This window comes from Choloepus didactylus, chromosome 6 (genome assembly GCF_015220235.1).
Source record: "Choloepus didactylus isolate mChoDid1 chromosome 6, mChoDid1.pri, whole genome shotgun sequence".
NCBI lineage: Eukaryota > Metazoa > Chordata > Mammalia > Pilosa > Megalonychidae > Choloepus > Choloepus didactylus.
The window spans coordinates 57,434,209-57,722,566 of NC_051312.1; positions in this window are offsets into that span (position 1 = coordinate 57,434,209).

Here is a 288,358-nt window from a genome sequence, read left to right on the forward strand (position 1 = left end):
TCTGAGCAAAAATTACTTTGCACATATAATTCTAGTATAAAATCAAACAAGGATACATGTGGAAAGTGAAATATACTTTCTAACATTAATAAGCAAATAAATAAAAAGTAAATAAATAGATAAACAGATAATTTGGAAAGAATCAGAACCAAAGAAAAGTTATCTAAGACATGAAAACAATAATGCCTTTGATACACTATTGCCATTAAATGATGATTATTATCAACATAGTGATAAATTCAACAAAGTTTTCTCCCCACACATATATTTGGTAAATTATGATCATAATTTGCATTCAGTTTTATACTGTAATGTTTTTAATACATAATATTTTTTCCATGTTAAAATCTCTTTACAAAGAACTTAAATTAAATTAATTGAAGTGGGCAAGGGTGAGCAGAATCCACAGGGTATGCATTTTCAAAGAGCTGATTTGGATTGCTGAGAATTCTGATTTGTCCCATCTTCTGCGGTTCATTCAATATCTCGAAAGCAATTAACTCCCAGCAATCTAAGGGCCTGTTTGGGTCAAGTGAGCAAACTTAGCAAGTAGTAAACACTCTTATTATTTAGTTGTTTCCATTTCCTCATTATATATGTTGTCATGATCATCTTTATACATAATTTTTTTTCTGTTTCAGATTATTTATCTGGATAGTTTTCCAGATATAACATTACAAACATGGAAGTTGTAATAATTTATTTAAGATTTCTGATATCCCACTAAAATTGATCCCGAGAAAATTGTATTACATTTCCCCAATTGTTGAGGCTTCCAAATGTACTAAATATGTGGAGCTTTAAGGAGTCAATCTGATTAGAAGGCTAGTGTTCTTGCACTTTTACTGTGCAGTAAGTTTTTTTTTTTATTTTGAAATAAATTCAAAGTTACATGAATAGTTGCAAAAACAATACTAGCCCCATACACAGAATTCCATCATACCCTGACCCCCCTCCCCCGATAGCTCAATCCACCAACTTTAACATGCTGTAGCATCACTATTTCCTTCCCTCCTTCCCTCCCTCCCTCCCTATCTATCATCCATCATCTATTGCTCTGTCTTCTGAACATATGAGAGTTAGATGCACACATCCTTGAACATATGCTATAATTCATGTATACACTTCCCATGAACAAGAACATTCTTTTATATAATTCCATTAAGCGCAGCTAAGAAGTATAAGACATTCAACAATGATATAAAGGTTACATTCTATATTTCCTTTTCCTTATGTCTCAATTGTGTCCCTTTGAGCCACATGTCCTCCACCCTCCGATCCCATCCAAGTTCATCCTTAGCATTCAATTGTCGTCTAGTTAGATTGTCTTTTTTTTGTCTTTTTTCAGTTGTGGAAACATATATACAGCCTAAATCTTCCCATTCCACCCCCTCCCTAGCCTTCCATTGGTGGGATTAATCACATTTAGAATGATGTTATGCTCTTTCCCACCATCCATTACTAGAAATTTCCCTTCACCTCAAACAGCAACCCTACACTCCTTTCTTAACTCCCCATTGCCCCTTCCTCCATTTCTCTTAACCCAAACTCTACTTTTCATCTCTATGGTTACATTCTCTGATAATTTCTTGGTGTTTACTGTGGGGCTTAAAATTAACCTCTTAAATCCATATCAATCTTGTTTTTCTTTGATACCACCTTCACTTCAATAGGACACATAAACTATGGTCCTATACTCCTTCATTCCCCCACCTTTATATAGTTGTCTAAAATTCCATATTTTACATTGAGTTCAAAACCACTGATTTGTCCTTAGAGTTGTGTATTTTGTATCATGTAGGAAGTAACTAGTGGAATTACAGTTAAAAAATTATTGACTTCTATTTGTATTCCATTGTGGTTGGAGAATGTGCTTTGAATATATTCAATGTTTTTTTGTTTTTTTTTTAATTTCTTGAGGCTTGTTTTATGACCCAGCTTATGGTCCCTTCTCGAGAAAGATCTGTGATCACTAGAGAAAAGTGAGTGTCCTGGTGATTTGGGATGTAAGGTACTATATATGTCTGTTAAAATTCTCTATATCTCTTTCTCCTTTCCCTGTCTCTCCTCCAGCAGGGCTCCCCTCAGAATATGAAGTAGGGCAGGTCTTTCATTGGCAAAGTCTCTCAGCATTTGTTAGTCTGTGAAAAATTTAAGCTCTCCCTCAAATTTGAAGGAGAGTTTTGCTGGATAAAGTATTCTTGGCTGGAAATTTTTCTCTCTCAGAATTTTAAATATGTCATGCCACTGCCTTCTTGCCTCCATAGTGGCTGCTGAGTAGTCACAACTTAGCCTTATGTTGTTTCCTTTGTATGTGGTGAATTCCTTTTCTCTTGCTGCTTTCAGAACTTGCTCCTTCTCTTCAGTATTTGAGAGTCTGATCAGAATATGTCTTGGGGTGGGTTTATTTGGATTTATTCTATTTGGAGTTCACTGGGGATTTATGCTTTGTGTGTTTATATTGTGTAGAAGGTTGGGGAAGTTTTCCCCAACAATTTCTTTGAATACTCTTTCTAGACCTTTACCCTTCTCTTCCCCTTCTGGGACACCAATGAGTCTTAAGTTTGGATGTTTTATTTTATCTATTGTATCCTTGAGATCCATTTTGATTTTTTCAATTTTTTTCTCCATTCTTTCTTTTGTTCTTTCATTTTCTGTTCTGTGGATTTCTAGGACACTGAGATGTTGTTCAGCTTCCTCTAGTCTTGTATTGTGAATATCCAGAGTCTTTTTAATTTGGCCAACAGTTTCTTTTATTTCCATAAGATCTTTTATTTTTTAATTTACTCTTGCAATGTCTTCTTTATGCTCTTCTAGGGTCTTCTTTATGGCACTTATATCCTGGGCCATGATCCTCTTGATGTCTTTTAAATCCTTTGCCATGTTTTCATTCTTCGATTGTAGTTCTTTGGTTAATTGTGCAAAGTATAATGTTTCCTCCGAAATCTTGATTTGTGTGTTTGGAGCTGGATTCTCCATATCGTCTGGTTTTATCATATTCATTAAGATTTTCTGTTGTTTTTGGCCTCTTGGCATTTGTTTTGCTTGATAGGGTTCTTTCAAGTTGTAACAAAAAAAAGGATATCAATCTAATTTTTCAGAGACACAGTTTGGTGATGTACACTTTCTCTAACTAACCAGCAGATGGCATCTGTGAGTTACCTATATCCCTCAAGTCAGTTCTCAACCTTTTTTTCCATGGTGTGTGGGTAAATGATTCTTGTGGGTTCATTTGGAGAACTCAGTTTGGGTGTGTTCCTGGAGCCGTCCGCCCTGAATGTGGGGCATGTGTACGGGTGGCCAGGGAGGAAGGGCAGTTCTACTGTTCAAATCTCCCAGGTTCCAGGAGATTCAAGGCCACTGCAAGAGTCTAAGCCTTCATTTCAGTTCAGCCCCAGACCCTCTCTCTCGCTGTCCCATGAACCACCAGACTTTGTGTAGCGCCCCTGGGTTCTCCAAGCAGATCCCCCCTCCCAGCCACGATCCTCCCTCAGCCAAGGGGGATGCCGTGCTACGTCACCAGTGTGCGCCATCCCTCAAGGGAAGCCCTGGGCCACTGGGCTGTGCCGCGGGGCTCTCAGCTCGTTTTAGAATGCAGAATGTCTGAGGCTGTCTTTACTGCAATGCCTTGCGGGCTGAGAACAGCTGAGGTTTTCTCCACAGAGAGAGAGCGAGGGACAGAAAAACTCCCAGGTTCACCTGTCAGCCAGAGATAGCACCTGATTCTCTGGGCTCTCTATCCTGAGACAGATAGTCCCCTGACTCTCCCAAGGTCAGTTGTCACCAAAAGCCTTTGTCTGCTTGTTGAGGATTCACTGTCTGTATTGAGCAGTTAATATTAAAACCTCACTTGGAGCTGGGCTGAGAGAGTGCACGGCGTGGCTTCTGTGAGGGAGGGGCTCTCGGCTCTAGGTTCTCGGCTCTCAGCGCGGGTCCGCAGTTTTGCTTACAGATTTTGCGCTGTGATCTCCGGCATTCCTCCTAATTCATGTCGGTGGATGTTGATTGTACAGTCATGTTTGTCCCCTCGCTGTTATTCCAGGTTATTTACTGGTTTTTTGTTCATTTATGAATTGTTCTGGGGGAGACTAAGTTTTCCACTTCTTTCTATGCTGCCGTCTTTCAATGTCCTGCAGTAAGTTTTAAAGGAGGATACCCACAAGTGGAAATGAAGACTGTGGGAACAGAATATTTTCTGTAGATTATATCTCTTCCCAAGAACTGAAATTACCTACTTTACATCACCCCCACCAACACTTGAGAAACTTTTTTTTTTTAAAGAACAACAAAAATCTAATGAAAATTACTAAGGATAGCAAAATGAAACTTTCAGAGGGAATGAGATATTACTTGTTATATCAGAAAGATCAAAGCTTCCAAACAAAAAACTTCTTCAGTGTTGTCAGTGAAGATAAAGGTAGTTGAGTGCCTGGGAACCCCATTGTGTTTACACAATGCTTACATTCAAATGTTATACATGATTCTACTTTTCTGAGATGGTTTTGTTACCTTCAGAAAACATGGTTCTAAATAGTCTGGCCTGCCTGATCCCTCATCAAACAGAGAAACAAGTCTCTTTGCTTTGGTGAGAAGGTAAATTTACTGAAGATGTATCAACAAGGAACAAGGTGTGTGTGTGGAGGGGGAGGCTTTCCAAGGCCAGTTCAAAGTAAGAAGAGTGGTTTGGGCTTTTATAACCCCAAACAGACAAAGGAATGGCCAGGATCCAGAAGAAAGCAGAAGGAAAGAAACAGAAGATAACAAGCTATTTGGTCATATCTCCAGTTATCATGAAGTCCTCCCCTCATTCAGGCTTGTTTTTCAAAAAGAAGACAACGATTATCAGACCATTGTGTGATATCCCTTGAATTGTCCTGCAGGCAATGCTGGGAAAGTTCCTGGGAAGAGAGTAAGTTTTTTCTTGTTATTGAGATTAGGACAACAGAAAATTATTTTAACAAGGGCTTTTTATGCTTAGAATAACTCATGACTGCTTGAGTGAAGTGGTCTTAATAAACAGGTTGTTTGGTTTGGTTTGGTTTGGTTTGGTTTGGTTTGGCTACTGAAGATTAGATTAAGCATTTTCCAGCTAAAAAAATATATTGAGTATTTTTTCTACTTATCCAGTTATCAATTTAACTTTCTAGCACTTTATAATAAGTGTTGTAAAATAATGAAATGATCTAATTGAAGCTGTTCTCTGCTCTGGAAGAGTGATTTCCCTCAGAGATTGATTCATAGTTGTATGACAAGAAGAGCAATGCACAAGAAAGATTCATTATCCAAAGAATCTTTTGCTCTCAATGTTGGGAAAGCAAAATACTGTTAAATTTTATTCCTAAATAAATGATGAGGGATTTTTTAAAATTTTAAAGCAAAGAGCATCCTATTGAAAAAATGGCAGAAGCAACAGAACATGGTGGAAAGAGCACATGTCATAAGATTGTTTCAGTCCTTGCTTCAATTCTTATGCTATGGCTTTCCACAAGTTACTGAGCCCCCACATCTATGTTCACATGAGGCTTATATGGGAAAAAACAGACAATGTATAGAAGTATTCTTTGAAAACTGGGAAATACTATATGAATGCTGGTGTTATTACTAATGTTGCCTAAGAGGAACCCTTACAATTGATTTGTTTATCCAAAATAAGCAGATACATCAGTCCACAAAATATATAAGTAAGTACTGCTTGGATTTATTGAATTAAGCTTGTTGATTAAGTAACTACGAAGTAAAGGCATGATCTTATGCACTGTGTAGACTGGGAGTGAGTGGGTCAGGAGAATCCACAGAGCATGCATTTTTGAAAAGCTGGTTTGCTTTCTTGAGATTTCTGATTTGCCCCATCCTCTGCAGTCCAGAGTTCCTGTAGCCAAAAGACCTTTACGGCAATCCAAAGACCTGTTTGGGGTAAGTGAACAAACATAGCCAAGTGATAAATAGATTTCTTCAAACATATGCAATACACTGTATGAGAACCTGGATTTTATGGATACTTGAAAATCAGATATTTCTTTGAAAATGTCCTGATTGAACTGAAAGAACAGAATTGGTTTCTCAGCAACCCATGTGCCTTAAAAGTCCAGCCTTATGACAGCATCCAAAGGTTTTTGAGCATTCAATATTCTTATGAAAAACAATGGTGAAAATGAATAAGGAAATATGAGCATAAAGGAGAACTGCAAGACATTTATAAGTTAGGGTTTGCTCTACCCAAATTAGAGATAACTAAAGTCAGAATGAAACAATATGAGGACAAACATAATGGAACAGAAGTAGGTAAAATATGTGGCAGGTGCTTTTCTGTGTGCTATGGGGTCTGAATGCAAAATGAATCCTCTCCTAAAGAAGCCCATGGTGCAGGTTTGATGGCTTTATTAAAGAAAGATCACTGCAGTCCCCTATATTTAATCACTAGTATAAACTTTCCTGAACTTGATAGGGATCTTTGCATTGCAGTAAATTAATCCACTCAAGCCACCTGAAGTATAAAAGGGAATTTATTGACTCTCATTACTGAAAAGCCCAGAGATGGACATCAAGCTTGAGAAACTTCAGGCAGAGTTGAATGCAATAGGTCAAGGAATATGCTCTGGATTCAGTCTACTTTATCTCTTGTCCTTCCTCTTTGTTAGCTTCAGTTGCAAGAAGTTTCTCTGCAGGGGGAGGTTAAATTCCTGCTGAAAGTTCCTGAATAACATTCCCAAAATTTAACAACTCCAGTAGAAAGAAATTTTACTTTTATCTCCATATTACCTACAAAAGTTCTGGGAATCACTCTATTGGGGCTAACTGAGGTTCATGTACCCATCACTAAATATTCATTGTGGTGAACGGTATGGGATGCACTGATTATAATCATTATAATTATTTTTTATGTATTAATTATGTATTGATTCTATGTTGATTATACAAACATTGATCTTTATCTATAGAAGGGAAGGAGAGGGAAAAGGATGGAGAGAGTCTCTCCGAAAGAACGGGGGATATATGTTGGGTAGGCAAACACACACACACACATATACACCATATACACATACACAATACACACAGAAATTACTACTCATTCCTTGATTTCTATACTTTTATAGTAACTCTTTTGAGTGGCTAACTCTGAAACTTATGTTCCCATCTGAGAAATGAAATAGACAAAAGGTAGAAAGACATGAAAAGGAAAATAAAATTAAAATATCATTTTGCAAGGGGTAGAATATTGGGTAAAACTCAGATTTTCCATGATAATTACTAAGGCTTTTAAATATCATGACTCACTTTCAAACAAGATGTTCCAAATTCTTGTTCAGAAAATATGACTAGCAATTTCATCTGAGTGCTTAGTGAAATTTCTCATTAACCTGACCTTGGCAGACAGCAGTGTAGAAGACTAGAAAAGGGAATCAGAAGCTGTGGATTAAAGTCCTAGATCTGAGATGTAAGATATGTCTTTTGATGAAATAGTCTCTCTGGGCTTTAGCTGTCTCATCAGTGAACTAAAGAAACTATTAATTTAACAAGTAGTTAGCAAATTTCAAAGGATGTTATCGGTTACAGTTCCACAGTTTCAGTTATTTCCTTATTGTGAAATATAAAATATTACAAAAAGATGATTTCTTTCAAAGTATGATTAACAAGTAGTTATATAGGAAATTTCCAAAAATGTTATGAGTTACAGTACTATAGTTTCAGCTATTTCCTTATTGTGAAATATAACATATATAGAAAAAGGTGATAACTTTTAAATTACAATTTAACAAGTAGCTATAGAAAAAATTTCTAAGGATGCTATGGGTTACAGTTTCACCATTTCATTTCTTTCCTTCTAGCTGTTATAATACCCTAGCATAGTACATTTTACAATAAAAATATGATTAAAAAAAAACAATGTTTGGCTTCAGATTTATCTAGAAGCAAAAGAATCAGATCAGATTTTTTTTACCAACTAAATACTACTCTCTTTTTCCACAATAATTATTTATTTTTAAGTGCCCATTTACTTTCAGTTTTATTCATGCCTACATCATGACTCATACTTTTCACTCCTATCTAATAATTGTTTTTTTTTTTTTCTGGACTGTCTATTTTGAAAATATTTTCCTAATTGATATTCATGGCTTCCTTTACAAAACAGGAGCTTTTTCATGGAGCTAAACTTTGAAGAAGACCATTAATCATCTTTTGTTTTAGACATTAGAAGAAAATGCAGCAAATCCTCTTTTTAATTTTCTAACCCAATGTTCCGTGCTGAGTAAGTGGTCACTCTTGTATTTGTAAGTATGTATGGGGTGTCATGGTTAAGCTCATGTGTCACCTTGGCCAAGTTATAGTGGCCTGATTGTTACTGTGAAGATATTTCATGGATTTAAATCATCAGTGACGTTGATTGCATCTGTGGCTGATTACATCTACAATCAACTGAGGAAATTGCCTTTAGCAATGGGAGACATCTCATCCAATCAACGGAAGGCCTTAAAAGGAGAAGTGATGATCTCAGTAGTCAGAAGAGAGAATTTCCATCTCTATTTCAGCCAGCCACCTTCTCCTGTGGAATTCATAGAAAAGCTTCATCAGAGTTCCCAGCTTGAGGCCTGCACTATGGGAATTGGGTTACCCCTCCCCACAGATGCATGAACAAATTCCTATTAAAATAAACCTCATAACCTCCTGTTAGTTCTGTTTCCCTAGAGAACCCTGACTAATGTAATGTGCATATATGGGAAGGTAAGGGGCTTTGATTTATTTTAAGCACATAAGTTTTACAGTAGTTACACCCAAGTGGTTTCTTTAGTGCACTGTTTCTGTTCAAAATTTGAGGAACTGTATCTTGCCAGTGCTACACAAAATATAAGCCTACTACGTTTCTAGACTTTTTTCAATGACGAAGATTCTTTTGGTGAAGAGATGGACAACTATAAAGACTTGTCTTACTAAAAACAGTGGGGTCTACATTTAAAGAGAAAAGGAAGTATTGATGACAACTTAATGGTCTGAACTACTTTAAATAGTATTGGCCCTTTGTTACTCACAATGAATATCTAGTAACTAATAGAGATATCTCAGACATATAAAAACACCAATTAATTGTATGTTTAGTTTGATATACTCTGAAAATAAAATAAAATACAATAGGAGGATAATATTGCCTTAACACTTATAAGTAGAATATACCCATTGGTAACTTATGGGGCTATTTCTCTATGATAATTTCTCTATGTTTTATAAGAGCTGTCATCATACTGCATATGTAATTTGATACTCCAGTATTGTGAAATTAACCTTAGAATATAAACATATCCTATATTGCAAGAGACACTTAAAATTTTAATTAGACTTTTATAACAAAATTTGTGGTTTCAAAATAAGGAAAGGAAACTGTGAAGAAGAAAACTAAAGACATCAAATCTCCTCTTCATAACCACCATGCTGCCTCTGTCCATTCCCTTACTGCCACGAATAATAAACCCAACTTGTTCAACTGCATTTTTGCTCATAGTTGTCATTTGGTAAATGGAACTAACATATGATAGATAAATAAAATTCCACTGGCTGCATAATACTTAATTATCTTAATAGCTATATTTTCATAATTATGCAGGGACTCTTTATTTTATCTTCAATAAAGTAATTATAAGCCTTCAATATTAGATCATAGAGCTTATCTGTAATACGTACCTGAGCACTGGGAACAAGGAAATATTTCTATTTTTGCCATTCACTGAACCTGATCAGAAAACCCAAACCAGTCAATTTTTGAAGTTGAAATGACATTTAACACAAAAGCAGCAGCCTAAGAGCTATCACATCCATTATGTTGGTCAAACCTACTGTTTTAAGCTGCTCAAAGCAAATACTATGAAATGGGTTGGCTTAAACAATGAAAATTTATTTACTCATGGTTTTATGGCCAGGAAAATGTCCAAATTAAGGTATTGATGCTTTCTTCCTGAAAATCAGCTGCCAGCAATCCTTGGCTCCTCTGTCACATGGCAAGGCAAATGATAGCATCTGCTGGTCTCTCTCCTCTCTTCTGAGTTTCATTGATTTTGGCTTCTTGCTTCTGTTGCTTTCTCTCTGTCTGAATTTTATTCTCTTATAAAGGACTCCAGTAGTAGGATTAAGACACATCCTGATTGATACAGTCACACCTTAACTGAAGTAGCCTCATCAAAAGGTCCTGCATAGGATGGGTTTATACCCACAAAAATGGATTAACTTTAAGAACATGTTTTTCTGGGTACATACAGCTTCAAGCCATCACACCTACTTTCAAGGCTAATTTGAACTGTGGAGATACTCTCAGTGATCAAAAATATTTTTATAATGCTCATTGTTTCATCAAGCAAATCAGTCAATGAAACAGTTACAGCAGCAAGTACTTGATGACACCATTCAATGACAAGACATGTAGCCTCAGCTGTAGAGTTTCCTTCCAATATGCAAATTTATGTCAACTTCCACCTAAGAGCATTTTGTTACCAGAAGTGTTTGTTATACTACAGATTGTTTTTTAATATAAGCTGTAAATTACTTATAATATAGCTATGCTCTCACTGTCAAAGTGCTTGTTACAGATTATTTCCCCATAATCTTGTCATAATGCTGCTGTTCAGCATGAGATGTCCTTAGTTAACAACTTATAAACAGTTTAATGAAAATATAGTACACTGTTAAGAATGTGATTTTTTGGGGGGTGGGGGGTGTTAAAAAGGGCAATAGTACTATTTCTTTCAGAGGGCAATACTCAAATATTTAGGTCCTAAAAATTTACTAAGTACATTTTAAAACCATTAGTCTAGAATCACAAGAGACATTAACCCCACTACAAAATAATGACTCCTAATAGATGTTTATGATATAATTCTCAGAAACATACATTTTTTATGTTGAATAAAGAATGGAAAAATCTTGTCAAAATTCATGCTTAAATAAATCAAAGCTTAAAGCTGGCTCTTCTCTTTAGGCTAATTATGTCTCAGTACAAGTTAAGCCATAAAAATGAACATGAGTAGTAAAATGCATGAAATATATGTTAGTATCTTTAATTTCTCTGAACACACCTTGACAGTCTGTTGGGGTTTGAAACACATTGAAAACACACATTTTGATTGCTTAGAAGAAAAAACAAAATGTGAAAATCTGGGTAAAGAGTATTTTCAAGCAGAATTGAATAAAAATTAAAAATTAGGTTACTGCTTTTTCTTTGTGATTCTTTTTTAATTGGCCTTCCTTTACATTTTATGATCTGTCATCTAACACCATCTTTATGTACATAGCATTTTACTGTGTACTTACTAAATACTTTTGTAAACAGTATATGGTTGGATCATATTTTTTAATCCATTCTGAAAATTTGTGTCTTTTGATTGTGGAGTTTAATCCACTAACCTTTGGTGTTATTCCTGTAAAAGGCATCCTTACTTTGGCCATTTTATCCTTTGGTTTTTATTTGTCAAATTTTTTTTTCTTTTCATACTTTCAGTTACCCTTACTATAATCATCAATTCTATACTCTTCCCCAAGCCTCTCTCTCCTGTATTTTTTTTTTTTTTCAGCCAACAGAATTCTCTTTAGTAGTTCTTGCAGGGAAGTTCTCTTGTTAACAAACTCTCTCAGCTTTTGTTTGTCTGTGAATATTTTAAGCTCTCCCTCATTTTTGAAGGACAGCTTTGCTGGGTAGAGAATTCTTGGATGGCAATTTTCCTCTTTCAGTATCTTAAATATATCATACTTCTGGCCTTCATGGTGTATGATAAGTCAGTGCTGAACCTTATTTGGCTTCCCTTGGATGTGGTAAATCACTTCACTCTTACCGCTTTCAGGATTCTCTCCTTCTCTTCAATATTTGACAGTTTGATTAGTACGTGTCTTTGAGTTGGTCTATTTAGATTTATTCTATTTGGAGTATGTTGGGCTCCTTTGATTTGCATATTTACGTCTTTTATAAGGGTTGGAAATTTTTCAGCCATTATGTCCTCAAATATTCTTCCTGGCCCTTCATCCTTCTCCTCTCTTTCTGGGACACCTATAATGTGTATATTTGTGTACTTCGTGTTGTCAATCATTTCCCTGAGACCCAACTCAAATTTTTCAATTTTTTTCTTTATTTGTTCTTTTGCATTTCAAGTTTGGTTGTCTGCCCCCTATTCACTGATTCTTTCTTCTGCCTCTTTCAATCTGCTGATGTGTGTCTCTGGTATATTTTAAATTTCATCTACAGTATCTTTCATTTCTGTAAGATCTGCTATTTTTCTATGTATTCTTTCAAATTCTTCTTTATGCTTTTCCAATGTCTTCTTAATATCCTTTATCTCTTTAACCCTCTCACTGAAATTATTTAGGAGATTTGTTTAACTATCTTGATTAGTTGTTCCAAATTTTGTATTTTCTCTGACTTTAATTTGATCACTTGGCTTGACCATATCTTCTTGTATCTTGATGTGTCTTGTAATTTTTTGTTGGTTTCTGGGCATCTGATTATCTTGATGAGATTATTTTGAAAGATAGCTTCCCTCTCATCTAAGATTTTGTTGTTGATTAGATTCATGTTGAATGTTTCCTTTGGTACTTGATTTGTCAGTATTTCACAGCCAAACCAGGGTCATAGTCCCATGCAGGGAGTGCAGATCCCTATGTAATGGCCCTAGAGAAAGTGTCAGGAAGCAGCTTCTCAAACTGTACTTTCCCAGCCTTCCTAGCAGATGTAGGTCTTTGGTGACATATTCTCCACAGCCCTACAAAGGTAAGTTATTTTTTATCACTCTGCCCCCTCTGTTTCTATGGTAGATGGGGATAAAGGCCCTATTGTGCTACAGGCACCTGCCCAGAAAGGACCAAGGCTGTGGGCTCCTGCTGTCCAAATTCACTGGCCAACAGTTGGTTGAAGACTGTTCTGTGTTTCCTTCTTTTCCTGAGGGGAGAGCCTCCTGTCTTTCCAAGACCAGTGCAGCTCCCTGGGCAAGAACCGCATTCACTCATGGCTGTTGGCCTTGTGGGTGGATGATTGGTGACTGGTGCTGCAGTGGAGCTCAGTCACTTGCCAATGCTCCTCTGTTTCTGGAAATAGTAGGGGTGTGAGTGCCCTGGGCTCCTTTCTGCAAAGGCTTAAGGCTGCAAGACCCAGAGGATCACTCTCTTTAACCAGCAGTTGGAAGAGGACGGTATGACATCCCCCATTTTTACTAAGGAGAGGGCCTCCCTGTCTCTCCCAGCACACTGCAGCCAGCAGGATGAGAGCCAGGTACACCTGGAATAGCCAGCCTTAGGGAAGGGGGATGGGTGCCAGGAACCCTGGTGCAGATCAATCTCTCACCACAGTCTGTGTTGTGGAACCATTGGAACTGAGGACTCCCAAGCTGCCTCATGGAAAGGCCTAGAGGCTGCAGGACTGAGAGGGTTAACTTCCTTGGCTAACAGTTTGCCTGGGACTGCATCTCCCAGCCTCAGGGGTGGGGAATGGGCAACAGGAACCACAGTGGAGATTAGTCTCCCTGCAGTCTCTTGGTTTGTGGGATTAATGGAGCCCTGAATTTTGTGAAATGACTCTAGGCTGTGGGACCAAGAGGCTTAATTTTGCTGGCCTTCTTTTGGAGCAGGACTGTGCTGTGTCTCACCAGCTGGTGAGAACCAAGCCATCCCACAGCTGCCAAGCTTGGGTGGAGGTGGGGCACCAGGTACAGCAGTTGAGATCACTCACCACAATTTCTCAGTCATAGTTGCTCTGTTTTTTCATTCAGCTCCTCCTTATACATTGCAGTGGTCCTTCCCTAGTCTCCCAAACCCCAGAACCACCGCTTTGGATAATTCCTACCTTTTCTCTAGGTGCTCTTGGTGGAGGAGTAACTTCAGCCTGTCCTTATTTAATGATTTTCACAGAAGTCTGTAAGTCAGTCTTTTTTAACCTAATCAAAGAAGTGACATCCCATCACTTTTGCCTATTTTCTTTATTTTGAGGTGATGAAATTCAATTGATCAGTCTAATAGCAAATTATGTTTTCTATTTCCTACATCCTCTCTGCTAAAGTTAATAAAGTCACTAGATGTTCTAATATGGCATCAATGCAGCTCATTCTTTGGTTGAGCCATTTTGATACACCCAATTGTGTGAAACAAATATGGGAATGATTGAGTTTTCCTTGGATTAAAGGACTGCTAAAAACAATTGGCAATAATAATGATATAAAGAAGACGGGGAGAGAGGAGAAAAATAAATAGAAGACGCAATATGATAAAAAGAGATATAAGTATTTACAGACTGCTTACTATGTGTAATATTAAATGGCAAACACTGCAAATATAATTTAATCTCATTGTAATCTTATTTTCATTAACTTCATTTTACATATGAAGAAATTGAGGCTATGGGATTTTAAAAATGGCTTTTCAAAGTCAAAAAGAAAAAAGTGACACACTCATCCACTTGTGTCCTAAGACAAGCTCTTAACCTCACTACTACAAATCCCTGTTTCATCATTAGTGCTTTATTTTTATACACTCTAACCTACTGAATGATAGGTATTTATATTTAGGTAGAAATTCAAAGATGATGCCATGAAATAGGGAATATTTTTATCATGATCTTTGACTTGTAAATCTAAGACTAATGTAGGATCAAAATACTGTAGTTGGAAGAATCTAAATTTTAACTTTACTTAAAATTTTAAAGTAAAACTACTTAAAATTTTAAAGTAAAACTAATATATCCTATAGAGCTAAAAACAGTCTATCTATAATTTTGAAATGGTCTTTATGATCATGATGTAAACTGACCTCTCTCAGCTTGATCCCTTGCCTATCTGAGAAGAAAAAAAATCTTGCTTCTCACTTTCTCTCCCTAGAATTAATCACAGGCTCAAATAACTATAATAAATTCCTGGCCATGTTTATTTAAGAAAACTGCTTATTTGGCTTATTTCCCAAAGCCAGAACACTTGTTATATATTCTTATTCAAGGATGTTTCATTTCATGGTATTCTCTGATCTTCATCACTTATAGACACTGAAGTGCTCAAACTGTTAGTACTGTTGATTGTAGTGGTTCTAGAATCAGATGTGGTTTAAAATGTTAGATCTTCCATTTGCCAGTTTTGTGACTATGGTCAAGTAAAAGTCATACTAAGTCTCCGTTTCCTCATGGATAAAACTGTGTAAATAATAATATCCATTTCAAAGATGTTGTGAATATTAAATAAAGCAACACATGCAAAATGCTTCGCATAATGCCTTAGAGTGAGACATCAAATAATATTTTAGTGAGGACTTTAGTGATTTGTATGTGTGTGAGTTTGTGTGTATGTGTGTGTGTGTGTGTGTGTGTGTGAGAGAGAGAGAGAGAGGCTTTAGGAAAATCATCTTTTTTTTAATAACAGTTTTATTGAGATAGAATTCACATACCATACAAATTCACCCATTTAAATTGTACAATTCAATATGTTTTAATACTTTCACAGAGTAATCATCACAATCAATTTTAGAACACTGTCATCATTTCATAAAGAAACTCCATACCCATTAGCAATCATTCCCCTTGATTCTGCTCCAAACACCGTAGCATCTTTCTGTTTTGGTCTTACTTCCTGTATCTTACTCTCCACCCTCTCTGAATCCCTTTTGTTGGCTTATTTATTGGAAGGAAAAAGAGGGTCTGTCAGATTTGGAATCTGGAAGGACTGAACAGTTCACATCTCTCTGCACTTCATCTCCATACACAAGCTTGAAACCCTGAATGTAAAAACACTGAGGTTTGCCCCAGCTGCAGACTTCCTGGCAAGAGATGGTTGGAATATTATTGTAAAGGAACTTTGTGGCACCTCCTGTCTTCCAACATACAGAATAAGCATCCTTGACTGTGTATCACATTGTATTATACCGCAAGGTTTGCCTCAAACCATCAATTTGACAAAGATTACAAAACCAGTCATGTCTGTGACATTATATTACCATCAAAAACTGTGGAATGGATAAGATTCAGGACAACAGTACAGGCAGGAGTTACCGAATTCACTAGATCTGCAAGATTCCAGGATTGGGCAGAGAACTAGTATACATTCAACTTTCGCATTTTATTTTCAAACCATCACCCATCCATGACTTTCACAAAGTTAGCATGTCATGTGCTTTTATGACTGTATTATCAGACATCAGGAATTCCTTGCTCCACAGGGAGACTGAGTAGCAGCTGTCAAGACTATACAAGTCTACTTTAAAAAATTGAGAAAATAACGTATTCTTGCAGGCATTGGGGACTCCCAATTTAGTAAGTCAAGTCCTTGATCTTGGGGCTTGCATTTATGAAACATATTCTTGCAAAGGAGAAGCTAGCCTACTTATAATTATGCCTAAGAGTCATCCCCAGAGAACCTCTTTTGTTGCTCAGATATAGCCTCCATCTCTCAGCCAACTCTGCAAATAAACTCATTGCCCTTCCCTCTATGTGGGACATGACTCCTAGGGGTTTAAGTCTCCCTGGCAACATGGGCCATGGTTCCCAGGAATGAGCTTGGTCCTGGCATTGTGGGATTGAGAAAGCCTTCTTGACCAAAGGGAGAAAAGAAATGAAACAAAATAAAGTTTCGGTTGCTATGAGATTTCAAATAGAGTCGAAAGGTCATTCTGGAGGTTATTCTTTTGCATTATATAGATATTCCTTTTTAGTTTCTAGTGTGTTAGAATAGCTAGAAGGTAATACCTGAATCTGTTGAACTATAATCAGTAGACTTGATTCTTGGTGATGATTGTATAATCATAAAGATTTTATTGTGCAACCATGTGATTGTGAAAACCTTGTGAGTGACACTCCCTTTATCTAGTATATGGGCAGATGATTAATAAAATAAACACAAAAATATAAAAATAATGGGGGGATAAATGGTATGTCATGTTTTAGGTGTTCTTTTTTCTTTTTATTCTTTTCTTTATTTTGGAGTAATGAAAATGTTCTAAAAATGATTTTGGTGATGAATGCACAAGATATGCATATAATGATGCTGTGAGCCATTATTGTATATTTTAGATGGATTATATGGTGTGTGAATATATCTCAACAAAACTGCATTTTTTAAAAAGTTGAGAAAATCATGGAAATTGCACAAAAGGCACAGGTTTGATGATTGCAACATATAAAAGAAATATAAAATAAACTTTTCTCTAGAAATTTCCAGCAAAATATTCTATTTTCAATTTTGTTTTTCCTGCAATTTCCACCCCTAACCTGGAAAAGCTACCCTTTGAATGTTTTTTTCCTTTTTTTTTTTTTTTAAGTAAAACTATTTTGTGGCTATAGTTTTACTGTCAAGTATGTCACCTAAATCCAGTTATCTGTTCTGTCTGAATTTGGTCCCAGGAACAAGATGATCTGTAGTGGACAGGCCAAGTAGATATACACAGGTTCTTCTTTGATTTATTTAGTGTTAGCTAGTGTTAGTTAGTTAGTGTTTTAATGTGTCTTACTCACTATAAATACCCTAGAAGGACTTTTCTTTGTGAAAATATTCCTTGTGAAAGTACATGTAGAAAATACTGGTCTCCTGAATCAACATAAAACTTATCAAATCAAAGGTTTTTTAGAAATGTTTTCTTAGTTGTGACTAATAAGTGAATGTTATGTTTCTACTTTAGGAATGGAGCTGCTGGTCTCCAAAGCCTTCATTCTCTGAGCTTTTCAAGCCTCCTTGACACACCACTAAGGAAATCCTTTAGTAAGAGCTTCTAGTTCTTGTATGTTTGCTTATTAATTATAGAAGTTACTAGTTATTGGCTTCTTATTACAATCCAGAAACTGTTTTAAGAACTTTATCTGCATTGTTTCTTTTGATCTTTGCAGTAATACTAAAGTAGGTGTGATTGTGCCAGCTTTTTGTAAATAAGACTTAGAGATATTAAATGTCCCAAGGTCACACATGCTAATAAGGAATAGTTCTAGATAACTCTTACACTAGCCTCCACCACTGCACAAAGGAGGACTGGGAAGGAGTATCCTCAGAGCCTTTAATAGAAATTTTAAAAGGACAAGTAATAAATGCCTAGGGTATAATGACAAACTTTTTTTAACTTGTTAAAATATATGAGAAGAGTGACCTTATGTAAAGAGCTTAGGTTGCAGAGTCATCCCGACTGCAGTTGGAAATCTAGCCCAGAGGTTGCCAGAAATAATCTTTCAGATACATTGTTCATTGAAAAGTAGGTCTGAAAAGGTCCAATTTCCAAAATATGTGTCTCTGTTTGAATTCCCTAAAACCATACCTTAAAGCAAGGATTCAAATGCAAGTAACCTATTTAGAAAGAGAAAATAAATAAATAAATAAATAAATAAATAAATAAATAAATAAATGAAAAATACAGCAATAGTGGAGAAGTGAAACAAGGAGTAAAGGCAGCCAATAAAGACTACCTTCACAATCTTTGCAAGCCTGACACCAGTGTAGGTGACAGGAGCTTAATCCTTCCTTGGAAACTTTGGAAGCCACTTTATAACACATCACATAACATATGAGAGACCTATTTGTGCACTCACTCTTGTAACACACTGTTTGAGAGTGAAGGGTGTTCATTTCCAGCACACATTATTTGCAACATGGATAGACAAGCACACTTTTGGGGAATGGGGATGTAAGCAGAAAAAACCATCACAAAAAGGGATTCGGATACTGACCCTTGGGAAAACTGTTGTAAAATCATGAGGGTGATGGGATATGGGTGCAGTGCCTGCAGTGTCAACTACAGTATGATAATAGATGTTACTTCTAGACAAGAATTCCATTGTCAAAACATTTTGGAGAACAGCTGGGCTAAACAAAAATTGTTTGTTTTACCTTATGACTTCTCCAATATTTTAGGATATGAATGTGAATCGACATTGTATAGCTTTAAGATGGGAAAATTATATGTAAATGTCCAAAACTATTTGGGATAGTACATCTTATAGGATACTGTTCCTCTCAATACACTTTGAGAATTACCTATCTAATCCAATTGCTCAATTGTTACAAATGAGGAAAATTATATACATGTTAGTAGCAGCTGAAGTACAACAATGTGAAAAGGGATTATATATCTACAAAGGGTTAAAACAGCAGGAGTCTAGAACATGTGATAGAAGTTTAAAATTATCATGTACATTTTGTTATTTTAAAAAAATAAGTTATATTTTTATTTAATGTATTGGAATTTTAATTATCCTGGGCAGGTACTAAGATTGATCACGAAAAATTAACACATTGCAAACCTTGGTTTTCCGAAGTTTTTCTTTAGAATTGCTGCAGAGTGGGTATATCAGTAATTAATCTACTTTTTCAATGCATTGGCTTGAAATTTAATTGCATTTAGCACATAGTTGGTTTTCAACATTGCCAGCACTCAAAAAAAGGTTGAAAATCTTTTTCCTCAACTGCTGCTGTATTAAAGAGATAAGTCGCACATCTTAGCTGCCAACATTAAATTTAAAAACAATAAAATAAAAAAGTTATACATAGATGTTTAGAGGTTATTCTGTTTATGGTAAAAGCTATAATATAGCCAATAGAGGAAATAACTTTAAAACAACTTTAATACAACAGTATACTCAATTAATTAAAATTTAATATTGTATTTGACATGTCAGAAGCCCACTAATGTGTATAGATATAATGTTTTATTTGAAAACTATGCTCAGGAAAGCCCACACCAAAAGGAATGGATTATCATAGGTCCTTTAAAATTATAGAAACATAATTTTTGTTCCTATTTCCTTTCTTTCTTCCTTCCTTCCCTTTCCTTCCTCCCTCTCACCCTCCCTCCCTCCCTCCTTTCTTTCCCTCTCTCCCTTTCTACCTTTCTCTCTCTCTCTCTTTCTCTCTCACTCGCTCACTTGCTTTCCTTGTAAACAATATATGCATTGAAGTATGTTAAGACAATGCAGTTGTCGAAAATACCTGAAAACTTTGAATCAGGTAGTTAAAACATGAGAGATGCTGACTTTATTTAGATTGACTTTACTGTACCCTTTGAGAGGGTAGAATCAAGTAAGGATAGAAAATTCCAACATAAAATTAATGGAAAAAAAATGAAAAGGAAAGGAAAACATCCTGAGGTTTCTCAGCTAAAGAAATTGAAGAAACCCCAAGTGGGAAAAATATATCCTGAGGACAAAATGCTAAGAAGGTGAATTTCTCTATAAAGTCAAGAATCTTCCAAAAATGTTCTGTGTCTTCTTAAAAATTCTACTGCTTAATATAGAAATAATAACAGCTTTTTAGAGTTATTTATATCCTCTTGGATGAAAAATGATGCCTGCTTTAGAAACTTGCCGTGTTATTCAGTCCTTTTGAAGGAAAAAAGGCAAATCCTTAATAACACTTACCTGATCATTAACATGCTTTCATATACCTAATACACCACAGCATACTTTTAGTTGACAGAGCGTAACATTTGTTATCATACAAATTGGATTCCAATTTCAGTTCTATTGCTTACTGTTTTAAAAAATCAAAGCCAACAAATAATTTTTGCTGCAAGGCAAAATATTATGAAACATTGTATACTATTATATGAAAATTTACATTTGTTTGGACAAGCAGCTTATTGCCCTTGGATTATTCATCTGTAAAGTGGGGATAGAAAACAATCTCACCCTGTAAGGAACTTGTGGAAAAGGACTTGCACAATTTTGATCACAAGTTATCATTTCAGCATCCATCCCCTTTACAGCATCTACAGTGAACCTGCCTCTCCAGATTCCAAGGACATCTTTTCCTCTTTTCCTATCCCTCAAGGACATTGACCTACTTTCAGTGGAAGTCCCATCTTCCTTTTTCTTTGAGTATGCTTGAGGTTTTAGTTTTGTTTTGTCAGAAATAGGTGAGACAAGATCGGCTCGCCCAATTTTTAAGAAAAGGGAGAAACAAATAATGCAGTGAATTTAGATGTACTTACTAGCGTTTTAAAAATGAATGTCAAACACACAGCTAATTATTGTTTACTCAAGAACAAAACAGCAATATAACTTCTTTTGTTTCCCCCACGAAACGAAACAAACTGCTGAATTGTGTTCAACATAAAATAGTTAATTTTGCTCAGGGTAAACCCACTTAAAAAAGAATTACATTGCTATAAAAGGAAAAATGAAAGCTCAGCTCAATGTTTCAAAATCTTCAGTAGAAAATATTGATTTTTCCTTTTGTATTTATAAAATGGGAAAAACAGCTATTAAGTGATCATCTATTCATGATGCCACAATGGCACAGTAGGGGCAAGAGCTTTTTTAAGTACTAAGCTACTAGACTGAGTGTCCGCATTTTACCTGCATATACCTGCAGAGTCACAAAGAAGTTATGTTCTGGGTAATTTGTAGCCTAATTTGTGTTAGCTAAAGTAACTACTGGCCATTTAGTTTTTAGACTTCAGACTTTTCATATTATATTTATAAACTTTCAGGAAGCCAAAGGAGAAAAGCTACCAGCAGTGAGGAAAGAAAGTGGCCAATTTTATTTAAAAAAAAATCGATCAAAAACATAGTGATTATTTGCAGTTTCATATGGTTCAATTTAGTAGATGAAATAGGCACAGATCTTTTCATGAGGCAATGCCATGCAGCAACCATTCTTTCATGACGTGGTTTCCTAAAATCTGATCAACATATTTTGCAAAATTTTAGGACATCCTATTAAGCATAAAATTTATAGATTTTGGTTTGCTCCATAAATATTTATTGAGTGACTACTGTATGCCACACCATTAACAGAACAGAAAATATCCTATCCTATTCCTCATGGAGCTTAAAATGCAATGTGAAAGACAGAAAATAAATAAGATAAATTTAAAAAGAGTATGTAAAGAATCAGAAATAGAATCACAAATAACAGCTAAGGGGAAAAATACAGGAGGGACATGGGATGGAGTTGGTGGGAGTGTCGGTTCGAATTTTTAAGAAGGTAATCTGTGTAGTCCTCAAGGAAGAGTGAATAGTTGCAGCGAGTTAGGGAGAAAGTCATGCAAATGTTTGTAAAATAGCATTCTAGACAGAGTGGATCACAGTGGAAAGGACCTGAAGCAGGAGTTTGCCTCATGTATGAATGATGCAAGTGTGGACAGAATGGAATGGGTGAGAGGGAATTTAGGAGAAGATGCAGATGAGCACTGGTGGGGCCAGATCAAGTAAGTTTTTGAGAGTCAAAGCAATGACTGACTTTTATTCTAAACAAGAAGGAAAACCATTGCAGGGTTTAGGTAAAGGAATAATATTTTCTTACATATGTTTTATCAGAATGCTCTGGCTACTACTGTCTTGGAAATAGATTTTGGAGGCAAAATAGAATCAGGGAGAAAAGTTCAAAGGTTATTGCAATTTTTCAGTCAAGAAAAATTTTTCAGGCTTGTACTGGTGAGACAGTGGAGATGATGAGAATTTGTTGCAATTTCAACATATTTTAAAGATGTATCTGTCAGGATTTGCTGAAAGTCCCAACGTTGGGTGTGAGTAAAGGATAGATATAAAGGATGACTCCACAATGTTTGGCCTGAGCAAAAGGAAGAACTGAGTTGCTGTTAACTATTTGGAGAAGGTCTGTAGGAAGGAGCAAGGCTGTGATAGAAGGAATTCCAGTAATTCGGTTTTGAGATTGGTAAATTTTAAAGACCTATAAGGCATCCAGACATTGTAAAAGTAATTCCATATGTGATTCTAGAATTCAGGGAGAGGACTAGGCTTACTTACACATTTAGATTCAGCAGCAGAGAGGTGATACATAAAACCAAGAGCCTAGATGAGGTCATCTAGACAGGCAGATATGAAAGAGATAGGGTCAAAGGCTAAGCACTGGAGCACTCCAATGTTTACAAATCAAGAATTTCAAGAGAGAGCATCAAGTGGACAGAGAAGGAATAGTTAGAAGTATATAATGCAAATCACATGAATGTGGAGCCCTGAAACCAAGTGATCAAATGGCTTTTAAAGGAAGAGAAAATGATCATTTTCCATCATCCCCCATATTAAAGGGGGAAGAGAGCTACAGCTTTTCACTTTTTACTCAAGCTTAATGTAGACTATAGAATATTGATATATATGCACACATACAGATATATAGCTATATATATTCACAAACATATACACAAATATATTTCAGATATTTCCATCACAAAATTCATAAGTATGTGTATTTATGCCATTAAATGAGAGATACAAGCTAATATATAACATAAAAGCATTTTTTACACTGTGAACATTTCTGGCTCCTTTTGTGGGTGGATATTTGGAACACTGCTTTGAGATTCTTGTTTACAAAATTGCACAGGTCAGAAGAAAAGCTCACAGATAAATAAGAATAAATGTCCTACGTCCTACTTTGAAGAAAAATGCCTTTCCAATTCCCCTTTCATTTCTGAGCTCATTGTTTTCAAGTAAACTAAGACTCCAACAACTCAAGCTGCATCAAGTATCAATAAACATCAACTTACAGCCTGTCATGAAGCCATTTGCTCTTTCATGAACTGCGCTGACTCCTGAGTCTGAACTTATTTCCACCTCTCCAGTGAGTCATTCAACCTTTATTTACTTTTTAAAATAAGGATAAATTGTTCCTTGGCCCCCTAACTAAATTGATGTGACCATCTGTGAGATCATGTCTGCAAAGGAATTTGAATGTCTCACAAAAAAGAATGCTTCATACTTTCACAGAAGTTTCCTCGATTCTCTGACTCAGAGTCTAAAGAGGAAACCTATGATATTGGATTTTCCTGTGCATTCACATGGGTTGAGGAAAAGGAAAGAATATTTCTTGCCTGTAAAATGGAGCCAAATAACCTATGGTAGCCTAAAGGTGAAGGAGGATGGTGTACCTCTGTTACAGAAATCTCTGATGACTAGATAATGATTTCCCAAGTTTTCACTAGGCATATGTGTCTCGTAAAGATGCATGTCAAATTCTCAAAGGCACAAAAACACTCATTCTGAGAAAGCAGATCTCTCCCTTGTGACCTGGTTTGCATCATTAGTATATACCCAGCTGGTCAGGTTTTAAACTTGGGAGTCATTCCAACCCTCTTCTTTCACAACATGGAATCCATCTCCAAGTCTTATCCACTTTTCTTTCTCATCATCTCACAATCCACTCCTTTTCTCTATCTTCACTGCTGCTGCTTGACTCCTGCCATGATTCTCTCACCTCAACTATTGTAAGTTTCTCATCTGATCTCCTGGTCATTGGTCATATATTTTCTCCCTTGCTTACCCCACATGCAGAGCATACATGGTCCCACCTGGTATGTTCCCTAATCCTTCCACTATCCCCTGTCACTCTCCAAAATACAAGCTTTGCTTTACAAATGCTGAGATATTTATTGTTTCTGAAGGCATAATTCTTTTTCATACATATGACTTCTGCAAATGTGACTTTTGCCAGAGTGCCTTCCTGCCTTCCTCAGGAGAGACAGTATGTTGAGATGGTTTGGAGCAAGGGCTTTAGAAGCATGATGCTCATATCCTAGCTCTACCCTTTCCTATCTATATGATCAGGGAGTCAGTCCCTCATTTGTAAAATAGAGATAATAACATTACCTACCTTACAAGGTGGTTGTGAGGAATGAATGAGATAATTAACATACTTATCACATATTGAGCAATTAAAAGTTTTAGCTATTACTACTTTATTTTGTCCAAATCCTACCTCAAGCCTTAAATTGTTTATTTCTTCTTTGATAACATTTCCTGGCCCCTCAGGACAATGGGGCAGCCTCCCAGTCAACTCCGTTCCCTGAACTACACAGCCATTCAGGTTTCCATGCATTCAGTGGCTTGAGTCCATCAACTCAGACCAGCTTGATGCGATGCTGGCTCACCCTCACAGCTTTCAAACATCTACAACTAATTCAGCCCTAGGTAGGTAAGTGATGTCTTTCTGCCCAGATCCCCCCTTGGGAGTTTTGTTTGGTGTCCCATGGACATCCCGGCCCACCTGAGGGTGGCGCCTCAGCTCGCTTTCATGCCACGCCCGGCTTTGTAAGCCTAGGAAACCTGAGCACTCAGTCAAAACTCTGACACTCTGCGAGTGTCTTTCCCCATTGCAGAAGTCAATGTAACCTGGGGGACACCTTGGGTGAAAGACTGCATGCATTTCCTGACCCCCAATGACAAACCGGGGATGTCTGCTTTGTTGTTGCGACCGGGTTGTATGGGTCTGGGCCATTAGTCTCACTTGAGCAACACTTTGGGTGGCCTCTGTAAGCCTCTAAAGAAGCCATAGGAGACGTAGGTCCCCCCCATGGGTGATCTCCGTAAGCCTCTGATGAGTGTAGCCCCAATTCGTGTCAGCCTCATCCAGGGAAATTGTAAGCCTCTAAAGGAGCAGGAAACCATGAATATCTCTCACGGGTGATCTCCATAAGCCTCTGACGAGCAAAAGTTCCCTAACAAATCACAAGCCTGTCAAATTTCTTAGATAATCATAGGTAATATACAGTCACTTTTCAATAGCTCCAAAACTAAATTTCTTCCTAAATCTACCCCCTCAGATGTTTAAACTTCAATTAAAAGGGGAAGTAGAACCAATACAATTTGGCAACAGTATCCTTTAGAACAACAAAAACATTGGCCAGAAAATGGCACTTTTAATTGGCAAATTCGTGCTGAACTTAACAATTTTATTCGGCACAACAAGTGGTCTGTAAGCTTTTAATCTTAAGCTTTCTAAACTGTTTGGTCCTGGCTATTCTTGGGCCACTCTGTCCTCTTAAATCCTCTCCTTCACAAAAAAATTCTTCTAAGTCTTCCACTTTCCTCTCTACAAAAGTTAACCCTGAAAAGCCTTTAAGCAGCTTCTCTTCTTTAACCCTGCAAATCATCCTCCTTGTAACTCTTCTCTAACCCCTTCCGCTCCCCTCCCCTTGCCGTTAACCCCTTCCCCCCTTGTCCCATCACTGCCGCCCCCTCCTTATCTCACCCCACCCGCAAACAGCCCGCTTCCTGCCTGTGCACCCCTCCCCTATCTCCTGCGCCAGCCCGCCTCTCCCGGGCAGGAGAGTGCAGCATGAACCCAGAGCATGCATACCTGGTGTAACCGGAGGATAAATAAATAAGGCAAGAATTCCTCAATTACTGTCTGCTGCTGTTTCACTATCAACAAACCTACCCCATCCCTAACAATGTTTAGCCTCTGATTTACAAACACTAAATTTACATCCCAGTGAGCTGTTTCAATGTGTAAATGACCTCCTGCTGTGCAGCTGCCCTAGCCTTATCACATTCCCCTTAACTTCCTCCAACAAAAAGAATATAAAGTTTCCAAAAATAAAAAACAATTTTCTAAGCCACAAGTCACTTACTTAAAAATTTCCCTCTCCCCTAACAAAAAGAAAACTTATTTCTCTATTTAATGAGAGATCAGGCAAGCCTAACTATTTAAAACCATGTTTTCAAATGTCCTAATCCATGTCTTGTGAGCTGTGGAGCTCCCCTCAGCTGCCCAGAATTTTTTTTTCCTAGAGTACCGGGACTCGAAAGTCCAAATGGAAGCACCTACCACAAACACTAAATGCATCTAAGTTAAGATAGCTTTACAGTTAAGACTTTCCTGTGTTTGGTAAGTGTGTAATTTTTTTGTTTATTATGCTCACTTTGCTTTCTTTTGTTTCAATTAGTCTATTGTGCAGTAATGCTAATTAAGTTAATCCAAGGGTCTGCATGCAAACTCAGTGGGCTTAAGCCCCACTAACCATAACCCCAGATTTCTAGTTCTCTTTTTAAATTTTGTGCAGTTTGCACGGTTTGCATTTGTGTAAAAAACCAGTAACATTTAAATAGCTCCTACTCCTATGTTCTGTCTTTATAATTTCTTTTGCTGTTGTTCAGCCATGGGAAACTCTCAAAACATGCCACTTACATCTTAAAAACTATTCTTAATAATTAGTCTAAATTTAGAAAGTGTCATTAAAATTGTTAATAAGCTATAGCTGCAGCCACCTAGCCTTTATGTGTGGTATGGCTAGCTATAGCAAACTGTCTCAAAAAAACAAAGAAATCTGTAAGTTAAAAAAAAAGTTACAGTTTAAAAAATATATGTGAAACTTCCACCTCTGCTTTAATATCATAACTTCCAAAGCAATTAAAAATTATAGTAATAATGTAAATGTTCTAGCTTATCAGTTTTTAAAATTAAGAAGTCAAAAAGACCTAGTCAAAAGGGTCCTTACAAAAACCTAAAATTGCTAAGAGAACATCAAAAGTAACTAATACAATTTAAAAATCAGCAAAAGTGCAAATTATCAAACCAGTGTCATAAAATAATATGACAACTTTAATTCCCTGTCTCTATAAAAAATGTTTTGTCTTGAATATTTAGCATCATTCTAGCAAGTTTAATTTTGGTGGTAATAGCATGTTGTAAAGACTGTTTTTCTAATTAAGGGAAAAAGGCAAGCAGCTTTGTTCTAAATGACTGATTGTTTAAGAATGTAAAAGAAAGCCTGAAAAGATACAAATGTGGGATAAAGTTTAGATAAATACAGAAAGTTGTAAAAGGTTTGTAGAGTGGGAAAATTTATTTCTGTAATCAAGGTTAAAAGATAAGTACAGAAAGCAGTAAAAAGTTTGTAAAAACAATTATTTCTGTGGTCAAAGTTAAAAAAATGGTAAAAACTAGTAATAACTGCTTAACAACAAAACCTCAAAACTTAAAGAAAAAAGTGGTTTTATAAAACAAAATAGCATTAAATATTTTAACCACCACCCAAAGCAGTAATATGCAATGTTGTGGGTATGTGCCTAATAATTCACAAAAAAATAAAACATTCCTCACTGTCCTGCAAGCTTCTCATGTTAAAATCTCTTGCTGCTTTTAGTAAAAAAAGGTTTCCTTAAATTATTAAGGTGTTATTTCTTGATAAAAGGTTGTAGAAGTATTTTTCTGAGTAATCAGTGTAGGATGCAAAAAAGTCTCTTTTATCAAAATAACTTCTTGCACTTTATGTTAACATTATTATGTTTATTTAAATTCTTGTATTAGGCACTCTCTACTTTTAAATTATTGTCTGTCCCTATACTCTTATTTAAATGGGAGATTACTTAATGAAACCCAAACTGGCTAAATAATGACCTAATAAGGCTCAGGCCTTTTCCAATAGAAACCATAGGTTTGAACCGTAACAAACAAACCTGTAACATGAGCACGAAGTCCCTTTAACAGCCTTGCTTAGCCAGTAAATAAAACTATGTTTACTTATTTTATATTAAATAAAACTTTGTAAATGTATAAAAATATTATTTGTTTTCTAAGTTATCCATGCCTCAAATAAATATATCCATCAATTACTAAATAATCACTGTAATAAACTTGGAATATATAAAAACTTAATATTTTCACTTCAACTTGTCATCAAACCTCAAATATTTAACAGTATTAAGTTAACACACTACATTAAAAAATAATAATAAGAGAATACTTTGCTAAATAATTAATTAAATTAAAAAAACTTCTTGTAATCACAAAGCAAAAGCTTTAACCCATATCCTCTTAATATGTCCCAAACCTACCAAGGAAGCTGCCTTAAAGCACATAAGAAGGTGGACATAAAAAACAGCCATAAAATGGCAAACAGCAAAACCTTCTCAAATACTCTAATTTAATAATTGTTATACAAGATTATGAAGCTTATTCGTAACTGCAACATTGTTCAGTAATATAGTAATCAACATATTCATAGAGCCAATATGCTATAAAAAATTTAACAAAACTAAAAAAAAAATACTTTCATGAATTTCAAAATCATGCCAAGTTAAATCATCATGTGCATTTTTTAAGAGAAACAATGTAACGCCTATACATTCCATTAATCCTTGCCAATAATTGTTTATTACTATTTCAAGATGCATTAACTAAAGTGTTTTAATTATTTAGCAATACTCTAACAAGTTTAAACCTATATATTTTTAGTAAAATGTTATAAAATGTTTTCCTCAATAATGTAAAAGGCAAAATGATTAAATTCATGTAACATGTTATAAGTTGCAGAAAAAACATTTAAACAATGTTATAAAAATTAAAAACTTCTAGCCTTCTTTTGAATAATGATGTGCATAACATCAAACAACAATGTAGTACTGCTAGTTATAATTTCAGTTATTTTTAAAGTGTTATCTGTCACAAAAACAGCCAAATTTCCTTGTAAGTTACATTGTTTTACTCTAATGATTCTCTGAAAGTGCTTGCAGTTAGCTACAAGTCAAAGCTTCATCTTCAACAACAACAAAGAAACACTTTTAAAAAGAAGCAAGGCAAGTATATAAATTATGTTCTACCCATTATCTAACATAACCTACTAAAAAAGTAAAGAAAAATTAGACCTCTATTTTAATTGAAGTGCTTAAATGTTTAAACCAAGCTCCTAGTACTGTGCCTGCATGCTCCCTCCCCATTGGAGTTATTGGTAAAACCCATTTCTGTAGTCACTAAAACTGTAAAAGTGTCAACCACATCACATGGACATGCTCCAGAAGTAAATGGACACATGCTGTTACTGAAAACACCTTTTACTACAGACATCTTTGCCTCTGCCTGCCAGAAAAGATTCATTCACTTAAGCTTTTTGGTGAACGTTGCCTCCAAACTAGCTCTGCTGCATGGTGCCAAAGGATGCTGTGAAACAGCCCAACAGAACCCTGGAGCCCACCATGCTGCTTCCCAGAGGACCAACGATGCTGCACTACAACTGTACAAAGAAGATACCTCCCGGAGCTGCAATTGCCAGTATAATGTGGTTGAAACCTAAAAACATAATTAACACTAAGGCCTGCTCTTATGAGGGGACAGCATGTATGGTATTATAAACTTAACACCCAATGCAGCTCAGGAAAAGCTTGAGCATTCATTAGCATTCAGTGCTACATGTATACATCAAATAAATATAACAATGTCTCTTCAATATTAAATCATATGCAAAATAATAATAATGTTAAAATTATAGTAAACTAAATGCATTTTCTAAGTGGTTAATGAATTTACCATAAAATAGAAAATGGCCCTTATTACCATAGTTTGTGTTCTGCTTGTCACTTGTTTGTCTTAATTGTTGCCTGTATTGTATCTTTAAGTTTGTCCAAAGCATCTTCCAAATTAATATAAAAACCTATTAACCCTTGCTCAGCAAAAAGAAGTTACAAGAAAAAAACTCCACCCACCTCCCCCTTTAAAGAAGATGCTCACAAGATACCGTTTCTTAAAAAATAAGAAACTGTCTCATAAAAAGGAGAGATTTAATTCCTGAGTAAGTCTGAGTAAGTAAGCAATATTCAATTTTTCTTTCATTCTTTTCTACGCAATATTCAATAAAACTTTCTCTCAATTTTTCTTTCATTCTTCTCCATGCCTCTACAAGCTATTCTACTCCCCCTTATAAGGCCTGTAATTCTCCTTATATTAATTTTTCTTTTTGTTCCTTGTCTCTTACAATGTCTAATTAAATTTGTCAATAGGTCAATAGCAGCTGTAACCCACCAATAAAATTCCAAAAACATACTTCTACTGCAAAAGAAAATTAAAAACCTGCTCCTGCCACAACAGAAGCCTCACTACCAACCAGTTCCATCAGAAGATATTTAAGCATCAATTTAATAATGCTAAAGCTTAGTTTGAGGCAACTATCCCCAACTACGCCCCCATGCAGCTGGAAGTAGCCAAAAAAAGAACAATGCCCCAGTCCCCTGCAAAGGTTGCCTCAAGCTAAGTTAAAGCCTTAACCCTAATACAACCTGAAACCCCTGCCAATTTTATTAAAAGCAAAAAGCAGGAATGTTAGATGCCAGAAAGAAAGGAACTAACACGTAGAAGGAGTTTCTAACCCAGAGGCCCCACAGGTTATCTCACAGAAAACAGGCACCCCATAAACTAAAGAATGAAGGCTGTTTAAGGCTGTCCCTGCCACAGTGGTGCCTCAACCCCAAAAGGTGGGTAAAAGCAAGATCAGATATTTCTGTAGGACAAACAACTGAAAAGGCCTGCTCTCCCTAGATAGATAATGTAGCTACTTTTCTGAGAAGAATAATGGACTAGAATCCTAACAATCTGTCAGCCTAGAAGTTGACAGACACCCACCCAATCGAGACCCAGAACACACTCAGCAGGACCCTTCTCCCCCAACACCCTTCCCTCCCCATGTGGGTTTTTCCTTTAAAAAATCTGCTTTCAGAAAGAGGGCCGGGACTGTTTTTCCTTTCTTTCTTTTCTGATGGCTCCCAGCTGCTTTCTTCTGCTTTCTTCCTCTAATAAACCTTAAACTCTCTACTTACACCATGACTTGCTGCATTTGCATGGATTCTTGAGTGGCTCTGGACATAACAGTCTGCAATCACAGTTTGACCATTTAAGTAGTGTCTGTGTCTTAGATTCTAGATATATGTGAGCTGTCAAATCTGAATGGCTGCTTATAGGACTCTGCAGATGTCTAACAAACAATTCCAAAATAATTTGGCAAGGGAAAAAATTGAACATGTAATGCCTATATTTTGCAACAGTGTGTTACATTTAAGTATTATTTCTGGCACATCTTCTCAAGACAGGATACAGTGCTATTTCATTCTTTTCAATGACTATAACAAATGCTTTACTGATGGATATTGTTTGGGCTGTTTCCAATTTTCACTGTTTTGTACAATTTTGCAATGAACATTTTTCTACAAGTATTTTCATACACTTATTTTTTGGTGTGGTGAGTTCATAGAAAAACTAATTTCAAATATTGAAAAGAGCCCAAATGATAGTGAGCTAGCTAGCTACATACATACATATATCTTCTATAGCCTATAAAATAACCAGTAAGTAAATGGAATTTGATAAAAAAAAAAAAAAAGATATTATTCACTCTACCAAGAAAATCTATTATGTACAAGCATTACATCTGGGGATTTTTTCATCTTAAGAATGATAGATTTTGTCTTCATTTCCAAAGATACCACTTAAAGATTTTTTATTCAAGGGGTTAAACTGTCTGAATAGAAATAGAGGAATATATTTTCAGTATAGATTCCTGATACTTTACATGATAATTGAAAGAGATGGTCCCTAAATAAAAGAACTCTATTTTCTATACTTCTTTGTGTGTAAACATTAGGAGATGTGATTTAGAGGGCTGTTGAAAAGATGTATTAAGAAAATGGAGTGCAAATATAAGCTTCCAATTGCCATATAATGTGTTTTTCTGTTTGGGGTGAGGAACATAACTTAGACATGATATTGTGGAACAAATTAAAATATTTTTATATGGGTTCAAAATCAATGATGATTTTTTTTTAAATTAAATAATACTGGACACAGCAAATATATTTATTATTTATTTTGAGTGTGGCAGTTGCAAATTTCACATAATTCATCTTAGAAGGACAAAATTCAACTTTAAGTCTTTTCATTGTAAAATAATTTCTGAACACAAAACAACTATCTTCTGTCATTTCCTAGAGGACTTTATTGGGATTTGGAGTAAAGGGGATATACTAGTATCATCACTGATTAATACACATTCATATGGAAAATAGCAGCATAAGGTTTAGAATGGATTACAGCAATCTCAAGCCCCCATCTCCCAATCCCAGATTCTAACACCTAGAAACAGTCACTTTCAACACATTCAGTTATTTTTGCCTACTATTTGTTTCCATAATTCTAAATAATATGCACACTACCCTTCCTGATTTTTAAATTTGAGTCTTTATGCATTGTTTTTCTCAAGTGTTAAATGAAGATTTAGCTCTCTTGTACATGCTCCCTCACCCTTAAACTCGTTTTTGTCTATGCACTCAATAAGGAAATTTCATGATTGTTTGGCTAAATCATTATTTAGCATTTTCATTAAGGCTACAATGCAAATGTTGCTTACAGGTGAGCCATCTAGATAACTCTGACTATATTCCTTTCCTTGTTCAACTATTGTGTTATATGGGGTTATGCATTGTCTTTCTTTTGATTTAAGAAAAAATCCTTTGTTTTTATGTACCTCTGTATGATACATTGCAAAGTGTCTGATAATGAATGTTTCTAAGAAAACTAGCTTTTGGACCTCACTTTACTATTTAAAAAGTATTCTATGCATGTTACCATGTTCGTCATTCACAGTGAACATATTCATTTTTGTAAAGCAAATCCATTTTATAGATGAAGAAACTAAGGCATACACTGGTTAAGTTAATTGCTCAAGGTCAATAACTAGCATGTGGCATCACCAGTTCTGACATCAGAATTCCTGAGACCAAAGCCTTTGCTTTATCCACTCCAACAGCACATTTTCGAGCCTAATATTTCTCCCTCTTCTGACAGATTTCCTCATTAGCTATAAGCGTCAGCACTGGTATTTAAGACTTCTCATCATTTGCATTTAATACATTGGGGAGTTCATGGTTTGCACCAAATAATTTTCTGTGCTGATTTGGTTGGCAAATTAGAGGCATAGTAAATAGTCCTACCTTGATGCTTGAGCACGCTTCACACCCTGGAAATTCCAATGGACAACTCGATGAAGTACTGGACTGTAATGAGTCTCACTTTATAAAATGCCTGTCCTGGGAGCAGGAAACCTAATCATGAAGAATGAGAGCTCAATGACTTTACACTGTCCTATCAAGTACCAGAGAGCTGATCAAAATTGGACCTGAATTAATCAAAGTAATTAAAGAAGCTACCTATAAGTATCAAGTCATTGTCCCCTTTGGAATTTGAATACATTAGCTTAACAGGAAGGGCAAATTTTTGCCTCTGTCACTGGAAAAACAGATGTGCTAAGAAACTGGCTTGTTGAAGTCTAAAAAGTCTTACTGTGAGCAGGGCATGAGTGTGATCCCTAGAAGAGCTTCTTCACCTCTATCTATTCATATCTTATCCATCCTTCAAGAGCAGCACTTGTTCCCAACCTACTTTATAGACTTTTCTAAGCACAAGGAATATAGATTGTATAATCTCATAGAGAAAATCATATTAAGCTGCTGATATGCAACCAAATTTTACCTCAAATCCAGCAATTTCATATGGTTCAAACTAATATACTTTCTCTGAACTCAAAACCCATTATCTTTTCCAAATGTCTGTGATTCAAGAGACCTGAGTATGCTTAAGTTACCATCTCCTAAACTTGAAAGTATAACACATTCTGAAATTACTTGAACATGAGTGTGTATGTGAGTATATATGTGTGTGTATATATATATATATATATATATATATATATATATATATATATATATATACACAGTTCTATTTATATATATAGTCTTCCCAGTCTGTGATATATTATAAATTAATGATATGGGGAAAAAATGATTATTTAATAACCAGGCCCTGTGTAAGGGAATCTATTCATATCCTTTTATTTCAGCCTCACAGCCTAAGAATTGGGCATTATTCCATCTATTATAAAGGGAAAATAAGTTCAGAAAAACCAAATAATCTGATCAAGTAATAAGCAGTTTAGCCAAGTTTTTGACTCTAGTCCATCTATCTCCAAAAACCCCTCCTTTATCTATCATAGCCCATCATGATGTATTTTACCATTTATAGTTTCAAATGTAAGCTTAATATAACTTGATATAAATTATTTCAGGATAGATAATTTGTCACATACGTAGTCTTATCCCTCACAGGGTAATAATTATGTGTAATTAGAATAACAAAATTGGGCCCCCTCAGGCCTGGCATCAACATGGAATCAGTGAGAGTAGATACGCAAACTGTGAAACATAAGTCAAAGCTCTGCTTGTTCTATGACAGTATGAACTTTGAAATATCTCCCACGAATGAAACTCAAAGCAAAATACAAGTCTCACCTTGTGGTGATATAGATGTCCAATACTTCTGCCAGATTATGCCATTCTAGCCATAATGGCTTTGCCTAGAATGGACGGATAAATATGTCCGTATTTTAGGGGAATGTTTATACTCCAGGAAGAAGAGATCAGGACTTGCCACATTTGGGTCTTCCTTTGCTACAGCTGTTCAAAGAATATTCATAGATTTTGTTATTGTCACCTTCAATCTCTTCCTCCTTTTAGAATTTTTGCTCTCCTTTTATTATCCAGATAGGCAAAATTGTAGAAGCAAGAACTTGAGAACTGCAAGAGACCTGAGCATTCAATCCCTTAATCCATTATGGGAGATGATAAACTACAGTTCAGAGACCTGAGGGTGGTTGTTACAAATGTTAATAACTCCATCTTGGATCTTCTGATTATGTTAATTTTAATTATTAGGATTACAATAGCAGTGGATGAGAGGGAAGTTGGAAGTTATACATCTTTTTGTGCCCCTAGGATCCTACTGCTAAACATTTTCCTACTCAAACTGACTGTGTTTTATTCTAGCCATGGTTGTAATAAAAAGAGTGCTATTGGCTATTCTTTGTACAATGGTATACCTCTAGTAACAACAATCAAAATAATAGCAGATACCATTTAGTGATTTCCCGCTATATATTCCATGTGCATTATCTCATTTATCCTCACCATAACATATATCATTATTATCACCATTTTATAAATAAGGAAATTGAGAATTAGAGTGGTTAAGTAACCTGACAGTAAGTGATCAATAAGTGAGTCATTACTTATAGTTAGTCTGTTTATTCCAGTGCCTTGGCAATTAATCACCATATTATCTTGATCTGTTGAAGTATTTGGGGAATAAACACCCTCCAAGATACAAGTTTCCATTCTGACTGTTATATCTTGTATGTGACACACACACACACACACACACACACACACACACACACACACATATACTTTTTAAACTTTTATATACCACTTACATTACATAAAACCTGACAAATAAAAAAAGAAAATAAATACTCCCAAATCCCACCTACCCATGGACAATTCATTCTAATGTCTTTGTGTATGTCTTTTCAGCCCCTCTTCCATTTGACTGGATATATACCTACAGTTGTACATAGTGGGTCTAATGATGTCTATATTTTCCCACCTTTTTAGGGAAAATGATTACCAGAAAGTCTGTGTTGCTTAATTTCCAAGAAGCCAACATCCACCTTTTCCAAGTTCACTTTTGAATGCTATCCTTCCTTTACTTTTAGCTTATGTTAAGTAAAATAAAATGGCTGCCAACATTGGGAAGGCTGGGAGAAGAACCCTTTCCAAGAAGGACTTTTCCAGAGGACAAAAGCAATTGACCTGTAGATATTTTCTGAGGAAATGGAACACAGTCACAAGGTTGCCAATAAGCAGCACTTTGTAATAAAACTAGATTCACTCCAACAGAGGGTGTTTCAGAATGGACAAGCATATCATACTGATCAATGCCTAATCTGCTCCTCACTTTGTAAGATCCACCTGTGTAAAATGAAAACAATGTCAGCCTCTCAGAACATCTCCTCACTTACTTCCACATCCACCCTATAGGAGCTTTCCCTTTTCCATTCCCTTGTTGGAGCTCCCTTCTACTTTCTGAATGCCCCATTCATGAGTTGTTCATTAAGGCTGTAAGATCCTAAATTGCATGAAAAGCTTTTCTTTTATCACTTAGTGATCTATCCACAAGTTAGTAGGAGGATCATTAGGCTTAGCTAATTAAATATTATACTATTTTAAATCATTGTTCATTAAACAAATAACTTGCTTCAGAGCACACTGGTCTTCTACAGTTAAACCCTTTGAGACTAGAATGTTGGAAGAAAATTTTAAATCAGCCGGAAGCTACGTTCAATGTCCTGGTGTAGCTGTGGTTAAAGTTCAGAGATAAAACTAATCACACAAGGGGCAGGGCAAGATGGCAGAATGGTGAGGTGTGGGTTTTAATTACTCCTCCAGGGCGGTTGGTAGAAAGCCAGGAATTGCATGGACCGGACACCGCAGAGCAATTTGACTTTGGGCACACTTCATACAACAATCACGAATGTGTGGAACAGCTGAGATCAGTGAAATCTGTAAGTTCTTGTGGCCAAGGGACCTGTGCCCCTCCCTGCCAGGCACAGTCCCATGGGAGGAGGGGCATCAGTGCTAGGAACCAGGAGGGAGAACTATAGTTTTAGCTCTGATTGAAAACTCAGACTGCTGATCAAAAACTCCAAACATAGATAGACTGAGACCAGACACTGGTGAATCTGGGAACAATCAGCCCAGCAGAGAGGAGATAAGGCTAGCAAAAACAGCAAAAAAATAAAAAATAAAAAAATAAATAAAAGCAGAGAATCTTTGGAGTTCGGGTGAACATAATACGGAGAAGGGCAGGGCTCAAACAGAATCAGGTGCATATACAAATCCAGAGGGCAAGGACACTTATCTGAAGAGCCAATTTCTCTGTTTTCTTGATTGTTCTTTAACAGCCCTCAATGTCTTGTCTCTTAGCATTTCAATAGCCCATTAGATCTGCAAGGACTGTAAATAGTTCATACTGGGCCCTTCTTTTTCTATTGCTTTTTTTTTTTTATCTTTTTCTCTTTTTCTAGAACAATTATTCTAAGAAGCCCATTACAAAAAGCCTCAAAGACTTGCAATTTGTGCCCAGGCAAGAGCAGAGGTAAGACAGCTCTGAGAGACAAAGCAATAAATCTAGTGGTGGAGAAAATTCGCTGAACACCATAACTTCCCAAGAAAAAGGGGGCATGGCCAAGCTCCAGTGGCAGCTCTCTTTCTGGGATCTCAGACCCCAGGGGATGGAATTCAGAAACCAGTTTCAGCCAGCCACACCCCTGATAGGTTCAAGGTCACAAGGAGAACTAAAAGTTTCACACCTCCTTACATTGGTGGGGTAACTCTGGGCTGGCAAGTGCCACCTGCTGGACAGCATAGGAGAAGCACAGAATCTAAAGGTCTCACAGGAGGGTCTCATTCTCAAGGAAACTCTATACCCTCCTCCTGAGATCTGGGCCTCTCTGGACTGGGAAAACCTGACTGGGGTTGACCATATCTAAGGAGACCATCAAACAAGAAGGCTACATAGAGGCAGGGCAAGAAATAGAAAAACAGGAGGTGAAAAACTCTGATCAACTAAACAGAATCTAAGTTAAAGGTCTAGAATAGGATGAACTGAATACCAAGGGTTAGAGAACAAAGCCAACCAACAAGAAAACCCTAGGTAAAAGAGTGAAAAGCTCCAGAATAAGCTAATCAAGAAATTTGGATGCCTAGACAGCTTAAGAAAACAAGCCATTCTAGGAAACACAAAAAATATGGATATTCCAAAGGAACAAACTAATAGTTCAACCAAGGCACAGGAGTTGAAGCCATTATTGCTAAATCAATTCAATGAGCTGAAGGAAGAACTAATTGGAGATGTCCAAAAAAAGCTAAATCAATTCAAAAATCAAGTGAATGAACTGAGGGAAGACATAGCAAAAGAGATGAAGGATATAAGGAGGATACTGGATGACCATGAGGAAGAATTCATAAACTTGAAAAAGCAAAATGCAGAACTTATGGGTATAAAGGACATAATAGAGGAGATGAAAAAGACAATGGAGGGACAAAACAGCAGATTTGAAAAGGCAGAAGAAAGGATCAGTGAATTGGAAGACCAAACATCTGAATTCACACACACAAAAGAACAGACGGTGAAAAGAATGGAAAAATATGAGCTTGGTCTTAGGGAGCTGAGTGATAACATGAAATGCACAAATATAAGTGTTATGGGTGTCGCAGAGGGAGAAGAGAAGGGAAAAGGGGCAGAAAGAATAATAGAAGAAATAATCACTGAAAATTTCCCAACTCTTATGAAACACAGAAAACTAGAGATTCAAGAAGTACAGCACAACCCAAACAGAATAGACCCCAATAGACCTACTCCAAGACACTCACTGATCAGATTGTCCAATGTTAAAGACAAAGAGAATTCTGAAAGCAGCAAGAGAAAAGCAATCCATCATATACAAGGGAAGCTCGATAAGACTATGTACAAATTTCTCTGCAGAAACCATGGAGGTGAGAAGACAGTGGTATGATATATTTAAGATACTGAAAGAGAAGAACTGCCAACCAATAATTCTATATCTGGCAAAACTGTCCTTCAAAAATGAGGGAGAGACTAAAATATTTCCATATAAACAGACACTGAGAGAGCTTATAAATAAGAGACTGGCACTACAAGAAATACTAAAGGGAGTGCTACAGGCTGATAGGAAAAGACAGGACAAAGAGGTTTGGAGAAGAGTATAGAAATGAAGATTATCAGGAAGGGTAAAAAGAGAGAGAGGAAAAAATAAGACATGACTTATAAAATCCAAAAGACAAAATGATAGAAGAAACTACTGCCATTACAGTAATAACACTAAATGTTAATGGATTAAACTCCCCAATAAAAAGACACAGACTGGCGGAAAGGATTAAAAAACAGGACCAATCTATATGCTGTCTACAAGAAACTCACCTTAGACACAAGGACAAAAATAGGCTGAAAGTGAAAGGTTGGAAAAGATATTTCATGCAAACAGCAACCAGAAAAAAGCAGAAGTAACAATATTAATATCATATAAAGTAGACTTCAAAAATAAAACAATTAAAAGACACAAAGAAGGACACTATATATTAATAAAAGGGTCAACTCATCAAGAAAACATAACAATCATAAACATTTATGCACCAAGCCAGAGTGCCCCAAAATTCATGAGGCAAACACTGAGAACACTGAAAGGAGAAGGAGATAACTCCACAATAATAGTTGGAGACTTTAATACACCACTCTCATCAATAAATAGAACATCTAGACAGAGGATCAGTAAGGAAACAGAGATGTTGAATTGTATGATAAATGAAATAAACTTGACAGGCATTTATAGAATCCTACACCCCACAACAGCAGGATACATGTTTTTCTCAAGTGCTCATGGAACATTCTCTAAGATAGACCACGTGTTGGGTCACAAAGCAAATCTCAACAAATTTAAAAATATTGATATTATAAAAAACGCTACCTCAGATCATAATGGAATGAAGTTGGAAATAAATAACACGCAAAAGATTGTAAAATTCACAAATATCTGGAGACTAAACAACACACTCTTAGAAAACCAGTGGGTAAAGGAAGAAATTACAAGAGAAATTAGAAAATACCCTGAGGCAAATGACAATGAAAACACAACATATCAAAACTTACAGGATGCAGCAAAAGTGATGCTGAGAGGGAAATTTATTGCCCTAAATGCCTATATTAACAGAGAAGAGAGAGCAAAAACTGAAGGAATTAACTGTCCACCTGGGGGAACTAGAGAAAGAACAACAAATAAACCTCAAAGAAAACAGAAGGAAAGAAATAATAAAGATCAGAGCAGAAGTAAATGAAATTGAGAGCAGGAAAACAATAGAGAGAATCAACAAAACCAGAAGCGGGTTCTTTGAGAAAATCAACAAAATTGATGGACTCCTAGCTAGGCTAACAAAAAAAAAAAAAAAAAAAAAAAAAAAGAGTGAGTGGATGCAAATAAATGCAATCAGAAACAGGAAAGGAAATATAACTACTGACCCTGAAGAAATAAAGGAGATAATAAGAAGATACTATGAGCAACTATATGGTAATAAACTGGACAACTTACACAAAATGGACAACTTCCTAGAAAAACATTAACAAACAACATTGACCCTGGAAGAAATAGATGACCTCAACAAACCAATCACAAGCAAAGAGATTGAGTAAGTCATCAAAAGGCTCCCAAAAAAGAAAAGCCCAGGACCAGATGGCTTCACATGTGAATTCTACCAAGCATTCAAGAAAGAATTAATAACAATCCTGCTCAAACTCTTCAAAAAGAAGAGGAGGGAAAGCTACCCAACTCATTCTATGAAGCCAACATCACCCTAATACCCAAATCAGACAATGATACTACAAAAAAAGAAAATTATAGACCAATCTCTTTAATGAATATAGATGCAAAAATCCTCAACAAAATACTTGCAAATAGAATCCAGCAGTATATTGAAAGAATTATACAGCATGACCAAGTGGGATTTATTCCAGGAATGTAAGACTGGCTCAACACAAGAAAATCAATTAATGTTATACACCACATCAATCAATCAAAGCCAAAGAACCACATGTTCATCTCAATCAATGCAGAAAAGGCATTTGACAAGATTCAACATCCTTTCTTGACAAAAACACTTCAAATGATAGGAATAGAAGGGAACTTTCTCAATATTTAAAAGGTGATATATGAAAAACCCACAGCGAATATCGTACTCAATGGGGAGAGATTGAAACCTTTCCCTCTAAGATCAGGAACAAGACAGGGATGCCCACTGTCACCATTGTTATTCAACATTCTGCTGGAAGTGCTAGCTAGAGCAATTAGGCAAGAAAAAGAAATAAAAGTCATCCAAATTGGAGAGGAAGAAGTAAAACTTTCACTGTTTGCAGATGACATGATTCTATATGCAGAAAATCCAGAAAAATATACAGCAAAGCTATTAGACTAATCAATGAATACAGCAAAGTGGCAGGCTACAAGATCAACATGCAAAAATCTGTAGTGTTCTTATACACAAGTAATGTGCAACAAGAGGAACAAATAAAAAAAAATTCCATTTACAATAGCAACCAAAAGAATCAAGTATTTAGGAATAAACTTAATGAAGGCCACAAAAGACCTACACAAAGAAGACTGTAAGAAACTGCTAAAAGAAATCGAACAGGACCTAAAAAAATGGAAGAATGTACTGTATTCATGGATTGTAAAACTAAATATAATTAAGATGTCAACTCTACCTAAACTGATTTATAGATTCAATGCAATACCAACTAAAAGCCCAACAACTTACTTTGTAGAAATAGAAAAACCAATAACCAAATTTATTTGGAAGGGCAAGGTGCCCCGAATAGCCAAAAATATCTTGAGAATGAGGAATGAAGTGGAAGGTCTCACACTACCTGACCTTGAAGCATGTTACAAAGCTACAGTTCTCAAAACAGCATGGTACTGGCATAAGGACAGAGATACCGACAAATGGAATTGAATTGAGTGTTCAGAAATGGACTCTGGCATCCATGGGTAGTTGATCTTTGATAAGGCAGTCAAAAGAAAGCACCTGGGACAGAGCAGCCTCTTCAACAAATGGTGTTTGGAGAACTGGATATCCATTTCCAAAACAATGAAAGAGGACTCCTACCTCACACCTTATATAGAAATTAACTCCAAGTGGATCAAAGACCTAAACATAAGCACTAAGACCATAAGACTCTTAGAAGAAAATGTAGGGCAATATCTTAAAGATCTTGTGATCCTAGACCTTACACCCAAAGTGCAAGAACCAAAGAACAAATATATAAATGGGATCTCCTCAAAATCAAACACTTTTGTACATCTAAGGACTTTGTTGAAAAAGTAAAAAGGCAGCCTACACAATGGGAGACAATATTTGGAAACCACATATCAGATAAGGATTTAATATCCTGAATATATAAAGCAATCATACAACTCAACAACAGAAAGACAAACAACCCAATTAAAAATGGGCAAAAGACATGGACAGACACTTTTCTGAAGAGGAAATACAAATGGCTCAAAAATATATGAAAAAATGCTGAACTTCACTGGCTATTGGGGAAATGCAAATCAAAACCACAATGGAATATCATCTCACACCTACTGGAATGGCCATTATCCTAAAAACAGAAAGTTACAAGTGCTGGAAAGGATGTGGAACAACAGGCACACTTATTCATTGCTGGTGGGAATGTAGAATGGTGCAACCACTCTGCAAGACAGTGTGGAGATTCCTCAGGAAGCTAAGTATAGATCTGCCATACGACCCAGCTATTCCATTGCTAGGTATATATACTCAAAGGAACTGAAATTTAAGACACAAATGGACATTTATAAACCAATGTTTACTGCGGCATTATTCATGATTGCCAAGAGACGGAAGCAGCAGAAATGTCCATCAATGGACGAGTGGATAAACTGTGGTATATACACATGATGGAATATTATGCAGCTGTAAGACATGGAACATGTAATATGTGGATGAAACTTGAGGACATTATGTTGAGTGAAGTTAGCCAGAAACAAAAGAACAAATACTGTATGGTCTCTCTAATATGAATAAACATTAGTGAGCAAACTTTGAGAGTTAAAAGCTGATAACACAGGCTACCAGGAGATAGAAAGAGGGTAGAGATCAGGCATTTGATGCTGAAGGACTACAGAATGTTCAGCAGGATTGATTGTATAGATCCAGAAATAGATAGCATAATACTGTGTGATGGTAGCATAATATTGTAAGTACACTGAACAAAGATGTCTGTGAGTAAGGCTGAAAGAGGTGGGATAGGAGACTGTATGACACCAGAGGTAAAGATAGATGATGAAGACTGGGACTGTATAACTTGGCAAAAACTGGGGTGGCCAATGACTGTTACTAAATGTACAAATATAAAAATGTTCTCACATTTGGGAGAACAAATGAATGTTAATCATGCAAAGTATTGGAAAAGGGATGGTATTTGGGAAAAAAAAATAGTCAAAGCAAACTGTAGTCTGTGGTCAACAGTAACATTGTAATATGCTTCCATTAAATGTAACAAAGGCAATATACCAAAGTTAAATGTGTATGAGAGGGGGATATAAGGGAGAGATATGGGATTCTTGGTAGTGGTGTTGTTTTCTGTCCTTACTAATATATTTTATTGTATGACACTTTATTTTTCCTTTTATTATTATCTTTTTATTATTCAGCAAAAAAAAGCACTTTTTCATAGTAATCAATATGTTCAAGTGCTGACTGTGGTGATCAATGTACAACTTTATGATAATACAATGAACAACTGATTGTACACTGTACACTGTGGATAATTGTATGTTATGTGAATATATCTTTATAAAATTGTAGGAAAAAATATAAATAGGGGTAAAAGTGCTGGAGAAAACATGGAGAGAGGGATGTACCTATTTACTGTTGATGAGGAGGCAGAATGGGGTACGCTTTCTGGAGGTCACTGTGGTGGCTCCACAAGAAGCTAAGTATGTGGGGGCCATAAAGTCCTGCAACCTCAATATGGGGTATGTACTTGGAAGATCTGAGAGCAGAGACATGAACAGGCATTTGCACATTGGTGTTTATGGAGGCATTATTCATGATTTGCAGTGGGTGGAGGTGCCCTAAGTGTATACTGGCTGAAGAACAGATGGTGGACTGTGGTGTATGAATGCAATTTTAATATTGAGCAACCACAAGAAGGAGTGAAGTTGTGAGACATACAAGGAGATGAATGAATTCTGTAGACAGCATTTTGAGTGAAGTATGCCAGAAACAAAGACAAACACTATAATGCCTCACCAATATGGACTAACTACAATGTATAAACTCAGAATTGAATCTTAAAGCACAGCCTAACAGGGAAATGATTATTTTAATGGTCCCTAGATTGTAAGCTCTAACAGCAGTCAAATCTATTCCTGAATTGTGATGGCTATCTCCAAGCTCCGAGATGTTGGTCCCTTGGTATATAGCCTGATTGGTCTCTGGAACATTGGGTATCTGTGTAACACCTGAAACTCAGAGCTAGAGCTCAGCAGATATGAATGTCAGTATTAATGCATACAGCAACTGTTAAAAAAAAAAAAAAAAGCTGAAAAAGAGCCCAGACTTCAGTTAGTGATATGAATGAAGGAGATCTGGTTAAGACTAGGGCAAATAGGGCCAAAGGGTAAAGGTCAAAACTGACTGTGTGTTAAAACTTCAACTTCTGTGTGAGACCAAGGGAAGAGATGTTTATTTGGTGTAGGATCTATATTTTCCAAACAATGTAACTTCTACAGTCAGTTTGTTCGAACACCACAATTACGTGAAACTTTGAATAGGAAATGAGATATGGCAGGTCTGTATAGGTTAGAGTGAAATACCTACACATCCCAGAGTAATTTGGGCAGAGAATAAAAATATATGTGCAGGCCCCCCTTGAGGAGCTGGGGGAAAATGCAGAGGTATTGGACTTCCTCATCTGGATTGTTGTTGATGTTCTCACAAACACTGGGGACTGACGGCTTGACATGCTGAGCCCTCTGCTTGGGTCTTGGCCCTATGAAGCTTGTTACTGCAAAGGAGAGGCTAAACCTGCTTATAATTGTGCCTAAGAGTCTCCCCCGAGTACCTCTTTGTTGCTCAGATGTGGCCCTCTCTCTCTAGCTAAGCCAACTTGGCAGGTGATCTCACTGCCTTCCCCCCATGTGGCACCTGACTCCCAGGGGTGTAAATCTCCCTGGCAACACAGGATATGACTCCTGGGGATGAATCTGGACCTGGGATCGTGGAATTGAGAACATCTTCTTGACCAAAAGGGCAATGCGAAATTAAACGAAATAAAGTTTCAGTGGCTGAGAGATTTCAAATGGAGTCAAGTGGTCACTCTGGTGGACATTCTTAAGCACTATATAGATAACACTTTTTAGGTTTTATTGTATTGGAATAGCTAGAAGTAAATATCTAATACTACTAAACTCCAACCCAGTAGCCTTGACTCTTGAAGACGACTGTTTAACAACGTAGATTATAAGGGGTGACAGTGTGATTGTGAAAACCTTATGGATCACACTCCCTTTATCCAGTGTATGGATGGATCAGTAGAAAAATAGGGACAAAAACTAAGTGAAAAATAGGGTGTGATGGGCATGGGGGATGATTTGGGTGTCCGTTTTTAGTTTTATTTTTTATTCTTATTTTTACTTTTTCTGGTATAAGGAAAATGTTCCAAAATAGATTGGGTTGATGAATGCACAACTATAAGATGGTACTGTGAACAGTTGATTGTATACCATGGATGATTGCATGGTATGTGAATATATCTCAATAAAACTGAATTTATAATAAAGAAAAAAGACTTATCACAGAGACTTCTGGTCAGATCAAGATGGCATAGATTCATTTTTTCTTGGTCCTCCTTGCAAAGTATAACTATAAACCAGGGAAATAAAACAAGAGGCAACAAAAGAGAACTGTGAGAATTGAAAAGAAGACAGCAGATTGGTTGGGGACTGCAAGACTGGAGAACAACATAGCATCAGGGTGAGTTGAAAGGCACCAAACAGAAAAAGCCCACAAAAGCCCAGCATTTCCTGACCCCTAGACTAGCAAATGATAAAAGAAACACTTTTCATGCAATTTAGGATCTCACAGCTTTATTGAGAAGCTCATGAATTGAACAGTATACCATTTGGAAAGTAGGAGGAAGTGGAAAGATAAAGCTTATAAAGGGTGAACAGAGAAGCAAGTGAGGAAATGTTATGATTGGCTGACATTTAAGTTTCCATTTTACATAGGGGGAGTCATATAAGGTTGGGAACAGCTACCTTATAAAACTAATAATTGATCATATGGTATGCTTGCTCAATCTGATAAACTTTCTACACTGGACTGAAACTAGCTTTATCACCAGGTATTGCTTATCAGCAACCCTGTAGGTGTGTTTCATTTTCTCAGAAAACACTTGCAGGTCAATTGCTTTTGTTTACTGCAAAAGGCCTTTCTTGGAAAAGTGGTCCCCTCCCAGAAAGCCTAACGCAGATGACTATTTTGTTTTACTTAACACAGCCAGAGACTTTCAAGAAGGCTTATTCCTTCCAGGGATCAAACTGGAGTCCACCTGACCATACTAAGCAGAACCAGGAAGTGAATCAATCATCTGTCACAAACCCCACTGATGATAAGGAAGCAAGGGGAGGGTTCTCCTTCCCTCTGGACCTGAGATTTCCTCTTCCCATCCCAAACACTGTGCAACCAGGTGTTAGAAACAAGCATTATAACTAAAAATGTTCACCCGATTGTGGAAGAGAAAAGAATTTATTTACGATCTTGCAAGAATGGAAGCACAGCCAGAAACATGGCAGGCATGCTAAACAACAGAACACAGCAAAATTTTATATCCTAGGCCTGACACAAGTCCCTCCCCTGTTTCTCTATTGGCTGGATACTCCAAAGGGTACAGTCTAGCCGAGAGAGCTAACTAGCCTGCCTTTGGGATTTTGAATTGTACGGCCTATCAGATAGAGTTAACTAGTTTAAATTTCTTGCCGACAGTTTCTGTCTTTGATTATACCTCCACATCCCTTTACATTCCAGTAACCCTGGTTATTTTTCCCATATAAGGAGCTGGCACTGTTTCTATACTTTTATCATGGCTCTCTCTCTCACTCTCTCTCCTTCCCTTTACCACGGAGCCAGTTTAAGTTTCCATTTTCCCTGTTCCATGTTGCCTTTATGTAAAAACTAAACTTAACCCTTTCTTACACCGGGCAAGGGATCACATCACAAGAAGTGCCCAGCAGAGGAAGCCTCTCTGTTCTACAGGCCTGAGATTCTCCTCTCCAGCACAGAGAATGCATAGGACCTGGGGTAACAGAAACTTTGAACCCTCCACAAGATGTGTCCACCTGGCAGCTCTCTTTGCCCTCTGCAGGCAGGCACACTGCACCACAGCAAGCCAACCTCATAGTGAGGTGCTCCAAGGATAGACTCCCTTTTCCATCCACAGCTTCCAGGCACCTGAGCCTGTGGAAGCTCTCCCTGATCCCTCACGCAGCACCAGCAGCAATCAGTGGGAGCCTCAGCAACACCAGATAAATCAAACAGACGAAGGTAGCACCACAAACACTCTAAAATTTAGATATTTTTTTGAAACCAAAGCCCACAAATGTAAGCTAAGACTTGTATGCTAAATCTAAACAGGGTGACTGCCTGGTAAAATAAAACATTTAAATAGGACCTACAGGATCTTAACAAAATAGCCAGAATGTTCAGGATAAAATATTAAATCATCTCCATATCAAGAACAAGGAAAATCACTATTTGAATAAGAAAAGATAATCAACTGATGCCAACACTGAGATGAATCAGAAGTTGGAATTATCTAGAAAGGGTTTTAAATCAGCCATCATAAATATCCTTTATCAATCAATTATAAATTTTCTTGAAACAAATTAAAATATACAAATGTCAACAAAAAAATAAAAGTTGCAAAAAAGAATCAAATGGAAGTTATAGAATTGGACAATACATATATAGCAATGAAATAATAATAATAAAAAAAACCTCATTGAATCAGCTCAATAGTAGTGTGAATATGACAGAACATAGAATTACTGAACTTAAGGAGAGATTAATAGAATTTACCCAGTATGAACAACAGAGAGAAAATACAATGGTAAAAAAAGGACCAGAGCCTCAAAGAGCTGTAGGTCAACAGAAGATCCAACAGTCAAATTATTGGAGTTCCAAAAGGAGAGGAGGAAGTGTTATGCTGAAAGATTATTAGAAGAAATAATGGCTGAAATTTTCTCAAATATGATAAAAGGAATAAACCCACAGCCCAAAGAGCTAAGTGAATCCTTAATAGGATAAACATAAAGAAATCTATAATAACACTTCTGAAAACAAAAAGACAAAAAGACTTGAAGGAAGCTACAGAGAAATGGTGCATTACTTAGAGGGAATGTCAAAAACAATGGATTTCTCATTTTATGTGGAGGCCAAAACACAATAGTATAATGTTTTTTAAGTGCTGAAAGAAAAGACTGGTCAACTAGGAATTCAATACTTGACAACCAATCCTTCAGGGTTGAAGAGAAAATAAAAACTTTCCAGAAGAAGGAAAATTAAAAAGGGTAATTGGAAAAGAAAAAAAAAAAAATGCATATGATGTATATGCATATATTTATCTGTACACATGTGCAGGTATGTATAAATAGATTAGAGATAGAGATAGAGAGATAGATACCTGTAAAAGTCATTTAAGGTAAGCATCAAATGAGAGAAAAAACTAACAAATATTTTAAGCACAAAGAGAAAGATTCCATTGGGATCTACATTGATTAGGAATAGCTTTCCATAGGAAGAGACCTTTGAATTAGGCAGGATTCAAAGAGAGAAAGAAGCATAACATATGATCCCTGCTTTGCAGTCCCTTCCTAGTCTATCTAGAGAACTCCTTCCTCATGGCCTAGAGATGATGGCCTAGACCAGGGTCATTTCCTCTTCTCTGTTCCCACTGCCTCATAGAATTAGTAATGCCTTAACCCACTTTGAGGTCCCTGAAGGCCCTTACTTTTCCCAATTTTTAACACAGTTCCTAGCACATAATTGTAATTCAATACATATTTGTTTGCTTGAGTTATTATAATTATCATATTAATTACATAGAAGGAACGATAAATGTGCAATGTCAATCTTTGGTAGTTTAGTCTTTGTTTTCCTATAATTTAATGATTGCAGATGTATTGTAAAACTATTTTATAATCAAAGCAAAATTCAAGAAATGAGACAAATAAGCATATTTCTCCTACTATCATGTTAAACTAAAATAAATTTCCCATAGGCACTGATACAACATATTTAAATATGCAGCATGTGCTAGTACACTCTGTTTAACCATTGTGCATTGTGAATAAAATGTCAAACAACTCCCATATTGTCCAAATAACTTAAAAATTTAACAATAATAAAATGCTGAAAAGCTGTCTGCCATCCAAATCTATCTACAATGGGAAACTTTCCATCAACTGTCAAGCAATGACAGACATCCTCCCTAGAAAAATTTGGGACAAGTTCTCAATAATAAGTTTTTTAAGCTATGGCAGAATTTGATATTCAAAGCATGTTCTTAACAGCTTGATGGGAAAGTGTGTTTGTAAGCTGAAAAAAAGTAGTTTCTCTTTAATGACTGAAAATTTCAGAGTCGGGGGAGAATCAGATATAGGAAAGGGAGAAGAGGTATTTTAGACACACGTATTGGGAAAAGTTCTAAAACTGGAAGCTGTACCATTAATTATGTGCATAATCTTGGATAAATCAGTTAATCTCTTTGGTTTTCATTACCCTTATTATAAAATGCCAGGATTGGATAGACGATTCCCAATGTCCTTTGAAGTTCTAAAATACTACAATTATCTGGCCCATTTCCAGAATTTCAACTAAGAAATGGCAAGGACAAGCTCCTACAGTCAAAGTCAAGCTAAGCAAAGTGGATGTTTCTAATTGAAAGACACTTGTCTTTTAACACTTTAAAGTTAGGGAATATCCAGAGAGCTTGCTTTCTAATGAAGTTGCAGGGTGATTTATACATGAAAGAGCCATTGATTACAAAAGCAAAGTGTATATATATAAAAAAATTTTTCCTCCATTTGCTTTATGTGATCTTTCCTACACCTCTTTTCTCTAATGACATCTCAAGTGCCCTCCTGAGAGTTGAGTTTACAGTTCACTTCTAACCTTCTGAACCAATGTCCACATCTTCAGATATGAAATAGTTAAACATTCACAAGGATCTGAATACTGCTGTTTGCTTCTGAAAACATGTGACCATTATCCCCCAAATTATGCCATCCTCCTCTGCAATTACACATTCCAAAGCAACAGGTCAAATATCTTGAGTGTTACTTATTACTCACTTATTACTATGTGAAATAGTTAGAGGGGGTCATTGTTATTCTGTGTGGTAGTTTTCAAACAAGTCTGCAATTTGTCCATGGCCATTCGCCTTGATCCTAGACTAGCCTTCATGACACTCACAGTAATACAGAGCAGCAGAAGTGGCACTATGTGCCTTCTGAGAGGAGGAGAGAAAAGGCTACGCTGGTTCCATCTGGTTCCCTGGGCCATGTTCTCTCAGGCAATTTCTCTCTGAATCCAGCCACCGTGCTGGGAGAAGAGCAGGCCACATTAGGAGACAATATATGGGTGTTCCAGTTCCCAGCTCTGGATGAACCCAGCACTCCCTGGCTAGGCTTCGAGTCTCCTATCAAAGAGACTTCTCAAAGGAGTCTGTAAATGTTTGGGGCAGGCCTGTTGGAAGATCTGCTTCAGTCTTTTCTTTGTCAGCCCCTGACATCATTTGACATTTCTCTTCCTCTCATAAACTGGAATTATCTACATTTTGCTAAACATTTTGCCACTCTATGCCAAACTTAAAATATCTGAATATTGTAAGCTTTGTGGGGGGAAGTGTAAATTCCTCCTCTTTCCCACATGCATTCTTATAATTCCAAAATCATGATATAAATTACTCTGACTTCTTGTCCCTTTAATAAAGATGTTATAATCTAATGATATTAATCACAGAGATAATTTTTTTTTTCATGTAACAGGGCATTCAAAGTCATTGTGCCTTATTATCTTCCCAAGCATTATCTGAGGAAAGTTGAGCAGACTGGAGAATTTTAGAGTTCATTTCTGATTCTCTTTTACTGAGGGAACTGCTAAATACTAAAGAAATGAAAAATAACTTGTTAATTGAGTGCTCAATAGCATAGGTGATTAATACATCATTTAATTTTTACAAAAACCTTCCCAAGATAAGATTATTATTTTCATTTTACAAACAAGAAATTCAAAACTCAGAGAGGTTCAATGACTTTCCCAATTACCCAACAGAAAATTGAGGAATCCATAACTCAATTCGTGGATTTTGTAATCCAAAGTGGATTGCACATTACAGCACAAGATTGCTTACACTGTGTGAGATAAACATGAGGTGCAATATTTTCTAAGTTACCTTGGCATAGACAAGATATATACAAAGGAGGAAAAAGAACAGATTACAAACCATTTTACAGGTAGTGAGAGCTTTCACTCTGCTAGAGCATTCTTATATTATCCAAATTAATCTTCACACATGCCTTAGAAGGAAGACAGGACTATTTCTTTTTCCATTTTACGTATGAGGAAACTGAGACTTAGAAAGTTGAGGTGACTTTATCAAGATCATAGAGCAGGTGAGATGTGAAAACAGGATTCAAACCCAGGCAGTCTGACGCCAGAGAATAAACCTTAACACTATGCTATGCTACTGCATCATGGTCTTAATGATGAAGAAAAAAAAGTGAACTTTCAGTTATGTTGTTAATTGCAGGAAATGATTTCAGTAATCACAGTTGTAATCCATTGCTTAAATCATGCTCTTCAAAAAGAAATACTACAAGCACATTTCACACAATTGCCTTTCTTATCAATTTAGCTGATTTTATTAATATTATCAACATTCAGCTTGCTCAGTGCAAGCTGCAAAGGGTGCTGGTTTAGCATATAAAGATTTTAAAGCTTCATGGCTTTTCTTACTTCTTTAATCCTTTCTCTTACATGAAAATCCTAATTATATTTTGCTGTACATGTCACAAGGACACTGTTGAAAAATGTGGTAGTATTTAAAATAATGGGTTTATAATTTTTCCTATTACACTAAAGAATTAAAGGCAGATAAATGTAATCAATTATGGAAGATTTTAATCAAATGATATATTTAGATATTTTTTTTTAATTAAGTGCACAGATTCTCTAAAGCAGTGCTTCTCAACCTTTTTTAACTCCCAATTTTTCACTCAAAAAATTTCTCTGAGCTAGGTATTTTTTATGTTCCTTATGCATAAAATAATATTCTAATATTTAACATGATTTTTCAAATCCATACATACTCACCTCAGAATTCTTGCCATTCTTTCTCTAGCCCCCCTCCTCTATTTAAGAATCCCTCCTATAATAACAAGGCAACTCTTTTTAACAGTGTCACTATCCCCCTGGCTCTTCTCCAACATCAGCTTGTTCTTCTCTGCTTTCTCTCAGCTCTGCCCACCACTCCTGCTCATCATGAGATGAGGTTTAATGGAATCTTCCAGTATTCAAACATTTTGCTAGTATAAAAGCGAGCATATGCTACCACAATTTCATTCTGTCCTTTGATGGATTCCCTTTGAAATACCTAGTTTATTTATTATAGAATAAGTAACAAAACAATAAAAAACAAGAACAAAGTTCCAGCATTCAAATCCCATCCCCTTTGCAATTTTTTAGGCAAAGATATTGGCAACATTCTTGCTGAAACTGGTTCATACTTGTGCACCTGATTCTAGTGCACCTGGAGAAGCTGGACACAAAACAAAGCAAACCTGCAAAGGAAACTTAATTTTCTTGTTTGCCTTTGCACAAAATAGGTCCCTCAGTTTTGCATACACTGATCCTGTGCAAATAAAAAATAAGTTCATGGAATATCAGCTCATGAGGGCTGAAAAGAACATTTGTAAAGGAGAGTGAGGAGTCCTTGATGCCAGTTTCATAGAAAGATCCAGAATGGGGTGAAACCAAATGCTTCTATAGGTAGAAGAAAGGGCAACAAGGAAGTAACCTATGGTGTATCAGCAGCAATGTGGGAAATTCTGCGATAGGGAAAGGGGTGAGTGAGCCAGTTGAGAGAAAAGGCCTCAGCAGAGATCCAGAAGTGAGAGCCCATCTATGTGGGGAAACATCTCTTGGTGGGTGAGGGGGAACAGATGGTGGAGGTGGGGAGTAGGGGACCTTAGAACAATTGGTAAGGGGAATCCCTAGTGTGCCAGTTTGAATGTATGGTGTCCCCCGAATGCCATTATCTTTGTGGTCTTGTGGGACAGACGTTTTGGTGCTGGTTAGATTTGCTTGGAATGTGCCCCACCCAGCTGTGGTTAGTGACTTTGGTGGGACACTCCCATGGAGGTGTGATCCCACCCATTCAGGGTGGGCCTTGATCAGTGGAGCCATATAAAACATGCTGACTCAAAGAGACTGAACGCAGTGCAGCTGTGAGTGATGTTATTTGAAGAGGAGCAAGCTTGCTAGAGAGGAATGTCCTGGGAGAAGCCATTTTGAAACCAGAACTTCGGAGCAGACGCCAGCCATGTGCCTTCCCAGCTAACAGAGGTTTTCCGGATGCTATTTGCCATCCTCCAGTGAAGGTATCCGATTACTGATGTGTTACCTTGGACACTTTATGGCCTTAAGACTGTAACTGTATAGCCAAATAAACCCCCTTTTTATAAAAGCCAATCCATCTCTGGTGTTTTGCATTCTGTAGCATTAGCAAACTAGAACACCTAGTGTGCAGAAAATACTAGAAAATGGAGGAAAACCAACATTAAAGATCTGTACCTTACCTAGTCATTCATCATTTGATAGAGCACATATACTCACAGGGTAAAACATTGGCTAATAACAATAATTACTAACGTTTTTGAAGCACACACCATGTACTGGACACCACTCTAAGGACTTTTAGTCTTAAATGCATTTAAATCGACTATAAAGTAGATTTTATAATTATTTCCACATTACAGATTAAGAATCTGAGGTACAAATTCAAAATGTCCTCATTTACTATCTGTTCATGTGTGGGTTATTTATGGAACATCTCTAAGCCTCAGTTATTGAGTCTACAGAGTGGAAATGATATCATTTGGCACAGCCCTGCCACAGAGGAAATTAAAAGATTCCAAACTCATGCAAAGCTGTATTTGGCAACCACTTAGGAGGTAGAGACAGAAATACAGCTAATTTGTTTACTCAACAAATGTTATAGATTATCTATTATGTTATAAAGATGTTTCTAGTTACTTGAATTACCTCAATGAATAAAATAGACAAAGATCCTACATTTTATGGAACTTATATTCTAGTGGAAGAACAGGCAAAAGGATATTTTTAAAAGTAAGTTATCATCTATATTGGAATGTAAAGGGTGCTATAGGAAAAAAAAATGTCAGAGAAAGCAAAGGGGTTTGGAGTTGTTAGAAGGGAGAACTACAGGAATGAACATAGTGGTCATATGGGTCATTCAAAATGAGATAAGGAGGTAGCAAAACAGATATTTCTGAAAGTAGTTTAGACTGAAATTTTTGTGGGAAAAAACTTACCTGGTTTTAGCCTGTAGCAGAATCCTGCTAGCAATAAATTCCATTCATGGTACACTGGGTTTGCATCTATTATTTCCCAAGGATTAAATACAGCATATTTTCCTGGTCTTGTGACAAGGTTGTCAAAGGTCATGATAAGGACTTACATCTAAATAGCATCAGAGCAAATGGAAATAGAGTTTCTTTAAGGCCACTAAGAATGGTATGAAAACATGGATTGCTATTTGGCAAGACAAACAATTGTGACCTGTCTTCTCATAATTTGAAGCAAAAAGCAATAAATTTCACAAGTTTCAGGTACAAACAGTTGCTACTCTGGTCATACAGTAGAAGAAATCTGTGCTCGATTTGCTCCTGCTTGGAGTAGGAGGTGGGGAATGAACTGAGAAATAAAAGTTGAGAGTAATAGTATGGGCAGTGGGCAGAGGGAAGAGGAGCTTCCAGGTTTCTGCAAGGCCAGAGAAAGTAGCCATGTATCTTTATATATCGATAACAACATGTCCAAGTTGGATGGGACATTAGAGATCATCTGTTCTAGTCCCCTGAGTCTGAGAAGCCCAGAGATATTGCATATTAATCTGTCACACAGCAATTAAGTTGCAAACTTGTGATGGGGGCCTCTGACTCCCAATCCAGCCCATGTTATATACCACCTACTTACTAAAAGGATTGTTAGTGATATATCATAAAATGTGGATAGACAATAAGATGATCAAATCAGAAATAGAGTGCTGACATTTGAAAGATTTTTCCTATCCATTATTCATTGCCCAAGGTAACCCCAACATACCACATTGGGGATTTTCAGCCTGCCAGAGAGAAGTTTCAAAGCTAATCTTCCAATGAACTGGATAGCTTGGAGGAAACAGCAGATGGTTAAGAATTATGCACAGGATATACAACCTTCCTGTGCCCACTTTCAGGTTTGTTTGTAGAGCCTTAAAAACTAGGTAAGACATACTGGTAAAATCAATTTTCTATTAATGAAATGTCACTTTCCTAAAAATTATACACACACACTTTTTTGTTTTTAATTACACAAAGTCTGAGCTAAATTTTAACTTAAAAGTAGTATAATGGAAAGAGAAAGAATTGCATCCATACTTGTAAATTACAAAGGACTAGAGTAAATGATGACCCAGGACCTTTATTCATTGCATTTTTCATAATTCTGTGGGAGTGAATTCAGCAGACACTGTGCACATAAGCTGTTCTGCAGCTCTACTCTGTCTAGACACTGAAACTCACTTGTGCCTTTGATCACTGATGCTTTTGTGATATATATATATATATATATATATATCTTTCATATACTTTTAGAAAAGTATTTTTTTCCTAGGCTTCTCACCATCCCATTAGTTTTTCTTGATAATTTAAAAAAGTAACAAAAAAATTGATGTTAATTTTCAGCACTGTAATAAGTGAATAGATTGCATTTGTTATCCTTTCAATGATAATCTCTTTTAAAGACCACAACTACTTCTGCATCTCTAGCACGCCTTTCATTAGTCCCCTTTGCTTTTCTTGTCTGCACTGTTTAAGTCCTTCAACTTCCCTCTGAAGTGGCTATGGTCCTCCTCATTCCTCCCTCTTGGACCTGCAGCCTTCTCTTTTCATCCTCCAGATTCTCTCACAAAGTGAAGTACCACATTTTTCTCAACCACAGAGTTAAAAAGTTCACAAGATATAAAGAAGAGTGGCCATGACATTCTGACAAATTCATCTTTCAAAAAATTTATGTTGAGGGTTTTCCCAAGTAAGTGGATGTCTTTCTATAAAAGAAAGAGCAAAGTCAGAATGAGCAGAACCATCTCTACAGTGGTTTGTTAGTAGCTAAGAGAAAGAAAAATGTATTACAGGATAGAAAACATAAAGATTTGCAAGGCATTCTGTCCACAAGTTCCATTTATGGCAGCAGGAATGATCATGGATTTTGGAAGCTGAGAGTCTTCAGTTCAAATCCCACCTCCATCATTTACCCACCAGGGTCTCAAGCAAACATTTAAGCTTTCTAACCCTTAATGTTTTTCACTGTTAAATGTGTTCAGATTATCTATTTCACAGTTTTTTGGAGATGTCAAAAATTATGTTTCACAAATTCTAAGATATATCACGTAGCTGAGAAAGGGAAAAGAAAGAAAATTAACTTGTTCTGAGTGACTTTTAAGTTCATTTTCCTTCTTTTTACAGCCTTAATCCTCTGATGTTATTCTTTCTTTAGGAATCCATAAATTGATTCTAAATTTATATTTTTAATCTTAGCCTTCTGTCTAGCATAAAATCAAGTTTCCCTTGAGAGGTTCTTCCTGAAAGTAGCTAAAATGTTCAGGCATACTTTAAAAAGTCTTTAGGACTACTCATGTTTACTAAAATCATTTAGCTACATATATTATTTTAGAGAAATTTAACAGCTTGTTGATGAATAGAATTGCAGATGGACAGGAAGTTATTGAATTAAAATGAAGATAAATGCAATTCATTAATTCATTCAATCAATCATCCAAATGTCTCTCTGGAGTGCCCATTCTATGCCACAGGATATAGAAATGGGAGATACAGTGACAAGTAATAAAAAGCCCCTGCTCTCATGGCACTTATGCTCAAGCCCCAGCTTAGTTTTACATACAAGCCCCAGCCAGGGTAGTTCTGGAGGATGCCTCATACACAGAAGCAGTTTTACCATGAAGCTAATGAAGCAAAGCTCCAGAGACTCACTGGCAAAGAACTTTCCTAAGGCCTTAAAGGCACTCTAAAAAATGTATTATGTGATCACGACTTCTTATCAAATTTGCAAAGGTAAAATAAAATATTTTTAACTACTGTGGTTTGTTGAAGCTCTATGTACCCCTGAGAAACGTATTCTAAAACCTAATGTATTCCTGTGGGTGTGAATCCATTTTAAATAGAACCTGTTGATGAGGTTACCTCAGTTAAGCTGTGTCCCACTTCAATCAGGATGTGTCTTAATCTTATTACTGGAGTCCTTTGTAAGTGGAATGAACTCAGACAGTAGAGAGACAGCCATTGAGGAAGCAGCCAGAAGGTGAAATCAATGGAACCAGAAGAGAAGGGACAGACCAGGAGAAGCTGCCATGTGGCAAGCTAAGGACAAAGGATCACTGGCAGCCAGCCCCAAAATGTCACAGTCTGGGGAGAAAGCATCACCATGTTGATGACTTGATTTGGACTTTTCCTAACCCCAAAACCATGAGTGAATATATTGCCATTGTTTAACCTGATCCGTTTCATGGTATTTGCTTGAGCAGCCTAGGAAACTAAAAAAACTATTATCATTTATGCCTTTTCTATTTCCACTCCAATTCCTCCTATGCCACACTACTTGTAGTCATTATGAACAATTTTTACATCCAGTTAAAGAAATGCATTTAGTTTGGGTTTAGTGGGATTTTCTGTGGCACTGTCATATCCAGGTATAATCACATTAATATAAGCTGAGGCAGTATAGGAATGGCTCCCCTACAGCTTACTGTGCCAACTCACCCAACAAAGTGGCAAGAAGGTGAAGGGTCCAAAGTTGCATTGCAGTGTGAACATGTACTACAGTGTGTAGCCTGTAGAGGCAGAGTAGAGACAAGGATGGAAATGTACAGAACCAGAACACAGTCTTTGGAAAAATTATCTGTATCTAAGAGTACATATTTGAAAGAAACTTGGTAAAGGTTTCCACAAAATTGACAATAATCCCAAAGATTTCCATGGCATTATCAATAATGAGTTATAAAGGTGAAAGCAACTTTTCTAAACTATCAACTTATTACCTACCTATGCCTTTCAGATATGTAGATGTTATAATAAAGTTGTATTTCCACCTTTCTGTTGATTTATATGATGTGCCCTTCAGATATGTATGATTTTATAGTAAGGCTGATTTCTACCTTTCTGTTGATTCATAGGATATGCTCTGGAAATGGTTAGCTGGCTATCTTCAAAATTGGTAGAATACGTTTGAGATTTGAGATGTTATGACTTAAAATAGACACTTGGGGATGGGATATATATGAGAGATTTTGAAGGAATGCTAGGAGAATACTTAAAAATGCATATACATATATAAATATATATGTATATTTCTGTTGTGTGTATGTGTTTGTTTTCTTTTATACAGACTAGTGTGACACATCTTTTTAAGGAGTTTAATGAGCTGAATTCCTAAGTATATATCTAATTTTTTTCTCAGATGTAAGAAATGTATTTATTAACTTTTTCTGATGATTGCTTTTAATTTTTCCCTATGAATACACTTAAATATTTTATCAGATGAAACATCCATCACAAATACAAATTGAGGTCCATATGAAAAATGAATGAATGAATGCATGAGTGAATAAATAAATAAATAATTTGAGAGGTTATGGATTTAGATCAGAGGCAAGCTCTCTCAAAAACAAAAAGGATTGAAGAAGACTTGGCAACCTAAAAGAGACACTGGCAATTGTCCTTAGGAGCCAAAATTGAGGTTAAAATGAATGGACTGTGGGATGGATATGGATAGCTGATTGGAAGTGGTAAGTTCAGGCATTAGCAGGTGGAATGAATGCCAGAGAGAGTGATATGCACTGATGATTGGAAGAGATGGGCCAAAAGTATCAAACTACCTTGAATTGAGAAACAAAGCTGTTTTCAAGTGTAATTCCAAGCCTACTGGCTTATGGTAAATTGAGTTCATGGTAAAAATTTGCAAATAATTTAAATCCTGACATCAAAGGGGAACTGAAGGGTGTACACTGAACCAATGGTAAAGCAGTTGGTCATGTTTGAAGCCATTATTGAGTCCCAAGTGAAAAGCTTTATTAATGGAAAAACTTTTGGAATCCAGATATTAAAATAAAAGGAGGGAAGGAAGGAATGTAAGAACGAAGGATCTATGAGCTACAAGTCAGCTACAGTGTAAATGAATGGGATATGAAAGAAGAGAATCATTGTTTAATGACCAGATTTCACTAATTTCCTGAAAGTAGAAATTTATTTTCAAATTTATTCAGTTCCTCCCAAGCATCACCACAGATGTGTAAGTCCTTAATTTTGGTCAGGCTGCTTTTCACATAGCAAATTTTCACATTGTGCTCCAGAGTGAATAACAGTAAAAATGTATTCATATGTGCTCTAGATAATAGAGCAACAAATGTGGCAAGATATGGGATATTAAATTTTGTTATAAGATTGAAAACTATTACAGCTCTGTATTAATCATTGTAATATAAAATCATTACAAGATACATTGTTTCTATTAATGTTTTATTAAACTTTATCTAATAATAGTTAATGATTGCCCTAAGCAATGCTTAAAAATTTAGCTGGTAATAAAATGTTCCTATGCTAGTAACTCCTATTTATTTAGTAGCTACTCTATAACAAACATTTTCAAACATTATCTCCAAATCCTAATTTAAAACAAACAAAAAAACACCTTGACAAGAATGTTTTCTGATGCCTATTTTAGAGAGAAGAAATCTGAGGGGTTGGAAAGTTAAACAATTAGCCCGAGGTCACACAGGTAATTAAAGGGATAGATGAGATCCATCCCCATAGCTGTCTGCCATTGCCTGGCTTTGTCTGCCAGTGTCCTGCTAGTCACTAACCCAGCACAGAGAGCAGCTGTCTTCTCCCACACCACTGAGTAGAAGCTTGGCATTTTTGCTCAATGCTGTCCTTGATTCCATCACAGATTTTCTTGCACAGAGAATGTGGTCCAGTAAAACCACCTCCTACTACAAAAGAAATGGTATATTATTTTCATAATCATGCATTCCACACAACTGAAACTAAAGTATTTGTATTTTTTTCAGGAGGCCAGTGAAAAGGCAAAAACTATCAAAAACACCCACATGAATCAATCTTTCAAAGCCTTACTTGGTACATCATAACTCTTCTGTAAGTTAAATACTCAGGAAAGATTTTCTTTTTCCTATGAAAATGCCGAGATCTTTCAGGTAAATTCTATTTGATACACTTTCCTATGACTCAAAGGTCTTCCACAGCAACCCAACGTCTACCAAATTAAGTTGAATCCTTTCACCTTAACAGTGAAATTCCTGAACTTGCTACCCCCAACCCACCTCCCAAGCTTTATTTTTCACTTTTTCTTCCATGCAATCTGTGTGTCAACAAAATGTTCCTAAATACATCTGAAAATTTCCCCATTTCTATCTTGGTTTTTCTTGGTTTCTCTTCCTGGAATTCTCATCTATCCATCCATGAGCCTTCTCTAATCACCAATTTGTTCCAGGTGAATTTCATTTTGTCCTTAAAAGTCTAACTCTACCACTTTCATGAAGCCTTTCTTTACTGGACCTGCATATGACCATTCTCTTCTTTATATCATGTGAAAATGTTTTCTTCTTATATATAAAGTAAATATGAATACTAATATGCACATAGATATTGAGTATTTAAATTTAATTACTTTCAAAAAGTCTTTTTAAAAATTTGCACATTTTATGTCGGTATAGATTGTTATGCTCCAGAAACAATGTGCATTTTAGTAGCTTCAAAAACAAAATTGCTCTTCTTTCTTATGTTATGAGGAGTCTGCAGTAGTGAACGCAAATGGGGAGTAGGAGGAAGAAGATGGTGGCATAGAGAGGAGTGGAAGCTAGTTAACCCCATGGAACAACCAGGAACGACTAGTAAATAATCTGGAATAACTTCTGGGGGACAAACGTGACTGTCCTCACATCATACACCAACCTGGATTGGGAGGAATGCTTAGATCACAGCATAAAATCTGTAAGTAAAAACCGTTGATCTGTGACAATAGCCCCTCCCCCCATGGCAGCCCAAACTACAAATCCTTGCTGTAGTAGAGAGCAACACTCTCTGAACAAGTGAATATACCTCAGCCCATGTCCAAACTGAGGTTTTAATTAACAAATGTTGACTGCTCAATACCAGCTATGAATCACCCAACAAGCAGACAGAGGCTTTTGGTGATGACTGACCTTGGAGAGCTGGATGGTGGCTGCAGGACTGGCTCTGAAGGGGACTTTCTGTCCCTTTTTTTGGCTCAGTGGAGAAGCCTCAGCCATTTTCAGTTCCCAGTGCTCTGACTCAGCCAAGGGTAGAGATAATAGAGTCAGAAAGACAATTCAAATGCAAATGATATCTCCCTAGGGGGTATATCTTTCCTAAGAGGAAAGGGTTGGTGTCAAGCTCTACTACCCACCTTCCATTCAAAATGAGACCCTAGGGCCTGGGGAAAAACAGCCATGGGCCACACCTCCTTACACAAGTCAGGAGTGACAGACTGAGAGGCATCACCTGCTAGGCAGAAAAACACAGTGGCTTGAAGCCTCACAGGGTGCATCAATCTTCTAAGACCTGATACTATTGCTTCCTTCTGAGACCTGAGCCCATTCTAGTCTGGGAAAAGCGGATTGGGGTAACCAAGGAAACTAGATGCCTAGACACCAGAAAACTAAAACCTACCCTAAGAAACACAAAGTTTTGGCCCAGTCAGAGGACCAAATGTACACTTAACTGAGATACAGGAATTTAAACAACTAATGCTAAATAAATTCAAAAAGTTTAGGGAAGATATGGCAAAAGAGATGAAGCATATAATGAAAACATTGGGTGTAAATAAGATAGAAATCAAAAGTTCAAAAAAAAAACCTGGCAGAATCTATGTAAATGAAAGTCACAACACAAGAGATGAAAGACACAATGGAGACATATAACAGCAGATCTCAAGAGGCAGAAGAAAATACTCAGGAACTGGAGAGCAAGACACCTGAGAGCCTACGCACAAAAGAACAGAGAGAGAAAAGAATGGAAAAATATGAGCAATGTCTCCGGGAATTGAATGGCAACACAAAACACAGGAATGTACATGTCATGGGTGTCCCAGAAGGAGTAGTGCATGAATGGACATTTAATGGGTATCTCAAAAGGAAAAGAGAAGGGAAAAGGGGCAGAAGCAAAAATAGAGGAAATAATCAATAAAAATTCCCCATTTCTTATGAAAAACATAAAATTTCAGATTCAAGAAGGGCAGCATACCCCAAACAGAATAGATCTGAATAGGCCTACACCAAGACACTTAATAATCAGATTATCAAACATGAAAAATAAAGAGAATCTTGAAAGCAGCAAGAGAAAAGTGATCCATCACATAAAGGAAGCTTGATAAGACTATGTGCAGATTTCTCAATAGAAACTATGGAGACGAGAAGGAAGTGGGGTGATATATTTAAGATACTGAAAGAGAAAAACCACCATCCAAGAGTCCAAAGCCACCAAAAGTGTCCTTCAAATATGAGAGGAGAGATTAAAATATTCTCTGACAAACAGAGAATGAGAGCATTTGTGAACAAGATACCTGCTCTATAGGAAACACTAAAGGGAACACTGCAGATGGAAAGGAAAAGACAGGAATGAGAGTTTGGAACCCAATTTTGGGTGATGATAGCACAGCAATGTAAGTACACTGAACAAAGATGACTGTGAATATGGTTGAAAGAGGAAGGTTAGGAGCATGTGGGACACCAGAAGGAAAGAGGAAAGATAAAGACTGGCACTATATAACTCAGTGAAACCTAGGGTGCTCAATGATTGTGATAAATGGTACAAATATGTTTTTACATGAGGGAGAACAAACAAATGTCAACATTGCAAGGTGTTAAAAATAAGGGGGGATTGGGGGGAAAAATATGATCAATTCAAACTAGAAACTATACTTAACAGAAACATTGTATTATGCTTTCTTTAATGTAACAAAGGCAATATACCAAAGATAAATGCATATGTGGGGGGAGGGCATGGGGGAGGAGTATGGGATTCTTGACATTGGTGAAGTTGTCTGACTCTTTATTCTACTTTAGCTTAATGCTATCTTTCCTTTTGTTGCTTCCTAGCTGTCATGTTTTTTTTTATCTTTTTTTATTTTTCTTTTTGTCTCTCTACCTTCTTTGACTCTTTCTCCTTCTTTGTGAAAGAAATGGAGATGTCCTTATATAGATAGTGGTGATGGTGGTGAATACATAAATACGTGACTATACAGGGAACCATCGATTGTTTTCTTAGGACAGTAAGTACATTCTGTGAACAAAACCATCTTAAAAAAAATGGGTTGATGAAGAAAACTTGAGGACACTATATTGAGTGAAATAAGACACATAAGGACAAATATTGCAGGGTCCCACTGATATGACCTAATTATAATATTTAAACTCATAGATATGAAATATAAGTTACCAGGATATAGAACAAGGCTAAAGAATGGGGAGTGGTTGCTTATTATGACCAAAATGTTCAACTAAGATGAACTTAATCAATTTCAAATGGACAGAGGGGATGGTAGCATGTTGTGGGAATCACGAACACTGCTGAATGGTCTGTTAATGTGGTGGAAAGGGTAAGCTCAGAGTCGCATATGTCACCAGAAGGAAAGTTGGAGGTTAAAAGATGGGAATGTATGAAACAGTGAATCTTGTGGTGGACAATGCCCAAGATTAACTGTACAAATGTTAGAAATCTCTCTCATGAACGAGAACAAATATATGACACTGCATATAGAAGTTAAGAATAGAGGGGCATATAGGAAAAAAATATATACCTTCTGCAAACTATATACTACAGTTAGTAGTATTTTAACATTCTTTCATCAACAGTAACAAATGTACTATACCAATACTATAAATCAATAATGGGGGGGGGTTGTTAGGGGTATGGGAGGATTATAGTTTCCTTTTTTTGGCTTTATTTCTTTTCTGGAGTAATGAAAATTGTTCTAAAAATTGAAAAAAATTAATTGTGGTGACGGATGCACAGCTGTATGATGGTACCATGGGCAATTGATTGTACACTTTGGATCTTTTGATAATAGTATGGTATGTGAACAATTTCAATTAAAAAAAAGCAAATGGAATTTGAAGCTCAAAGTCTGCTTCTGCCACTTAATAACTGTGACTTTGTGAGATTGCATTACTTGACCGTTTTTGTCTCAGTTTCAACATGTATAAAATTCAGATTATAGTTCCTAATTTGCATAATTGTGGGAATTGGAACTAATGCATAAAATGAGCTTTCTACTGTCGCCTGGTGTGTCTGTTCAATGAAAGGCAAATACTATTATTCTTACTATTAATTATTCTTACCAGTTCCCTCATCTTAACTGGTTCATAGAAGCTTATAATTTCAAAGGCCCACCATTTTTTTTTTTTTACATATCTGCAAGGCACTTTCTAATATAATTGAAAAGATAAATGAAGTTATATAATCATAATAACTTAAGTCTATATATCATTTTGTGGTTTTCAAGAAGCTTCCAAATACATCTCATTTTAAATTCATTGAATCTTAAAACCAATCTGTCAAAAACATATTATTAAAATCCATTTTAAAGCACAGAAAATTAGGGCATTGTGGAAGGCAAAATGTGGGCCCCCAAGATGTCTATGTCCTAATCCCTGGAATTCGTGAATATGTTGCGTTACATGGCAAAGGGGAATTAATGTTGCTATTCAGCTGGTGATAAAACAAGGAAATGATTCTGAATTATATGGGTGGGTCCAATGCAATCACAAGGCTCTGTAAAAGTGCAAGAGGTAATCAGAAGAGAGAACCAGGGGAATGGCAGAGTAAGAAACAGTTTCCTGACTTTGAGGATTGAGGAAAGGGCCCATGAGAAGCTGGACCCTGTGTGACCTCGAAAAGCTGAAAAGGCAACAAGACTCTTTCTAGAGTTTCCAGAAAGAACACAGCCCTGCCAACAACTTGATGTTAGTCCATGGAGATCTATGGGATAGTTCTGACCTCCAGAGCCGAAAACAATGCATTTGTATGTTTAATTTGTATGTGGTAATCTGTTATAGTAGCAAAAAGAAATTAGTACAGATCCTGCCACATGGAAGTGGAATGCTTATGTAACAAATACCTGAAATGTGGAAGTGGCTTTGGAATTGGGCAATGGATAGAAGCTGGAAGAATATTGAGGAATACAATAAAAAAAGCCTAAATTTCTAATGTTAGTAGAAACGTGGATATTAATAACTGCAACTGAGGACTCGGATGGAAGTGAGGAACACAGTAGAGAACACATATATCATCTTAGAGAATAGCTAAATCATCATAAGCAGCCTGACAGAAATATGGACATGGACACTAAATGCACTGCTGGTAAGGCTTAGATATAAATGAAGACTATGTTATTGAAAACTGAAAGAAGGGGATCCTTATTGTATAGTGGCAGAAAGATTTGCTGAATTGTGCCCTGCAGTCATGTGGAGAGTGAAACTTATAAGCAATGAACTTAAATATTTACCTGAGGAGATTTCCAAGCAAAATGTTTAAGGTGAGGCATAGTTTCTTCTTGCTGATGATAGTAATCAGCAAGTAATCTATTGTTTAGAAAATGTGAAATGAAAGAAATAGTGGGAAGAACTATTAAATAAAAACAAACCATGACTGTATGATTTGGCAAATTCTCAGCCTATTTCGATTTCAAAACATATTTAAATTAACATATTCACTGTCAGAAAAGCATGCACTCTAGAAAAATCTGAGGAGTGTGACTGGACAATCTTTTGTTAATAACTCAGAAAGATTAAAAGATCAAAGTATTCAGTCATGTAGAAAGCTTTTCGAAAAGTCCAGGCATCAAGCATTTGACTCATAGATCCCCTCAGCCATCTCAGCAAGAGCCAACAATAGAGATGGTGTCACCTAGGAAAGACTTGTAGAGAAGCCTCTTGTTTAATGGACTGAATCCCCGCAGTACACATGGGAAATCCACAATTTCCTTAAGAACGTTCTTTCAGCAGCAACACTGTCAACTTAGACTGAAAGTGACAGAGAAAGGATGAAATGGAAAAAGACTTTCACATCCCCAAAATTCTACAAGCAAGACGCAGACTGATACCTTTCCTGAAAAAGGAAGGAAGAAGCAAAGGGCAGGACCACAAGCCCAGCAAGTGGAGCCAAAAATCACAGAGGATTATTCCTGGATCCTAAAACCAAATAGAATTTGCTTGGCTGGATTCTTTGTGTGACTCAAATGTAATCTCAATGATCCATGAAAGTAGACTAGGGAGGCAGGAGAAAGGAGTCAGAAAAAGAGATGTGAAGATGAAAACATGGCCAGAGACATGCTACACTGTTGGCTTTGAAGAGAGAGGAAGGAACCCCTGAGCCAAGGAAGCTGGAAGAAGCACAGCTCTTTCCAGACCCTCCAGAAACAAACGTAGCCTTGAGGACACCTTGATTTTAGCCCTGTGAGATCCATGTCAGGTTTCTGACCTCCAGAATTGTAAAATAATCTATTTGTATTGTTTGAGCTACTAAGGTTGTGGTAATTTGTTACAGAAGCTATAGGAAATTAATACAAGCATAGAGACAGTGACCAATTTGCCCAAAAACATATTGCAAAGGCAGAATTAATTCTAAATCCAGAGTCTGCTTCAATCAAATTTCCATGTTACCAGTGCAAGTTCTTTATATATGCCTCCTTGGATTGTTATCACTGTTACAACATGTTAAAAAGGATACTGAATTTAATCAAAACTCTCCATATTGACATGATGGTATCCATTATTGGTGTTTTAAGGAAAGCTGATGAACCCTAACATTTCTGAGGAAGCTCTTTTGATGTCCATCCTGTTTGATGTTTGAAGTGGTCATGAATGGAAATAAAGACAAGCTCTTTTTTTCTTTACCATCACTCCCTCTCCCTCCATCTTCCAATCTCAATCAGATCAACCTTGCATTCATGGGTTTCATTTGTTTTGCACTTCCAATTTATTTTGAAGAATAAATTATATATGTAAATACAAAAGTTGGAAAAGTGTTGAATTATTCAACTACAGTTCCAGGTCACTTTTCTATATTTCTGTCAATTGTCTGCCATTACTTCTTTTATTACTGTCTGATGCCTGCTTCTAGCAGATCTCTTCTAGCCATAAGCTTTCTAGCTTCAATTTTGAACAGCCATAGGCCAGGGAACTTCATGGCCATACTCACTGCACAAGAGTAAGATTCTGAGTGGGAGCCAATAGTGAGAATGTGTTTATTTAGATACTTTTGAATATACTCAGAGTTTTTACACATAAAATAAATTCAGTTACTATGATGATTATGAATTAAACATTTGTGTAATTATTTCTTTGGTGTATCTGTCCTCTGGGAGCAATGAAGGTCTTACTTGTTATCATCAACCTGAGGCCTGGCACAGCAAGAACAAATAAACATTTTTCTTGGCCTGCATTTTCTACAAAGTTGAGATTGCTAAAAATTTAAAAAATAAAAAAATAAAAAAATTTCCAAGCATGTTCTTCTTATGTCTATATAACCTGTGTGTGTCAATATAACATAACTCCAAGAGTAATGTGACTTTCACAAGTTTTATTCTGATTCCAAAGAACATTATTGCTACATTGTTGGAATATTTCCTTTGGATTTGGATTTGGAGTTAAAGTACATGCTTAAGACATTCCTCAGCTATAGCACATCTTGGTCATTTGAGTGTAAATGTGATGTTAGGATTGGGTAATTGCGACAGGCAATGCGTTAAAAATGATTGTGAGCCTTTCTCACTTCCTGACCATTTTGGCAGTTGCTCTTCATTTGGGGCCATCCAGCACCTAAGGCAGGAAGATGGTAGCCACCAAGAAGATAAAAATGGAGTCAACCAACTCTAGGCTCCAACTTGTTATGAAAAGTGAAAAGTATGTGCTGGTGTACAAGTGGACCCTGAAGATGTTCAGGCCTGGCAAAGCAAAACTGGTTTCCTCACCAACAACTGCCCAACCTTGAGGAAATATGAAATAGAGTCCTATCCATTGTTGGCCAAAACTGGTGTCCATCACTGTAGTGGCAATAATATTGAATTGGGCACAATGTGTGCAAAATACTACAGAGTGTGCACTCTACCCATCTATCATTGATCCAGGTGATTCTGATGTCATTATAAGAGTAACTCATGTAAAATTTTTTCTTTAATAAAACTGGCCAGAGCTTGTTTAGGGAAAAAGAAAGAGTGTAAAATACAGTGAGGACAAAGAATTTTTTCTTTTTTTTTTTAATATGACTTTTTGCTTAAACAAGCCCCTTTAAGGAATAAATGTATGACCTCCCAAAGTAGACTATGTGGATGTACTCTTAACACCCATTTGTATGTGCTAGTTATATAATCCTGGTTGAAAAATCTAAGAGGTTCCACATACAATCTGGCTTTGTGTGACAGCCTTAGATTTGGAACCCATCATTGCTGATTTTGAATATTTTAAATTATTTTTTTCTCAAATACAGGAAAGTTCTCCTTTGACAGCATTGCAACCAAGAGGGATTTGAAAATTTCTTTATTTTGACAAGATGATGTACTCTGGGGATGGCTGGATTACTTATACATATTAAACAGATGTTACCAATTCAGTGGCAGCAAGATGATGTATAACAGGTGCTAAGATATGCATCTGGCATTTTCGATATGCTTTCTGTAAACATTGTAAAAGTACCATTCTTATGTGAAACTTCCTTGGAGTGCTCTAGGCACTCCTAGATAAAGCACTCTTCAGGCCCAGCTTGTTTCTTTTCAAGGTCAATAGTTTGTTTTTCATGATTCACTGAATGGATGTAAGTATGACTGAAATGCAGAGTAACATATAAAACATAAGGAGAAATAAGGAGAAAACAGATATCACTTAAGGAGGAGAAATGCCTGCTTATAATGTTGGCCTCTCCTATTTGATTGAATGTCAATATTAGGTGAAGTCATTGTCTCCAAAACCCCCACAGTTATATAATTCAACAAAAGTATTCAGAGAGTGCCTATTCTCTATCAGATACTGCATTATCCCTGACAGTTTCAGTAGGGGAGTATGGTGATACATGTTAGAACAGAGCTTACCTGGGAGGAATGGCAGGGATTTACTGGGAAGGGGTTGAAGACAACTTCTTAAGTGAAGGAAATGTTTTATAACTTTATAGGAATGGGGGTTGTACAGGTATATGCATTTGTCAAAACTCATCCAACTGTACACTTAAATTTGAGCATTTCTCTGTATGTCTTCATCTCTGTATCTCTGCAGCTCAACAACAAGAAAAAATGTAAGGAAAGATGGATAGTTGGAAAACAAAACCAAAATTTTGGGACATTTTGACTATAAAATTGGAGAAAGCTGTATAACAGGAGTAAATTTTGAGTTGAGCCCTAGGGAATAACAGTTAAACATACATTGATGATAAAGGAAATAGGAAGTTTGTTTTGGTTAGACAGTAGGGTAAATATTTGGGCACAAGAATGATTTGGAAAGATTTCACTAAACACTCCAAACACTAGGCTTAAACAGATTGGACTCCATAGGCTAAGGGAGAACCGTGGAGCATTTATACTCAGCAAGCATTTACCTAAGAATCTCTGGGCATGCATTGGTAGACCTACTGTATCAAACTAATGATTAATGAGACTGATGATTCTTATATGTATGAGTATGTGTACATGGTAATTAGAGTGATAGCAAATATTTGCAGAGCAGTTACTCTGTGCTAGGCCATTTTTTATGATTTAGGCAAAACAATCACCCTAGGATTTACATATTATTACAATCCCCATTTTACAGGAGAGAAAACTGAGGCACAGAGTCACACATCTAGTAAGGGGACAGCTGGGCTTTGATTCTAGGCAGTGTGAACACCAAAGTTCATGGTCTTAACCACGACACTATGCCATCGTGCCAGAAAGGGGTACAGGCCATTTACAGGGAGAAAAGTGAAAAATGAAAAGAGGGAATATAGAACAAATTTTGTTTGGGGACTCTGCTGAAATTGGTGTCTGAAAACAAGGACTCTCAGGTTCTGTTGAGAAGTATTCTTTCCTGACCTTCTGGGGACCAGCATGCTGTGCAAATAGATCATATAAATTCCATCAGTCTGAAGAGCGGTATACAGGGGAAAGTAAGGAAACAATTCGCTATCAAGATATGCCCTTTTATAGTGTTAAAAAAACTGTGGAAATGCCTACATTTAGAGCTATTTTTAGCCCAGCTGGTGATTTGTTCACCTCTTCCAGGTTTTAGAGATATAAGCAAAACTGGAAGGGCTCTGGGTAAGAGTACACTTGAGTGTCATTACAACAAACTCTGTTAGCTTTGTATTTTAGAAGGGGGTAGATGGAAAATAATGTGTAGTCAGAGGGACGTCTGTTAGCTGGTAAACCTTTTTAAATGCCTCTATTTTTTATACTACAGGCACTGTGTTGAAATAGCAGGTGAGAAATGAAAAATGTTAACAGGTTTTGGATAAATCCTTGAGAGTTCTAATAGTGCTAGAATTTTTTTTTAAATCACCAAGCACATTATTCATACATTTATTATTTGTTTTAGTGTATTAGAAAGCCACAGCACATGCTAAAATATTATAGAAAGAGGTATCTGTTCTAGTTTGCTAATGCTGCTGGAATGCAAAACACCAGAGATGGATTGGCTTTTATAAAAGGGGGTTTATTTGGTTACACACAGTCTTAAGGCCATAAAGTGTCCAAGGTAACACATCAGCAATTGGGTACCTTCACTGGAGGATGGCCAATGGTGTCCAGAAAACCTCTGTTAACTGGAAAGGCACATGGCTGGTGTCTGCTCCAAAGTTCTGGTTTCAAAATGGCTTTCCCCCAGAATGTCCCTCTCTAGGCTTCAGCTCCTCAAAAATGTCACTTTTAGTTGCACTTGGGGTATTTTTCCTCTCTTAGCTTCTCCGGAGCAAGAGTCTGCTTTTAACGGCTGTCTTTAAACTACAACTCCTGTGCTTTCTTCAAAGTGTCCCTCTTGGCTGTAGCTCCTCTTCAAAATGTCACTCACAGCTGCACTGAGTTCCCTCTGTCTGTCAGCTCATTTATATGGCTCCAGTGACTCAACTTAGACCCACCCCGAATGGGCGGAGCAACACCTCCATGGAAAGTATCTAATCAGAGTCATCACCCACAGCTGGGTGGGGCACATTTCCACAGAAACACTCAAAGAATTACAATCTAATCAACACTGATAATGTCTGCCCACAAAAGATTACATCAAAGATAATGGCATTTGGGGGACATAATACATTCAAACTGGCACAGTATCTATCATTAGATGTAAATTCTAATGTATCTGTAAAGTATACCTCTAAAAATCTAGGGACACACAGAAAGCAACAAACTTAATACTGACATTTGAAATCTTTTCTTGATATAGGAGCCATATAAGGGAGAAAACCGATAACTTTGGAGGGACAAATGAAGGTATTATAAAATTAGAAAATATATGTATTTTTATTTGTTTTTTAAAAATGTATATCAGTTACAATGGAAATTGAATGGACTGCTGTGATTTTAGATGCTATGAAAATAAACCATAAATTGAAATGAATTGGAAGACATGTTTGACAGGTACTCAGAGAAAGAATTTCTTTAAAATCCTCCCAAATTTTTCCATAAGAGAATACTTAGCTGCTGAGCTTTCTAACTTGAACAACTTGAATGTATCAAGAGCATGCTTGTTGATGAACAAATGTGGGCCCACTGCCTGATGCACACAGGAATCAACTCTGTGACAAAAGGCCTTCAAAGGAGAAAGAGGTTTATTACACAGCTGTGTGTAAGGAGATAGAAGCAAAGCAAGTGCAGATTTGTTTCCCCAAGTCAAAGAGTTTAGGATTTTTATAGGATTTAGAAAAAGGGAAGTGGAGATAGTGACATGGCAGATATTGATTGATTGGTTATGGTTAATTGGAAGTGTGTAAGCATGAACCTGAAGACTGACAAGAGCTGGGATAAGCATTAGGTTCAGGATTGTAAATTGTTCAGTTAACATTATGAGTAAGCACTGGTCTAGGAAGCTCTTTAAAGAGGTTGTGTAAGCATTAGGTTAAGTTTACAGCCAGTGTTGTAAATAGTTCCATTAACATAAGATAACAAGTAAAGAGATGAGGCCAAACAACAGACTGAACTATAAGATCTGACAAAACACAGCTGGGACAAATAGATGGCTATTGGTTACAGTAGCAGTGTGAAACACAAGGTAACAAGTAAGGGAATGGAAGTAAACTAAAATTACAGTTACAATTAAAATCTTGTAGTCAGTAGTTATGATCCACAGGGAAACAGAGGCTTTTCTAAAGGGCCCAGGGGAGGGTTCTCAAAGGGAAAAGGGCTAATTGGTGACAACAGAGGCTACAGGGTTGCATTCCCCCAGGTTGTTTTTCTACATCCCTGGTGTTTTGGCTAGCCATTAGTTAGTGCCCTTTAAAAGGTTAATGACTGAATTGTTTCCAGATTCCTCTGCATATCAAACCGAATTTTCAAATCAAGTTTAATTGAACATGTGTTCTAAATTAATCTTTTAGTGCTCAGAACAAAGCAGCAAATGCAATCCATTGTGCTGCCTTAAGCAAATCAAGAGGTCCTACCGGATTTGCTTCCAAATCAACAAATCAGCAAAATGGGTCTCAGGCCATACCTTCTCCACAGGATTGTTTCATATTATAAATGTATTCTGAGCATTGTCAGAGACAAACTATCTTAGTTCACAGTCTCTGAAATTTCTGGAATCTACAGAACAACACTCTTACAAAAAGCCTCTGAGCTCACTTTTCATTTGGTTTGGTTGACTGAGAAATAACACACCAAGCTACAAGACAACAAAGGCATTTATTTGGGGTCTCTGAATTGTAATTCAGGGATCACAGATTCAGGTAGCAACCCAAATTGTGCCCTGTTTGGGGGCTTTCAAGTAAGGGTTTCTAAAGAGAAAGGAGATTACATAAATTGCTTGTAATTGGTGGATATACAGGGTGTTCTAAATGTCGTTCAAGTTAGATAGTTTACAGATGTCTTTATCTTGTGGTTTGTTTATGGTGTCAAACAAGAGTCTAGGAGAGACAGTGGTGATTAAGGCTAACAAAATTTCCTGCATCATGGAGTGTACAATCCAGTGGAAAAGTGAGAAAATACACAGTTAAAAAAAAGTGAATACATAGGCCATCACATTATATGAAGAAAACTAAAGCAGGGCAAGTGAATGGATCATGGGTGATCTAAGAAGTTCTCCAGAGGGAAATTACATATGAACAGGGTCCTTGATACATTGAGTATCAAATGTGATTACAGATGAAATATCTGAAAATTGTAAACAATTTTTTATCTACGGGTGATAAGACTGTGCTCTAACTGTTAGGTTTTTCAATCGAGAAGAGAAGAGATGAAAACTTAATCAAAAGGAGTTTTATTGTCTGGCCGTGGGCAGGCAGGCTGAAGCCTAAGAAAGTGGCGACAGCCCCAGGCCAAAGGAACAGTAGGGCTTATAAAGGATGGTTGGTGGGAAGTTCTTTGTCCAGGAAAGGGGAGGCTGGCAAGTCTAGGTATGGCAGTTTCTCTGTGGCTACTTTTGGGAAAGGGGGTAGTTGGCAAGTTTCCATTGGCTGATTTGAGAGCAGGGGCTTGGAAGCTGGAAGGTTTAAAATTTTAACCATTCACAATTCCTAGGTTGGGGGCAGTGGTTTATTGCAGACCCACAGGGTTCCTAGGGTGGGGTGAGGGGTGGTGGCTCTATGGCAACATTGCTAAGGATTGGGATGGCGTGAGGGCCTAGGCCCTAAACCTAACACTAACTCCTCAGCTGAGAAACATTGAATACAAAAGGGGACTGAATTGGAATTCAATCCCATCAGCTCAGTTAGGTAGGATTGACTGCCATGATACTGGGTATTAGCCCAAAATATAACTGCTGAGGATTATCAGAACTGTGAAAAGAAATAAAATAGAGTTACTATGGCTAAGATTTAAAATGCAAAAGGAAGGCCATTCTGGAAGTTATTCTTTTGTAGGGCTCAGCCAGATATCACAAACTGCCAAAGTATGCATAGCCTCAAGCAAGAAAGTTTCTCAAAACCCTGAGGACATTCTGGACACTATAAACAAACCACAAGATAAAGACATCACTAAACTAATTTGAACGACATTTAGAACACCCTGAATATTCACCAATTACAAACAATTTATGTAATCTTTCTCTTTAAAAACGCTTACTTGGAAGCCCCAAAACAGGGCACAATTTAATTTGCTACCTAAATCTGTGATCCCTGAACTGCAATTAAAAGCTGCATATAAAAGCCTTTTTTACCTTGCAGCTCAGTTTGTTATTTCTCAGTCAACCAAACCAAATGAAAAGTGAGCTCAGGGGCTTGTTGCAAGAGTGTAGTTCTGTAGGTTCCAGAACTTTCAGAGATTGTGAATTAAAATACATTGTCTCTGACATAACTCTCTACCATGCCAGAAAGTGTAGTTACCTAAGAGGAATGGAGAAAAGTCGTTATCCCACGGGTCAATCCTGACATCCTGAGGTTGTGCATACAGGAGGGATAAAGGACATGTCATTATTAGAGATTTCTGCCCTAGGTGTTGGGAGTGAGAACTGGAGGACTGTTGGCCCTTCCATTTCTACTTTCTAAAACCAGGTAATTGCCTGTACTTCTTCTTCAGAGACTAAACAATCTTGAGGCTTTTTTTCTCCCAAATTCCAAAAAATTTATTAAACTATTATTTATTGTGAAAAAAAAAAATGGCATTCCTGTCTGTTGTAAACATTTTTTTTTCCTAAAAAATTGTACTTTCCACTCCACTCTGCTTTATTTATATCAACCCAGGAAAGCCTCTGTTGAGAAGGGATTAGAAATTGGCACCACCTTAATGGGGCCAAATGATGCCTTTCTGGGTGCCTGATGGCTGATGGATCTTGTGGGAATCCAGGGCCCAGGCCCCGGTCCCCTCCATTGTGAAACTGAGTTATTTCACATAGCCTGCATACTTGACCTGGACAGATGCTGAAAGTCATCAGACCTCCCAGGGGGAGGGGAAGAACGCATTGTTAACAAAGTATTAAAACTCCCCTCCCTGATCACTTTTGATAACTCATCTTCACACCCCTAAGTCACAAGACCCTGCTGGGACTCTGTTCCTGCAGCCTATGGAATGCCCTTGTCCTAACCCTTATAAACCACTCCCTGGCACCCCCTTCTTTGCAGAGAGCTAACTTCCATCTTTCCCGGCTGGCTGCCATTGTCGAACAGTCATGTCCTGTCCATAAGTCCCATTAAACAAACTCATGTCTAACCCCATGACTGGCATGTTCTTTGGTCTTGGGACTGAGCTGGGTTGGAACAGATATATTATTTTGTTTGTTTTTGTTTTTACTTTTTTTTTTTTTTTTGTCTTCTCCCTGGACTGGTGTCCTTGAGGAACTGAAAGTATGCATCTCTCATATTTTAATATTTAATATAATCCCTCAATAAATATTTGAAAAATGAGAAACCAAAGAGGAGCATTCATAATGGATGTACTGCTGAATGTATTAGCAGTGGGGGCAGGGGCAGTGCTTTTAGTCCTTCACCTTGACATCACCACAACTGCTGATAGAAGATCCAGTCCAAGCATTTATTTGTCAGGAAAGTCCAGAGTTGGGGAAATATAATTAAAAACAAAATCTTCTCCCAAACCAGAAAACCTCTTCACAAAGGTAGAAGAGAAAGACAGTTATTACTGAATAAGCATTAAACAAGAATTTGAAGCATCACAAGCAATCCACAGAGACATTGCAGAGAAAGGCAGCTCACCCTTTTTGCATGGCTAAGAGAGTACAGCCCACATTTTGGAGTTACCTTTACAATTTGGAGGCAATAGCCCCGGGGAACATATGTTAATTTCTCCCCTGAAAACTGGGAGGTAGGAACAATATCTTCCTTGATTACATTACAAACAAATAATTCCTTCCTTGAGAAGACCTTCTTTAGTGGTGAAATTTGTAAGAGACTGATTCAACCTTTTATGGGGTACATTTCAATTTACATATATTTTTAAAGGACAAAGAAAAAGAGACCACACAATGACAGATTTTCTAAAATAAATATAAAGAGAGATGGGAGGGAGGAGGCAATCTCTGCCCTTAGGTTCAACAGGGTGTCCCAAATTTCATCAGCCTTAGGTAACAATTCTCTTATCTCACATCTCTGTCACTCTGTTCTTCTATCCTGCTTTATTACTGGGAGTCTTGTTTGGCTTATTGGTATTTCTATTTCTCTGAAGTGTTTTAGAGACTGTCGAGGGGATGCTCCCTATTGTCATAAACACGTCCTGGGGAAGGTCCTCTGCTGCCCACTCCCTCACAAACATTGACTCTGTTCACTGCAGTTTCCTCTTGAAGCTCCTGCACACACATTTTCCCTCAGGCTGCCCCTGTTCTCCTTACTGCTTTGTCCTAATTTTAAGAACAATTAACTTAATTTATCTACGATAATAGGTCAGAACAGATAGTAAATTTTCATGAAACTTTCCCGCAGATTTAGAAATAATTGAAGTACAGTGTACAAGTGTCAAAGGAAAAACTGCACCAGACAGTGTTACACAGGCAAGAATGACTGCCATTATGGAAATCGTGGGAAATGCGCAAAGGTATAAAAAATCATCCACAATGCCGCAATATCAGGGTATGTTTCCTTCTTTTTTTCTGAGAAGATAAAGTGATTTTAAAATCTAAAATGTCATGTTTACCAGACGCAATTATCGCAAGCTTAAATAACAAGTTTGGGATGTTCATTGTTGAGTAATGATGGTAGCTGGCATTTACTGAGTACCCAATAATGTTCCAGACAAAGTGCTGGGTATTTTGATAAGTTATCTCATTTAATCCTCCAAATAATCCAATGAAGCAATTACCAGCAGACATTTTGATGATGATAAACCTAAGATTTAGAGAGAGTAGGTTGTTGAGAGTCATACAGATGGTAATTTGGAGAGTTGGATTCAAACTCCAATTTTTCCAACTCTAAATCCTAGGCACATATTCATTATAAAATGATAGTCAAGATACTGAAATTGCTTGCTTCAAAGGGATGTGATTTTAAGTACTAATTAAGTGTTCATTTCCAAACACATGGTATGTATGAAATCATTTCTTTCTATAACTGTGCTATGTATTAGGAAAATGATGTACAGAGGGGTTAAGCAGTTTTCCCAAGATAGCACATCTATTAAGAGACAGAACTAGGACTTTACACTAGGTGATCCGTATCTAAATCCTGTGTACAAGTCACTGTTTAAGCATATTATCAGTTTGAAGATTTTTTATATGAAGAGGGATGGAGAACCAAAGAGAAGATACTTAGAATTCAATTTTAGAATGCTTCATGTTCATTTTTGAAATGAGATTTAAAATGCTTGAATTGCTATGAAATATGACCTAATAGATTCAGATTACCAGCTTAGAAGACATGGTATTATAACTGAGAAGCTAGGATTTAACCAATGATTATGGTTATTGAATTATTATATAGATATTTCTTTTCACTTTCAGTTGTATTAGAGTGCTCAGAGGGAAATACCTGAAATTTCTGAACTGTAATCAGCTGCCTGGTTCTCCGATAATGATTGTATAACTATATAGCTTTACCTTGTGATTGTAAAAACCTAGTGACTGATACCCCACTTGTAACCTCTTATCCTGTTTTTCAACTTTAAAGCCTTGTCAGCACTAAAGACAGCCCCTAATGTTTACTAATGAAGGGGCTTGAGTGATCCCAGAACTAATCCACCCCAATTCCAAAGCTATCTTGCTAGACAAAGTGGGATCTAATAAAAATTGGCCCTCCTGGCATGCTCAGTAGCTTAAACTTTAACCTATAAGTGACCTACGCCTCATTGTAATACTAAAAATCATGCCGATCATCATATTTAGACTGCTATTTTTTTACATATGTTCTGTGACTAAGTATGTAATCAATCTATGCATGCGTAATAATTTGATCATCTCTAACCTCCTCATCTCGAGCCATTGTGCTCATTATACTAAAACCTGCCCATCTTTTGATACTACCAAACTATCAGAATTACTGCAGTTTGGGAAGATAGATTTTTAGGCCAATAGGCCATCTGTTCTTCTGCTTCGTGCCTAGCAATAAACTCTCTCTCTTTGAAACCCCAGTGTCTCAGGAATTGGTCATTTGAACTTATTGTGCAGAGAGAGAACCCACTGCTTTTGATTGGTATCAGTATGAATTCTTCTTCAAAAGTAAATACTTTTTCTTTACAGTTATTCTAAGCAATTCTAGCCATTTACATTTTATAAGTAGTTTCACGTTTTTTTTATTTTTTATTGAAATATATTCACATACAATACAATCATCTGAAGTGTAAAACAATTGTTCAGTTTCATCATACAGTTGTGCATACATCACCACAATCAATTTTTGAACATTTTCATTACTCACATGGTTTCATATCTACAAAAATTTTGTAGAGTCTGTGGCATCTATGCTGGTTTCTTCTACAGGATGGGGATAAGAGTCCTGGTTATGAAGCACAGACTCTGAGGATCAGGTTGTCTGGGTGGATGTTATAACTGAGAATATAGGTAAGATGGAATTGGCTCCAATGTCTCAGAAGTAGATCAATAATGCATTCTAATTGTAGTATCCATCTTGGAATCACTTTCTTAGGAGATTATTATGTTCATTTGGGTAAGATGGGAAGGGAAAATGCAAAACCTGCAAAACTTTAAGGTCCCTCCTTTCAAACTTTCCAAGAGCAGTGTTGAGGCCAGGTTGAGAGAATATTTCTTGTAAAGCACCAGTTGTAATATAATTGCCACATTTTTGTGGCAATATTCTGAAAGATTGGGCTAAAGAGTGTCAAGAATTCTTTTGCAACAACAGGTATCCTTTCAGTTATACTTAGCTCTGTAATAAGTTAGAAAAATTCTTTGAAACCTTTAAAAATGATGACTATGGTGCTTACCCAACAAGATGTTTCAGCTGCTGTTTCTTAACAAGGAAAACGCTGAACGTTTTATTACCTATTTGCCCTCCTTCTATCTCCTCTTCTGGTGAATAAGTTTTAATTGGGGTGCATTAAATAAAATTATATCTCATCCCAAAATAAAAATTCAAAGCATTTTATGGTAAAATTATATATTAACAGTGTCAAGACCTATGGAGAATATGCCATGCACATTAACTCTCAAAATGCAGTTGATAGACCACTGACATCAGAAACTTCTAGAGGCCTTATAAAATGCAGACCAGATCCGTCAGCCCCACATAATACCTACTAAACAACACTTTCAGGGTATGGGATTATAAAATCTATGCATGTGACAAATTCATAAGGTAACTTTTATGCCCACTGAATTTGGAGACCACTGTAGATGAAGATGAAGAGAAAACACATTTATCATAGGTGCCACCAGGGACAATTGTTGTGACTATAAACATAAATAAGTATTTTTTTCAGTCCTAGTAGATACTACATGATGTGTTAGGCACTGTCTTATATTTAGTATCCCCCCCCCAACTTTCTGTAGAGTGCTAGAATGGTAAATGTATAACTCTATGCATTGCCAAAGCTCATAGAACTATATATTAACAAATGCTAACACTCACATATGCAAACTAAAAGAAAAGAAAGAAAAAAAAAAAAGAAAGAAAAGAAAAGAAAGAAAAAGCATTAGCCAGGATGTTGGGGAGCCCAGGATGGAATACAGCCTGTGTTAAGTAAGTCTAAATGTATCACACATATATGGCATAATAACAACAAAGGGGTGGGGAAAACAAGAAGCTGAAACAAGTAAATTTGGGAAAGAGTTTTACAAAAACAAAAACAAAACAAACAAACAAACAAACAAAAAACTCTATATGAATATCCTAGTTGGTAAATTAATATCTTGTGAGTTTACAAGGTTAATAATTATGAAGCTACTTTACATTCATAGTGGAATTGAACAAATAAGTAAATAGATAATGCACAGTGGGAGCCAAGTTTCTCACTTTTGGAGAGGGAAGTAACAAACAAGCAAAGAAGGAGACTAGAATGAGCCCTGTTGTCCTGGATTAGAGTTGGAGACATCAGTACGAGCTTCCATGACCAGAGTTGGAATAATTTGATCAATAAAATAAGTCACAAAGATTGAATTATAACCCATGTATAAATAAATACCCACATCCAAAAAGATATAAATAAATGATTGAATAAATAAATAAATGAGAGGAGAGACAAACATTCCTTACAGAAAATTCCCGAATGATAGATGTAGATAGTCCTCCTTCAACGAGGTGGAGCATTAACCACCACCTCCTCACGACAACTCCACCTCCCCCCTCAACCTGTTTAGGGTGAGTTAAGCTTAGTGACTCATTTCCAAAGAATAAAATACGGAAAGGAAAAAATGATAACTTTATAGAGGAATACCTGTCAAACACTACTACAAACAAGTGATTAATATTAAAATCACCAGTGATGTCATGTGGAGATCATGTACCCCAAATGTGATATAATGAGAAGAACACTTCAGCTCTAAGTTATTCTTTCCAAAAATCATAACCCTAAGTGTAATTGGGAGAAAAATATTAGACTACTCTAATTTGAGGGACATTGTACAAAATTTCTCACCAGTACTCCTCAAAACTCCTAAGGTCATGCAAACCAGGAAAAGACTGAGAAATGTCAAAGACCAGAGCAGATTAAGGAGATACGACAAGTAAATGCAAAGTGATACCCTGGATTAGATCATGGAACAGTTAAAAAAAAAAAAAAAAAAAAGTCAAAGGAAAAACTGGTGGAAGCCAAATAAAATTTGAAGATAAGATCATATTAATGGACAAATATTCATTTCTTAGTTTTGACAAATACATAATAATATAAGTTTAAAATAGGGGAAACTGAGTGAGGAGTACATGGGAACTCTATGTTATCTTTGCAATGTTTCTGCAAATCTAAATTACTCCAATTGTTTAAAAAAAATGTTTGCTTAAAAATGTGATTTCCCCAAATGCAAACCCCAGATCCTGAGATAAGGATTCAAATACAAGTGGGTTATTTGGGAGGTGGAGGAAACACTGGAAGAAGAATCAGGAAGTGTGGTTGGTGGTTTTATACTCTATCAATGGACAAATCTGGAACTATATTTCTCTGAATCTCCTTTCTTGTACGATTTCAGGTTAGGGATGTTCACAAGAGGAATTTGCTTGAGATCTGGAAGGTAGTAGTAAAGAGCAGCCATTTTGCTCAGGATGTGGGTTTATAGTGGCAAGTCACTCTATAGCTTGAAAATATTGTGGCTGGCTCACCTTCTTGGGCCGTGGAAGGAGCCAGACCTGTAACAGCTCCAGCTCCCACCATATCCCCTCCATCACCTCTTTGAGTTCAGCCTGGGCACATGACAATTCTGTGACAATCAGCACCAGGCTTTTCCTCAGTTTACCTGAGCTACTGAAGTTGAAGGTAGTAAGAGATACATGTTTCCAGTGTTGTTTGGTTGGTCTAGTTTGTCTTCATGGGTTCAAGATTTTCCCCTCTTTTCCAAACTCCTTCACAACTGGTTTATTTTCCTTATTTAAAACAACTCAGGTTCACCACAGATGGAGAGGTCTTAACTTTCCACAGACTTCCACACCAGCTCTCATAGTTTTGCAAGGTCTAATCACTGAAAGAAATCCCTCATTCCTTATAACTCATGGTGGCTTTGCCTCCTACTCAAACTCTGGTACAAGAAGCCACAAAGGGACGAGTATCAAGCAAGTCACTTTTGTGGACAATTATTGTTTAAGTCTACTGGAGAACTCAGGAAGCCAGTATAGAACATGCATCTCAGAGATACCCCATACTAGTGGTGAGGGAACTGAAGTATTTATCCATCAACTTCTGTCAGCCACTGGGTTGTAAGTTCCCCAGCACTTCCTGACTGCCACATCTATGAGCAAAGTAGGCTCTAGTGGTCAGAGAAAGCCCTCAGGCAAAGAGATATCATATAAAGTTAGGGAAAGGAGTAGGACTAGGCTACACATCAGAGAGTTACACAGAATTACCTAAAAGACAGTGTCCATGCATGAAAACAATGCCCAGCATCAAAAGGAGCTCACAGGGAGTGCTGGGCAGGGTAACAAAAATGCAGATAGAAAAGAACCTACAAATAAAGACAATCAGAATAAGTGAGTTTTGAGAATGGAAATGTATAGGTACAAACCCTGAAGTGGTTCCTCTAATGATTTGCCCTCAATCACTGGCCTGAATTTTCATTTCTGACCTTACACTCTGTGCTTTTACTGCACTGGACTTTGTGAGGCTTTACCGATGCTCTATGCTCATTTGCATCTCTGGATCTTTGTGCAGATATTTCCCTTTATTTTGAAAAGCATTCCCTCTTCTTGAACTGGCTATAACCTTCTCATCATTCAAATCTGTTTATATATCTTCATTCCCAGGAAGCCTTTCTTATATCTCCCCAGAATGTTTAATTTTTATGAATTAGAGAATAAAAGAAACTATATCAAAATATTAACCTGTTTATTTAAATCACCCATTGCATAAAGGAGGAAGATTATTTTTAATTAGAGTATTTCCTTTCTCCAATAATATTTCTACCTTGAGATTTTTTTTAGAAGATAAAGACTTTAGAAGACTTTCCAGAAATTTGAGATGTCAAAATACAATAGGTATGAAAATATTACTTTAAGTATTAATTTATGCTTAATTAAGAGATTCTCCATGTTTTCTAATTTCTTGAGCACTATAATTTTATCATTCACATCTTTGCCATAGCATTTGCAGGGCTATCTAGCTTGGTTAGGATGAGGCTACGAAAGTAGTGTCATATAATAAGAAAGGTAAAGAGGAGAGAAATTAAGAGAACATTTTTAATAAAGTTAAATGCAATTGCTTATTGGTTTGTGTAAACTTTAAACCATTGAAAAGAGTCTCTATGGTACTCTCCAGGACAAAGACTTGCACACAATCCACCTAGACTGGAGAATGCAACATTCTTACCTGCATCCCCTCAAAGTAATACAAGTCACTGATTCAGTATGGCCTAATTCCAGCTTCTACTCTCCATGTCAGCTCACTTTATCTTTTTACAGTTTGTAATTTTTCAACACATGAAGATTTCGTACATCAACAACCACACCTTGATAGGAAGTACTATGATCTGGTGGATGTTTACAATAAACCCCGAGCTTGTGGTGATGGCAAGAACTACTCCAGCCTCCTGGAAAGAGTGTGGCCTTTTAGGAATAGTCAAGGGTAGGCTTTTCAAACTTTCAAAATACTCTTAAACTGAATGTAGTTATGACCAGTGATGCCCTGGAAACTGGCTTTTTCTTCCTATCTATAGGTAAACTGAAGCTGCCCTGAATACTGATTTATTTATTTTTTCATTAAATCAGTAAATAATTCATTCCTCATTTATTCTACAGACACTTTTTTGAGTACCTCATATGTAGCAGGCAATATAATTGTCACTGGGGTTACAACAATATTCAAGTACTAATCATGGCCTACCAGAGTCCACTTAGAATCTAGTGGAAAAAGATTTAAAACACAATTTCAATACAAAGTGATAAGTGCACTGTTAGGCCTATGTACTGGATTATAAATATGAGGAACATTATAAATGCCATAGCACTTTATTAGTGTCCTATATCTGCAGTAACAAATTATCACACATTGAGTGGTGGCTTCATGCAAATTTATCTTTTATCATTCTCAAAGTCAGATGTCTCACTGGGCTAAAATTAAGGTTTTTGTGGTGCTGGTAAAGTTCTTATTTTTTATCAGAGAGCAGGTGCAGAATCATGTTCAGTTTATAAAAACTCATCAAGCTCTATAGTTATAACATGGTCACTTTTCTTATATGATACACTTCAATAAAAAGTTAAAAAATTACTTGGGCCCGCTGTTTTAAAATTGATCGCTCTATTGGTTTCCCATTGCTATTGTAATAAATTACCTCAAACTTAGTGGCTTAACACAATACAAATTTATTATGTCACAGTTCTATAGGTCAGAAGTTTGACATGGATTTCACTGGGGTCCAGTCAGTGTGACAGCAGGACTGGCTGCTTTCAGAAGGCTCTGGAGTAAATGCATTTCCTTGTCATTTCTAGCCTCTAGAGGTTGCCCACATTCCTTGGCTGATGAACTCCTTCATCCTCAAACCCAGCAATGTCCAGTTTAGTTTTCTCCACAATAAATCATTCTGTCACAGACTCTGCTTCCCTCTTCCCCATTTAAGAAACCGTGTGATTACATAGGACCTATGGTGGATAATTCAGGAAAACCACCTTAATATAAGGTCAGCTGACTATCAGCCTTAAACTGTTTGCAACCTTGATTCGCCCTTGCTGTGTAACATAATATATTCACAGGTTCTGGGGGTTATTGATTACATTTTGGAATTTCAAATTTCTATTCAGTTTTTGTTGTGCTTTATCTTCTGAAAAATCTCAGTGTAGAAATACTATTAAGGAAAGGAAATATGCTAATTTAAAACAGTTTGTCTCTTTTAATGTAACACATGATTTAAGTAAATTTTAGTTAATATTGATACAGTGTCTTCTAGTACTTCATTTTTTTATTCCCTAATTCATACATTATAGGAATTCAATAACTCATGAGAATATTTTACTGTATTTGGAAAGAAAGAGTGAGCAAAAATACTAAATAACTGTTGTTCTTATTTTGAGAATAATAACAACTACTATAATCTCCGGAAGGAATGGGTAATGAGCATGATTCATCCCTTCTGATAAAAGGAAGCAGGCTACCCTTTCTGTAGTTTTGGTGATGGGTAATGGTGATGGTATACAACATTATGAACTTAATTAACAGCACTGAATTATATATTTAAATGTGTTAAAAAGCCCAGGACACATTGTCATGTGCCTTGCCATGTGGCAGAAGAGCCAAGGGTTTCTGGTAACCAGTCTTTGGGAAGTAAGCATCACCTTGATGATACTTTGATTTGAACATTTTCCCTGCCTCCAAACTGCAAGCTAATAAATTCCCATTGGTTAAGCCAATCCATTTAACGGTGTTTGCTGGAGCAGCCTAAGAAACTAAAATGAGGGGTGGGGAGGTGGTATGTGGGAACTTTCTATTTTCTGCATGATGATTTTTCTGTAAACCTATGACTTCTTGAATTAAAAAAAAAGGAAGCAAGCTTGAAAGCTCAAAAACAAAATTTATGCTTGAGTCACGGAAACTCTGGTACTTCTGTGCTTCTTCTTCTATACCTTGTTCCAGATTATCTATTTCACTGAAACTTTCATAATATTTTTATTTTCTTTTAAAGGTGATATAAATATATTTAATAAATATTGACTGAATTTATAAAATTCTTAACTTTAATCTGCTCAGGTGTATTCCTGGAAAAGTCCTGGATGGTGTCATGCAGATACAAACACAGGTAATAACAGAGCTACATAGAAATGTGTAGCTGTTTTATTTGATGTAGCTAAAATTAATTTTATTTAATATTCAGCTTTCAGTTGGATATATGAGGTTCCAAGAACTCGATCACAAAGAAACTAATATTTTCATCCCTTAATGGATTATACTAAGATAACACAGAAAATGTTGGATCATTTCTGACTTCAAATAAGCTTCAGATGGTTATTAATCTTTAGTAAATCTCTGAATTTACCATCAAAGCAATATAATTTAGGGTGAGGACTTCAAGAGGCCCTTGGCTTTTGGTGGTAGCCAATTGAAAAGAGGCATGATTAACACAACTGTGAAGGATGAGTTTATAAACAACTGTTAAAAAGAACAAGGCATTTGCCTTTTTAAGCCAATTCTGTCAACATCAGTCAGAAAGCTCAACACTCAGACCAGTTGTAAATGGGTATTTCAGATGTTATATCAAAAATAAGAAAAGAGTGGAAAAAAAGTAGATCAGTAATTACATTGTGCTCTTTAGTCATGTGCTTGAGGGGAACAATTCCTAAGGAAGTCACATGAACTTGGTCTCAAATAAAGAGAAAAATTAACAGCTTAGAATTCCATTGCAAGTATTGTAGGCACTAGGAGACAGGTGTCCTTCTTTAGTACACATATCAATGTGCTATATAAATTGGCACTAAGGTTATTTTGAAATTAACTCATTTTGGAAAAAGTGATCCAAAACATGAGTGTGAAATATGAGCTGTTGAAAAGCCAAACTCAGGAGAAACTTAAACTCCTTGAAAAGTTAAAATAATAGGAAAAGGAATGTTAGCATTTTCAGGAATAATTCACATAAAGAGAAGTACAATGTTCTTTGGATTCAAAAGAAATTACTCTCCCTGATAAATAGATGATGATAGATAGATAGATAGATAGATAGATAGATAGATAGATAGATAGAGATGATAATAGAATAAGGAACCTGACTAAATATATATAGATAATTAATACAAAGCTTTAAAACTTTTACATTTTGAATTGAAGATAGATGACAAAAAAATAGCCCCACACAATTTTGTTTTTCAATCCACTGTCTAAATAGTCCTGACAAATTGTCATTCAGCTTGTGCATGAAGATCATCAATTTTGGCAACACATCTCCTAATTCCAACTTGGGCAAGCTGAACCTCCACCTTCCTCAACTCTTGCTGATGTGCTGTGGAAGCTGTCTACTTGTGACAAGCTCAGTGGTGGCTGCCTCCTGCAGGCCAGAGTTAAAGATGTGATGCTGCCCTGGAGCTCTGCTTGTGAATGTTGATGGGGACCAGACCAGAAGGGCAAGTAGGGAGGGAGGAGAGCATGAGGGTGGGAGTTTAGCCTGCAGGGATTTTTTTTGCATCAGTCATTTACTTTTTTTTTTTTTCTCTTCTGTTATCTAACTGCCTTTTTTGTTCTATTTTCTGGGAGATTTCTTCAATCTAATTTTACAGCATTTCTATTGGGCTTTACATCTATGCTATTTTTTTTTTTTTTAATTTTCAGGGATTCCTTTCGTGTAATGGTATTTCATTTTGAAGAATTTGCTCTTTTTCATGAATGCAATAAGCTTTTTAAATCTATTTGAGGATAATTATTTTATAATTGTGCTGTGATGTATATTGAAGAATCTGGGTTATAGTCAGATTAACCTTTTTACAAATTCTAGAACCCCAGTTCCCAGCTGTGTGATCAAGCTTAGGCAAGTTAACTAACCTCCTTAAGTCTCATTTTCCTCACCTTGAAATTTTATGACAATAATTCCTCATGTGTTTGTTTGGTTATATTAGGCAAAGGGAACAGTGCCTTGAACCTACCTAGCACATGTTTAATGCGTGAGTGAGTGTGTTTGAAGACTGGGGGGCAGGCGGGGGGCGGTAGAAATTGGATAGAATAGGCAATAAGCCAAGTAAATGTCAATAATAAATAAATAAGATAAAATATTGGTATGTGAAAAATGGTATATTTAATTATGTTGATTGCCCTATTTTTACTGAGTGTGACAGAAATAGAATGAAGACTCCACCCTTTTTTCTGAAATCACCCCCTTGAGTAAAAAGGAAAGACATCCCTGCTATGGTCTTCCTGGATTCCAGGAAGAATGTTACAAATTTCCCTTTTGAAACAGGTGGGCAATCAGCTTATGTGAAGCAGAGGACAGATGGTCTCTGCTCCCTGAGAAGTGATGGCCTCTGAGAATTTTATCATATAATGAAAGTTTTAATGTGTTCAGATCTCATTAAAAAATAAGAAGTGCATATTTTCATTCCTTCGTATGCCAGCTGTGCTGGTTTGGATGCATTATGTCCCCCAAATGCCATTATCTTTGGTGCAGTCTTGTGTGGGCACAAATAGTATTGGGGTTTGACTGGGTTGCAGACTTTTGACTGGATGTCTCTGTGCAGATGTGATCACTGAACTGTGGGCAAGATCTTTCATTGGATAATTTCCATGGAGGTGTGGCCCCACCCATTCAGCATGGGCCTTGATGAGTTTACTGGAGCACTATATAAGCTCAGACAGAAGCAGCGGGCTTTGCTACAGCCAAGAGGGACACTTTGAAGAATGCACAGGAGCTGAGAGAGAAGCTGCAGATGAGAGGCAGTTTGAAGATGGCCACTGAAAGCAGACTCTTGCTCTGGAGAAGCTAAGAGAGGACAAACACCCCAAGAGCAACTAAGAGTGACAGTTCTGAGGAACTGCAGCCTAGAGAGGAATGTCCCAGGAGAAAGCCATTTTGAAACAAGAACTCTGGAGCAGACACCAGCCATGTACCTTCCCAGCTAACAGAGGTTTTTCAGACACCACTGGCCATCTTCCAGTGAAGGTACCCAATTGTTGATGACTTACCTTGAACATTTTATGGCCTTAAGACTGTAATTGTATAACCAAATAAATCCCCTTTATAAAAGCCAATCCATTTCTGGTGTTTTGCATCCTGGCAGCATTAGCAAACTAGAACACCACCCAAAAACTTTTTTTCCCTTTATAGCAACTTGTTGCACCTAATCTCTTCAGTGCTGTCTAATTTCTTGTATACTGAGCATGAACTTCCTTTTTACACAAGCTTGCTTTAAATTCAATTCTAATTTTCATGGCTGAAATATTTTACTGATTTCATGTTAAATTAGGAACATTTTCTATAACTAGAATGCCATGATGAAGCTTTTAAAATTGTTAAGAACTCTTTACTCTGGCCATATTTATAACTAGTAGTCCATAGGTTAGTTTAACTTCAGAATTGAATACTCCTGCATGCAATCTCAATTAATATTTTTGATATTTCTTTTTTTTTATCTTCATTTTATTGAGATATATTCATATACCACGCAGTCATACAAAACAAATCGTACTTTCGATTGTTCACAGTACCATTACATAGTTGTACATTCATCACCCAAATCAATCCCTGACACCTTCATTAGCACACACACAAGAATAACAAGAATAATAATTAGAGTGAAAAGGAGCAATTGAAGTAAAAAAGAACACTGGGTACCTTTGTCTGTTTGTTTCCTTCCCCTATTTTTCTACTCATCCATCCATAAACTAGACAAAGTGGAGTGTGGTCCTTATGGCTTTCCCAATCCCCTTGTCACCCCTCATAAGCTACATTTTTATACAACTGTCTTCGAGATTCATGGGTTCTGGGTTGTAGTTTGATAGTTTCAGGTATCCAACACCAGCTACCCCAATTCTTTAGAACCTAAAAAGGGTTGTCTAAAGTGTGCGTAAGAGTGCCCACCAGAGTGACCTCTCGGCTCCTTTTGGGTTCTCTCTGCCACTGAAGCCTATTTCATTTCCTTTCACATCCCCCTTTTGGTCAAGAAGATGTTCTCCGTCCCACGATGCCAGGTCTACATTCCTCCCCAGGAGTCATATTCCACGTTGCCAGGGAGATTCACTCCCCTGGGTGTCTGATCCCACGTAGGGGGGAGGGCAGTGATTTCACCTTTCAAGTTGGCTTAGCTAGAGAGACAGGGCCACATCTGAGCAACAAAGAGGCATTCGGGAGGAGGCTCTTAGGCACAACCATAGGGAGGCCTAGCCTCTCCTTTGCAGCAACCGTCTTCCCAAGGGTAAAACCTGTGGTAGAGGGCTCAACCCAATATTTTTGATATTTCATATCAACTTTTGTTCTTAAAAGTTTAAGATCTGTTTTTCATATTTTAATTGCTTTATGTAAGTATCTTAAACACAGAATTATAAAATCAAATTAAAAACTAAAATTCTCTGACTCATGTTATGGCATGAAAAATAGATGAGAGAATCCATGAACTAACATTTATTGAGTATCTGCTAGGACCCAAATATTCCTATAGGCATTTTATAGCAACCACTTCATGTAGTCTTATGTTCCTTTTACTATTTCTTTCCTATAATACACACAAGGAGGCAGTGATTATTGCAAAACCCTTTCTAAAAGGGAAAATCTGATTTGTGATTTGTTACTCATTTTCTAGGAATAGCTGGGATGATACTTTTCCATGTTGTGAAATTAGAAATTTATTTTTATTAATGTAGACAAAATTTTTGGTATCTATGATGACATTCTATTCTTTAATAATAACCTTGAAGTATCAGAGGCTTAACATAAAAATGTTTACTTTTTAATTTTTTTCTAACATTAGGATAGTCACTCCCATTGTCTCAGAAAACTGTATAGTATATATTTTTCCATCCTTTTTCTTTAAGCATGTTTGTATCTTTGAACCTCAGACAGCATTTAGCTAGATCATGGTTGTGGCTTTGTTTTGTTGTTTTGTTTTTCCATTCTGCTAATCTGTACATTTTGATTTCAGTATATAACTCACTTACATACAGTGTAGTTGCTGATAAGGTAGGAGTTTCCACTGCCATTTTGCTTTTTGTTTTCTGTGTCTTGTGTATTTTTATGGTCCTCTCTTCCTTCATTACTGCCTTGTTTTGTATTATTCAGATATTTTCTATTTTAACAATTTTAATTCTTTGTTGCTTCTTTTGCTATATTTTTTTAGTTATTTTCTTACTGTTTCCATGGGAATTATGATTAGCTTCTTCTCTTAAAACAATCTAGATTGAATTAATATTAATTTAATTTAAATAACATACAGACACTTTAAGATAACACTCTTCCTTCTCCCACTCTTACTATTATTGTCATAAAAATTACATCTTTATTCATAATAAGCTCCTTAACAATCTTATAATTATTGTTTTACATAATCATCTCTTACATCAAATAAAAAGAAAAGAGTAACAAGCAAAAGTATACATATACTTTCTTTTATTTTTGCCTATATAGTTAACTTCAACCAGTGTTCTTAATTTCTTTGTATGGATTTGGGGTACCAACTAGTCTGTTTTTCGTTTCTTGATGGTTTTTCATTTATCCTCATTCTGTTTTACTTTCTGTTCCTCAGACTGGATAATCTCAGTTGACCTATCTTCAAATTCACTGATACTTCTGCCAACTCAAATATGCTGATAAAATCTTCTGGTGAATTTTTCATTTCACCTAATGTACTTGTCAACTCCACATTTTATATTTGATTCTTCTTTATTTTCATACTTCCCTTTCACTATTTTCATACTTTCCTTTCACTATTTTCATACTTTCATTTCATACTTTCCTTTCATTATTAAGCATGGTCTCCTTTAGTTGTGATTAAGTTTGGCCTACCTGAGTCATTCAGGATGATCTTTCCATCTCAAGATTTTTAACTTAATCACACTTGCAGAGTCCCCTTTGCAAAGTCTTTTGCCATGTAAGATAATATAGCCACCAGTTTCAAGAATTAGGAAGTGGACATCTTAAGAGACCACTATTTCACTACCACAGTTTGCCCTCTGGCTCCCAAGGATTCCTGTCCAACCCACATGCAAAATACATCCCAACATCTCAAAATCTCAACCCATCAGAACAACATCTCAAAGTCCAAATTCTCACCTAAATCTCATTAGCTGTGAAGTCCCAAATCTCAATACCTAAATCATATAAATAAGGTATGGGTTAGACTCTGGGTATGATCTATCCTTGGATAAAATTTCTCTCCATCTGTGGACCTGTAAAATTAGAAATCAAGTTATCTGCTCCAAAAACACATTGGTGGGACATGCACAGGATTCCACTTACGGACTTTCTTCTTCAAAAGGAACAACAATGCAAAGTAAATAATCACCAGTTCCAAGTTATTTTCAAATTTAGCAAGGCAAACAACATTAGGTTTCAAGGCCTGGGAGTAGTCCTCTGTGGCTCACAACTCTACATTCTGTACTTCTGGCTCCACCTTCTGAATTATCCTTCCCTTTGCACAAAAGGGTAGAACAGTTTTGCTGTTGAATAGATTTAACAGCCAATTTCCTGCCAGCAGAAATTTAGTAGTATGAGAGTCTTCATTTTGTCTTCTTTCTCTCCATTTCAGTCCAAACTGTCAGTGTTGTTTTGGATAAAAAATTCTGGAGAAACTTGTGGGTCTCCGATTTATGCCACAGCTATTCACACTATTAGACAAGAGGTTTCTCTAAAGACCTGGATAATGCCATTTTTATTTCTGTCTTCTGCTGAGATGTCTAAGGATACATGAGTCACATGCCTAAATCTCTTCAAAGAGCCTTTTGTATGGCTGAGTATTTGGAACTTTTTATCCTTCCAAAGAACTATCAAATGGTTAGTCAACCACCCAATTGACTTTCCCTCCAGAGCATGCTTTCCTGACAGAGAATCTCTTAATTACAAAGTTGTAATCTTGTTCTGGTTTGCTAATGCTGCCATTATGCAAAACACCAGAAATATATTGACTTTTATAAAGGGGGCTTATTTGGTTACAAAGTTACAGTCCCAAGGACATAAAAGTGTCCAAACTAAGGCATCAACAATAGGGTAACTTCACTGAATAATGGCTGATGGTGTCCAGAAAACCTCTGTCAGCTGAGAAGGCAAGTAGCTGGCATCTGCTCTGGGATTCTGGTTCAAAATGGCTTTCTCCCAGAGTGTTTCTCTCTAAGTGTCTGGGGGTGTTCTCTTAGTTTCTCCCAGACAAACTCCGGGCTAGCAAAAGTCTGCTTTCAATGGCCATCTCCAAAATGTCTCCCTCAACTGCAGCACTGAGCTCCTTCTCTCTGAGCTCTTATAGTGTCCAGTGATTTAATTAAGACCCACACTGAATGGGTAGTGTAATACCTCCATGGAAATAATCTAATCAAAAGTATCACCTACAGTTGGGTGAGTCACATCTCCATGGAAACAACCTAATCCAAATATCCCACAAGATTGAATTAAAGAATATGTCTTTTTCTGGGTGACTGTGCCAGTTTGAATGTATTGTGTCCCTCCAAACACCATTATCTTTGATGTAATCTTGTATGGGCAGACCTATCAGTGTTAATTAGATTGTAATTCTTTGAGTGTTCCCCAACTGTGGGTGATGACTCTGATTGGATAATTTCCATGGAGGTATGGCCCCACCCATTCAGGGTAGGCCTTGATCAGTGGAGCCATATAAATGAGCTGGCAAACAGAAGGAACTCAGTGCAGCTGTGAGTGATGTTTTGAAGAGGAGCTACAGCCAAGAGGGACACTTTAAAAGAAAGCACAGGAGCTGCAGATGAGAGATAGTTTGAAGACGGATGTTGAAAGCAGACTCTTGCTCTGGAGAAGGGAAGAGAGGACAAACACCCCAAGAGCAACTAAAAGTGACATTTTTGAGGAATTGCATCCTAGAGAGAGAATGTCTGGGGAGAAAGCCATTTTGAAACCAGAACTTTGGAGCAGATGCCAGCCACATGCCTTCCCAGCTAACAGAGGTTTTCCGGACACCATTGGCCATCTCCAGTGAAGGTACCTGATTGTTGATGTGTTACTTTGGACACTTTATGGCCTTAAGACTGTAACTGTGTAACCAAATAAATACCTTTGATAAAAGCTAATCCATCTCTGGTGCTTTGCATTCCAGCAGCATTAGCAAACTAGAACAGGGACATAGTACATACAAACCAGCACACTTGTAAAAGTTAATTTTATATTTTCTTTATTTCTAGGTAAATGTCTTACTTAAATATTTTTTGTCTGACATATACAATAATGGATGAATAATGCATGTTCAAAGTAGTTTCATAATAATTTATTGATGCATTCTTTTAAAGTTGATACAAATTTTTATATGACAAATAGCACTATAATAAACATCCTCAAGCATATTCTTCTTACCCTTATCAGATTAATTCCTTAATATACATTCCAAGGAATGGATCACAGCATAATTCAAAGATGGCCAAGATCATGAAGCACAGATTCTTGCATCTTAAGTTCATTAGTGACTTAGTGTTAAATAAATGAATTAATTAATTGGAATTAATTGGAATAAGTAAACCTTTTTAAAAAACATTTTTAAAATCTTGAAATTGATTTTCAAAAATTATTTTTTTAAAGGCTTGACTCTATCGTTAAGTAAAATAAAATGGCCTCCTGCCACAAATTCAATAAGAATCATTGAATCTTGAGTATTTTATGGCATGGATGATAAGTGGGGCTGATGATGACAGAAGTTGGAATGCAGAGGAAGACTAAGATTAGTTACTGAAGTTTTCAAGTAGCATAAATGAGTAACAGAATGTTACAACAAAGAGAGAAAGTGATAAACGGAGAGCTCAAGAAGCTCAGAAAAGAAGGGTTTTGTTTGTTTTATTTTGTTTAAAAACAAGTGGAAAAATAATAGCCTGATATCAGTGAAGAGGAACTGAAAAAGTGCATATTATGCTTCACGATATGAATATATTTGGTTTGTACGTGAGGAAATAGCTTTCATTCAACAGGGCTACCCAGAGATCCAGGTTGCAGTGCAGGTAAACAGGTAGAGATGACATTGTGCTACAGAACATCCAAGAAGGATGAATGCAGAACAGTTCATTTAAAATTCTGAAATGTACTGGAATGTTCCAGAGAATGTGGTAGGAAGTGAATGGTTGAATGGAAGAAAGAATCAGAGTATAATGGGGATAAGAACACATAAGAGCTGCCAGAGGGGATGATATTTACTTGATGACCAAGGATGACTTATACTGTAGAGAGCTCATCCACACTCATTCATTCAATAATTTAATATGAGTTTAATGAGTGTCCTTTATGTTTAAAGTTGAAGTAAGTGGAGATTCAAAAGATACAGTCCCTCCCTGGCAATCAATTAACTGTTTATTTAATTTATATCACAGTAAATGTTATCAAGGAGAATTTATAAAATTCTGTAACATGAATTACAGGAGAAGCTGACCTAATTTGGGTAAAAGCAGGGATTAACTGAGTGAAGGGTAAAGACATAAAGGAATTTGTCTGCACTAAAATAAAATTTCAATTGAGAACAGAAAGATAAGGGTGGGAAAAGAAGAGAAGAAGGGGAGGACACTAGATTCCAAGCAAAGAAAATCACATACAAGAAAAAAAAGAAGAAAAAAGTCCTGCATATGAAGAACTGAAGGAAAGAGTGTGCTTGGGGAATAGTGGACTTTTCTCTAGTTTTTATGCTTTCTCTGCATGTCACTGATGACACCACTGTCTGATGCTGTGGTGGTTTGAAGCTGCATATACCCTAGAAAAACATGTCCTTAAATTTAATCCATTCCTGTGGGTGTGAACCCATTGTAAGTAGGACTTTTTGATAAAGTTACTTCATTTAAGGTTTGGCCCACTTCGATCAGGATAGGTCTTAACCCTATTACTTTATAAGCAGAATGATTTCAGACATACAGAGAAAGCCAGAGGGAGCAGCCAGAAGTTGAACATCAACAGAACCTGGAGGACAAGGGAGAGGCCAGGAGAGGCTGCCATGTGCACTGCCGTGTGGAAGAGGAGTCCAGCAGCCGGCCCCAGAATACCACCGTCTTTGGGGAGAAAGCATTGCCTTGATAACACCTTGATTTGGACTTTTCCCAGCCTCAAAACCGTGAGCTAATGAATTCCCATTGTTTAAGCCAGCCCTTTGCATTGGTATTTGCTTGAGCAACCGAGGAAACTAAAACAGATGCAATGCCCTTTCTATTCCACTGTATGCAAATTCATGCATTCTGTGAAGGACAATTCAGATTACCTCCTTCAGAAGCATATGTGTTTTCTCTGTTCTCTCTATTCTACAATGTCTCTGCTTTTCTTTGAATTTCTGTAACTATTTTTCTCCTTATCACTCATTCTGAAACACCCATATATACAGCTTCATATTTTCATTTACCTGATTCTCTTAACTACACCTGGTTTCCCATTTGGGTTGTCCCCAGAGTGTTCTGATCATGTCTTACATTTTAATTTATTTATTGCCTTGGCATCTGTTATGCACTTCCATTTACAAACATGAATTTTCAATTAATACTGGCCAAATTGGTAGACTGTCATCAAGAAATAAGCCTTAGGTATGCAGATTACTTGATTATTCTTTCAACAAATATTTATTGAGCACTTTCTCAATACATACTATGCTAATAACTGGGGATGCCATGCTGAATTCTGCACTCAGCAAGCTTATGTTCAGCACTATGATTATAAGTGAGCAATGAAAGGAATTGAGAATGTGTTTATCTGGCTGAAAAAGGCAAATAAAAGATAGAGGGGTGAACCATGACAGACCACAAATGGCTGGTCTGTGTTCAAAGTTGGTGATACACCTCCCCATTTCTCATGGAGGCACACCCTGAGTTCAGTGGTCAACAATAATCCTTGCAGATTAAAGAACCAACAGGCAAGAGGAGCAAAATAACCACCAGATCACAGTGCCTTTTCCCTCTTCTGGGAGAGGGGCCATATCAGTACAATTCATTATCTTTCAACAAGTGCATATCATGCCAAACCCTATTTTAAGAAATGGGGATATCATAGGGAACACAAAAGATAAAATTATCCCCAAAATGAGCCTGCATGCTAGTGGAGACAACTTGTTGCTGTGCCACTGTTACACAGATAAATTTCCATTACTTTTTGTGCCATTGGGTCTTCAGCAGACTTACTGCAGGCAACTAAGTATAAATTATAAGGAATGCATTGATTATCCTTCATGTTTTCCAAGAACCACAATTCAGCATATTGCTTCCTTTTCAACAGTTTTAAATACTGTGATATAGTATCACACAGTGTGATGGTTAGGTTCATGTGTCCACTTGGCCAGGTGATAGTGTCCAGGTGTCTGGTCAAGCAAGCACTGGCCCAATCATTACTGCAAGGACATTTGTAGCTAGTTAATAAACCAGAAGGCTGATTTATTAAACCATTAGTCAATTGGCTGCAGCCATGACTGATTACATCTACAAAGGGCATGTCTTCCACAAAGAGCTGGATTTAATCCAATCGGTTGAAGACTTTTAAGCAAGACAGATAGAGGACCTTCACTTCTTCGGCTAGCCAGCAAAGTGTTTCCTGAGGAGTTCATCCAACACCTTCATCAGAGTTGCCAGTTCACTGCCTGAGGAGTTCATCAAACACTTTCATTGGAGTTGCCAGTTTGCTGCCTGCCCTACCGAATTTGGACTCGGAATCCCCACAGTTGCATGGGACGCTTTTATAAAATCTTATATTTAGATATCTCTTGTTGATTCTTTTTCCCTAGAGAACCCTAACTAATACACACAGTTTCCCAGGAAAGCAGAAGGCATAATAGAAGGAGTGAGTATAAAAGTTCTCAAATATCATCTCCAGGATGCCCTAGCGCCTCAAGTTTGGGGTTCAAGCATACCATTTGTGGCTTTTCTTTGTGACCTGAGAATGACAGCAGTTCTGTGCCCTCAGGAACATCTTTTTTTCCCACCTGAGAGAATTGTGATTTGCAGACTTGCAATCTTTCTAAAGAGAAATTTCAGAAAAGTTAAGGTGACAAGTTGTTAGTTCTATGTTCACTTCACATATTCAGTTCCAGAAATGCCATTAGCAAATTCCCAAGTACTTCAGCAAACCTTCCTGTGGAATGTCTTAGACCTCACATGTCAAAATTAAAATAGAGTTAATGGATTTTCTTTCCCTCTGTGAGCAAACAGTATAAGAAGTGATCTGAGTGGTACGTAGAAATAGCCTACGTCATTAAAGCCTATTAAAGTAAATATCTCCACAATATGTCTATTCCTCCTTTTATACAGGCTAAAGCAGAACTACTTCAAGAAGTGAAACTGATCCTGCATTAGACACAGTTGAACATAAGTCTTGTGGTGCAATCTCTTTACCGAAAACAGCAAGAAATAAGAGCAAACAAGTGGAAAAAAGAAGCCAATGAATGCAATTCATTAAAATAATTACCAGACAGATGGCAGCAACTTTGTCTTTTATTTAGCTCCTAATTACTCTACAATTAGATTATAAGCAATGCAAAATTGATGCCTACATTGAGAGTGTTAATAATCTGTCATTTTTATGAAAAAGTGAAACTTCCCAAATCATTGTAACGTAATTTGGATTTCAAGCCTAAAAGGAAAGTGCAATTTAGTGTATTAATCATATTATCTCTGGGTAAGGGACTTTGATAATTTAAGAAAAGTTTTGTGATTATTCAATCTTTTAAATAAAATTAATCTTGCTGTCTGTCTGTTCTTTAAGTAAAAGTGTCTCCATTTTTCCATTGTGACATTAAGTAAAATGTCTAGATGAATTTTCATCAAATCTAGAGTGCTTAGGATAGTCTTATTTAAGATCTAGGCTGACAGGATTCCAGAAAATTGCTTTAGAACCCAAGGGGGTGCTTTCTTGTGTTTGCAGAAGGATTTTTAGCTGTGCTAATGAGTCTCTAGCGCAATCCTGGGCTTTGGGCACAACCAGAAGGGATAGACCATCAACAGCATGAATGGCCATGAGTGTGAGGCAGGTACATAAATTCAAAGCCTACGAGATTGCAGATTAGAGGAGATGAGTCATGGGTAGAGAAAACAATAGTGGATCTTAAAACATATGCCGAATGGATTACAAGAGTATGTGCCTGAAATCACAGCTATCCATTTGGAATCAAACTGCTTCTCACTTTATCAACACTTTGTCGTGGGCTCCAACGTGAATGACATAAACATGGTTAAGGAGTCTGCTGCGGAAGTCACTGGCCCATGCTCAGTGGCATCTCCCAACCCTCCCTACCCCCTCCTCTTATTCTATTTTATGATGATGTTTCAGTCTGTTACCATTGCTCAACCTGGGGGAGACGTTAAGTCTAAAGAAAAGGCATGACCAGACCTTAAACCTGGCAAGATGCTCATCAAGGCAGGACTTCTTAGTGGCAGGGACCCCTTCCATAGGGGTTGATACATATCACACTCAAACAGCATGGACTGGTCTCTCTTCTCCAATGCAAAGTGGTGTGGGCAGAGCTTCTATCTACCAAGCCCAACCTGAGCAGTATTGGCCAACACCAGGAACCAGTCATGATAGGATCTCTTCTCCTGCTTTTTTCAACCCTTTGTTATGTATAAGTAATAAAGAGATCACTTGCTGAAAGTTTCTGTTGTGCCCTGAGCCTATGCTCCCACGATGTACCATGTAGCAACTCACTTCACAGAGCCTTCCCAGGAAGCTTCCCAGCCAGTCCATAAAACTCTGTTAGAGGACAGTGCTGCTTCCCATGCAAAATGAGCATATGACCTCTTCTGGAAACCCTGATAATAAAATATATGGAGTCAGGTAGCCCCTGCATCATGTACAATTCATTTATTTCTTTTCAAAATGTATTAAACTTCCTGAAAAATGAAATAAAACATATGGTTGAATTAATTTTACTTATTTCTTTTTATGTTTTTAATATGACTAAAAAAATTTAAATTATATGTATTGCTTCCATTATGTTTCAGTCGGACAACACTGTTTTAAGGGTTAACCTGTCAATACAGCATAATTTACCAAAGGGTAAAGGTTGAAACTGATTGTGTTTTAAAACTTCAACTTCCATATGAGACCAAGGGAATAGATATCTATTTGGTACAGGATCTAAATTTTCTAAATGGTACAACTCTACAGTCAATTTGTTCAAACACCACAATTGTATGGAACTTTGAATAGGAAGTGAGATACGGTAGGTTAGTATAGGCTGGAGTGAAATAGTGACATATCCCAGAGTAATTTGGGCAGATAATAAAAAATATATTTACAGCCTCCCCCTCCCCAGCCCCAAGGATCTGGGGGAAGGTGCGGATGTGTTGGACATCCTCACCTGGGCTGGTGTTGATGTTGTCACAAACATTGGGACTGGCGGTTTGATGTGCTGAGCCCTCGAGCATGGGACTTGCCCTTATGAAGCTCATTACCACAAAGGAGAGTCTAAACTTGCATGTAATGGTGCCTAAGAGTCTCCCCCTGAGTACCTCTTTGTTGCTCAGATGTGGCCCTCTCTCTCTCTATCTGAGCCATCTCAACAGGTGAACTCGCTGCCCTCCCCCCTACATGGGACCCGACTCCCAAGGAGTGTAAATCTCGTTGGCAATGCAGAATATGACTCCTGGGGATGAATGTGGTCCCGGCATCGTGGGACTGAGAGTATCTTCTTGACCAAAAGGGGGATGCAAAATGAGACGAAATAGTTTCAGTGGCTGAGAGATTTCAAATGGAGTCGAGAGGTCACTCTGGTGGACATTCTTATGCACTATGTAGATAACACCTCTAAGGTTTTGATGTATTGGAATAGCTAGAAGTAAATACCTGGAACTACCAAACTCCAACCCAGCAGCCTGGACTCCTGAAGACAATGATATAATAATGTAGATTACAAGGGGTGACAGTGTGATTGTGAAGACCTTGTGGATCACACCCCCTTTATCTAGTGTATGGATGAGTAGAAAAATGGGGATAAAAACTAAAGGACAAATGGGGTGGGATGGGGGGATGATTTGGGTGTTCTTTTTTCACTTTTATTTTTTATTCTTGTTCTGGTTCTTTCTGATGTAAGGAAAATGTTCAGAGATAGATTGTGGTGATGAACGCATAACTATGCGCATAACTATGTTATCATACTGTGGACAATGGATCATATACCATGGATGATTGCATGGTGTGTGAATGTATTTCAATAAAACTGAATTAAAAAAAAATTTAAATTATATGTATGGCTTCCATTATGTTTCAGTCGGAGAACACTGTTTTAAGGGTTAACCTGTCAATACAGCATAATTTTCTATTTTCCATTAGTAAATCCAAAATTTTACTTATATTTAAAGCCTTTGAGGAACAGATGTGCCAAACAAACTTCCTATTTCCTGCCTCCTTAAGTGTATTTCCCCATAAAAATGAAAAAAAAGACTTCATGACTACAAATCTAAGCAACTTCCAAAGATGCTGAATCTCATCCAAAGAAATCTTGGATATAATCTGAGTGGTTCTCAAAGTGTGGTCCCTGGACCAACAGCAGCAACTCCTGTAAACTCACTAGAAATGCAATTACAGCCCCTCCTACCCCAGATCAACTGGACGAGAAATTTGGGAGATGAAGGCAGTAGGCTGTGGTATAAACAAGTCCTCCAGGTGATTCTAATGCACACTAGTATTTGAAATCCTCTGACTTATCATATTTAAAGTTTATCAGTAGTCTTTGAAATTCTTTTTTTAGATAGGTATCTGGAAGAATATATAATAATGCAACCTACCTAAGAGGTATTTATTTATGGTTGACCTTCACAGGGCTATGCTGGAATTTAGGTTGGAAAGGAAGGTTAGTGTCACTGGGTAATTATTGCACATTGTTCCCATTTGCCTTGATCATATGGACACATTTCCTGAATATATGTTAGACAACATATATTCAGGTGCATACTGAGGTGATTTTGGTTTGGTGACTGTCTTTGAAGTCCTTATAATCATTCCACTACAAGCTAAGAAGCAAAGGCCCAATAGCTATCCAATAAAACTAATTCAGAAGTAGGCTTACCTGAGGATGAAAATAAATGAGAGCCCAATAAAAGATGTTCTTTGATATTTATGTAATCATCTCTCACAAATGTCTCTGGAAAAAGACTGGGAACATAATATTTTGCACCATTTCTCATCTCTTTCTATGACTGTTGTGTCTACTGATTCATCAGCTCCTTGGGTTCCAGGAAAACAGAAACTAATAGACAGAATTGCTTCAACAGCATCCTCATGACCCTTGAGAGCAGACCACATTTAATCAACTGCTTCATATTTCTGAGTCAAATTTCCCCTCATGTGGTGAGATGGTATCAGAGGATTAGGAAATGCACAATAGGAGAAAACTGTGCTCTTATATCTAACAAAGGAAACAATGACTGCGTTTAAAGATCTTCAGGTAGAGATTTGGCTGCTAATCAAGTATTAAAATTTACTACCCCCCATCAACCAAAACTAATGAAAATTTTTCAGCCTTCACCTTTTCCCTGTGACTCAATCATAAGCAATACAGATCAACTAGACAACAGCCATGAACTTGAATAATCTAATACTAGAACAGCCCATATTATTCCTCAATATTTATTATGTAGTCATTTCTCCAAAAGTAAAGATCTTATGAGAATGGCTTGCTAAATAGTAAGTAACTTTAACTATAATGTTATCTAAATATGTGAAAATTATTAATTCATAATTATAAAAAAAACAAGTCAGTGAAAATTATTAATTCATAATTATAAAAAAAAACAAGTCAGAGGAATATAGAAATAAAAGAACTGTATGTGCTGTTCTTTCAGCCCGTATTTTATATTGAAAAACATTGATCTGACACTTAAAATATATCTGTGGTTAGCAGAATTTTAAGATGACCTCCAAAGACCTATGTCTTGGTATAATTCTCTCTCCCTGAGTATGGGTGGGACCTGTGAATATGATGAGACATCACTCCGGTGATTCTCCTACATCATATGGCAAAAAAGTAAGGGATTTGGCAGGTGTAATTAAGGTCCCCAATCAGGTAAATTTGAGTTAATCAAAAGGGAGATTATGCTGGGTCTGACCTAATCAAGTGGACTTTTGAAAGGTGAGGCCTTCTCTGAGTTCAAAGACTGGAAACAGCAGAGACCCTCTGTCTGTTGCTGATATTGAAGGAGTAAACTACTGTGAATTCAATAGCTGTCAAGGAAATGAATTCTGCCAACAACCACATGAACTTAGAAGAGGATACTGAGTTTTAGATGAGAATGCAGCCCAGGCTTGTGAGACCCTGAGCAGAGGGCCAGGGTAAGCCATGCCCAGACTTCTAACCTAGGGAATCTATGACATATTAAAAAAAAAAAAATGTTTTTTTTTTTTAAAGCCACTGTTTGCAGTGATTTATTATGAAGCAGTAGAAAGCAAATACAGTGTCAAAGGACTTTTTTTATTTAAAGGAATTACTTAAGCCTGTGAATAAACTACAAATAATCCAGTTTTTCTCCTTCTTGATAATCCTTTTTAACTATCTTACATATTTGTTCCAATCTCTGTGTTTTCTGAGGCCTGAAGACACAAGAGGTAGAAGTAGCATTTCTCTCAGATTTTCCACAAACGAGGCTGTCAGTGGTAAAAGGCCCAGCAGCCCATCTGTTACAGGTGAGGTTGCCTAGCAACCATCTCCCTCCTCCACACGGAGCTGCTGAGTGCATTAGTTGCAAGAGAAACTACCCCCTGGATCAAATATTAAGACAGAAAATGAAGACAAAAAGAGAAAGTATTAGTGGAGTTCCCCATGGGGTAGAATAGTATCCAGGTACTAAAAGGCAAAACTACTGCAAAAGGCCTCTCCTTACTTCTTTTTCTTTGCTGAAATACAAAGACCTTAAGAGAGAAAACTCTCTTAAGTCATTACCAACTTCAAAAGTATTTGTGGGCTAAAAGCAAGAATCTGTAGTCCCTTTATCCTGAATCTTGATTATCTCTGTGGTGAAAAAGAAATTTTTTGTTTGTTTCTCTTTAAATGCACTCTGTCTTTATTATTCAACTTTATAGAGAAAAAAGATTTCTCTGATGGGTTTAGTTTCTTAATATGTGTGGTTTTAATTTATAGGTATGACTCCAGGAAGAAATTACTTGAGAATTTGTCTGTGATCCCTTTGTTTCTTTTGCTTTTAACATCTCATTGGAATCACTGACCAAGAGCTTAGGCAAATTAGAGAAAGTAAATGAAGTGAAAACCAATCAGATGAGCCCAAGTTTGGTTCTTTCCAAGGATCTTCCTCTTTTCTAGCCCACCATACACTCTCATATCAATTTCTTTAATAGTGCTTTCAGTATAGTACAGTGTTTCACAAACTAAAGAAAACCCAGACACGCACACGTTAAACAACCCCACAATTCAGTGTTGATTTAAATTGCATGCTAAAAAGATGTAAAAGTCTAAAACTAGGTTCAGATTCCTTACACTTTCAGTTCTTATAAACTGACATAAATTAAATAAAATCTAAAAGGCAAACACAATCTAAAATTATAAAATAATAGATTTCATATTGACATTATTTTAATGGGATAAAAATATTGCTTTAACAGTTAAAAATTACAGTTTCCATTCTTGTTCTAGAATATATGTATTTTTCTATTTTGACTTCAATGATAAGAAAACAGAGATCTGTTGTTTTTAATAAGTATACTGTACAAAATAAAATCTCAAACTCTTTTTCAGGGAGCATTTCTGCATGCTGTTTACATAAGATGACACTTGGTAAAAGAGTCTTAAAGCTCTCTTTTCTTTTGAAGTTAAGATTAGCAGTGAAACATTATTGAATTATTGGGAATCAGGAATAGAATTTTTTTTTTATTTTTCTATCACTACTGCTAATAGTAGACTAATGTAAGGTGATAAATACAATGGTGAAATCCACATAATAATGAGAGAAAATATTTATTGAGTACTTACTATATGTCAAGTCCTCTTTTAAGCATTTTACTTGTATTAATTCATCTAATTCTCATTACAGTTCTATGAAGTAGGTACTATTGCTATCTTCAACAAAAGAGGAAACTGAGACATGGAAAAAATAAATAGCACACTTGAGATCTCACAACTTGTTTGATTGCAATATAGAGGATATCTTGTGTTTTAATTTTGCAGAATCTATCTTGTGCTATCCATTTCAATTGCTGCAAAACCATTAATATTAATAGGATACGCCCACATATCCTACTATCAGGCAGTATTCCAAAATATCTAGATTATGTTTTTAAAATTCCATATATTTTCTGAAAATAAAATACAGCCTTAAATACACATTTTATAGTTAATAGAAAAAAGCACAAAATTCACCTGTAAAACTTGTTAAGAAAACACTGATCTATTTTAGTTATCAACCTACAGCAAAATCCAGTATAAGAGTATAAGGTAATTTAAATTCCAATATTGTTTTAAAGAAAAAATACTTATTATGTTTAACTACTACCAGTAATTAATAGACTTTCAATTTGGCAAGTGCAAAATGGAACCATGCAAAGTAATAATTCCTAACATACATTGATATGTATTATGTGCCATGCTTTTTACATGTTATAACTCATGCAATCCCTACAACTACCTATGGAGTAGGTACTATTATCATCTCCCTCTGTACAAATGAAGTAACTAAGGTACAGAGAATTTAAATATCTGCCCAAGGTTGAACAACCAGAGTTCTAAAAGGGTTGGTGGATAATGAACCCTGCTTTACTACATGTAAAACATGTGATACCTGCTGAAATCAGATGTGCAAATCACAACACAAACATCAAGCATGTTGCCCTTTGGAGAACCAGAGAAACTTTCACACAGTGTTTTGAAGTTAAGCTTTGGTGTAGAAAGCAATTGAGCTTCCAGGCAGATACACAACATGTGCATGGGAAGAATGATGTGTGAGAGAGAACTGAAGAGAAGGTTGGTGTTTTGTGAAAGAATAAGAAAGCAAGTAATTGGAAAGGAGGATAATGAGGTAAGTTGATTTTGGTCCCAGAATAATAAATTTGGTCTTGAGTCTGTATGTAACAGAATGATTGTAAACCAAAACATTATGATTAATCCCATGTTTTTAAAAGACAAACAACTTTGTTGAGACTGTATACATTGTACCAGGGAATAAAATATAAGGAGGTAGCAAAATCAACAGTATTACATGTTTTGTTTTGAATAAAAATTATGTATTTTTTTATGATGAAAGATTTCTATGTATTCTTGGGGGTGATTGGTCATCATCTTATTTGTGGTATCATATGTCAAAACTTACCAACTTCTACACTTTCGATATTTTAATATGTGCATTTTATTTTATGTCAATAACTTTAGTAAAGATTTTAGTAAAAATAAAGCGTTAAAATAAAGAAAAAGTAAGCAGTGTTTTCCCCCAAACAGCAAGCATTATTTAAAATGAGAAAACATTGTATCTTACTTCACCCTCTTATGGCATACTTACTTGAAAATTCAGGATGATTTTTCCTTGTGGATGAATTTTATCAGATCTCTGAGATATTCCATCATTTTTTGCAATGCTGATGAGGTGAAAATGGGAACAATCCATCTTCACATGATGCCATTGAGCATTCAAGGGCTCTTCAAAGGATTGTGTTCCAGTTTTGTTAAGTTTGAATGCAATAACTTGAGTGCTAAACTATACAGGGACTCAGAATAATATGCCTGCGCAGTATCATAAATCAGGATAGTCTAGTGTGATCTGGATAAATGACTAAAACCTTAATACACTTTTTTCTTGCCCTTGCTTTCAGCAGGATATTTTTATTCTTCAGAATTTCCTTTATATATCAGCCTTTTGTTTCCTCTTCCATTTTTATCAGCATGTACTTGATGATAGACAATTATTTTAATTCTCTCTGATCTAATGTTTAATTCAGAATTTCAAAGATTCAGTTAAATCTTGGTTTTGTTAATTTTCCTCTTGAATTTGGTCAGTATCTAAAGTCCTATACTCTCAGGTTCAAAACTCTTGCTAATTCTTCAATATGTGAGCCTCTATTCACTTACAATTACTACAGTGAAATATTGCAGTGTTGTGTAAAGATAATGATAGCTGTTCATCATCTGCCTTCTAAATAATGTATTAGTGTGGAGAACATACTGTATGTTCTGGAACAAATTTTTTGACTCAAAAAGTCACTGGAGATCTTTACCTTGGTAAGATCTGAAAAAGGTTCAGTGAACCTTCTCAGAGTATAATTCATGGGCCTATGGGGTTGTCAGAACTTCTCAGAGCCTACAAGATCAAACTTATTTTAATAATATTAGTAAAACATTATAAGCTTTTTTCACTCTCATTCTCTCATGAGTGTTAAGTGAAGTTTTCCAATACTACATGATGTGAGATATTGCAACAGATTGAACGCAGAAGCAAAAATAGACTCTATCTTCTGTTTAGCCGGACATTAGAGATTTTCAAAACCGAATTTTTGCCTTGAAAAATATGTATTTTTCATCTAAAATGTTATTTATGTTAACATGTAATGCAGTTATTACTGTTATTTTGAAATAGATTAAAAAATACTTAAATTTTTTCTATTTTAATTCATATATGGTTAATATCAATATTTATATAACACATACAAAGAGAAGTTATGTGGGCATCTCAATAATTTTAAAGAGTATAAAGCAGTATGAGACCAATGTTTTGAGAACTGCTGCTTTATATGCATTCTTAACTGCTGCTGAATAAAACTGCCTTGAGAGCACTCTGTTGCCACTAAAGTCAGTTCCTTGGGTTCCTTTATTGCTATGCCTTATTGCCTCAGAAGAAAAATCCTGTTTACCATGTTGTAATTTGATACTTAATAGCCCGTATATTGAAATAATACATTAAACATTTATAAAATACAAGGAACTGAGATTGTGGGATTGGGAATATGGTTGGGGAAGGGGATTTATTTAAATCACAAAATCTGTTCCTGTTATAGAACCTAAATCCCAGTGCATTGTCTCCATAGCAGTTGAAATCATTTGACTTGAAGATTCTGTTAGGAACATTGAAATTCCATTTGAGCATTTCTTATATACAATTGAAGTTAAGACAATAATTATAAGGAGTAATTTGCATGATCAGACATTTTAAAGGTAACAAAGGATGAGTCTCCTTGGCAACTGCAGGGGAAAGAAAGAAAGAGACTAACACCTGCGACAAGGATGAGAAATAAATAGGGACAGAAGATGGGCCTGGACAACAGCCTGGCAGATTATTATGAACACCAGAGGGCCATGACATGCTTTATGGAAGAGAGGAAGGACCTGAAACTTTCCTGAATGCATGGAGTTCTTTGTAGGAAATGGTTGAAAACAAAAAACAAAAAACAAAAAAAACTTAGCGGCTGAGCCTTCGGAAAGTAAGTTTGTCATGACTTCCTGATGATCCTCTTCTTTTGGCTCAGAAAGGTACTTGCCCCAGACCTGATAATGAAATTATAATCCTTTGTAACAGTTATTTATTACCAATTGCAGCATTTTATCAGTGTTTAATCTTTAAATGCAGCAAATTCAATATCTATAGAGATTTTACTTTCCTCTAACACACATCTAGAAAGATACCAGAGGACAATTACTTGGAAATGGCATCTATTGGTATGTGCTCCCATTCTTTCATAAAAAAAACTTTCCTGTCTGTGCCTATTATTTATGTCCATAAAAGAGATAAAAAATGCTGGGCGTCGCTTTCAAACCAGCCAATGGATAGTCACCAGCTACCCCCTTTCCCCAAAGTAGCCACTGAGAAACTGCATACATAGACCTGTCAGCCTCCCCTTTCCTGGACAAAGAACCTCCTGCCAACCATCCTTTATAAGCCCTACTGTTCCCTTGGCCTGGGGCAGTCACCATTTTCTTAGGCTTCAGCCCGCTTGTGCAAGGCCGGACAATAAAACTTCTTTTGATCAAAAAAAAAAAAAAAAGCTGGGTGTCATGAAGGAGCTCTCATTTATACTTGGATCACTTTGGCAACAAGAGTGACTTCCAGGTTGGATATGAGTTACAGCCATATTCCTTCCCAACTGGGCAGCCATGGATATTGTCACTCACCACTTGCACTGCTTGGGGTTTTACTATTTAATTTCAAGTTCATCATAGTTTGAATTCACTGGGATAACAAGACCAGAGAGTAGGATATACAAGGTTATCCTGTAAATAACACCTTTACTTTTCCCCTCACACAACACTTCCCCAACAATATATTCAAAGAGATACTCACATGGAGGGACAAAGTTAATTATTATTTTCTTTTTTCAATTTTATTGAGATATATTCACATACCATGCAGTAATCCATGCTGTGCAATCAATTGCTTGTAGTACCATAGTTGTGCATTCATCACCACAATCTATTTTTGAACATTTTCATTACCACACACAGAAAAGAATAAGAATAAATGTTAAAGCAAAAAAGAACACCCAAAACATCCCATACCCCCATCCCTCCCTATTATTCATTTACTTTTTGTCTTCATTTTTCTATTCATCTGTCCATACACTGTATAAAAGGAGTGGGAGCTACAAAGTTGTCTTCACAATCACATGGTGTGGGAGCCCTGAGCCCAGGGCCTTCCCCAAGTGCCTTGAAGACCGCACACAGCAGTTTGCTTGGCCTAGGACAGTTATTGTTTGACCCACTCTCCTTGTAGAATCAGGCCTCCGGTGATAGCTTGCCTCCCTCCTGAAACTACCTCCTCCCTGAAACTCCCTGAGTCTAAAAGATAATCTATAATCCTCCCCTCCTCCCTGTTGACTACAATCAATCCCTCCCTACATCACAAGACCCCCGCTCCTCTCATACCCATTTGGATGTCTTTGTCCTAACCCTTATAAATCACTCCCTGGTACCCCCTTCTTTTGTGAAGTACCTTCACATTGAGCTCTGAACCCACTGCCATTCAGAGCAGCTCTTGAATCCATTCAGAGAAGTTCCTGAATTCAGGGCAATGTGTCCGACTTCCCACCCTGTAGGTAAGTCCCCAGAATAAAAGCTCATGTCTTGGAACATATCTGGTGCTTTCTTTAGTCCTTTGGCTACAAAAGCCCTCTTGGGCCATGACACATGGTCACACAGTGTAAGCTACATAGTTATACAATCATGTATGAGAAAAAGGCTACTGGGTTGCAGTTCAAGAGTTCCAGGTATTTCCTTGTAGCTATTCCAATACACTAAAAACTAAAAAGGAATATCTATATAGTACATAAGAACAACCTCCAGAATGACCACTCAACACTATTTGAGATCTCTCAGCCACTGAAACTTTATTTTGTTTCATTTCTCTTCCCCCTTCTGGTTCAAGAAGGCTCTCTCAATCCCATGATGCCAGGGCCAAGCTCATCCCTGCAAGTCATGTCCCACATTGCCAGGGAGATTTACACCCCTTGGAGTCATGTCCCACATAGCAGGAGGACAGTGAGTTTACCTGCCGAGTTGGCTTAGAGAGCGACAGGCCACATCTGAGCAACAAAAGAGGTTCTGGGAGTGACTCTTGGGCACAACTTTAAGTAGGCTTAGCCTCTCCTTTGTAGTAACACACTTCATAAGGGTAAGCCTCAAGATCAGGGGCTCAGCCTTCAAAATTGGTGGTCCCAAAATGCTTGTGAGAATATTATTAATTCCCCAGGTGGGGAAATTTAATATTTCCACATTTTCTCTCAGTCCCTCATGGGGTCTTTGCAAATACATTTTTATTCTCCGCCCAGATTACTTTGGAATGTATTGGGGCTTCACACTAACCTGTAAAAATCAACCAGATTTCACTCCTTATTAAACATTCCATGTAATTATGTTGTTTGAATAAACTGACCATACAAGTTAAATTATATAGTGTTTTACAAAAAATATAAATTTTGCAACTAATTAACATGTCTTCCTTTGGTCTCACACAGAAGTTGAAGTTTTAAAAACACCATCAATATTGTCCTTTGCACTTTAGTCTGATTTACCTTAGTCCTAACCAAGTCCATATTGTTCATATCTCTAGTTGAAGTCTGATCTCTTTTTTCAGACTCTTTAATATTTTCTGTCTGGGGTAATGCTGACATTCATAGTGGCCAGACTTTGGCTCTAGGTCCCAGGTGTCACACAGATACCCAAGATTCTGGGGACTGACCAGGTTATACACAAAGAGCTCAGCATCTCAGAATTTAGAAATAACAATTAAAATGCAGGAATAGATGTAACTGCTGTAAGAGCTTACAATCTAGGAAGCTTTACAGTAAGCCTTCTCCTGATAACTCCTGCTCTCACACTCAATACTCTGAGTACTGACTAATCAGAGTACTAACCAGGTACTGATTAATCAGCAGGCACCATGGAGATGAGGAGGCAGTAGTATGACATATTTAAGATACTGAAAGAGAAAAATTTCCAGCCAAGAATTCTTTATCCAGCAAAGCTCTCCTTCAAAAGGCAGGAAGAGTTTAAAATTTTAACAGAAAAACAAATGCTGAGAGAATTTGTTATTAAGAATCCTGCCCTGCAAGAAAGACTAAAGAGAGTTCTACCAGCTGAAGAAAAAAAAAAAGAGAGAGGTCTGTAGAAGGGCACAGAACTGAAGGGTATTAGTAAGGGCAACTTAAAGGGGAAAAAAGGGAGGGGATGGGAAAGAGATCTGATGAATAAAACCCAAGGGATATGATGGTTGATTCAAGAACTGCTTTCAAAGTAATAGCATTGAATGTGAATGGATTAAACTCCCCAACTAAATGATACAGATAGGCAGAATGGAGGAAAATGTATGATCCATCAATATGCTATTTAAAAGGGACTCATCTTAGACCCAGCAACACAAAGAGTTTGAAAGTAAAAGGACAGAAAAAAAAAAATTCCATGCAAGCTATAGTCAAAAGAAAGCAGGGGTAGCAATACTAATACCAGACAAAATAGACTTTATCATAAGAGACAAAGAAGGATATTACATATTAATAAAAGGGACAATTCACCAAGAAGAAATAGCAATCATAAATGTTCATACACACAATCAAGGTTCTCCAAAGCACATGAGACAAACATTGGCAAAACTGAAGGAAGCAATAGATGTTTCTACAATAATAGTGGGTGGCTTCAATACACCACTTTCTTCTATAGCTATAACAACCAGACTGAAGACCAATAAGGAAATTGTGAGCTTAAACAATGTAATAGGTGAATTAGATTTAATAGATATTTATAGAGTGTTACATCCAAAATTACCAGGATATGCATTTTTTCTCTAGTGCTCATGGAATTTTCTCCAGGATAGATCATATGCTGGGGCACAAAACAAGTCTCAATACCTTTAAAAAGATTTAAATTATTCATAGCACATTCTCTGACCATAATGCAATGCAAATAGAAGTCAGTAACCACCAAAGACCCAGAACATTCAAAAAAAGGTGAAAGTTAAACAGCACAATCCTAAACAATCAGTGGGTCAAAGAAGAAAACACAAGAGAAACTGGTAAATACCTAGAGATGAATGAAAATGAGAACACAACATACCAAATCCTATGGAATGCAGTGAAAGCAGTGCTGTGAGGGAAATTTATAGTGCTAAATGCATACATTAAAGAGGAAGAAAGAGCTACAAAGACCTAACTGAACAACTGAAAAAGCTAGAGAATGATCAGCATTCTCTTCTAAAGCAAGTAGAAGAAAAGAAATAACAAGCATTTAAGCAGAAATAAATGATATGAAGAACAACAACAAAAAAGAGAGAATAAATAAAACCAAAAGTTGGTTCTTTGAGAAGATCAACAAAATTGACAAACCCTTAGCTAGACTGACAAAGTAAAAAAGAGAGAAGAGCCAAATAAATAAAATCAGAAATGGGGGGGGGGCACTACTGTGGATCCCAAAGAAATTTAAAAAATCATAAGAGGATACTATGAACAACTGTACACCAACAAACTAGACAATTTAGAGGAAATGGATAATTTCCTGGGAACACATGAACAGCCTAGACTGACCCAAGAAGAAATAGAAGGCCTCAACACACCAATCACAAGTAAAGAGAGCCAATCAGTCATCAAAAATCTTCACACAAATAACAACCCAGGGCCAGATGGCTTAACAATGGAATGTTACCAAACTTTCCAAAAAGAACTGAGACCATTCCTGCTTAATCTCTTTCAAAAAATTGAAGAAAATGATACACTACCTAATTCATTTTATGAAGCTAATATCACTCTAATACTAAAACCAGATAAAGATACTACAAGAAAGAAAAACTATAGGCCAATCTCCTTAATGAATATAGATGTAAAAATTCTCAACAAAATACTTGCAGATTGAATCCAAAGGCACATTAAAAGAATCACACACCATGACCAAGTGGGGTTCATTCCAGGCAGGAAGGGGTGGTTCAACATGAGAAAATCAATCACTGTAATACAACACATTAACAAATAGCAAGGGAAAAATAAATGATCATCTCAATAGATGCAGAAAAAGCATTCAAAATTCAGCATCCTTTTTTTGATAAAAGCACTTCAAAAGGTAGGAATTGAAGGAAACTTCCTCAATATGATAAAGAGAATATATGAAAGATCCACAGTCAGCATAGTACTCAGTGAGGAGAGACTGAAAGCCTTCCCTCTAAGTTCAGGAATGCGACAAGGATGCCTGCTGTCACACTGTTATTTAACATTGTGCTACAAGGGCTAGCCAGAGCAATCAGGCAAGACAAAGAAATAAAATATATCAAATTGGACAGGAAGAAGTAATATTGTCATTATTTGCAGATGACATGATTATATATTTGGAAAATTCTGAGAAATCAACTACAAAGCTACTTGGGCTAATAAACAAATTCAGCAATGTAGCAGGATACAAGATTAATGTGCAAAATTCAGTAATATTCCTATATTCTAGAAATAACCTAATCAAAGAGACACTCAATAAAAATATTCCATTTATAATAACAATTAAAGAAATCAAGTACATAGGAATAAACTTACCCAAGGATGTAAAAGACTTCTACACAGAAAGCTACAAAACTTTACTAAAAGAAATCCAAAAGGAACTAAATAGGTGGAAAAAATTCTCTGTTCATGGATAGGAAGGTTAAGCATTGTTAAGAAGTCAACTATACCCAAAGCGATCTACAGATTCAATGCAATTCCAATCAAAATTCCAACAACCTACTTTGCAGACTTGGAAAAGCTAGTTATCAAATTTATTTGGAAGGTAAAGGGGCATCCAATTCCCAAAAACATTCAAAAAAGAAGAAAGAAGTGGGAGGACTTACACTTCCTGATTTTAAGCCTACTATAAAGCTACAGTAGTCAAAACAGCCTGGTACTGGCACAAAGATAGACATATGAATAAACAGAATTGAATTGAGAGTTCAGAAATAGACCCCCAGATGTATGGTCACTGATTTTTGACCAAAAATCTATGATTTTTGATAGGCCTCCCAAATCCACTGAACTGGGACAGAACAGTCTATTCAACAAATGGGGCTGGGAGAACTGGATATCCATATCCAAAAGAATGAAAAAAGACCCCTACCTCACACCTATACAAAAATTAACTCAAAGTAGATCAAAGACCTCAATATAAGAGACAGTATTATAAAACTCCTAGAAGATAATATAAGGAAATATCTTCAGACCTACTATTAGGAGGTAGCTTACTTTTTTTTGATATAACTTTTTAAGGTAGTATGCTAGTTTGGATATATTATATCCTGCCAAAAGCCATATTCTTTGGTGCAATCTTGTGGGGGCAGATGTATTAGTGTTGATTACATTGGAATCCTTTGAGTGTTTCCTTGGAGATGTGACTCAACCAACTGTGAGTGAAACATCTGATTGGATAATTTCCATGGAAGTGTTACCCCACCCTTCAGGGTGGGTGTTAATTGGATCACTGGAGTCGTGTAAAGGAATTCACAGACAGAAGGATCTCAGAGCAACTGAGAGTGACATTTTGAAGGGCAGCTGCAGCTAAGAGAGGACAAAATGCCCCAAGAACAATATTTTGGAGAATGTCATTTTGAAATGCAACCTAGGAACAAGTGAATGCCAGCCACATGCCTTACCAGCTAACAGAGGTTTTCCAGATGCCAATGGCCATCCTTCAGTGAAGGTGCCCTATTGTTGATGCCTTACCTTGGACACTTGATGGCCTTAAGACTAAAACTTTGTAACTTAATAAATTCCCTTTATAAAAGCCAACCCACCACTGGTGTTTTGCAAATGGCAGCATTAGGAAACTGGAACAGGTAGCTTCTTAGACCATGCAACCAAAACACAAGCAATGAAAAGAAAACATAAGTGGGAACGCCTCAAAATCAAAACTTCTGTACTTCAAAGGCTTTAGTCAAAAAGGTGAAGAGGTTGCCAACACAATGGGAGAAAATATTTGGAAACCATATATCTGATAAGAGACTGATATCCAGCATATATGAAGAAATCCTACCACTCTACAACAATAGTACAAAGCCAAATTATAAAATGGGCAAAAGTTAGGAAAACCAATTTTCTGAATACAAAATACAAATGGCTAAAAAACACATGAAAAAAATGTTCTTCTTACTAGCTATTAGGGAAATGCAAATCAAAACCACAATGAGATATCATCTCACACCAATAAGAAGGGCTGCCATTAAATGAACAGGGGAAACTAAAAATGATGGAGAGGATGTGGAGAAATTGGAACCCTTATTCATTGCTGGTGAGCACGTATAATGGTACAGCCACTGTGGAAGACAGTTTGGTGGTTCCTCAGAAAACTATATATTGAGTTACCCTATGATCCAGCAACTTCACTTCATGAAGATCTAAAAACAGTGACACAAACAGACATTTGCACAACGATGTTCATAGCAGCATTGTTTACGACTGCCAAGATGGAAACAATCCAAGTGTCCTTCAACAGATGAGTGGATAAACAACATGTTGTATGTACATATGATGGAATACTATGCTGCAATAAGAAGGAATGAAGTACTGAAACATACGACAACATGGATGAACCTTGAAGATATAATGCTAAGTGAAATAAGCCAGACACAAAAGGAGAGATATTGTATGTTGCCAGTACTATGAACTCCCTGAACAATGTCAAATCGGTGTCTTATAATGTAGAATCTAGGGGAGCTAGAGATAGCCAGAAACTAGTGAAGAGGGAATGATAACCTAATAAGTACAGACATGTTAATGAGGATAAGCATAAACATATAAACATATGGGAATGGACAGGGTTGATGAATATTTATTAATGGGATTATAAGTATCAGTGCCACAATGAAGGTGAACATGATCAAAAGTGGTTGCTAAAAGGCATTTATCCCACAGATTAGCACTACAAATCTAAATAAGTGTTTGCAAGATATACTTCTAAGGTATGACACTGGTACAAAGAGTTAACAACCGAGTGGTAGATGGGAAAAACTCTCCACTGCATATTGTAGGCTATATTTAATAGGAATACATTACCAGTACCACACTAATACTAAGGATGAATATACAGGGGCTGATAAAAGCTTTGGGGTATTTTGTGTTGTGATGATTGTTTAAAATTAGGAGTGATGATTGTACAACTAAGTGAAGATAATATGTAACACTGATTTTTTGGCTTGGACAGAATATAGGTTAGGTGACATTAGAAACCCCTTACTTAATATGTCAAGCTCTCGATCTTGAGGCTTGCTCTTGTGAAACTTATGGCTATAAAAGGGAGGGTAAGCCTACCTATAATTATGCTTAAGAGCTACCTCCAGAGAACCTCTTTCGTTGCTCATATATGGCCTTTCTCTCTCTAATCCCAACTCTGCAAATAAATTCATTAAACTCCCCGCTTCATGGGACATGTCTCCCAGGGGAGTGGCTCTTCCTGGTAACATGGGACATGACTTCCAGGAATGAGCCTGGCCTTGGCATTGAGGGATTGAGTATGCCTTTTTTGATGGAAATGGGGAAAATAAAGGTAACAAAATAAGGCTACAGTGACTAAGAAATTTGAAATAGAGTTGAGAGGCTATCCTGGAGGTTACCCTTATGCAAGCTCCAGCTTGATATCCCAAATGGCCAAAGTATGCCAAGCTAACCAACAGAGTCCCCAAACACCTAGATCCCCATCTGAGACTATATAAGTTTCACTCACTAAATTTATTTTTCAAAAACTTAAATCTTCCAGAGTGTTCCTAAGCCAGATAAGTCCCCAAATCCAGAAGCAACAGCTTCTTCAAGAACATCAGCCAGATGAAGCCCCTTTCCTCATAATGTTGACACCCTTTTTCAATATGAACAATCTAGGGTGCTCACTGCCTAGACATCCCTGAAGATCAAGAAAGTAATTAAAAGAGAGGAAGGGGTAGCAACAGACAAGATAGTATTTAACAAAGGATTGCAAATACTGAATCTTTTATAAATATTTTCTTTTCAATGTTAGGATATTAGAATAGCTAGAAGGAAATAACAGGAATGGTGGAACTGTAACCCATAACATTCTTTGAAATTAGCTCTCTAACTGCTTGTTAAATCATACTTTGAAAGTTATTACTGTTCTGTTTAAATGTTATATTTCACAATAAAAAATGTAAAAATAAAGTAAAATACCTGCTGAGAGGCAAGTTTTGGAAAAAAAAAAAAAAAATAAGTATTTGCAAAGCACCCTTGAAGGACTGGGGAAAAATGTGGAAATATTAAACTTCCCCATCTGGGGAATTCCTGATATTCTTGCAAGCATTGGGAACTACCAATTTAACAGGTCAAGCTCTTGATCTTAGGGCATGCCCTTATGAAACATATTCCTGCAAAGGAGAAGCTAGGCCTACTTACAGTTTTGCCTGAGTCACTCCCATAGAACCTCTTTTGTTGCTCAAATGTGGACTCTCTCTCTAAGTCAACTCTGCAGGTAAACTCACTGCCCTCCCCTCTATGTGGGACATGACTTCAAGAAGTGTAAGTTTCCCTGGCAACGTGAGACATGACTGTTGGGAATGAGCCTGGCCCTAGCATTGTAGGATTGAGAAAGCCTTCTTGGACCAAAAAGGGGAAGAGAAATGAAACAGATTAGAGTTTCAGTGGCTGAGAGATTTCAAATACGGTCAAGAGGTCATTCTTGAGGTTATTGTTATGCATTATATAGATATTCCATTTCAGTTTTTAGTGTTTTGGAATAGCTGGAAGAAAATACCTAAAACAGTTGAACTGTAATCCAGTAGCCTGTATCCTTAAAGATGGTTGCATAACTATATAGCTATTAAGATGTGACCCTGTAATTGTGAAAACCTTGCAACTGACACTCCCTTTATTCAGTGTATGGACAGATGAGTAAGAAAACAAAGATAATAATAAATAAAATTTTTGGCTAAGGGAAATGGGATGTTTTGGATGTTCTTTTTTTATTTTTTATTTTTTTAGTTTTTTTGGAGTAATGAAAATGTTCAAAATCATGTGGTGATGAATGCACAAGTAAGTGATGATACTGTGATCCATTGATTGTATACTTTAGATGAGTATCTGATCTCAAAAAAAACTGCATAAAGAAAAATAAAGGGCTTAGAATGTGAAAAAAAAACATATACTGCCATTTAATGAAAAAATATTTAAAACATGTCTACAAATGAGCAGCATTAACTCTGGATTTCACCCAATCATTTCTTAAATACTTGCTGTGAGGCCATAAACCAGAAAAGCCATCAAGTCCCAGATAAGGCAAAAAAAAAAAAAACACAAAAACCTCTGTATGTGCATCATAAAATGCACATGCACATTCCTAAGCATAATAGCTCTCTGTATTAAACTATTCCTGCTCTGTATCAGTAGCTTCAAAGAGACATGTTTTTGATCTTGCAACTTCTGACTTGGCTCTGTGCCTTCTTTGTTCTTGCCCTATACAACTCCCTGTAACTCACTGAGCAGTGAGGAGAGCTACTATGAACATCCTGCATCCACCCAAGACCAGCTTTCCAGTCCGTAAGTTCCGTAATAAACTGTTATTATTATATTATATGGAGCGGCTTGCTTCGTTTTTCAGTCTTAAGTGCCCATCAAACTTTGGCGGAACATATTCTGTAGGTTCACAGCCAGACACTTGACAACTACTAACAGTGAGGACCGGTAAGACAGGAGAAGCTATGTGTTGACTTACAGGACCAAAATGGAACTAAAAAATTATCTAGTCCACTTCACTCTTATTCTACACGTAGAGAAACTAAAGATCCAGAGAGAGTAAGTGGCTTAACCAAGATACAATGGAGAGTTAGGGGCACAGTCAAAACTAGAAGCATTGACTCCAGATGAGAACCTTGTACTCACACAGTCTGTTACTATTGAAAGAACACAAGATTTGGAGGATGGCAAACTGAGTGGGCTTCTCAGCCCTTCCTCTCCTTGACTATGTGATCTTGGACAAGTTGCTTGTTGATTTTGAGGTTTAATTTGATCAATAAAATGTAGATAATCCCTTAAACAGTTCAATTAGCATAAACTATTTTATGCAAAGAAAACTATCCCACTCTTTCTGGCACATGCTAAATTCTTACCATTATATTTATCTTTTCAAAACTTAGGAATTGAGACCTCCTTTAGAGGACTGTTGCTGTTTGTAGGTGTTGGAGACCTTTGAGCAGAGTAAGTTTTCACTAAGTACTTACCAGAAGAGTATTAAACAGGCAATGAAACAGTGATAATGTATTGGGTACCAGTCATCCTTTTGAGAATTCCCCCTTACATCCATACAAAAAAATCTGAGCATGATGCAAGTAATCCATAACGAAATATCAAAAGGCATAGAGTTGAATATATGTTCTTTTAGAAATTAATAAGAATATCTTGTCAAAATGAACATCATAGCCTTTGTTTGCTACTTGATTAAAATGAACATCAAATATAGTTAGAGAAATATATTTTACCTAGTTATAATATATTAGGAAGAAATCTTTAGAGGTGTAATCAGCAATACCGTTTAAATGAGAAAACTACGTAGAACATCTTACAAATTTGCATTATCAAGTAAACTGACTATCTTAATTTGCATATGGTATGTAAACACACTTTAAATCTTAACTCATATTTGCATACTGTTTACAAAGAAATAATTTGGACAGATTCATAACCAAAATCAATTTAAAATCTAACGCTTCACATTTCTGTTCTTTATGAGACACAAACTCCTTCCAAAATAAGTATGCTTTATTTGCCCAGAGGTCTAAAATTGAAAGTAATATCAATAATATTTGAATGTCTCATTCAGTGAATAAGATTAAATGAACAACAGTCAAGTAATATAAAATGGAAGAGTTTTGATATATGGACATGGTAAAGTTCAATGTTTAATTAGTTAATTAATTAATATCTGAAAACATTAAAGATAATTATTTTAGAGTTTAAAATTCAATTTATCAGCTTCTTTTTCATCTGGTCCTTTCCATCAATACTTACAAATATTCAAGTCACTAATATATTAAAAATACATGCACACACACACACTCAAAACCTTTCTCTTGACCCCATGTTCATTGCTGCTGCTGCTTCTCTCATCTCCGTTTTAGAGATGGAAAAATTGTCTGTAGCTGCTCATTCCATCCCCAATCCCTTACTGATACCTCAACCAATATCAATCTGCTCCATGCAAATAAATCCAAAACATAGTTCAAGTCAACTTTTATTACCACTCAGTAGTATTTAAATTATGAAATAATTCTTCTTTTTGCAATAATCACTAATCTTGGGCCCCCTTAACCCAATACACTCTTGTATTTTCTCTGATAACAAACTACCTTCATCTTATCTCCTTTACATTTCCATCTTTTTCTATGCTGTGGGGCAATGTTCCTCAAAGCTCAGACATAGACTTTCTTCTCTCTTCCTCACAGTATTTCTTCCTAGTCCACCTCATTCTTGGCCAAGACTTTAATTACCATGTATACTCATAAGTTAACATTTCCAGACCTATAACACACTCTGAGTTCTAGACCCAACCATTTAACTTTCTCCTTAAGATCTCCACATGGGTGCTTCAAAAGAACCATAAATTAAATATATATTAAATAAAATATCCAACCCTCAAAACATCCACTCTTTCACTGGTCCTTATTGCACTGAACATCACTTTATTAATCAGAAAATTAGGACTCAGTTTTGAAAACTCCCTTATCTAACCATCACCAAGTCTTACTAATTTTAACTCCTACACATCCCTCCAATTTGTCCCTACTCTAATACATGCACTTATCACTTATTACCTGGACCATTGATTGACCAATTAGTTTATATACCTAAACCTGGATAAATTCTTAAGTTCTTTATACAATAAAAATATGCATAATTTTTATACATTCAAAAATATGATATATGTTTTTCTTTGTGTTGTTTTCCTTGTCTTCTCCCTTTCCCCTTATCACCACATCCATATCATGGATGCAGCTACCCCAAGTAACCCATGTTTTCATCTAAATTCCATATACATTTGCAAAATCCACATTTGCATATATAGATTTTGTTGATGTTTTATAAGGATGTGATAATTAAATGCTTTTCTGCATTTTGCTCTTACCTTAAACAAAAATTTGTAAATATTCCAAAAAGATCAATCCATTTATGTTTAATGCTGAATAATGATGCATGGCTTGGACATACCATAATTTATTCAGCTCTTCCACTGATGGACAGCATTTTATTCCAGTTATTTTTCCAACAGAGTGATTTTTTAAAACCTGAATCAGATTATGTCTGCACATATATCCCTATACACAGAAACCCTCAAAATCTTATATTTTGGCCCCTATCTACCTCTATTCATTGACCAGCATATACTTTCATTCTCTGAATTCCAGATACAATCCTCTTCGTAGTTTTTTGAAAGTATCCTCTTGCTTTAATTACAAGGCATTAGCACAGGATGTTTTTTAAATGCCTGGAATGCTTCACATACACATGTACTCCACTACATACTCATATACACACACATATAAACATACGCACAAACACACACCATACACATTCATACATACATACATTTATACGTGTAAAAACAAATGCACACACATACTCATAGGCACAAACACGTATTTCTCTGTCCTCAAAATTACATAAGAATTTCTCTGTCTTCGTACCTAAGAATCTCTTTCTTGATTTCTCTAAGTAGAATTCCAAGAGCAAGATGCATGTGCCTGTTGCATTTCTTGTTATACTTTACATTAATTTGTATGATTAGTAATGTCACTCTTCCTGACTAGACTGTCATTTCCATGAATGCATGGATCTTGTTTTCTTTTTCTGACCTTAAGTATTGTTTCTCACATCACTATTGAATCCTTAGCTCCCACTACAAAGTACTTGGCATAAAGTAATTTTCAGTTAAATTTTGTGAGTAAATTAATTAATTCATAGTAAATGTATAAAACAAAACCTCTAAATTGTAAATAAGAATTCAAACAATAGGACTTACAAAAATATAAAATAATATGCAGCATAAAGTAGGTGGAAGAAAGGAACAAAGGTAAACAGGCCTTAAGATTCTGCACATTTGCTCTAGCTAAATATAAATTTGATTATGAAACTTCCTAATGGCAAAGTAAAATAGTGAATTTGGGAGAAAACATATACGTTTTTCAGAGAGAAAGCAAATAAAGTTATCTCCCAGCACTTAGATGTAAAAGAAATGTTTAATTGTGGGCCTCACACAGGGTACTGGTTTTTAGATGCTTTCTTCTCAGGCATCTGTTTGGATTAGCTTATCCCCTGGCTACAACAATAATAATCATAAATGCAAACATTTAGCAGAGTCACCACATCCAGGCACTGCACAGAGAATTTGATTAAATTTATTTACCTCTTGTGACAGATCTGTGAGGTAGGCAATATCATTATTTCCATGGTAATGATAATGCAACTGGGGCACAGAGGTTATAAATTAATCAGTTATGTAACTCAACAATAGCGTTGACAGGATTTTTAACTTTAACTGAAAAAAATTATCAACATTGGAAGAGTACAAGACAATATTTTAAAAATATATTCACAGGAATCTCCAAAATGTTTACTTGTCACTCCAATCGCAGGGCATATAATAAGCATTTAAAAACACTGTTTCAGTCATCAAGTGGAAATAACAAGCCACCCTACATGTGGAGGCTTAAAACAACAATAATTTAATGTTTTTCAAGATTCTGCTTGTTAACTTGGATTTGACGTGCTCCACCGTCACTGGCTGGAGTCGCTCACCAACCTGCAGTTAGCTTACGGCTGAGCTGGCCTGGAAGTTTTAAGAAGACATCGCTGTCTGTGATCATCTAGGTTTCCTCTCTCCTTGACTGGCTAGGCTTTTTCACGGCATGAGGGGCCCAGTACTCGATTTTTCTTACATGGTGCCTGGCTTTAAGAGGAAGGAAGTGACAGCTGCTATTCCATTCAGGCCAGGACACAGAAGTCCCAATATGATACTTCCACCCATTCTAATGGTCAAAGTAAGTCCCAAAGCCAGTCCAGGTTAACGAAAGGGAAAAACAGACTCCACTTCCTTACTGGTGGAGCAGCAGACACTTACAGGGAAGAAAAGCATTGTTGGTAAGCATTTTCCACAACTTCCTCCCACAGACACTGCTCTCTAATTGATTTTTCACTATCTCTCTTCATCTGAATGCTGTCTTTAAAATAATGGTTACATAAAGGAATAAGGATGTCTAAATAATGCAAATGCTAGTATTTTAGGGAGAAATTTGAAAGAGGTTGGTAAAACCCACTTTTTATTAACCTTGTAAAGGAGCAAGAGGATATTACAAGTAGAGGAGCTTGAGCAAAGGGCCAGAAGAAAGAAAGAGAAAAGGGGTTCTGGGGAACTGCTTGTAAGTCAATAAGTGTGAAAAACCAGGTGTAGGGGAGAATGTATTCAGAATAAGAATGGAATGGTAGAAACAGGACAAAATGTGGAGGACTTTGAATGACAGCTGAGGATTTGAATTTGACATTTTTGCCCAGAGCTAGCCCTGGGCTTACTTTTTACAACTCAGTAGAAAAAACATAACTAAGAATTTTGAAGAGATACTTTTGGCTCAGTCAGAGATGTCCAAATCTTATCAAATGTTTGAGCTGGTTGTGAACATACATATCCATGGTCTTCAAATATGATAGAATTTTTAGACAAGCATGTTTGTGATTCTGCAAACTTAATCTTTCCAGTGCAAAATGCCTTAGAAAAGTTCATGCACAAACAAAGGACTTAAAAGGTATTTCAGAGAATGAAAATGTACAATAAAATTTTGGAAAGAATACTAGTCTCTGTTTTAAAAAATTACTGTATCCAAACCAAATTAAGTATGGATGCCAATTCTCCAATAAATGATGATAATGAAGTGTACTAATATGAATAATTAAGAGTCAATTTATTTACTGAAATGATGACAGGATGCATTACTACCCCCATTCCCACCCCATACCTGTGTGCACTTTCCACTACTCTAAAGGTAACTGTGCACATACCGCCAAACCCAGAAAGAGACTGACTAAATGGTTTAACACAATTACATATTTCTTTTTGATTGAAGGATAAAGTCAGTGATCTGAAGTAACCGAAAACAAAGAAAGAAACGTAAAGCTTTTGAATACAAATTAAACCATCTACCATGTATTTATATAACAGATACACATTTATTGCTCTTTCTGTGACAGGCACTATTATAAACTTTATAAATATAATTAGCAAACCTCTGAGGAAAGTAATATTATGAGACCTATTACACAAATGAGGAAAGTAAGGAACAGAAGGGTTGAGAAATTTGTGCAAAGTCGTGCATATAGTTAACGGCAGAATCAGATTTGATACCCACAAATCCTGGCTCCCAAGCCCAAGTTCTTAATTACCACAGTACTCATTCTTCAAACTTCCTTCTCAATTTATTTTCTAAAAGGCATCAAATAAGATATCGTTCACATATTCAACAAAGATTTATTGAGTCCTTACTTTGTATCAGATACTGTCCTAAGTGGTAGAGACACAATAGCAAACTAAAGATAGTCAATGATCTTTGCCCTTTTGGAACTCAAATTCTAGTAGAAGGAGATAAAAAAAAAATAGGGTAAAACACAAAATAAATTGGATCATTTCACAGCAGCACGAGCGCCATGAAGAAGATTAAACAGGGTCATGTTTTATGGAGGTGGAACCCTTCAAATTAATTGGCCAAGAAAAGTTTTTCTGAAACACCAGACCTAAATAACAAGAATTCAAAGATTTGAAGAGCCATGGGAGAGAGGAGAGTTTTCAGGCAGGTGGAACAGCAAGTGCAGCAGACACGCTAAACCCTGTAAGCAACAGGTAAGTTTCTATGGATCTTATTCTAAGGGCACAGCCAACCCACTGGGAGGGAATCAAGCAGGGGTGAACCGTTTGAAGAAATAAACACTTGCTATTATTTTAACAGCTTTGTAAGAGGGTTAAAAGTCAAGAAATCAGAAAAGTTCTCAAAGTTAAGGGCATTGCATTCAACTCTCCCCACTTTTAACTTTTAAGATATTATTTAAAGTAGCTGTTTTGTCATAATTGCAGCTTAATGGCATATGGAGGAATAGTCACCAGAGGTATAGTTATATCAGTCCCCAGTGGGGCAGTGGAAAATGTGTCTGATTACAGTTCAGAGAATCCTTGGTTTAACTTACTGGGGTCACTTCTCTCTCCTAGGGAAGCAGTATGTATGTTGGATAAGAGGCCCTGCACCGGTGAGAGAAAACCTAAGTTCAAATTCCCACTTGACTACTTAGTAGCTTTATTTTCCAGGGTAGTTCACTTAAACTCTTTAAACTCAATTTCTTGATTGTTAAAGTAGAATTGTATTATATCTTTCTGGTACATTCTTATGAAGGTTTAAAAAATCTTCAATGCTCAACATTGTACCTTGCATGTAAATTAATTGCCTGAATTAAAGATTATAATAAAATGGCTTGAAAACCTATCCACTGTCATAAAAAGAAATCACCATCTGTTTAAATCATTTGGGGGATGTTTGGAATGATTTTTGTTTCTCTTTTTCATCTCTAGGACCAAGTTTCTGATTCTACTGAGTGAGTTCACTTTTGGATCATCTTGCTATGTCCCAGGCTATCCTTGTACTTCAATCGCTTTCCTTCACTGGATATCACCTTAATCTCTTCATTTCTAGAACTATTACTATTACTATTGATTTGAATCATCAAATTGATCCTGACAGCAGTGGTTTGAAAGAAAGAAAGAAAGAAAGGCTTCTTTCTTCCTTAGGCATGGTGCAATGTGGTTGGGTAGCCCTCCTCCATCTTATATAAGACTATCTGGAAGATGTGGGATCCCACGGTGCTGCATGTAGCAAGGGAAGAGAGAAACAGAGCTTTGTGTGGGTTGTTCAAGGGGCAGGACCTGGAAGTAGCTTACAGCCCTCTGTTTACAACCCATTTGCCAGGCTCCCATAACGAAGTTCAATTGCCAGGAGGTAGGAATATTGAAAAAATGCTGACAGGTGCTGCCCCAATCACAAACAGAGCCTGTGCTAAAATGTGAGAGTATGGCTAGGGGTGACATTGTATCATACTACCACTAAGAAAAAATATTAAAAATGGATATCAGCAGATATTAGGCATTCAAGATCTTATAAAGTTATAAAGTCCTTTTCTATCCTATATTCTTCAGTTTCTCCCAGGCTCTCTTGGGCTCCTCTCACAACTCTCCATTCATGGTTTTACACTTCTTTTTTAAAAAATGATTTTACTCATTACTCATTCCTCTACCTTACTGGCAATATCCTATGGACCATCAGTGAGTTTTGATTAAAAAAAAGAAAAGAAGAGAAGAAAAGAGAAGAGAAGAGAAGAGAAGAGAAGAGAAGAGAAGAGAAAAGAAAAGAAAAGGTTTAAGTTAATCTCCTCAAGGATAGAAGAGGATACTGTTATATTGAATTTTACTTTTCTCCCTCACTTTAAAAAATATTGCTATTAGAATATAACACTGAAATCTCAATAATATGCTAGATTAGATTTCAATTACGTTGGGCCATTTCTTCCCTAGGGGATATGCAGTAACCCTTTGGATTAAAATAGATAACAAAAACACATTGGAGGTTAACTGGGCTTTAGGGAATAGCTATATTCCAAAATTCACCAACTCCAAATATAAAACAAGTCACATGCCCATCAACTAATCTAATCAAGAATATGTTAAAAAACATAATTTCAGATAAATAGAAATGAAGTAATTAGAATTCAAAAAAAGAAGCAATCCTTAAACTATGTTAATGTTCTTATGTTTATACATTGATTTCTGAAATTTACATATATTTTTGCTTTCCCTTTTCCTACCCATGCAGTTTTCAAATACGGCCTGTGATGGTTTGACGCTGTATGCACACTAGGAAGATCATGTTCTTTTAATGCATTCCTGTGGATAGAAACCTACTGTAGGTAGAACATTTTGATAAGGTTATTTCAATTGAAATGTGACCTACCTCATTCAAGGTGGGTCTTAATCCTCTCAATTGGAGTTCTTTATAAGAAGAATAAAAAACAGAAAAAAATAAACCCCATAGAAGCTAAGAATGACAGAAGCTAAAATAGGGAGAAACACGCAGAAGTTCAGAGAGGAAGCCACTGAAGACAGAAGCGGGAAGCAACAAAACCTGGGAGAAAAGGACCAGCAGACATCACCATGTGCCTTGCTATTTGACAGAGAAGTCCAAGCTCACCAATACCCAGTCTTCCAGGAGAAAACATTGCCTGTTCATGTCTTGATTTGGATGTTTTCATGGCCTAAGAGCTGTAAGCTTGTAAATTAATATATCCTCATTGTAAAAGCCAACCCGTTTCTGGTATATTGCATTTTGTCAACTCTAGCAAACTAAAACAGGGCCTAAGTAGCATTTTGCAAAGCACTTCCAAAATGCCATGAACATAAAAGCATATATTAGGAATGAAACAGAGGGCATGCCCATCTCTGTCAATAAAGATTTGGCTTTTCTGCACCTGAAAACTGTCTGCAAATCTATTGTTGCAATTTAAGAAAGATGTATTTGAGATTTGGAATGGTCCCCAGAAAACCGTCAGAGGGATGAATCAAATTCTACATGTAAAGACACCAAGAAGACTGATTAATTACTTGGGCTTTTAGCACGACTAGATAAAGATCCAAGGGCTCATGATGGCAGACTATGAAAGAAAAGAATACTATTAACTAATTTTCCTCCATTGATTTCAAATCTACCAAGTGGTTGCAAGATCTTACATCAATCCATCCTTATAACAACCATAGGAGGTTGATATTCTGCCAGTTTTATAGGTGAGAAAACTAGAGCAAAATGGAAGTTGAGAAAGACAATTGATAGTGAAGGGACATGGATTTGAATTCAGTTGAATTGAATTGAATTCGAAGATCTTTTAATTACACGACTAGGGATTAAAAAATGTGAACCTTTTTTCTTAATATGATAGTATTCCTGCAGTTTCTATTTTAACTATTAAAATTTATATAGGAAAATAGATATGCTTCTGAACTTTTTTATGATAAATTCATTTTTTCTGAATGTAAACTTGGATACATGAAAGAATTCTTGTAACTTTGCAAAATGTCAAAATATCTGACAAGACTAATACATATCTTTTTCATCTATTATATACATATATTTACTGATTTTCTTACTTTATATGTAGTCTATAGATTGGTTTTATATCAAAATTGTTTTATTAGTTTTTTCAAAGTTATAAAGCACTTTTATTGTACAACAGTTTAAACAAAGGGACAAGCCAGAAAAGGAGAATCTAGTCCAGATAAATAGAGGGAACTTCTGCAGAAATATTAGAAAAGCTGAAAGAGGGAACTGAGAGGCAACTCGGAAACTGGCAACTGGGAGAAACTGCTGTTTCACTGATAGGGTGGAGGAGCAAAAGTAGAGATTATTTTTTTTTTACCAGTTCTGGGAGCTGAGGCTGCTCTGTGGGAGCTGGAGCCATGGTGGTCTACCTCCCATGATGTACAGCAGTCATAAAGGGCTGTCTGGGAGGATGGAGCCATGAGGGACACACAAACGTTAACAAGGATGCCTCCAGAAGGAAAACAGAAAGGAAGAAATACCCTCTGGTCATTCCCTAATGCCCATCCCCCAGTCTTCCACCAGGGTTCCCTCATTAGCCAACTGTAAAAGAAGCCACCTGGCAAGAGAAACTAATAAATATAAATCGCAAGGTTGAGCCCACAGCTGTTAAAGATATGAAGAAAACCAGGCAAATGACATATGCATAAATATTATCAACTGTTACAGATCCCAAATAAATGCTCTCCTTCACTTTCTGTTGTTTTCTGTTTTACTTATTCATTCACTATCTTATTCAGGCACATACACACATGTTTCTGTAAAGCTAATTTGTTGAATGATCTAGACTTGGTTCCAGATAAGAAGAAAGCAACTCTACACCTTTCCTGCATGCTGTGCAGCATGTCCTTTTCTGTCATCTGTTGGGTTGATCCCACAGACTTTCCAGTCACTCTCAAGTATTTACTAATCTCATTTTTAGGTAATATTTTAGTTCCCTAGATGCTAAAATAAATACCATACAGTGGCTTACAGAATCCCTCATAGGATCATTTCAATTCTCCAACCAGACATTCTAGATGAGGTCCCTTTCAAATTAACCCATCAAGTTCCTTTTATATAGTCCATATCTGGCCAACCAAAAATGAGCCAGTGTAATGCTTATTGCCTGATGAAGCTTGACTGGTAGGAGTAAAGGTAATGAAGGTGGAGAGAAGTGATGAATTGGGGAGTTATTTGAGAGGCACAATGATCAATTGCTATTGATGACTTGGATATGAGTATTGAGAAATGACCAAATGTCAGGGACGCTATTATTAACTGCCTTATGATTTTTGCTGTATTTCTGAGTTTCCATCTTAATGTTATGAAACAGTTGAACACAGAAATACTCTGTTCCTTAAAGGCTGAAAGATTACACCTGTGAAATCTTGAGGTGCAGTTGATGACAAATTTATAAATTTCTTCCACGACTGTCACCTAACTTAATTTTCTAAATTTTGCTGAGTAGACCTCTATTTTCATAAAAATTCATAGATTTCACTTAGATAAGCAAAATCTTTTAGCATGGAGTTATGAAAATTACTAATTGCTGTTTTTTTAAATTTCTTCAAAACCCTTACCTATTTCCCATTCTTCACCACCTGCAATATAAATTAGTGGTTTCCTTTGTGTTTTTAAACTAGGCTACCTATTGCCCATGTTTATTTTTGCTTGTTTGTTTGCCTTTTATTTTTTTTATATTTTTTTATTTCTTTATTATTTTTTTATTGAGATTGTTCACATACCATAAAACTATACAAAGATCCAAAGTGTACAATCAATTGCTCATGATACCATCATACAGCTGTGCATCCATTACCACAATTTTTTTTTCAATTTTTAGAATATTTTCATCACTGCAGAAAAGAAATAAAGAGAAAAAAAGGAAACGCCAATCCTCCCATACCCCTAACCACCTCCACCCCTTCCATTATTGATTTATAGTTTTGGTATAGTACATGTGTTACTGTTGATGAAAGAATGTTAAAATACTACTAACTGTAGTATATAGTTTGCAATAGGTACATATATTTTTTTCCTATATGCCTCTCTATTATTAACCTCTAGTTATAGTGTCATACATTTGTTCTAGTTCATGAGAAGGATTTCTAATATTTGTACAGTTAATCACAGACATTGTCCAACACAAGATTTACTGTTTTATACAGTCCCATCTTTTAAATTCCAACTTTCCTTCTGATGACATACGTGACTCTGAGCTTACCCTTTCCACCACATTCACACATCACTCAGCACTGTTAGTTATTCTCACAACATGCTACCATCACCTCTGTACATTTCCAAATGTTTGAGTTCACCCTAGTTGAACGTTCTGCTCATAATAAGCAACCGCTTCCCATTTTTCAGCCTCATTCTATGACCTAGTAACTTATGTTTCATGTCCATGACTTTACATATTATAATTGGTTCATATCAGTGAGATCATGCAATATTTCTCCTTATGTGTCTGTCTTATTTCACTCAATATAGCGCCCTCAAGTTTTCTTCATCAACCCATTTTTTTTAAAGACTGTTTTGTTCACACACAATACATTCCATCCTAAGTAAACAATCGATGGTTCCCTGTATAGTCATGTATTTATATATTCACCACCATCGCCACTATCTATATAGGGACATCTCCATTCGTTCCACAAAGAGGGACAAAGAGTCAGTGGAGGTAGTGAGGCAAAAAGAAAAATAAAAGAGAGAGAGAGAGAGAGAGAGAGAGAGAGAGAGAGAGAGAGAGAGAGAGAGAGAGAGAGAGAGAGAGAGAGAGAGGAAAAAAACATGACAGCTAGAAAGCAACAGAAGGAAAGATAATATTAAACTAAAGTAGAATAAAGTCAGACAACATCACCAATGCTAGGACCTTTCCCTATTGCCCCCAATATGCATTTAGCCTTGGTATATTGCCCTTGTTATATTAAAGGAGGCATAATACACTGTTTCTGTTAATTATAGTCTCTAGTTTGCATTGATTGTATTTTTCCCCAATCCCACCCTATTTTTAACACCTTGCAGTATTGACATACATTTGTTTTACCTCATGTAAAAACATATTTGTACATTTTATTACAATCGTTGAGCACCCTAGGTTTCACTGAGTTATACAGTCCCAGTCTTTATCTTTCCTCTTTCCTTCTGGTGTCCCACATGGTCCTAACCTTCCTCTTTCAACCATGCTCACAGTCTTTGTTGTTCAGTGTACTTACATTGCTGTGCTACTGTCTCCCAAAATTGTTTTCCAAACCTCTCACTCCTTTCATTTTCCTTTCTCTCTGCAGTGCTTCCTTTAGTGTTTCCTATAGAGCAGGTATCTTGTTCACAAACTCTGTCATCGTCTGTTTGTCAGAGAATATTTTAAGCTCTCCCTCATATTTGAAGGACAGTTTTGCCAGATATAAGATTATTTGTTGGTGGTTTTTCTCTTACAGTATCTTAAATGTGTCACCCCACTTCCTTCTTGACTCCATGGTTTCTGTTGAGAAATCCACACATAGTCTTATCAATTTTCCTTTGTATGTGATGTATCACTTTTCTCTTGCTGCTTTAGGATTCTCTATCTTTGACATTTGATAATCTGCTTATTAAGTGTCTTGGCATAGGCCTATTTAGATCTATTCTGTTTGGGGTATGCTGAACTTCCTGGACCTGTAATTTTATGTCTTTCATAAGATATGGGAAATTTTTGCTGATTATTTCCTCTATTACTGCTTCTGCCCCTTTTCCCTTCTCTTTTCCTACTGGGACACCAATGACATGTACATTCCTGCATTTCATTTTGTCCTTAAGCTCCCAGAGACATTATTCATATTTTTCCATTCTTTTCTCTACCTGTTCTTTTGTGTGTAGGCTTTCAGGTGTCTTGTTCTCCAGTTCCTGAGTGTTTCCTTCTGCTTCTTGAGATCTGCTTTTGTATGTTTCCATTGTGCCTTACATCTCTTGTGTTGTGCCTTTCATTTCCATGGATTCTGCCAGTTGGTATTTCAAATTTTCGATTTCTACCTTATGTACACCCAGTGTTTTCATTATATGCTTCATCTCTTATGCCATATCTTCCCTAGACTTTCTTGATTTAGTATTAGTTGTTCAAATTCCTGTATCTCAGTTGAAGTGTAAGTTTGTTCCTTTGACTGGGCCATAGCTTCATTTTTCTTAGTGTAGGTTGTAATTTTCTGTTGTTTAGGCATCTGATTTCCTTGGTTATCCTAATCAGGTTTGCCATATCTTCCCTAGACTTTTTTGATTTAGTATTAGTTGTTCAAATTCCTGTATCTCAGTTGAAGTATAAGTTTGTTCCTTTGACTGGGCCATAGCTTCATTTTTCTTAGTGTAGGTTGTAATTTTCTGTTGTCTAGGCATCTGATTTCCTTGGTTATCCTAATCAGGTTTTCCCAGACCAGAATGGGCTCAGGTCTCAGAAGGAGGCAATAGTATCATGTCTCCCTAAGGGTGTTTCTTAGAAGATTGGTACACCCTGTGAGGCCTCAAGCCACTGTGCTTTTCTCCCCAGCAGGTGGCACCTGTCAGCCTGTAGCTCCAGAATGGTGTAAGGAAGTGTGGCCTGTGGCTGTTTTCCCCCAGGCTCTGGGGTCTGGTTCTGAATGGAAGGCAGATAGTAGAGCTTGGCACTATCTTCTTCCTCTTAGGGAAAATACACCCACAAGGCAGAGGTCATTTACATTTGAATAATCTCTCTGCCTGTGCTATCTCCACCTTTGTCTGGGTCAGAGTGTTAGAAACTGAAAATGGCTGAGGCTTTCTCCACTGAGCTGAAAAAGAGACAGAAAGCCCCCTTCAGGGCCAGTCCATGGCCACCCTCTGGGTCTCCAAGGTCAGTAATCACCAAAAGCCTCTGTTTGTTGGGGATTCATATCTTGTATTGAACAATCCATATTTGTTAATTAAACCACCAGTTGGGGTTCAGCTGAGCTATATTTGCTTGCTTGGAGTGCTGCTCTCTAGCACCATGAGGTTTTGCAGTTTGGGCCATGGGAGGAGGGGGGTTCTGTCTTGGATCCACAGTTTTTACTTACAGATTTTATGCTGCAATCTTGGGCTTTCCTCCCACTTCAGGTTAGTGTATGATGAGTGGACAGTCATGTTTGTCCCCCCGCAGTTATTCCAGGTTATTTAGTTGTTGTGCCTGGTTGTTTATTAGTTGTTCCAGGGGGACAAACTAGCTTCCACTCCTCTCTATGCTACCATCTTCTTCTGTCTCCTTGCCCATGTTTCTTATTGGTCTTTTCAATGAAGTCATATTTGGATGTGTATAACACCTATTTTAAAAAAATTCTAGTTCATTAATTTCTGCTTTTATAATAGATATTAGTTCCTTTTTTTCTATTGTCTTTATGATTGATTAAGGTTCAATTTTGTTTTTTACCGTTTTCTTATTTTATTGTGTTGGGATGTGTCAAAGCAACTTGTTTCAAAATGTTTTTCTTTGTGGTAATTAGGCCACCTAGAACCTGTAGGGGCTGGGCAAGAGGAGATGGGAGATAAGGAACTGCCCAGTAAGGGGCCTCTCAGGCACCAGGGTAGCCAGGATGTGAGGGAAAGGTGAGAGAGAGAGGTCAGATCGGGGACTAGATTGATATTTAGAATAATTAATGTCTGAAGTTGTCTCCTTTCCTTTTTATTTCCCTGTTGAGCTTTTTTTTTTTTTTTCTTCTGCAGTCCCACAGCTGTAAGATTAATTTCAAGGCAGTGCAGGGTAGAGGAGAGAGTGGGGAGGGGAGAGGGAAGAGTAAGTCTGGCAGCTTGGTCAAGACAAAGAAAAACAGTTTTGATCAGTTGAATATTAAATTCAATAATTTTCTTACTTAATTGTTTATAAAAACAGTCTCTAAGACATAACTTTCATCTGACTACAGTGTGGACACATTCTACAAATTTTTAATATATATTTTATATTCTCATTATTTATAAGATAGCCATTGGATGTAAGATTTTCAATTTGACACACAATTTAATTAGGAAAGGCACTTTATTAAAGCTTCTAAATATTTTACTGTTAATTTATACTTTCAGTGTTTTTCACTTTTTTCCTTTGATTTACAGATAATGGAGTTTGTATCTTATCTTTTTAAAGTAATATTGCTTTACCACTTTTGTATACAGTGTTTCTTTATTTTTTGTGTATGGCATCCTTTACTTCCAGGTATGGACTTAAATATATAAACATTAGGTCCAGTTTATTGATTATTAGTTATATAATATTTTACAGCTTGATTGTATGAAAATAAGCTGCACATATTTAAAAGGTGTAAGTTTTGACTTTTACATACACCCATGGAACAGTCACCTTAATTATGGTAATGAACATTTCCAAACCACTGTCTCCAAAAAAATTTTCCTGTGTCCCCTTCTAATCTTTCTATCCCATCTAACTCTGTCCCAAGCCTCAGGGTAGCACCAATCTAATTTTAGTTGCTATAAATTATATTTTCTGGAATTTTATATATATGGAATTGTACATTATATACTACTTTCTATTTGGCCAGTCCGCATAATTATTTCAAGACTCATCCATGTTGTAGCATGGATGATTAGTTCATTTGTTCAAAAAATTACTGAGTAGTATTCCCCCATATGGATGTAAAACAGTTTTCCTATATTTTCACCACTGATGTGTCCAGTTTTGTGGCTATTACAAATCAACTTGCTGAGGATATTCATACACAAGACTTTGAATGAACACATGTTTTAATTTCTCCTGGGTAGGAGCCTGCTCTGACTAGCTCAAGGTAACAGACTGTATACATACCTCAACTCCATGTTCACTGACATCGTGTGAGGCAGCTTGAAATCAGCCGTGGTAGAAATATATACATGACGGAAATTGGAAAACTACAAATCAAGGCTTGTTCCCCTGGGAAAACCAGTTGTCAAATATTTACCAGCACACTACTTGTTAAAAACCTAATTGTAGAAAGGATAAGTTATGGTGTAGGTGTAAATTTAAATTTTTAAAAAATTACCAAAGTAATTGTATGAATTTACATTCCCACTAGCAGTATAGAAGACTTCCCTTTGTTCCTTATCCTTGCTAACACTTGCTGATGTCAATCTTTTAAATATTAGATATTCTAAATGTTGCACAGTAGTATCTCAATGTGGTTTTAATTTTCACTTCCCTAATGAGCAGTGATTTTGAGACTTATTTCCATTTGTATATCTTCATTGGGGAGATGTCTGTTTAAATATTTTGCTCATTTTTTATTGTTTTTTTTTGTTTGTTTTCTTATTTTTCAGTTGTGAAAGTTCTTTATGTATCCCAGATAAAAGCCCACTATCAGATATGTGATTTGCAAATATTTTAGCTTAGTCTTTTTTTTTTTTTTTTTTTAAATCATCATTTTATTGAGATATATTCACATACCACGCAGTCATACAAAACAAATTGTACTTTCGATTGTTTACAGTACCATTACATAGTTGTACATTCATCACCTAAATCAATCCCTGACACCTTCATTAGCACACACACAAAAATAACAAGAATAATAATTAGAGTGAAAAAGAGCAATTGAAGTAAAAAAGAACACTGGGTACCTTTGTCTGTCTGTTTCCCTCCCCTACTTTTCTACACATCCATCCATAAACTAGACAAAGTGGTGTTTGGTCCTTATGGCTTTCCCAATCCCATTGTCACCCCTCATAAGCTACATTTTTATACAACTGTCTTCGAGATTCATGGGTTCTGGGTTGTAGTTTGATAGTTTCAGGTATCCACCACCAGCTACCCCAATTCTTTAGAACCTAAAAAGGGTTGTCTAAAGTGTGCATAAGAGTGCCCACCAGAGTGACCTCTCGGCTCCTTTTGGAATCTCTCTGCCACTGAAGCTTATTTCATTTCCTTTCACATCCCCCTTTTGGTCAAGAAGATGTTCTCCGTCCCACGGTGCCAGGTCTACATTCCTCCCTGGGAGTCATATTCCACGTTGCCAGGGAGATTCACTTCCCTGGGTGTCTGATTTAGCTTAGTCTTTTGCTTGTCTTTTCAATCTCTTAAACTGTATCATTTGAAAAGCAGAAGTTTTTCATTTCAAAAATTCCAATTTCTCAATGTTTTTTTAATGGATATTGGTTGTGCCGTCATATTTAAGAAACCATTGCCTAAACCAAGCTTGCAATGATTTGATCCTGTATTTTTTTCTGGAAGTTTTGTAGTTTTAGATTTTGCATTTAGGTCTTTGAGTCAATTTTTATATATTATGTGAGTTATGGATCAAAGTTCATTTCTGGCTTATGGACATTCAGTTGTTCTTGTACCATTTGTTGAAAGAATTTATCTTTTTCCATTGAATTGCATTCGATCTTAGTCAAAAATAAGTTATCCATATATGTATGGGTCTATTCCTGGCATCTCTATTCTTTTCCATCGATCTATTTGTCTATCTTTATGCCAATACCAGGCTGTCTTGATAACTGTAACTTTATAACAAGTCTTAACATAAGTTGGGTTAACATCGAGTCCTTAAACTTTGTCCTTTTTCAAAGTTGTTTTGACTATTTTAGTTCTTTGCACTTCCATATGAACTTTTAAATCTGTCAATGTCTTAATAAAAGCTTCCTTGGATTTCATTGAGGTTGTGCTTACTTATAGATAAACTTAAAGAGAATTGATGGCAGAATAAGGAATTCCAATCCATGAACATTTAGAGCAGCATTTCATTTAGGGCACACATTGCTTCAGTAATGAGGAAGATTGTTCTTAGTGCCCTAAGTGATGCTCCATCAGTTATGAGTTCTTCCACACTGGCTGATAGAATCAGGAATTATTTCATGCCCTTTGTTAACTCCATAATCCTTTTTTGGGGTAGCTCTTTTCCCACCCAGCCTTATGTAGTTTCTTCACACACATGAGCTGATTGATACTCAAGTAGAGACTCGAGGGGGATTATCTGCAGATCCCCAGAGATCTCTTCCTGTTCAGCACTCTTCTCTCCTTTATTTTGTTCTGCAAATTCTAGCAGCCCTCACCACTCCCAAACTCTGGCTCCATCTCAACTTAGGCTGAACCCCTTACTCTGCCTGGTTCTCACTCTGTGTATGACAGCATGGAAATTCTCCCTGGGGCAGAAGGGTGCATTGCATTTTTCTTCTGTCTCTCAGGTATTACTGTCCTTTTCTGCCTCATTTTCAATGTCTGGAAAATGCACTGTTTCCCACATTTTGCCTGGAGATGTAGTTGTTTCAATCTGGTTCCAGTTGCTCCAGATTGGTTGTAATGAAAGTCTTGTTTATATATGTTATATCATGAATTTTATTTTTCAAAATAGTCAATAATTAATAAAAATGACTTAAAACAAACTCCTACAATTGTGTGTCTATACATTTCTCCTTGTATATCCTGAAGTCTTTGTTTTCTTAATACTGCTGTATATTTTGCTATTATAAGTACATTATAGTTATTCACTCAACTTTTAGACTTCATCATTTTAAATTAATTTTATTTTCCTATTTAATGATTTTTTGCCATGCATTCAAATTTTATGTTTATGGAGCTATTTTCTTTTTCTTTGAATCTCTCTTGGGTCATCATTTTTAATCCATTAAGTCTTTTAGAACCACTTTGGTGCAGGTATGTTTGCATATTACTTAATTGAGATTTATTTTTAGTAACTTAAAAATTAGTTTATACAAACTTACATTTGTTATAATAAATATATTTTGTGATTACAATGTTTATTGCTTTTTCTTTAAGCTGTTTTTTAATCTGAGTTTTTATTTCCCTCACTTTTATTAATTCACAGAGTACATAGAATAGAATGGTTCTCATTCTTCCATTTGTCTTTGTTTATAAAAGAAGAAAGAAAAGTAAAGAAATAAAGGAAGGAAAGAGAAGAAAGACAAAAGTTTTAATATCACACATGATTCTCTAACTCAATTTATAAAGTTAGGAAATTTAACATAATATAAATGTATATATATATTATATAAACATACTGCCTGGGCTGTCTTCTTTGGAAATATATATCAATCTTTTACAATTTCAACAGCTTAATAATTAGTTCTGAAAAATCCCAGTTTCTGGTATTCCTCAAAATAACAGAGTTTAAAGAGTTAATAGACTGATAAATATAATAAAAAATATATCTCCTGGGGTGTGTCAGAACCAAAACATAGGTTAAATTCCCTCAACCAACATTATATGACTAACACACTATTTGGAAAATCCCTACCAAGACAGTCAATCACAAAAGCTAATCAAGCTTCTGGTTAAGCACATTTGGTCCAATTATAAATAAAGCTCTTCTTACACTTAAGCTGCCCTTGAGAGACTAATTGGTCCCTGCTCCAATCAGTGGAACCTAGCTAACATCCTTCTTTCTCTTTATAAAAACTGCTTGCAATCCCCCAGCCTCACATCTGCTTTTACTCTTATGAGTGACTGAGTTTCCTTGCTGCAGCAATTTTGGTTTCCTGAGCAAAATGCCGCATGTATCTGCAACTCAACTACCATCTGTCTTTACACAAGAGACACAAAATTATCCCAAATTCTAGTCTCACATTCAACAAATTTAGAAAGGAAATCAATCCCCAAGCCCTAGAGCAATGATATTGGGCAAAATTAAACTCCCAGACACACAACTTAGAATTGTCAAAGACCAGATCTGAAGAAACAGTAGGCAGAAATCTTTGCTTTTCACCTTTCCAGAATGCCGTCAGTCTGTTTCATTGTCCAAAATGCTAAAGAAAGTCTAGAGAAATCAACCAGCCAGAGATTAATGTCTACATTTAATATGTCTGGGAAACATTTTGTCTCCTTTCACAGATGGTGTCTTGAAATATTGCTGCATTCCTGAAGTTAAGAATTTGAAATGGTGGTGTCTCTAGGTATTAGTTGTAGTGTATTTAACAGTACATTAAAATGTTTTCATTTTTATTTCTTCCTTGAACATGCTCCCAATACCCAGCATTACTAAACCTCACTGGTGTTCTAAAACACTAAGCTTACTAAAGGAAAGCTCTGCCTACAGAATTGAAGGTCAAGCTGCAGCCACTTAGATTCTAATGCACTTACACATCTAGTCAGCGTGCTATGGCCAGTGGCCCAACATCTAGATAAGGCCTTCAGAGAATGATGCTTTTGCTGAGGACCCTGGGGCCTTTTCTTTTCCTAAAGCCCATATTTTCAGCCCTGACTCTAAAGAGTTAAAATCCAGCAAAACGAACAAGTATAAAAACATACCTGTGGGGAAAATATAGACTGCACACAGCCAAAGGGAAAAAACTCTGTGCTTAATAAAGCACCAATAAAGCTCAAAGCTGCCTGCCCAGCTATCTCAGAACCCTTCATTTTCATGAGCTACTTTAGTCTTCACAATTTCACTGTTTATCTATTAAGATCTGTAACCCACGACCCAGTTTTTGGGTTCTTTGACTTTATATCTTCCAAATTGTGAGCTTCTTCACCTACCTTCACGGAGCTGAAAGTCCTTTAAAATGAATGGCTGGTAGAGCACAAGCAAAAGCACATACTCCTGAAATCAGTCCTTAATGAAAAGGAGATGAGGAGAAAGGGCTCTGCAAATCCATTTTCTCCTCCCAAACTCACAAATCAGGTAAGTCACTTTTGAGACATTAGGAGGCAGGGTGGTGGGGGGGACTAAGGAGTGGGTTGGGGGATTGAGAGAGACAAGGATTACTGTGCTAATAGTTGTTATTCACAGAGGGAAACATGAGGAATAGGAAAAAAAAATCCCTCCTTAACAAACTAAAAAAAAAAAAATCCAACATTTTGTAAAGAAGTTTTACTACATCTATAGGATGAAATGTGAAAAAGGCATAAAAATAATATTTAGCAATACTTTATAGTAGTATGGTAAATGTTCAACATATCAAGTAGAAACAGCAGTATATATATTCAGTCATTCTCTAAAACATCTTGTTTTATTTTGTTCACAGATTTTCTGCTAACTAATATTTTTTTCCATAGAATTTTATTTAGGAAGGATCCATGGGCAATATATTTTTGAATATCATGTTTGCTTGTGGATGTTTATCTATTGTCTCCATGTATTCATAAACAGAAAAAAAAGAAAAATGGAAAAGAGAAAAATACTTAATATGATATTCAAAGATAAAAGAAGAAAACAGATCAAAGGCCCAATAAGAGCTGAAATGGTGAGTAAAATCTCCACACTCACACAGTCAACATGATTTATTTCCTCTAATCACTTTTCTGTTCTATTCCAAGATATCCATATCAATTATGAGGGCAAAATAAAGACAGCTTCACTATTCAAAAACTCAGAGTTTATCTTTCATACATTCATTCTGGAAAAAAAATTTAATAAATAGAGTGAGTACTCCAACCAAACAACAAAAATTCCTAAAAAGAAAAACACTGAGGTGGATTGAAATCTGTACCCCAACATAAACATGTTCTTAATCTGCATTCATGTGGGTGTGAACTTATTGTAAAGAGGACCTCTTGAAGATTTTTTTTTTTTAGTTGAGGTATGGCCCAACTGAATGAAGGTGGGTCTTAATCCATATTATTGGAGGCCTGGTAAGGAGAAGAAACTGGAAGCCAGAAATTGGAGAAGGCCACAGGAGAAGCCAGAAATTGGAGGAAACCAGAAGAGCAGAACAAAGGAGAAGACATCACCATGGGATGGAGGCAAAGATTTAAGGCAAGGAACCTCAAGGATTGCCAGCAACTAGCACCAGAATGCTACAGACCCTGGGAGAAAGTAAGCCTTGACAGTATGTTGATTTGGGACTTCTAGTCTCAAAACCATTAGCCAATAAATTCCTGTTGTTTAAGCCAGCCCTTTGTGTGGTATTTATCATACATAGGAGTCTGGCAAACTAAAATACATTGATTCCCAAAAATGAGGTTCTCAATCAGGAATATGTAGAAAAAAGTCTCCTAATTATAGCTATGGTAACTGGCCTAGAGATTAAGAAATGAGATAAAACAAAATGGAGTTACAATGGCTAAGAGATTTAAAATGGAGTCAGGGAACCATTTAGGAAGTTACTTTTATGCACATCTCAGTCAAATATCACAAACTGCCAAGATATGCAAAAACCAAATGCAGTAATATTTCTGAAGCATCTGGATGCCATGAAGTAACTACAAGATAAATATATCAATAAAATCTCTAATTTGAAGGACATTTGGAAAGCCCCAAATATTCACCAATCATAATTCTTTACAAAAAACGTATGTAATCTTCTTCTTTAAAAAAACAAAACAAAGCAAAAAACTACCCTTGCTTGGAAGCCCCAAGATGGAACACAGTTTGGATTGATAACTGAATCTATGCTTTCCAAATTGTGATTCTAAGACCCCATATAAATGCTTTTGTGGCCTCATATCTGTTTGTTATTTCTCAGTCAACAAGATCAACTGGGCTAGATTGAAACTAGAGGTGAGAGAGCTGGAGGAAGGAAATAAAGTAGACATTATACAGTATGTGTTATGTATAAGAGAAAAAAATAATTTTAGTCCTTTGATAAAGGTATTTGCTATTCTAAAAGGAAGAACAGAAAGACAAAAAGAAAAGAAGAAAAGAAAGATAAACAGAAATCCCAGAAAAAAATAAAACAATCCATGTAAGAAAATCAGGAATTGAATATTAAACTATAGTTTTTTAATGATTTTAAATAATTGATAAATTATAAGAAAATAAAATATGTTTATTCTTCTCTCTTGAAATCTTATCCATTGAATGGCTCAGGCCAAGTAATGTAAATTAGCAGTTCTTTCTATAGGTCCAATAACTGTTCTTAGTAATGCAGTGAATCATGGTGTATCTTAAGAATGTGAAAGCAATGTTATAACCTATAAGAATCAGAAAATAGAAAGGGGAGGGGTCAGAAGATATTGTGACCATAGTAGCTTCTTCATCTTATATTGAGTATAATGAAGAGATAACATTAAGTTTTATGGGGAAAAATGGAGTTTTAAATATATTTTTAAAGTTGAAAATGAAATCCGTAAGAAGAAAGAAAAATAATAAGACATTCAGTTTTGAAAGGAAGATGTGGGGAAAGGAGGTTACAGTGCATCAATAGATACTCTTTGAATTTGATAAGTCAAGAAATGGAAACACAATCATATCATTTAGGGTAATGGAGTTAGCCAAAGGAAAAAAATAAAAACAAACTGGATTGAAAGTATTCCCATTTAGGGCCTGGACTTTGGATGTGAAGGGCTAGGGATTGTAGCCTGTATTGTTTAAGTTATTTATAACCATGCATACATGTTTAATGATAAAATAATTTAAAAGGTTTAATCAATTTTATTACATTTTTAAGCCAGTTACTTTCCATAAAATTCCTCTTCCTGCTGTTGTCAGGGTAGGGGTACAGGACTAATTAGGTCATGAAGGTGATCTTCCATCTTCTCATATTTCTAAGAAATGCTGGCCATAATGCACACTTATTAAGGCTATATCTGCCTTTGAGACAAGGCAAAGCAAATGAACAAATAAATGAAGACCTCAATATACATATTTGGAATAAAATCCTACACATCACTACATGCCCAAATCACTTTCTTACAATAGCCATTTTTACTGAGGGCAATCCTATTCATTGACTAATCAACACAAATAAATAAAGTGCTTTAAGCACATTTGGAATGATGCTTACATAGTCTTTCTAAATAATTGATATTATTTGGTTCTTATACTCCATTTCCTCTTTTTAAAGTCTTAAATATTTAACTGTATTATTTTCCCTAAATACATCATCATTTCAATTTGCAAATTATTCTTTTCTGGCAATTATCATTATTATTATTATTTTGTAGTTAAGTGTTGAAAAGGCAGCATATGTTCTCCTGGAGACCTGGAGCTGATATTTATTCCACTTTGTAGTCCCAAGTTCATGAATTGATTAAACAAAGCCTTAGTGGATGTTGAAAGTATTAAATTGTTGATTTAGTCAACTTTCTTTTGACTTAGCTTAAACATCTTTTTTAAGTTTCAGATTATCTCTGAGTTTTTTGAAATATCCAACTTGCGTTTCTATTGATCATGAATTCTTAAAATATAAGAGTAACTGGCCAATTTAAGCATTCCTATACATGTAGAATAGGAATTGAAGTTTATAAATATGTTTAAAAATTATTTTATTCAAAAATCACACACCCAGTAAGCAGAATCTATAGATTTCACAGGTGTTCAGCCCTGATGCTGATAAATAGATGAAATTCCAGAATGCATAGCAATTTGTCACCTATTTTACTGAGCTAAAATTAAGCAAAAAAAAAAAAAAAAAAAAAAAAAAGTAGGGGGTGGTGGTGGAATGAATGTTATTGGCAACTGGCTAGCGAAAATAACATGATTTGGCCATTTCAATGATGCAAGGCTTCGTCTAAGCATAGGAGTAAGAGCCTTAAGCATTTGTAAAGAGCTGAAATGATTTAGCAAGTGCCAGGAAATTGCTGCTAGGACACTGAATAGCCGCACCTTAGTGACAAATGTAAAGTTAACTTAGCCTTGTAAAGAATTTTGCAAAAAACGTTAAGTCAGCAAATCTCTTCCCAGCACATATTTGCACTTAATGGTTTCATAATTGATCTGTCACTGCCTCCTTCTCTTGCTTGTTCCACTATCAATTATATCTATTTCCATGCAGGTAAACGGGAAAACCATGAGGAAGTTAACAAAGGACCAAGGAAAAGAGGATCAATTCAAGTTAAATTTATTTCACTCACTCCACTGTGTATTTCCTTTAGGGTGCAAAGCTCTTGTGTTTCAAAAATGAAATTTAGGAAAAAAGTTTAAAAGGAACAACTTCTAATTAAACCATAGAAACCATAGACCAAGGTTATACAACTCACAGAATCCCATGACAATTGTATAACAAAAATAGATTGGAAGATAGGACAGTACAGTAAATCCTCAGAAATGCTCAAGAAGCTGGCAACTCTGGTAATTGGATATGCTGGTTGAACCCTCAGCTGTAAAAACATACTAAAATGATTTAATAAGATGACTGCAAATACAGTTGAATCTCCCATTGTGATTCAGCATTCTTCAAGACGTTTTATTAACTCTATCCCTAATCTACTTTCCTATTGCTCAGATACTTACTTGTTCTTTTTCCTTAACACCATAGAACAATAATGATAGATTTACTGAAATTATTTATCCCCGTGCCTGTCTCTTCTACAAGGCTTGAACCTCCTGAAGAACAATAACTATACTTTATTAGTTATGATCATTACAGCTACAACTGAATACCCAACAAGCAGCTTTTCATCATATTATTTTACCTCTGGTTTGTAAAGCCGTTTGTAAACTGTTCCCACAAAACACTATATACACATTCACTATCTTTACAATAACCCAATCAAACAGATAATATACTACTTCCGTTTTACACATAAGGCAACTGAAGATGAAAACAGTTTTGATGTTTCCAATTTAGGATCCTATGAAGCAGAGATTCTATTTGGATTCAAAGTCCCCATGATTTCTCTTAAAGGATACCACATTGTAGTACAAATTACCATCAATTTTGCAGCTTAAGCCAAAAACATTTATTAGCTCCTCTTTAGGTAGACTGGAAGGTCAGCACTGCATGACTGACTTTTCTGATCAGGTGTCATGAGGCTGAAATGAAGGTGTCTGCTAGACTGAGGTCTCATCTAGGAGCTCTGAAGAAAAATTCACTTCCAAGCTCTTTCTTGTTGGTGGTAGAATCCAGGTCTTTGTGTTGTCTGGATCTTTGCCAGCTGTCATTAGGCACACAGCAACTAGAGGCTGCCTGCATTTGTTGTCACATTCTTCCTTCCATCTTCAGCAAGGACTCATTGCATCCTTCTCCTGATTCTAATTTCTGACTCCCCTGGTTTTTTCATACCCAGATTTAAAAGGCTCATGTAATCAGGTCTGACCCACTCAGGTAATCAACTGATTTGGGGCCTTGATTACACCTGAAATCACTTCACAAAATTTCTAGTTTAGTGTTTTGATTGAGTATCTGAAAGAGTGGGCACGAACAACGAGAGTCAGAAAAAAAAAATCTTCCAGACTATCTTAGAATTCTGCTTACCCCAGCTTCCCCACCTTTGTATTCTTAGCACATCATTGCTACTTGTGGAGTGTTGCTCATTCTGTCACCTTCATCCCATCAACACTAACAAGTAAACAAACCTTGTTAATGTTGTTGATGGAGAATCTGATTGAGTAGGATCTGGCTAATGGCATTTTAAGAGCATTTCATCTTTCTTTCTGTTCCTCTTTTAAAATCTGATTCTTTTAATTATCATGTCATTAAAAGAATTTCATGATTCCCTTTTTTAAATAATCAAATCAGCATATATTGTTTTTTGTTCTACAGCAGAGAACCATTAAAATGAAATTCATTCCTAAATATATATAGTTTGACCATGTTGTTCAGTAAAGACAGTAAACATTCAAAATAAATGGATAAATTCCCCAATATTTCTCATGAGGATTTCTCCCATTCTGAAGTAAGAGTTCCTATTGGCTGTTCATTTTAGTTAGCAATTAAATATGCCATCTCCTACATAGTTGTTTGCATTTTTAAAGCTTTACCATTTACATTGTAATAATCTTATGTCTCATTTATCCTCAATTAGATATGTTCTGCATGCATTCACATAATCTTGTGTGTTTTTGTGTTAGTTTCTTTGTTTTTGTTTTTTTATCAAGAGTGCCTAGAACAGTGCTTAGGAGAAACTGAAGACTGGATTTTAATGTTTCTCCAACCTGTTCTTAATTCATTCATTTTTTAAAGAACTAACCCAAGTAAAACTTCCATTTTCCAAGTGAAAAAAATCACCAGGTTGTTTCAGAATAACTATTTGTTATTGATTTTTTTTCTTAGTGAAAACAAATTTAAAAAAGTCAATTGAACTCTTCCACATAACTCAGATTACTTTCAGAGCTGTTTCTAAAAATAGGAGTACTGACTGAAAGCTCAGCTGATAATGAAGTTCAAAACCCTTTCTTTTTGGGAGCGATATAATCTCCCTATCTCATTACTTATTTGAAAACAAACCATAAATCATTAATTTTTCTTTATCATGTGGTTTTAAATTATTTATTTCTCCATTGTAAAGTAATTGCTATTCCACCCTTATTTACCTTGCTACTTAAAGCAAACAATTTCCTTTGTTTAGCTATAAATGGGAATTCAATGATTTTACAAAGTTTGAGTTTATAATAATCCCTAATATTAAAAAGGTCTTTCTTCCATCAATGCTTGTGCCTGTCTGCAAAAAGGCTTTAAATCCACAAGAACATTATCAAATAAATCCCTCAAGAAAAAATAGAAATAGTATGCACAGATAGGTGATGATTAAATGCCCCAGCTTAATTATGCAGTATTTCATTTTATCTTATAAAGAGGGAGTGAGGACAACCAGACTCATGAAATTCATAACTGCCCCTCATTTTGGACAAGGCCTTGTAAATACATAGATGAGCACGAAGAGAACAAAGAAGCAGTCTAGGGAGGAAAGGCCTAGAAGAAAATATTAGAATTCATATGCAAGTCCTTATACTCAGGGAATAAAAGAAAGATGGATTTAGATGAGTGGGGCTAAGAAGACTGAAAATGGAAGCAAGGCAGGTCAACTACCCAAAGCTGCAAAATCTACAATGGTTTGATAAAATGGGATTCAAGTGCAGCTGCTGAGTGCCTCTTCATAAGGACATATTGCAGGTCTTCACCTGGAACCATGCATCCAATGAATGGATGCCTAGGAAAAGCCACAGAAATCACCAGAGAAATGATCAAAGAAAGATGTCATGCTCATTTTGGGGGCCACACCCAGATCAGTGATGGACTATGAATATTGATTTAAATCCAACTGCCTAAATGACAAACTTGAGGCCATGCAATTAGTGCAATTAGTGCTTAGAGGAGCAGCCAGGTATGAAAGTAAATCTTTTATAATAGAATTATAAGTATTTCCACTCACATCTACTAGAGAGACCACAATATCTGCCGATGATCAATATAAAAAGAATTCTTAAGGATTCTCTAGGATAAAATAGATTTTTGTCCCACCCTGCTAGATTAGCATTCAGAATTGGGGGTAGCACTAGCCCTTCCACTGGCATGAGCAGAAAACAGGGATCCAAACCCTGGGTTTACCTGTGTGAATCTGCTTAGACACTGATCTGCAGCATGCTACTACTATGGAGCATTCCAGGAGGCCAACTCGTTTCCTGAGATACCAGACTTCAAGGAGTTAGATTTAAATAAATTAAATTAAATTTACCTCTCAGCTCTTGAATATCTGTAGCAATGATCTAGGCAAAGTTATTCACCCATTAATATTTTGGAAACCCTTGACAATAGAGTTAAAAGAAGTGTTTTTAACACTTCAGTTAATATAAAATGATATTTGGCAAATTTAATGCAATGGTTGCTAGATGTAAGACTCATTCCTAATGGTGCCAAATGACAACCTTACATGCTGGAGGATGAGGAGATTCTTTCCATAGTTGCCTGGATATTCTTGCAGCACACCTTTCTTGCAACTATTGTTCCAAGCACACTGGAGGCTACAAGCAGATGCTCTACATCCTGCCCTCTGAGATATGCAATTGACTTAGTAATTACTGGTTTGCTTTACCTTTGTCAACACTCTATTGATTCCGTAATCCTTGGTAGCATGCAGAACGAATTGCACTAAAGGAAAAGGGAGAGATTGGATTTATGTAATTCACTGTAATCATCATCTCTTCCTTCCCTACTTGAAGACAACAAGAAAGAAATTTGAGCCTCTCTAAACAATGTAGGAACACTGAATACTTCAGAAACTTCCCGCAGTTCCCCAAATTCACACCAAATATCCTGGGTCTTGTCTGCATGAGAAGGTAGAAGGGTGAAGAACTACAGTGTAACTCTGTAATTTATTAGCTTTATGACCTTGTGCATGTCTCTTCACTGTATGTAACTGTGGAGACACGGAAGGCCCCCTGGCTTAGCAAACTATAGAGCAGGGCCTTCCCAAACCTCTGGATGTCTGAAAGTGGACACTGGGCTAGCAAAAGGCCAAAAGCCTTGCATGTCTGAAAGCGGACTGCAATTTAGATGAGAGAATAATCTCTGAGCTCCTGCTGGGACCCTTCCGTGCTCCTGTTTCCTGTCCCTACTGTTTTCCGTCTAGCCCCCAAAGAAATTGTCCCTTAAAACTAAAGATATGTAAATACACCTCATGGCTTTAGGAAAAAATGTACTCCTCCCAGAAATACCTGAAAACAGTCACATAGGAAACTACCTTGTATGCTATAAACACCTGTAGAAATGAGTAGAATAAAACTTTCTTTTGCATGAACACTGAAGACGGAGTGTGCTCCCCTTCTTTCACATGTAACCAGTTTTGTCACCTTCAAAATGGGGATTATAAAACCCATCTCTTGGGATTGCTGTGAGGATTTCATAACGTATATAATGCCTGCAAATTTCACAGGACAGTGCCCAACAGTGCCTGGCAGTGCCTGAGTAGATATGGAGAAAATGTTAGTGGCAAAACTGTCCTTGAAATATGAGGGAGAGCTTAAAATATTCTCTGACAGACAGACAATGACAGAGTTTGTGAACAAGATTCCTGCTCTACAGGAAACACTAAAGGGATCACCACAGACAGAAAGGAAAAGACAGGAGTGAGAGATTTGGAACACAATTTGGGGTGATGGTAGCACAACAGTGTAAGTACATTGAACGAAGAAGACTGTGAGTACGGTTGAAAGAGGAAGGTTAGGAGCATGTGGAACGCCAGAAGGAAAGAGGAAAGATAAAGACTGGGACTGAATAACTCAGTGAAACCTAGCATGCTCAATGCTTGTGATAAAAGGTACAAATATGTTTTTACATGAGGGAGAACAAATGGAAGTCAACATTGCAAGGTGTTAAAAATAGGATGGGATTGGGGGAAAAATACAATCAATGCAAACTAGAGACTATAATTAACAAAAACATTGTATTATGCTTCCTCTAATGTAACAAAGTCAATATACCAAAGCTAAATACGTGGGGGGGGGGGGTGTGGCAACATAGGGGAGGGCTATGGGACTCTTGGCATTGGTGATGTTGTCTGACTCTTTATTCTACTTTAGTTTAATGCTATCTTTCCTTTTGTTGCTTTCTAGCTGTCATTTTCTTTTTCTCTTTCTTTTTTCTTTTTCTTTTTTCTCTCTACCTTCTTTGACTCTTTCTCCTTCTTTGTGGAAGAAATGGAGATGTCCTTGTATAGATAGTGGTGATGGTGGTGAATACATAAATACGTGACTATACAGGGAACCATTGATTGTTTACTTAGGATGGAATGTATGGTGTGTGAACAAAACTGTCTTTAAAACATGAGTTGATGAAGAAATGTTGAGGATACTATATTGAGCGAAATAAGTCAGACACATAAGGACAAATATTGTAGGGTCTCACTGATAGGAAATAATTATAACATATAAAATCATAGACATGAAATATAAGTTACCAGGATTTAGAATGAGGCTAAAGAATGGGGAGTGGCTGCTTATTATGAGCAGAATGTTCAACTAGGGTGAACTTAATCGTTTTCAAATGGGCAAAGATGATGGTAGCACATTGTGAGAATAACTAACAGTGCTGAATGGTGTGTGAATGTGGTGGAAAGGGTAAGCTCAGAGTCACATATGTCACCAGAAGGAATGTTGGAGGTGAAAAGATGGGAATGCATAAAACAGTGAATCTTGTGGTGGGCAATGTCCATGATTAACTGTACAAATATTAGAAATGTCTCTCATGAAATAGAACAAATGAATGACACTATAACTAGAAGTTAATAATAGAGGGGCATACAGGAAAAAAAAATATATCTATTGCAAAGTATATACTACAGTTAGTAGTATTTTAACATTCTTTCATCAATGGTAACAAATGTACTATACCAATATTATGAATCAATACTGGAGGGGGTGGTTAGTGGTATGGGAGGATTTAAGTTTCCCTTTTTTGTCTTCATTTCTTTTCTGGAGTAATGAAAATGTTCTAAAAGTTGAAAAAAATAATTAATTGTGTTGATGGATGCACAGCTCTATGATGGTACCGGGGACAATTAATTGTACACTTTGGGTCTTTGGATAATTGTATGGTATGTGAACAATCTCAATTTAAAGATAGAAAGTACTACATTTGCAGATGAACACAGGATTATGGACAGCCACTCTCCAATTTCAAACATATCTGAACAAAATATCCAAAACCATATTTACCTTTTTATATATAAATTATTTTTTAAAGTTTGTGTTGTTCAACGACTGAGTCTGTGCCTTATTGATCTTTGTTCCCAGAGTATATCTTTTAGGAAGAATAAACAATTTTATACCAAAGTTATACCAACTTTCATGTTTATAAACTGGGAGGAAGGTAAATGGTATTCAGGCACCATGACTGATATTTTTGAGAACCACTTTTCGTCTTTTTTCTTCTTCAGCATAAATAAATCCAGGTCGCTTAACCCTATTTTTCTACTATTTGATCTGTTTTGAATCTTGGAGTTGTTTGTTCCACTGATAAGTTAAAGAGTATATCACTGGCCAAAACATTTAAGAAAGATATAAATTGAAATTGCCTTACCATTTTTCTGACCCGTGCATGTTAAATATCTACCTTTGAATTGAAATATTGAAACATATTATTTTCAGTTCCCTTTGATCCCTAGGTAATCTTCTCCAATATTTGTGAAATGAAAATATATTCAATAAATAGTTAAAACCACAAACACTGCAGTTCTGTAGATGACAATCTCTTAAGGCTTGCTTCCCATGATGGTAATTTAAAGGGGAGTAACAGAATACATTAAAGTGCTTTACGTTTTTGTTCCTGGAGCAGTTGCCCCCCATGTCGTTCTGCCAGGAAGAAATTCATTTTTTACTCCTATGGCAAAGACTTCCTTTGGACAATACATAGCCATCCAACCGTTAGGAAGCCAGTCAGAAAAGCAACGCAGAAAGCCTTTAATGAGAATAAAAGTATGAAAATTGAGTCCAGCACAAAAGGAACGAATTCAGCGTCAGGGCAAGAGTTGCCCAATTAGAACAGAACAAACCTGAAACAGAGCAGGAACAAAGGAGTATTGGAAGGGAGGTGCAGCATCCAAGAGTAAGAAGTTCTCTTCCTTCCTTGGGAATGTCACTTGCTTAGTTTAGTATTTTTTCCTCACAACTTTGACGTGGATTTTTGTCTCTTTTTTATAGGCTTGAGAGGTCCTAAACTTTCTAGCCAATTTGTGTACTCTCAGTTCAAATTTTTCTATGCTCTTGATATTCCGACTCCAACTTAGAGTCATCAAGTTCTTTAACACCTCATTTTGAAGATGAGACAGTTAAGGTCCAAGAATTGAAAATTGTTAGACTACACAGTCAAATATAGAACTTATGGTGCTTTCATTTGAAATAATATGTATAAACACCAGTGATAATGCTGAGCTCATTATAAACAATCAATAAATATTCCTTATTTCTCTCATTCTTTTTATGGTTACAGAGTTGATTTGTAAATTCTTACGTCAATTACAAAGTCATTAATTTAAAACATTATAAAAAATAATGTTTTGCTATTCTTAGATGGCTTTGCTTATAAAAGTTCAGTGTTTTTGAGATTTGATTTGTGTAACTGTGGATACAATTAATTTATTCTATTAATATGCATAATTTTCTTTAAAGAACAGTTTAACCAACAGTTGCCTTCTCCTCCTATTGACATTACTCATTTCATTCTTTGTAAAACTGCTGTTATCTATATTCAATAAACTCAGCAATATTTAAATCTGCATCAGAAACAAAGTCTCACAGGCATATTTTCATATCTCATTCTACATTTATTGTTTAACTTTAGGCAAAAGTAAACATTTTAGTAAAAACAAACAGCTCCATGTTTGGATAATTGTTTTGTCTTCAATACAGAGAAAATCCTGGAGAAGGTTAAATTTAAGCATTCTTTATGTAAAATCATTATCATTTGCTTGTAATAAAGAGCATATAGTTTCAATTTCTAGAATATTTTCAATTGCCCAAAGTAATCATCTATTAGTATTATACTTACTAAAATTCAGCTTTCAAATTTATTTTTCTATAAAATTGGGATCCTGGTCTAAAGAAATAGGATATACCATCTATAAGAGAAAAGAACCCAGACAAACTTATCAATAGCCAGTTCTTTCTTAGATCTCAATAGAGACAGATTTTATTCTTCATCAAAGACAACAAAAATAAGATTGTCTATCAATTTTAACCAAGACTGTAAATACAGTCTATTTTTCTTCTTCCTCAATTTCTCCACATATTAAAATCTTATCTACCTTTTATGTTTAATTGCTGAATTGCCAATTCCCATTGAGAAAGAAAAATAAAAACCCATATATTTAATTAGCGACTGCTCTGTGCCAGACACTATGAAAAAATGTTCTAATTTTTCATTATTTATTCTCATTAATACCTTCAAAACAAGTGGCAAATCATTATTTTTACATGTATGAAAAGTGTTTTATGCATATTAGTAAGTACTGGAACCAGAATTCAAATCATGTCTCTAATGTTCATGGTTTTCGCATTTCTAATTAGTTGCTTTTAAAACACTTTTCTATATAAACCTGCTTTGCATCATAATAAATTGCATAGTACTTGACAGAAGGTGTGCTTATATCCTGAACATAGCTAGTTCCACACAGAATGAGTCAATAAATACTTATTCTTAAAGGAATCCCGGAAGAGAGAAGTTTGTAGCAAAGGAATAAATTCTTGTCCTTAATACCAAGGAAGGGAAGAGGGCTATGTCAGATTTTCTGTACTTGTGATCATTTTATCCTCTTCTGTGTTCTCCCCTATATAACAGGGTCTGGAAGTCTAGGAACCATATTTTCCAGAATTCCTTGAGTAAGATTCCAGTTTAGAGTTGACCAATGGAAGGTATTCAAAAGATACGGAAAGCTGAAGGAAAGCAGGAGATTTCCTGCTGTGACCATGGGTTTTGTCAAATCTAGCATTTTGTGTCAGTTTCTGGATTGTCCCTTAGGAATCTCAGCTTTCTCAGTGCTTCAGGTCACTAGAAAGTTGTACTTTCCTGACGATCTATGCTTTCCTGACCTGTTATCAGAAGCAACTTCCTGATTCTGTTCCCAAACCTGTGAATTAGAGATACAGATACCTGACCTCTCTTCTAAATTTCCAATGGTTTTCCTGTCTCAAAACTTGTCTTGTGTTAAATCTTGACTGAACTTTGACTAATACAGGAGACAAGAGAAGTGCAGAATACAGTGCTGTTTATTATTATTATTTTTTTCTGGTTAGCTTTCACTTAGAGAATCTTATCATTGTGCACACCAATATAAGGAGCAATTTCAAGAGACAGAAATACATATTTTTCTTATACTAGTAGACAGTTTCACTGGGAAAGATTCCACTCGAACACCCAGAGATGGGTCTCAACCTCACTTCCCACTTGATAGAATTAAAAAATTTAACTCCAAGCATAATAATTTCATAAAAACATCCCTAATCTTGATAGTACATTCTATAAAATATCAGCTCTTTCCTCATAACCGCAAATGTACTTTGCTTGAAGTCATGTCACCTCTCTGCAGATTGCCTTGCAAAAATATGTATACTTGCATTAAAAAAAACTTTATCCCTTTTCTATTACCAACTCTCAATTCCCTATCATCAACTAATTCTTGACACTTGAGCAGCTAATATGATAAAGTATGTGATAAATCTCAACTAAGTTGATACCACATTAAAAAAACCAAGCACTTATCAAAAGATTTTCAACTTGCTTGTGTGAAAGATGTTTGCTCTAAAAGTAGTACATAAAAGGAAAAAAGAGACTCATTTTGACCCCAGTATTCAAATAGGACTATTTTATTGAATAGAATGTGATGTAGGCAGTTCATTGAAGTAAATCATAGCTTCCTACTGGGTATTCTAAAATAAAAATAGACAGTAATACAGTACTAACAGATACACAGATATTATTTTTATTATTATAAGAGACTGGTGTTACTAACAGTAACAGAGACAACTGTGACTTGTTTTTAAGCTCAAAAAAACTTCTATTATGTACTTTATTTAGTAATTTATAAAATTCTAATTCAGTCTATCATTTTCTATTAAGTAGTTTATTTAAATTCTGATTTGATAATGTGGAGCTTTACCTTTCTCTTCACCTTCTTCAAAAAAAAAAAAAAAACACTGAAATCTAATCATCTCTGTAATTTCAAAGAAAGAAGTCATTTTGCTCAGAAGGATTTTGATGAAAAGTTATTCTCTGGATCCAAATAAGCTCTGACAGTTAATTAAACTAATTTAAGAATGTTCAGATGTGGAAAATGACACAAATTTTGAAATATTAGTGTCATGGAGGTGAACATCTAAAATTAATCTAACTTCTTATTCGGAAATGGCAATTTAAAATATATCATTTCCCTTAAATCTTTTTTTAAAAAAGTGTTTTGCTCTAAGCAGAAAGGGGAAATAAAAACCAATGTATAATGTATTTGAATTCCTTTTATGTACCATAGTATCTATGTACCTTGGGTTCATTTGTTAAGCCCAACATAAGAAATATCATTTTAGATATAAAGATATCAGTGAAGTTGACTAGTTTAAAATTTTATTTATTTACTAAATATATTATCTTCTTGAAACTTCTTTGTTCCTTTGGTTATATACTTTTTAAATGACAGAAAATTTATGCTAAGTCCATACTCATACTCTGAGTTATCAATTTCATCAAGAAAGCATATATTGAAACAAAACTTCCTCCTTTACCTTACATTTCTATTATATCCACAAAGGTTGAGTTCTCAAGATATTAGATCAGAGGTATGGATTAATTCCAGGAAACATGTATTGTAATTATTTTCAAGAAATACTAATAAAATAACATGAGATGGATATATTGTTTAAAGAAATACAGAGCTCTCATTTTATCTATGCAGGAAATGTGGTCCTTTGCTTCCTAGACTCCTCATGATTTTTCTAATAGGTTACTGTTATCTAGTGTACCCAATGACCTTCCAAAGAGCAAACTGACTGCCTAAACACAACATCCAAATTTAATTATATAGGAGCTGACTCATAGCCATGATAACTTATAAAGAATGAACTTGACCTGTGAAAATTCCTATTTCCTGCAAACCTAAGTTAAATATCTTTCTTTTCCAAATTCAAAAACTTTAAAAAATATTTATGATTATACATTCCTGAATTAATTTTTTTTCTTGAGTAGATACAGATTTGCTGACCTACTAGTAGATCTTACTTGCGCCATAATACATTTTCATACTATTGTATAATGTTGGTTTAATACATTATCATTTCTTATAAAATAGAATAAAATGATGGTTATGTACAAGAACTATTTAGGCAGACAAGTCTTATTTTGAATCCTGGTCTTTCCATTTGTATAACTGTATGATGCTGGAAAAGTTATCTAATTTCTGAGCCTTAGTTTCTTTGACATGTAAAATTTGAATAATAAAGTGTACCTGAGAGGTTAGTTGTAAAAAATTAATGAGATCGTGAATGTAAAGGTCTCAGCCCAGGGTTTGGCATATATAAGTTCTCAATAAAAGGAATCTCAAAATACATTGCAGTAGCATCTGTTGCACAATTAGGTCTATATTCACCTTAATCTTATGTAAAGCAATGTTTCAGATACGTCTACCTCTTATATGTTGGATTTAGTAAATAAACATTCTTGCTCTTTCCAAGTTTGCTTTCAAAGTGACTATCCACAAGTATTTAACTAAATGCTTTTTTGTTTTTTGTTTAGATATAATATATGTTGTTTTGTGAAGTAGTGGATCCCCTGCCACAATAGCCACTCAAGCAAACCGTGGCAAATGGTCCTGCTAAGGTATTGTAGTGATGAATGGGTTGGCAGATTGAGCTGGAGCAATCATTCTCAATCTGATAACAACTAATCAGAATTACCTAGTGTGCTTAAAAAAATGAGTTAGAGTTCTCCAGGGAAACAGATCCAACAGATTATGAGATTTATTATAGGAATTGGCTCACACAACTGTAGGGATGGGCAAATTCTGATTCTCTAGGGCAAGCTGCAAGCTGGGAACTCCAATGAAACTTTTCAATGAGTTCCCCCAGGAGAAGCCAGCTGGCTGAAGCAGAGATGGAAATTCTTCTTTCTGACTGCTGAAATCATCAGTTCTCTTTCTAAGGCCTTCAACTGATTAGATGAAACTTCTTTCATTGTTGAAGGCAATCTCTTTAGTTGATTGTAGATATAATCAGCCACAGATGCAATTAACTTAAAGATGATTTAAATCCATGAAATACACTCACAGTAACAGTCAGGTCAGTGCTTGCTTTAACAAACAACTGGACACCATAACCTAGCCAAGCTGACACATGTACTTAACTATCACAAAGAAAATCAGATAACTTGGCCCAACATAGATCTAGTATATTCCAATGTGTAAGGAGTGAGATCCAGGAATGTGAATAGTTAAAAATTCCCCCAGGTGATTCTGATCTTTCTGGTCTGTAAACAAAATTTGAGGACAACTGGGCTATATAGGTTTTGCTTAGTTATAGAACACTATATTGATAAAATAGATACAGAAATTAGTTTCTTTTCCCACCTGACTTCCTATTGACTAGTGAAGGAATTTGTATTCTAGTCCACAGGAAAAAGAAACTCTTTGAGTTTAGGCTGCAATTTCATTGCTATTCACATAGTTAATACAAATTTTTTGAGCACCTAATGTGTCCCAGGGATTTTTCTATGCAACTCCCTAATACCCTAGAGCCTTGAGCTTCAAATTCTGTCCTCCACTCCTAGAACCTCCTATATTCCTTGCTTTGCTTGGCATTCAGCCTGAGAAAGGGTAGATTACTTCAAATGATCCTTCTGACTCAAAAATTCTATTTTCAACAAATAAAAAAGAAGAGTCCTGAACTTCTGCGGCCATTTCTGAGCATGACATGTGGTCTGAACCCTGCCTGGATCACTGCAGAGGGCAACCACTCTCAGCCCTGTGTCTGTACTGCATCTACTGTATCTGTGAAAAGCATTTCTATATTTTTACAGTCACATCTGTTCATGAAGAAGATTCAGAAGCATGTCAAACACATCGAGATGCTAAATGGAGTGGAGATCTTTGCAAATGGCTTGGTATAGCTTCTGAGAAAGACATTTCAGTCTTAGAGCATGAGGTTGAAGTTAAATGTAACATAACAGATCACTCAGTAATTAGAATAAGTAACCTATTCAGCCACTTGTGCTCCAACTTTCTTAGCACAAATATTATATTAAAAATCAATTTATTCCATTTACAAAGAACTGGTTTTACAGGGTTGGCATTTATGCCACCATATCTATCTAAGGGTTCCATCTATTATGTACTCAATTCACAAGCAATTTGAAAAACAGGGAGACCAAGAATCAAAATATTTCATTACAAAACTGATTGCTTCTCCAACATTCTTCCCTGGAGACGCGGAAGGTTCTCTGGCTTGATAAGTTATACAGGGAGGCCGCCTCATAAAAGGTTATGAGTAGGCCAAGATGTTGTGTGCCTGAAGGCAGGCAATTTAGATAAGGATAAGGATGCCGGGCTCCTTCCGGGATCCTATCTCCCTCCAATCTCCGAAGAGATTGTCCCTTATGTTTACCGTCTTGTCCTTGTACACACATACCTTCACATCCTCCTAACTTTAGGAAAAATGCACCCTCCCTGAGACACCTGAAGACAGTCACGCAGGAAACTATCTTGTATGCTATAAAAACCTGTAGGAATGAGTAGAATAAAGTTTCTTTTGCATGAACACAGAGACGGAGTTGGCTCCCTTCTTTCACACAAAAGCACTTGCAATAATTACCTGTCATTGATGGAAAGTATATTTCAACTCCCATTTCAATGCCAAATAATTGGTAGCAACTATGTAGAGCACAGTGTTGCAAAGGACTGTCAGGTCAAGTCCAGACTAATCAGAACGGGGTGCTCTGCAAGGCAGGTGATGTCAGTTATGGGTCAGGGAAAGGGCTGGATTTATGCAATCCTACCCTATGGGATCATTCTCACATTTTATTATAATTATCTGTTTATATGCCTGCCAGATCCATGAGTGTAAACTACTTCAGGAAAGGGATTGTATTTCATTTATAGTTGTATCATCAATAGCCAACCCAGCATCAGGCCCACAGTAATTACTTTTTAACTGTTTTCAAGGAGACAAGTACTATTCTGGGTGGATTTTTGTTCTTTCACAAGGTAAGGTCATCCATTTCCCTATCTGAAGACTGAACTACAATTCACAATCTTTCCTCTGTTCAACTCAATCTAACTTTATGCCTTAAAGGAACCAGGAATTATTTTGATTCTTTGTTTTAATTTTTATACATTTTAATGCATTTTATTTTTTTCCAAATGACCTTCTGTGATTTTCTAATCAAACACATATTATATCTGTTTCTAACCCTTTGGCTCCTTTTGCTTACTGTCATCCTATAAATATTTTTCTCTTTTTACTTTATTTATAAAACTTCCTTGAAGCTTCAAGGTGTCAATAATTTTAAGATCAAACTAGGTGTTTTTAAATATATACATGCATATGTTTTAAAGAACAAAGGATTAAGGGACTTAATAAAATCTATTTATACCAATATATTTATCATATAGCTTAGAATTCAGATAATGAGGAGAAAATTTTTAGTAGATAGAACTAGATTTCTTGCCTTTTCTTTCTTCTCCCAATAACAACCCACATTTTATTTCACTGCCACTACCAAGAAAAGTAAATCCCACAGAGTCATTTTTAATTTATTAATTTGAGAAAAGGAATTAAAATAGAGTATAGTCAAGATGTGTGATTCTTTGAAGATTTTTTAAAGTAACTCTCTTTACCATTGGTATGAGTAATTAACAAAATTTTCAAAGAGATTTAAATAATTAGCTAATATCACAGAGACCACCTGGCTCCTGGATGACACCAGTCTCTAAATCAGTTTGTTTGTTGCTTTGTTTGTTTTTCCTTTCTGGCATTTACTCATTGATCGAGCATTTACTGATTATCTATTATCTATGCCATTTTCTGTTTTTTGTAAGAAACTTCCAGTTCTTTTGGAAGAAGGTCATCCACACAAAGAATGGGAACATGGAACCCTTAAATAAGAGCCAATACACAACAATTGGGTCAGCCTTAAACCTGGGAGTCATCTTTGACATTGAACTTCCCTTTATCTACCCCAGTCCCATCAAATCTATCACCAAGTCTTGTTGTGTCTACCTGCCAAATATTCTTCAATCCATACATTTCTGTCCAGTTCTGTCACTAACTTGATCCAAATAATCATTACCTCTACTAACTTGTTCCAGGATTCTTTCCTGCCCAACTTCTGTTCCCTTCAATCCCTTTTCATGACAAGAATGAGGCTCTTAAAATTTCTTTGAACCTTATGGTGTCTTGCTAAAACCCCTTTGATAACCTTCCATTTATCGTACGAAAAAAATTAAAATTCCTCCCCCATCTAGTTCCAGTCTCCTTATGAGCCTTATTCCATGTAACTCTTTCCTTTATTCCCTGAGATTTAGTCAGCTTTTCTTTGCTGCCTTTGCACATATATTTTTTGTGGCCATGAAATTAACACTTTCTTCCTTCCATACTTCACAAAAGTTGAAAGAATATCTATTTGGTGCTTGGGAAATGCCTACAAAAATAACAAAAAAATGTTGGGCAAGATAATGGAAGGACTTGAAAATAATACTGCATGAATCAAAGAAACATATCTTCCTTTACTGTATCTCGGCACTATACAGGTTGGCCAGTTTGAATGTATTATATCCCCCAAAATGGCATTATCTTTGATGTAACCTTGTGTGGGCAGATGTATTACTGTTGATTAGAGTGTAATTCTTTGAGTGTTTCCACAGAAATGTGACCCACCCAACTGTGGGTGATGACTCTGACTGGATGGTTTCCATGGAGGCGTGGCCCTGCCCATTTGGATGGGCCTTGGTTAGTTTACTAGAGCACTATATAAGCTCAGACAGAAGGAGGGAGCTTGCCACAGCCAAGAGGGACACTTTGAAGAACACATGGAAGCTGAGAGAGTAGCTGCAGATGAGAGAGAGTTTGAAGATGACCATTGAAATCAGACTAGCGCTCCAGAGAAGCTAAGAGAGGACAAACACCCCAAGAGCAACTGAGAGTAACATTTTTGAGGAACTGCAGCCTAGAGAGGAATGTCCTGGGAGAAAGCTATTTTGAACCCAGAGCTTTGTAACAGATGCCAGCCACATGCCTCCCCAGCTAACAGAGGTTTTCTGGACACCACTGGCCATCTCCCAGTGAAGGTACCCAATTGTTGATGACTTACCTTGGACATTTTATGGCCTTAAGACTGTAACTTTGTAACCAAATTAACTCCCTTTATAAAGGCCGATCCATTTCTGGTGTTTTGCATTCCAACAGCATTAGCAAACTAGAACAACATGCATTATCTCAATTATCCCTGCTAATATTTCTGTAGGATTAGGGAATTTTATAGACAATGAAACTGACTTTCACAGAGATGAAATTCCATATTCAAGATCACAAAATTTCACTGAGTCACAAAATACAGATTCAAATCAAGGACTTTACAGTTTTCTCTGCTATGACACATTTTTTGAGGCATGTTAATTTAATCCTAATGGAAATGGGGAGCCAGGTAAGACTTCTGAGTCAACTGAGAAAATGTCATTTGCAAGAGGGCACATGATTTAAGTAAACAGAGACTGAATGCAGAGAGAGTAGCTAAGACTGATTCATTAACCCAAAATAGGCATAAACAGTGCCCAGACTAGGATAGAAAAAGAAGAAACTAAAAGCAAGGAGTAATTTCTGTAATAAGTTATGTTGCAATGCATGGTATTATTTATGACAAATTGCTGATTTATTTTCCAGTCAAAAAAAAAAAAAAAGAAAATATTTTTGAAAGTAAAATACCTGTGAAAAAGAGGAGTCAGATACAAACTCCCAAACTCCAGTTTTGTTTTTGTTTTTGTTTTTGTTTTTGTTTTAATGTACCATGCTGTTAGCCTAGGTTAGGAAAAGAACTTCAAAGACAAGTGAGTATTTGACCATGGTTTACTCTTCCTCCCCATCCCGGAGCAACCCATCAATGTAACTGTAGGCAAAGGCAATTATGATTTTTTTTTATTTAATCTGAAAAAAACCCATGAAACTAAAAAGAAATTCAAATCTAAAAACTAAAAATTATGATGAAAAATCAATGAGATAAATACTTTGATAAAGGAAGGAACCAGGTTCTACAGAAGTCCGTTCAGAGAGGGGTGATCAAAGGCTACATATGACCTGAATTTTGAGGTCAAGTGATTGGAGGTGGTGCCATTCAGAGAGAGGGAACACAGAAAGAGGAAAAGGTTTGGGGCTCAGTGGAGCTGGTGAATTCACATTGTGTGACACAGCTGGAACATCTGGTTCAGAGTTCCAGATGCAGTTGAATATGCAACTCTGGCTTGTCTAGAAACAGGTTTTGTGGAACCTGAAACTTTTACAAATTAGGGAGTCTTGTTAAAGAAAAGGAACATGACTTTGAAATAAAAATATTAGATACAAGAGTAAATATATTAATACCTACTGAGAATTTAAAAATGAAATCACAATACATTGCGTCTTTAAAAAAAGGTGACATATACTATAAATAGCACAACAGTTGAAAATACTGTATGTATATAATACCTTTTCCTTATTTTTTTTCAGCTTTATACTCTTTGATTGCCTTATCATGGGATAGCAATTTTATAATATTTTTATAGCAAGAATATAAAGATAATTCAGTTCCTTCTCCAGCAAATTCGATTGAAATTTATTTTTTATTGCAATAGTTTAGAAAGGTTCTTTTCAGTCCCCAACTTCTTATTGGTAACCTGCTTAAGCAACTTCCTTTGTAGTTTCTTACTTAGGTAGTGCTCCTTGCCCAGAGACAAACCTGAGAACTACAACCTTTTCATCTCAACAGACATGGCCTCCATTCTGCTCATGTTCTTTCAGTTCCCTCTGCCAGTTCCACTGGTACTGGGGTGGGGGAATGCAGAGGCAATGGCCATGAATCCAGAGTCTTCATGGCTCCCAAGCAAGGAGTAGAGCTTAATTTTTTTCCAAACTACTCCTTGGATTCAAATACAGGTTTTAAAAGTTTGATGAGTTCAAGGGTAGTAGGTTGCTGGGAGCTGAACTGCTGCTATCTCTCCCATCTCTGGAAGAGAATATATGAAACCTTGTAAGTGGTCCAAGCAAGAAAAAGAGTCTGAATCTAGCGCTTCACTAACTGCACTTCTGGGTTCTGGAGCATCAGTGATGAAACTTTACTTCTCAGGGTCTATGTAAAAAGTATAAGACAAAATTTTTGTTCCGGAAAATCTGATAATCTCATTGGAAAAATCCAAGATGTACACTTGAATATATGATAGCCCAATATGATTATTCCCAAACAGCAATTTGTTAAATGTTAAATAAATGTCACAAAAAAATCAATGCTGTAGGGAGGAAGAAACGATCAATTCAAATTGGATGGTCAGAGAAGATTTCATGAGAGAGAAGGGACTTTAAGAAAGCCTTGAACCACAAAAAGAATTTATGTAACATAAGCAGGTGAAAAGGCATTAGCACTATGGAAAACAATATGAGCAAAAATGTGAAGGTAAGAATCCAGTGTTCAAAGTACCAATCCAAATAGCTATACAGAAGCCATTAAAAAAAATGGCTATGTTGATCTTGCCAGTGTTGGTGAGGAAACAGTATTCAATTCTATAGTCACACACGAAACAAAATCTTTTAAAGCTAAGTAGAAATGCAAAGAAAATTATTTCCTTTCTTCTATGGTAGAGAAGAAAGAAGTTCAAAGTCAAGCTCCCCTGTAATAAAGCCACCTGGGTAGGTTGACTGTGAAAGTTATCACTCTTTTTTGGTAAGGTTGGATTTATGCCATCAATCCACTAGAACATTCTGCAAATGAGACAGTGTGGTACATCCCTTGAGGGATTTGCAGTTATAATGAAATTTGAAAAAATAATTAGTTTTGCATCCTGGAGAGTTACAATGATTGCAAAATAAATACTTGGCTGTGCTGGTTTGAAACTACTATATATCCTAGGAAAGACTATGTTCTTTTTTTTTAATACAGTTTTATTAAGATATATTCACATATCCTGCAATGATCCACAGTACACAATCAACTATTCACAGTACCATCCATATAGTTGTGCATTCACCAGAATGAACTTTTGAATATTTTTCTTACTCCAAATAACTTACAATAAAATAAAATAAAATAAAAGGACTATGTTCTTTTAATCCACTCTTATGGGTGCAGAGTTACTATGGGTAGGATATTTTGATCTGGTTGTTTCCATGGAGATGTGACCCTGCCTATTCAAGGTAGGTCTTAATTAGTTTACTGAGTCCTTAAGAGAGCTCAGGAAGGGAGAGAGTGCTCAGAGCCAATACAGACCCTGACATTTGGAGATGCTAAGCTCAGAGATGAAGCCCAGAGTTCGCCCGGGAGAAGCTGAGTGAGAACCCAGGGATGCTTATAAAGAAAAAGCCCAGAGACATTTTGGAGAAAGCCATTTTGAAAGCAGAGCCCAGGAGAGAAAGACAAGCAGATGTCACCATGCATCTTCCACTGTGACAGAGAACCCAAGCTGCCATCCACCTTTCTTCAGTGATGATATCCTCTTGTTGATGCCTTAGTTTGGACACTTTAATGGCCTTAGGGCTGTAATTTGTAACCTAATAGATCCCCTTTCTAAAAGCCAATCCATTTCTGATAGTTTGCATTTGGCAGCTTTAGAAAACTGGAACACTGGCACTGCATTAACCCAGTTGTTTCCATTTTCAAGCTTTTCACAAATAGTGGGCTGGATGATATGATTCTCATATTTAGTGCAATTGTATTGAAACAAGAATAATAGTTAGCTATTCAAATATGGAGTGACAGTTTTCTCTCAAAACATAATTGTATCATAGAAAACAAAAAACATTGGAAGAAACTCACTGGAAGAAAAATAGCAGAGTTAACGCCAATATGAGCTTCATTTTCCAAACTTTCTAAACTTCTAGCATTCAAATTCTATCACATCATTTACTACTTCAACTGAGAGACTCGGCTTCTTTCCCCATTCATCAAATTAAGTCTATGAACTTTTAGGTAGAAGATGTGAGTTATCTGAAAGAGAAATAACTTTGCATATGCCTTATTACACATTCTAAAACTCCTCCACAAGAGCTAAAACCTCAGAGATGTGACTACTCCCTAGGTTAAGTCATCTATTTGAATTAAACAATTTTTATTATTTTATTTTCTACCCCATTCCACTCACTGTAATTCATCCAGCCTCAAAGAAAAGAGGTCTGTACATGTTACTAAATTACCACATTAACTTTACTTTTGAGTGCCAATGTAAAAGTCAGTACTTAACACTGCTTACTGCCTTTTCTGATGATCACTTTCTCTTACACAGCACATCTATAAAAAAGTACTTCTTGCAGATAAACTTCATTATTATAAAAATTATAGCTAACATTTTATCAAGTGATTGTCAGATATTTTGCTCAGTGTTTTAGATTCGTTATCTTGTTTAATACTTGTGAAAACCATATGAGCTAAACATTATTATTATCTGCATTTTAAAGGGTTATTTAAGATACAGAAAGGTTAAGAGAAGCAAACCCATTCTGTATGACTCCAGGGTCTGTGTTCTTAACCACTAAATCACTGTTTTCCATCACAATGTGTAGAGGAAGAGCACTTGATGGGAGCACAGTAAATCTTAATTAAATTGAAATGCCAGAATGGCTAAGGGCTCTTTTACTCAGGGGACTCCATTATTTATAGGAAAATAAGACAAATGATATTTACTTTATAATTCCGATTACTGCCCCCATTCCCCAAATTCACTTCTCTGAGGGAAATTAAGATTTATTCAATAATACTTACTGAATGCCTAATATGTAGATGGTCCAGTATTAGGGAACTGTGGATCCCAAGATTCCTGAAGCACAGAGGCCCAGGTCACCTAAGAGGTTCATGAATAAGTTCCAAGGGGAGCAGGACCTTTCTGAAGTTACTTGCAAATTTTTGAGTATATGTGGTACATGTGCCTTTCTGAGTCAGGAATTCATGGCTTTCATCACATTTGCCAAAGTCCAGTGACAGCCAAATGACTAAGTCACCCCTGTTCAGATGGAGATGGACCAAGGAAGAATTCTTTGGACCAGGCCACGTAGGACTCCCAGCCTGGGCAAGAGGAGTCCTCTGTCTGCAGTTGCCTTGAGGACTCCATTAAATACCCAGAGTTTGCATGACAGTGGAAAGGCTCAAATTCTATTGTGCTGCAAAGTGTAAGTTTTCCGAGAGTCCCTGTTGTATAAATGAGGATCTCAGAACCTGGAGGATCCATCCATCCCTCCAACTCTTTGTACCATGAAGACACAGCTCACCTTACAACTACATTCCTAGAAATGATGGCATGACAGAACAAACACCGGCATCAGCAGAAGAAGTGCAGAGGGTTGTTAAGGCACAGTTTCAGTCTGCATGCTTAAGAGGATGGATGAGGAACAATTGTATGATGCTGTTTCAAAACCAGCCTGCTTAGATTCCACTTCTAGGTGTACATGCATTAAGTCCTCTGTCTCTTTCCTTTCTCCTGCCTCTGTATGTCAAAGTAAGCAAAGAAAACCAGGAGCAGTGATGTGAGTCAGCACAGAGATGTACAAGCCTCTTTTGAAGTCTATTACTCTCATTGTTGAGGGAGACTCATTAGAAGGATTAAATCCATAGGTTGACAGAATTATTTGGTGTACTTGAAACACACAGAGCATACTCATGGCAAATGGTTGTGTACACCTTTTTCTGCAACTTGCCAACTCTATCATGCAGAACTTTAATAAATGAGGCCTTTTGAAGAGGTTTGACAATATGCAGTATTGTTTTTCATTGAAAGGAAAATTATTCTTATCTATGTCCTGCTATAATTTATAGCTATGTAAAAAGTAAAAATGCATATAAAACACCCACTATTTAAATGTCTTCAATGAATCTCCTAAGTCTGCAGGAAACTGTCTAAACTTTTATAACTAGTACATAAATCTCTGTGCCCTGTGCTGTAAACATTCATATACCTGCTCTCCTCTGGCCACACCCTTACACAAGGGGTGAAGAGACTGTGTGTTCAAGGGGTGGTGCCCACTTGGCACTCTTCTGGATCACTCAGAATCCCTGGGTTCATTTAATTCCCTGACCAACTAGCTCTGAACAGGTTACCAGTGTCTGCTAGGCCTTCTTCCTAATGTCCCTCCTTCCAAGAGTAAACTGTGTTACCAACAAGTATCTCTAGTACCAGGGAATGTCCAAAGGTTACCTTTTTGTGGGGACATGGCAGAGCTTGTGGTCTGGGGTGTCCACACACATGACTGTCAGGACCCTTGTGGTGTAAGGCGGAGCCAGGTATGGAAATAAAAGAATAAACCGTGGGCCAGCTCTCCTCTTGCTGGCCCTCTCAGATGGAAATATATAAAAAGGCAAAGATTTCTGAATTAGAGCCTGGCTTTCTAGACCATTAAAAGGGTTTGTATTTCATGTGGACGGATAGAATATATCTTAACAGTTGGTATGATTTAGAACTTCTCAAATTTTTAACACATGGTATATATTTACTGTTTGTTCTCTTACATACTCTTTGTCTGGGTCTCACAATATTTAAGGACAGAGCTTATTTCCTGATCTAACCCCTGACTTTCACCCAGACCTATCTCCTTCCCACACAAACACCTCCACTGCAATGCAAGCTTGAAACACACTTAACTGCAGACAGTCTCCAAATAACATTCTGTTGTCACATCTTTCCACCATTCATTTGCCTTTGCGGGTGGTATTTCTTGCCTTCCCCATGCCCCCAGATGTCATTGCACCTTGTCTATTAGGCAAATTCTTCTTTGGAGAGGCAGTGCCAACATACCTCTTTGGTGAATGCTTTGCTTATGTCCTTACTACCTGACGTGTACTTAGACACTCCTTCCCCTCTGCTGCCAATAGTTCAATACTTCATCTATGAGACTCTATTCTGGTTGCTAGTTGTTGAAAAGAGTTGTATTTTAAAATATATTTTTCTAATACCAGAATCTATCTAAAATATCTACATATTGAATGAATCCAAAGAAAGGGTCAGGAAACAATGAGCACCCACAAGGGCAGCTTGTCACTGGGGAATGGGTGCCAGGGACAATATGGAGGTCGTGGTGGAAGCCAACAGCTTCAATAACAGCCATTAATTCAATAAAGGGAAAATAGTTAAAGTGAGATCTAGCATATCTAATAGGATTTTGCATACCAAATATAATTACTCTCTTGTTTTTGCATTCCATGGCTTATGTGCATTTGGACTTTATGTATAAAACATAAGTCATGCATGAGTACTCTTAGGACATGGAAAATTGCATCACTGACACCCAGAGTGAAGAAAAGAACAGTATTGAATTGAGGGAAGCTATATCTATGTATCTATAGCTGTATCATGTTTTTCTATTTAATTATCTACCAATCTATCTATGATAGTTTGTTAGCTTTTTAATTTTTCCAGATTTTACAACACAAAATAGAAAGCAATTTTTAAAAAATTTTATAAAATCATGACTTTCAGAAGGCTTCTGGTGAGACTTTTACCAGTACCCTGGAGAAAATCTTTGGTGAAAGTTTGGCATGCTTAATAACCTTATGAAGTAGGCAAGTATCTGTTTTGCTATCTTTATTTTCTTCCTATCATTTTACATTTTACAGATGAGTAAACAAAGTCTTGAAAAAAGTAAATAACTTGACCAAGCTCTAACATCTAGGAAATAGTAGAGTTGGCATTTGAACCCAGGCTGCCTGCCTCTAGAACTAGCACTCTACATCATGCACACTCAGCAGAGTTAATGCTTGACATCAGTGATTAAATGAAAAACGAAGGTCATTACTAAGACATCCAATCTGGCTACGATTAAGTAAAATCAGGATGTGTTGAAGATTGACAGATGTCTGATTTTAAGCAATGATGATTAAACAAGTATCAGTACCTTTGAGTTTGGCTCCTATTTCAACCAAAGTCTTTAGAAAGAGGTCAAAGTACAGCCAACAAATATGAGGTTTAAGTGTTTCCTTCCTTTCTTCATCTGTAAAATGGGAATGATAATAGCATATACCTCTAGGGTTATTGTGAGGACAAAATGATTAACTTATTTTAAATAATAAACACAATAACTAAAGTCATTATTATTATTATTAAGTGAACAGGATGAATTTAGATTTTTATAGGCATCACTGTGACAAAAATTACCATATGATAATGCAGTGAAGAAATTATGGAAGCCCTAAGTGTGTCCATGTTTTGTCTCTGCTGTGTATTAATTAATAAATCACAGACTCTCTGAGCTTCAGTTTACTTATCTAAATGATGGGCAGAATAAAATATTCCCTGTCCCCTATTCAGAATTGATCTAACAGTCAAATAAAAATGAATGCAAAATAATTATAAACTAGAATGCATAATACAAACTTAAGTAGAATTGTTTTTACTAACAAAAATGCCAATTGAATTGTATTCTCCATAGCAATGCTTTTGGCTAGCTTCTCAAGTTCATGAAACATTTTTAAAATTTTTAGAATTCTCCTTTTGAAATTGTCTTCAAAGTTAAATTACCAACCATTCATGGAATTCATTTTCATTATTTTAAATGACAGGGCATTCTTGCATCTATGTCATAAGAAGAAGCAGAAGATAAATACATTTGAATATTTAATATATGACCATCATTAAGGAAATTATTTTATATATATACATATTGTGTGCATATATATACATTATGCATGTGTGTATATATATATCACACAAACAATCCTTGAAATAATGTATGAGATAAGTGTTATACCATTTTACAGATAGGAATGCAAAGACTAGTGAGATTAAATAACTTAAGGTCCACAGATAATAAGCTATAGCATGAGAGTTTCAATTTAGTTTCATCTTAGTTTTTTCTGACTCCAAATCCTGTGTTCCAACCACTACTATAGGCAAATTTCTCTTTCTCTAGCCTTGCCTTACTTCCCCCCAGCTTCATCTGTCACATCAGTGGAAAGTGCTGTTACCAATGTGAGGTTGGGGACAGTTCCTAAGATGGACATAGGAAGGTAACTGGAGGCTGGGACACCCCTGAAGTCTGAAACTCCATGAAGCATATCCTAAAAGGATTGAACACATATATTTAAATTCATATCAACCCTCCAAAGCTGTAATTCTAAGACTTTTGCCCTAAAGTAGCCCTGATGGAACAGAACATTTCTTTAAAGTTCTCTGATTTCTTCTTTCTCTGTATCTCCCTTACTTGATTTTACTTTGATTATTTGATTATTTGCCTCCAAAAGCCATTTTAAATAATTTTTGAAATGAGACAGGATATATATACATATGAAATATATATGAAATAAAGACATATTCTCAGCCTGATCTAATCTAATTCTTTATACTAGTTATTCATTTATGAACTATAAGATTCTATATGCTCCTTGAATCCAAAATCTGTGTCCACTTCACTTTGGAACACAGACCTTACACAATGTCTTTTTTTGAAATTCAGTTTTATTGAGCTATATCCACATACCATACAGTCATCCATGGTGTACAATCAACTGTTCACAGTGCCATCACACAGTTGTGCATTCATCATCACAATCTATTTTTGAACATTTTCCTTATACCAGAAAGAATCAGAATCAGAATAAAAAATAAAAACAAAAAAGAACACCCAAATCATCCCCCCCATCCCACCCTATTTTTCATTTAGTTTTTGTCCCCATTTATCTACTCATCCATCCATACACTGGATAAAGGGAGTGTGACCCACAAGGTTTTCACAATCACACTGTCACCCCTTGTAATCTACATTGTTATACAATCATCTTCCAAAGTCCAGGCTACTGGGTTGGAGTTTGATAGTTTCAGGTATTTACTTTTAGCTATTCCAATACATTAAAACCTAAAAAGTGTTACCTATATAGTGCATAAGAATGTCCATCAGACTGACCTCTCGACTCCACTTGAAATCTCTCTGCCACTGAAGCTTTACTTCGTTTCATTTCGCATCTCCCTTTTGGTCAAGAAGATGGTCTCAATCCCATGATGCCGGGTCCAGATTCATCCCCAGGACTCATATCTTGTGTTGCCAGGGAGATTTATACCCCTGGGAGTCAGGTCCGATGTAGGGGAGAGGGCAGTGAGATCACCTGCCAAGGTGGCTTAGAGGGGGGGGGGGGCACATCTGAGCAACAAAGAGGTACTCAGGGGGAGACTCTTAGGCACAATTATAAGCAGGTTTAGCCTCTCCTTTGCAGTAACAAGCTTCATAGGGGAAAGCCCCAAGGAAGAAGGTTCAGCATATCAAGCCATCAGACCCCAATGTTTGTGAGAACATCAGCAACAATCCAGGTGAGGAAGTCCAACATCTCTGCATTCTCCCCCAGCTCCTCAGGAGAGCCCCGAATATATATCATCTCCGCCCAAATAACTCTGGGATGTGTTGCTATTTCACTCTAATCTACCCACCACATCTCACTTCCTATTCAAAGTTCCATGTAATCATGGTGTTTGAACAAACCGACTGTAGACGTTGTATTGTTTAGAAAATATAGATCCTACACCAAATAAACATTTCTTCCCTTAGTCTCACATGGAAGTTGAAGTTTGAACACACAGTCAGTTTCAACCTTTACCCTTTGGCCTGATTTGCCCTAGTCTCAACCAGATCTGCTTCATTCATATCTCTAACTGAAGTACACAATGCCTTTTATCACATTATTTCACATAATCATAGTGTCTTTGGCTACAAATGAAAAACACAAATAACAGTCCTACACTCAAGGTGAAAGCCTGCAAGAAAAATACCGCACTAATTAAAAATACATGTGCCAACTTATTGATATGAGTCATTACACTTTTCAGATGACAACAGAATTTTGAAAGGGGGGAAAAAGAATAAAGATAATCTGGCAATTTAAAGCAAATGAAAAGAAGTATTTCCCCCAATGTCATGTCCATTTCTCTAATTAGATTCTGTCTGTCTAAACTTGTCTGAGATACTGAAATGGATTTAATTTATTTTGGAACATCTGCTATACTTTACTTCAAAAGGTCATGGCATCTGAGAATGTTGTGTATTATTTTAGAATCTAGCAATAATTTAAAAAATCAATTAGGCATCCTTTCTGTTTTCAGGCCATTAAGCTTGCCTGGCTTGCCCATCAGTTCATAAACGTGACCTGTGAGTGATCCCCAGCAATTTTTGAACTCCTTCCCCTTTCCACAGTCAACCACCCATTAGGGATGGTGTTTTATAGTTCTGTATACTATATTCACACTTCCCATTATTATCATATGCTAAATTGACTTGTAACTATTAAAACATCTGTTATAACTCCATAACTATTTAAAGAACAAACACACAGAAAAGAAAAGTTTATAAAAATAATCTGTAGTAGACTTGAATTGTTTATATGGTTATGTTTAAATAGCTTTCCAGCTTTTATTTGACTGACAAAAAAACATCTATCTGAACATGACAAGCACTTACCAATTCGTCATTTACAAGAAAGGTTCTCAAGCTTTTCTTTCTTTACCAAAATTTTTATTCCTCTGCTTTCAAATTTTTAGTGCCTTTTTTAATAAATAAAGATGAATCACATTAAATATAAATTATCAGTCTCCTGACATGCTCAGATATTGTTCTGAAAGTTTGAAAGTAAACCTTACAAGGAAGAAACTAAATAAATATCAAATGTATGCTCTTTAAAATCTTCCATGACTTTCATATATATGTAAAAATGTCAAAGAAAGAAGGTGTTATGGAAAAACCTTAGCAAAGCAGTAGTTTCTTTGGAAAATATCATCTAGGAAAGATTATTTTCATTCTTCTTTCAATTCTAAACTTACCGATGTGACCTACTTAACAGGCTACTGCTCTTCTTTTGCTTGAAAATGATGTGAAGGTCTCTGCCCCACAATAAAGTATAAACCCTAATTACCCTGTTAACAATGAGACCAATAACTCAGGTTAAGTGACAATAGAATCCATCCAGGAACATTTTGGGTCTGATAAGGGAGGAAGGAGACTATACTCCAAAGGAGCTGCAGGGCCTTAGCAAAAGATATCAGACAGAGCAGGCATAGCAAGCAAAGCAGGCAAGCATGGGACTTGATTCTGAGGACATGTGATCAATGGAGGCAGACTACAAAATTGGCCAAGGTAAAATCTATAAACTTGGGAGTACTTCCCTGGGATACAGGAGTCACCGTACTGGCAGGTCCAAAGAGAGCTGTAAACATGCTGCTAAGATGGCTCCTCCAAGAAAGGAAACACTAATGGCCCATACTAAGTAAAATGGAAATGCCAGAATTGCAATGGCAGATAGAGGAAAAGGGGCCTAAAGTCTCAGACAAGTGGCTATGGGAGGGTGGATCTATGATATAATTCCCATTCCATCATCAGATCCTGTGTGATGCAAGTGATCTCCATTGTATTCCCTAATGCACATGCTTACCTCCATACTCCACCACCTCTTGCTACACCACACCGTGGCTGCTGGTTCATTATCAGTCTCACCAACATTACTGTGAAGACAGAAACAGCTATTGCAAAGACTGCAATAGCTCAATTAAATTCAGTTCTGACTTTACCCAAAGTCATGCCAGACTCCACAGGATATAAGGGCAATCTTCTAAAAAGATTCCCCTTTAAATACCAATTGCAAGTTCAGGGATCCAGGTCACCTGCACTTCTCACTGGCTAAAAATTCTGGGGTTCCCACTATGCTCTTGGATTTTATAATTTGCTAGAACAACTCAGAGAACTCACAAAAGTGGTATGCTTACTCTTATAGTGTTATTATAATAAAAGGATATAAATAAGAGAAGCCCAAAAAGAGACCCATAGAGCAAGGACTGGGAGTGTCTCAAATGCAAGCTTCAGTGTCCCCTCCATGTGGAGTCAGAACCTGCCATCCTCTCAGCACAGCAACATATCTTTTCAATCCTGGCAGCTCATGGGACTTCAAGTGTCCTGAGTTTATTTGGGATCTCATTGTTCAAGAATGAATGATGGAATTAATGCCCATGTAGTTGAACTCAATCTGCTGTCCCCCTCCCCTCCCAGAAGCCTGGACGTGGGCTGATATGATTGGCTGGAAGCACCAACCCTCCAATCACTAGGTTGGTCTTGTGGTAGCCAGTCCCCTCCTTAAGACCTCAGCTGTGGCTCACCCCTCCCAGACAAACTTATTAACAAATGAACTATCAGTTGGGCCCTGGGTCCACCAAAAATAACAAAAGACCATCTATTATAGGAAATTCCAAAGACTCAGAGGTTGCTTCCCCAGAAACTGAGGACAAAGACCAGCCAAGTTTTTCATTATATTACACCTGCTATCCTTGCAGATATATCCTTGATACTCTGCTTTATGCCTAGTTATCTCCAAGACTAGAACAATGCCTACATTAGAAGTCAGAATGAAAATAAAAACAATACAGACTAATGCTAATAGAACATTTACTAATTTTCAGCCATTGGACCAAATGCTGTAAAACAGTATCTTATTTAGTCCTCGAATTCCTATGCCATAGATGTTATATCTATTTTACAAATGGAGAAATTAGTACTTAAAGAGGAATATTCATTTTTTTTTATTACATTCCTAGTAAATAGCAGAGTTGACATTTGACTTCAAAACAATTGGACTTCAAAAGAGGTTCACTTGTCCTTAGATTCTACTAGCTTCCCAGTTATTAGATACACAATTTTTGTTTGTTCAGTGAATGAATCAGCTGACATTAATTGGTACATTTTGAATATGGAAATTATCCCTCTGGTCCAAATGAATATCACTTTATTGGAAGAAGACAACCATCTTCAAGACACCCATGTATGTTATTTTTAATGCAATTTTTAATGCAATTTTATTGAGATATATTCACATACCATACAATCATCCAAAGTGTGCAATCAGTTGCTCATAGTATTATCATATAGTTTTGCATTCATCACTACAATCAATTTTTGAACATTTGCATTGCTCCACAAAAAGTAATAAAAATAAGAATAAAAATTAAAATAAAAGTAAAGAAGAATACCCAAAACATCTCATACCCTTCCTCCCCCCTATTTTTCATATAATTTTTGTGCTCACTTTTCTGCTTATACACTGGGTAAACAGAGTGTGAGCCACAAGGTTTTCACAATCATGCTATCACACCGTATAACTATATAGTTATATGATCGTCTTCATGAATCAAGGATACTGGATTGCAGTTCAACAGTTTGAGGTATTTCCTTCTAGCTATTTTAATACACTAAAAACTAAAAGGAATAGCTGTACAGTGCATAAGAGTAACCTTCAGAATGACCTCTAAACTCCAAATTTGAAATCTCTCAGCCACTGAAACTTTACTTTATTTCTCTTCTCCTTTGTGGTCCATAGGCTCAATCATTTGATGCCAGGTCCAGCCCCATCCCTGGAAGTTATGTCCCATGTCGCCAGGGATATTTACACCCCTGGGAATCATGTCCCACATAGGGGGGAAGGCAGCAAGTCCACCTGCTGAGTTGGCTTAGAGAGAGAGGTCACATCTGAGGGAAAAAAAAAAAAAATGTTATCTTTGGGTTATTCTTAGGCACAATTATAAGCAGGCTTAGCCTCTCCTTTGCAGTAACAATCTTCATAAGGGCAAGCCCAAGATCAAGGGCTGGGCCTACTAAAATGGTCATCCCCAGTGCTTGTGAGAATATCAGGAATTTCTCAGGGGGGGAAAGTTTAATATTTCCACATCTTTCCCCAGTCCCTCAAGGGGGCTTTGTGAAATTTTTTTTATTTTCTATCCATATTACTCTGGGACGTATTGGTGCTTCATGCTAACCTGTACAAACCAATCGGATCTCACTCCCTATTCAAGGTTCCAAGTAATTATGGTGCCTTGTATAGCATGCTACAGGAAATATAGATTTTGTACCAAATAAACATCTCTTCCTTTGGTCTCACACAGAAGTTGAAGCTTTAAAACACAGTCAATATCATCCTTTACCCTTTAGTCTGATTTGCCTTAGTTCTAACCAAGTCCTTTTTGTTCATATCTCTAATTGAAGTCTGATCTCTTTTTCAGCTTCTTTAACAGTTGCTGTATGGGATAACGCTAACATTCATAGCTGCTGAACTATGGCTCTGAGTCTCAGGTGTCACACAGCTACCTGAAGTTCCAGGGACTGACCAGGTTATACACAAACAGCTCAGCATTTCAGAGTTAAGAAATAACAACTCATGAATAGGTGTGACTGCTTTAAGAGCTTATAATCTAGGAAGCTTTGCAGTAAACTCTGATAATCTATGCACTCAGATTTAATTCTCAGAGTTTGCACAGTATAGTTAGTCTATATTCATGAGGCATTATAATGTTTGTCTTTTTGTTTCTGGCTTATTTCACTCAACATACTATCCTCAAAGTCCATTCACCTAGTTTCATACCTCACAACTTCATTCCTTATTGCCACCACTCAATATTCCATTGTGTGTATACACCATAGTTCATCATTCCATTCATCAGTTGATGCATCCTGAGGCCATGTAAATCCATTGAAAATCATGAATAGTGCTGCCATAAACACCAGTGTACAGATGTCCATTTGTGTCCCTACTCCCAGTTCTTCCAAGTATATACTCAATAACAGTGTTGCAGGGCCACACGGCAACCCCACACCTAGCTTCCAGTGTAACCACCACAATACCCTCTATTTGGGCCACACCATTCTACCACCCCACCAACAGTGAGTAGGTACATCCCTCTCTCCACATTTTCTCCAGCACCTGTATCCCTCCACCTATTTTTTAAATTCAGTTTTATTGAGATATAGTCACATACCATATAATCATCCACAGTGTAAAATCAGTTTTTCATAGTGCCATCATATAGGTGTGCATTCATCACCTCAATCAATTTCTAAACAATTTCATTGCTCCAAAAAAAGTTAAAGATAAGAATAAAAATAAACATACAAAAGAACACTCAAAACATTCCATCCCTTATCCCACTCTATTTTTCATTTAATTTTTATCCCAATTTTTCTACTCATCTGTCCATAAATTGGATAAAGGGAGTATAAGCCACAAGGTTTTCACAGTCACAGATTCACACACTGTAAGCTGCATATTATACAATAGTCTTCAAGAATCAAGGTTACTGGGTTGCAGTTCAACAGTTTCAGGTATTTCCTTCTAGCTACTCCAATACACGAAAGACTAAAAAGAAATATCTGTATATGCAAAAGCATACTCTCCAAAGTGACCTCTTGACTCCATTTGAAGTCTCTCAGTCACTAAAACTTTATTTCATTTTGCTACCCTCTTTTGATCAAGAAGATTTTCTCAATCCCACAGTGCCAGATCCAGGCTTATCCCTGGGAGTCATGTCCTGCATTGCCTGGGAGGTTTACACTCCTAGAAGTCAGGTCCCAGGTAGGGGGGAGGGCAGTAGGTTTACTTGCTGAGTAGTCTTAGAGAGAGAGAGAGGCCACATCTGAGCAACCAAAGAGGTTTTCTTGGGGAGACTCTTAGGCACAATTATAAATAAGCTTGGCCTCTTATAGGCTTGAGCCTACCAAATTGGTAGTCCTCAATGATTGTAAGAACATCAGAGATAACCCAGGTGAAGAAGTTTAATATTTCCACATTTTTCCCCATTTCCTCAGGAGTTCCTGCAAATAAATTTTTATTCTCTGCCTAAACTACTTTGGGATCTATCAGGGTTTCACAGTAACCTGTACAAACCTACCAGATCTCACTTCCTATTCAAAGTTCCATGTAATTATAGCATTTGAATAAACTGACCATACAAATTAAATTATTTACTGTGCTACAGAAAATATATATCCTGTACCAAATAAACATCTCTTCCCTTCAAAGTTTCAAAGCACAGTAAGGATCATCCTTTACTCTTTGGCCTGATTTGTCTTAGTCCTAACCAGATCTGCTTCATTCATATCTTGAATTGAAGTCTGATCTGTTTTTCAGTTTCTGCTATAAGGGATAATGCTGACATTCATTGCTGCCAAAATCTGGCTGTGAGTCTCAGGTGTCACACAGATAGTGAAGTTCCAGGAATGGACCAGGTTAAACACAAACAGCTCAGCATCTCAGAATTTAGAGATACCCATTGTAACTCAGGAATGGACGTGACTGCCATAAAAGTTTACAATCTAGGGACTTTACAATAAGCCTTCCCCTGATAACCTGTGCTCTAAGAGTCAATTCTCTGAGTTTACACATTATAGTTAGTCCACATTAGTGAAGCATTAAAAAGTTTGTCTTTTTGTTTCTGGCATACTTCACTCAAAGTGCTGTCCTCAAGATCCATTCACCTAGTTGCATGTCTCACAACTTCATTCCTTCTTGCAGCTGCTCAATATTCTCTTGTATGCATTCATCATTCTGTTCATCAGTTGACGTACCCTTAGGCCACCCCTGTCCATTGCAAATCATGACTACTGCCACCATAAACACCAGTGTGCAAATGTCTACTTGTGTCCATGCCCTCAGATCTTCCAAGTATATGCCCAATAATGAAGTTGGAGGATTTTTTAGCACCCACATACTTAACTTCTTGTGGATCCACCACCCTATCCTCCAGATAGGCTTCACCATTCTACTTCCCCACTAACAATGAATAGGTACATCCCCCTACTCTCCACATTTTCTAGCACATGTATCCGCTGTTTATTTTTTCCCTGCAATTTTATAAAGATATATTCATATACCATACAATCACCCATGGTGTACAATCGATTGTTCACAGTATCATCATATAGCTGTGCATTCATCACCACAATCAGCACTTGAACATATTCATTACTCCAAAATATATATAAAAAAATTAAAAATTAAAAAAACTAAAAAAAAAAAGATCAGAAAGAAAAAAGAACAAAAGGAAAACACAATACAATACAATAACAAGGTCAGACGACAACACCTCTACTAAGAATACCATACACCTCCCTTAAATCCCCCTTTCATAGACATTTAGCTTTGGTGTATTACCTTTGTTACATTTAATGGAAGCATATTACAATGTTACTGTTAACCATGGACTCCAATTTGCATTGATTATAGTTTTTTCCCCAATACCCTTTTTCAACATCTTGCAAGGTTGACATTCATTTGTTCTCCCACATGTTAAAACATTTTTATATTTGAACATTTAGTCACCATCACTGACCATTCTAGGTTTTACTAAGTTATACAGTCCCAGTCTTTATCATCTGTCTTTCCTTCTGGTATTATTCATGCCCTCAGCCTTCCTCTTTCAACTTTACTCACAGATATCTTTTTTCATTGTACTTGCAATATTGTGTTACCATCACACACTATTGTACTAATCATTTCTGGATCTCTACAGTCAATCCTGTTGAACACGCTATACTCCTTCAGCATCAAATAGATGATCTCTACCCTCTTTCTATTTCCTGATAATATGTGTTCTCAGCTTTAACTCTTAAAGTTTGCCTGTTAATGTTAGTTCATATTAGTGAGATCATACAGTATTTGTCCTTTTGTTTCTGGCTAAGTTCACTCAACATAACATGCTCAAGGTTCATCCATGTTGTTATATGTTCCATGACTTTGTTTTGTCTTACAGTTGCATAATATTCCATCATATGTATATACCACAGTTTGTTTATCCACTCCTCCTTTGATGGACATTTGAGTTGGTTCCATCTCTTAGCAATCATGAATAATGCTGCTATAAACATCGGTTTACAAATGTCTGTTTGTGTCTTAGCATTCAGTTTCTCTGAGTATATCCCTAGTAATGGATTTGCTGGATCATATGGCAATTCTATACTTAGCTTCCTGAGGAACTGCCACACTGCCTTCCAGAGTGGCTGCACCAATCTGCATTCCCACTAACAGTGAATAAGTGTGCCTCTTTCTCCACATCCTCTCCAGCACATGTAATTTCCTGGGTTTTTTTTTTGTTTTTTTTTGTTTGTTTGTTTTTTTATAATGGCCATTCTAGTAGACATGAGATGTATCTCCTCCACCTATTTTTTAAACAGTTTTATTCACAAACCATACAATCCACCCTAAGTAATCAATGATTCCTGGTATAATCATATAGTTATGCATTCACCACCACAATCTATATGAAGGCATTTCCATTTCTTCTGAAAAGAGGAAGAGGAGAAAAAAATGAAGAAGAAAAAAATAAAATAAAATACAATGAAAAGATAGACAGCAACAACAAAATGAAGAATCCCATACAACACCCTTATATCCCCCTGTCACAGACATTTAGCTTTGGTATATTGCCCTTGTTACAGTTAATGGAAGCATATTATGATGTTACTTTTAACTATAGACTCTAGTTTGCATTGATGTATTTTTCCCCTATACCATCCAACTTTCAACCCTTGGCAAGGTTAGCATTCATTTGTTCTCCCTTACGTAAAAACATTCTTATATTTGTACATTTAATCACCATCATTGTCCACTTTAGGATTTGCCACATTATATGGTCACAGTCTTTATCTTCTATCTTTCCTTCTGGTGTTATACATGCCCCTAGCCTTCCTCTTTCAACTGTACTCACACTCATCTTTTCTCAGAATACTTATGATATTGTGCTACCATCACACAGTATTGTGCTATCCATTGCTGGATCTATACAATCAGTCCTTGTTTCTCCTAGTGTGACTTGTAATTTTTGTTGTCTAAGCATCTGGTTTCCTTGATTACCCTAATCAGATTTTCCCACACCAGATGGGCCCAAGTCTCAGAAGGAGGCTGTAATAAGTATCAAGTTTCACTAAGGATGAGACTGAGCAGATTGTCAGACTTTGCGGTGGGATCTGTAGACTCTGTGCTTTTCCTATCCATCCCAGCAGGTGGCACTTGTCAGCCCGCAGCTCCCCACCAGTGTAAAGAGGTGCAGTGCCTTTAATTCTCAGCAGACCCCCCTGTCTCTGCCAGGACCAAGGATGAATCAGAAGCCAAGCTTAAGCTGTTTTTGTTTTTTCTTTTTTTCTCCAGTCCCTGGCATCTTAATTCTCTGAGCTGGGCTCTGACCCCCCTATTCTTAGGGAAGATACACCCTTTAGGGAATTAACTACTTCACTTGAATTCTTCCTTTGTCCCTCCACCTTCACTCCACCTTTGCCTGGGTCAGTGGTGACAATTGAAAATGCCTGAGGCTACCTACAATGAGAGGAAAAAAAAAAGAAAAAAGTAATAATCCACTTTTCAGAGCCAATCCTCAGCCATTGAGTTTCCCAAGCAAGAGCTGGAATTGGTACTCAGTTCGATGTGCACCTTTTCTTGGGACACATCCCTTTTCTAGTATTCTGAGTTCTGCTGACTCCAAAAACCTCTGTTTTATTTATTTGTTTGTTTGTTTATTTTCTGTCATCCCCACCTCCTCTCTGCCAGGAGAGACCTCAAGTTTCCTTTCCTGCTTGCTCCATGTTTATCTGTGCTTGTAGCTTGTATTCAGTAGTCCAAATTTGTTAATTAAAACTGCATTTGGATCTTGGTTGAGCTACCTTCCCTTTCTCCTAGGAGAGACTGCTTTGCTTTCCCACGGGGAGGTTTTCCAACTCACCGTGCCATGCCAGTGGGGGAGGGAGTCCACCCTCAGCAGGGGCTTTACTTACAGTCCTTATGCTGAGATCTCAGCCATTCCACCCACTCCAGATTGGTGTGTGATGTGCGTCCAGTCACGGATGTCCCCCAAACAGATGTCCCCCAACAATTACTAGTTGTTCCAGGCTATTTACTAATTGCTCCAGAGGACTAACCAAATTCCACACCTCCCTACACTGCTATCTTGCCCCACCCTCCCATATGTTTTTTAAATGAACATATTGTTTAATATGTTTAAATATAGTTAAAAAGAAAAAAAGAAGGCACAGATACAGTGGTTATAAAGACAGGATTTTAATTAGAAATCAGAGAAGAAAACTTCAAGACTCCACGCATGATAGGAAGATTTCTAAAATTAGGTACGTTAAAAACAGTTTTAAAAATAGACATAATGTTCACATTTTCATATACATTTTTTAAATCTGGAAGCATGCATGTTTTAAATAAAGGTGTGAGAAAAAGAGCATTTTATATTTTGCGATTCTTGGGACTGTAACTAATGCTCATTTTCTCATTTTGAAGACAGCCCTGCCCCCCCCCCCCACTGGGTGGTGAAAAGCAAAGAAATTACAATTAAAATATTGACTTTTAAAGTTAATTTAGATGCTTGTTAAAAATAATTGCCACCTTTATTTAAAATTTCAGGATCACAAGTTTCTTCAGCTACAATGAAATTAAGAAGTTTTCTGATGCAGAACAAACAAAAGTGATAGGAGTCTTTAGGGATTTTTGACAACTGTAAAATATACTCTGGTGCCATGCCTAGACTTGGCTGTATCTTCTCTGATATAATCAGACATTATGGTCAATTCATTCAGGTGATGACCAAGAAATGCTCTGTAGTTTTCAGTGGAGGCTGCATTATCAAACCTTTCATACTTCTTTGGTGGCAGCAGGATTTAACCCACTCATGTACAAATATGCCGTTTTCATTCAGAAAAGGATAAAATAAAGCTTTCAACTTTTCCAATTAGATTTTTAATGTCAAACAGGTTATAGTAATGAAAATAATGAAAACTTATCCCTGATCTTTTGGTAAAATTAAAAGAAACATTTTAGATATGTTTTGCCAGAGAAATTGAATTTCCCTCAGTTCCTGATTTGTCTCTTTAAAAAATCAGGACCCAAGAGATTTGAAATAAATTGATGTTATAATTAAACTAAATATTTTATCTACAAATATTAACTTACATCAAACTTCTGATTCTTAACTTGTGAAAAGATCTGGTAGAATATATTTTAAAAGTCATAGACAGATTTAAATAGGATTGTAAATATCATCTAGTCAACTCTTTCATTTCACATGTGAGGAAAACAAACCTCATTCAACATAAACTACCAAACTCTTGGTTTTCCTGTGCTACCTCTGGGACACCCCTTCCACCTGGCATTTTAGTGACCCATCTCTCACCCTGCACACCAACTTTGATTCAGAACTACCACCAGTCAATATGAATATGTATGCAAATTAGGAGAAAATGCCTTATCTCAATAGATGAATTAGAAAAGTCTCCCACTCATGCAACCACCTGATGGCTTCCAACGTAGATTTTTCTTTAAAGAAAATAATCCTCCTTCCTCCTGGCTAACCCAGCCCTACCCCTGGTTACATTGTTTGTTTAGCAGAGCATAGGCAGAATCTCAGCCTATACTTGCCCCTTTGTGCAGTGTGCAAGGTGTATAACCATCGAAGGTAACTGGACTGTCATTTTGACTACTCTTTACATGTTCTTTCTTTTATTTTGTTTTCATGAGAGTTTGGTATAATTGGTCCAACAGTCTGCTTGCATTTCTAACAAGGGTGAATCTGTCCTTAGAGGAATTCTCATTTCCCTTTTTTTCATAGCAGCTAGTGGCTCCCCTCCTAAACTTGTGCTACATAAGTGTCACAGAGGGTATCCTCTGTTAAAAAAATAAAATTCAATTATACAAGCAAAGTAAACTTGCCTTCTTTTTAATGAAACCTGGTTAGCTACCAATCAATCATTGTTTAAGCCATGTCCAGGCTATTATTGTCTTTTTCATTTATCTCAACTTAATTAATTTTCAAATTATCACATCTACATCATAAGCATAACTTTCATGATTAATTCTTATTCTTAAAGTTATTCACTTGTTTGTACTCATGAAAACTGTAAAGCCATATAAGAATAGCTCACAAAATAAAGAAATATTTTTATCTAAAAAGAGTTTGTAACTTTAAAATCATGATGTAATTTCCTGTGAGGTGTCCATTTTGCTGTCTGTAAAATTAAATGCATTTCCTCGTCTTTGGTAACACAGCTGCATCACATTGTTTAACATCTCTTGCACCTAGGTGTAGCCATATGACTGATCTCTAGCAAATAGAATATGAGGGAAGGGAAGTGAGTCATTTCCAGGTGTGGTGCATAAAAACCTCTCATTCATCACCCTTGATGCTCTTTGCCTTGCGCTGACTCGATGCAGACAAGCCCTGGGAACTTGGAGGCCACTTAAAGACAACAGAAGGTAGAAGCATCAATGGGAAGAATCCTGTATCTCAGAATCACACACTAACAGAGAGCCACCAGCCTATCACAAACCCCTGGTTTGGAGTTTATGTAAGCAAGAAATTTACTTCAGCCATGTTTGAGAAATTATACATTTTGAGATTGGTTTATTACAGAAACTAACTAATTTAAGTCACAGACAACCCTCACTTTAAAATGAGAATATACAATAAACATCTTTCCCAAAAAATAAGCAGCAACTTCTTAAAATCTGAGAGGAACACAGAATTCTGTATGTTTCAAAGAGGTTTTATTAAAAGCATTGTTTTGAACCAAAATATTTTGTCTGAGAGAGAGAAAGAGAGAGGGAGAAAAAGAGAAAAAGTGAGAGAAAGAGAGAGAGAAGCCCTCAAATTCTGCAAAGAAGTAGGCATATTGGAAACAGAAGACGATGTGGCAGGAGAAAGGGCGAAACAACTGTTGATATTCTACCAGACATACAGCAGGTCTGGGTGCTTGAAATGTTATTTTATTCTTAAAATGTATTTGAAAAAATATTTTCCTCAAATGTGTAAATGAGAACAGTGATGCTTAGCCTATTTTTTCTATGCTAAATAAAAATGATTTGCCATATTTTTATAAATTCCATCATACTCAGAAATGCTATACAACACAAAACTGAAATTTGAGAGATGTTTTAAATTTCAAGACAGCTAAAATGTTGAAACTGAAAAGTATCTGTAATTTGAACTTTTAATGAAATTAACTGAAAGGTTATCTTTTCAGAGAGTAACTGACTGAGATTCAAGTAAACACTTAGTTGTAGGAAAAAGATCCTCTGTCTCAAATAAATCTTTGCCCTCTTTAAATAACTTTGTATCTCTAAGTGCTGTGTATGTGTCTTTTGATTGATGACTCTCCAAAGAAGTTGGAGTTCAGTAGGACTTCTATATATGCCTTCTAGTTTGGGAACAACAGTTGACAGCAAGACCATTAAACTGTGTATAGTTAGAAAATACTTTCTGTTTAAAAGCATTCTCATATCTATATAAATGTGCAATGAATAATTCAAAACTGCCTTACTAATAGTTTGCACTACTGAATCATTTAAATGCGTCAGCAAACATTGTACTTCTGAGCAACTCAATTCCAAAATTAGGCTTTTCCCCCAAAAATAGCTTATAAATGGTTACATTACATTTCTATCTCTATCTAAAGAATTTTGAATGAATTTTAATCTAGGCTTGTCAATAATATAAGTACAGTATTTTCAGGACAGCATGCAGCTTTATAGATTATTTTATGAATGTGCCCACTCATTTTAGTGTAAATAGGCAGTGATAGAAACTTTTAGGAGACAGACTGCCATCTTCTATTACCTAACTTCAAGAATCATATTTACCATTTCTTGGCATTGAGTAATATTAAAAACTCATTTTTCTTTATTTTTAAGAAATAAAGACATATTGGAGAAAAGAAAATTGTCATCTTTAAAGTCCATGACTAAAGCAACTTCCAAAATAACCCAGTGATATGTAAGTTAATGTACTAATTTAACCTATATCATATATTTTTTGTATGAAGATAAAATTAATTCATCATTTATTTTTCATTCTGTATAGATAACCTCTTCAAAGAGAAACAATGTAGTCTCATTCATTTGATTGGCAATATCTCACTAGCCCCTGCATTAACTATGAAGTTAATTGCCCATAACCTGTATACCATGAAAGTTTACCATCTAAATAAATGGATTAGTTTCCAATGGCAAGAATGAAATGGGGCTGTGCCAGTTTGGATATATTATATCCCCCAAATAGCCATGTTCTTTAGTGCAATCTTGTGGGGACAGATTTATTAATCTTTTGATTAGGTTGGAACCTTTGATTGAGTGTTTCCATAGAGATGTGACTCACCCAACTATGAGTGATACTTTTGATTAGATTATTTCCATGGAGGTGTGGCCCCACCCATTCAGTGATTAGTTCACTGGAGTATTTAAGAGAGAAACTAAGAGCCAGCATGGTCCCAGATGCTTGCTGACACTTGGAGATGCTTGGAGATGTACACAGAAGGATGTCTGGAGATGCTAAGCTAAGAGATAAAGCCCAGAGTTTGCACCAGAGAACGTGAGACACAGATACATTTTGGAGAATGCCATTTTGAAATGCAATCCAGAGCAAAGGAATAACAGATGCCAGCCACGTGCCTTCCCAGCTGACAGAGGTCTTCTGGACACCATCGGCCATTCCTCAGTGAATGTATCCTCTTGTTGATGCCGTACACTTTTATGGCCTTAGAACTGTAAACTTGTAACCATAAATCCCCTTTATAAAAGACAACCCATTTCTGGTATTTTGCATAACAATAGCATTAACAAACCGGAACAGGGGCTTTCCAGTTTCTCGGATTAATGGTCTTGAAAATCAATGTAAATTTATTAAAGGGGAAATATTTATATGTTAATTAAATAAGATTAACTTTTAATCTTAAAACAAGATTAACTTGCCTATAGTATCATTGACCATCAAAGAAAAAACAGAAATGAACTAAAGAACAGTAAACATGCATAAAAGCTTATAATTTTTAACCTTCTGATTTATATATGTAGAGCTACATTTTATTTACTTCATTATTATTTAACAGTCTGGTACACTTTGTTCCAGGCACTGGGATTTTTTTTTTTTTAAGGCATTATCTTATTTATCCTTTTTAACAACTTGTGACAAAGATTACTAAAATCCTCATTTCACAAATAAGGAAACAATTTTACTTCTGTAACACCTATATAGTGTTTACTATGTGCCAGGCACTGTTCTAAGTACTTCATATATATTAATTCAACTCAATCTTCAAAGCAACCCTTTGAGTTAGAGATCATTATTATGCCCATTTGGCAAAGAAACTTTGGGAACAAGAGATTAAATAATATTCTTAAAGTCACACAGCTATTAAGTGGAGAACCTGGCTTTCAAATCCAGACACTCTGGCTCTAAATTAAAGATATCACACCACTAATAATTGATGGGGAAGAAAGAAGCAAATATAAGTCTGTTTATGCCACTCTGAGAACCGGGCAAATGTGGCCCCTTACCTGGGACTTGTACTTCAGAAGAATGCTAACCTTTCTGCTTTGCCATGCACTGCCCCATGGGGCAAGAAGCCCATGGGGCCAAGGGATGAGCACACCTAGAAACTCATCTCAACTCCCTCTCAACCATGTGCATACTTCCAGTGAGCACATTCCTAAACCGAAGGAGTAGCCAAGAGCAGCTTTGAAGGGATGCAGACCAAGCTTAAGTCTGAGGGCTAAGATGACCACTCAGATCTCTCCTTGTACAGGACAGAGCAGGGACTTGAGAGAGAAGGCAGTGGGCTGCAAGGTCAGGACCAAGGACTAGGGACCAGTGGCCAAGTCACTATGCCACCATGTTTTTATGCAGAACTCTATGACAATCAAGCATTTTAAATAAACATCTGGGCTTCCATGTCATTATGAAGGTGCATTTGTCAAGATAAAAGCAAAGAAAATATTTTATTTAATAATGTATAGTTCATAACTGTTTTACAATATACAACTTTAAAATATTTAGATCGATGTTATTCATACCTCCATTTGTATGCCTATCTTGAGTCCTAAAAATATTGAGGGTATACCTACCCATCTAATTCCACAAACTTCACATTCCTAATCCTCATGCTATGCTGCTTTCCCTGAGGCAGCTGGAAAATGTATAGATCAAAATAGCAGAGCATAGGACCCTAGTATGACTGAGGTAAAAGGAAGAAATATCTCCCCTCGACTTCATAAGTTTTGTCTTTTATTTATCAGGTCTTTATAAATTGCTGGTACACAACAGATATTTATAGAATTGATGAGATTCAAGGAAGTCCTGAAAATTATTAAGGGTGATCCAATAATACTATATAAAGAAAAAATATCAATCATGATATCAAGTAACTGGTAAAGTATCTAAAATTGATACCCCAGGAATCCACTTTAGCATCTCCAGCATCTCTTCTACAACCACTTGTTCTGACTCTGTTAAGGGTAGAGAAACTTCTTAAAATGTGACAGGCACAGAATTGCAAATGATTTCACTGGATTTTGAAGTATTTATTATGAAATTTAAATGGCTGAATAGACTTTCCTAAATATTTTTGTGTTACTGCAGCATAATGGAAAGGATCATAACGTTTGTCCCATCAAGTTAGCAATTCATCTTGTTCAACATCTCACAATTAAAAAAATATATATATCGTTTGATCTGAAAATATGCATCCAATTTCCAAAAAAAAAAAAAAACTTCAGAAAAAAATCAATATTACATTAGTGTTAAGGTTAATAGGAACATAGGAAGAATAGAAGACAAATATACCAAAGAATAACCAGAGAGAATATGGACAAAAAATACAACAGTCTTAAAAGATCATAATTTCTTACCATAGGTAGAACTCCCAAACTAGAAAGAATTAATCTTTTTATTAAATGTTAACATATCTCTGCTTGAAAAAATGAGCTTTAAAAAGCCTAATCACACAGGACTAAAGCAAAGTATTGTATGTAGACAAACCCATAGATGACAGCCATCATCTTTGTGAAAGGAAAAAAAAAACCTAGTACTTAAAAAGTTAAGAAACTTATATTCCATTAAAAAGTTTTCTATTTGATAATTTCTATTAGAAGATAGTTATTTTTTGAAGATGCCATGGAAATGCTGATCATATCTAGTTTTCTTCAAAATATTTTCATTCTATATAAGAAGAGATCAACTGGAATGCTTAATCAGATTTTAGTTTTTTTCCATCCCTAAAGTCTGTTTTATCAACCTGCTACTGTTACATGCACAGGTCTACTGACTAATTGGAGACTCTACTTGAATTGGAAGGATGCCTGGCTTCCTAAGTTTCAGTCTTTTCAAGTCATCCTTTTGTAATATGTCAGGAAGTATTTAATTTATGGTATATCCCCTCAAAACAACCATCTATCATCTCACTTGATCCTTACAACAATTCTATATGTTTTGTAATATTTTTATTCCCTTTCTCCCACCTCTGCATTTTATAGATACAGAAATTGAGGGCTAATAGCTCAAGTGATTTTTTTTTTTTTTTTCCCCAAAGTCACCCAATTAGAAATTATCAGAGCCAGTGGTCTGGTCTTTTCCTCATTATGATATTTTTCCGAATGTCATACAATTGACACAGAGAAATATAGATATAGGAAGCAGTCTATGCAGCTAGGGACTTTGTTGTTGAACACCATTTGTAGTTTGGTAATCTGAGAACATCTGTCATCCGAGGTGAAGTTTTTCTGCCCGGCAGGGTGCTACTAGGTATTTGAGGGCTGCAAGGTGGCTGTAGTGTTATTGCTATGCCTCTCATTTGTTATCTTGTGATTTTTTACAGAAACACATGTCTGTATGAAAGCAGTATTTTCCTAATCCTGTTAGCTTCTTCCTAAGAAGCACATCGAAACTTGTGTCATGTAGCCTGTCTTGCAGCATTTAGCTCAGGTGTCTTTGCAATCCAACAGTCAGTTCCTGCAGACAAAGAAGAGGAAATGCCACCCTTGAGAGCAGAATCTGTTGATCACTGTGAAATGAATCCTGAAAGAGTCTCTTCCAGTCAGAGGCAGGGATGTTCTCATTCCCCCAGAGGCTCTCTATCTCCTGGTAGCACAAAGGCATCATAGAAGAGACAGAGAGATAAACCTGGCTTCCCCATGTATATACTTGTGATATGAAATGTGCCTCTCTAATGATGGACCCGTCTGAGTCCCTGATCCAGAACACTCATTCCCAGCGTAGTCAGATTTTTCATCAGAAGGTTATTTGGTAAGTCCAGATTCAAAATGGATTCAGGGTAATATTTCTCTTAAGGTCAAGAGCACCTTGTCAAGTTCTGCTAGACTCTCACAGAGACTATCACTCTAGAGAATGTTCATAGGTTGTCTTGTCTTTTCTTCTGTTTTCCCCAATCAGTGTATTCTCCTATTTGCAGTATTGGATTTCGTGATAAAATTTTCTCTCCACACTTTATTTTTCTAAGCCCACTCCCCTTCTATTCACCTGTTCCTTCTCAAATCAGACAAGGCAATGGTAATGCTATATGCTATTCTAAAGTGGACTTCATATTAGTTTTCAAACCACCAGTTACCACGGGCAACAGTAAGATACAATTTTATATATGACCCACTATTAGTGCATGCACACACACACACACACACACGTGTGTGTATATCTTTATGTGAATGTAAGTCTTTACATACATTGGTGTAAATTGATTTCATATTCTACAGTAGGTCATGACCCTCAGTTTGAAAACAACTCTGTAGAGGAAAACTTTGGATTACCTCCCACTGTGTATTAATCTTATTAGATTCTCTCTCAGTGTTTCAAGGATGCCCTCTTGTGGAAGACCAAGAGAGAATTTATCTAACCAGTGCATCCGCTTCCAAAATGCCACTGGGTTATCAAGGCAGTAGAATCAGTGAGCAACTTTTAGACAACCTTCCCATGCCCCTTAGCAAGAACAATAATTGTTGGATGATAATAAAGGAGAGTGGTTAAGTGCTTTTTTTTAATGAAATTTTGAAGAAAAACCAATATTGATTTTTAATATCTTAAAATGCATATGGAAAATTTAGCTACCAAAACAACATGAAGTACTGTTTCAATACCAATAACATGAATTAATATTTGAGGTTTGTTTCAGTAGCGTCTGGAGGAAATATTTCTGGATACTGTATGGATTGGGCAGAGCAAAGTGGGTTCTGCCCTGTAATCAACTGAGGCCATCAAACTTTTATAACTAGACTAGAAACAAAACAAACCTGGATTCCTGACTTTTATCTCCCATCAAATGTTAGACCCAAAGGGCTTCTCTTTGGAGATAACTTGGGCTCAGCAAGAGCTCTGTGGAATGTTCCTCAGATGATCTGAACACTAAAGTGTAAATAAATAGACAGCTTGAAATTTACATTTCCCAGGAGCAATTACATTTCAAGATGAATCAAAATCTTTTGTCAATGATTCTTAGAGAAGCATTTGGGAATGTTCAAAATGTGTTATTGGATGGAAAATCCTTTTAAAACTGGGCAGTGTCCTCTGGATATGTTAATATCAGCACCCATCCCCCCCCATTCACTTAATCATATCAACCCCATCTGATCCTGTACAGCAACAGCAATAAGGGTGAAGAATAATGACTGCTACTTCATATAGGAACCTTAGACAAAAAATCGTAAAAGGAGAAGGGGAGAGTGGTATAGGAATCAGATACTGGGAATAGAATACCACATATTAAAGGACAGCTGGAAGAAAACTGATGGCAGGTATGGGGCTGAGCCACTTCAACTGACCTAAAATGCAAAACATGATTGGCAAATTCATCTGGGAATATGAATAATTATATATATATATATATATATATATATATATATATATAGAGAGAGAGAGAGAGAGAGAGAGAGAGAGAGAAATACTAGTTTCTCAAGCTTTATTCTTCAGCTTCCCCTGCTTGCCCTAAACTCTCAATACAGATTACCCTTTGATTAATTTATCTATGCATCACTATTTGGATTTCATCTCTCTTTGTTGACTTGATTCTTGAAAACCTGATACAGCTTACTTTTCCCAATCCTAATTCCTCTTTTTGTTTTGAATCTGATATTATGAATCAATGAGTCTGATATTTTGAGATTGGCATGTCCTCCTTCCTTCTGCCTCTCTCTCCCCCCATATTGATGTGGATGGCTCTAGGAAACAACACATGGTCATTCTCTACCTTTACTTTAGCTCCCTTTAACCTGCTTGTGAGGCAAATTATGGCCTCAACTGTCTGCTTCACTTGATCATTTTGTCCAGTCCGGCATGGCTCCTTTGTAGTTTTAATTCTAAATAAGAGCAAGTATGCATTTGATAAGCCTCAATCAATCATCTTGTCATTTATCCAAACAACTGTCCTGAGCTTTGGGTAACAATTTTCAGGCTGGCAACTGCCTTTCAGCTGAGATCAGTGAGAGTGATTGGCAGGAACATCAGCTCCTACATATTGCTGCTTGTTTATCCAACAGAGGGAACATTTGGGAGTTTCATCACTGTGGAGGTTAGGTTCATGTATCACCTTGGCCAGGTGATGGTGCCCAGCTGTCTGGTCGAGCAAGCACTGGCCTATCTATTGCTGCGGACTTAAATCACCAGTACAATGATTGCATCTGTGGCTAATTATGTTTGCAGTCAGCCAAGAGGAGTGTCTTCCACAGTGAGAGATGTTTAATCTAATCAATGTAAGGTTTCTAAGGGGGAGGTGATAGCTTCAGCAGACAGAAGAGAGAACTGTCATCTACTTCAACCAGCCAGCCTCTCCTGGGGAATTCATCAAAGATTTCCTTGGAGTGCCAGCTTGCAGCCTGCCCTACAGAATTTGGACTTGTGCATCCCCACAGTTGTATGAGACAACTTAAAAACATCTCACACTATTCACAGATAACTCCTGTTAGTTAGGTTTCCCTAGAGAACCCTGACTAATACAATCACCATCTTCAACAACTTAATTTGGATAAATAAAAAAAAAAAAAAAAAAAAAACTGCTGCTTACCAAGTTCTGGACTGCAAAGATTCCAAAGAAAAATCAACAAAAGATATGCTAGTAAATAATATTAAACAATGTTAATCTCTTTGTCTCCATATAATGAAAATCCTGTGATTGTGAATTATACAGTGCTTTAAGATGCTTTTGTAAACAATAATGGTTTTATTTCTAAGCTGAGATATAGTAAGATAATATTATCAATTGGAAGTAACAGAATATCCTGCAGAAATAGGTTTACACAATTAACTGTGAAGTCCATAGAGAAAGCAGACCTCAGAATCAGACAGATTTGATACCTTGATTATATCACTAGAAAATAAGATTGTTTCTTTCTCTCTATTCTGTCTCCAACAGTGTCAACTTCTGCTAAGGCTTGTTTTTCTTTTGGTCTCAAGATAGCGGCAATCAGCTGCTGATGCAACATGCTTCCCTGTCTGTATGTGGAGGGAATGCAAGCTTTCCTTCCATTTCCACTAAACAGAAATCTTTGGCTTCACCCTGATTGATCAGCCTAGGTGGTCACTTGAACCAGCCATTGTGGCTGGTGATTGACACAGGCATGGGTTGTAAACTCTTCCCTGGAACATCAGCAATATCAAGGGAGATGGGACTTTGCTTAATGGATAGTCTCATAGGTCCTAATCCCTGGATATACAAAATCAATCCCATCAACTATTTCACTTGCTTCAAAATGAGGGAAAATAGATGAGTAGGCAGCTGTTTACCTCACAACATAAATGCATATAGTAGTTACTGATCAAAAATTTTACTGGGTGAATAATGGAACAATTAAATTGAAAACAGTTCCAGTTTTGCCACTTAAAAGCATTGGAGGCAAACATTCACTGCTGAACTTCTATATTCTCATCTCTAGAGTGAAAATATTGCCTTCCTTGCAGCATTTTTGTGAGTATTAGAAGAGATAATATATCCAAAAGGGCTTTATCAATGGGAAAATTGTTGCATTTAAAAGTGTGATTTTAAAAGTATGGAGGCACCACTTTGAAAATTTTTCATTATATTGTATCTTTAAATTTTATTAAAATTGAAATATTCCCATAGAAAATAATCTTATTTTTAAAGAAGAACTTTAAAATCTGGACAGATGGAAACTAATGTAATAAAATTGATCATAATGTCTAAATTAGATTTGAAAGGAGATTTTCTTCTTAAGTGGGTTTACCAAAATTTTAAGAAATAGTATCTCTCTGGCAACCATTGCAATTTTATCTTCAGTTAAAAATAGTTAATTTTGGAGAAGCACATTATGAAGAGATAGATGATTGCGTTAGAAAAGTCTTTGGAAAAACTTGTACATTATGGTCATTACGGGTCAACTTATTTTTTGAAAGTGCCCTCTTATGGCTCTATTGGCTCCATTGCTAACTTTTATTAAATTTCCCCATTTCAGAACATTGATTAAAAATAGGAAAACCCAAAACAAAAAAAGTACCAGAAAGAAAAAGTTGTTTCAGAGAATAGACCAATCACAATTGTAACTGGCAGTTTAATTTTACTAGTTCAAATAAATTTTTAAAATTTAAAATTTCTAGGACTTATACCTAGAAAATATCAGGGGGGAAAGATTAACATTTATACACATGCATACTGCAGTCTTGCTAAACATAAATAAACATATATATAAAACATACAATTTTTAATATAATTTTGAGTTCAATAGTTCAGTTAAATAATTCAGTTAAATTGTTGATCTAACCTTTAGAAAGCAAATAGTTCCTTATTATTACTATTTATTAATGATGCATTCACTTTATTTGCCCTTTATAAGCTATCAGTGTTACTCTGGTCCTCCAGATAATAAAAATAAAGTTTTAATATGTATTATCATGATATGTCTGAACAAACAAGCAATTTATTAGGATGTTTATCCATAAGAAATCTAAAAAAATTACTTTTCTTAGGAGTCCAGTCTTGCTAAAATTGTTAAAAGCAAGTACACTTCAATTTCTCATAATTAGACTTCCATCTTCAATTTCACTGCATCTCTGATTACTAATGACTGGGAAAAAACAGAGAGAACAGGAAGTTCCAAGACAGTTAAAGGGCATGATTAACTTGAGAACATAGAAAAGTTTTTATCTTATACCTAAGATGTTTGAAATTGATATGGAAGTCTCTGGATATAGCAAGAAAACATGATCTGAAATTCCAGGAAACAGCAACCCATTAAACTTACTACATTTAAATGGTAAAAATACAATGTCTCATAACCTGAGGAGCTAATACTTACCTTATCAGAATTAAAAGTACTTTAAATTGACAGAAATAAAGTAAATAAAGCATAACTACATTGCAAAGACCTTTTTAGACACTTTAGCTAAATCTTTAAGGCATAAAAAAAAAAATAGTTTTGAATCCCAGCAGTCATTCTTATTAGCTATGTGAATTTAAGCAATATACTTAATCTCTCTGAGTTTCTGCTTGTAATGTTGATGTGAGGATTAAATAACATAACATATATAAATCCATCAGTACAGGCCCTGGGACATCATAGATGCTCAAATAACTGGTAGATTTTGTTTTAATTTCTCAGATAAATGAATATAACTACCAGAGAAGGCATTTCCTACAAAGTTAGAAATAAGACAAAATGGCTCTGGGAAATCTGTACCTGAAACCACTTTACTTTTGAACATTAAAAATAATTATATATATATATATATATATATATACACATTGATCTCTCACTTTCTTACTTTTCAGCTATTCTTCAGGGCCAAATAAATCTATGAAAGAGTTGAAAAATGATAAGAAAAAGTCTTTTCCCTCAAGAAGCTCACTCTCTCATTTGGAAACCACACTTTTACATAAACACTGAATACAAGACAGTGCTATAATATAGGTATGAAGTTGGGAGAGATCAATTCTGACTGAACGATTTGGTACAATTTTCTTTTTATCAACACAAAGCCAGGCCGTTGAAAGATTTCCACAACTGAGCCACTCCTGTACTGAAGACCGTCTGTTTTATATACATTGCAGGGGAAACCTTATCAGATGGCCAGTGTTTTGTTCTAAATACAAGCTTCAGTGCATCTTCTTCACTAAGGACTGTTATTTGTGGTACATTTGACTACTTTTGCTATTTGAAGGTGAAAGTAAAAATGCTTTTTAAAATAAAAGATTTCAAAATAAAAGGAGCACAGGCGGAGGATTTGACTTCCAGTGAATATAGCCTAAATATCAACCTCATTAAAATTATAACAAATTATTAACACTAAATGTACTTGGAAGATTTTCCATGTTGGAATTGAAGTTCTTAACTCAGATGTCACAGGGCATTGTAGGCAGGTACTAATAGGAATGGGAAATTGTTTGTGGTTCACTGAAATTGAATTACTTCTCCCCCGATCCCCCACAAAGCTCTAAACATGTTGCTTTTGAAAAGCGAAGACCTATGGTATTCAAATATGAATATTTTTTCTTAAATGTTAGTCAACACATCAATGGCAATTTCAGTGCTGAATACTATTATAATATTTCAAGGTCGAAAGCTTTCTCCATTTAAATATGAGGTGCTTATCAAAGACATGTCATTACTGAACACTTTGAACTCACTTAACTCTCAGCACCTTTCTGTGCCTCAGCCATTTGCCTGTGAAACTGAGATACTACATTTTCTGCTTACTTCACCAAAGTATTTTAAAATCAGATAAGTTTTGGAATTGATATAAGAGTGTCTAGTCCAAGAGTTCTAAAACTTTTTCTGTGAAGCATCAAATAGCAAATGTTTTCAGCTCTGTGGGCCATACCATCTCCGGGTCTCTATCACAACTGTTCAAGTCTACTGTTAAAGGGCAATCATGGCCAAAAGGAATTTGTGAATAAATGAGCATGGCTGAATTTAGACCCCTGGTCCAATCTATTCACTGTCACTCTGCATTCCTTAACATCCTAGACACCTTGCATAGCTTTCGAGGGAACCATCAAGACAGAGGGTTACCCATTTCCCTTGGAGGCAATCATTGTTAAAAATTTCTTATGTTTACTTTCAGAGATGGTCTTTATATTTTTTTCAAATGTATATACTTATGTATTTTTTCACTAATGATAGCATACTGAGGATTCTTCTATATTTGTATCTTGCTTTTTTTTTCACTTAACAGTATGTTTTGGTGATACAACCATATTAATGCATCTAGAAATACATTTATATCTATATATCTATATATGGATAATTTACTTGACAACTCTGCTACTGAAGGATATTTAAGTTGTTTCTAATTTTTAGCCTACTACAAATAATACTGCAGTTAATATCCTTATATATGTAAATTCATACATAAATGATTATGCATAAGATAGGAATGGAATTGGGGGGGTGGTCAATGAGTCTATGCACTGTGCATTTTAAACTGTGATATGTATTGTCAAACTCTCCTATATAGTGATTATGCCAATTTATACACTGACCATCAATATTGAGAATACCTATTTCCTTGATTTCCTAATGCTCATAAAATCTTTAGCAAAGTTTTTGATCTTTAGATAAACCAACAAGTTTCATAAAATATGTTTGGGTCCTTCTCTGTTTTTATATTTTCTTGAATATAAAGTAGGGCTTGTCTGTTGAATATTATATATTCTTGAATATAAAGTAGGGCTTGTCTGTTGAATATTATATATTCTTTTTTTATATTCTTTTTATATATTCTTGAATATAAAGTAGGGCCTCTCTTGAAAATATAGTGGAACTTTCTTGTGAAATCATTGTGACATAGTATCTTGTTTGTATTAGATTTTTGACTACCGTTCTAGTTCCATTGATGATAAGGTAAGGCCTTATTGCCTTCATTCATGATTCACAGAAAACTACTTTTTCTTTGTTTTACATTGGAAACTCTATATGTATTAACTTTGTAAATTTTTCTTCTGTTGAAAACAAACGTTTGGATTTCACTAATCAGGCTAATTCATTCCTATCAGATGAAGAAACCAATGCTCAGATTACTGAAAACACCACAACAAATACATGCACACACACACACACACACACACACACACACACATACACAATGCTTCAATTTTTACATAAGGGAAATGCTTTGGCAGGGAAAGAGAGTTAACCTAGTGGTACTTACTTTGAACCCCTAAGCATGTCATCCTTGTTGTTCTCTTTCTTTAATTCTCATTTCAATATTTTAATGATTTCTGGGAGTTAGGAGGCACAACCAGAAAAGCCTGGATCTATCAGAAATATTTCATGAGACCCCAAAGAATGCTACATGGGACAAGTAAGCATATTCTTGTTCACATAGTAAATATTTATGAGCTTACTCCTAGCTTGTTCCCTGAGCCTATCCCATTCCACAGCGATCCCAGGGGAGGACAAGTCTTACCTAGTTAATAAATTCCTGACCCCCAATCTCATCTAATCCTTAGACTTGTCTCCTCAAGTCTGTTATTACATGTGGTATACACACAGCCTCTTCCCCAGATGACCCACACAAGAATGGCTGATATCATACTTTAAGTAAATCCCTGTTCTCCTCCCAGTATAAAGATAGCCTTGTCCTCATACTGGTAGAGTCATATAACATAGAGTTAAGCAGCACCATTACCATGGAGCTCATAGAACATTTTACGTCAATATGGAAACAGAAAAGAATGTCTTTTTCACCAAGTTCACAAATCAAAGAAACTCTTATTATAAAAGACCTCAGAGTTTCTACTCTTGATTTTTATTGGAAATGGTATGAGGCCAGAAAGAAGTGAATTATTTCTACTATTATGATTTTTTTCCTCCACTTTTAGAGATGAAAAAGTGGGACACAGGGTTTATGTAAGTGTCAGCTAGTAAAGTAATATACACTCCTTTGATCCTTAGCCGGGAGTTTTTCTGAGCCCACCACAGCTTGACTGTCATTATTGAGCTTTTCTCAAATATAAGAATTAGCTACATTTATAGTCAGCATTAGCTGGGAAAATTCTTTCCCCTTTAGATGGTTCAATCATGCATATTACTTCCACTCAGAAAAAACAGTAAAAAGAATAGTGAGAATGGATCAGATATAACTAAGCTCTAGATATAAATATCCATACTTTTCAATACTTATTCCAAGGTTTGACACCATGTTTGTGGGAATTTACAGATACAAATTTATAGTTGTGTGTCATTATTTTGATGCTGAAATTATTTTCCCTTGAGTATATGACTCCAGTAAGACATAAAAAGCAAACTCTGCCATTCCTTTAGAATTTTAGTAGACCGTATCTGTAATTAGATAGTGAGTTGATGCATTTCCAATGGAGGAAATCAAAATTAAAAAAAAAAAATTTGCTGACAGTTAAATTTACGTAGTTGATGAGACTTTGAAAGCTGAGTTTCAAAACGTTTGGCAGCCAAATATTGCCTTTATGGGGACATTTTTCCTCCTGCAACTGTTTTGTGGTGCCAAGTTGCAGGTTCAATTTAAAGGACTGATACTTAATATCCGAACTGGTCAACTGCCTCCAGTATCAGACAATTACAAGTAAAAGTATGTTAGGATACCAAAACAGTAAAACCCTAGAGAAAATATGTCCTCTCCTCTTATACCTGTTACATTAGAAGTAGCACTTATGTTTTTTTAATAATATGACATCTTTTAATCTCTCCATTTCTAAGAGGAGAAATACTTCTCAAAGTTCACAACCGAAAGCAATCAAACAGGCTCTGACTACAGCACTAAGGGTTTCCACCTCATGGACTTTAACTCAGTATACTCAGCAGAACCAGAATGAGTGAGGAGGTCTTGGGCTATCCAGACACAGTAAGCTTGAAGTCAAATGCCATGCCAGTCTGCTATTAGCTTACAAAGATTTTTGTTGTTATTAACATTTTTGTTGAATGTCTTTCCAAAGTTGTCCTTCTTTTCTTATTTGAAGAATAAACAATGGTAAATTTCAGGTTGAATAAGTAGAAAGCGAGTGTTAATACTGGTGTACAGTTCTGTAAACGATTGAGCTAAGCTTATATCATAGAATTATAAAATTTTTTCAACTGAAAGTTTTCAACATAATCATCCAGAAAAACAAACAAAAAGCCACATTTCCCTGCAGTAGAAATTGGAGCCCAAAGGAAAATAAGGTGACTTTCCCAAGATCACACATCTAGGGAACCTAATATCCCATCAAGTTCTGCTGCACCCTTTTGCATGAACATAGCAGGTCCATTCATTCCACATTGTTCCATGTTGCTACAAGTAGCTCTATTTCATGAATCTGTGACTAGTAAACTATTCTATGAATATACTACCAGTTATGTATGGATTCTCCTATTGCTATATTTTGGGTTTGTTTCTATTTTTCACTTTCATGAAAATATTGTAATGATCATTATTATGCATGTCTCTGTGTGTACAGGTATGGATTTTTATGGAGATGAATTCATTGGGTATAATCGTCTTCGAATCAAATAGTGTTCCAATAAACATGATGGCTTAAAATGTCCATTTTATTAATATCGCAGTTTCTGGGGGCCAGGAATTTGGGTAGGGCACTTTATAGATGGTTTGTTTCAGCACTACAGGGTCTAGGGCCTCAGTTGAAGAGAACAGAAGACTGGGTTGACTAAGTCATCTGAAGACTCAGTCACTCATATATCTGGCCCATGGTTTGGGGTTATTCCAGGATTGCAGATTGAGCCATCTACAGGTAGTCTCATCGTGTACCATGACATTCTCACAGCATAGCCCTTTCAAAGTAATCATACTTCTTACAGAAGTTTCTGTTTAATAGTTTTCCATCATCTGACTTAAGTCTCAAATTTGTATTTTATTTCTTTGAAAACTTAGGTCTTGTAATGTTAAAGGTTGTATGATCACTTCGTTATCTCAATATACTGTGAGTTTGTTTCTACTAATTTCCCCCTTTTTTGGTACTGAGCGTCATATATGATAAATTATAGATATAATTTAAAACCAATGGAGATTATATCTCTTTTTTCAGGGAGAATTTTAGTTTGCTGGGCCAAAAGCAAATCTGATTTGCTGTGAGGTAGTTGGAAGCTGGGTTTCTGTCCCTGTGAAGGCAGGCCTATTTTTGTCTAAATATTTGGGCTATCCTTCATGGGTACCAAACTCCAATATGTGTGTCCCTCATTCCATGAGTCTGTTGAAAGCAGACACAAGTTTGAATTTTAATATAGTATATTCAGCAATCTTTTCCTTTATTGCTTGTTCTATTTGTATCTTTTTGAAGAAACTTGTCCTTACCATGCAATAATAAAAGTGTTCTCTGATATTATAAGAGTTTTATAGGTTTTCTTTGTTTTGTTTTTGGTCACATTTAAGTCTTTAATCTACCTGTATATTTCTTTTATTTTTGGATTTCAATCATTTTTCCTTAAATGTGTTCCTGTTTCTCCACTGAGGGAGATCACCTTAATCCAATCAGGAATGGAATTCAGTCTGGGTGTTCTGGGGTGAGACTGTCTGCCTCTGGGTTGTACCTGTGCTTAGAGGATAATCTTTCAGGACTTTCAGCAGAGAGAAACTAGTGTGTTCTCCAGGGTCCCTTCCTTGAAGTCTATCACTCCAATATTTGTCTTTTCAACATGTGAGGTTCTACTTTTCAGAAGTTTTCAAATTAGCACTGTAGTTTCTTACCAAAGGCAGGTTGAAAATTCAGAAAAATGTCTTTAAGGCATAACTGGCTATATATCTGAGGCCATGCAAGCCTCCAGTTTTGTCACTCCAGTTCTCCAAAAACTCTCAAATCTCTGCTCATTCTCTTATTCCCTACTAATATCCCTCCGCTTGCATGAAATCTGGATTCTCAGCCTCCTTCATCAACACAGAATGAACAAATGTCTCTTGAGAAAAGCGACCTTGGAGGTCAGTTCACATTTCCCAGGTTCTCTTCTCTCCAGAATCTTTGTCCCTCTAGCACCTCTTACCTCAACAGCCTCTCAAGTTACTAAACAAACTGGTTTTGTATTTTATCTGTTTTTTCTAGTTGCTCTCTGCCACATGAATGGTCTACCACAAGCAACTCTGTTCTACTCAGAAGCCAAACCAATATCCCCTGTTGAATTTTAGCAAATTGCGTGTCTAAATTCATTCAAAAGCTAGCATATCTTGTATTTTGAAACCTTGGAGACTCAATGTGATTGATTTCCCTTTGAATCAACTTCAGTTTAGCATAATACTTGGTAAAGAGGGGAAATTTCTTAAGCAATTATTATATTAATGAATAAAATTGAGTAGAAATTAGATATACTCAAAAGAATAGTCATAGGATAATATCAGCTAGGTCCAAACTCAAATATAATACGGACTCAACTCTGACTGAAATCAAAGTCCACAGAGTGGATTATTTTCAGTAAATGCCTGCCTCTATTGCTCCCAATCCCTCAATCCCAGCATTTATGGAGAATGGTCTCTGAGGAGAACTGCATGGGTTTTCCTGATGTTCTTTACCCAGGCTGCGGTATAGGTGCTGCAAACATCCACCACTCAGCCTACAGACGGGACTCCACATAAGACAAGTGCTGTCAGTTAAGTGAGGTTGCTGTTTGCACTGCCGGATCTTTACAATTTATGTACCAAACCTCGGCAGCTACTAAATTACAATCCTGTATTTGAGTTCTCCTGTGACCATGTGGGTAGAATGTCATAGGTGATGAAGATTTATAGTTCTATAATTTCTCTAGGGGAAAAAAACAAAGTAAAACAAACAAAAAAAAATCTCTTGAGAGGAAGATCTGTTCTTTACTTCAGTACAATCCTCTAATTTTCAAGAGTTTCTGAAACCTCACTTAGGTTCACCTTCCAAGATATGCCTCCAAGCTGCATTCATGCTCTTCCAAGTCAGATATCTAATTTTTCTGCTTGTTGAAAATGCACAACCAGCCAACCAACCTTGGGTGATTTATGGGAACCTGTTTCTCCAGAACAACAAAACTGTTTAAAACAGTCTTAGGAAAGTTCATTTTGATAATTATTTTCCTTGGTTGAAAAACTAGGGTAGTCTGTAGTTTCATGCAGGAATGTCAGGTAAAAGCAATTAAATTAGAGTTGAGAAAAATCTTTCCTTAAGTAGGTGTTCCTGTAACAAAGGTATTACACTAATGCAAAATGTTAATAATAGGGACACTGTGTGTTTGGGTGACGGTAAGACCAGAAATCGGTATTTTCTGCATCATCTGTAAACCTACAACTGCTCTAATAAAAACAAAAATAATTTAAAAAGAGTGTTCCTCAAGAAAGTACAAATTTGGATCCATGCAGACTGAGTCTGATCACCAATTCCACTCTATTAGTTACTGAGACTATGAGCAAGTTACTTGGCCTCTCGAGTCTATAACCTCAACTTTAAGGGTAATAATAAAAATGACTAGCAGATGACTTCTCAATGAGAACATGAGATAATGAATGCAAATTTGCTATTAAATTAAAAAAAAAAATGTGTTCTACAAATATTAGTGTAATTTCCTAAGAAGCCATAAGTCTTTGGTGTGTATACAGCTTAAATGATTACCCTTCAAATTCAACAGGAAAGCTATTATTAGAAAACTCTGGTAAGAGCAAACTGAAATCCACTCTCCCCTACCATCCCTGATTGGGGTCAGAGTTCTGCTTCAGCAAAGCACCACACACTCATTTATCTACCCAAATTACATGTATTTCCCAAGTGAGATAATTGGTATATACATAGTTATATTTTACTGTTGCCCAAGAGGTTGATATCCAATTCAACAAGTTCCTATGCATTTATGTTACCAACATGGAGTTTTAAAGAAATATTTTTGTCCTTTCTGAATGTCTTAAATTTCAGACCGATTAAAAACAGGAATTTAAAATGTTAGTATTTTAAATTGTATCATCTTTATAGTAAAACTCACAAAGGTATATTATTCTACAAATAAATATATATATATTTAAAATTAGAGTAAAAGGCACACTGCAATTAGAATTACTTTATAAATGTCTTGCCTATAAAATAGAGAATATGAGCTGACATCTCTGGACAGCATCTCTGGACAGGAACTTTCAGACCTTTGGGTTCTTCTATTTGCCTCAAGTTTTACAGAACTCCAACTTTGTGCCAAGCAACCTGGCTACTTGAAGAGTTTGCAGCAGCAGGACTTGCTTATGATTCAGGAAAGCAGAAATTTTTTTAAGGAACTTCAAATATTGATGAGGCTCAGTGTCCTCATTTCTACTGCAGATAATCGTATTAATTCCTAACTCACCAGTCTGAGTATTGTGAGGGTCAAATGAAATAATGTGTACATATTTTATAAACACAATTTAATCAGGATAAAGTCAAAATCGCAAAAATCCACTGCATCATAAGAACTCTGGGATTACATGTTTCAGTAAATGAAGTTGGTTCTGTTTTCAAGGACTGCTTACGCAAAATGATATTGCGTAGAAGAGATTTGCCATTTCATTTGCCTAAATTATTCTTAAATTTAAAATTCATTGAGTTCTCCATTCTCATTATGGAAAATTTAGAAAATTTAGAAAATACAGGACAAAATTTCCCCATCCAATACCATTGCTCTAAGTAAGGTTATTTCAATTTAATTTTGCTTTAGTATATCTTTCAGGTAAGTCTCAGCTGAGTAAAAAGACCACTACAGATGAGAACTCAAGCTACCAGTTCCAAACCCCGTAAACTGCTTGTGGGAGCAGAAAATTTGAAGCCAGAGAAAGATCAGAAATTTTCAGAACTCAGAAACAGCTTAAATCTTAACATCAGTCTTCTATACAGTCAACGTGTGCCATTTAAGCAGCTTGCAATGGTATCACGGAATCTGGGTAATTTCCTGGACACTGCTCAGTCCTGCTCTTCTCCCCCTGTATCAGGCGAATTATTATGCAGTTCTAATAAGAAAACGATTTTTTCAACGCTCCCTTCAGAGCACTGTTCTTCCAAACACTGTTTTATCAGAAGGGACACCTGCCTGGGACTCAGTATCTGATAGTCTTTCCCAGTGAATTAGGTCTCACCTTCTGCCTCCTACCGAGCTCATTTAGCAAACTCTCCCTGCCCCTCCTCATCCGGAGAAGCGGGAATAAATGATCCCGGAACCGCGCTCAACCCCTTGTCGCCTCGCCGCCGCCTCCAACACTAGTGACTAGGCGTCCCCCGTGCTCCGCAGCCGCGGCGGGGAGCCATCCCGCGCAGGGTTCGCCTCCGCCGCGGTTGACATCGCCCGCTCTCCCAGCTGCAGTTTGTCGGTCTCCATTGTCTCGCGTTGGAGAGGGCTCCTTGCTCGCCGAGGACAGAGCCCGGCACCTGAGGAGGCTAGAGAACGAGGCAGCAAGGGAAGGAAGATCCCGGCAGGCGACAGCATGAAATACAGCCCCGCTCACTACCTGCTGCCTCTCCTGCCGGCGCTGGTCCTCAGCACCAGATGTACCAGGAGCCGGAGCGACCTGAGCCCAGGCATGCTGCCGCTTTGAGGTTGGTCACACCACTCTCCAGTGGGGACCAGATACAGGCACTGCAGCTACTTGATCTCCCACAGAGGATTAGGGCCTTTGGGGGGAACAGAGCCCATTTTTATTTGTTCCAGTCCCTTGTGGGAAATGTTAACGCTGCAGTTAATGAGGGACCTAGAACTTTTCCATCAAGACTTGTTCCCCCCCCCATCCCTGGTAGTAGGGAGGAGATGACAGAGACCCAAATAAAGGAAATAGACAAGTTAGAAATCATCACCAGGCCTTGTCCTCACACTAGAGCTGTCTCATCAGTCACAGTGACTGTACTCCCCCACTATGACAGATTGTAGGGTGCTTGGAGCCAGTCAAGTGGCCTGGGGCCAGTGAAACTACATAAAATAATATTCCTGAACCCAGATAATAATGACCTGTTTTAAGGTCTCCAGCTTTGGAGGGAAATTTTGCATTTTCCTTTGAGTATCTCATGAGCTAGGTCATTAAATAAGCAGATAAGTCAATTAAAAGTTTGAAGAAAATTTCAGAGTATGGGTACAGAGTCCCTAGTCAGAAACAATTACAAGATTGGTTTCTCTTGTTAAACATGGATGGACTTTTTTGAAGTATAAATTAACAACAATTAAATGTATATTTTAAGTGTACAGTTCATTGAGCTTTGACAAGTGAATATGAACATGCAAACACCTATCTAATAAAGAGATAAAACATTTGTATCCCCTCCAGAAAGTTCCCAGTGCTCTTTCAGTTACTTGCTTCCTCTTCCAAAAGAAAACAAAAACTGAAAAAAGAAACACTGTTCTGCTTTATATCCCCATAGATTCACTTTGCCTGCTCTAGAACTTTTTGTCTGATATCTTTCCTTAATACAATGTTTTAAATTTATCTATGTTGTATCATAAATCAGTAGTTCATTCTTCTTTTTAATCAATAATACTTCATTATTGTGATAGACTACAATTTATTTATTCACCTACTGAGGGGCATTTTGTTTTTTATTGTATTATGAACAAAATTGCTATGCACATTTTTGTAAGACTTTTAGTGCGCTCAGGTGTTCATTCGATTTCCTTGTGTAAATATGTAGGACTGCAATTCCTATTGAACACCAAGGATCACCAGCAGCCAGTCCCGGAATCCCAGTCTTTGGGGAGAAAGCATTGCCTTGATAATGCCTTGATTTGGACTTTTTCCCACATCAAATCTGTAAGCCATTAAATTCCCATTGTTTAAGCCAGCCAGTTGTGTGGTATTTGCTTGTGCAGCCAAGGAAATGAAAACATCCTCCAACTTTGTTCTTTTTCAAGATCATTTTGGCTAGTCTAGGTCCTTTGAATTTCCATGTAAATTTTATAATCAGCTTCTTAATTTCTACAAAATATCTTGCTTGGATTTTGTCTTGGCTGGTGTAGAATTACATACATAAATAGAGAGGAGAGATTGACAACTTAACAATTAAGAATCTTCCAATCAATAGTTGGTGCCTAGGCCAATTTTTCTCAAAGATATTCTGGAGCCAAAGTTGAAAACCTAAAACAGTGGTTTCCAATCTGTGTGACTTCAGAATCACCTAGAAAGTAAATGAATAAATATATCTGCCCAGATTTCAATTCTGACTTGCTAAATATAAATTTCTATGGTAAAGCTCAGTAATATATATTTCTTAAGATTCCCCTCACCTGGTGACTGCTATTCTAATTCAGTTTTGAGAACTAATAATTCAGAGATCATTTTTATCTCCACTTATAATCCCACTTCTTTATAATAAAATAATCACAGGTATGTATGACTACACTGACGCACACACTGTTACAATGATATCTGTCAGATAACAAAGTTTGAGCTCAGTGGTTGTAGAGTAGCATGTGACTGCAAGAGGAAGTAACAAGTACAGCACCCTTTAAGCCTTCATCAAAGAGCAATCATATGTTTATTGGAACATGAATAAACATTGTTTCATGACTGAGAGGGTCAGGTATGGAGAGCAAACAATTCTAAAAAAACACAAGCTGAAGGTGAAACAAATGAATAGTGTGCTCATTGTGAATGCTTTCATAGACACTGAGAGACTTCATAATGCTGTAAGGAGTGACTGCATTGTGATTATATCTGACTTGTTTAATATCATTAAAGCATGTTTAAATCTCTTCAAGTGTGCAGCCTCAAGACTGTTACTGGGAAACATGTTGAGAATATAAGGTTGTGTTCTAGTCTAGTATTCTTCATCCTAGGCATAAGAAAACTGAAGTCTAGAAAGATTGAGACTACTCCAAGACCACAGAGGAAAATCAAAACTACAACCCAGAACTTTCCAAAATGCTCTTTCTGTTCCACCATGCAACTCTAGTCCATGACATATCTCTTCTGTAATCAACCAACACGTGTATACTTGGTGGCTATAATGTATCCAGACCTATTCTATTTATTTTGGTATACAAAGTAATTTAAAAACAAGATCTATGACATATGGAATAATTGGACAGAACAAAGTTAGGAATTAAATTCCTTTTGTTGGTTTTAATTCGGTTCATCTAGGAACATTGAGCTGGCCTAAAAATGATTCCAGGTCATTTTAGAAAGCCAAAGCAGAGAGATTAATGAGTCATCACCATTATACCAGTTTTCCTTCCAAGAATGCAGTTACAGTGGTTCTTGTGGACCTTTAGTTAGGCTGTAGAATATTTTGACACATTTAAGAGTTATCACTGAAATGATTTCCTGTAACAATTCACAGCTATCTGCTCACATTCTGACATTTCACATGATCACGATGTCATCATTATTTAGGAGGTTTAGCAGTTGGCCTACCATCTGGCATGGATGAATTCCATGAAATACATTCATTCCACCTTCAATAGAGATATTTATTGAATTTGTTTGGTTTACATGTATACGTTTATATTTCCTTTAGGCAGAGCTGTCCTGCAAGAAAAGGCAGAAGTGAAAGAACAATATATCTCAACAATTTGATAAGGCAGGAGGACTAGACAGCCATGATCATCATAGCATATGATAGCCTGGACCTTGTGGTAGGCAGTTCCCTCCACCCCCAGCCCTCTGATCTTTGTTCAGTCCCTCTGTTAAACTTGTGACCATTTTACCTTACATGGCAGGTGGAATTAACATTTCTAATTAATCAACTTTAAGATAGGGAGATTAGCCTGAACTATCCATGGGCTCTTTCAAGCAGAAGTTAGATCAATGCAGCAGAACAGCTGTGAAATAAGAAATGCTTCAGAGTAATAAGGCAGAAGGATAAGAGTTAGAGAGGTTTGAAGTATGAGAAGGTCTTGACTCACTGTTGCTGGCTTTGAAGCAGTTAATGAGTTAGGGAATATGGGCAGCCTCTAGAAGCTAGGGAGGCTTTGGGCTAACAACAAGCAAAGAAATGGGAATGCCAGCCCTACTACCACATGACACTGAGTTCTGCCAACCATCTGAATAAGCATAGAATTTGAGTTTTCCCTAGAGCCTCCAGAAGGAGATACATCCCTGCCCAAACCTAGATTTTGGCTCAGCGAAGCCCAGAGCAGAGACCCAGATGAGCTTTGCTATATCCAGACTTCTGACCTACAGAACTTGGAGATAACAACTTTGTTTTAAGTCACTAAGTCCGTGGTCACTTTTTATAGCCACAATAGAAAACTAGTACAGGCTTCATAGACTTTTTTTTTAAATCTGAACATTTGTGATCTCAGAAGAGCTTTACCTTCTATGCCAGGAGTCAACAAATCAGTCCCACCGCTTGTTTTTGTAATGCTTGTTAGCTAAGAATGATTTTTACTTTTTTAAGAAGAATATTTTGTGAAACAAGAAAGGTATATTAAATTTAAACTTCAATATCCATGATAAAGTTTCATTGGAACACAGACACACCCTTCATTTACATGTATCTAAGGCTGCTTTCTTGATGCAATGTTAGAATTAAGTAGTTGCAACAGATACTAGATGGTCTGCGAAGCCTAAAATATGATGACAAAAGCTTTCCCAGGATTCTTCCCATTCCTCTCTGTAAGTGCTTCACACTCTCACTGTAGCCCACACTTGAAATTTAGAAATTTGTTAAAAAAAATTAGCTGAAGTCCCACCAGCTTATCAACAGTGTCTGTCACAGGTAAGCAACTTCACAGGTCACAGTTTCTCTCTTGGTCCCTGTGTCTTCCCAGAGTTCAGGTCAGTTGGTTGCTTTCTGACTTCAGCTTTATGCTGGGTTCAAGAAATCATTCATTTACAGTTTTTAAGTGTGAGAGTGATGCTCTTTCCAGCTATCTACATCTCTGAGCTGAAACCAGATCCATCTTTTTAAATTGCGCATTTTCAAAACATGATTTCAGTTCAACCAAACTTTAATAACAGCACATTGAATAACAGAATATTTATTGAGTCCATAATATGCTATCTGATTAACTGAACCAAAAGGAGAGTAGCCATATATCTGAAACAGAATCCCCAATAATTTGGGAGAATTTTGATGGGAGTCTTCTGAGGTTGCTATGTGTACTATCAGATGGTGAAATCCTGTGTAAAACAGTGGTCAAAATTCAATGGCTAGATCTAGGGCCATAAAACTTCTAGAAGAAATTGCAGGGAAGCATCTTAAAATATTGTGGTAGAAGGTGGTTTCTTAGACCTTATACCCAAAGCACAAGCAATGAAAGAACAAATAGATAAATGGGTTCTCCTTAAAATTGAACACTTCTGTGCTTCAAAGGACTTCATCAAGAAAGAAAAAGGCAGCCTACTCAAGGGGAGAAAATATTTGGGAACCACATATCCCATAAGGGTTTAATATCCAGAATATATAAAAAATCCTACAACTCAACCATATAAAGACAAAAAACTCAATTTAAAAATGGGCAAAAGACATGAATAGATACTTTTCCAAAAAGGAAATACAAATGGATAAAAAGCACATAAAAAAGAAGCTGAACATCCCAGCTAGCAGGGAAATGCAAACACAATGAGACATCATTTCACAATCTACTAGGATGGCCATTGTCAAATAAACAAAAAACTACAAGTGCTGGAGAGGATGTGGAGAAATAGGAACACTTATTCATTGTTGGTAGGAATGTAGAATGGTGCAGCCACTCTGGAAGGCAGTTTGTTGGTTCTTCAGGAAGCTAAGTATGGAACTGCCATATGATTCAGCAATCCCATTACTAAGTATATACTCAGAAGATCTGAAAGCAGGGATGCTAACTGATATCTGCACACCAATGCTTATAGAGGCATTACTCATGATTGCCAATAGATGGAAACAACCCAAGTGTCCATCAGCTGATAAGCGGGTAAGCAAACTTGATACATACATATGATAGAATACTATGCACCTGTAAGAAGGAATGAAGTCATGATGCCTGTAACAATGTGGATGAACTTTGACAGCATTATGTTAAGTGAAATGAGCCAGACACAAACGAACAAATATTGTACAGTTTCGCTAATATTAACTAATTAAAATGAGCAAATTCTGGGAGTTAAAATCTAGGGTATAGGCTGCCAGGAGATAGAAAGATTATGCTTAAGGTGTACAAAATGTTTAATAAGGTTGATAGTAAATGTTCAGAAATGTATAGAGGTGATGGAAGCACAATGATGAGTATGAGTATGTTTAAAAGGGGAGGTCTGGGGTCACACATGTCACTAGAAGGAAAGCTAGAGGATAAAACATGGGACTGTATAACATAGAAAAACCTATTGTGGATGATGACTGTGGTTAATTGTGTAAATATAAGGAAGTTCTTACATGAACTACAAAACATAACATCACTATTGCAAGGTGCTAATTATAGGGTAGGTATAGGAAAAATACAATTAATGCAAACTAAAGACTACAGTTAACAGTAACATTGTAATAGCTTTTCATCATTTGTAAAAAAGGTACTACACCAAAATTAAACCTCAATAATCGGGGGGTCTTAGGGGTATAGATTTTTTTATTTTTATTTTCAGAGCAGTGAGAATGCTCTCTAATTGTGGTGTACATGCATAACTATGTGATTATACCAAGAGCCTTTGATTGAAAAAAGAAAAAGAAATTCCCTTAGATGAAATGTCATTTGAGGTGGTGATAATGGTGATGTTGAGGTCGTGGTGCTGATTGGAAGGAAGTGGTATATTTTCGAGAGAGAGGTTGTAATGTAGGGGGATGGAAATAAACAGAGTGGAAAGAATTATGGTTGCTCGAACCACTCAGTTTTGTATTTTAAAAAAGAGCCATTGATTGTACACTCTGGATGGATTGTATGGAGAGTGAATAAAGCTGTTAAAAAATTCAGTGGAATTATTACCACCAATAAACCATACATAGCAGTTAATTATTTTTACCCTTACTAATGGAAGAAAATGTTTGGAAATGGTAATGCTAACAACTAGGATGGAGAATGGAATTGGGGAATGAGTGAAAATAATATTTGTGACCATGATTGCATCTTGTTATCACTTTGAAGCATAGTCCCCCTACACCTCAGCTACACATTGACGAACTACTCTTAGGTTATATCTAATGATAGCTAATAGATTTCCTTATGCATGAATTTCGTCAGTGTGATAGTCTTGTTTACCTGTTCTACTGGTATGACACTGTCATTTCCTCTCTAGTTGTCTCATCAGATGTTTGCAAAACTCCTAAATACAACTACTGAATGAGAGTGATTAGGTCAGTTCACCTTTGAGAGCTTCTTAAAAATGGTCAACCCAGGCTGAATACTCTCAAGCAAAAGCACTTAGAGGAGATTGACACCTGGTCTAATTTGAGAAGTGGACAAGTGGTCTTCAAGAGCTCCCATTACCATTTCAGTATCATTACACCCTACCCTAGGCACTAAGCATACTCATAATACCTTTAAAATGAGGTAACTCTAAATTGTTACTCTCCTAAACCCACCCACAATCATCTTGATTGCCCTGGGCTGCAGTACATGAAAATGACTTCTCTTTTTAAAATTGGACAACATTGTATTTCAACCTTTACTTAGGTATTAATGATGATAATGACATACTATGGCAATGCTTATCAAGGATTAGAGTAACATTTTAACAGTAGTCAACTAAGACTAAATGCTCTCATCACAGATTTGCTTTGAGTTGTCTCTCTTGAGTAGCTATGTTTCTTCCCAAAGAGTTTTCCTCAGCTAGTAGCAGATGAGCACATGAGAGAGAGTCCAATTGAGGAGGATTCCATGTGCCAATGCTGGCTTTGAAAATCAAGGGATCCATGTGATGAGGTATGCAGCCAGTAAGGAAACAGGGGCCTCCACATATACGTGAACTTCCAGATTCATGTTATACAGGGTTGTGTCTGTTATAGAGAGATGCTTATTATTTTCTTCACTTTTTCCTCCTCTTACCCCAGCACTCATCTTCCTCCCACTTTTTTCTTCAAACAGTGCCAATGAAGTAAACTGGGGAAGATAGTTGACAATTTTAGAAGGGATGTTGCATTCCCTTCCCAAGAGATAAAACAAAATTACCCAACTCTCCACAGTGGGGTATGGGATAGGATTATTTGATTTTTCTAATCTTATAAAATATGCTTATTTAATCTCCACATATATAGATGCCTTTTATCAGAGTTAATTCCAGATAGAGCTATTCTGATTTTACCATGGAGAGCTACAGTCTTAAGGTTGACATAGAGTCAGCATGTGGGGAAGTCTGGATTTCTCCTAATGCTAGTGGAAATCAGGAAGAGGTGGTAATTATGGAAGGGCTAGGATACTGTTGTTTATGCTGCTTACTTTTTTTTTCTCCTTCAGAAGCTTCCAGGTCTCCAATATATCAATTTTTCCCATAGGATTATCCTTGCAACAACTGTATGTTTGCAGAATAAAATCTGGAAAATCCAGTATTTGCTTTCCTGACATAACTTAATCGAGTATCTCTGAAGCAAAAAATGAGTTAAATAGGAACTCACATTCAGGAACAGCCCTAATTAACCCTAAAGATTTGTTTCTTTGATAACCTATATGTATTAATTAGGGCTCTCACGGGAAACAGAATCAACAAGCGATATTTATAAATAAAAGATTTTGTAAGTGTCTCACGCAACTGTGGGTATGCACGAGTCCAAATTCCATAGGGCAGGCAGCAAACTGGAAACTCCAATGAAGATGTTAAGTAAACTCCTCAGGTAGCAAACTGGCAACTTCGATGAACTCCTTAGGAAACACTTTGCAGGTTAGCTGGAGAAGAAGTGAATGTCCACTCTCTGTCTCACTTAACAGTCTTCAACTTTGGATTAAATCCAGCTGATTGCATTCTCTAGTGGAAATCATGCCCTTTGTTGATATAATCAGTCACAGCTGCAGCCAACTGACTGATGATTCAGCCTTCTGGTGTATTAATCAGCCACAAATGTCCTTGCAGTAACATTTAGGCCAGTGCTTGCTTGACAAGACACCTGGGTACCATTATCTGGCCAAGTTGACACATGAACCTAATCATCAAAGTCCACCCCTTGTCAACTTGGCAGTTATAAACATCACCTTAAACCATAATTTACCTGTAAGTAGAGAACAATAACTGACATATATTTTTCCTAACAATACTCCGCTGTCCTGCGTACAACTGGAAATGCACTAAATCTCTCCAGAAAAGGGTGCAAGGCCTTGGGTGACATTAAATCTTAAAATTGATTTCCTTTAACTTAAATACTGCAAAATGAACACTAAAGCATATGTCATATGACAAGAGGATAAGATAGACAAGAAAGCAAAGATATTTGCTTTACAGACAAATATAAACATACTCATAACAAAACAGGGAGTAAATATGCATGCCATCATAGTCCTTGTTTCTGGAACTGGTCACGTGGCCATACTTCATATTCATCACTACCTTCTTCCACTACCCATTCCATGTTCCCTTTACCCTCAGCAAGCACTTTAGCTGGCCATGGTTCTTTGCCTGGTGGGGTGACCCAAACCTTCATTCCTGAAGTTTCTTGGCCACTGGTAGTCCTGGATTGTGTTGTTGCAGTTTTCCATTGACTTTAATCACAGGGCATAGTAGTACTAAGAGATACCCTAGGGGATCTCCTATATTCCGGGAAAACTCTTCTTTACCTCCATTGTGTAGTTGCAGTGCTTTTTCCCCTTGATAGTCAGGATCAATCACCCCAGCCACTACAGTAATCCCCTTCCTTGCCTGTTGACTCAGAGGCATAAGAAGCCCAAAGTAGCCAGATGGCAGTCTTAACTTCCAGTTCAATGGAATTATTGTTGTGTTTCCTGGTGGAAGCACTCCTCCTTTTGGAACTAAGACTTGTGGTAGACCAGCAGAGCTTAAGGTTGCAGGGACAAGAAGCAAAAATTTTCCTAGTGGACCACTAGGAGTGATAGTGGTGCCACTCCTGTTTCTACCCCTTGATTCCTGGACCCATCAATCTTGGCTATAGGAGAAACAGCACCATAGAGTGGATGCTGATTCAGAGCATACACAGCCTCCTGAAGAACACTGCCTGTGCCAGTTTGAATGTATTATGTCCCCCAAATTACCATTATCTTTGATGTAATCTTGTGTGGGCAGATGTTGATTAGATTGTAATTCTTTGAGTGTTTCCATGGAGATGGGCCCCATCCAACTGTGGGTGATGACTCTGGATGGTTTCCATGGAGGTGTTACCCCACCACCGACCCAGTCAGGGTGAGTCTAAATTAAATCACTGGAGCCGTGTAAATGAGACAGCAAACAGAAGGAACTCAGTGCAGCTAAGAGTGACATTTTGAAGAGGAGTTACAGCCAAAAGGGAGACTTTTAAGAATGCACTGAAACTGTGAGAGGAGCTTCAGCCTACAGAGACATTTTGGAGATAGACTTTTGAAAGCAGACTTTTGCTCCAGAGAAGCTAAGAGAGGACAAATGCCCCAAGAGCAACTAAGAGTGACATTTTTGAGGAGCTGAAGCTTAGAGAGAAACATCCTGAGGGAAAGCCATTTTGAAGTCAGAACTTGGAGCAGATGCCAGCCACATGCCTTCACAGCTAACAGAGGTTTTCCAGACACCATTGGCCATCCTCCAGTGAAGGTACCCAATTGTTGATGCTATACCTTGGACACTTTATGGCCTTAAGACTGTAACTGTGTAAACAAATAACCCCCCTTTTATAAAAGCTAATCCATTTCTGGTGTTTTGCATTCTGGCAGCATTAGCAAACTGGAACACTGCCCCAACCCTGCAAGATATTGCCACCTAGTTGTCACTGTAATTGGGTCTTCAATAGGCATTTCCACCATTCTATCAATCCAGCTGCTTCTGGATGATGGGGAACATGGTAAGACCAGAGAATTCCATGAGCATGTACACATTCCCTCACTTCATTTGCTGTGAAATGGGCTCCTTGGTCAGAAGCAATGCTGTATGGAATGCCATGACAGTATATAAGGCATTCTGTAAGTCCATGGAAGGTAGTTTTGGCAGAAGCATTTCATAGAGGGAAGGCAAACCCATATCCAGAGTATTTGTCTATTCTAGTAAGAACAAATCACTGCTCCTTCAATGATGGAAGTGGTCCAGTATAATCAACCTGCCACAAGGTAGCAGGCTGATCACCTCAGGGAATGGTGCCATATCAGGGACTGAGTGTGGGTCTCTGCTGCTGGCAGATTGGGCAATCAGCAGTGGCTGTGGCCAGGTCAGCCTTGGTGAGTGGAAGTGCATATTGCTGAGCCCATGCACAACCTCCATCCCTACCACCATGACCACTTTGTTCATGAGCCCATTGGGCAATGACAGGAGTGGTTTGGGAAAGAGGCTGATTGGTAGCCACCAAACAGGTCATCTTTTCCACTTGATTATTAAAATCCCCTTCTGCTAAAGTCACCCTCTGGTGAGCATTCACATGGGACACAAATATCTTCATGTTTTTTGCCCACTCAGAAAGGTCTATCCACATACCTCTTCCCCAGACTTCTTTGTCACCAATTTATCCAATTATGTTCCTTCCAAGTCCCTGAATGTCCAGCCAAATCATTAGCAACAGCCCATGAATCAATATACAAATGCACCTCTGGCCAGTTCTCCTTCCAAGCAAAGTGAGCAAACAGGTGCACTGCTCAAAGTTCTGTCCACTGGGAGGATTTCCCATCACTACTGTCCTTCGGGAACATCCCAGAAAGGGGCTGCAGTGATGCAGCTGTCCACTTTCAGGTAGTGCCTGCATATTGTGCAGAATCATCTGTAAACCAGGCACAAGTTTTCTCTTCCTAAGTCAACTGATCATAAGGAACTCCCCAAGATGGCATAGCTGTGGGCTGGGAAAGAGAAGGTAACATGGAAGGAGTGGGGGCCATGGACATTTGGCCCACTTCCTCATGTAACTTACATGAGGTGCCTTCAGGACCTGCTCAAGCTCTGTCTCATATATACCATTTCCGTTTTATGATGGTGTGCTGCTGTGCATGCCCAACTTTATGGCTTGGCGGGTCAGACAACATCCAGCTCATGATAGGTAACTGAGGTCACATGGTAACTTGGTGGTCCATGGTTAAACGTTCTGTTTCTTCTAAGGCCCAGTAGCAGGCCAACAGCTGTTTCTCAAATGGCGAGCAGTTATCTGCAGAGGATGGTAAGGCTTTACTCCAGAATCCTAAGGGCCTGCATTGTGATTCTCCTAAAGGACCCTGTCAAAGGCTCCAAACAGCATCTCTATTTGCCACTGACACTTCCAGCACCATTGGGTCAGCTGGATCACATGGTCCAAGTAGCACAGCAGCTTGCACAGCAGCCTGGACCTGTTGCAGAGCCTCATCTTGTTCCAATACCCACAGCAAACTAGAAGCTTTCCTGGTCACTCAGTAAATGGCCCAGAGTAGCACAAAGAAATGAGGAATATGTTGTCTCCAAAATCCAAAGAGGCCAACTAAGCTTTGTGCCTCTTCTTTGGCTGTAGGAGTGGCCAGATGCAGCAGCTTATCCTTCACCTAAGAAGGGATATCATGAGATGCCCCAAACCACTGGACACCTAGAAATTTTACTGAGGTGGAAGGACCCTATATTTTTGTTGGATTTATCTCCCATCCTCTGTCACACAAATACTTTACCAACAAATCTAGAGTAGTTACTACTTCTTGCTCACTAGGTCCAATCAACATGATATCATCAATTTAATGGACCAGGGTGATGTCTTGTGGGAAGGAGAAATGATCAATATCCCTGCAGACAATGTTATGACATAGGGATGAAGGGTTTATATACTCCCGAGATAGCACAGTGAATGTAAGCTGCTGGCCTTGCCAGCTGAAGGCAAACTGTTCCTGGTGGTCCTTACTAATAGCTATTGAGAAAAAAGCATTTGCCAGCTCAATAGCTGCATACCAGGTACCAGGGGATGAATTATTTGCTCAAGCAATGATAACACATTTGGAATAGCAGCTGCAATTTGAGTCAACACCTGGTTAAGCTTACAATAATCCACTGTCATCTTTCAAGACCCATCTGTTTTCTGCACAGACCAAATAGGAGAGTTGAATGGGGATGTGGTGGGAATCACCACCCATGCATCCTTTAAGTCTGTAAGAGTTGCATTAATCTCTGCAATCCCTCCAGGAATCCAGTATTGTTTCTGGTTTATTATTTTGCTAGGCATGGGCAGTTCTAATGGCTTCCACTTGGCCTTTTCCACCATAATAGCCCTCACTTTATGAGTCAGGGAACCAATGTGAGGATTCTGCCAGTTGCTGAGTATGTCTATTCCAATTATGCATTCCAGAACTGGGAAATAACCACAGAATGTGTCCAGGGACCCACTGGACCCACTGTGAGATGGACTGAGCTAAAACTCCATTGATCACCTGAACTCCATAAGCCCCAACTCTAACTGTGCACCAGAGTGACATTTTGGGTCTCCTGGAATTAATGCCACTTCTGAAAAAATATCTAATAACCCCCAAAATATCTGATCATTTCATTTTCCCCAATGCAGTTACCCTGTTAAAAGGCTGTAGATCCCCTGGAGAAGGCGGGGGGGAAGATTAACAGTATAAATTTTTGGTACTTTAACAGGGTCCTTCCCCAAAGGTACATGGCCTTCCCCTTATTTAAGGGGCTCTGGATCTGTAAACTGTCTCAAGTTTGGGGATTGACTAAAGGGGACATGGCTCTCTGTTTTTGTAACTCAAGGTAGACTTTTGTTCACTTGACCTAGAATTCTGCTTATACAGCTCAAACAAGAATTTAGTAGACTGCCCATCTATTTACTGCTAGGTACTCCATGATCTACTAGCCAATGCCATAAGTCTCTGTGAGTCAGATTATTTTGATTGCTGCCTTGATCCTGTTTTCCATTATGATAGCCATGCTCACCTTATCTTTGATGATTAACTGCTGCCACCTGTCTTCTGCTGATTGGGTTCCAATTATCCCCATTGTGTTTAAGGATTCCAGCTCAGTGACAGCAGTTCCCACAGTAGTATCTGACTTTCAGAGAAGGGCTACTACAGAGTTCTTCAGGGATGATGGAGCTCATCTCACAAATTTGTTCCTCAGAGTTCTGGTAAAAGGTGTGTTCTCTGGACATCTCAGGGCTGTGTGAGCAGGTCTTCTATGATAAATCCATTCTAACATTCCAATATCTCTAAGTCTTTGAATCCCCTCATCTACATTATACTAGGGCAGTTCTGGCATTTCAACCTCAGGTAATGTCAGCCACCTTTGATCCATGTTTTTGCCAACCACTCAAACAGTTAACACCGTTTCTAACCCCTCAGCTACAACATTGAATGCAGAATCTGCTTAGTGGGCCCATATCAGTAAATTCAGCTTGATACAACTTAATATTCCTTCCACCATTATCCCACACCCTTAATATCCATTCCCACTCATATTCACCTGATTTCTGCCTGTACAAGTTGGAAAACTCATACCATTCTTTTGGAATATAGCCTACTTCCTCATGGGTCACACTTTGTATCTCACTCTTTGGGGCCTGTTGGGACTTTAGTCTAGCTATAGGTCTTGAAGCAAAGACTGGTGGTGTGGTGGGTCATGAAAAGAATTAGAAGTATCCCTCAAGCCACTTACCTCAGGAATTCCATTGCAGTTTCATCTGGTGAAACGGCATTAATCTCTCCAGGCAGAGGAGTGAGAGCTGCTTCCTCAGGGGAGATGATTACAGGCTTAGCAGGCACAGAAGGGTTAATCTGTTTAGGTGGTGGTTGGATGGCAGGATCCTCAGGGCAGATTGGAGGTTGGGAAGCTGTTTCCTCAAAGCAAACTGGAGGTTGGTAGCTTTCTCCTCAGGGCAGACTGGAGCTGGGGGGGGGCACTCTTTCCTCTGGACAGACCACTACAGGTATATATAACAAAGACTCAGCAGAGTCCAGTACTCCAATATCCTCACTGCCATAATTATCAATTCATATGTCCCCATCCCAAGTTTCAGGATCCCATCCTTTTCCAATCAATGCCTTTACTTTAACAGCAGACACACTGCAAGGTGGAGATTTTAGTTTATGTTGTAAATCTGCTACTCACACAATGAAACTCTGGGTCTGATTTTCAGAAACCTCAAGTCTGTGGCCATAGGAAAAAAGATTTTCTTTCAAGGAATGCATAGAAACCTTTACATCTGTCATCTGGTGCTTAAGTTTTAAATTTGAGGCCTTTAGCTTATCCCTTTCTCTCATAACATTATCCAGCATATCCAGGAGCTAACAGCCAACATTATACCTCTTAACTCTGCAAAACTATGTTAAGGTGTCAAAAACACTGTCATCCAGAGCCTTGCTTCATACAAGAATATGATTAGGAGAATCAAACAGTGATATTTTGCATATCTCCATTGCCAACTCATGCCATAGACTATCAGTGCCATCTTGATTATTGGAAATGAAGTCATTAGTTCCTTTGAATCTAATCAGGGTAGAAAACCAATTGGAAAAGTCCATTTAAAGATTCTGTTTCTCAAGAACCACTCCCAGTACCAAGTTGTATTAGTTAGGACTCTCTAGGGAAACAGAATCAACAAGAGATATCTATAAATATAAGATTTTATAAAAGTGTCTCATGCAACTGCGGGTATGCATGAGCCCAAATTCTGTAGGGCAGGAAGCAAACTGGAACTCCAATGAAGAAGTTCAGTGAACTCCTTAGGCAGCAAACTGGCAACTTCGATGAATGTGTTCGATGAACTCCTCAGGCAGTGAACTAGCAACTTCAATGAACTCCTTAGGAAACACTTTTCTAGTTAGCCAGAGAAGAAGTGAAGGTCTGCTATCTGTTTCACTTGACAGTCTTCAACTAATTGGATTAAATCCAGCTGATTGAATTCTCTCATTGTGGAAGACATGCCCTTCATTGATGTAATCAGTCACAGCTGCAGCCAATTGACTGATGATTTAATAACCCAGCCTTCTGGTTTATTAACCAGCCACAAATGTCCTTGCACTAACATTTAGGCCAGTGCTTGCTTGACCAGACACCTAGGTACCATCACCTGGCCAAGTTGACACATGAACTTAAACATCACACTATAATACCCTTTTCTCCCTCTATGAATCATTTTTCTGTGACATCATAATCAAAGAAACATAAACATTTAAAAATGTTTTGGTATAGTCTAATTTTTTTTCACTATAAACATTTCTTTTTAAAGAAAAATTTTTATTTTGAAGTATAACATATGTATAGAAAAGTGTTCTGGTTTGCTGATGTTGCCATTATGCAAAATACCAGAAATGGATTAGCTTTTATAAAGGGGGTTTATTTGGTTACAAATTTACCATCCTAAGGCCATGAAAATGCCTAAAATAAGGCATCAGCAAGAGGATACCTTCACTGAAGAACAGTCGATGATGTCCAGAAAACCTCCAGCAGATGGGAAGGCATGTGGCTGGTATCTGCTGATCCTTTGCTTTGGGTTTCTCATTTCAACATGCATTTCTCCAAAATGTCTCTGTGGCTTGTCTCTCTTAGCTTCACCAGAGCAAACTCTGGGCTAGCATCTCCAAACATCTCCAAGTATCTCCAAGTGTCAGTGTCAGTGCCAGCTCTTAGCTTCTCTCCAAAATGTCCCTTTCAGCTGCTCTTGGGGCATTTTGTTCTCTCTGCTCTCTGTGTGTGCTCTCTTTAAAGGACTCCAGTGATCTAATTAGGACCCACCCTGAATGGGCAAAGCCATGCCTCCACAGAAATAAGATAATCAAAAGGTCCCGCCTGCAGTTGGGTGGGTCACATCTCCATGGAAATACTTGATCAAAAGTTCAATCACATTCAGATATATACTTCAGTACTATTAATTACATTCACAGTATTGCACTACCATAACCACCAAACATTACCAAAACATTTCCATCATGCCAAATAGGGACCCTGTACATTTTTAATTGTGAACTTTAACATATATATGTAACAGTGATAACTTTCAAAGTAAAATTTAACAAGTAGAGAACAAATTTCAAAGAGTGTCATGGGTCACAGTTCCACAATTTCAGCTATTTCCATTATTGTAAAATATACATAACAGAAAGATGTTAACTTTCAATATACAGCTCAACAAGCATTTATATAGGTAATTTCAAAAATTGTTATGGGCTACAGTTCCACAGTTTCAGTTTTTCCTTATTATGCAATATAGGGTATATACAAAAAGGTGAAGACTTTCAAAGCACAATTCAATGAGTAGCTATAAAGCAAATTTTAAAGCATGTTATAGGGTCAATTCCACCATGTCTATTTACCTCCTTCCAGCTATTCCAACATCCCAACATCTAAAAAAGTATATATATAAATTTTCAGTATTCATGGACTTTTGTTACATCTTATCTTATTTGATATTACCCCTTCCTTTCACTTAATCTCTTTCTCCATCTTCAGGGATGTCTAGGCAGTGAGCACCCTAACTTGTTCATATTGAAAGGGGGTATCAACAGTATGGGGAAGATGGCTGCATCTGATTGTTACTCTTAAAGAGGCTGTTGCCTCTGGGTTTTAGGACTTGTCTGGCATAGGAACATTCTGGTGGATTTAAGTTTCTGAGAGAAAAACTTAGTAAGTGAATCTTTTAGAGACTCTCAGATAGGGACCTAGGCATTTGGTGACCAATTTTGGTAAGGGCATAGCATATTGTGGCCATTTGGGATGTCTAGCTGGAGCTTGCATAAGAGAAACCTCCAGGATAGCCTCTCAGCTCTATTTGGGATCTCTCAGTCACTGTTACCTCAGCTTGTTACCTTTCTTTTTTCCCCCTTTTGGTCAAGTATGCATTTCCAATCCCTTACTGCCAGGGCTAGGCTCATTCCTGGGAGTCATGTCCCACATTGACAGGGAGATTCATTCCCCTGGGAGTCATGTTCCTAGTGGGGGGGAATAATGAATTTATTTGCTGAGTTGGCCTTAGAGAGAGAGAGTCCACATCTGAGCAACAAAAGAGTCTCCCTGGAGGTGCCTCTTAGGCATAATTATAGGAGGGCTCAGCCTCCCATTTACAACCCTAAGTTTCACAAGAACAAGTACATTTGAAACCTTAGCTTCTCATTGCCTATTCCCACCCTGTGCCCTAGTGACCTGGCTTCTAGATTCTAATGCTATGAGTTTGTTTACTCTAATTGTTTCAAAACATTGAAATCAGACATATTTGTCCTTTTTTTGTGTCTGACTTATTTCATTGTATATGATGTCTTCAAGCTTCATCCATGTTGTTGCATGTAATCAGGGCTTCATTGCTTTTTAAACCTCAATAATAATAACATTCCATTACACACACACACACACACACACACACACACACACACACACACCACATTTTGTTTATCCATTCAAGTTGATGGACACATGGGTTGTTCCATCTATCTTTTGGCAATTGTGAATAATTCTGCTATGACCATCAGTGGGAAAATATCTGTTTGAGTCCCTGCTTTCAATTTTTTTGAATATATACCTCATAGTGGGGTTGTAAGTCATATGGTAGTTCTATACTTAGCTTTCTGAGGAAGTGCCAAACTGTTTTCCACAGGGCTACACCATTTCACATTGCCACCAGCAATGTATGAGTGTTCCTATTTCTCCACATCCTCTCCAACACTTGTTATTTTCCATTTTTTTAATAGCATCCATTCTAATGGGTGTCAAATGGTATCTCACTGTAGTTTTCATTTGCAATTCCCTGATGGCTAATGATGTTGAGCATCTTTTCAGGTGCTTTCTGGCTGTTTGTACATCTTGAGAGATGTCTATTCAAGTTTTTAGCCTATTTTTAAATTAAGATGTTTGTCTTTCTGTTATTAAGTTGAAGGATTCCTTTACATATTCTGGATAGTAAACTTTATTGAATATGTGGTTTCCAAATATTCCCCCCATTGTATAGGCTGTGGTTTAACTTTCATGATAAAATCCTTTGAGGATCAAATGTTTTCAATTTTGATGAAGTCCCATTTTACTATTTTTTCTTTTGTTGATTGTGCTTTGATTGCAAAGCCTAACAAACCATTACCTAACACAGGTTCTTGAAGATGCTTCCATATATATATATATAGCAAATAGAGATAAAGTTTTCCTAGCAGCATTTGTTGAAGAGCTTATTCTTTCCTAATGGAGTGGTCTTTGTCACCTTGTCAAAAATCAGTTGGCCATAAATATGAGGGTTGATTTATGACCTCTCAATTCTAGTTCATTGCTCTATATGTCTGCCCTTGTGCCAGTACCATGCTCTATTGATTACTGTGGCTTTGTAGTAAGTTTTAGCATCAGGAAATGTGAGTCCCCCAACTTCATTCTTCCTTTTCAGGATGGCTGTAGCTATTCAGGACCCAGTAACCTTCCATATAAATTTGATGATTGGCTTTTCCATTTCTGCAAAGAATGCTGTTGGAATTTTGATTGGGATTTCATTTAATCTATAAATTGCTTAGGGTGGTAGACATCTTAATGATATTTAGTCTTCCAGTCCATGAACATTGAATATCCTTCCATTTCTTTAGGTCTTCTCTAATTTATTTTATCAATGTTTTCTAGTTTTCAGTTGCACACAGAAAATTGATTCTTTCAGCAGCTTTTGTGAATGGAATTTTGTTTTCTTGATTTCTTCTTCCAATTATCTATTGCCTGTGGGTAGAAACACTACTGATTTTGGGGTGTTGATCTTGTAACCTGCCACTTTGCTGAATTCACTTATCAGCTCTAGAAGCTTTGTTGTGGATTTTTCAGTATTTTCTGTATATAGCATCACATCATTTGGAAATGGAAAGTTTTAGTTCTTCTTTTCCAGTTTGGATGCCTTTATTTCTTTCTCTTGCTTAATTGTTCTGCCAAGAACTTCCAGTACAATATTGAATAACAGTGGTGTCATGAGGCATCCTCGTTTTGTTACGGATTTCAGAGGGAAAGCTTTCAGCCATTCACAATTAAATAGGATGTTAGTTGTGGGCTTTTCATGTATGCCCTTTATTATGTTGAGGAAGTTTCCTTCTATTCCTAGTGTTCTAAGATTTGTGTGTTTTTTTTTCCAAAAAAAATGGTGCTATATTTTGTCAAATGCATTTTCTGCATCAATTGAGATGATCATGTGGGTTTTTTCCTTCCTTCTGTTCATGTGGCATATTGCATTAATTAATTTTCTTGTGTTGAACCAACTTTGCATACAGGAATAAATCCCACTTGAACATGGGATGTAATTCTTTTAATATGCTGTTAGAATTAGTCTGCTAGTATTTTGTTGAAGATTTTTGCATCTATATTCATAATACATGCTGGTCTGTAGTTTTCTTTTCAAGTAGTATCTTTATCTGGTTTTGGTATGAGCATTATGTTGACCTTGTAGAATGAGTTAGGGATTGTAACATTTTCTTTGATTTTTTTTGAGGAGTTGGAGCAGAATTGGAATTAAATCTTCTTGGAGTGTTTGGTAGGATTTCCCTGTGAAACCAATGTGGTACTGGGTTTTCTTTTTGAGAGATTTTTGATTACTGATTTAACCTCTTTACTAGTAATTGGTTTGTTGAGATAGTCTATTTCTTATTGAGTCAATGTAGGTAGTTTCTGTGTTTCTAAGAATTTGTGTATTTCATCCAGGTTGTCTAATTTTATGGGCATGGAATTTTCCATAGTATCCTCTTGGAGTCCTTTTTTTATTTCAGCAGGGTTGTTAGTAAAGTCCTCCTATTCATTTCTGATGTTTGTTATTTGTATCCTCTCTCTATTATTATCAGTCTAGATAAAGGTTTGCCAATTTTATTGTTCTTTTCAAAGAAACAACTTTTGGTTTTGTTGATCCTTTCTATTGTTTGTTGTTAGTTTTCTGTTTCATTTATCTTCACTTTAATTTGTATTTCCTTCCTTCTGCTCACTCTAGGTTTAATTTGCTCTTCTTTTTCTAGTTCTTCTGGTTTTGAGGTTAGGCCTCTCATTTGAAGTCTTTCTTCTTTTTTCAAAGTAAGCATTTAAAGCTATAGATTTCCTTCTCAGTACTGCCTTCACTGCATCTCATACATTTTAGTAGGATGTATTTTCATTTTCATTCACCTCAAAATATTTCCTAATTTCACTTGTGATTTCCTCTTTAAACCATTGGTTGTTTAAGACTATGTTGTTTAATTTCCAGATATTTGTGAATTTTCCTTTTCTCCCTCTGTTATTGATTTCTAGCTCCATTCCATTTTGGACAGATAATATCATTGTATGAGTTCAATATTTTTTAATTTACTAAGATTTGTCTTGTGACCCAACATATGGTCCATGTGCACTTGAGAAGAATGTGTATTCTGTTTACATTGGTTGCAGTGTTCTATATAATTCTGTTAGGTTCTAGTTAGTTTAGTGTACCATTCAAGTCCTGTACTTTCTTATTGATCTTCAGACTAGATGCTCTATCCATTATTGAGAGTGGCATGTTAAAGTCTCCTACTATTAAGGTAGAACTGTCAATTTCTCCCTTAAAATCTATCAGAATTTGCTTTATACATATATATTTATAATTTTTACATCTTCTTATTGAATTGTCCTCCTTATCAGTATATAATGACTATCTTTATCCCTCTTAAATGTTTTTGACTTAAAGTCTATTTTATCTGACAGTATAGCCACCCAAGTTCTCTTTTGGTTACTACTTGCATGATATATATATTTTTTCCATTGTTGCACCCTCAAACTACTTATATCTTTGTCTTTCAAGTTAGTCTCTTGCAGATAGTATATAGTTGCTGCCACGCTTTTTTATCCATTCTTCCAATCTCTGCCTTTTGACTAGACAGTTTAATCAATTAACATTTAAAGCCACTACTGATAATACAGGGCTTTCTTCTGCTATTTTGCTGTTGGCAGATGCCTTTGTAAGTCTCATACTCTTTCTGTCCCTCACTTCTGTTAATGCCCACTTTTATATGTATTTGTCTGTTATGTTTTACCATATTAAGTGCCTTCTCACTTCTCTCTTGGTATATTTTTCATCTATTTTCCTTGTGGTCACCAGGGGGTTAAAATTTAACATCCTAAATACATAAAAATTATATTCATTTTGATACCAATTTAACTTCAATAGCATCCCATGCACTTTTCCTATATCCGCTGTCTCCCCACTATTATTTTTATATTTGTTTCCACTTATATCTTTGTATATTGTACTCCAAAAACATAGAATTATCATTATTCAAAATGTATTTGCATTTTAGCACCTGTTGGAAGTAAGAAGTGGAGTTACATACACAATACAATACAATAATATCAACATTTGTAATAACCCAAATGATAACCTTTACTACAGGTCTTTATTTCTTTATGCTGTTTTGAGTCATTGTCTAATGTCCTTTTCAGTCTGAAGAACTACCTTTAGTATTGCTTGCAGGGCTACTCTAGTGGTGATGAACTCCTTCAACTTCTGTTTTTCTAAAGAATGTCTTAATCTTTTCCTGATTTTTGAGAATTTCACTGGACATAAAATTCTTGGCCATCAGCAGTTGTTTTTCTTCAGCACTTTAAGTATTTCTACCCATTGCCTTCTTGTATCCATGGTTCTGATGAGAAATCAGAACTCACTCTAATTGGGATTCTCTTGTACATAACACATTGCTTTTCTTTTATGGCCCCAGAACTCTCTCCTTGACCTTTGTATTTTACAATGTAATCAATATATGATGAGGTGTATTTCTTCATGTTTATCCTGTTTGATGTTCTCTGAGCTTCTCAGATGTTCATGTTCATGTATTTCACTATGTTCGGAAAGTTTTGTTCGATTCCTTTTTAAAATTTCTATCTCTTTACTTAGACACTCATATTATTCATTCATTGTTTTCCTGATATCCTGTAGTCCTTTCTCTGCACTTTTCTTCATCTCCTTGAGCATTTTTAAGCATTTTAAAGATTATTGTTTAAAGGCTTTATTTGGTATATCTACATTCTTGTCTTCTTCATTGGTGTTTTCTGTAATTTTATCCTTGGGATGGGCCTTCATTTCCTGTTTCTTTGTCTTGCACTTTTTTTTTTTTCACACTGCACATTTTAATATTTTAAAATGTTAACTCTGGGATTTAGTTCCTGGAATGTCTGTTTCTTGGTTTTGTAAATAGCTGGTGATAAGACAGAGATTTTCCTGAACTTTAGCCCTCTTATCAGGAAGGCCTGTCCAAGGCAAATGCAGTATATAGGGATTTACCTATCTTTCTGTGTCTCTGGCTAGTTCTAGGCTTTTCCTTGTTAGTTTTTTTGGAGTTACCCTATTTACAGCAGTTTTGTTGTCCCCCTGTTTCCCAGGAGACAGACCTCCCTCTCTCAGGTATTTGGCCCTAGCATGCCTTTGTCCCAGACTGTCCTCCTCTATAGCTTTTACCCTCCTTTTGTTGTCTCATGCTGCTTTGGCCTGGAGGGCAAATTCTAGGAGAGTTACCCCAAGAGGACTTTCCCAAATCACTCTTTCCCAGCCAAAACAGAGCCAGGGACTCACAAAGGGGGTGCAGATCTGCTCCAAAATGCCCCAGAAGGGTATCAGTTGGGAACAGCAGCAAAAGCTCCCCAAAGCTAAGCTTTCCTGGCCTGCCCAGCAAATGCAGCTCTTTAGCTAACTGTCCCTTGCAACCCTGATGAAGCACTGGGTCTTTACATCTCCACAACCTCCACCCTATCTTGCAAGGTTTGAAACAGTGGCTGCCACAGACTTTGTCCAGAGCAGGTTGAAACAATAATTGCCCTCAGACCCGGGACCCAGATCAGCAACCAGTTGCCCAACCCTGTTCTTGGGGAAGAGGATTTATACATCCCTTTCTGTCACCAGCAGTTAGCCAGGGACTGGACCCCACAGTGGCCTGCAGTGAGAGTGGGGAATGAGTGCTGGTAGCCATCCTGTGGAGAGAGAAATTTACAGTTCTTAACCACAGTTCATCTGCCTCTTTTTCCTGCTTTTCCTTGGATGCTATACAGTGTTCTTCTGACCCTGGGAGTTTCAAAATAGTTATTTGAGACAGTTCCTGCCTGTTTAATCATTGTTTTAGTGGGAGAATGAATCCTAGAGCTCCCTACTCTGCCATCTACTCTGGAAGTCCCACACAGATGAAATAGTTTTCTATTGTATTTCATGTTTATTCTTTTTAACACGCAAAATCAAAAGCTAATTTGAGAAACATCAACTATGTCCTTTCCCTGATTATTTCAATATTCATGATGTGACCGCAAAGCTACAGACTCTTGTATCTGACTATGCCTCACTTGAACTTGAAAAAGTAGTTTATGCTTAATGCGTTTCCAGTCAGATTCTCTCAATATGGATATTTATTGGAAGAAATTTTGAAGTCTGAAGATCATAGTTAACTTCAGTTTGATTTTATGTTTTAATACCTTCAGAAATTAAATGTTGCTGAACTTTATTTGATGTTTTTAATTATACTGAGACGAACGTTTCAGATGACCAAAAGACAGAATTTGAACAAAAAATTCCCCTGCCTTTTTTTTCCCTTTATGGAACACAAGGCCATGCAATATTCAACTATATGCCTGGTTGTCTCAACCCACTGCCTGCTTCTTGGTTTAATTTATTTTCCTCCACACTCACTCCACTGAAAATTAAACTTCATGAAAGGAAGGAGAGAGTATGCTTTTAGCGATTCTTTACACTAGGGACCTAAATGGAAACAAGCCCAGAGTAGCAATTTAGTAAATTCCTGTTGAATGAATCAATGAATGGATAGTCTTAAACTAGGCGCTCAGAGTTCAAGAACTCATGCTGCTGAGGTCAAAGATAAATCATCTAAACCACATTTATTCTTGCACCAGAGGAGAAAAATGTAACTATTCTAAGATTGCTAATCACAGTCCTTTTAAAAGGGTGTATAATAACTCTGACCCCTGAATGTACGTGCAAGTAATGGTTTTAGGAATACTTTTATTCTGTCCAAGAAAAGCAGATGCACCCAACTGATATACATTATAAAGAAGATAGAATATTTCTACCAAACAACATCCCCATTTCAAATTATGATTAATATTAGCTTGTTCATTTTTAAGGAATCAAAAGGCATAAGGCTAACAAAATTATACTGAATTTTATATGAATCCCACTATGTATTTGCTGAAAATTCACTGCCACTTTGTCATGGGATGACACTATTTTCCATCAAATAAAGCAAAATAAGAATTTTTTTTTATGAATAAAAAAATTTGATAGGTACTTTTTTCCATAAAGATAGTCTGTCAAAGGCTATTGAAGTAAATCATATGTATATATGTGCCAGAGGAGACTTGGAAAATTCAGTTCTGTGGTCAAAATTTATAATACTTGAGTGCATGCTACTAACAGGATATTTTTAGCAGACTTCAAACAAAAATCTTGATTTTATTTTCATAAATTTAGTGATACTTATCTTGACTAGAAAAGATGCCGAGTTTTTTATTATTTATTTATTTATTTATTTATTTTTCTGAAGTTTAATAGGAATCTCTTTCTTTAGCAGTTTAGCTTTTTCTTCTTTTTTTTAAAAAATTTTTTTCAGGAGCCTTTATATAAAATGTTTAACCATACCTGAAAATTTAACATATTCAATTCAAGTACATTTTTTCTCCTTTCTGTGACTGCAAGTTGTAGATTTGCTAAAAGAAGTCAACAAAGGAAATCCAGTTTAGTTTGGAAGGTTTCAACAAAGTCTTTTAGAGTATACTCATCACATTCATAGATAATGCTAGATTTAAATCATACATAATCACTAACATCCTGAATAACAAGAGAAGTCAAGACAGTCTTGATCAATGAGAAAATTAGTACTACAATTGTAAAATTAATTTTATAGGATCATATTTCTAATAATATGCTTCAGTACAAAATATACAATTACAGCATTTAGAATAACTACTTTGGCATAAATGCAGTGGGGAAACATATATGAATGTTTCATTGAAAAGTTTTGTTTAAAAATGGAGAAACCAAAGGCAGTGCATTTATTTAGAATTTCACTAATTATATCAGACATTATTCATGACACCAATATAGAGATATTTCACTTAAAATATTGTATTATTGACTTTTTCCTCAGTGAAATGTGCTGTACATTTGTTATCCATATCTTAGACCGTTAGTACTTTGTGCACTGTATTATATCCATACAGTGAAACACTACCTCCAGTAAAATATGAAATATTGATATATGCTGCAATACTGATGAATTCTAAAATGATTATACAGAGTGAAAGAAGTCAGTCAAAAGTATACATGCTGTATGATTTCATTTATTTAAAACCCTAGGAAATGAAAACTAATCTATATTAACAGAAAACAGGTCAGTGGTTTTAAGATAATGGGAGGAACTGAAGGAAGAGGTTACAAGGGGACATGAGGAAAACTTTGGGTGTGATGGATATGTTAATTATCTGATTGGTGTGATGGTTTCAAAAGTATATATCTGTCTAAACTTACCAAATTCTACAATTTAAATACATACAGTTTATTTTATATTAATTATACCTTTATAATGCTGTTTGGAAAAGAGAGCAGTTGCAATAAGTGGACTGGGATATATAGTCAAAGGAAAGCATTTATTTTCAAGGCAGGAGAAATGATATAATATGCAGGTAAATACACAATAGGCAGGCTCTTAGCACATGTGTTATACTTTCATCAAAAATAATATTGCATCTTTAACAACTGTTAAAGATGTTTAGCCAAAAAAATTGCAGATCAAATTTGTTAATCTACAGCTATACATTTGACTTATCCTGAACCCCCAAAGATATGGGAATAATTTAAATATTTAGGTGAATTTATAACCATATTCAAATTTCAATCCAAAATTGAAGCTTTTGGGGTCTTTGGTTTTTAATGCAGACTATATCTGCTTGATTTAAGTATGGACATATATCTTGAATATCACCTGAGATTCTTCTTTAACTGCTCTGTGAAGAGACTCTGGGATTAATACATTTTTAAAGCTCCAAGATGTTTCTAATTTATAGCCAAAGTTGAGAAACAGTAGGTTAAGAGTTTAGCCTAGCAACTCAGATAAAATTTTCCTGAATTAAGATAATTGTATTTGAGATGGAGAAAAGAACATGAAATCAAAAGTGGTTAAGATATAATTTGAAGATTGACTTAATATTCCGCGTGAGGGAGAAGATTCCACGATGGAATCAAGCCTCCTAGCTTTGGAAAATCCATCATATGATGCTATTCATAGAAACAGGAAAAAAAATATAAAAGGTTGAGAGGTCAATTTGTGCTAAGAATTCAGTTCACCTCATTAGATCTCCTTGAATTACAGGTATCATGCCAAATTAAAATTAAAGAGCAGTACATTGACTTGAAAATCACATTTTAAGTGAAACAACAGTTTTGGAGAATTAATTTTATTTCAAGATATCTTTATTGAAACCTCTTTTATGCCAAGAATTGTGATATAGGAATAAATTAAACATATCTCTTTAAATAAAAAATTTTACATCATGGGACTACAGACATAAAATCAAGTAACACTAATATAACATATTGCTTTCTGATATTACCTGCAGATATTATACCACATGCAAAATAAGGAAGCAAACACCATTAAACTCTCAATTAGATCAGCCTAAGTGCCACACAGTCGGCTCATACTGTGAAAAAAAAAGTAAAGTGGGTCTTTACTTTTGTGGTAAAGGAAAAAGATAGGAAAGACATTCCAAAAGAAAGAAAGAACCTATGAAAATCCTATTAAGAAGCACATGAATTTATGTATGGCTAGTTAGTGAAGACGAGGGAGAGATTTGCAAAGATAAGGGTGGAGTTTGGGTGAAGGACAAGCAAAGGAGACTGTGAACTGTGTCCAGTTTTTTAAAGAATTTGAGCAAATGGGCTAAGAATAGCAAAGTTAAAGAGAGAGAGATTCTATTAAAAAATGAAAAGATAGAAAATTAGTCTTTTGTAAGAAACCATTTGAAATATCAAGAGACATCCCAGCCGTTTATTTCAATTGGGAAGGCCTGCCTTCTAGCACAGGGAACATGGGAAAGAGCTGGGACTTGAATTTAAACCCATCCGTTTTGGCAAGATAGACACCTGGCTTATAACTGCACTCTAGTTGCCGAAAGAAGATAGTATCTGTTGGATAAGGGTAATCCAAGGGTAAGGCTTAACTTTTTATAATTATGAGAAGTTTTGAATATTTATGGTCACCTTACAGCAACCGACCAAGAGAAATCAATGAAAGAAAGACTCCTCTTGTAACTGGGTAATGAGATATTAAGGGTAGAAGAAGGCTGGAACCAAGTTAGTCAAACTACAGCACTATATTCATGCATACTAGCAACAAGAATGTCTTGAACATAAGGTCAAGGTGTTAGATTGGAAGTAATTAAACATTCCGATGAAGCACTGATCCTGGAAAAATGAACTTACATATACAAACTAAATGGTTCCAACCATGCTGAAAACAAGGTGTGCAGAGGCTGGGAATCAGGAAGCATATGATAGTTTCCTTATTCCTTTATGAAATTAGGAAAGAAACTTTAAGAAGTCAGAGAAGACAGTGAAAAATACAAACAATATCAAAACAAAATACATAAATATATTTATTGGGGAGGCAAGTGTTCTCTTTCAATGTATGAGGACAAGATGGGCTACAATATTGATCTATGACAGTAAATTCAATGAAAATAGAATAGTCTAATCACATATATGCTGAATGCCTACAATACGCAAGCATTTCTCTAGGTTCTGGGGAGAAAAGAGTGAAGAAAAGACATCCTGTTCTCATGGAGCTTGCATGTTTCATGCCTCGGGATCATTTTAATGAAATTGAGGACAATTCCAAAATGATAATAAAAGGATTAAGGGAGACTAAAAATGTATATAGTCTATTATCAGTTAATGCATTTAATCATTATTTCATAGTTCTTCCCATACCTTCAATTATGACAGCATGCCTTTCTGACTTTATACATATTCATGTTAGTCTTTGAATTATAATTTCAGTTGCAGGGGAAACAATTTTATTTGTTAACTAATTCCTAATGGAAGGAGATGTGGAATAAATAATGTTGAGCACACTCAAAATAACTTTCTTGCAGAAAGAACAGAATTTTGTATTCACTAAATGTATTGATTGAAATATACAAAAAGCAGGATAAACCCTCTAGAATCCATCTAGTGGATATAAAATAGATAAACAAAAAGAAAAAGCTGGATAGGCTTAAATTTATACTTTTATTAATATTTATTTTGCATTTCTTTTTATTATATACATATTATTTGCATATGTATGAGCACATATAATATATATTTCTAACTATCTAAAATTAAGGACATTTTGGAATCTCAGTACAATATAAATCAGATACTAAAACCACCATTTTTTTTCACCAAAAGAAAAAATAATGAAGATTATGGAAAGTAAGTTACCTGTGTAAAGTCACAGATCTAGTTAATAATAAGACCCAGAAAACCACTCATTTACTTAAATATTTAGTCTATTGATCTCTTTATGTGTTTCTTTAGGATTTGAAAGTGTGTGTGTGGCATGAAGTTGTTTGATCATATCAATTGCCTTCAAATATATTCATTAAAATAAAAACATGCATGGCATACCAGCAGTAAACTCCTCTAGTGCAGAATTTAGGCTTTAAAGAGCAAATGGAAGTTTTCCCCATTCTTCCTTCATAGAATAAAGCCCATGGCATTACAATGTCCAGGCATGCTGTTTTAGGATGTCCTTCAAAGTGTACCAATCAATGAGGAAGGCTGCTTTCACTGCCATTAAAGTTAGGATTTAGTTTTTAAGAAAGATGATACTAAATGATTATCATGAAATAAATAATAGCATTCTTATTTGAAGAGATAAAGGAATGTGAAGTAACCTTGAAGAGAGAACTAATATTGCCTCTTATGGTGACTTTTTTAGCACAAAGCCTTCACAAAGAGTAGCACATGGTCACACCTGGAACTACAGGCTGGCACAAAGGAAATAATTAACCAGAGCTGGTCAGTTCCATTTTCCTAGAAACTGCAGTTGGTTCAGCATCTGAATGAGAACTTTGCTTTTTGGTAAAAAGTAGATCAGTAATTTCATTTGCACCTAACAGAAGAAAGAACTTTCCTACTTTTTTTTTTTAGATTAAACTTTGGATAATAATATCCTCAAGAAGAGCAATCAAAGTCCATTTTCTTTTCTTTTCTTTTTTTTTTTTTTTGTGGTTATCTATGAACAAATATTGCTGTTTCTCTCAGACTTGCAGAAGTTTATATTCTAGAGAATAGAGGTTCAGTGATCCCCAAAGAAACATATTCTTTTCCTCAAGAACCTTGACAAAATGCCATTTAACTTGGAGATCCTAGTGTTGGGGACAGGCAGTCATGAGGGAAATAGTGAGGTTATTATTTTTTACTTAAATTTTTTTTTTTTAAGTATTTCAATAACCTTTGAAAGATTTTGTTTTGGGAAGACATCTTCTGATTTTGCATCAGCCAAATTCAGCCCCCACCATGCAACTGGAATGGTCACAAAATGGTGGTCGGCTAAAGCATGCAGAAGGCTACATATACTCTTTCTCTATTCCTGACAGCAGATCAAAGAGAAAGCTGTCTGCATATGCTGGCCCCAGGACAGCAGATAAATCATTTATGTACTACATAGTTTTAAATATATACAATATACTATATAGTATTTATATTGTATTTCCATTCATACTCTTTCCTTCCTCATTTCAGTAAATGGCATTGCAATCCACCAGTTATTCAAACTGAAATCAGGAATTCATTCTTGATTCTACTCTTTCCAACTTCTCTCCAAGCCATCTATATGTCCTAACAGCTTTACCTCTAAAATACATTTCCTGAGTCTCACCACTTACCTCTAACTCCATTACTACAACTTTGAGCCAATCTACCATTCCTCCACTATGGAAACAACCTCCTGAGTAGTCTCTCTGCCTCCTGGTATAGTACACCTTCCACCCAGAAACTAATGTTAACAAGATCAGGGTGTTGTTTTTCTCAAGACCTCAAATAGCTTCCTGTTTCATCAGGAATAAATAACCACTTGCCAGTGGTCTCCACAGCCCCACATTGTCTCACCTCTACTTCACTATGATTGCTTCACTCTCTATCTACCTTTCTTTCATTATGCCCAGCCATCCTAGTCTTTTTTCTGTCATGTAAATAGGCCAAGTATATTTCCAATCAGCATCTTTGCACTTGGTGTACCTTTTGCATAGAAAATTCCACTAATGGATCATCTCCTGGCTGTCTCCTCATTGTTCAGGTAATAGTCCTTCTCAAGGAAGAGCCATCAGTCCCTCTTTCCACATTACTCTATTCTATCATCATTGTATTATTCATCAGTACTTGAATTTATCTTACATATTAACTTACTTAATGTTGGTCTTTCCCCTCTTTGGGGATGGGAATATCAGTCTTCATCGTCACTATATCCCAAGCTATAAAAATATCCTTCATATAATAGAGCACCAATAAATATTTGTTGCCTTACTACAATTATTTGAGATCTGATTGTACTGTCTATGGTGTAAGTATTTTAACAGACATTTCTAACGTGAATAAATCTTTGATTAATTTTATATATAAAATTTCCAAATGATTTATTTATTTAAATAGCTTACCTATTAAACTGTATATAATTGCAAAGGTACTGGGGTCTGCAGGACTTTTGTTCTTTTGTTGGTTTTTTAGATGTCAATCTGATATTGTGCAATATCAATAGTGTTGCATATGTTTACATGTGCCATACTCTCCATCTTCCATAGGTTGATAGTCATTGAGTTTTTTTGTTTTTTTGTTGTTCTTGTTGTTGTTAACTTAGCGGGCCTTGAAGTTCACAGAAATAGAAAGATACAATCCCTTAATAGTAGGTGTTAAGATTAGGTCTCCTACACTATGATCATGGTCCGCTGATATTTTTATAGACCATGTTGCCTCCACTCATGTGACTCACTTTCTTCTACTCAATAAAAATAGGAAATTTTGAATTGGAATATAGTAACTGAAATGGGAAATTTATTGATAGATATTTAGTCTAAATTAAACAAATTAGTCTAAGCAGAAAACAAAGCAAGTGAATTCTGAAATATTGTGATGATAAGAATAGATACTTTCATTCACTTATTCTAACTTCTCATTCCCTCCCCAATAATAAAAATTGGACACTGAAGCTGAAAAAAAATGTTTAACACAATAAAAACTGTAAATTATGTGCATTGCCCTTGAAAATACAAGCATGCCTATGATATCAAAATAAATATTTAAAAACATAATAGTATATTAATTTTCTATTTATGAGTAGTAGAAAACATGAGTGTCATCCCACTCTCAAATAAGATATTTGACACCTTTTCCCTCAAAATTTCAAAATGATCTCCCCTAAAGTAACTACTAGCTGTTTCTTAAATCACAGTAAAATTAAAATTGACATTTCAATAGATCCATCTTTATCCTATGTCTATTTCAGTACTGTATGAGTGGAGCATAAGGCTTTGCACCCAAATGACTCTTTTTTAAAAGTAATTAATATTTATAGAAGTATAGAGTATTAGAATAGGAAAATAACTTGGAGCAACAACTACCTCTGCACTTGGCTTACTATACTGTAGATTAGAAGTTATAGATGGCATCTTCCTTCAATTAATGGCATGAGGTAAACATAAAGTCATCACCCCGTAGCAATGATTGTTCTTAGAATTTTCAGAGACTTGAAATGTATTTAATACACAGGAAGAGATTTCAAATGCTGAATTTCCATTGTGATGGTGCAAATATTTAAAAAAATGCTATGTTTATCTAAATTGTTTGCTTCTTAAAAGAATCCTCGTTAATAGCACAGTGACTGTTGAGCTTTTGTGTAGCTTCACTGATTTCATCAGGTTTTGAAGACTAATCCAATTATCTCTAGAAACCCCAGGGTTCCTGTCAGAATTAGGTGTTTCTATTTCTTTTAAATTACCTCTAAAAGGCCATTTCCAGAAAGACTATTTCAATTTAAGTCATATCATCTGTTTTGAGAGAGACGACTGGAGTAGTAAGTGAGGCAATAATACGATAGGTGAATTTGCACTGTTTGGATACAGAAAATGAATATATGTACCTATGTGGCATAAAATGGCCATGGGATGAAACGTGGGAGAACTGCCACTAATCTCGGAGCTACTCAGTAGAAAGGCAATATGCATTGTTCTGGCAACTTCCGTTCATTTTGATTGCTCTGCTTACACAGGGTATCTAGCAATTTTTACTCCCTGGAAAAAATATCATGCAACAAACTAAATAAATTTTTTTCATATCATTATTTGAACAGTCTTATTTATCTCTTTAATACATTTTAAAACATAATATTGGTTGTATTCATTAATTCAAACCTTACCATCTGCTCGCCTCTTTTACTACGTTATGTAATAGTAATCTAAATACTAATAAGAAAGAATTCAATATATTTTTTCTTTTGCAAAAATATATTAGATTTAATTCTAAAGACTCGCTTTAAATCTGCTTTGCCATTGCTGGCAGCAGGATTCATTTGTTTGTTTAGTTTGAGGCAAATAGGACAGCTCAATGTAGCATGAGAAGAGAGACAATGTACAAACTAAGCTTGACAATGTACCAACTATGAAAGGGCTATTTTTCTCTAGTTCATCATTACATGTGAAACCTTGTTCCAAATGTGACAATGTTGCTGTAGGGGAGCAAAAATGAATTAAAACATGCAGCATGAGACTGAGATCTGTGCCAGACATCTCAGATGAGAATACCCTGGGTGTCTGACAGATCATATTTCAGGTTCACTGTTTCTGAGGTCTAATGGTTCAGCTAAAAAATAATTTTCCTTTATCAAAGACAAAAAAAAAAAAAAATGTGCTTCTCAAACTTGGTAATGTATAGAATGATTTCAATTTATTTTTGTCTCTCTCTACAAGTACATGAGAATGTTCTTTTTTCTTTTCTTTCCTTTTTCTTTTCCTTTCTCTTTCTGCAAAACAAAACAAAACAAAACAAAGCAAAAAAAAAAAAAAAAAAAAAAAACCCTCTCAATCACATGGAAGCTACTGAGCTTAAGAATCTTCAACCTTAGATGGCAGACTTACATTTTCTATTTTGATAAGCACTTAAGTGAAAGAGACTTATATTTTTTGTTTGGGTTATAATTAATTTGACACAGGAAACAGCATGATGCCAAGATAGTGGGTAAAAATGCAAGAAATAAATAAGATCCCAATTATTTCCAAGTATGTCATCTCAGAGCAAGAGATTCCTGAGGAAAAATCATGGTTACTTTAAGAGAAGGGCAAGATTATACAAGTCTCTGTTACATATTGCAGCTGTTCATTCTTCTCTTCCACTGTATTGGATTTAAGTAGATGACAAAACTTGTCTAACATAGCTAAAAGGCAGCGGAGTTTAATGTGAAAAGATTGGCATTTGTGTTGTGCTGACCTGGGTTTCCATCTCAGCTTTGCAATTAACTCTCTGTATCCTTATTTAAAACTTGGTTACAAAATTTGTAAAAAGACAATATTCATAAGGTTGACTCATTTGTTTTCCTTTTTTTTTTTTGAGGAGTAAATTAACAACATTCATGTAAATGGCTTACCATAATCTTTTGCTCAAAGGATATGTCCTCAAACATATTAGCTATTATCATTATCTGGCAGGTTGCATATTGTCATGTTAATTAGGAATTGAATTCCTACTTTAGTCTTAAAGCTATTATACATCATTATTCTTTCTACCCAGGACATGATTACTTTCTTCTTTTTATTATTAGTGAATTAAATTTTGTTGTGTGTTTATTGAATTATTCAGCACAAGTGAGAGATTCATTATTCTAGCTTTCCACCTTTCAACAATATTATGTGTAAACAATCTAAGATGAATTTTCATTTCATTATAAAAATGCTGAAGGATGAAGGACATATAAGGGATAAATACCAAACAACACCCTCAAGTCACTTTTTCCCATGTTTATTACACAAATAATTCTTTTATATTTCCAATTAAAAATTTCTTGTTTAATTTCAGCTTCTTTTGCTTTCTTGTCTTTCTTTTCCTCCTTTTTCATTCCTGTTCTTAGAAAAAAAGCACCAGAAAAAAATGGATCTAATGATCTTCAGTGTGAATTACATCACTTCATAGAGCTGTATTTGCTAAGTGATTTAAGTTGTTATATCATTCCCTCATAAGGTTTTATTCCCATCACTATCATTCACTTCAAAATTTTTCCAGTTTTATTTCATCCTTTTAAACAAAGGCAGGTGAAGTGGGACTCAGGGTTCCAGAGGATTTGGCCAACACAGATAAGAAAGAAAAGCCTATTTTCAGACCTTTGCATATTCTGCTACTTTCTAACTCCACTTTGTTTTGCCAAACATGTCCCTTCCCCACCCCCCTTTTTTTTTCTTTTGAATTCCTTTAGTCAGTTCTTTCTTATTCTGTATTTACATTGTTGCTTGCTCTATTGGAGTTTGTTATTTTGTCTCTGTATTATGGGTGATTTATTTTGATTTTCTAATGGCAAGTTTACATAATTTCATCAGATTTACTTGTTCTGGCTTTGATTCCTCCATTCACATTACCACCAAGGCCTTTGAACAGAATGTATCTCAAAAGAGATGACTCCCATGGTTCATTTCACCTAGAGTTTAACACTTACTATGTATTGAGTATTGACTTTGTTTCAGGCATTTTGTACTGATGATCACATTTAATCTTCACAGAAACCCTACTGGATATTATTGTACTATTCATATGAGGGAAATGAGGCCCAAAATTACACAGCAATCTTGGATATCAGGTCTTCTTTCTGCCAGGTTCTGTATCCGTTCTTCCATCTCTTTCTCTTTCTTTTTCTTTATATTATTCTAGGGGCTGGGTCAAAGAAGAATTTAGTAGCAATGCTGCACTAAATCACAGATTTAAGCTTCATTTTAACTCAGTGCCATATACGTTATTGGCATTCACTAAATATTTCTAAATGAAAAAATAAATGAAAGAAAGAAACCTCTGACATAAAGAGCATTTCAGTTCCTGCATCTCATTTAGCCAGTAAGAAAATATTAAAATAGCTTCTGATCTCCGATACTCCCATATATTAGAAATCTTTCAAGTAAATTTTCACTCCGTGCTATTTTGTTTGTAATCTAGTACCTTTGTTTTATAAAGATTAGAGTGACATATTTTAGATTCTGTGTAATGCGTAGCTATATGAGTGTTGGTAAGTATTAGGTGGAAGGTTTCCAGGATAATTTGGTGGAGAGAATACACAGTTAAAAGTTTATGCCCAACTCTAAGTTTCAAAAATTACTTTGGGAAAATAATCTACAATTGAAATCAAAATGATAAGTAACACACATCTTAATGAGTCAACCACTTAAGCCAAGAACAACAACTTTCTTTTCTCAGTGAGTCAGGAAGAATTAACTTTTTGAATCATTTCAAAAAAAGTTAAATGGCATCATGAAAAGAAGGGCCCTGGCCCAGAATTCCACTTCTAGGTATATAACAAAAGAATTGAAAGCAGGGTCTCAAACAGATATTTGCACACGTATGTTCATAGCAACATTATTCACAATTGCCAAAAGAGTGAAGCCACCCAAATGTCCATCAACCAGTGAATAGATATGCAAATTGTGGTATATACATACATAGGAATATTATTCAGCTGTAAAAAGGGAATGAGGTTCTAATACATGCAACAACAAGGATGACCCTTAAGGATGTCATGTGGAGTGAAATTAGCTAGACACTAAATGACAAAAATTGTATGATCCCACTGTTACAAAATAATTAGAAAATTCATACAGTCAGAAACCAGAATACAGGCAACCAGGGGCCTAGGTTGGGGTAGGAATGGAGAGTTATGCTTAAATTGTAAATTTTCCATTTGGGATCAAGGAACAGCTTTGGTAACGGATGGTGGTGGTGGCAGCACAACATTGTAAATGTAATTAAAAACACTGAATTATATATTTCAATGTGGTTAAAGGGTGGAAATTTTAGGTTGCATGTATGTTACTAGCATAAAAATTTTTGAAAAAGAGCCCGTAAGTATGTACAAAACAAACAGTGAACCTTAATGCAAATCATGGACTATAGTTAATAATACAATTATAATAATATTCTTTAATCAATTGTAACAAAGTTACCAAACTGATGCAAGTTTTTAATAACAGGAGGGATATATGGGAACATTGTATTTTCTGCATGATTTTTCTGTAAACCTACAACTTCTCTAACAACAAAACAATGAAAATTTAAAAAGAGGAAGGAAATGTAAATACAGTTAGTCAAGAAATCAAGATATTGATCAAAGAAAAACTTTTCAGGCAATTTCATATCTAACAGCTTTATTGAGCAGTTCATGGATCAGGCAACATCCCATTCAGAAGATAGAAGAGAAGCTCCATGCAGAGTGTGGAAAGGGGAAGCTCATATGGAGGAATGTGGGAGCACGTGAGGAAATGTTCTGATAGGCTGAGTTTGGGTTTCCACTTCACATGAGAGGGTCTTACTAAGTGTGGAGCAGACATATATTGATAAGTATGGTATGCTTGCTTGTCCATTCTGAAAAGCTCTCTACTGGACTGAAACTAGTTGTATCACTAGATGTTGTTTATCAACAATCCTGTAGAGTATGTTCCATTTTCCCCCAGAGCCTGAAGGCCATTGTTCTGTCTTCTGAACAAGCTCCTCTGGAAAAAGGGACTCCTCCCAGCATCACCCAAAGCAGGTGGCCAATTTATTTTACTTAACAATATTAATTTGGTTAATTGAATCAAAAGGTTTTTAAATGTTAGTTATTAGCATTTTATAATGGACTTTGTTTGAGATGTCTGGGTTTTCCTAGACATGTAAAGGAAAGCAATTTAATTACTGAAAATAAACAATTATATATTACATCAGATGGAAAAGATGGCCCAGGTTGAAGAAAAACATTCTAAAATCAAGAAATAAATGATAAATCCTTTCCCAGAGAATATTAGATGTCATACTTTGACTTTTATTTCTTCATTTGGATAGACTATTTTAAATAGCCTCTTCAAATTATCAATAAATTAATTGTGGCAATTGTTTTATTTTAAGATATCACTTAAATGATGAAATTTAATTGCTGCCTAAATTAACATCACTTTCGTTGTAGGACATTATTTCAAACAGAATATTATAGCATTTATTCATTTGGAAGGTAAAGAAACTCAGATTGTACTGATAATCTATTTTATTTTTCATTCCCCACCACTGTGAAACTTTCAGTGCCTCTAGCTTTAAAACAAACTTTTTTTTTTTTTTTTTGCTTTATTTTGAGTGAACAGGAATAGTCACTCAGGTGAGTTTTTAATGTCATAGACTCAGAGAGAAAGTTTTGGAAAAAATATGACTCTTCCGAACAAACACATCACATATTACTGCAAAAACACTCAGAAAGATAAATGTGCATTGTCCATTCTATAATTCAAGGTTAGTTGTATTCTTAGAGGTAAGAGTGTCTTATGGTGACACTAGGATGGGGCTATAGCTTATTCCCACTCCAGACTGAAAAAAAAACCTCAAAACTCATAGCACCTTTGGGTAAAGTATATGAAAGTGACTTGCCTCAGTATTGGAGAATGATTTGCCCTAGAATATACAGAATTGCAATCCTGCTTGACAAATCTTTAAAGCAAAACCTGAAAGCATCAGACTGCTTCCAAGTAACTAAACTGCATTCCATAACAAATCTCAAAAATATTTATAGGAATACAAAAATATCCACACCCAAGAAGGTAAAATTCACAATGTCTGTCATCCAAGCAAAACATTACCAACCATGCAAAGATGATATACAGATGGCAAATATGCTCATGAAAAGTATTCAACATTGTTAGTTGTTTTGGAAGTGCAAATGCTGAAATCACAGTGAGATATCACTCCTTATCTGCTAGAATGGCCAAAATTAAGAAGACTTACTATACCAAGTTTGGACAAAGATATGGAGGCATTGGAGTTCTCATAGACTGCTGGTGGGAATGTAAAGTGGTACAACAACTTTGGAAATATTTGATAGTTTCTTAAAAAATTAAACATGTACCTTTCACTTAATTCACTAATTCTACTCCTATGTAATTACGTAAAATAGATGAAAACATATGTCCATACAAAACTTGGTACATGAATGACCTTATCTACTATTTTTGCAATAGCCCAAAATGGAAATAATGGAAATGTCCATTAAGAAGTGAATAGATAAACAAACCGTGGAATGAAGTATTCAGAAACAAAAACAATGAAGCATTGATTTATGCAACAACAGGATTGAATCACAAGATATCTCAAAATAATTATGTTGACTGAAAGAAATAAAATAAAAATGAATTCATACAAACAGAAGCTAGTATTTAGTGGGAAAAAAGTAAATCAGTGTTGCCTGGCGACAAGGTGTGGAGGAGGAACACAGAGGAGTACAAGGAAACTTTTGGGGATAATTAATATGTTTCATCTTGATTATAGTGATAATTTATTGGGTGTATACATTTTTCAAAATGTATCAAATTTACACTTTTAATATGTGCTGCTTATTGTATATTAATTATACCTCAATAGAGGTATTAAATATTAAAATCATCTCTTATTGTCTCCCATAGAAGACTGTAAACATTTTTAGAGCAGGAACACTGTATCTCCAAGTTTGTATATAAGTTTCTGCTATTTAGTAATTATTTACTATGTAATTGTTGAACTATCCTAGTATGTTGACTTCTATTTATCATCAAAAAAGCATATAAACACACACATGTATATGATCACATTTGATACTGACAAGTAACTCACTATGCAGAACAGGTATTATCTCTATTTTTGGGTGAAGAAATTAAGGTATAGGGGTGCTAAGGATATTCTTCAAGGTCATACAGATGTTAAATGATAGAATCAGTTCTCCCACCAGAGTTTCTTCTGACCCAAAAGCACCTGCTATTTCCATTTTATATGGTAAATGTGTATCAACATAGAATCCACTCTCTTCTGACAGATTTCCTCATTACTTTCAAGTGTCACACTGGTATCTAAGGCTTACCATCGTTTACACTTAACATGTCACGGAATTAATGCAGTAGACCAAATAATTGTCTGAGAGTCTGTTGTTGATATAGGTGGGTTGGTGAATAGCCCTATATTCATGCTTGAGCACACTTTATGCCTTGGAAATTGCAGAGGATAACTTGACTGGAATGAAGTGCTGGACTATAATAAGTCTCCCTTTATAAATCAACTCCCAAGGGAATAGAAATATTATTTGTGAAGAACAGGAGCTCATTGACTTGAACATGTTTTATCAAGTACCAAGAGACCTGATCTCAAGTGGGTTAGAATGAATACAAGAAATTAAAATAGTTACCCTAGGTATCAAATCATTTTCCCTTTCTAGGAATTTGGACACATTTGCTTAGCAAGGATGCTTGATTTTGTTTCTGTCACTGGGAAAACTACATGAGCTGCAATGGGCATGTTCCACTCTGAATAGTCTCTGTATGACCAGGGCATGCTTTTTTTATTTTATATTTATTTTATTATTGTTTTATTCAATTTAGGAGCAATCCTAGACTATTAGTATTTGGTGATCATGATTTTTTTTTAATTCAGCTTTATTGAGATATATTCGCAAACCGTACAATCATCCATGATGTATAATCAGCTGTTCACAGTACCATCATATAGTTGTGCATTCATCACCCCAGTCTATTTTTTGAACATTTTCCTTACACCGGAAAGAATAAAAATAAGAATAAAAAATAAAAGTAAAAAACAACACCCAAATCATTCCCCCCATCCCACACTCTTTTCCTTTAGTTTTTGTCCCCATGTTCCTACTCATCCATCCATCCATACACTGGATAAAGGGAGTGTGATCCTTATGGCTTTCACAATCACACTGTCACCCCTTGTAAGCTACTTTGTTATACACTCATTTTCAAGAGTCAAGGCTACTGGGTTGCAGTTTGATAGTTTCAGGTGTTTACTTCTAGCTATTCCAGTACATTAAAACCTAAAAAAGGGTTACGTACATAGTGCGTAAGAGTGCCCACCCAACTGACCTCTTGACTCCATTTGGAATCTCTCAGCCACTGAAACTTTATTTTGTTTCATTTCAGGGCATGTTTTTGATCCCTAGAAGGACTTCCCCACTGGCAGTCTAGACCTTGTCTGTTACTTAACCAGTGGATAACACTTTATTGCTATCCCAACCACAATGTATCTATTAGTTGAACTAGATTAAATTGTTGATATTTGGCCATTTTTACCTCAAAATTTGCAAATGCATGTGGTTCAACCTAATATATTTCCAATGTATTCGCCATCTATTATCTGTTCCACTCTTTGCGGATTCAAGGTAACTGAAAATGCTTTAGAAAGCTATGAACCATAACATCAACAACAAAAAATAAACTAATGTGTATGTGTGTGTGTGTCTGCAGTATTCACTGCACATGGAATATTGTAAATAAGTGGGAGGAAGAGGAATACTAACATTTATAGAATGTCTACTAAGTGTCAAGCCCCCGTATCTAGGCATTACCCATTTTCTTTTAGCCTAATGACTTGGAGAGATGGTAATTGTTACACCAATTTCAGAGACAAAACATGTTCAAACTTAAATTACTAAATCAAAGTCACTGAAATTACCAACAGGAAAACCAGGTTTAACAGCCTTGTCCATCTGTCTCCGAAACTCCCGCTGTTTCTAATTCACCCACTATGATTTATTTCACTTTTTGTACTATATATAGACAATTTCTGCAAGTTCAATGAAGAAAGAGGTTTTTTTTTTTTGGTTACTTATTTTGCATTCAGCACATGGCCTGGCTACAACTTTAAGCAGCAGCACAGCATTTTTCCTTTCCCATGCCTGTCACGAAATCAGTGAAATCAGCTACCAGCACTGTGAAACACGTCATACATCTGTTTATTCCAAGACAGCATAAAACCCTACCATTGCTTTCACAAAAGAACCTGATGATGAGTATGGGTGTCATCTTGAAGAATTTAAAATCCTTGTGTTGGGATTTGCCACTTGAATCATAGTGCCTCTACACAGGATGGCTGTGTGTCTGTGTGTCCACATTGGTGGGGTGGGGGGTTAGGTTACATGATTAAGGAAGGAGAAGGAATATTGTGATGTAAACTCTCGGATTGCTACATATAAGGCTTTTCTGCTTGGTCACTGATTTAATGATTCTCAATTTCATTCATCTTCTTCTCTGAGAATTGGTACTCTCCTTTTCTGATACAACTATGCAAATATGTAGAAGTCAGAATTCCTGTCTTCACAGGGACTATTCACTTAACCCATTATAGGAACTGATAAAGTGCACCTCAGAGGAAGGGTATTTCTTGCTGGAGAGATTGAAATCCTTCTGAGTATGTTACTGGCAGGAATTAGAGTTATCACAGTAAGAAGAACAAATGCTCTGCCATTCAGATTCTGTATGCCTGAATCTAAACCTGACTATAATGAACAGAACTCGTACTGGCCATTATTCCCAACATCATTACAGAACATTAGCAACATAAATTACAGAAATAGCAGTTACAAGTTATTGAACCATTACTCTGTAGTTTATGTATATTATCTTATTACTCTTACCACAATGTTAGGGGAGAGGTATTACAACTTCATTTTATAAATGAGAAACCTGACAACCAGAGTAATTAAGAAAATTTGCAAAAGACTAGTAAATAGTAGAGTCAAATTTCATGTCTACGTCTGTTTAACTCCAGTGTCTGGGCTTTTATTTACCATATAATGCTGCTGGGTTTGGCTGTCTATCACTATGTAATAAACTACCCCAAAACAAAGTCATCTGAAAGTAATGACTATCATTAATTCTGTTCACAAATCTGCAATTTGAATCAACTTCAATTTGAAGGTACATTATCTCTGCAGCATCAAGTGGGGCTGGGGGTTCTACTTTAAAGATGTATTACTCACATGGATAATATGATATAGGGCACCTGGGTCTTTCTCATAGCGTGCTATCCAGGTCCTGAGAGTGAATGCTGCAAGAGAACCAAGAGGAGGCTATAATGACTTTTATAACCTAGCCTCATAAGATACATGGATTCATTTCCACCACAGTCACAAATCTACCCTATTCAACAGGAGGGAACACTTGAGATCAAAGTTACGTGGTAAGAAGAGGGTGTGAGTTGAGAGATAATATTGCAGCCACTTTTGGAAAATACAATCTACCATGCTGATCCACTGAAGTGTTTCTGTAATCAACAATACCTGAAGTACTAGCTTATGTAATGAGATTTTATTCAAACAAATTTTACTTTACCTATTATGCAGAAATTTACATCAGTGAAAATACTTGTCTGTAAGAAGAAGAAACTAAGAAACACTCCCAGATCTCACCTGCCTAAAGACGAGCAACGTTTTATACCTTTGGATATATTCTTTCAGCCCCTCTTCTGTATACCTGACACATGCCCAGAAGACACATGCATATACTTATATTTTGGTTAAGTTTGCATGTCAACTTGGCTAGATTATGGTATTCACTTGTTTGGTCAAGCAAGCTGGACTGCTTGTTATTGTGAGGGTATTTCATAGATGGATTTGCATCTATAATCAGTTGACAGCATCAATTGTTGATTGCATCTACATAATCAGTAATGTGAGGAGTCTCCTAATCCAATCAGTTGGAAGTCTTAGAAGCCAGAACTAAGGATTTTGGATCTCAGAAAGAAAAATTTCTGCCTCAACTTCCACCAGTCAGATTCTCTTGGGAAATTTAGATTCACCTCTGTCTGAGTTTCCAGGTTGCAGCCTGCCTTAAGGAATATGGACTTTCTAATCTCCATAGTTACGTGAGCCAATTTCTATAATAAATATTTATTTACATATCCTGCTGATTCTGTTTCTCTGGAGGACACTGACTACATCGTGTACATACACACACACACACACACACACACACACACACACACGCATACACATATCTGAGTCACATCCTTGATCCTGTGTCATTTTTCCCATCTGCCATCTGGACCACACTTCCGGAGTCTATTGATGTCTAGTGTTTTCCCTACATTTTAAGAATGACCATTACAATCACTAATATGTATAGGACTTAATCCCCAACAGGCAAGCTCCTACAGTCTTCATTTACTTATGATTAAGAACCTTCTTATTTTTCTATTGTCTTTATTGTGAAACTTAAATTCACAATCAGCATATATCAATAGGAGGGCCTTTGAACTTAGCTAATAAATAAAGGTGGACCCTATGGGCAAATACGGTATTTAATTAAAGTTGTGAGATCACTTTTCATTAATCAAGTGACTTCCTGCAGAGTATGCTGGTACTACAATTAGGCCACTAAGAACAGAATGTAAATCAGGCAGTGGCTTCCATGTGCTAAAGTTCATAGATAAAACTTAACACAAGCTTTTAGTGATCTATACAACAGCTCCATTTAGTTCATTTTTAGATCTACCCATGTCCTAGAGCAGAGTCAGAAGACTTCTGCTTTGGGCCAGTAAACATTTCCAGTTTTGCCTTTCATATGGTCTCTGTCACAACTACTGAACTCAGTCATTGTAACACAATGTGTGTAGACAATAAGTAAATGAATGGGGGTGGCTGGATTTGGCCCATGGGCCATAGTTTGCTGACCCCTGACTTAGAGTGAGGTATAACCTGTGATGTTTTTAGCTGAAGTAACATTAAACTCTGACTCACTTGCCCTAAACCATACAGAAGACTAACCCTGAATAACAAAATGTCCTGAGGGGAAGGGCTAATCCAAGTTGCTTAACCCCAGCAATGTCATGAGGTCCTGATACTTTCCAGGTTTCTGCTCTTCAATCTTCGGTGTGTTCAGCCTAGGCAGGGTTACAAGAAGGCTGCCAAGGTTCCAGATATCGCACACAAATACAATGACCTCCATCAAATAAAGGAAAGAAAGAATAGGTTCTTTCTTCATTCTTTTTTCATTGTTTCTTTTTCAATCAGTGAGAAAGCCTTTCCCAAAGCCTTCTCCAAGCAGTTTTCCTGGGTCACAAATGAATAATGTGTTCTTAAATCAGTCACTACCAACCAAAGGAAATTACCACATATAGCTTGGCTTCTCAGGATTTAACCTGTGTTATCATGGGGAGGGATGGGCTTGCAAATAACTTGTATAATTGTTAGGAAAAAAAATTGGCACCTATTTTTTGGGTAACAAATAATGGGCAAAGCTAAAAACATCCTTTCTTCAAACTCAGTGGAGTACCATTATGTAATAATAAGAAAAACCACAGGGGGATTTTTTGGAGGAGTCAGGCTCTATCAGAACATCCTTGTGTGTCTTTGACTAAGTCCAATAAACTCTCTAACATTCAGATTTATCATCATTAAAATAAAGAATTTGCACTAAGTGAATTCTAAGCTTTAGAATTCTTTCTCCAGTTTTAAGCTCTCAGTGTTGGTGCCAGAGAAAACTACCCCTATCAGCACTGTAAAGTCCCCATCTTCAAACTTACCACACTGAAGTATAAAGGTAAATAATGTTCATGCACAATTCTGTCTTGAATAGTAAGTTTGTTTTTTTAATTTAATTTATTAAGATTGTTCACATACCATACAACCATCCAAAGATCCAAAGTGCACAATTGCCCACAGTGCTGTCATACAGCTATGTATCCATCACCACAATTGATCTTTTTTTCAATTCTTAAACATTTTCATTACTCCAGAAAAGAAATAAACACAAAAAGAAAACTCAAATCCTCCCATACTCCTAACTACCCCCCTCCATATTTGATGTCTATGAGTTTACATATTATAATTAGTTCATATCAGTGAGACCACACAATATTTGTGCTTATGTGTCTGATGTTTCACTCAATATACTGCCCTCAGGTTTCTTCATTAACCCATTTTTTAAGATAGTTTTGTTCAGTCACCATACATTCCATCCTAAGTAAATAATCAATGGTTCCCTGTATAATCAAGTATTTAGGCATTCACCACCATCACCACTATCTATATAAGGACATTTCTTCCACAAAGGCGAGGGAAGAGTCAAAGAAGGTAGAGAGACAAAAGAAACAGAAAAAGAAAGAAAAAAATGACAGCTAAAGAGCAAGAAAAGGAAAGGCAGAATTAAACTAAAGTACAATAAATGAGTCAGATAACATCGCCAATGCCAAAGTCCCACATCCCTCCCTTATATCACCCTCTTGTAGGCATTTGGCTTTGGTATATTGCCTTTGTTATATTAAAGGAAGCATAATACAATGTCTGTTAACTATAGTTACTAGTTCACATTGATTGTATTTTTCCCCAATACCACCCCATTTTAACATCTTGCAAAGTTGACTTTCATTTGTTCTTTATGTAAAAACATATTTGTACATTTTATCACAATTTTTGAGCATGTTAGGTTTCACTGAGTTATACAGTCCCAGTCTTTCTCTTTCCTCTTTCATTCTTGTGTCCCAGATGCTCCTAACCTTCCTCTTTCCACCATACTCACAGTCATCTTTGTTCAGTGTACTTACATTGTTGTGCTACCATAACCCAAAATTGTGTTCCAAATATCTCACTCCTATCTTTTCCTATCTGTCTGTAGTGCTCCCTTTAGTATTTCCTATAGCACAGGTATCTTGTTCACAAGCACTCTCATTGTCTGTTTGTTAGAGAATATTTTAATCTCTCCCTCATATTTGAAGGACAATTTTGCTGCATATAGGATTCTTGGCTGGTGGTTTTTCTCTTTCAGTATCTTAAATATATCACACCACTTCCTTCCTGCCTCCATGGCTTCTACTGAGAAATCCGCAAATAGTTTAATCAAGCTTCCTTTGTATGTGATGGATCACTTTTCTCTTTCTGCTTTCAGGATTCTCTCTTTGTCTTTGACATTTGATAATCTGGTTATTAAGTTTCTTGGTGTAGGTCTACTCAGATCTATTCTGTTTGGGGTTGCTGCGCTTCTTTGATCTGTAAGTTCATGTCTTTCATAAGAAATGGGAAATTTTCATTGATTATTTCCTCTATTATTGCTTCTGCCCCTTTTCCCTTCTCTTCTCCTTCTAGTTCACCCATGACATATACATTCATGCATTTCATGTTGTCATTCAATTCCCTGAGACATTGCTCATGTTTTTCAATTCTTTTCCCTATTTGTTCTTTTGTGTGTAGGCTTTCAAGTGTCTTGTTCTCCAGTTCCTGAGTGTTTTCTTCTGCCTCTTGAGATTTGCTGTTGTATGTCTCCATTGTGTTTTTCATCTTTTGTGTTGTGCCTTTCACTTCCATATACTGTCAGTTGTTTTTTCAAACTTTCATTTTCCACCTTATGTTCACCCAGTGTGTTTGTAATGTCCTTCATCTCTTTTGCCATATCTTCCCTGAACTCATTGATTTGGCTTTTGATTTAATTTAGCATATTTCTTTGAAAATCTTTAATAGATTGTTTCATTAAAGTGAAACAATGTCCAATTATATCTTAATTGAGGTGTAAGTTTGTTCCTTTGACTGGGCCATATCTTTGTTTTTCCTAGTGTAGTTTGTAGTTTTCTGTTGTCTAGGCATCTGGTTTCCTTGCTTACCCCAATTAGATTTTCCTGGACCAGAACAGGTACAGATCTCAGAATGGGGTTATTTTCAGTTTCAAATTTCCCTGAGGTTGTATCGCAGAAGATTGGCAGACTTTCCTGTGAGGCCTCTAGTGACTGTGCTTTTCCTAACCTGCCGAGCAGGTGGCACCTGTCAGCCTGTCGCTCCCCACTGGTGTAAGGAGGTGTGGTCCCTTTAGTTCTCAGCTTAGGTTGTTCCTGGTTTGATTGTTTCTGTCCAGTCCTTGGGGACTGGGTTCTGAAGGGAAGGCCTGCACTAGAGCAGCTGGGCCACACCTTCTTCCTCTTAGGGAAGGTACACCCCCTAGGGAGGTATCTTCTGCATTTGAATTGCTCCTTTGTCTTCTGACTCTGTTATCTACACCCCTGTCTGGGTCATAGTGCTGTGAACTGAAAATGGTTGAGGCCTTCTCCTCTGAGCCACTCAGGTTCAGAGACAGAAAAAGGGAGCAAAAGCCCCCTTTCAGAGACAGTCCACAGCTCCCTGGTTTTGCCCACTGGTCAGAGAGAGCACCTGGTCTTCTGGGCTCCCTTTCCCAGGGCACAGGCATTTTCTGGTTCTTTAAGGTCATTTGTCACTAAGAGCCTCTCTCTGCTTGTCAAGGTTTATCTATGTTTGTAGCTTGTATTCAGCAGTACACATTTGTTAATTAAAACCCCTGTTGGACCTGGGCTGTGCTATATTCACTTACTCCTGGACTGCTGCTTTCTCCTACAGTGAGGTCTTGCAGCTCAGTCTACCATGGGGGGAGTTGGCTCCCGGCACAGTTCCACAGTTTTTACTTACAGATTTTATGCTGTGATGTCAGCCATTCCACCCAACCCAGGTTGTTGTACAATGTGTGGACAGTCATGGTTGACCCCCAACAGTTATTCTGGATTATTTACTAGCTGTTCCTGGTTGTTTATCAGTTGCTCCAAGGGACTAATTAAATTCCACACCTCTCTATGCCACCATCTTGCCCCTCCCTAGTATGTTCTTTTAAAAAAGAGACCCTATTCCAATCATAGTCATATCTCCAAAGCCTAAACTTGTGTTTAACACAGAGTTGGCATCTTATAAACATGTGTCCATTTGAGATAAATTTGTTGATAATGTTTTATCATTAGATCATTTGTTGAGCTCCTATAAAAAGAGACAAACAAAAACATTTCCTAGGTTTCTGGGGGTAAGGTTCAAGCCAGTAAGGAATTTATAAATGCCTCAAAACCCAAGTGGGACCATGTTCCAGTTTGCTAGAGCTGCTGTTATGCAAAATACCAGAAATGGATTGGCTTTTATAAATTGGATTTATTGGGTTGCAAATTTATAATTCTAAGGGCATAAAAGTGTCCATACTAAGGCATCAACAAGAGGATACCATCATAGAGGAAAGGTTGATGGGATCCGTAACATCTCTGTCATCTGGGAAGGCATATGGCTGATGTCTGCTGGTCCTTTGCTCCTGGGTCGTGTATCAAAATGGCTTTCTCCAAAATGCCTCTGGGCTTCTGTCTTAGCTTCTCTCTTCAGCTCCTGTGCATCCTTGCTTGTTTTTCCAGGTCATTTCTCTCTAAGCATCTGGGGTTCTCTCTTAACTTCTCTGTGGCAAAGTCTGGGCTTCATCTCTTAGCTTAGCATCTCCAAATGTCCTTCTGTCAGCATTTTCAAGCATCTCCAAGCATCAGCATCTGTGTCAGCTCTTAGCTTCTCTTAAATACTCCAGTGAACCAATCAAGAGCCACCTGAATGGGTGGGGTGCACACTTCCATGGAAATAAGGTCTCACCCACAGTTGGTGAGTCACATCTCCATGGAAACACTCAATCAAAAGTTTCTACCCTAATCAAAAGACTAATAATTCTGCTCCCAAAAGATTGCATTAAAGAATATGGCTTTTCTGAGGGACAAAATATATCCAAACCAGCACAGGCCATTTGTACCATGATTGCCGTGGTGTGATTGTTACATTCATGTGTCAACTTGGCCAGATGACAGTACCCAGCTCTCTGGTCAAGCAAGCACTGGCGTAACAATTGCTGCGAGGATGTTTGTGGCTGGTTAATAAATCAACAGGCTGGTTTATTAAATTATCAGTCAATTGGCTGCAGCTGTGACTGATGACTCACTGAAGGGCGTGTCTTCCACAATGAGAGAATGCAATTGGCTGGATTTGATCCAATTAATAAGTTGAAGACTTATAAGCAAGACAGATAGAGGACCTTCACTTTTTCTTCCACTGCCCAGCAAAGCATTTCCTGAGGAGTTCATTGAACATATTCATCGAAGATCCCAGTTCATTTCCTGAGGAGTTCATCAAAGTTGCCAGTTCATTTCCTGAGGAGTTCATCGGACATCTTCCTTGGAGTTGACAGTTTGCTGACTGCCCTATAGAGTTTGTACTCGTGCATACCCACAGTTGTGTGAGTCACTTTTATAAATTTTATAGTCGTAGATACCTCTCATTGATTCTGTTTCCCTAGAGAACCCTAACTAATACAACTTGGTACCAGGAGTGAGGTGGTTCTTGAGAAACAGAATCTTAAAATGGGCTTTTACAATTTGTTTTCTACTCTTATTAGATTCAAAGGTACTAATGACTCTATTTCCAATAATCAGGAGGGCACTGACAGTCCATGGCATGAGTTAGCAAAGGAGATATGCAAAATAGCACTGATTGATTCTCCTTATCATACTCTTGTATGAAGCAACGCTCTGGGTGTCAGTGTTTTTGACACCTTCACAGAGTTTTGCAGAATTAAGAGGTATAATGATGTTGGCTGGCTGCTCCTAGATACATTGAATAAAGTTGTAAGGGGAAGGGATGAGTTAAAGGCTTCAAATTCAAAACTTAAATGCCATATGAGAGATTTAAAGGTTTCTATGTGTGCCCTGAAAATCTTATTTCCTGTGCCCACAGACTTGAGGTTTCTGAAAACCAGATGCAGATTCTTGTTGCACGAGTAGCAGATTTACAACATAAACTAAAATCTCAACCTCTCAGGGTGTTTGCTGTTAAAGTAAAGGCATTTACTGGAAAAGAATGGGATCCCAAAACTTGGGATGGGGACATATGGATTGATAATAATGGCAGTGAGGACATTGGAACCATGGATTCTGCTGAGTCATTATTAGATTTACCTGTAGAGGGCTTCCCTGAGGAAACAGCTTCCCCACCTCCAGTCTGCCCTAAGGAGCCTGCCATCCAACCCCCACCTAAAGAGATTAATCCTTCAGTGCCTGCTAATCCTGTAATCACCTCCCCTGAGGAAGCAGCCCTCACTCCTCTGTCTGGGGAGATTAATCCTGTTTTAAGAGATGAAAATGCAACAGAATGTCCTGAGGTAAATGACTTGAGGGATAATTCTAACTCTTTTCATGACCCACCCCCACCACAGTCTTTGCTTCAAGACCTATAACTAGGCTAAAATCCCAACAGGCCCCAAAGGGTGAGGTACAAAGTGTGAAACATGAAGAAGTACAATATGCTCCAAAGGAACTATATGTGTTTTCCAACTTATACAGACAGAAACCAGTGGAATATGTATGGGAATGGATATTAAGGGTGTGGGATAATGGTGGAAGGAATATAAGGTTAGATCAGGCTCAATTTACTGATATGGGCCCACTAAGCAGAGATTTTGCATTCAATGTTGTAGCTTGAGAGGTTAGAAATGGCATTAAGAGTCTGGGTGGCTGGCTGAAACATGGATCAAAAGGTAGCCAGCATTACCAGATGTTGAAATGCCAGAACTGCCCTGGTACAATGTGAAGGAGGGGATTCAAAGGCTTAGAGAGATTGGAATGTTAGAGTGGATTTATCATGGAAGACCTGCTTACACACCCCTGGAATGTCCAGAGGACACACCTTTTACCAGGACTGTGAGGAATAAATTTGTGAGACTAGCTCAATCATCCCTGAAGAGCTCTGTAGTTGTCCTTCTCTGTAGGTCAGATATTACTGTAGGAACTGCTGTCACTGAGTTGGAAACCTTAAACACAATGGGGATAATTGGGTCCAAAGTCAGCAGAAACCAAGTGGCTGCAGTTAATTGCTGCAGACAAGATGAGTGTGGCTACCATAATGGAAAAAGGCTCAAAGCAGCAATCAAACTAATATGACTCGCAGAGACTTATGGCATTGACTAGTAGATCATTGAGTACCAAGTAGTAAAATAAATGGGCAATGAACTAAATTCTTGTTTGAACTATAGAGGCAGAATTCTAGGTCACGTGAACAAAAGTCTCCCTTGAATTACAAAACGGAGAGTCACAGCCCCTTAATCAATTCCCAGACTTGAGATAGTTTACAGATCCAGAGCCCCTTGAATGAAGGGAAGGCTGGGTACTATTGGGGAAGGATCCTGTTCCACTGCCAAAAATTTATTCTCTTAATCGTCCTCCCATCCTTCCACAGGGGGACCTATGGCCTTTTACCAGGGTAACTGTGCATTGGGGAAAAGGAAATGATCAGATATTTTGTGGATTATTAGACACTGGTTCAGAAGTGACATTAATTCCCAGAGACCCAAAATGTCACTCTGGTCCACCAGAGTTGGGGTTTATGGAGGTCAGGTGATTGATGGAGTTTTAGGTCAGGTCCATCTCACAGTGGGTCCAGTGGGTCCCTGGACCCATTCTGTGGTTATTTCCCCAGTGCTGGAATGCATAATTGGAATAGACATACTCAGCAACTGGCAGAATCCTCACATTGGTTCCCTGACTTATGGAGTGAGGGCTATTATGGTGGGAAAGGCCAAGCAGAAGTCACTAGCACTGCCCCTGCCTAGCAAAATAGTAAATCAGAAGCAATACTGGATTCCTGGAAGGATTGCAGACATTAATGCCACTCTTAAGGACTTGAAGGATGCAGGGGTGGTGATTCTCACCACATCCCCATTCAACTCTCCTATTTGGCCTGTGCAGAAAACAGATGGGTCTTGGAGGATGATTGTGGATTATCGTAAGCTTAACAATAATGCTTAACTCCAATTGCAGCTGCTGTTCCAGATGTGGTATCATTGCTTGAGCAAATCAACACATTCCCTGGTACCTGGTATGTAGCTATTGATCTGGCAAATTCTTTTTTCTCAGTTGTTGTCAGTAAGGATGGTCAGAAACAGTTTGAATTCAGCTGGCAAAGCCGGCAGTTTACATTCTCTGTGCTACCTCAGAGTTATATCAACTCTCTAGCCCTATGTCATATTATTGTCCACAGGGACCTTGATCATTTCTCCTTCCCACAAGACATCACACTGTTCCATTATACTAATGATATCATGTTGATTGGACCTAATGAGTAAGAAGTAGCAACTACTCTAGATTTGTTCATAAGGTATTTGCATGGCAGAAGATGGGAGATAAATCCAACAAAACTACAGGGGTCTTCCAACTCAATAAAATTTCTAGGTGTCCAGTGGTATGGGGCCTGTTGAGATATTCCTTCTAAGGTAAAGGATAAGCTGTTGCATCTGGCCCCTCCTATGACCAAAAAAGAAGCACAAAGCTTAGTTGGTCTCTTTGGATTTTGGAGACAACATATTCCTCATTTAGGTGTGCTACTCCAGCCCATTTACTGAGTGACCAGATAAGCTTCATTTTGAGTGGGGACCAGAACAAGATGAGGCTCTGCGACAGGTCCAGGCTGCTGTACAAGCTGCTCTTCCACTTGGACCATATGATCCAGCTGACCCAATGGTGCTGGAGGTGTCAGTGGCAAATAGAGATGCTGTTTGGAGCCTTTGTCAGGCTCCTATAAGAGAATCAGAATGCAGGCCCTTAGAATTTTGGAATAAAGCTTTACCATCCTCTGTAGATAACTACTCCCCATTTGAGAAATAGCTGTTGGCCTGCTACCAGCCTCAGTAGAGACAGAACGCTTAACCATGGGCCATCAAGTTACCATGAGACCTGAGTCACCTATCATGAGCTGGGTGTTGTCTGACCCACAAAGCCATAAATTTGAGCTTGCACAGCAGCACTCCATCATAAAATGGAAATGGTATATACAAGATAGAGCTCAAGCGGGTCCTGAAGGGACAAGCAAGTTACGTGAGGAAGTGGCTCAAATGCCCATGGCCCCCACTCCTTCCACTTACCATCTCCTTCCCAGCCTACAGCTATGGCATCTTGGGGAGTTCCTTACAATCAGTTGACTGAGGAAGAGAAAACTTCGGCCTGGTTCACAGATGGTTCTGCACAATATGCAGACACCTCCCAAAAGTGGACAGCTTCAGCACTTCCAGTGGGCAGAACTTTGAGCAGTGCACCTGGTTGTTCTTTGCATGGAAGGAGAACTGGCCAGAGGTGCATTTTTATACTGATTCATGGGCTGTTGCTGATGGTTTGGCTGGATGGTCAGGAACTTGGAAAGAACATGATTGGAAGACTGGTGACAAAGAAGTCTGGGGAAGGGGTATGTGGATAGACCTTTCTGAGTGGGCAAAAAACATGAAGATATTTGTGTCCCATGTGAATGGTCACCAGAGGGTGACTTCAGCAGAAGGGGATTTTAATAACCAAATGGATAAAATGATCCATCTGGTGCATACCAATCAGCCTCTTTCCCCAGTAACTCCTGTCATTGCCCAATGGGCTCATGAACAAAGTGGTCATGGTGGTAGGGATGGAGGTTATGCATGGGCTCAGCAACATGGACTTCCACTCACCAAGGCTGACCTACCCACAGCCACTGCTGAGTGTCCAATCTGCCAGCAGCAGAGACCCACACTCAGTCCCTGATATGGCGCCATTCCCCGAGGTGATCAGCCTGCTACCTGGTGACAGGTTGATTACATTGGACCACTTCAATCATGAAAGGGGCAGTGATTTGTTCTTACTGGAATAGATACATACTCTGGATATGGGTTTGCCTTCCCTGCATGAAATGCTTCTGCCAAAACTACCATCTGTGAACTTACAGAATGCCTTACCACTGCCATGGTATTCCACACAGCATTGTTGCTGACCAGGGAACCCACATCACAGCAAATGAAGTGAGGGAATGGGCACATGCTCATGGAATTCTGTGGTCTTACCATGTCCCCCATCATCCAGAGGCAGCTGGGTTGATAGAATGGTGGAATGACCTGTTGAAGACTCAATTACAGAACCAACTAGGTGGCAATACCTTGCAGGGCTGGGGCAGTGTTCTCCAGGAGGCTGTGTATGCTCTGAATCAGCATCCACTCTACGGTGCTGTTTCTCCCATAGCCAGGATTCATGGGTCCAGGAATCAAGGGGTGGGAAGAGGAGTGGCACCACTCACTATCACTCCTAGTGATCCACTAGGTAAATTTTTGCTTCCTGTCCCTGCAAGCTTAAGCTCTGCTGGTCTACAAGTCTTAGTTCCAAAAAAAAGTCTTTTTCCACCAGGAAACACAACAATAATTCCATTGAACTGGAAGTTATGACTGCCATCTGGCCACTTTGGTCTTCTTATGCCTCTGAATCAACATGCAAGGAAGGGGATTACTGTACTGGCTGGGGTGATTGATCCTGACTATCAAGGGAAAATCATACTGCAACTACACTATGGAAGTAAAGAAGAGTTTTCCTGGCATACAGGAGATCCCCTAGGGCATCTCTTAGTACTACCACGCCCTGTGATTAAAGTCAATGGAAAACTGCAACAACCCAATCCAGGCAGGACTACCAATGGCCAAGAAACTTCAGGAATGAAGGTTTGGGTCACCCCACCAGGCAAAGAACCATGGCCAGCTGAAGTGCTTGCTGTGGGTAAAGGGAACATGGAACAGGTAGTGGAAGAAGGTAGTGATAAATATGAACTATGGCCACGTGACCAGTTCCAGGAACAAGGACTATGATGGCATGAATATTTCCTCCTTGTTTTGTTATATTTGTATTTGTCTGTAAAGCAAATATCTTTGCTTTCTTGTCTGTCTTATCTCCTTATCATATGGCATAGGCTATACTTTTCATTTTGCTGTATTTAAGCTAAAGGAAATCAATTTTAGGAGCTAATGTCACCCGAGGATTTGCACCCTATTCTGGGGAAATTTAGTGTGTTTCCAGTTGTACGCTGCACAGTGGAGTATTGTTTGGCAAAATGTATGTCTATTATTGTTATCTACTTAGAGATAAAGTATGGTTTTAGGTGACATGTATGACTGCCAAGTTCACAAGGGGTGGACTGTGGGTTAGGTACATGTGTCAACTTGGCCAGGTGATAGTATCCAGCTGTCTGGTCAAGCAAGCACTGGCCTAACCATTGCTGCAAGGACATTTGTGGCTGGTTAATAAATCAACAGGCTGGTTTATTAAATCATCAGTCAATTGGCTGCAGCTGTGACTGATGACTCACCGAAGGGCATGTGTTCCACAATGAGAGCATGCAATTGGCTGGATTTAATCCAATTAATCAGTTGAAGACTTATAAGTGAGACAGATAGAGGATCTTCACTTCTTCTTCGGCTGCCCAGTAAAGCATTTCCTGAAGAGTTCCCCGAACACGTTCCTCGAAGATCCCAGTTCATTTCCTGAGGAGTTTGTCGAAGTTGCCAGGTTGTTTCCTGAGGAGTTCATCGGACATCTTCCTTGGAGTTGACAGTTTGCTGACTGCCCCACAGAATTTGGACTCGTGCATACCCACAGTTGCGTGAGTCACTTTTATAAATTTTACAGTCATAGATACCTCTCATTGATTCTGTTTCCCTAGAGAACCCTAACTAATACACCTGGGCATAATGGCTACGTCCTTCAGAATTCTAAGCTTTACATTATAACTTCCTTTAATTTGGAAGATCTATCAGTGATTCCAGGTTATTATTTTAACAGTTATGCATGACATATAATCATCACAGATTTAACATGTTTGGATCCTGATTCTACTTTACCCTCATATCATATATAAGTTTCCTTCTATAACTGCTTCTGTGAACATTTATTAGGCACAGAGAACATCACCTTTAATGCAAAAATGCAAACACAGAGTTGTGGGCTGTGTCAGTCTTGCATATTTGGCTCTTTTGATAGCTCTTTATTGAAAATAAATGTACAAAAGCAATGTGTGCATGGTTATGACTTAATAGTTACAATGTGTGAATGAGTTGGTAGTTTTGAAGGTTTTGAAACTAGCTACTAATTTTCTTAAAATCAACACTTTATAATGAATATATGTCTTTTAATTTGACTTATTCTAAACTATAGTAATTAATCTTCTAACCTGTCTTCCACTTGTCTTTTAGTTAGTAAGAACCTTTTTTTCTTTTTTTTAAATTGAAGCCATTTGTTATTCAACAAATATTTCTCAGATATTCACTACATGCAAGGAGCTCTGATAGTTTCTGGATTTGAAATGCAGAAGAGGAAGAGACTCTTCCTAAATATAATGTATATTCTAGCAAAGACTTGAAGATATTTTAAACCAATTATACATTTCATTTAATCACAATTAGAAAAATTCAATTCAATTTCACAAACATTTAGTGAGCATATACTATTTAATAGGTTGCATTCGAGGTACTTGGGGCACCTCAGTGAAAAAAAATTCCACATTGCTTTCATTGTTTATATTCTGCTAGGAAAAAGACATGAACTATAAACATAATATGTAAATAAAGTATGTAACAAGTTAAATGTGATAAGGGCTGTACAGAAAAGGGAAAGTAGAAGAAGCTTGAAGGAAATGGGAATAATTGTTCATTCAAAGAGAATATTGTTTACTTTGGCTTTTGCTCAGAGTGAATTGGCAGCTATTGCAGGTTTTGACTATGATTTATTTTCAAAGATCACTTCACTGTTCTGTTGATACTGACTTATATAGGGCCAAAGGCAGAAGCAGAGAGGTCAACTGGGAGGCTATCATAGTAATCCATTTAGAAGATTATAATGACTCAGGACAGAATGGTAGCAGAAGAGTTGGTAAAAAGTGGTTGAATTTTAGGTATATTTTGAAAATAGAACCAAGTGTAATTTCTAATGTGTTAAATGTGGGGCATGAAAAAAATAGGGAATTAAAAAATAGCTAAAAGTTTTTGGTCTAAATTGCTGGAGAGATGCAATTGGCATCATTCAAGATGGGGAATACTGCAGGATATCATGAGTTTAGTTTTTCATGGTTTTTTATGGTATGTCTACTAGAAACCAACTACAGATACCCAGTACGTAACATACACTAAGCCTGGTCTAGATCAGTAGAACCTGCAGATCTGCAGATGCATGAGCAAAAATAATTTATTGATGTTTTAAGTCACTGAGTTTTGGGGTTTTTGCATTACCCAAATAGTTTGCAAATTTATCAGCAAGTGAATGTTGAATACTTCACAGTGAAGTTTTTCCATCAGCTGTCTAAACATGACAGCTCTTCTCTACATCAAAATTTGAGACAGAGTCAATAATAATGAGTTTTTAGAATTATGTCACTACTTGTTATTCAAACTGTGCAGTTTACAACATGATGAGAAAAAATTTTGCTAGGTTAACAAAAGAAGTTGACTTTTGAAATGAAAAAATTGAGAGTGGAAAGAAAATCAGACATAAAAAAACACACTGAGGGTTTTTTTAAATTATAATTTATTGGAAAGAGCTCTACAATTGGAAACTATTTCAATAATTACCTGGATGACCCTAGGAAATTTACTGAACATCTTTGGTCTTAATTATCCTTGTGTATGGTATGGATAGATTAAAATAGACCTATGCCCTTTGAAGTTTTAAAAGTCTGACCAAATTCCAGAATAGTATATAATGAAAAACAAGGATGGGCTCCTACCATCTTGGTGAAGCCATCAGAAGCAGATGATTCTAGTAAAGGACCCTTGTCATTGACCCAATGCAGAAGTTAAGGAAGATCCAAAGCCTTGTTTTTCAATGAAACCTACAGGGATAATAAATGTGTCAGCAAAATTCTGCTTTGGATACAAAAACAAAGGATTAATATCTAAAATGATCTTCCACTTTAATCCAATAATTCTTTGCAATTCTTTTCCTGAGACCTTTTAGACATCCCAGTGAGGGCTGAGCTCCAACCTTCTTCTCAAATTGCTTTCCTCACCTTACATTTTGAACTAGATGAAGAATGGGTCTTCAACAAGGACTGTAATACTGCTTATTGCTCTCTGAAAATATAGGCCTACTCATAATTCCCCCAATAGTATAGTCTTCCTATGTAACAATCTGTTATCAAGGCAATAGATCAAAGATCTCACACCTATAATTTTTTGAGGTAGGCAGGACAAAGTAATCTTACTCTAAATAGGGAAGAGACACTTACCTTAAACCCTATCTCATACTTGTGCTATTGCTATACTTCTCTCATTACCTCCATTCCATACCATGCTTAATTTTCAAGTCTGAGCTCAAATACCACATCCTCCAAGGAGTCTACTATAATTACTTCAGCTATTAATCACCTTTTTGATAGTTTATGAAATTCTGAATTAGTTTTATAGCACAAAGTAAGTAGTTCAATTACATATTGCAGTAACAGAAATGAAATTCTGAATTAGTTTTATAGCACAAAGTAAGTAGTTCAATTACATATTGCAGTAACAGAAATGACTATGCCTTCCCCAAATACCATTTTCTCTTCTTCCACAGCACATAACCAGATGAAATTTACAGCCTCCCTTTCAGTTAAGTGGTTCTGTGGGATTGAGTTCTAGCCAGTGGCACATGAATGGAAGTGATATAGGCACTTCCAGAAATGGCACAAAATGACTTCCTCTATGAAATCCTTCACATACTTTGATGCAGATGAACAATATAACCTTGAAATCCAAGTGTTGAAGATGACACAGACATAAGAGAGAAAGAGCCTGGTTCCCCTCTGACTAGGAGGAGAGCTACTTGCTAGACAACGGCGTTTATTTTGGACTTTACATGAACAAGAAATAAACATCTGTTTTGTTAGCTATGATTTTGTAATTTGTCTATTACTTTAACTAGTGTTAACTTAATTGACACAAAATTTAGTACCTTGAAGTGGGATTTTGCCATAACAAAAAAAAAAAAATATATGGCCTTTATTTTTATTTTTTAGTGTTTGTTATGTGTGTAGGGAAGAAAAAGTTTTAGCAAGGCAAAAGACTGGAGTACCTGATTATGCCTTGGGAAAATATTTGGTAAAACAGACACCTTAACTCATAACAGGCTTTCAGAGCTGTAGTTCTAGGGAAATTTTTTGAAAAAGTGAGAATTTTGTACATATTGGTTTCTCTTGACTGACTTTAGCAAGAAAAGAATTGGGTAACAACTGGTTGATTTTCAAGCAGAGATCAAAGAAAATTGACAAGAAATCAGAGATCGTCGAGGTCATAGAGGCTCAGAAAAACCAAGTCATTTTGGAGAACTGAATAGTAGGAACAAAGGATGAAAAAGGCAGTGAGGTACAAAGGCCCAGTAAGAATCATCACTTGAACAAAATATTGCAGACTTGAGGTAAAGCTTAGGGAGTTACGGTCCCACCCAACTCTGTTGGTGGAAACTTTAAGCCAAAATAGAGAAAGATTGAAAAGGACTCATGATGCCTAAAGGGCTAAACTGTTAATTTTGTCTAGTTGTTCTAATCTATGAAGTATCAGAAGCTTTTAATGGCAACAATTGTAGAGTGAACCAAAGAGAAATAATTATCACTCATATTGAGAGCAATTTATGGTGCTAATACCAATTCCCTCAACAGTGATCACTTGAAAACTGCAGTACCAAAATTATGCTTTCATTGCTCTCCACCCAATCACTTCTTTGTCATTCATCATCTCATGATTGCGAAGTGTGATGGTCTTTTCAATAATTCAGTTAAGCAAACATTTGTTGAGCACCAATGTTAACCCGGTGGTGTGAAAATAAAGATTAAAGGGCCAATGTTTCTTGTCCTCAGGAATCTCCTACTCAATGAAGGCCAATGAATCATATAAGTATCTATGACTGAAAGCACCTTGTTCAGAGTCACTACAGCAGTAAAAAACTTTGGGACTCAGGACAGGAAAAAATCAAACACACAAGGGAAGATCTTGGAGGATTCATTGAAGATTTGAAATTTGAGATAGACTTTAGAGAACATATTGTTCCTAGAATATTGGCAGTGGGAACCAACTTTATAAAAAAGAAAGCACTCTGGTTAGAAAATGTCCTACAGAATTTTTCTACAGCTTTAAAAAAAGTAGGTTTGGAGGAATCCAGCATCATCCATTTATCAAAGTTTATTTCCAGGTATGTATTTGAGAGTTTCATAATAAAACTTAGAAAAAAAAATCTTGTATTATAACAGAAAATATAAATATAGTGGGCAGGCATGCTTTACATATTGAATTAGCAAAAAATTTCTAGTACTTAGGATGGATTACATGCAGGTGTTAAATTTTTATGATTATCTATTATTTTTAGAAGGCTATCCTGAGACTTTCCAGCCTAAATATACTGCCTAATTCAGCTTCTTAAAACCAGAGCACTCAGTTAAAAAATAATTCCTTTTCATTAGTAAATTAAGTCACACATTTAAACTGAAGTCAACTTTTCATCATGGCAAATTTAAAAGCTTTGTCCTTACTCTGTCATCTGTAATTTTGCTAGGATATGGCTGTGAGCATAGTCTTCTGGGTTTAAACACTGGCTATGCACCTCACTAATTGTGTGACTCTGAGCAAGTGACTTAACCCCTACATGCTTCGTCTTCTTTATCTACAAAATGTAGATAATATTACTTTTTGCCTAGGACTGTTATAAGCATTACACAAATGTGTGTAAGGATCTTAGAACAGTGATAATTATAAATTATGGTTTCCTTTAAAATCCAACACCCCCCCCATTTCTATTTAACCTTGTCCCCAACTTACAAGTCCTAACTCAGAAATTCATGCTTTAATTTTCTCGGAATATTCAAAAGAGGTTTTATACTAAGAGATTCAATTTACCACCTAGTATGAACCAGGCAGCTTTAGGAGCTGTTTAATACAGAAGGGAAGATGGCATGGTCCTAGTCCTCCAGTACCTCTTGTTTTCATAATGAAGAAAGACACACAGATACCTAAATTTGGTTGGTTTTATTCATGACTCCATCTAAGTGCCTAAAATAGTGTCTGGGGCATAATAGATATTCGGTAAATATTTGTTGAATCAGTGAATGGATGAGCAATATATAATACAAACCAGGATATGATAAATATTATAATAGTGTTACAAAGAAGGCAAAGAAAGAATATAGATGGGGGAGATTAGTTAATACTCAGAATTGTATATGTGAAAATAGAGAAATCAATTAGTGGGAAAAATGGCCTCTATGAAAATGATGAGTTTCCTTTATTCTCTTACTTTATCTTAAATCAACTAAGATCTCAATGAAACCCCATAAATTAATCAAGTCATCTCCAATGTACTGTTTTCACAACATTTTAGACTGTAATTAATACCATGTTTTACTTTTTTCATTTAAAATAATAGCTCCAAGAATAAATCCAGTCTTGTAATAGAGTCAACTCTGATATTCATTCTGAAAAATGATTTAAATATTTTAATTAAAGATATGCACCTAATATTTTTATCTGTCACAATATTGGCAGAGAATCCTTATTCTTATATCTGGAATAACTAAAAAAATAATAAATTAAGCATGGGTTTTTGTGTCAAGAGACTTTAAGCCATTTTTCTATTCTACATTACTTCTGTGACCCAAAGAGAAACATCCAATCACTCTGAATCTCCCTTTGCCCTTTTGTAAAACAAAGATTTCATTGTAATAATTGTCAAGACTACCACAGATAGTTGTTTAAAGGAGAAAATTAAATCAAACATGTGAAGAAATCTTTTAAGTAAAAAAATAGTATAAACACTATTAGAATCATCTTATAATAGCAGCGCTACTACAAGGAATAATAGCATTTCTTGTACATTTATCAACTCTCATTAGGCATTCACATTCTCAATTTCTTGGAGTGGGTGTTTTTATATATTCTAGGAAATATGTTGGGATACTATGGTTTCCAAGTGAACCTAGAATCACTAGTATACCTACTTAAGCCAGTCAATTCTTTGTCAATTTTGAGTATAGATTCCTGATCTATGAGGAAATTATAATCAGAGATGGATATAGGTTTTGTGGAACCTAAAGTTCATACAATTTAGGAACTACAGAAAAGAGGATATAAAATTGTAAATACAAAATTAAATATGCATGTTAATATGCTTTCAGAATGAGAAAACAATCTCCAGCAAATTATGTTATAAAAAGCTAACAAATATACCACAAAACTCACACACATACAGAAAAGAGAGCAATACATAATACTTGTATTGATCAGTTGTCTGACACAACTCTATAAGATACACACACACACATACACACACACTCATATTATATGTTTTGGCTACATACTATTTGATTGCCTCCTGATATAACCAAAATTTCTAATACACCTTTCCTCTAGATATAAAGAAAGAAAAATCAGTAATTTTATCTATCATGGTTGATTGAAGTTTGTTTTTGTATTATAGATATTTGCAAATGTATAATTCATCTCCAATTCCCATATAAATTTTTACATGTGTTGTCAAATTTAAGGAACCCTATAGAAAGTGTCCTTCATATTTCACATAGAAGGTGATTTGCAAGAACTTCCCACATACTAACTTCTGGCTATCTCTATATAAAACTTTGTTTTTTTCCCATTGTACACATACTTCCAGGGGATAGGATACACTAATATTCCAATAAAGTGTACCTTCATTTTAATTCACCAGTTAAGTTGATAAAGAGCAGTACATTATATTCCTGAAAGCTATTCCTACACTGGGATGAGAATTCCTAACTCTGTATGCATATGACTGGTACACATATTTATATTTCACTAAACCAATCTAAATCTATGTCTAACTAACTTCTCCTTAGCAGATCACAAAATTTTCTACAGCTGCTCCATTACTCCCCACAGTGATAAGATGGTAGTTGGAGTGAAAAAGACATAGTGTTTTAATCTGCTGTAGTTAAAATATTTTCCAAACCATATGGATTACAAAATTGTATAGCCACTTGGGAAAACAATTTAGCCATTTCTTATAAAAGGAAGCATGCAGAAAAGGTGGGGCAAGATGGCGGAGTGGTGAGGAGCAGGATTTTGTCTCTCCCCTAGAGCAGCTGGCAATTACCCAAGAACTATATGAAAGAGTGTTTTCGGGGTCTCCAGTAACCAGTCACACATTGGACACAAGTTTGGAATTGGAGGAAAAGCTGAGATTGCAGCGAATATTGTAAGTTCCCCGGACCAGGGGTCTGGCGCCCCTCCCCACCCAGACCTCACAGACTGTCTTGCTGCCAGCTCCCTGAAAGGGGGGAAAAAAAACCCCAAAAACAGCCATCTGCTGAGGTCAAGAAGGGATGCTCAACCCAGGCTCAACTGCAGAATTAATTAACAAATTAATTGACTAACTTTGGGAGCTGGGGTGCTAAAGAAGGGCTGGGCTCAGAGAAGTGGGGGCACATAAAAGCGGGCACCCATTCCCAGACTCCAAAAAGCCATTTTTTTTCCCCTACATTTTGTCCCTTCTGGCTTCTCACTGATCCCTTATCTTTTTGCATTTCAATAGCCCCCAGCAGGGGTGGAACTGAAGGGGTTGGAGAGTAATTATCAGACAATAGCCCAAAGCATATCTTTAAATGCTCTATTCTGACACTGACAAAACTTCCAGGCTGGGGAAACACTTTTAAAAGAGACTCTTTTCTTTTTTTTTTTTCCTTTTCTCTTTTTCTTGATTTCTTTTCTTTTCTTTTTTTTTTTTTTTAAATCTAAAAGTAATATATGTGGTTATTTTCTGTTGGAAAGCCCAGGTTGAGGGACTAGGCTGGGCTTGGGGGAGACAGAGTACCCACAGTGTCTTTGAATTCCGTATTCACTACTGAAGGCCTCCACCCCCGTCTTTAATTGGCAACTCAGGCTGACCAAGGAATCTACCTGGAGAGGCCCCAAAGAGGAGAGGGGAGAAGGGAGTAGTGCCCCTGAGAGACAACTGGAGTTCTGAGGATTGGGAGAGTGGAGGGAGGTCCAGCTCAACTGGCAGTACTCCTTCTGGGAATCCAGACCCCAGGGGCTGGAATTCAGATTCCGGCTTCAGTCGGCCACGCCCCGGACAGCATCAGAGTCACCAGGAGAACTAAAGTCTCCACACCTCCTTACACTGGTGGGGGAGCTGTGGGCTGGCCAGCGCCACCTGCTGGACAGGAGAGGAAAAGCACCAATTCTAAAGGCCTCATAGGAGGGACTCATTCTCAGGAAAACTCCATACCGTACCAATGAGATCTGGGCCTCACTAGACTGGGAAAATCTGACTAGGGTCGACCATATCTGAGGAGACCCACTCACAAAAAGGTTACATAGAGGCAGAGCAAGAAACAGAAAAAACAAGAGAGGAAAAATTCTGATCAACTAAATAAAACCTAAGTTAGAGGTCTAGAATAAGTTGAACTGAATAACAGAGGCCAGAGAACAAAGCCAACCAACAAGAAAACCACTAGGTAAAAGACAGAAAACAAGCTCCAAAATAAACTAATCAAGAAAATCAGATGCCTAGACAACTTAAGATAACAAGCCATACCAGGAAACATGAAAACATGGACCAGCCAAAGGAACAAACTAATAGCTCAGCTGAGACACAGGAGTGGAGGCAACTAATGCCAAATAAATTTGATGAAATAAAGGAAGATATAGCAAAAGAGCTGAAGGATATAAAGAAGACACTGGATGACCATAAATAAGAATTCATAAACTTAAAAAAACAAATGGCAGAACTCATGGGAATGAAAGCCACAATGGAGGAGGTGAAAAACACAATGGAGGGACACAACAGTAGATGTGAACAGGCAGAAGAAAGGATCAGTGAACTGGAAGACAGGTCATTCGAATTCATACACACAAAAGAACAGATGGTGAAAAAAATGGAAAAATATGAGCAGGGTCTTAGGGAGCTGAGTGACAACATGAAACACACAAATATACGTGTTATGGGTATCCCAGAAGGAGAAGAGAGGGGAAAAGGGGCAGAAAGAGTAATAGAAGACATATTCACTGAAAATTTCCCAACTCTTATAAAAGACAGTAAATTAGAGATTCAAGAAGTACAATGTACCCCAAATAGAATAGATCCCAATAGACCTACTCCAAGACACTTACTGGTCAGATTGTCCAATGTCAAAGACAAAGAGAGGATTCTGAAAGCAGCAAGAGAAAAGCGATCCATCACATACAAGGGAAGGTCAATAAGACTATGTACAGATTTCTCTGCAGAAACCATGGAGGCAAGAAGACAGTGGCATGATATATTTAAGATACTGAAAGAGAAAAACTGCCAACCAAGAATTCTATATCCAGCAAAAATTTCCTTAAAAAATGAGGGAGAGATTAAAACATTTTCAGACAAACAGACACTGAGAGAGTTTGTGAATAAGAGACCAGCACTACAAGAAATACTAAAGGGAGTGCTACAGGCTGATAGGAAAAGACAGGAGAGAGAGAGTTGGAGAAGAATGCAGAAATGAAGATTAACAGGAAAGGTAAAAGGAGAGGAAAAAATAAGATATGACATATAAATTCCAAAAAACAAAATGGTAGTAGAAAGTACTGCCCTTACAGTAATAACAATAAATGTAAATGGATTAAACTCCCCAATAAAAAGACACAGACTGGCAGAATGGATTAAAAAACAGGACCCATCTATGTGCTGTCTACAAGAAACTCACTTTAGACACAAGGACAAACATAGACTGAAAGTGAAAGGTTGGAAAAAGATATTTCATGCAAACAACAACCAGAAAAAAGCGGGAGTAGCTATATTAATATCAGACAAGTTAGACTTCAAAAGGGAAACAATTAAAAGAGACAAAGAAGGACACTATATATTAATAAAAGGGTCAATTCATCAAGAAAACATAACAGTCATAAATATTTATGCACCAAGCCAGAATGCCCCAAAATTCATGAGGCAAACACTGTGATCACTGAAAGGAGAAATAGATACCTCTACAATAATAGTTGGAGACTTCAATACACCACTCTCATCAATGGATAGAACATCTAGACAGAGGATCACTAAAGAAACAGAGATGTTGAATTGTATGATAAATGAACTAGACTTGACCAGACATTTATAGAACACTACATCCAACAACAGCAGGATACACTTTTTTCTCAAGTGCTCATGGAACGTTCTCTAGGATAAACCACATGTTGGGTCACAAAGCAAGTCTCAACAAATTTAAAAATATTGATATTATACAAAACACTTTCTCAGACCACAGTGGAATGAAGTTGGAAATAAATAAAAGGCAGAAGGTCATAAAATTCACAAACATATGGAGGCTAAACAACACCCTCTTAGAAAACCAGTGGGTAAAGGAAGAAATTACAAGAGAAATTAGTAAATACCTCGAGGCAAATGACAATGAAAACACAATGTATAAAAACTTATGGGATGCAGCAAAGGCAGTGCTGAGAGGGAAATTCATTGCCCTAAATGCCTATATTAAAAGAGAAGAGAGAGCAAAAATTGAAGAGTTAACTGCTCACCTGGAGTAATTAGAGAAAGAACAGCAAACTAACACCAAAGCAAGCAGAAGCGAAGAAATAACAAAGATTAGAGCAGAAATAAATGCAATTGAGAACAGGAAAACAATAGAGAGAATCAACAAAACGAGAAGGTGGTTCTTTGAGAAAATCAATAAAATCGATGGACCACTGACTAGGCTAACAAAAAAAAAAAAAAGAGAGAGAGAGCAGATGCAAATAAATGCAATCAGAAATGGGAAAGGAAATATAACTACCGACCCTGCAGAAATTAAGGAGATAATGAGAAGATACTATGAGCAACTATATGCTAATAAACTAGACAACTTAGATGAAATGGACAACTTCCTAGAAAAGCATAAACAAACAACATTAACTCAAGAAGAAATAGATGACCTCAACAAACCAATCACAAGTAAAGAGATTGAGTCAGTCATCAAAAAGCTCCCAAAAAGGAAAAGCCCAGGACCAGATGGTTTCACATGTGAATTCTACCGAGCATTCAAGAATGAATTAGTACCAATCCTGCTCAATCTCTTCAAAAAAATTGAAGAAGAGGGAAAGCTACCTAACTCTCTCTATGAAGCCATCATCACCCTAACACCAAAACCAGGCAAAGATACTACAAAAAAAGAAAATTATAGACTAATTTCTTTAATGAATATAGACACAAAAATCCTCAACAAAATACTTGCCAATCGAATCCAGCAGAACATTAAAAGAATTATACACCTCGACCAGGTGGGATTTATTCCAGGTATGCAAGGCTGGTTGAACACAAGAAAATCAATTAATGTAATACACCACATCAATAAATCAAAGCAGAAGAACCACATGATCATCTTGATTGATGCAGAAAAGGCATTTGACAAAATTCAACATCCTTTCCTGATGAAAACACTTCAAAGGATAGGAATAGAAGGGAACTTTTTCAATATGATAAAGGCAATATATGAAAAACCCACAGCTAACGTCACACTCAATGGGGAGAGACTGAAAGCTTTTCCTCTAAGATCCAGAACAAGACAGGGATGCCCACTATCACCATTGTTATTCAACATTGTGCTGGAAGTTCTAACTAGAGCAATTAGGCAAGAAAAAGAAATAAAAGGCATTCAAATTGGAGAGGAAGAAGTAAAACTTTCACTATTTGCAGATGACATGATTCTATATGTAGGAGATCCAGAAAAATCTACAGCAAAGCTACTAGAACTAGTCAATGAATACAGCAAAGTAGCAGGCTACAAGATCAACACGCAAAAATCTTTAGTGTTCCTATACACAAGTAATGTGCAACAAGAGGAGGAAATCAAGAAAAAAGTCCCATTTACAATAGCAACCAAAAGAATCAACTATTTACAAATAAACTTAACCAAGGACACAAAAGACCTTTACATAGAAAACTATAAGAGACTGCTAAAAGAAATTGAACAAGACCTGAAAAAATGGAAGAACATACCATGTTCATGGATTGGAAGACTAAATATAGTTAAGATGGCAATTTTACCTAAACTGATTTACAGATTCAATGCAATACCAATTCAAATCCCAACAACTTACTTTACAGAAATAGAAAAACCAATAACTAAAATTATTTGGAAGGGTAAGGTGCCCCGAATAGCCAAAAATATCTTGAGAAAGAGGAATGAAGTGGGAGGTCTCACGCTACCTGACTTTGAAGCATATTACAAAGCTACAGTTCTCAAGACAGCATGGTATTGGCATAAGGACAGATATACTGATCAATGGAATCGAATTGAGTGTTCAGAAGTAGACCCTCACATCTATGGACAACTAATCTTTGATAAGGCAGTGAAGCCGAAGCAACTGGGAAAGAGCAGCCTGTTCAATAAATGGTGTTTGGAGAACTGGATATCCATTTCCAAAGGAATGAAAGAGGATGTCCATCTCACACCTTATATCAAAATTAACTCAAAGTGGATCAAAGACCTAAACATTAGCACCAAGACCATAAAACTCTTAGAAGAAAATGTAGGGCAATATCTTAAAGATCTTGTGAAAGGAGGTGGTTTCTTAGACCTCACACCCAAGGCACGAGCAACCAAAGAACAAATAGACAAATTGGATCTCCTCAAAATTAAACACTTTTGTACATCAAAGGACTTTGTCAGAAAAGTAAAAAGGCAACCTACACAATGGGAGATGATATTTGGAAACCACATATCAGATAAGGGTTTAATATCCTGAGTATATAAAGGAATCCTGCATCTCAATAACAGAAAGACAAACAATCCAATTAAAAAATGGGCAAAAGACATGAACAGACATTTTTCTGAAGAGGAAATACAAATGGCTCAAAAGCATATGAAAAAATGCTCAACTTCACTGGCTATTAAGGAAATGCAAATCAAACCCACAATGAGATATCATCTCACACCTACCAGAATGGCCATTATCCAAAAAACAGAAAATGACAAGTGCTGGAGAGGATGTGGAGAAAGAGGCACACTTATTCATTGTTGGTGGGAATGTAGAATGGTGCAACCACTATGGAAGACAGTATGGAGGTTCCTCAGGAAGCTAAATATAGATTTGCCATATGACCCAGCTATTCCATTGCTGGGTATATACTCAGAGGAACTGAAACTTAAGACACAAAGAGACATTTGTAAACCAATGTTTATTGCAGCATTATTCACAATTGCCAAGAGATGGAAACAGCCCAAATGTCCATCAAAGGACGAGTGGATAAACAAACTGTGGTATATGCATATGATGGAATATTATGCAGCTGTAAGACAGAACAAAGACATGGATCATGTAATAATGTGGATGAACCTTGAGGACATTATGTTGAGTGAAGTTAGCCAGAAACAAAAGGACACATTCTGTATGGTCTCACTAATATGAACAGACATTAATGAACAAACTTTGGGAGTTAAAAGCTGACAACACAGGCAACCAGGAGATAGAAAGAGGGCAGAGATCAGCCATTTGATGCTAAAGGACTACAGAATGTTTAGGATTGATTGCATAGATCCAGAAATAGATAGCATAATACTGTGTGATGGTAGCACGGTATTGCAAGTACACTGAACAAAGATGTCTGTGAGTAAAGCTGAAAGAGATGGGATAGGAGAATGTATGACACCAGAGGTAAAGATAGATGATAAAGACTGGGACTGTATAATGTGGCAAAAACTGGAGTGGCCAATGACTGATACTAAATATACAAATATAAAAATGTTTTTGCATGTCGGAAAGCAAATGAATGTCAACCATGTAGAAATTTGAAAAAAGGATGGTATTCAGGAAAAAACATAATCAAAGCAAAGTGGAGTCTATGGTCAACAGTAACATTGTAATATACCTCCATTAAATGTAACAAAGGCAATATGCCAATGCTAAATGTATATGAGAGGGGGATATAGGGGAGGAATATGGGATTCTTGGTAGTGGTGTTATTTGCTGTCCTTACTAGTATATTGTATTGTATGACATGTTATTTTTCTTTTTATCATTTTTTCTTATTGCCAAAAAAAAAAAAAAAACAATTTTTCTTGTAGTAATAAGTAGGTTCAAATGCTGATTGTGGTGATAAATGTACAACTTTATGATGATACCATGAACAACTGATTGTACACTGTGGATAAATGTATGGTATGTGAACATAACTCTATAAAATTGTAGGAAAATATATATATAGGAGTAAAAGTGTTGGAGAAAACATGGTGAGAGGGATGATGCCTCACCAACATGGACTAACTACAATGTGTAAACTCAGAATTGAATCTTAGAACATAGCCTAACGTGGACACAATAATTGTAATAGTCCCTAGATTGTAAGCTCTTACAGCAGTTAACTCTATCCCTGAATTGTAAGGCCTATCTCTAAACTTTGAGATGCTGATCCCCTAGCGTATAACCTGATTGGTCTCTGGAACAATGCATATCTCTGAGACACCTGAAACTCAGAGCTAGAGCTCGGCAGATATGAATGTCAGTATTAGTGCATACAGCCACTGTCATAAAAAAAGAAAAGCTGAAAAAGAGCCCAGACTTCAATTAGTGATATGAATGAAGCAGGTCTGGTTAAGACCAGGGCAAGCCAGGCCAAAGGGTAAAGGTTGAAACTGATTGTGTTTTAAAACTTCAACTTTCATATGAGACCAAGGGAATAGATATCTAGTTGGTACAGGATCTAAATTTTCTAAACGGTACAACTCTACAGTCGATTTGTTCAAGCACCACAATTGCATGGAACTTTGAATAGGAAGTGAGATACGGTAGGTTAGTATAGGCTGGAGTGAAATAGTGACACATCCTAGAGTAATTTGGGCAGATAATAAAAAATATATTTACAGCCTCCCCCTCCCCATCCCCGAGGATCTGGGGGAAGATGCGGATGTGTTGGACATCTTCACCTGGACTGGTGTTGATGTTGTCACAAACATTGGGACTGGAGGTTTGATGTGCTGAGCCCTCGAGCATGGGACTTGTCCTTATTTACCACAAAGGAGAGTCTAAACTTTTATGTAATGGTGCCTAAGAGTCTCCCCCTGAGTACCTCTTTGTTGCTCAGATGTGGCCCTCTCTCTCTCTAACTGAGCCATCTCTACAGATGAACTCGCTGCCCTCCCCTCTACATGGGACCCAACTCCCAGGGGTGTAAATCTCCCTGGCAACACAGAGTATGACTCTCGGGGATGAATGTGGACCTGGCATCGTGGGACTGAGAGTATCTTCTTGACCAAAATGGGGATGCAAAATGAGACGAAATAGTTTCAGTGGCTGAGAGATTCCAAATGGAGTCGAGAGGTCACTCTGGTGGACATTCTTATGCACTATATAGATAACACCTCTTAGGCTTTAATGTATTGGAATAGCTAGAAGTAAATACCTGAAGCTACCAAACTCCAACCCAGCAGTCTGGACTCCTGAAGACAATTATATAATAATGTAGATTACAAGGGGTGACAGTGTGATTGTGAAGACCTTGTGGATCACACCCCCTTTATCTAGTGTATGGATGAGTGGAGGAATGGGGATAAAAACCAAAGGAGAAATGGGTTGGGATGGGGGGATGATTTGGGTGTTCTTTTTTCACTTTTATTTTTTATTCTTGTTCTGGTTCTTTCTGATGTAAGGAAAATGTTCAGAGATAGATTGTGGTGATGAACGCATAAATATGTTATCATACTGTGGACAGTGGATTGTATACCATGGATGATTGTATGGTGTGTGAATGTATTTCAATAAAACTGAATTTAAAAAAAAAAAAAAGGAAGCATGCAATTTTCATACAACCTAACAATTGTACTTTTGGGCATTTATCCTGAACAAATGTACACTTATGTTTACATAAAAGCCTGTACATGAATGTACATAGCAGCTTTATTTGTAATAGCCAATGCTGGAAACAACCCAAATATTTCAACCAGTGAAACAAACTGAAGTACATCCACAAGGCAGCTCACTGCTGTGGGTTTTTGATTTAAAAAAAAAAAAAAGTTTGTGTTTCTGCAGAATTGGGACTTTCTGAATAAATTTTGCAGAATACATGGGCTCCTGGTCTAAGAGCAAGCCTTGAGAAACTAATTTACAACTGCCTGTGTAGTACAAGAGCCGCAGAGAGATTTACCTAACTCCAAAGGTATGTGTTTATATTTCAAGGGAAAATGACTCTCCAGCACTTGGAGACACTTTAGGTCTTAAAACCTCAAAGGATCTTCTGGCCCTTGGAGAGGTGTATATATAATTCAAAAGGTTACAGTGAGAATCCAGAATCTTTTCCATCTCATCTCCAAAAAGCAAACATTTTTCTCTCTCCTTTCGGGAAGAGAGGGTGGGGAAGCTGCTCTTTCTCCTGTACATAAGAAGAGGAAAAAAAGGAGGGGGGAGTTTTCTGCATTCCAATCCAGAATACTTCATGTGTGCAATCAGAAAAATTAGTAAAAATGAAAATTCAAAACCCAACAATTATTTAGCAATACAAAGGCCCAAACTAGTGAAACATGCAACCACTTGGAACTTGAGGGAATTCTGTGGAGTGAAAAAAAGCTGATCCTGAAGGTTACACATTTTATAATACCATATATATGCAGCATTCTTGAAATAACAAAATTATAGAGATATAGAACAGATTGGTGGTTGGCCAGGATGGGGGTGGGATGGGGAGGTGAGTATTGTCATAAAAGTAGAGCAAGAGGGATCCTTGTGGTGACGGAATAGTTCTGTACGTTGATTGTGGCAATAGATACAGAAAACTACATATATGATAAAATTGCACAGAACTCAATACACAGACACACACACATATTCACACACAAGCAATTGCATGTAAAACTGGAGAAACCAGAATAAACATTGGTGGACTTATTCAATATCAAATTCCTGGTTTGATATTATACTTTTGTTTTGCAAGATGGTATCATTGGGGGGAAACTGGGTGAAGAATACATGGGAACTCTCTGTATTATTTCTTACAATTCCATGTGAATCTAAAATTACTTCAAATAAAATGTTTAAGAAAGAAGTATGAGCATGTGAACCCAGTGGTAGTGCCTCTTCCAAGACCTTGGGAATGATTGTGCAACTGTGGATCCCTGAAAGTTATGCTTCATTCACTCCATTGTAATTACGTCTCCCTGTACTGTAAACATTGACCTCTGCTGCCCGGTTTGATTCTTACCCAGCCTGGAGCTTGAGTATAGGCTCTTTGAGGACAGAAAACTTGTATTGTTCATAATTGCATCCCCAGAACCTATGACTGCTTGACAAGTACAGCAAGTACTCCAGAGAGTGAATAAAGGAAAAACTTTATTATGAATTTAATTCAACAAGTGCATGGGTGTCTGATATTTATTTATTCATCACTATGCCATTAAACAAAAATAATATGTGTTTTCTAAATGATTTGCTACCCAACAAATATGGGAAGTCCTAGACAAATATATGAAAGATTTCTAATCCATTCTCATTATGGTGGTAAAGTACTTATTAAGCGAAACAGTTTCAGATGAGGAAAAATGTTTCAGAATAGACATACATTTAGAATAGACTTATGGATCCTTTTGAGTACAACATCAGAGAATTAGGACTTCAAGAAGAAGGAAAATACTTAAAAGTTAATCAATAAATATTATTTTTCCTTTCTTTTCCCTTTTTCAATCACCTCATTGTTCTTAGAAGTCCTGAAACTACATTCTTTGATGTCTCTTAAAATTTGTGAAATAGGTATTCTCTTTAGAGAGGAAAAACATTCCTCTGAAAAGTTTCAGTAACTTGCTCAATGTTCCAGTGGTTAAGTAGTGAATCTGATACCTGAACTTTTTCTAAAACTGTTTCTTAAATCCATGATTATTCCTTCTGTCATAAAGAAACTTGAAGGTAGCATACCTAGAAAATTCTTTATATTTTCAGTTCTGTGACAAAATGTCTGTCTCTTAAACTATTAAAAAACTTTATAAATGAATTTATTCATTCCAACTTTGCTCTTCTTTTTAAGGGAGAATTCGTTTACTGGGGAAAACCCCAAACGTTTACTTTTGGAAAAAAAAAACTGCATTAGCAGTTAGGTATGACTAATGTTTCTTAATACCCTATGGACTTTTAACTTTGGGTTAAAAATGGGGTGTTTCACTTTGCGAGAGAAACTGGAAGATAAAAAAAGAAGGCAGAAAGTTGATTAAAGCAAAAAGGAGTGATGAAAAGAGGACAAGAGAAAGTTGGAGGCAGTCACAGATCTTTAAAGAAGGCTATTATAGAAATGACATCAAATGCAATTTACTGACATAAGATTTATAAAGAGCTGAAAATTGAAGATAATTTTCTATTCAAACAATTGAGAAAAGCAGATGGTAAGGGTGGGAGCCAGAGCAAAGCACACAGTCACCAAGAGTAAATGAAATACGAGATTAAAATAAAGATCATGCCATCTTCAGAGACTGGCGAGGCCCAGAAATACCAGGAGTTACCTGGGGCCTGGCAGAGCAGAGTGCAGCAGGGCTTACAGGTGCAGTGTCTGCTGACTGCACACTCACAGGACCTCGCGGCCAGAAAAGAAATGGCCTAAGCCATCATCTTCTCCAGTTCCCACTGTACTACTAGAGAAACTGAGGTCTAAAGAGGGAAAGTGACCTACCAAAAGTCACATTTTATAGTCATGTAGTGGAGCCCTGACTTTTTGTGGTTTCGGCATTGTTTTCTTTTCTTTTTTCTTCTTTATTTTTTGTAACCATTGTGTCACAAGGCCTCCTTTTTTTTTTTTTTTTTTTTTTTATTCAGACTTGAATTGAAATTGGTATAGTTAAAATTATATACACACAGACATGCAGGAAAGTGGAGATAGGGCCATTACATCTGTAGAAAATTGCTGTTTCCGGTTTCATGGCTAGTTATTACGGCAGTTCAGGCCAAACAAGCAAGGAAGTGTGTGTATTCTGTGTGCAGACCTTGAACATCCTCAACGTTCTCAAAGCTATTCAATTCTGGATTGAGATTGCTGTAACCTTTCACCAGCAGTCTGAGATACTCTTAGGAGAAGCAGCTGGGAATACATAGCACAGGAACAATAGATGGGTAAAATCAATATGATATAGTTCCTCAAGTGGAATTCCTCTCTTTATATTTTGAAAATCATTTTGTTTGTGTGAATTTTATTGAATGTCACTCCCTCCAAATCCCTTTCAGAAGCAGACAAGATATGACTTATGAGTGAATACACAAGAATATCAATAAAAAATGTTGAACCAGAAGTCAGAGTTTTCATATCCCAACTTTGCTTGTGTGACATTAAGTTACTGCTTAATGTCACTGGGCTTCAAGTTCATAAATCAGGATGATGGGAAAGAAATATCTAATAACCCATCCAACATTGTCATTCTGTAGTCTAAACTTAAATGCTTGACAGTCTTCTGTAGGTGTACAGCAACTTGGTAACGCCTCTTCTCACAGCCCACTACCTATACCCTTCTTTCAACCTTCTATTCCTCCAGGCACACGTCATTCTCCCCCATCTCCCATTTCCTTTAAGGGAGGACAAAAAGAGCACACACTTTCATTTTTGCTACATGGCCAGGAATGGGCCCTCTGTGAAGGAGACTTGTAATAATTATTTGTCTCTGGGCTTTCCTTTAATAGCTTTTTGCATCAGTGAACAAATGGATCACAATTGCCTACCTGGCAAAATAACAATCTGTATTTTCATAGCAGGCCATCAAGGGAATGTATTTCCATTTGTTGAAGTTATTTAGATAAAAGCCATTTTCTAACCTTGACCACCCTGTCACAACAACAGGAAAATATGTCATATATAAACATCAGGAAATAATAGATATAAACCTAGGGAACCATGAATGAGATTCATTGTTAGTGGAAACTAGGGCTGTTTTATATCTACACAAACACTGGATTAATCTATCAAAAAAAATTCCTAATAATGAGTCTTACCATCTCAGCTTGTAAAACGAGGTTGGAAATTGCAACATCCTTTTATTCCAAATTTATTAATTCAATAAAAGTTTACTGAGATCTAAAATGCTCAGACCATCAAGCTATGTGATAAAGCCTGCCTGGAAATTAAGCCAAAATTTTGCAGAGTGGAGCTAATGATAAAGAGAGACTGACACCTAGTACATCATTTGAAGATTTGGATAAGGCCTCTCTTAAAGCAAAACAATTCCCCTGAATTCTTCAATTGTGTAAACCAAACAATTCTTATTTGAGTTAAGCCTGTTTGAATTGTTTCTATCATTTGCAAACAAAAAGGTGCTAAAAGAAATTAAGTATATTAGGAGATCAGACTTATATTTTATAGGATCACTGCCACTCTGATGCCTGAATACAGAATAGATTGGTGTTGAAAGATTGGGGACAGAAAGAGCAATAAAAGCTATTTTATACAGGAGAAATAAAATGAAACCCTAAATTAAAGCAGCTGCTCTAGGAATTGGGAAAGTTTAATGAAAGCAGGAGGACTTTTTTGTTTCACACCATCTTATATTTATGTTTCTTACACAGAGCTTGGCATACAGATTATGCTTAATGCATGTTTAAAGATTGAAAGAGATAGAGAGGAGTGGAAGCTAAGTAGTCCCCCTGGAACAACTACAAAAAACCAGAAACAACTAGTAAATAATCCAGAATAACTGCGGGGGGACAAACGAGACCATCCACTCATCATACACCAACCTGAATTGGGAGGAATGCCCGAGAACACAGCAGAAAATCTGTAAGTAAAACCTGCGGAACCAGGTCGGGAGACCCCCTCCCCCATAGCCCCAGCTGCAGAGCCACGTGGTGCCACAGAGAAGCTCTCTCCCAGCAAGCGAATACAGCTCAGCTGAGCTCCAACTGGGGTTTTAAGTAGCGAGTGTGAACTGCTCACTACAGGTACGCAGCCCCAAAAAACAGACAGAGGCTTTGGGTGACGACTGACCTGGGAGAGCTGGAGGGTCGCCTTGGAGTGGGTCTGAAGGGGACTATCTGTTTCTTTTTTGGCTCAGTGGAGAAAGCCCCAGTCATTTTTAGTTTCCAGGGCTGTGACTCTGGGAAGGGTAGAGACACCTCAAGCAGAGAGCGAGACCATTGAAATGTTAATGACCTCCACCTGAGGGGTCTGTCTTCTCTAGGAGGAAAGGGGTGGGGCCCTTTCCATTCAGAACCAGACCCCAGAGCCTGGGGGAACACGGCCATACCTCCTCATACCAGTCAAGAATTATAGGCTAACAGGCGCCACCTGCTGGGCAGAAAAGCACAGTGACCCGAGGCATCAAAGGATGAAGCAATTTTCTAAGACACACCCGCAGGGAAACCAGATACTGAATATTTCTTCCCTCTGGGACCTGAGCCTGTTCTGGTCTGGGAAAACCTGATTTGGATAACCAAGGAAACCATGCCTAGACAACAGAAAATTACAGCCTACACTAAGAAAAACAAAGTTATGGCCCAGTCAAAGGAACAAACGTACACTTCAACTGAGATACAGGAATTTAAACAACTAATACTAAATCAATTCAAAAAGTTTAGAGAAGATATTGCAAAAGAGATAGAGGCTGTAAAGGAAGCACTGGACATGTATACGGCAGAAATCAAAAGTTCAAAAAACCTACTAGTAGAATCTATGGAAATGAAAGGCACAACACAAGAGATGAAAGACACAATGGAAACATACAACAGCAGATCTCAAGAGGCAGAAGAAAATACTCAGGAACTGGAGAACAAAACACCTGAAAGCCTACACGCAAAGGAGCAGATGGAGAAAAGAATGAAAAAATATGAGCAATGTCTCCGGGAACTCAAGGATGAAACAAAGTACAATAATGTATGTATCATTGGTGTCCCAGAAGGAGAAGAGAAGGGAAAGGGGGCAGAAGCAATAATAGAGGAAATAATTAATGAAAATTTCCCATCTCTTATGAAAGACATAAAATTACAGATCCAAGAAGCGCAGCGTACTCCAAACAGAAGAGATCTGAATAGGCCTATGCCAAGACACTTAATAATCAGATTATCAAATGTCAAAGACAAAGAGAGAATCCTGAAAGCAGCAAGAGAAAAGCGATCCATTACATACAAAGGAAGCTTAATAAGACTATGTGCGGATCTCTCAGCAGAAACCATGGAGGCAAGAAGGAAGTGGTGTGATATATTTAAGATACTGAAAGAGAAAAACCACCAACCAAGAATCCTGTATCCAGCAAAGCTGTCCTTCAAATATGAGGGAGAGCTCAAAATATTTTCTGACAAACAAACAATGAGAGACTTTGTGAACAAGACACCTGCCCTACAGGAAATACTAAAGAGAGCACTACAGGGTGATAGAAGACAGGAGTGTGTGGTTTGGAACACAATTTTGGGAGATGGTAGCACAACAATGTAAGTACACTGAACAAAGGTAACTATGAGAGAGGAAGATGGGGAGCATGTGAGACACCACAAGAAAGAAGGAAAGATAACGACTGGGACTGTGTAACTTGGTGAAATCTAGAGTATTCAACAATTGTGATAAAATGTACAAATATGTTCTTTTACGAGGGAGAACAAGCAAATGTCAACCTTGCAAGGTGTTAAAAATGGGGAGGCATTGGGGGAGGGATGCAATCAGCATAAACTAGAGACTGTAACTAATAGAATCATTGTATTATGCTTCCTTTAATGTAACAAAGGTGATATACCAAGGTGAATGCAGATAAGAGGGGGGGATAGGGGAGGCATGTTAGACACTTGACATTGGTGGTATTGTCTGATTCTTTATTCTACTTTGATTTAAGGTTATTTTTCCTTTTGCTGCTTCCTAGCTGTCATTTTTTTTTTCCTCTTTCTTTTGCCTCTCTACCTTCTTTGACTCTCCCTCCTGCCTTGTGGAAGAAATGTAGATGCTCTTATATAGATAGTGGTGAAGATGGTGAACACATAAATGTATGACCATGCAGAAAACCATCGATTATTTACTTGGGATGGAATGTATGGTGAGTGAACAAAACCATGTTAAAAAAAATGGGTTGATGACAAAACCTCGGGGGCAATATACTGAGTGAAGTGAGCCAGACACATTGGGACAATTGTTATGAGCAGAATGTTCAATTAGGATGAACTTAAATGTTTGGAAATGAACAGGGGTGTTGGTAGCAAGATGTGAGAATAACTAACAGTGCCGAATGGTGTGTGAATGAGGTGGAAAGGGGAAGCTCAGAGCCATATATGTCACCAGAAGGAAAGTTGGAGGTCAAAAGATGGGAATGTATAAAACTGAATCCTATGGTGGCAATGTCCATGATCAACTGTACAAATACTAGAAATCACTTCATGAACCAGAACAAATGTATGGCAATACAATTAGAAGTTAATAATAGAGGGGCATATAGGGAAGAACTATATACCTATTACAAACTATATACTACAGTTAGTAGTATTTCAACATTTTTTCATAAGCAGTAACAAATGTACTATATCAATACTAGGAGTCAACAATTGAGGGGGGTTGGTTACGGATAGGGGAGGATTAGAGTTTCCTTTTCTTTTTTTCTTTTTTCATCTTTCACTTTATTTCTTGTCTGGAGTAATGAAAAGTTTCTAAAAATTGAACAAAAATTAAGTGTGATGGATGCACAGCTGTATGAGGGTACCCAGGGGCAAGTGATTGTACACTTTGGATCTTTGGATAATTGTATGGTATCTGAACAATCTCAATAAAAATGAAAAAAAAAAAAAAAGATTGAAAGAACATGAAGAGGTTTTCAAAAGCTGGAAGTTTATGGGAGATAGAGGTGGAGGATGATGACGAGAAAAAGGTTGTGGAGAATGATGCATATATAGCAGTGAGGGAAGCATAGGAAATGAGGTGGAGTTGCTGGTTAGGACATGGGGCATGGCTCTACCTTCAAAGTCTATTCAGAATCCTACCATTCATTTCCTCCAGTGTTGCCATCAAGGTCCAAGCCACTCATACATTTTACCTAGATTACTGTAATAACGTCCTATCTTGCTTTTGTTTGTCTTCCCTTTCCCTGCTACAGAAAACAGATGGAGCTTTGTAAAACCTATGGGAGATCATGTCATTACCAATAATCCCATTTCATTCAGAGTGAATTCCAATGTCCTAATAAAGGCTCCCAAGGACAGGCATGATCTGGCTGCCTGGTACCCCTCTGACCTCATCTGCTAGCACTCAGCACTCTCCTCCTCATTCACTCCACAACATCAGCCTTTCAGTTTGCTACTCCCAGAGCTTAACTGGAACCCTCCACTCTTAGGAGTTTTGTTTTACCTTCTCCCCTGTATCTGCTTAACTCCTTCACATTTTTGTTCAACTATCTACCCTAACCATAATATTAAATATTGCAAACTGTCCCCTTTACCTTGCAGTAATCTTTCTTTTTAACATAATACTAAGTACATTCTAAAATATATAAATAGAACCATCCCATGAACATTAGGATCTTTGTCTGTCTTGTTTGTTGATTCAACCCAAGTTCCTAGAACAGTGCCTGACACATAGTAAGCACTCAGTATCATTTGCTGTTATTATTTATTTATTTAGCTATGAATTTTCTGTCTTTCCTCATCAAAGGCTGGCACATGGCGTGACATCCTGGAGTGCCATTCACATGCATTGCAATGGTGCAGTGAACAACCCATGGGGCTAAATGCAAGGGCTCTCCACCCACTCTAAAATATTGGCTCCCTTTTCTTCACTGCTATATCCTCACATGCTGAAACAGTCCCTAACATACAGTAGGTGCTTAACAAATAACCATTGAATAAATGAATGAATGTGTTAAAACTGCTTGATAAACTATTAGAAGGATGTAAATGCTCTGAGATTGATGGCATAGCATTTTAAATATAAGACTGCCTATCATTAATGGGGTAAACAGACACGCAAAAAGTCACTTCTATATTTCCTGTCAAATAAAAGTCACATTCGACACACCACTTCAGTGAAGTTTATGTTTCATTTAAAAGAGTGAAAAGCAAGAATCATCCAGCCACAAATTTCATTTCCTTACACCCACACTCATCCAAAGTAACATATCACCTCTAGCAGCCATAGAAGAAGATAAGAAGAAAAACAAACATCAAATAACACAATGCTTGTTGCTAAGTACAGGGAGGAATGGAGACGAGAGGGATGCCATGAGCTAAGGCCAGAAGAAACAGAATGAAATAGATATTCATTGAATGCTGGATTTATGATATACTCTAGTGGTTGCAAAATGTGGGTTAGATTAATAGCTTCTTTGATTTCCTGTCAAAAGTTAGACGTAAAATATAGAGAAAAGTGAGCAATGACAAGGGAAAACCTCTGAAATATGGAAGTAGAATGCAATATACATTGCACACATAGAAAAGTTCCCTGCAACCTACTATTTGCTTTCCTATTAATTGCTTTCCACAGTGACTGTGGCATTTTATATTCCAACTTTTAATATATGAGGGTTCCCATTGCTCCACATTCTTGCCAACACATGTTATCTGTCTTTTTGATTGTAGCCATTTTAGGCAAACGTGAAATGTATCTTATTATGGTTTTAATAATTTGCCTTTCACTAATAATTAATGATGTGCAACATCTTACATATGAGTATTGGCTATATGAATATAATTTTTTAGAGAAATATCTATTCAAATATATTACTCATTTTTAATTGAGTAGTTTGTCTTATTATTGTAACAGTTCTTTGTAAGAGTTTTAAGAATTCTTTATGTGTTCTGGATACAAGTCCTTTATCATATATATAATCTGAAAATATTTCCTCCCAGTCTGTGGCTTTCTTTTCTTTTCATTTATTAATAGTATATTTACAAGGGCAAAGTTTCAAATTTTAGTACTGCAATTTACCATTTTTTTTTCTTTTATGGATTATGCTTTTGATGTTGTACCCACCATTTGATTTTAGGATGTAAAATAGTTCTGAGGCTGGCCATCAGCCACCCATTCTTTACATTGTTGTTGAAACCCTAAAACTTCCTCGGTAACTGGCACTGCAATGTCCATGTTACATTTAGTCATTAAGCATTTCCTTTACTGGATAATCTCTAACAATTATGAAAATTATAGAGGATAGCAAATAGTTTTTGGTGAATGATATGGACAAAGCTCTTAGTAGAACAAACATGCTGGTCATGGGGAGGAGCTAGAAAATAAGAAAAGGAAATAAATTGTATGTTAGAACATTGTAAGTGCTATGGGAAGAAGATAAAATATAGCAGAGTAAGGGGGTCAGTGGTATGGAAGTGGGATGGGAAGGCATATTGCACTAATTAATAACCTGATCAGCATAAAATTTGTTTTGAGGTTTGATTTAAACAAAGACTTGAAGTAGGTGAGTATTTAGGTCAAAAACAGAGAGACAGGATATATCCCTTCTCTAATCTCAGATCTGCCTCAATTAACTCCATGAAAATTATTTTGCTCTTTAATATCACTCTTCACTTATCCCTGCAATAAAGAATATTGACTAAGATTGTTCAACTCCCCTCCTACTAAAGTATATTTAGTACTAAATATTTTTATTTGAATATGGTATTTGTCTCGGAAGCAGACATTTCTTTAAGGGAACAGTGCTTGCAAATATTCAGTACCTACTTCCCAAACAACAGGATGGGAAGGAATAGAGCTCTGGAGAACTGGAAGGGAAATTTAAGACAGTTACTTTCAGCTATAAAGAAGGAAAATCTATCTGTGGTGACTAGTAGGCTGCCAAAGAGAATCATTCTAGCTTCTTGGAGGAGTTGTGGATTAATGGAAATAGGTGTTGTTCAGAAAGGTAGGTAGAAGCAGACAATGGTAAACAAAAAGGCTTTAGATCTGGAAGACAATGCAGTCTTCAATCCACTTTATTTGGCATTTATAAGAAGCAATATAGTGAGATGCTTACAACCAAGGACTTTAAACACAGATAAAACTGATGCAACCTACAATTCCATCATGTACTGAGTGCTTTGGGGTAAATTATCAAAGCTATACTTTAGCTTTTGTGTCTATAAAATGAAAGCAATTGTATCAGCTACATAGGACTGTGGGGATCGCACTAAATCCAACGTGCCATGTAAAGAGCTTGGCACAGTTCTGGCACAAAGTGCTCAATAAATGCTATTAATTACAGGAAGAGTGTCACTGAGAGCGTGAGCAGCTTCTATAGTCCCTCCCCAAGACACAGGATTATCTAGCCTTAGGTCTGTCCCTGTTACCTTCAAACCAAAGGAAATTAGAAAATAAAAAGACAATTTGAGCTGCTAAATAACCTCATTTAGCATCTCAACTCCTTAACAGCAAACACAGGAATGGAGTCCCAAGACTATCCTGTACTTTCTGTCTCCAAAGGCTGCATTAAAAGAGAGGGAGAATAAAAACCAAAAACAAAAAACAAAAAAACGTTACTTGCCTGCATTCCATTTTATTTATATTTCTCCTTCCTAAACCCCCATAGCCTCTTTAGTCTAATTAATCCCAGTAGAGGGCTTTGGAGACAGCTAAATAAAGAGAAGCATTCATTTTTGAAGTGAAACAATTTTTGTTCTGCTTTTCAAAGCACTAGAGCACCTCTGTAAATTCAAGTCTTATGATGAATACCTCTGACTGCTGAGAACAAATCAGGCCACATAGCTATGCCTATGACTGATCTTGGATAAAACAGTTTCAAAGGTCAAGGAGCAAAATAATCCTCAAAAACACAGACTGGTGGTCAAATTTTTATTCTCAACTGATCCAAAACCCAGTTGACATATAGTTAAATCTTTTCCTTTTCCAATGCTAGTCACTCACCTGAGTAATTCACTAATCAACCTCTTACTATTGCAAACTTTTTTATTGGTACATTCTTACAACAATTCTTACAGTAGTTTTTTCATGACATTTTCTCTCATTATATTTTATTTTGTATTGGGTAATCCTGAGACTTCTTTCTAGGATGGTGACATTTGCTAATGCATGATGGCCAGAAAGGCAACAGTAATACAGAGTTAAGGCTAAAAGTTAAAAATGAACTTTGTTTCAAGGAATAGAAAGCCGGTGTGGAAAAAGGTAGACGTTAAGAAGAGTGGTAGGAGATGACGCAGAGGAAGTCAGGGGTTAGATGCAG